The 288358-nt window shown below is 35.1% G+C and overlaps 1 protein-coding gene across 1 annotated transcript; it reads left to right on the top strand.

Moving 5' to 3' along the window:
* Positions 1-55606: 55606 nt before the first annotated feature.
* LOC149574902 (uncharacterized) lies at positions 55607-186412 on the top strand. The gene is made up of 8 exons (XM_089814752.1): positions 55607-55884; positions 56971-57749; positions 59070-59147; positions 59234-59780; positions 59873-60258; positions 127376-127602; positions 127695-127845; positions 185709-186412. Exons 2-8 carry the CDS (start codon positions 57060-57062, stop codon positions 185835-185837), a joined length of 2208 nt encoding a protein of 735 aa, XP_089670878.1. The 5' UTR covers positions 55607-55884; positions 56971-57059; the 3' UTR covers positions 185838-186412.
* Positions 186413-288358: the final 101946 nt, after the last annotated feature.

Genomic DNA, 288358 nt, shown 5'->3' with positions numbered 1-288358 from the left:
ATGTCATTGCTACCTTCAGAGCTAGAAAAAAAAGTACAGAGTTCTTAATCCAAGATTTTGTTTAATGTGAAAATACCATATGCAAATCTTGGTACAATATTTAAAGATGATTGTTAGACATGTATCAGGCATGCTTGTAGCAAAACTAAGGAGAATTTCCATGTGTCATGCCCCATTGTATCTTATTTCAAAGTCAATTGCTCCCCATGTTTATCTAGTATAAATGGACCTAACCTAGTCTATTGATATTCACAAGCATGTCTCTTTGTGTATTATGATGAGTTTTCTCCTTCAATCTGAATTGTGCAAGGCTAGGACTCGTAGGTGGGAGACAAGCATTTGAGTATGTCTATGGACTCCTTTCTTGAGGAGATCTTCAAGTTGAACCACAACCACATCATGGCCTTAGGAGCTAGTTGTATTGGGTTGTGATGCAACAGTTATGGACTTCTATGAAGATGATCATCTTGTGTAAGAAGAGGGTAATAATTCCCAAGAGATCGTTGTTCCTAACATGGGAATGTAAGTGGAAGAGAAGTCTTGTTTTCAATTGAGTCCTCTTATCAATATGTACACTCCCTTTATTTTAATATATTATAGAATTTCAGCCTTTTGTCCATTAACACATCATATAAAACTTATCATAAAACTACATATATTTAAAACATCATATAAATTGTTGTAGTTTGATTTGAACTTGATGCTATAAAAAAAATTTATTGACAGAAATTGGATATATTCCATCTAATAAATAAATAACTCTGTATCTATCTAAAAGATTATAATAATCAAAATCCTATAATCAACTATTCTTCTGTGCAACTATTGCTTTACCCTTTCCATATGGATCTTTGTTTGAGCATGAGCCATCCTCTCTACTTGGCCCAATACCAAGTGTGAGCCAAGGTTTTTTATTTGAAATACTTTGAAAACAATCTTTTTCTTTCTTCTATTCTTGGATTTCTTAAATTGATCAACCCACTGACTATGAATACCCATTATCTTGAAGATGCAAGCATGACCAAAATAAGAAGGATTTCAGATTATATGAAAGAATATTAAGATAAAATTGTTATGCACCTAAGATTTGATCTAGAGAGAAAGACATATTAGATAATTGTTATAATTCCAAATATTTTGCTTGGGGATAATTGCAAGAATTTTATTAAAGAACCAAATAATGTACTTTTTTTCTAAAGATGGACAAAAGGCTAACATGTATCATCTGAATGGAAATGGCAAGGTTTTTTACCTTTTAGAGATGCAATGTGTGTTCAAATGAAATTTGATGAGCGTGGGAAGTAGTGGCCATCTAAATATGAATGCATGGTTACCCAGATGGCTATATCAGATTTATCACTCTTGTAGATTTAGATAATGGGGAGGTAAATGCTTTGATTTGTATCCATGTGGATAAGCTTTTTCCCAAGCTCTAATTAGGTTTTTCTCTTCTCTAGTCATTGCATTTTTATTTTTTTCCTGAACTACTGAAATCTAAGCATTGTTGCATCTGTAAATGGTTTAAAATATTAGAGGATTTTGTTATATTTATCAAGTTCGATTTCTTTGAAAATATAATTAGTATTAGTTCAAAGTGTAGTTGGATTTATAAAATAATGGTATTTCGTAAGATAAATATTATATATTTCTTTTTTGTCATGTTTTTCATAAATTAAATATGTTATTTTTCATTTAGGCCATGCTATCTAATCTTAATTGTAATATAAAAATAGACTCAAATTGTTAAAACAATTTATTATTTAAATTTTTGCTAAAAATGTTAGATAATATATAATAAAATAACGACTGAATATTAAAAGTTCACACTGTTGCTAGGTCATTATCTTTGATGGAAAAAAAGAGTTGCATAATTGAAATATTTTGATCATATTTGTTAGATATGTATTTAAATAAACTTTATTTTGGGGTAGCAACATTGTTTTTGCAATAATGCTTCCTTATATTTCTATTTCAAAATTTAGGAGCTTTATTTTTTCATACAATTTATGTCTTTGTGTTAACAAATCAAATAGGGGATGACACAACTAGATAAGGGAAAAGGTGCTTTATGATGGATTCTGAATTGGATATGGAAACTATAGCCATAGGAAGACTTGTGAATTTTTTTTAGGTGTGCAAATCCATGAACCTACAAACTACTCTTGTTTGAGTATCTTCAAGTTCAAACATCTGAAATTGGAATAGTTAATCTATGAAACAACTAAAACTCAATTTCCATTTGCTCCTTGAAGTGAGAAACACCATTAGATCAATAATAATTAAGGTGTCTTTTGGTATCAATTCTGATAAGGAAAATTTAGAAAATGAAGAAATCACAGAAGTTTGAATAAAATCAATTTAAAAATGTGGTCTATGACTTTATACTAAATTTTAAAAGAATATTTCCATCATAAGATTTAAACAAAAAGAGAGATATCTAGCAAACAAGTAGGTGTCAAGCATCTTGCGAAACTAATGAGAACTGTTATGTGTAATGGTTTAAGGATTCAAGAGACATTGAAGATAAGACTCACAATCATTATCAACTATTACCTAGTTGTTTATTGTCCCAAATATACCACCACAACATTTATGCATTTCATGGTAGACACTATCTAAAACATGGGAAAAAACGCCTAATTTGTCCATATTTTATGTAAAAATTGATACCACCACATTCGATCAATAGAATGGTAATATGTTTGGGTTAATATCTAACTACAGGTGTTTGAACACAAAGCTATAAATGTATACAAGGAAAGCCAAAAAACTGTCAGAATGAATCATACTAAACTACTAAAATAAACAGTCACAACTCTGATATGTGCATACTCTACACTAAATACAAACTTGCCTATTAAATGACCCCAACTCATGACAAACAAGGAGTAATGGAAAGGCTCAAAAAAAGTTGTTGATATTATAATATGGGTGAATTTAAGCGAGGTGACCAATTCTTTCTTTCAAAACCATATGTGTAGCTATAAACATTAAGTACAACATTATGTCCAATATTTTTGCAGATATACACATTAGTTACACCAAATTTTTCTTTCAAAACCATATGTGCATATATAAACATTAAGTACATGTCCAATATTTTTGTAGATATATTTTCTTATGAAGAAAGACCATGCCTGACAATATGAACCCAAAACAAAATAATGAGACAATGGGTACATTGTGGTCTCAGTTCCAAAGAAAAGCTGATAAATGTAATTGTCCTTGTAAGGGCTTAAAGAATTGAAGAATTCTAATCACAACAACTTAGAGTCATTGTAGGCAACAAGGTCACATTGAAGGGGGCCACAATTTTTATTGATTGTTGAATGTGGATTTTGTACTAGAGGAACATGGAGATGTGAATATCTAAGCTAAGGATAACACTCCCATGAAAGAAGATGATAATGTGCCAGAGAACATGATTGAAAAAGATGGTATTGGCACATCTAATGAAGATGTTCATGATGATGGTACTATTGCATCTAATAATGATAATGATGATGGTCTTGATATACCTATACTTGAGAAGGCACGCGAGTCCCTATACAAAGGCTCCCAAATAACTCTTCTCTCTTTTATAGTGTTGTTGGTGAACTTGAAGGTTATGAATGGTTTATCCAATGTAGCAATGTCATGTATGCTAAGGTATGTCATTTTTTTCATCTTCACTATTAGCATACCATTACTATTCATTATATTAACAATTCATATTTATTGTTGTAGGTTGATAAGTGAGTTTTTGTTACCACCATCAAACATTTTGCATCGTTCGTACTAATAATTATATACCATTATGAATCAAATTGGAATGAAGTATCAAACAATACATACATGTCCTAATGATTACATTCTATATCATAAAAAATATGAATTTGCAATAGAATGCCCTGATTGTCATATTAGTAGATATCGGTCAGATAAAGTAACAAAAAAGGTGTCTCACAAGGTTTGTTGGTACATTCTCATTATTCCACGTCTTCAATGATTATTCAAGTGCACTAGCTTGGCACAATTTATGGATTACCATGCATGCAATAGAAGTCAAGATGGCATTATGTGAATGCCTGTGGATGGTTTTACATTTAAAGAGATAGAAGAAACATGGCCACACTTTAAAGAAGAACTTCATAATCTCAAGATTTCATTGGCAATGAACGATGTCAATCCATCTGGAGATATGAGATCTGTTTACTCAATGTGGCCTATTTTTATTATTAACAATAAAATTCCTCCTTGGATGTCCATAAAGAAGTAGCACATAATGTTGTCAATGATTGTACCAAGTATTTTTTAATTTAATAGTTATCTAAATTAATTTATAAATAGTGCATGAAAATGGTCATAATAATTATGTAATATTTTTGTTTATTAAATTACTAGGTAAGTACCAAGTTAAAGATATGAACGTGTATATTGAGCCCCTTATTGACGAGTTGTTAAAGTTATGGAATGGGGTAACTATGTATGATATCTATAGACTAATAGAAAAAAGATAATTTCAATTTCATGCAATGCTTTTATGGACAATACATGATGCCCCTAGGCTAACTCATTTTTAGAGTATGTTATATTGTTAAGGTTACATATTTTTGGTTTTTTATAGTGCTTACATATTGTTTTTGTATGCTTAAGTTGCATATGATAGTTGTACATGATCCAATTGTACATGATCTTTTAGGTCTTCAGACAAAGGAAAAATTTGCATGTCCAGTTTGTGGTCCGAAGATAAAATATCATCATTCAAGAAGTTTAGGAAAGCAGGTGTTCAATGAGTTTAGGAAATTTCTCCACAATAATCATAAGTATCAAATTACTAAAAAAAAAAAATTTAATGAGAAAGAAGAGATGAAATCAAGCCCACAAAGAATGACATCTCATCTATGGAAGTTGGAATACGATCAACTAAATTGCCAAGGTATTGTCCAGTTTGTGGTCTGGAGTTTGAAATTTATATTTTAATATTTTCTTTTATTTAGTAATTATGTAATTGATGCTCATGAATATCGTCAAGGCATCAAAGACCAATTTTGTAGAGGAATAAAAAGTTTTTGTACTCAATTTAGTAGGTTACCATACTACAAGGATCTCCCAATCATGCATTTGTTTGATGTTATGCATATTGGAAAGAATGTAATAGAGACACTATGAAAAATATTGGATGGAAGGCATAATAAAGAAAAAATTACCAAAATTTGTAGTGATGTTTATTAATCCAATCATGCATTGAAAGATTTCATTTAATCAAATAGAAATGGAGACCACATAAATACGAGTGCCCTTCCTTGGTTATTAACTGAGCAACAAAGTGATGCATTAAAAGAAATCATTAGAAAAACTAAATTTTCTATAGGATTTGCTGAAAATATAAGCACTCTTGTATCAAAGAAAGGTGATTTTGGGCCAAGGTTGAAAACACATGATTGGCATACCTTCTTCAAGGTAAGTCATGTTCTCTATTTACAATATATTTGTAAAGTTGCATGTACTATCTATTGTATTATTTCATAATATATTAAAATGATCATTTTTTAATGATTGTCATACATCCTACCTCTATTCCTTTCACACTAGCTTGAAAAAAATATTAAAAAAGTTATATATGATCTTGGAAAATACATGAGGTTAGAAGTGTTATTTCATAGATTTGTTGCACATATATTATATTATATTTATGAAATCTTGTTTATATGTTCTTGCTTGTTGAATCTCTTTTAGGTGGTTATCATCTAAAAAAATTGATAAAAAAAGATATTAAATATTGGAAGAGAAAAATTCCACAGCTTATGTGTGAAATGTAAAAGTGTCTACCTTCAACTTTTTTCAATGCCCAAGAATAGTACCTCATAAATCAAGTTGAGGAGATTTAATTGTGTGGACTTGTACAAACTAGGTCAATGTAGATGGTTGAGAGGCACTTTAAATTTATAAAAGGCTTGCTTTGACAAAGAGCATGTACTGAGGGTTCTATGGTAGAGGGATATATGGTATACCAAACCTTGGTATATACTAGTGAATATCTTCCAAAGTTTGCAACAAATATCCATGTAGATTGCATTTGAGATCCCAACTCTATTAACAAATTTGAAGGGGAGTACTTGACAGGGAAACATAGATTGAGGAAAGTGAGAGGTAATTATAAGTTAATTTTTTGTAGTTAAATAATTCTTATCCATCATCAGAATAAGTTGTTTCTAACTGGTCTAGTTATTTTCTTTATAGTTGGTCATGAGTGGGATGCACTACATTTGTATATTGCAAATAATCTTGATTGGATGATGGTATGGGTTCAATAGTCTCAAGAAAATTTCCACCCATTAACATGATGGTGTTGCATTGTTGGTTAAGGAGGCTCATTGTAATGGAGATCCCAATGTTACACCAATGGTACTTGATCTAGCAGATGGCTTAAGAGATAGAAAGGTACATAGAAGATTACTAATAATGACCCATAAGTTTAATATCAACTCACATATCAATGCAATAATCTTGATATGTTTGAATAATTTTAGATCAAACACCACAAAATGATGTACTACCATGACTGTAAATTTCACATTAAAAAGTTAGATGAAACGAAAAAAACTTGTGATTCTGGGATAAGTGCAATTTTTGAGGTCACCAATATTTTGTCTAGAAATGACATACATCCTGAACAATCTAAAAATTGATACCATAAAATTTTGGATTATATACTTGAGTGCAACTTTAATTTATTTTAATTAGTTCTATATGTTGTCAAATGCTATAGGATATGGTTGAATTGAAATGATCATGATAGGACTATTATTGAACATGATAGTGGATTTACAATGATCAATACAAGGTCATTTGAGCTAGTTGGAGATGAGCCTTATGTTCTTTCAATCCAATGCAAGCAAGTGTTTTACTTTGGCATTACACAAAAACTAGGTTGGTCATTTGTTGTTAGACATGATCCAAGAGGAAGGCTAGTAAAGTATTATATGATGGAAGAAGAAGATATTGAAGAATCAGAAGACAAAGTAAATGATGATCACGAATGACTGTTACACAATAATGAAGAAGAAGAAGATGATGATGATTATGGTGATGTTGATGATGATGGTGATGATGATAATGATGATCATGATCATGTTGATGAAGATGGTGATGATCAAGGCAATGATGGTCATGATGATGATGGTCATGATAATGGTGATGAAGATGATGATGATGGCAATGAAGATGGTGGTGGTGACAATGATGATCAAAGTGATGAGTACAATGATGGTAGTGATGATGATGATGACATGGATGAATATGATGATCAATTTCCTTGAAGGAAGGATATAAAGTTGTGGCTGCACGCCTATGCCAAGAATCTGAAAGCCATACCCAAGAATCTAGTGCACCAAATAAAACATAGGTAAATTGGTCAAATGAAAAGTAAATCAAATTAAATAGTTGATAAAATTCTTTTTTGGTGTTAGTTTCCAACATAAATTAAATAACATTTCATTGTAGCCTTCATATCCTATCATAGAATCTGCACACGATGAACACCATGATGTGCATCATAGTGGTGGAAGTATTAATTTTCTATTGGAAATAAATTACATAATTATGAATATAATTTAACATCTTCAATTGCAATTTTATGTGTAACCTTTTTTTGAATATTTTAGAGCATGTTGAGCATCATGATGAAGGAGTGGAGCATGTTCCAAGTGTTCAACATGTTGATGTGGCGGTAGATCAAAATGTTAATGTACATGACGTGGCATCGTTAGGTAAGCAAAATGCATGTTATGTTGTATTGGTTAATTAAATACTTGTAATAGTTAAAGAAAGAAAGAGAGTATTGTAATTTAACCCATTTACTTGTTCTTGCAACAGAGCCCCCTTTAGTGTAGCAACCTCCTACTCCTTGAAATAGGAGGAGGCCTCATAATTTTAAATTACATGTGCCACAAGAGGAGGAGAATGAGGAAGATATTGATGCTCATATCAACCTTTTTCTTAAGAGAGTTAAGAAAAAAATAATTTTTTTAAAAATGCTTTTTAATAAACCTTGATTGATAAACTTTGTTGGATAATGAAAGAACATTATTTTAAGTAATTATATATGAATGTTGCATATTAATATTAATTTTTATTTCATGCTAATGAATATTTTTACGTGTTAATGAAGTCTTGATTAGTATTGTGTATTAATGAATTTTATATCATATTAATGAATGTTATGTGATTGTATTGATTGAATGTTATAGTTCATAAATGGATGAATGAATGAATGAAGTATGTAATTAGATGACAATGGGGAATTTAGATTGATGTTAGGGGGAGGGGGGTGATGCTTGATGAGCTTCCACCTTCACATGGTTGGCCTTGTTAAGTAGAGAATATTAAAGTATTCTTGAAACCATGTGAATCTCAAACTAACATACCAAGGATATCTTCCTAATGGTTTCTTTTCTTTGAGATAGAGTTTTGTGTTCATTCCTTTATCAATCAATACCCTTTTGGGCTCCTCAATTTATTATGTTCCTTTGATCAAAACTAATGTTCTATTGTATTCATTAGGTTTTCATCCCTCACCCACATTTTTTCAAACTTGAAAGGAAATTGTTTTGGGGGTGAATCCTCAATGATATTCAGTTGAACTACAAAGTGGTTTGAACTAGAATGAGAGAGGATATGGGTCAAGACAATATATTGAAATAAATTTTTATTGAGATTCTTTGGTGAGTCTCCACTATTTTTCTCTAGGATTCATTATAGCATTGAATTCACCACCTATAATACAAATTTGAATTCATTATAGCATTAAATTTAAAACTTACAATATTTTTGTTAAAAAATAAAAACATGTCTGACACATGCTTACCCCAACCTTCTGTACTATGATTAGCATTGATACTAAAAACTATCTCACAGTCTATTCAAGAAGAGAAAATAATTATCTAGTATAGATTGTGCAAATCTGATACATTTAAATAATTAAATCTAATACATATGTGACATAAACAATGATTACTAGTGAAGGGGGCGAGATTCAATAGCTTATAAGATTCATCATTTCTATATGAAATGTATTCTTTGATTTATTGGTTCTTTATAATATTTGGTGAAGAGAAGGACTATATATGGATTATAAGTTTCTATTAGATCATATGATGATAACTTAGTTGGGTTGTTGATACAGGTCTATCAGTGGAAGAACCTAATGGAGATAACACTATGATTCTTTCACAAAATAACTATCCATTAAACCTAAATACGTAAAATGATTATGTGTTGCTACTCCAAAATATTGATCATTTGAGTATTGCACTGAGTGGGCTAATGAAACTACCTGATAATAACAATTATTGCAGTGATCTCTATGAGCAATGTGGCAAGTTTTTTTTGGATGTTTAGCACATCACTAAGGAAAGAGGGGAAAATTTTCCTACAAAGGTATTTGTTTACAATGCTCTACAATAACCTCAAAAAGATAGTGCATAGAATTTCAAACCAAATCTTGGTTCTTTTATTCAAATAATATTAGATAACTCTATTATATTGACATTGATGTCTACAATATTCTAGAAACCATAGGTGGAACTTGATGGAAAACCATGTGTTATTGTTGGGAAAATTGGTCTCATGCCTCTATATGACTGTTTATTTATTCAAGTTTACATTAGCCTTACTCTTATTTAAGATTTTCATATTTCTAATGCTCAACATACTTGCTTAGGAGATAAATAGGAAAGAGAATTTATTTCAATACATTACACAAATTAAAGTATGTCTTGCTATCATGCAACTGGATGTTGCATCATCTGAACCTCTTGTAACTAATAATGAATTCAAGGATTCAGAGTTTAGAAAATAGTTGAGTGAAACTATAAGTTCTTTGCTAGAGCTGCGCGTAGTTCCAATTTTCAATGGAAATGATGTAGTGAGCACAAGAAAAGCACCATACAAGGTATTTATTCCTACAACAAATTTAAACCACATGCTTTTTTTAAAAGTATGCCACATTTTTATTTTCATTCATATTGTAAGATTGTATCTATTTATGTATTCTAGATATACAATGTGAAGATTGACATTTAATGTATAATATTAGACAATTATGTATCACGATGTATGGATATTATTGAAGTTTGACAATTTGGTCAGCTTCTTGTTGTATCAGGCACATGTTAATTATGGTGCACATGCTTATAGTGATGGGGTGAGGAAAGAATAAGGTCAGTCACTAAAAAGTGGTATTTTTTTATATTGCAGATTACTTCATTAATTAGATAATGGCAGGGTGTGGACTTTAGTTTTATGGTTATAGGGGAGTAACAACTTAATTCCTTTCACAGAGCTTTGCAATTGTTATTTTGATATGTAACAATGAATATACCCTAATACATCATTCTCCACTATTACACAAAGTTTCTTGTCCAACTAGTAGGTCTAGGGCTTCTCACTACACCAAAACCTCAAGTTACACTAGGAGGCCTAAAAGGATCTCAATCATAGTAGCCCTATTTTACCCATAATAACTCTAAACTCCCAAAAATTACAAAAAACATTCCAAATAAATTGTAAAATCTTTTAGTACATGAAAAACCATATCTAAATCCCAAATATGGGTTTAAGATCTCAACTCTAAAGCCATTTCCTCTCGAGCCCTAGTTTCTAGGCTTTATGGCTTGAAATTTTTGTTTACCTTTATAGGCTCACAACCTCGAAACACATGATAGACCATACTTTCTTTTTTTCCATCGAAGCTCCATTCTCCACAGCTCATGTAAAATGACATGTGTGTTATGTTCTTGGTCAATCAACACATTAAAAATAGAGATAACAATCCCTACATGTGGCTATTCTATCTTAGTCTAATAAAGAGCATCAAGAACTTCACCATGCATGTCACTTACACATCCAAACCTTCCTTTTCAACAAGTACCAGGAAGTTTCACCATAGGTATAAGAGAAAACAATATGTACATGCAAACTCTTATCACAGTGTAGGGTAAACAACAAGTAAAGAATAAGCCAAAACTAACTATTAACTTATCATATTTGAACAACACAATCATTTCCTTCATTTAAGAACAAAGATAAAACTTTCTAAGAATGGATTTAGTCATTGTCACCCTACAATCAAATAAGGAAAGATGCTTGCTAACTATGCATAAATTTACTTCAAAAAGTCTATATTAGCCACTCCAAATTTGTACATAGCATATCAACCCCCTCTAGGTGGAAGATAAACAATATATATATCCCTTACATTGACCTTACAACTTCACCTACCCATTTTTATTCCAAGCAAAGCTCTGACTATTGAGCTTCAAAAATTTTGCAAGAAAAGCTACAAAAAAGTTGCATGACAACTATATATTGGACTCTTTTAGTAATTTATACATGCCTTGGTATTTTTTAATTTGCAGCAATAAAATGTGGTTGTGGTTGCATACCAACCATCTACTTGAGAGATGATATATCTGTAATGGCAGTAGCCCAGGAATTTGAACAAGAGGAGGGTTTGTTGGAAGAATCTTTAGAAGAGGTGTTTAAATTTCTTGATGAACACAATGATTATGTTCCATACTCTAGTGCCATTTCAAATCAAAATCAACATTATGTTCTTTCTTCTTTGGTGTATTGCAGCCAAAATAATGGAATGTCCTCTAGTTCTGACAAGGAATCTTCCAATGAGGTTGGTTTGGTATTTTTACCATTCAAATTGCTTGCTTACAAGTTTACTTTTTGCTTTACATTGTAGATTATGAATATCAATACTAAGAAACCTCTTGATTTCAATTCAACTTTCTAATATTTATTGCTTCTTCTCTATAGAAAGCTTATTATTGAGTCAATGAATGGCCACAATAGAGTTCTTAAGTAGGAACTTGCATTTTATGTTTTATGAAAGCATGGTGAAAAGATTCCTTATGGGATAGATGATATGAAGGGAGCTCAAGACATTATAATTGTACTAATCCAATTTTAATTTGATTCTTTGAAATTCATGTTGATGATATTTTTGGTAAATAAGCTTGATGTTGTGTAGGTTAAAGGGGAAATAGATAAACTTTCCATGGAAGAAGCTGGGTATAAAAATTGCACTAGTGTACCCGATGGTGCTCCATCCAAGGTTTCATTAAAAGATTTACCACCTCCAGGAAAGGTTTGTCCTACCATGTAATCCCCTTGAATACTAAATATTGATAATATATATTTATATTCATCTACTAATAGGTCACCATAGGAAGTGTTTTCATAATTAGTTCTGGCTAAGATTGTTAAGATAATGACTTTTTCTTGAATAAATTTAATTACAATTAGGTGTTATGCAGAATTTATTTGGTATTAAATTTGAAGTTTTAAACTAATTAGTGTTTATAGTTCTTTATTTTCATCCCTCAACATGGGCTTTTATGTTGTCCTGCCATATCATGGTCACTATGTTATCAAAACATTTGGAAGAAATTTTCAAGGAAACAAATAAGGATGCAAAAATTGGGATATGTAGGACCATGATTGGCCTACAACCTATAAAAAAATGTGATTGCATTTATTTTTATTAGGCTTTGAATAGCTTTTGACTCTGTTTTCTTATTCATTGGACTAAGTTCTTCCTTTTGAAGACACCCTTAGACTAATTTCATGTAACCATATCCTTTTGATCTTCTACTACCATTGTTATGCATCATCTTAAAAAGTTGTTAACAACCATAGGATTATCTCTTTATTCTTCACTTATCCACTATGACTGTTGCACACATAGATACTATCAGTATGCTCTAGGTGTTTTATGGCTTCTTTTGATTAGGTTTAGTAGTAATAGATTAAGATGAAAATGCCAATGATATTAAATATTTTAGTCAATAGGTTATTTGACTATTTGTGCTCCCTTGTTGCTGCTTAAGATGTGCTAAGAAGCTCCATTGATATAGAAAATCAAGATAAAAATTAAAATACCAACCTTATTTTCATAATTGTAATTAGGAATGATTAATTTGTTTCTATCCTAGGACTTCTACACTTATTGGAATCTAAGCCTAGAGCATGTGGCATTTTATAGAGAACAAGAAGAGACATATACCAACTTCTCTTGCAGGCAAACAATGAAGCACTTCCAAAAAGATTAACAATCCCTGAATCATTTCCTGATCTCATTACTAATATGAAGGTGAATCCATATGATGCCAAAATATTCACTTTGAAAATGAAAGCAAGGGTATGTTTTAAATTATTCTGTGTTATTTTTGGTGTTTTTCGCATGTGCTTTATTTGTAGGGTTTTTGTTCTTTTATACATTCTAATATTAACATTAATGACTAGGATATATTCTACATTTTATTTAAGGAGAGAGATTCCCTTCAAACCTTCACTATTTGGAGTGTCATTCTTCTCCATCAATTCAATTGATACTTATAGTTCAAAAAGCAATTGTAGGCAATTCATTACCAAACAAGTTTTAGGAGGCCACTAAAATACCCATCATGTATACTCATGTCACCATTGTTGTACACAATTTAGTACCAAATAAGCTTTAGTAGACCACCACAATGCCCATAATATGAACAAGAAGAAGCCCATTCCCAAACCCACAACCATTTTGATCTCTATCTTTTAGCACCACCACAACTGGATCATTGTGCAGATTAACATCTCGACCACCAATTTCATTCGGCCTTTCATCAACCATAAATCTTCAACATTCATCACTATCACTCTCTCCTAACATAATTCCCCAACATTCTTCATCCCAATTGGGCTTTGGCCAGGCCCTTTCACCTCTATTGTATTTTTTTAAAAACAAATGAGATTGGTTAAAATTTTGACCAATCTTGGTCAACATTTCCACCAAATTTTGGTCTAAATTTTGACCAATTCTTTGGTCGTGGGTATGGCATCATGGTCATTGATAGACTAGAATTAGTCAAACTTTCAACCACTATTCAGTGTCCATTTCGATTAATATTAGTCAAAATTTTGACTAATTCTTTGGTCGTGAGAATGGTATCATGGTCGTTGATAGACCAAAATTGGTCAAACTTTCAACCACACTTTGTTGGCCATTTCGATGAAGTTTGGTCAAAATTTTGACAAACTACCACCAATAATGCTCATACAAAATATAGCCTATTTCAACCAACTATTTGGTCGAATGTTTAATCAATTGGAGGGTTCGTCAAAATTTTGAGGATAAAATTTGTGACGCATCATTTGGTCGCAAATTTGGCCAACATGGGTCAAAATTTTGACCAATTTTCATCAAAAAATGGGTCATAATTTACTAGTGTTTTTACATTAGAATACAAGGTGTTCACCTCTAGTATTTGTCTGCATAGTTCAATAAGGACAACCTTTTCCTTAGGATACCTAGGAAGCCTTTTGAGCAAACCATCAAATGCACCAATTCTCAGGTATCAAAAATATGGGAATTGGATGAAACAACATCTGAATTGACCTACAGTTGATATAACCTCACGTGAAAACTTGCGCCCAATCGATTTGCATTTTGTCAGCACATATGACATGTACCAAGAAGAAGTGGCACTCAATGAAATCTAAGATTTTCTCTCTTTATTTCAGTCTTAGCAATAGTGTCAATATGTCCACAATCTTTCTTTTTAAATTGGTTCCAAATTGAGTCTTTGACATTTTACTCTTTTGGAATGAGGTGTCTGGAACCAAGTTTGATGCATGTCTTCTATTCTCAGATTCTTATTTTCATTAAACATTTATGTAGAGGATGAGAAGTCAATGTCACAGTATTCCTCATTTAATGGAATGCCAAATGTAGATTGCATCAATTCTTTGTTTATAGACAACATAATAGACTAATTAGGTAGCAATATTTTTCATTGTCTTTGAGTTGTATCTCTTGATACATTCCTTTACCAGTTCTAGCACTTGCATAGCCATGGGGAATCTGACAACTTTGACTAATCCATTTTCCTTCAATTTTTGGTTTATTGGGTGAATTGGTTGAGAGTTGAGCCTTCTATGTAGATTGCCTAGATCATAAAACTTGAACTAGGTACATGTGAATCTCTTCAATTCACTTTCCAAACCAATCAGATAATCATACCCTGTTACTTTGATTTTCATTAGCTTATAATTTCATAAAGGGTACAAACTGCTTGATAAATAAACATTAAAACAATGAAGAACTATGTTAGGGAAAAATCTAATCATATCGATGAGGGAATCTGAATGTTGGCACCATACAAATGAGATAAATCACAACCAATGGTTGTAACACTAGGATTTGTAATAATTTTGATGGTTAACAACTATTTAAAATTTTTTGTTTCCACCCATATGAAGATTCATAAATCTGATGATCATATCATTCATTGAAATCTCATATAGTAGCAAAATTATCCACTTACCGAATCAATTGAATTTGGCCTAATGGAAACTCCCTTCTTTACTTTAGAATTTAGAACAAGCATTCTCGTTACAACTTCTTGTGCGTGAGGAAGGATATCTTAGACTTATTTTTCCATAAGCTTGTCTTTTCCTTTGATTCGAGGTTGCAACGCAAGAAATACTCTTTCAGCACCTTGACACTTAATTTCTCCCTCTTTTCCACACAAGGGATTTCTTTCTTAATTTCACATCTTCATTTTGGGGAAGCCACAGAATGAATACTTTGCCTCGATAAAAAAATACTTGATTTCCTTTGTATCAGGGGTGAAGGCTTGTAACTAACTTCACTAGAAGCATCTTTTTGGCATTTCCATAGAATATCCTAGTATGTAGTTCTTAGAATTGTTTTCCTCCTTGTCCTTCTAAAAGGAAGCCTTGGATGTTTCTATTATATGGAAAGGAACCATTGAGACCTTCACTTTTTGAAAAGAGAAACATTTTGAAACATTTTCCTTTTCCTTGGCCATTCTTCCGTGTATATCTTTGAAACAAAAAGCTGACCATGGATCCATCATTTAGTGATGCATATGAAGGGCACAAATTAATTTCTTTATAATACTACGCCTGGGTTCCACTGAAACATGAAATCTTCTGAATATAGCATGCATCGTCTTTGCTCTAGAAACACATTAGAAAATTTTTGCTTCTAGAGGATGAGCGGCAGAAAACATGAAGTTATGTCTCTTCTACATAAAATTGAATTCTAACTTCGAATCTTCGATCTGAGAGTTTCTTAGCTTTATATATTTGCTTCTATTGGTCTTTTACAATGAATCAAATGGACATATATATGTAGATTCCATTGTTACTCTGTTCTGCAAACTCTTGCTTATTGAAGTTTGCCAAAGATGGATAGCCAGCAGAATGGATCAGAATCTGTAGGAAGCATGCTTACTTGAAGTAGTAACAAAGTTGTAGAACAAATAGGACTTTCTTCTCATCGGGACGATCCTCAAACAACAACTTGCCTAAACCTAGATAAACTAAGACCTTAATGTAGTGGAATAACAAGAATCTCGCATAGAGGTATAAGGGGAAGTGGAGTAGGAAAAACTCGAAAAAGAAACAATGAGAAAGCCTTAGGATGCTTGATGAGAAGAGAGCCACCTAGGGACTATCTAGACAAGAAAATGAATATAATTATAATGAAAATACATCAAACTAGAAGCTCAAAAGGGATGGACTTGAAAGTCTAGCAATAGTTGGCTCTGACTAGGGGCTTAGGCATGCAAATGCCTATGAAGGGACCCAGCATCTATGGTTTCACATAGTTGAAACCATAAACTAAAAGGGGGGGAAACCACTAACTTAAACACACAACAGAAAGGGACAACTAGATTAAGAAAGTAGGAAACAAATAAGGGACACATCAGAAAGGAAAACCTACTTAAACTAACTCTAAGTGTAGGTGTTACATGCTCTCAATTGCAAATTTGATACAACTTCAGGTCTTGGCCATTGTAGAAAAATGGCATAAAATTTCTAGTAGAATAGACCAAAATAAAAGAGTTATTTTGATTCACCTACACAATCTTGAAAGGGCCTTTCCAAAGAGAATCAAACCTATGGTGCATACCTTTGGGTTCATGTCTTTTATCCCATAACAAGACTAGATCATTTTTCATAAACCTTCTCGGCCTTGCTTTCTTATCAAAGATGTTTGTCACACACTTAAAATGTTCAATAATATGATCAACTAATTTCTCATGCTCCTCTTCTAACTTGGTCAGGTACATGATCCACTTTTCAAAACCACTCCAAAATATTTGGGTTTTTATTACTTGTTGGAACTTGCAAATGGATAGCTCCAATGGAAGGGGAAGATTAGCCTCAACTCCATATACTATCTCAAATGGGGAAATATCAATGACCTTCTTAGGTGTTATCCTATCTTCCGAGAGAGCTTCATGTAGCTTCTTGTGCCAATCCTTCTAATTATTAGAGACAAGATTCTTCATAATGTTGATCAAATTTTTGTTGCTTGATTCTACTTGGTCATTTCCTTGGGGAAAATAGTCTGAAGAATGATTTAGATAGATACAATTGTCATAGTAGAATTCCACAATCTCCATTGAAGAAAAGTATGAAGTGTTGTCCACAACTAGCTTCAATGGGACACCAAATCTCACAAGGATGTTTTCCTTGATAAATTCATAGATGACTTCAGAGGTGTTTTCTTGGTCAGTTTTCCTTCCACTCACTTAGTAAAGTAGTATGTAGCAATTATGATGTATAAATGACCAGTAAAGGAGAAGGGATTTATTGGACCAATAAAGTTGATTATCCACTACTAAAGAGGGCCTTCTATCACTAATTGCTTCAATGGTAAGGCAACCAATTGAGGTTTACTATAAAAAATCTTACACTTGTCACATTGGGCTACCCACTTGTAGGCATCTCTAAACATACTAGGCCAATAATAGCATTGGCTCATAATTTTATAAGTTGTTATTGTAGAAGAGAAGTGCCCACCACAAGCTTCACTATAAAATACTTGGAGCAACCTCTCTTATTGAGGCTTATATACACATCTTAGGAAGGTGCCATCAATTGCCTTTTCATACAACTAATCATCATAAATAACATACTTTCTTGACTTAGTCCTAAGATCTCTTTTCTTCTTGTATGTCAATCCACTTGGACATTCTCAATAGGTAAGTAAATAAGAAATATTTGAAAACCAAGGATCTTGGAGGCTTACAATTAAAAATCTTGAGGTTTCTTCTTCTTTGCTTGGCTCTTAGTTTTCTACAATTAATTTCCTTGGACCAGTTTTGTTGGATTTAATTTAATATCATATTTCTGAACTTTGGCTATCTAGGTTCCTCTAGTATTGCATCCTATTTCTTATTGAGTCAAGATACTCTTGACTGCTGAATTAGGAATATGCGCAATAGAATGTCAATGTAGAAGATAGAATTTGAATTTTTAAAATGCTCTTACAATTACGAGAGTATGATTTTCCATATGAGAGTACCTTAGTGTTTTGGTTTCATAATGCACACCCCATTTCGCCTAGAAATGGGGACCCCTACTTTATTTTTTGGCTTTCCAGATCCCTAGTCCAAGGTCTAAGTCTTTTCAAGGGTTTTTCCTAGTGTCTTTGGTCAAATTCGAGTCCTGATTTGAAAACCCAGATCCCAGAAATCATCATCGAGGGGATAAGTCATTTTTTGCAAGAAAGATGGCACACTAGCACACCTCCTCAAGTGTTCTAGTGCATCAAAACATTTGAAGAAAGCACTTCCTCTTTGAAGTGTGTAGCTGTAATGTCCCTTTTCTGATTTTACATGATATTTCCAACCTTTAATCAGATCTTTAAGATCAAACAACTAATATCACAAAGATCCTCCAAATTTCTCAAGAAACCCCAAATCGGGTATGCCAGAAATTGTGCCAAAAGCTTCACAGCGTCACCAATTATTAATAAATCTGAAAGTGGAAATTTTTACAGAACTTTCAGCAGCATAACAGCCTACAAATTGACATTTCCAGATCCGTATAGCCTTTACACAACAGCTCGAAAATGTAGGACCAAAACTATGCTCATCGGGCTCCCGAAATAGCACGAAATATGCCCGAAAACACCACAAAACACTAATAATCTATCTCAGAAGTTTAATCACGTCCCAATATATATATTCAGCTCTATTTTAACATTTAAAAGTCTGATATACAGCAGCAAACCAAACTGATATGAAACACTCAACTGAAAACCCAAATTCAAACCAAAAACAACCCCGAAAACACCCAAATCGGCACTATTCAGCACAAGGGCAAACTCTGTATGAGCATGCACATGGAATGGCTTCAAACTCCCATCCTTAGCCTTCCTAGAAACCTGCAAACTCCCGTTCTTGGGTCTCCTTCTCCACAGGTTTGGCAGCCTCTGAAGAACAACAAGAAAATTATCAAGAATCAAGATGTAGAATGAGCCCAAAATGCCTCCAAACCCCTTTTAAAGAGGGCATAACCCTAACTCACATCCAAGAGGGGTTAATAAAATATAATTTAATAATAATTTTTATTTATTAGTCCATTGGTTTCCAAAGATTAACCCTTTTTTCCGAAATTTCACCTTTTTGGAGCCTGCCTGCCTTAACAAAGTTTTTTTTTTTTTTTAAATTATTTGAATAGGGGACATGACAAGTCCTCCCCTTCCAAATATTGCTTGTCCTCAAGCAATGAAGGTTGGAATTCTCAAGAATATGTTCTCCTTCCCAAGTTGCATCCTCTAGTGGTAATCCTTTCCATTTGACCAAATGCTCTGTGATGCTCCTGTTTCTCAACCTTTTCTCTCTTGTATCCAAAATCTCTTCTGGTATCAAAACTAATTTCCCTTCATCATCAAGAGGTGGTAATTCTGTAGATACTATGGTTTGCTGGCCTAGAACCTTCTTTAAGCAAGATACATGAAAAATATTATGTATTTTGCTGTTTGGTGGGAGCTCCAATTCATAAGCTACCTCTCCTACCTTCTTGATGATTTTATAAGGCCCATAGAACCTTGGCTTGAGTTTCTCTGCCCCACTTCTCTTCAAGGTGCTTTGCTTATATGGCTGCAACCTAACAAATACCAAATCTCCCACCTCAAAAGATCTTTCAATCCTTTTCCTGTCAGCATATATCTTTTGTTGGTTTTGTGATGTTGTAGATTATCCTTGAGGGACCTTATTATGTCTTGGCTTTGCTTGATGAAATCACTTGCTGCGGGTACTCTGCTATCGAAAAGTATTAGATCAACAAAGGAAAGGGCATCGTAACCATAAAGAGCATGAAAAGGAGGCATACCAATAGACATGTGATGAGATGTATTGTAACAATACTCCCCTAGGTGTAACCATTTCACCCAAGCATGTTGTTGATTTGAAACATAGTTCCTCAAATATCCTTCTATCCATTTATTAACTATCTCTGTTTGTCCATCTGTTTGAGGGTGATAGCTAGTACTAGGAGTGAGTTCATTTCCTGCCAAATGAAAGAGCTCCTTCCAAAAAGAGCTGAGGAATCTACTGTCCCGGTCACTAACAATGTTTCTAGGCAAACCATGTAATCTAAAAATTTCCTTGAAGAACAATTCGGCCACTTGTGATGCCTTGAAATCATATGTGATAGGAAAGAAATGTGCATACTTAGTTAGTCTATCTACCACCACATATATGCAATCCTTACCTTGAACCTTGGGCAACCCAGTGATGAAATCCATGGAAATACTTTCCCATTTTTGTTCAGGAATAGGAAGTGGCTGCAACAACCCTGCAGGAAAATTTTGCTCACTCTTGCTTTGTTGGCATACCATACATTCCTTAATGTGTTTAAGGACATCCTCCTTCATACCCTTCCATGAAAACCGCTCTCGAATTTTCCTGTATGTCTTGAAGTATCCCTGGTGACCAGCCAAAGGTGTGTCATGAAAGGCCCTCAATATCTTCTCCTTAGTTTTTGACCCTGGCACTAAGAAGATCCTGTTCTTGTAATAAATCAATTCATCAACAACCTTGTACCTGTTATCATCCACTAACTTATCCAAAATCTTGGTGGCAAATGAATCTTTAGCATACTCTAAAATTATGGAGACTTTCCAATCAGCAGAGATAGATGATAAGGAACACAAAGTGGGCTTTCTTGAGAGAGCATCATCAACCACATTATTCTTTCCTTTCATGTATTCAATATCAAAATCATAAGCTTGCAATTTGCTTACCCATTTTTGTTGACGATCATTCAAATCCCTTTGGTTCAAGAAGAACCTGAGACTATTATGGTATGTCTTTACAATGAATCTCCCACATACCAAATATTGTCTAAACTTATGAAGTGCATGCATGATTGCCAACATTTCCTTATCATAGATGGAGTACCCTTTCTCTGATTGATTTAATTTTCGACTCTCAAATGCTATTGGATGTCCCCTTTGAGTTAGGACAGCCCCTATACCTTCTCCCGAAGCATCACATTCAACAACAAAAGGTAAAGAGAAATCTAGAATTGCAAGCACAGGGCATGAACTCATTACCTCCTTAAGCTTATCAAATGTTTTTTGTGCCTCTTCTGTCCAAACAAAAGCTCCTTTCTTTGTCAAATCAGTCAAGGGGGCAGCAAGCTGAGAAAATCCCTTGGCAAATCTCCTATAGTAGCTACACAACCCGAAGAAACCTCTCAACTGTGTAAGATTAGTGGGTGGAGGCCAATCCAAAATTGCCTGGATTTTTTGTTGATCAACCTGTACTCCTTTAGAGCTTATAATATGTCCCAAATATAGGATCTCTGTCAAACCAAACTCACATTTAGATAGCTTAGCATAGAAGGATTGCTGCTCCAAGATTCCCAAAACAGTGTCTATGTGCTTTAGATGCTCTTCCCATGTTTTACTGTATATCAAGATATCATCAAAAAATACCAAAACAAATTTTTGAAGATGCTGACTGAATACCTTATTCATACAAGATTGGAATGTTGCTGGTGCATTAGTGAGTCCAAATGGCATAACAAGAAATTCAAAGTGCCCATAGTGACATCTGAAAGCAGTCTTTTCCACATCTTCACTCCTCATTCGGATTTGATGGTAGCCTGATCTTAAGTCAATTTTTGAGAAGTATACAGCACCATGTAACTCATCAATGAGTTCATCTATGCGTGGTATGGGATACCTATTTTTTATGGTCTTCTTGTTTAGAGCCCTGTAGTCTATACACATTCTCATTGTACCATCCTTTTTCTTGACAAGTACCACAGATGATGCAAATGGACTAGAGCTAGGCCTTATGAATCCCATGTCCAGGACTTCTTTAATAGTTTTTTCAATTTCTTCCTTATAACCTCTTGGATGGCGGTATGGGGTTGTTATAACTGGTTTGGCACCCTGTTCTAACTCTATAACATGCTCAAAACCTCTATCTGGTGGTAATCCTGGAGGCAAGTCATTGAAAACTATACTATGCTTATCAAGAATATTTTGAATTTCAAAATGGAAATTACCTTGATTCTTGGGAGAGCTTGTTGGTTGGATTATGACTCCTGCTGCCCATGTTACTTGTCCTCTTCGAAAAGTCCTCTCCATCCTCTTTGCAGAGACCGCCTTAGGTGCTCCATTCGATAACCCTCTCAATATGACTTCTTTCCCATTGGAATGAAATTTAAACTCCATAGTTTGATGGTTCATGTAATAGCCTCCGATAGAGTGCAACCATTGAACACCCAATACAAGATCTGTCTCCCCAATACCAACCACATAGAAGTCATCACATAACTCATAATCTCCTAAGGTCATCTTGAGTTGTTTCACCACCCGTGTGCAAGGCATAGTGAATCCATCAGCTACAGTAACATTGAATCCCTCAAAATCTTCTGCTTTAAGCCCTCTTTTCATGACAAATCCCTCATCAATAAAATTGTGAGTTGCCCCACTATCAAGAAGAACAGTCAACCTTTGCCCTGCTAGTACCCCTCAAATTCGGAAGGGATGGTATCTTGGGACTCCTGATAATGCTGCTAAAGTGCCATCCTTGCTGTTTTCTTTTACTTTCTCTTCTTCTACCTCCTCCTTAGTATCATGAAATTCCTCATGCTCATCTGAATCAGATTCTGAAGCAACTTCAATATAGTGCACTTGACATTTTCCCAAACATCTGTGTCCTGGAACCCATGGTTCTCTACAAGTAAAACAAAGCTTTTTCCTTCGTAATTCACTCCTAGTCTCTTCATCTACCTTCTTTTTTGCCACATTTGTCACATCTTTTGGTGGTAGTGTTGGGAAAGTCTTTTTCTAAAAATTTCCCTTATGTTGCCAAAGATTTGGGGGTTTTTGATTAGTGATTGATTTCATAGGCACGCAAGTTTCAAGTTGTAAGCTTCTTTTGATAGCTTCCTGTAAGGTTGAGGGTGAGAAAGCCTTAACCAAACCCTTAACAGAATCTTCTAAACCATCAAGGAAAAGATAAATGATCCTCTTTTCACTCATATCAGGTACCATAACAGCCACTTTTTGAAATTCTTCTATATACTCATTAACTGATTTGGTTTGCTTCAACTTTGACAATTCTTTAAAGTACTCTTTATCATCCTTGAGGTCAAATCTATCTATCACCCTTTGACTGAAATCTTCAAATGTAGTTACCTGATCGTGACCTTGAGTAGTCATTCCATGATACCACCAATCATAGGCTGCATCTTCCAAGTGTAGACTTGCAAATTGAATAGCATCACTCTCTTTCATGGGGTTAAGTGTGAAGAAAGTTTGTAATTTTTGTAGCCATGCTCTAGCTGAAATTTTATTTGTTCCATCAAAAGTAGGCGCTGTAAACTTGCTTATTTTATTTTTGAGCTCTCTTCCACTTGCGTCATGCTCCCTCCTATTCTCTTTCTTGGGCATCAAAGCGTTCATCATATCCACATATTCTCTAAAAGGAACTGAACTACGAAAGTCATCATCTAAGCCATTGTAAGTAGCTCTTAATGTAATCAAATTACCTGTAACCTCTTCCACTGGATTAATGGCTGGATTTGGTACTGGTGGCTCATCTGCAGGCAAGAAAATGGATTTGGTTGATTTAGATGGTGTGGATCTCCCATTTCTCTGCTCCTCTGAAGTGCTCCCTTTCTCATTAATAGATGCAATTCCTTGTAATTTTTCTGTCAATATCCGCAAAGCCTCTCTAGTTTCCGCCAAACCATCCACTGTTTGCTTCTGAGTATTTTGGATGTCTTGGAAGAATTTCTTTGCCATCTCATCTAGATCAGCCATACTTTTTTCTTCCTTGGATTTTGTACTTTTGCTTTCAACTGGGGGTTTAATCAAAATTTCTTTATTCTTTTCTTGCTGCAAATATCTTTTTTCTCTTTCACTTAGTTTCATGCAATCATAAAATATGACATGCAAGATCTGGGTAGTTATCAAAACTTGACATGCAAGATCTGGGTAGTTGTTAAAACTGACATGCAACTTCTACAAACCCTCAGGCTGGCAAGATCACAGCTCTGATACCACTGTAATGTCCCTTTTCTGATTTTACATGATATTTCCAACCTTTAATCAGATCTTTAAGATCAAACAACTAATATCACAAAGATCCTCCAAATTTCTCAAGAAACCCCAAATCGGGTATGCCAGAAATTGTGCCAAAAGCTTCACAGCGTCACCAATTATTAATAAATCTGAAAGTGAAAATTTTTACAGAACTTTCAGCAGCATAACAGCCTACAAATTGACATTTCCAGATCCGTATAGCCTTTACACAACAGCTCGAAAATGTAGGACCAAAACTATGCTCATCGGGCTCCCGAAATAGCATGAAATATGCCCGAAAACACCACAAAACACTAATAATCTATCTCAGAAGTTTAATCACGTCCCAATATATATATTCAGCTCTATTTTAACATTTAAAAGTCTGATATACAGCAGCAAACCAAACTGATATGAAACACTCAACTGAAAACCCAAATTCAAACCAAAAACAACCCCGAAAACACCCAAATCGGCACTATTCAGCACAAGGGAAAACTCTGTATGAGCATGCACATGGAATGGCTTCAAAATCCCATCCTTAGCCTTCCTGGAAACTTGCAAACTCCCGTTCTTGGGTCTCCTTCTCCACAGGTTTGGCAGCCTCTGAAGAACAACAAGAAAATTATCAAGAATCAAGATGTAGAATGAGCCCAAAATGCCTCCAAACCCCTTTTAAAGAGGGCATAACCCTAACTCACGTCCAAGAGGGGTTAATAAAATATAATTTAATAATAATTTTTATTTATTAGTCCATTGGTTTCCAAAGATTAACCCTTTTTTCTGAAATTTCACCTTTTTGGAACCTGCCTGCCTTAACAAAGTTTTTTTTTTTTTTAATTATTTGAATAGGGGACATGACAGTAGCAACATAGTTGCGCACCTCAAAGAGGTGCACTGGGTCTTGGGCTTTCCCCTCCTCACCTTAATTTTCTTTCCTCCGAGCTCATCTCCCGCACTTGCGTAGCTACTCAATTGCATTGTTGTGCCTAACCACCCATGCCTTCACCTACACACACAAAAAACAAACAACTTTAAGACACCCAAAAAGGTGTGCAATTGTGCACCTTTTTATTTTGCAAAAACATTTTAAAAACTAACTAAAAAACTAAAAGCCCAAGTAAAGGTGCGCACCTACGCACCTTTATATATATATATATATATATATATATATATATATATATATATATATATATATATATATATATATATATATATATATATATATATATATATATATATATATATATATATAAGGATAAAAGGGTGTGCATTTAGTGCACCCTTTTGCACTTAAGTATTCTAAGGGTGTGCACCTTAGAGGTGTGCCAGGTGTGCCTTTTTTTTGCATTTTAGGGATAAAATTAGGTTTTTGATGTCTTTAGCAATTAGGGCTTTTTGGGTTTTTTCATGTCATTATTAGGGTTGGTATTAATTGATTTTTCTTTAACTCTAGACTAATAGACATTTTTTTTGTGCAAATTTAATGGCTTCTTCATCATCCTCCCTTATTACAAAGGTGGTCCTAAAACCAATGGTGTTCAAGTTTTAGGGTGTTCTGACAAAGTCATGCTTCTAAGATGATTATTCAAAGATCCAAGACATTGAACTTGGTCATATAAACTAGAACGCATTCTTGGTGTTATGCAAAAAGCCTACAGAGAGGTCCCCATCGATATCTACTTTGATTTGATCGAGACTAGTCAACACAACATCACATCCAGTATCAGTACAATCTTCAGAATTGATCATGGCAAAAAACTATGTTCCTGAAGAAAGGGTCATGAAGAGCATAACTAGAGAGATCATCCTAGATCTTTGACCCAAGAACATAGAGAAGGTGTTCCATCTTCCAAGAGTAGATCAGTTCATCAAATTAACCTATCACCAAGTAGAAAGATGGTTCAAGGAACATGTAGAGGAAGCGTTGGAAATCATCTAGTCTTCATACCTCATTGAGAAGACTCCTCTAGGGTGTATAGCAGACAAAGTGGACATGACAAGAGGTTACACAAAAGAAGATGTTGGATATTCTATAGTACTCTTGAGTAGAGTCACGGGGATGCCAGCATTGAGACACCTGAATATATGGATGGTGCACTTTATTGAGACCATCAAGATGATGAAGATGTCAATTGATTAGGCTTCCATTCATAGTGAGAACTTGGATGAATAGTTGGTGATGGTTAAGAATAACTGTAAGTTTTACATGACATCATATTTGATATACCTACTAGCTGCAAGGGTGATGGATTATCTTAGACTCTTCAAAAAGGGTACCATGCAAGATGCAAACGAATGGCCCTATATAGTATATCCCCAACTAGTGAAGAAAACACTTCCAGAGCACAACAAGGAATACAGGATAGTAAATGATGCATTTATATTCACAATTATCTAGTACATTGAGGGAGATTATGTAAAGAGGATGTGAAAGGAGGCAGTGGCAAAGATTTCAGAAGTCAAAGCCTACTACATCCAATATCGAACATCCACTTATTTGAGGGTAGCAAGTATGATGATCAATCCCAAGAAGCTCCCTAGGTATCCAAGTGATAGACTTATACTATTGGAGATTGCTCGACAACTCTTGTCTACTTACAATAGAGTAAGGAAGCAACATAAAATAACATGGGTATGACCTATTACTATAGGACCATTTAGTGTGGTCTGGAGACAAGATATTCCATCTTTTGAGCCTGAATGGGATCAGTATCCCTTGAAGGAAAATGACTTTACTCACCCTTATTTTGATAAAATTGGAAGGGTAAAATATTTAGCTAGTAAGACATTTCAACATGAAGATGTAGTTGAGGACCACTGGATGAACGCAGTGGATGATTATTATATTCTTATAAGGGATTATTATAGGATGACTCCCTATCTAGTGAGAAGATCCTTGAAGATAAAGGTTCCTCTGAAGGTTATTCAATAGGATACTAAGGATTTCCTTGATCAATTGTTCAATAGGGACAAGATTGGTGATCAACCTATTATGAATGTTGAGATTGATAAGGAAGAAAACTCAGATATTAATCATAAGGCCAGGCATGTCATCAAACTAACCAAAGATTGGATCAAGAGACCTTTCAAATTGGATCCAATTCCTCAAGTGGTCCATGCTATAGCCCCCCCAGCAAGAGGTTGAGGAGCTAAGGTAGCAATGCCCACTTTATAGCTCAGTCCCCAGTGAGGCCAGAAATAGTGCACCAACTTGACAAAGAAGTTGGGTATTATAGGGCTCAGAAAGGTAAAGGCAAGAGGAAGAGAACTTCTCCCCAAAAAGTCGAGCCAAAAGAGGAACCAATTCAAGCACCTCCATAGCCAGGGGCAGAAAATGTACAAGGTTGAAGAATGTTGAAGCTACATAGACCTAGGATAATCCTCAAGTGCCACTGATTGAACAAGGGCAAGGATGAACTAACATAGAAGTACAAGAAGTGTCTCCACCTCAACAAGAGGTACAAGCCTCCCCACCCACTCCTAAGAGAAGAAAAATTAAGGCTCTGGTATAGAGGAGACAAAAAGTGATTAGGAGAGTTATTCCTTTCCCATCAGTCCCAAAAGTTATCCCAAAAGGAGAGGAAGAAGAGGATGAAGAGGATGAAGAGGATAACCTTCCTTTGAATCAAAGGACTCATCTTACTAAAGCCACAAAGTTGGAATGAAGAAGAAGCTGCACAACTACACCACCATCCATTCCTAAGAAACCTATTTAGTCTACCACTTTAGAAGATGAATTGTAGCAATGGATTGATGAGAAGGAGGGTGAAGGCACTGATGTCTTTCAGATGTTAGATTTTGATTTCATGCTAGTTCGTACTAAATTAGTGGGAGATAAAATAAGAGATACTCTGACTAATCAACCTCAATAGGAGGATTGGAGTCAATTGCCACATGAGCCACAAGCACTTGAAGTAGCTCCACCATTGCCAATTCAAGTTACATTTTGTGTGGATAAAGGTTAAGCTACTCGTCTTCCTCCAAACAATGTAGAAGAATAGGTTCAAGCAGAACAAGAGGAAGAGCCACAACAAATATCCATTGATGAAGTTTCAAAGGAAGGGAAAATATGTGAGCAACCTCAATAGACTTCCTAAGACATAGGTGAGGATTGTGGACTCTACAGATACAAAGACTCCCAATGTGGATCTCTCACAAAAGGAGAAGACTCTAGAGAGGGGAGATAAGGGGGAGAGCATAGCAAAATAGACTCCTTTGTCATCAAAAGGTAAATCGTCAATGGAGCATATCCCAAAATGATTGAGAAAAGAGGTAATTAGAAATAAAAAGCAACGATATGATACTGAGGAGGAAGGAATAAAAGGATTGATTGAAGTTCTCAAAAAATTTGAGTCATCGCCAAAAGATACACAAACATTCCTTCATCATGAGTGATCAGAACTAGGATTTATTTGCTCATGATGCTATACCTCCTCTGCATGCAGATATTGAAGAATTGAATCCAAAGGATTATTAGATCAGGGAGGATATGCTTGGGAAACCCATGTTGGACATTGCTAAGTTGATGGTGACAACTGGGATTAAAGAAGTGTTTAGGGACTTAGAACAGGATGACATAGAATTGTTAACACTTTGGAAATAGAATGAGATCCTAAAAGGACATCTAAATGAATTTTTTGGTCCCTTAGATCCTAAAAATCCTGAGGAGACTTTGAATGCAGCACTAAAGAAAAGGGAAAAGGAGACAGTGCAGCTTGATCCATTTTTGAAAGCTTGTCAAAGTTTTGCAGAAAAAGGTGTGCAGATTATATAGGGAAATCTTAAATTGCTACACCATATGCAAGATAATGCAAATAAGCTAGTAGCCATTTTGAATTAGGATTTTGGTTTGATGGACAGAGTACATACCTGGGGCAAGGACCTGCAAGCATTACAGTCAATCAAAGGCAAAAGGTATCAAATGTTAATGGAGGTATATATAGCAAAAGAGTTGGATAAAATTGATGATTGGATAGAGAAGATTGTGGATGGCAATAAAGTAATGGAAATATTACATACAAAAATTCATAAGCTCAAGGATCAAACCCAAGAGCAAATTTTGGAGGCAAAGAAACATTATAGTGATGCATGCTTAGATATTTTTGAAGATGATTCACGGGATAAATTGACATATGTGGAAATTGTTATTGAGCAGTTCCAAAAAAACTTTTGAAAAAGCTTCCAATGATGATGATATTAGACAAGCATTCAGAATCAAAGAAGCATTACTAGATTTAGATGTGAAATAGAGAGATTTTGGAGAGACTTGCATCAAGGTGGGCAACTATAGGCAGAAAATGAAGGACAAATATGAATCCTTAGATTTTTTAGATGTAGCTCAAGTCACTAAGATTATTGATAAATTCATGAGCAAATACCCAGACATAGCTTTGGTATGAAGGGGAACAAAATCCAAAAGCTAGAATTTTAGTTTTGATACTTGGTGAAAATTTGCATTTTTTGAACCTGCTTCTAAGGTGCACAGGTGTGCAGATGCACTACTTCCGAGGTGCACTTTTCCAAAGGTGTGTCAGAAGTTTTTGAAGAAGTTAGAGGTGTGCTGATAGTTAACTGCCAGTTCTAAATTTAGAGCTTTCCATGCATCAGAAATGCATTTTGATAGCAATTTAGCTCCTACAGACACCTATTGAACATGGAGCTTCTTTTTTTGGCACTTCCAAACACTCCTATGTCATCTAAAGGCTTTCTGAACCTCTTATTTTCTCATTCTTTCTTTATTTTAAGACATGTAAAGGCTCATGCATCTATTTAGTGATATAAATATGGATGGAGTCCTACTTAACACCAGTTAGATAGTTAGTTTGTACATAAATAGATGTGTTTTATTAGTTTAGAAGTATATGTTTGCATAAATATATCTCTCACTCTCAAGAAAAATCGAGGAGAAGATTTCTTATAAATTAAGGAATGTAATATGTATTCCAAGTCGCCATTATTTTGATGCAATAATATATGTTATTGGTGTTTGCATTTGGATTGTAGTGATTCTTGTCTAAATGCGTTATATTTTGTGAATGTATGTTCATGGAATTTAATTGAGCCAATAGTTTTATTGCATTGTTCTAGTTGTGTGATCTTTTAATTCTGGTGTTTGCTATGGGTCTACAAATTTTGCTAACATACTTAGTTTGAGGAGAGATGACCATATTGTTCTTGTATAGCTTTTCGTCTTGCGTGAGCACACTTTTTGTGGCCTTACGGTTTGATGGAAATTGAAACATCTTATGGTTACTAAATTCCCATTGATGATTGCATAAGTGGAATTAAGGAAGCGTTGCTCCTATTTTCATTGGTTACCCACTGATCTTTTCAAAGCCTTAACTCACAGACACGTTGTTTCTATGGCTTATGTTCATTAAGATTTTACTTTTCATGTTATTTTCTTAGAATTCTTGTTACCCTATCTTCGTTATTTGCTTTTACAAATACTTGGTTAATTTAGGAATTCATATAGTTGCATTGTTAGATTGCATTCATTAAAAAATAGAAAAATGCAATAATATATTTCTTTTTGTGTGGTTGTTAGTTTGAAATAGCAAGCATATTAAAAAATCTTATCTAAATTGTTTAAAGAACCAACAAAGGCCTCCTCATGAAAACTCACATTTATCTTCAACTAAGTGGATTCCAGTAGGTTGCAAAATCACCCAAAACCTTGGAGTTGATCCTCGATTAACTTTTCAAGAGAGTTTGAAAGGATTCCTACCATTAAGCATCCTGCAAAATGATAGCTCAAAACTTAGTTCATGCTCCTTGAGAAGGGTTCTCATGAAAGAAACAAGTGCTTGAATACCTTCCTTGATGTGTGGGTTGATGCATAGTAGTACAAAGTAAACTCTTTGTTACAATCTGGGTGAACTAGGATAGGAGCCTTGGCTATGGCAGCTTTGATTTCATCAAAAGCCTTCCTTCTAGAGTAATTCCACTTGAATGTCTGACTGCCTTTCATCATGTCAATTACACACTTGGTAATTTTAGAGAAATTGGGAACAAAATGCCTTAAGAAATTTACCTATCCAAAGAAGGATTTAATTCCAAATTTTCTTGCTGGTAAGTTGAGCTATTGGATAACTTTGATACATTCAAGGTCAATCTTAATGCCTTCTTGAGACACTATATGACCCAACAACTTACCTTTTGTAACACATAAGACATATTTCTTGGGATTAAGGGAGATTCTATGTTCCCTGCATCTCATCAACACTTTCTCCAAGTCCTTCAAATGACTCTCTTTTCTTGGAGAAGATTGTTAAATCATATAAATAGATAACAAAAATCTTGTCCTTCAAATCTACAAAGGATGAATTCATGGCTTTTTGAAAAGTAGCTCCAACATTAACTAGTTCCAAAGGCATTTTTTTATAAGCAAAAGTCTCCCAAGGAGTGGTGAATGTTGGTTTAAATTGATCATCTCAATGTACTTCAATATCATTGAAGCTTGAGAAACCATCCAACATGGACATCATTTCAGATCCTACCATTGTCTATAATAATTTATCCATGTTAGGGAGATCATAGTTTTCCTTAAGAGAAACCTAGTTCAAATTTCTAAAGTCAACACAGATTCTGATCTCCCCACTCTTTTTTCGGACAGGGACAATATTAGCTATCTAGATTGAATGGTGTATAGGGTATATAATCTATTCTTCTAACATATAATGGATTTCTTTGAAGATGGCATCCGATTTTATTGGGTTGTAGTTACGTTTCTTTTGTCTAAAAGGGATTGCATTAGGATTAAGGTGAATCTTGTGTTTAAACTCACCATTTTTGAAAGTTTTTAAATCCTTATACCCCCAAGCAAAAACATCTTGATATTCAAAAAGTAACCATTTAGCCCTAGCCCTTTCTTCATTAGAACAACTACTACCAATATTAATCATTTTAGGCTTAAACTCAGTGTCTATATTCATTCCCTCAAAATCTCTAGAGGGTCTACTTTTCCTAACTCTTTCTCTTTCAATATATGTATCATGTCTATTAAATAATTTTTCTAAAGAGATTAGATGCCTAGGAATTATGTTACCTTTTAGTTTCTCAGCACCAAGCTCCAAATCCTTCTTGCTATCAGGGGAGAGATCTCGACAAGGGCTCTCACTTCCTTCAAAGTATTGGTCAATGAAATGCTCAGCTCCTTCTAAGAAACATTGGATCTACTTATCATTGGCGAAGACTTGTCATGATTCAACATTATCAGGTTCATTAGGTTTGAAGAGGACTCTGACCTTATATTCTTTATGTTTGAGTTTTGGATGAGGTAGAAGAAAGGATAAAGAGGAAGCTAACATGTTTGCCCTTACATTTTTCTCCCTTGGAACAACTTGTATAGAGAAGGCATCCAAGTTTTATATTTCATCCTAGACTATGTTCCTATAGTTTGGAAGTCTTGTGTTCTTCATAGTATATTGACCTCAGACTTGTCTCACTATGCATTTTGCATCACCTTGGGCTTTTAGGATTTTCACACCTCTTTATTTTTTAGCAATAATACCTAATAGTAATGCTTCATACCATGCAATATTATTTGCGTTTTTGAACTGTAGCTTGTAGGCAAGTTGTGTCAAATCTCCCTCTAGGAAAATGAGCACCACACTTGCTCCAAATGTGGCAATTGCACAAATTCCATCAAAATCTAAGGTCCAAATCCTTTGATTATTAGGAGGTTTTGATTCTTCTTCTAGATTATTGAAGTTAGCAAACATCATATAGTTTCCAAACTCCATTTCTTGATATAAGATTTGGGCTTGTGATCATTAGATTTCATTACGTTAAACTTAGCTTTCTCCTCAGGCTTGAGATTGATCTTTTTATTGCCAATAGGGATTATAGCATGAGACTAATCTATTTTAATTTCACCTTCCATATCCCTACAAAAACTTCTACTTAACAACATACCATAACTGGCAGGGATGTTAGCCACAAGGATGGTCAATTTCATTCTTTTTGGTGGGTGTGCAGCTAGGGCTACTTGGGCATCCTTTACTTGGCCTAAAAGAGGGACTTTTTTTGCATCCATAGAGTAATAATGACCAAAGGTCTTAGTTAAAGACAAAACTAAGGCATGGGCAATAGTAGAAGGCATGACATTGTCGAAGGCACCTAAGTCAATTATGCAATTATCAACTTGTGACCATTTATATATAAGGATACATAGAATGGATTGATTTTTTGGCCAAGAGAGGTAGCTAGGACTGATGACTCTTCTTCTTTGAATAGTAGGGGTAGGATTAGTTCTTTATTAGTAGAGGAACAAGCACTAGTATTAGGTTGATCATTACTAATGGTAGTATTGACATTGGGATGAGTTTTACTACTAGATTATCCTTTACAATAATCCATTAATTTGTATAGTTAAGTAGGATGAGAATTTAAGTAATCAAGGGGAGAAACTTGAATATGAGCATCTTTGCGATGTTTGATGATATCAAATGAGGGGTGAGACTTGCCACTTGGCTCTTCTATAGATTGTTCTATTCTTGAAGTAGAGGGGGTAGATGTACTGGCCATAGTTGGAGAAGAGCTAGGAGTATTGTTCCAAACATGAACTAATTTGTCAGACCTTTATTCCTTTGGCTTCTTATTGCTACAGTCATTTTTACTCTGTCCAAGGTGGCAAAACAATCACCTCCTATCTCCAAATCTAATTCATACTCAAATTAAAATATTCCAAAGTCGCCAAGGGGAGCAACATCATCTTCATTTTTAGGGTATTCCATTGTTATCTCATTACTTGCATTAATTTTCTTGTATCTATTTATTTCTAGACAAGAATCACCATCGTGATCTTCTCTTAAGTGAAATATGCACATACTTTGCTTCTTAGGAGTTGCCTCAATGACAAGCTTTTGTTGAGCAAGTGGTAATTGTAAGGCTTTTCCTTTATGTTTCCTTATATATACATCTTGGTAAGGTTGTTGGAATGAAGGATCCAATTTACCCATTTTCCTTTTCATGCAAATTATCTCATTTGACAACTTTTGAAGCATTGTTTCCATGTTGTTGGATGTACCAGTGGTAGTGTTAATGGAAGTTCCACTTTTCAACTCTCTCTTCCATTTTCTGGCTACTATCAAATCATCATTTAGTTCTATTACCAATGTCTGAGAAGCTTGGAGATTAGCCACATGTGCTCTCCTAATATGAAAGCTAATATCTAGAGGCATAGAACTAATGAAGAACATCTTATGATTATCTGTAGTTGGCCTACTTACAATAAGAATTCAGTTGACCGACTTGTTGAACCTCACGATGAAGTCTCTCATGGGAGCACTAGGTTCCTTCTTGATTTGAGTGAGCTAAGACAATAAATTATGTTCATCTTTTGTGATCTTATAATGTGCCTCAAATAGAGTTCACATGGCATCCCAGATTGTAATGCATCCCACAAGGAGATATTGGAACCAATCAACTGCATTTTCAACTAGAGTCTCAACAAACATTCTTACAACTACCTCTTCATGTTGAGGGTAGAAAATGCTACAAGTTGTAAAGAAGGCAATGATATGTTCATTAGTAGAACATTTCCCATCACCATTGAATTTGGAAAAGTTCTTTTAGGAAGCTCTTGGTAAGTTATTATTAGTAGCAAGTCATAGGAGGGTAATAGCATTACCCTAAGGCATGACCATTGATGTAGGGAGAATAACTGGTACTGGCTGGAAGGTGACAATAGTTGGGGCTATGACTCTATGTAAGGTAAGAGTGTTACACAATGATGGAATTTGAGTAAGAAAAATAAGAGGGGAAGAGGAATGATTATGTCTTTGAGAAACAAAACGGGGTGGCAGAAAAGGAGCTCCAAGGATACCTTGAAAGACTAGGTCCCTTGAAGAAGCCCTCCCTCTTCTTAGAGGATTGTCTAATATTGGAAAATCATCTTTCCTTAGCTCCTCAAATTCTAGATCAATTTGGCCTTGAACACGAACACTCCTGGCATATTTTGTATCCAGGATGAACTAATCCTATACATAATTGGTATGCTTTATGGTTGTCTCAATCTTCTTTATTGCAACACACCTTCCTAGTACTCAACATTGGCTTCTTCTCTTTCTAATGCAAAGCTAACTCTTCTATACTCATCTAAGGATTTTCTATTTCTCTAGGTGAGTGTATTCAACTAATTTATTATATCTTCTTGTTCATCTTGAAAGCCAAGGTTGGGTTGAATTAATGGGATTTGACCTTCACGAGGCAATACCATTTTTCCTCATGGGTTAACAAGAATGACTCAAAAAATGTGAGTGTCAATAAGGATGGAATTAGAAGTTACTCCAATCAAGCCACATACTGACTTAATGAAGACAACTTAGATAGCAAGGAACATGCACAAGATTTTATCTTTCAACACTAGGAAAGGTGATTTAGAGATTCTGAAATGTTCCCTAGGAGAGTCGCCAAAAACTGTCAGTTAATAGTTTGTCTTCCTTAGATTTTGGTTGATACCTTGACCTCTAATATGCCCAATATGGTGGAAAACAAAATGGTTAACAAAATAATCAGTCAATGTAGTAATCTATAAAAGTCTCCTAAATTGAAAGGTGCAATTCCCTTGTAGTGCAAAGATTTTCAATGATTTTTTTTTAGTAGATTAGTTGGTTTGAGGGGTATGCTCTTAACTAGAGAGTAGGAGAGCTGTATCCAGATTGACTTCACACTCCAATAAATCTAGGCCAATTTAAATGATTACTCACAATGTCCATAGACATGAATGTGCATGAGTCATTTTTAAGCTCATATAACATCTATCATGCAATCTACTCTATCCTCAGAATGCAAGAAACTACAATGCTAAACTATCTACCAATGCACACTGCATAAGAAGGGAAATTATGATCAATCTAAAAATACCTAAATTGCCCAAGTGAATGAGATTTGGCAATACCCAGATTGCATCCTACTCAATTGCTTTCATTAACCCTAGATTTCTCATACAACAATGGAATGTGAATAAACTAATGTGTACAAAAAAATAGAAATAAGAAATACTATAACAAAGGGAGTAAAGCTTACAACCACCAAAAAGAAAGAAACAAAACCAATTTTATTTTCAATCTCTCAATGTTCATTAACAACATATTTCATCCCAAGCACAATACAAAACTTAAATGAAGGACAAGATTAAAATGCAGATGCAGATTCTCACACAACAGTCCTAACTACAAAGGTTCACTCACATAATAATTTTTTGATTTGATTTATTCCTCAAAAGATTACATTTATCGGCCTTCATGGGAATGACCAATTATATTAATGATTACTCTGAAGAGTATCTTTGAATCATACTAATAATAGGACTGACTAGAGGGTCATTCATTACAAAACCTAAGCTTTCGAGAAGAATGCCAAATATGGCTACAATATTAGAAATTGAGAAAGACAAGAAGTGACACTTTTCAAAGAAAGTGTCAAAGCACCAAATTTTTCTTTGGGGTCACAGCCTTAGCCCTGTATGCTTTCATTGCATCAGTTACAATATTGAATTCATTGACACCTGGGATGCGAATTTTATCAACTTGAATCATCTAGTAATCATGTATTTCTATCAATTCTTCAGCTATGGAGATCTTTGATTGGAGCTTCTCTGATGCACACCTTAGAACAAAATGCACTACTAAAAGCTCCAAGATCTTTGACATCTGGAAGCTTGATGGATCAATAGTTTCTTCCACAAATGCCAGAAATTTAGCTTTCATTCATTCAATATCTACCAATTGATCATTATAAGTGATATATGATTCTGTATGTAGCACCTTTAGATGTTCAAATATTTTATCCATGAATTTCTGCACTAAATCTTGTACATCTTTTAGCTCACTTCCAGAACTTATTGAGCTCTCAATTATTAATTCCAATGAAGCAATGGTTCTTGGCCTATTTTGAGAATCCCATGGGTCATAACAACATTAGTTTTCATATCAATTACCTCCTGCAATAAGGCTTACTACTCATTCAGACCCTCGCATGCTTTGTACATTGAGGTTTGATGAATAGACATTGCTTCTCTCAATTCATTGATATATAGTAGTAGGTTCTCAAGGTTCTCAATGAGAGGGGGACCTTGGGCCTTCATTTGATCAATCCAAGCATGACCACTTTCATCGAATTACCTCTCCTATTGTAGCTTTAGTAGCAGATTCTTGTTCTCCTCTACCCTTGGGTCAAATGCACTTGTAGAGGTGCTTCTAAGTGCAGCCTTGATGTACTCAATAAAATCCTTATTTGAGGCTTTGAGTGCCTCTTTATCTACCCTTATTTCTTCTAGTCTATCCTCAATCTTCTCATTTGTTGATTTTCAGATGTTGACAATAGAATCATGCACTAGAATACCTATGTCAACATTTCTGATCTAGAAATCACTTGAAGTCAGCTCATGGAACTTTCCCTCCTTCTGAGGTTATACAATCTCTACTAGCATATGACTAGTAGAATAATTAGTGGCCAAAGCCACTATAGTCTTCTACATTTTTATCTTCTTGATGCTAGCTGAGCCAAAGTTTCTTACACAATGAGGTCCTTAGAAAGGGTAGCTTCTTCACTTCTTTTAATCAATACTCTCTTCCAACCATGAATTAGTTGAAAGGACATTGATTGCTAATTGTAGGGCTAGAGGATCAAATAGCTTCCTTGCTACTAGGGGTGTCTCCTTGCTCTGGGTGGTAGTAGGAAAAGTAGTTACCTTGGTGATTAAGAGAGCTAGAGTGTCACCTTATTGAGATGTCTCTTATTCTTGATCATCTAGGGGATGATTCTTCATCCAAGTTGATGACTTGAATAGGGGAGTAGGGCTTAGTCACTGGCTTCTCTTGTGCCTTGTCTTTGTTATTCTCATCATCACCAACCTTTCCTATGTCTGGAAGAGATCCTCTTCCACAAGTTGGAGTAATTTGAATATTCTTTTTAGGAGGTTGGTCTCCTCCTCCATCAAAATAATGTGTTGGATCGGGTGATTTTTAAGTAGCAATAGTTGTGGATGTAGCAGTAGTTGATTGAGCTATTTTAGAAGCTACTCCACTGGTAGAACTTGCACTTCTAGTTCTTTTATTTCTCGCACTAGTCCAGTTCACCCACTTGTCTATCCTTTTGATGATTCCATAGATCAAGACTTCCATTGTGTTGACAAGAGGACCTTCAGGTGGAGTTAATACAATGGGAGTCTTCTTGACTTGCTCATAGGTTGAGGGATACATGTAGGAGCCATCATCTGCAAGATAAAAAAATCAACAATACCATTATGCTATTTAATTTGATCTAATGTTAGCTTGGACCAATATCTCTCCTTGGTCTATTATTCATCATAGCATCTAACCCAATAGTTTTCAATGTCTCGAACATGCCTGTGAGCATATCCAAGCTTCAGGTGATCTCTTACAAAGTTCATTGGGTTATATTTAGGACTTATTACTTAATAATTAGTTAGTTTAATCTTACTCTCAAAGTTTTTGACTAGATTTTGAGCATAAGATCTAGAAGCACATGAATAAGGTCCTACCACTGGGAAGGAAATCCTAGTCATCTTCTTTACATTAGAACACAAGGTGTTCACCTCCAATATTTGTCTGCATAGTTAAATAAGAACAACCTTATCCTTAGGATACCTAGGAAGCCTTTTAGGGAAACCATCAAATGCACCAATTCTCGGGTATGAGAAAGATTAGAATTGGATGAAACAACATCCAAATTGGCCTATAACTTATATAGCCTTAGGTGAAAACTTGCACTCAGGGAAACCTTTCAATTCTCAACATAACCTCATTGTAACTTGGCATAATTAACCTTTACATATTCTTCAAAACTCCTCTGCATCTGTAGTTGGGGATAGAACTCATACACCTTCATGTTTTCATCATAGTCTTTGATACTAGGAAGACCTAACCAGAGGTGATGTGTAGCTAAGGAATAGATCAAGTATGAAGACATAGAACTACTTGAATGCATTAGCCAAACCTAGCCAAGAAGAAAGCTCTTCACATATGATCCAAGCCTAAAAAAAATTTTAGTTTGTCAATACATATAGCATGTACCAAGAAGAAGTGATGTTCAATGAAATCAAAGATGTCCTCTCTTCCTTTCAATCTTAGCAATAGTGCCAAGATGTCCACAATCTCTCTTTTTAAATTGGTTCCAAAAAGAGTCTTGGCATTTTACTCTTTTTGGAACATGGTGTCTAGAACCAAGCTTTCTACATGTCTTCTCTTCCTAGAGTCTTCTTTTCATTGAACATTGATGTAGAGGATGAGAGGTTGATGTCATAGTATTCCTCTTTTATTGGAATACCAAATGTAGATTGCATCAATGCTTTGTTTATAGAGAACAAAATAGACTAACCAGGTAGCAATATTTGCTTTGTCTCTAGATTGTATCTTTTTATACATTCCTTTATCAGTTCTAACACCTGCATGACCATGGGTAATCTGATAGCTTTGACTAATCCACTTTACTTCAATTTTTAGGCTATTGGATGAATTAGCTGAGAGTTGAGCCTTCTATGGTGATTGCCTAAATCATAAAACTTAAACGAGGTATCTGAGAAGCTCTTCAATTTAGTTTCCAAACCAATCAGACAATCATGCCATGCTGCTTTGATTTCCATTAGCTTAAAATTTCATAAAGGGGACAAACTACTCGATAAATAGCCAATAAAACAATGAAGAACTATGTTTGGGAAAATTTGATCATATAGATGCGAGAATTCTAACTTTGGTGACACACGAATGAAATAAATCATAACCAATAGTCGTAATAGTAGGAATTTTAATAAATTTGATGGTTAATGACTATTTAAAACTTTCCACTTCCATCCATATGAAGATTCATAAATCCAATGATCATATCATTTACTTAAATCTCATATAGTAGCAAAATTAACCACTTACTCAATCAATTGAATTTGGCCTAATGGAAACTCCCTTCTTTACTTCAAAATCTGGAACAAGGGTTCTCATCACAACTTCCTATGTGCAGGGAAGGAGATATTAGACTTATCTTTCCACAATCTTACCTTTTCCTTTGATTTGAGATTATAGCATGAGAAGTAATCCTTCGACACCTTGGTACTTTATTTCTCCCTCTTTTCTGCACAAGGGATTTCTTTCTTAATTTCACATCTTCATTTTGGGGAAGTCACAGATTGGATTCTCTGCCTCAATAATTAATACTTGATATCCTTTGTATCGAGGGCAGAGGCTTGTAACTGACTTCACCAGGAGCATCTCTCTATAATCTTTGTAGAATATCCTCGTATGTAGTTCTTAGAATTGTTTTCCTCCTTGTCCTTTGGAAAGGAAGCCTTGGATATTTCTATAAGATAGAAAGGCACCATTGAGACCTTTGCTTTCCAAAAAGAGTAACATTTTGAAACATTTTCCTTTGCCTTGGCCACTCTTCCTTGTATATCTTTGAAACAAAAAGTTGACAATGGATCCATCATTTAGTGATGCGCATCAGGGGCACATATTAAATTCTTTATAACACAACTCCTAGGTCCCATTGAAACATGGAATATTTTGAATATAGCACGGGTCGTCCTTGCTTTAGAAACACATTAGAAAATGTTCTCTTCTAAAGGATGAGTAGTTGGAAACATGAACTTCTGTCTCTTCTACATAGAACTGAATTCTGACTTCAAATATTTGATTTGAGAGTTTCTTGGCTTTATATGTTTACTTCTCTTATTCTTTTATCATGAATCAACTAGACATATATCTGCAAATGCTATTGTTATTATGTTCTTCAAACTCTTGCTTAATGAAGTTCACCAAAGAGGGATAACCAATGACATGGAATTGGAATCTATAAGAAGCATGCTTACTTGAGGTAGTAATAAAGTTGCAGAACAAATAAGACTTTCTTCTCATTAGGAAGACGCTCAAACAACAACCCAGCTAAACCTAGACCAACTAAGACCTTAATGCAATATTAGTTGGCAATATAGATTTTTATTATTAAAAGCATAATTTGGAAAACAACTTCATTGAGACAAGGGAAATAACACACATGGGTACTACCTGCTAGAAAGGCCAAGATTGTCATTGCACCAAAAGATCAACCTTCCAATGCTCAATACAACCAATAGTCTTATAGAACCACAAGAGGTGGTTAATTCATGTTGTGAACCCTACGTGGGATGTTGGGCCACTTCCAACAATCCCACTCCCATCATCACTCGTTGTGGCCTGTGGGATTCAAACCTATGACCAAGCTTTGATGCCAATTGTTAGAAAGGCCAGGGTTATTGTTGCAACAAAAGATTGACCTATCAATGTTTGATACAACCAATAGTCTTATAGAACCATAGGAAGAAGTTAAGCCATGTTGTAAACCTTGTGAGAGAAGGTGGCCCATTGCCAACACTACCTTCTTGAACTGAAAAAATACCAAGAACCTTATAAATAACAACACATAGAACAAAAACAAAAACTACATTACATCTTAACATTATTACAACTTTCAGAATTGTTAGTGTAAATAATTAATTATTATTATAGCTTACTTAAGTTTACTTAGGTTAATCCATCTTTAAGGATGCCAAGGGTGCTTGGGAGAAACTTGAAGGGTTGTATGGTAAGGTGGATGAGGAAAAGGGATTCTAAATTGAGGATGATCTACTTCTATTGGATCCTAAGAATTTTGACACAATTTAGGACTATATCAACAAAGCCAATGAATTGAGAGCACTACTTAAAGATTGTGGTAATCCCATGAACGATGATAGATTGATTCATCACATCTTAAAGAGGCTACCTTCAGAGTATGCCTCTTTTGTTTCAAGTTACAACACTCACATGTTGACCATGGGAAGTGCCTTCACTAAGCCTACATTTGATGCATTTGCAAAAATGTTGATGTTGGAACAATCCAAGTTGATAGATATAGGAATTCTCAAGTCATCCAAGTCTACAACATTGGTGGCTAATAATGAGAACCAATCGAATCAAGGTGGAAAAAGTTCTACCAATAGCAAGAAAAAGCAATGGAAGCCAAAATCACAATCACAGACAACAATCTTTGTTCTCGCAACAAGGCAATTCTTCTTCCAACAAGAAGGGAAACAACAAGAAGAAGGATAAACTATTTTGTGCATATTGCAAGAAACCAAATCATGATGAGTATCATTGCAAGACGAAGAGAATAGATGAGTTGGAAAACTTACTTAGGAAGAACAAAACCAATGTGCCAAATCCTTCCAAGGATTCAAATCCATCCACTTTAGACGGAAAAGGGCAAGCATTTATGGCAAGTTCAAGTTCTTCAGGGGAATGGATTCTTGACTCAGGTGCTTTATATCATATGGGTTCTTCAAAAGGACACTTTTCTCCATTGAAGCAGTCAAAGGTACCTCACATCTTTGTAGGGAATGATACAAAAGTGGAAATTGAAGGGAAAGGACAATTTGAGATGGAAAATGGAGAATTCAAAGACACTCTCTATGTTCCTAACCTTGGCACTAATCTCCTTTCAATTGACCAAATCACTCACTATGGAGGTGGCAATAAAGTTGAATTCCTTCCTAATTCAGTAATGGTGTGAAATATTAATGATGATTCATTAGTTGCAGTAGGTAAAGTCAATCATGAAACAAGGCTTTATTCTTTCTCCCACTCTATGCCTCAGTCTCCTTTACATGCTTTGTTGACACAATCTCAATCACAAAGTAAATTATGGCATGACTGGTATGGACATCTTGCCTTCCACTATCTTTATCAACTTAGCTCAAAAAATATGGTCAAAGCTCTACCTACAATCAACTTTTCTAAGGGTGAACATTCAACTTGTTCAATGGATATGCATCTAGAAGAGAAGGTTGACAAAGGGAAGTCTTGGAGAGCATCAATTGTTCTTGAGTTGGCTCACACAATTCTTGCAAGCCCTTTTTAGTAACATCAGTTAGTAAGGGTCTCTATGTTCTCACTTTCATTGATGACTTTTCACGCTACACATGGGTCTACTTTCTTAATCACAAAAATGAAGTGTTTGATAAGTTTCTAGCCTTCAAGAGTCATGTTGAGAAGTAATCAAGTAAAGCCATCAATTTCTTCGTATGGACAATGAAAGCAGATATGTAAACTCAAGACTTAGAGACTTTTGTGAACTTGAGGGTATTGATCTTCAAAAAATTGTACCATTTAGTCCACAAAAGACAAGTGTTGCAACAATGAGGATTATAACTCTTAAGTCAATGGCAAGTTGCATGATTCAAGCTAAGTCTCTTGATCCATCACTTGTAGTCAAAGCTATTAGCAGCGCCAATCACATCCATAATAGGTCTCCTCATAATGTCTTAGATGGAATGACTCCTCTTGAGGTATGGTGTGGAAGAAAACCAATTGTGAAACACTTCAAATTTTTTGGTTGTCCAACATGGGCACACATATCTTCAAGGGAATGCAAGGCACCACCACCAAGGCCTTGTACTTTCATTGGATATAACGAAAGTGTTAAGACATATAGACTTATGGATCCTGAGACTCATTAGATATTCATAGAGAGGAATGTTCACTTTGAGGAAAGATCACCTATCTTATCCTCTAATCCTCTCCATACTTCATACATTATGGAAACTGATAGTGACAACAGTGATAGTGATTCAACAGGTTCAGATATGGGGGATCCTATTAATAGATGTAGTCACAACATCGACACATTCCACATGCATACATTGCTACAATAATAGGTCCATGTAATTTAGTACAATTAGGTACACCTTATCTTCCAGTTCCAACATAAAGGGATGACTACATGACATACATTTTAGCTGTGTTTGTTGAGTCCTACATAGCAGATTTGGGAGACACCATTGATGATATACATCTTCTCTTTAATGAAGAAGATCCTTATTCAGTTGTTGCGAGGGCACAGTCTGATCCTCTTGTCCATTCTCTACATGATCAATCTTACCAGGTTGATATGATTATGGATCCTTATGTACAACAATTGCAGGAGGTCTCTTTATCAGTTGAGGAGATGGTTCTTTAGAATATGTTCTTCATCCATCCTTGCTAGATTTGACCATGTTCTTTTCAGCAGTGTTGGTAGGGGCAATCGTCAGTATTGACATAGGGATAGTTGAGCAGGTTTCAGAGATACCATTAATCTTTGGGATTCTTTCTGCACATTGGGGAAGCATCTCATATGTATCTATGACATTGTTTCTTCCTAAAGGGAGGAACATTATTCAGTAGTCATGGATCAACTTCTACATTCATCTTGGAGTAGCTATCACTAATCAACATTCTACATTTTTTTTTTTGGGGGGGGGGGGGACTACCTTGTTTCCTTTCTCTTTTTTCTTCTTCTCTCTTATGGGGTGGGGGCTTTTTCCTCTTATGGGGTTTTTTCTGTCTCATACTTCTCTATTGTATATACATGATGTATGTCATAATTTGGGGGGGGGGGGGGGGAGGGTGTTGGGGGTGGGTCTTGATTACTCCCTCCATCCATGCATCTTGTCTTTTCTTTTCTCTTTTTGGGGGAGGGTTTTTCCCATGAGGTTTTCCCTCTTTCTCTATTTTTCAGAGAGATTGCATTGCATTTGTACATGGGTACCTAACATGAACTAGTAGCCGAGACCCATCATGCATTTTCATTATAGTTTTCGTAAGCTTAAGTGCATTCCCCTAAGTTACACTTAAGGGGTGGTGTTAGTGTAAATGATTAATTATTATTACACTTTACTTAGGTTAATGCATTATTTTATTATTTATTAAATTAGACACCTAAAAGTATGCACACTCATATGAGTTGTCTTGTTGATAACACAAGAGTTAGCATCTCTAATTTAGCACATGGTGTCTACAACACAAGAGTTTGCATAATCGTCCAAGTTTTCATGTAGACAACACAATTATTTACACTCTAATTAAGCACATGGTGTTTGCAACATAATTTTATGTGACACACTCATGTTAAGTTTATCCTCTCATCACTGCACTAACTTTTATGCTTAATGGAGGATAATCCACTCTTAGCAGACATGTGCTTAGTTGTGAGTTTTATCACTTTGCTGACTCCTAGTCATTCTAGAGGCCTTTATATATAGGCACTCTTAGTGTGTATGTACATCAATAGAATATCATATTGTTATTCTGATTATACTTTATTGGTCCATATTGTGGTAGTGCTTGAGCTTCTTGATCTTGGGTGATTTTTCCCTAAGGAAAATTCTTACAAGAATGATATTTGAGAGTTGTATCAAAGGGATCATTTTTTATTTTCCTCTCCTTCTCTTTCATAGTCTGCCTGACATTCTCAATCCTAATCACTTAGCTTTTCTATTCTTGAGATCTAGCTTTACAAAGTAGATTCGTTGTATTCTTCATTCCTCAAAAATTTCTTTCATTTGGTTCTCCATACAAGATTCTTAAGCCCTAGTATGATCCTCCACTACTAAAGCAACCACATCCCTATGTTGGAAATAAAGATGGAGTAACTGAGAGGGGAGGGGTGAATCAGTTACCATAAAAATATTTCTACAGACCCTTAGATGTCTTATAACTGCTGATGACACTCGGTAACCACACAAATAGATGTTGAAACTTGATAGATGTTCTGTTGACTTTATTAAGCATTTAAAGTAATTAACATGCATGCATAAATAAATAACATGAACACAAGAGACACCAGATTTAACGTGGAAACCCAATTTGGGAAAAACCACCAAGTAACTAGTTACCAATTTTCACTCTTCTGAAGTGAGCCCTGCTAGGAGCTAACCCTGTTAAAGGTTACAAAACACACTGTTAGGTGTGACCCTGTTAGAGGATTTGATCACCTTGTTAGAAGTGGCCTTGTGAGAGGTCTTTAAAACAATTCAACTAAATTGTCACCTTGTAAGAGGATTTACAAAATGACTGTCAAACCAACTCTGTTAAGAGATTTTGAATCACTGTTACAATTATTAGAAAGCAACAATGAAATGATCTGAGATATATGTAACTTATCTTTGTTGAATACAGATCTCTGTTCTGCTTCATTAAATCCTTACTGATCGAATGCAACTCTGCAGCTTCATAGAGATGATAAGTTCTTCCTCAACATTCACTCATGTAATTGCTTATATATTCGCACTTTTATGCATCCACACGCTTCTCCCTCTATTGAATTCACAACTTGACCTTTCATATATACCTTACAGATTGTCAAGTCGGCTCAATTACAAGTTTGCAACAACTGGAAAAATATAAAACAGTCGGCTGCATAAAACAATTAAACTTAATTCTTTGGAATCATAAAATTCTTTGTTGCCTGACCCAGCTTGGTGACCACTGCTTCAAAATGGTTTCCCCGTGTTAACCAAGTAAAGCTCGGTAAACACTACAAACCTTGCAACTTCCTTCGGAGACCAAGTTAACTCGGTAAATACTAACCTTCCTTTGTTTACCTAGTGAGCTCGGTAAAAGCTAATTTTTCTTTGCTTACCGAGTGAGCTCGGTAAAAGTTAACTTACCTTTGCTTACCGAGTGAGCTCGGTAAAAGTTAACTTGCCTTTGCTTATCAAGTGAGCTCGGTAAAAGCTAACTTGCCTTTGCTTACCGAGTGAGCTCGGTAAAAGTTAACTTACCTTTGCTTTGCTAACCATCTGAGCTTGGTAGACTCTGTCTGATGACTGATATGACATTTGTGTAACATCAAAGACAATACACAATTAACAATTGTATCTCAAGGTTTACTCTTTTTCTTTCCTTTTAGAGTTACATCACCATTGCTAATCACACTCTGACTCTCCACCTCATTTGAAACCATATCAATAAAGTTCACATCTAGTTGTTCACTATGAGAAAGATGTGCAACAAATGTAGGCATCTTATCCATGAATACAAATTGAGAGAAACTCTTTTTTTTGCCATCATTTTTCTCAAGTGCATTTCCACTAAGAAGCCTCCTTATGCACTCTATTTTTGGCACTTTTTGCTGCCATATTCCCAATTAAGAAGCATCACCTATACCTAAAAATGATCCCTTCATAGCCCAAAGGATGCACCAAACAACCTTTTGAAGATTTAATTGAGGTTTCTAAAGGGAGCCTTTTTGAGACATCAATATCGTCCATAATGCAAGCGAATATGGAATACAAGAGATTAGAAGATTCTTCATCCACCAATCAAAAGTTTCTTGATGAGTTTCCAATAGTTATTTAAGGTATAAGTAAATCAAAGATGTTGGGGAAGATTTGGAAGCCTTACCCATAATGGGATCTTTTAAAAAACAATAGAGGTTGGGCAAAACTTTGGGTGCCATGGCTTAAGCATCACTATAATTTTCTCTTCTAGCTCTAAACTTGAACACACAACACCATATTTATGTCTTGAGGGTTCTAAGAAAACCATAATATAAATCCTTTTTGCCAACACATAGATTTGGACACATCCATTGATGATGGGCTCCTAATTAATAGAGTTCCATTTATGAAGATCTTGCAAGCTTGCCCAAAAACCCCAAATTTTTTGATCAACTATGTATGGTCAAAAGTAGGCAAACTTCTATAAACTCTTATTCCAAAGTGATCCTGTAGACTAGGAGACTCAAGAGGCATCTTATAGTTTCCTTTCTATGACACACAAGAATCTAAATGTATGATGATGGCTCTTAAAGGAACCTAGAGATGGAGACCCTTTCAAGGTGCACTATAAAATGCAAGATTCGAGTAAGAACAAGAATGCTAGTATCCAAAAACTTCAAGTGAGAATGCAATGCAAGTAGTAAAGTCAAATGAATGCAAGATTGAGCTAATGTGATTATGCAAGTACAAGGAAAATAAACTAAACTAACAAGATGAAGATTATAATCATCCTAGTTAAATTATATGAGTTAATCTAAATGCAATAAAAGAAATACTAAGCTAATATGCAAGAGTGCAAGTAAGTGCTCAAGTGCCCATGAAATTAATAATCAAAGTAGCAACATAACATTAGCATAAACTTCAAAGATGTGAGAGAGTGAGGAGAGAACCTCTTTTTAAAGAGATTTGGACAATTAGAGATTAAGAGGCAAAAGCAATAGTGGAGATTTGTTCTTTAGTTGATCCATATGCAAGAATTCCACAAGAGGCAAAAGATATGGATGGGATTAAGAGGCAAAAGATGAATGGTAGAGATTAAGACACAAAAAAGATTCCACCCACCTTGGAAAGTGTGCATTCAATGTGTAGACAACTTGCTTTTATTTTATTTTTAAATCAAAAAATCCTTTTATGTGCACGAGATTTTATTTAATCAAAAGGGAGCATGTTCTTCTAATTAAATACAACTTAGGATTAGGTGACCAACTATAGGATACCATCAAATAAATAATTATGATATGATTTGATCAAAGATAAATGATTAATAAATTATGCAAGATTGTTTAGCATAATGTGGTCTAGCATACAAATTAAATGCTGAAAATGGGGCTTACAGTTTTACTAGACCAACTTTGGGTGATTGCGAACTCTAGTTCAAAGATGACATTTACATTATGAATTGTGTTTTCCTCAACTTCACCATCTAGCACCAATGACAAGGATTTAGATGTACATTAAGGGTCCATTTGGTTCCTTGAAGATGACAGGAATTGGCTTTTTCAAAACCTAGATTTGAAAATTTGTGTGTTTGTTTCAAAATTTGCAAAATGGAATTAGCATACAGGACTTCCAATTTTGCCTCAAAACCAGGTTTTCCAACTTCCTACTAGCAAGTAACAATTGAAAATCAAACCTTGGTTTTGTCTTTTAGGGAGTGTAAAAACAATAGGTTGGACTACTTTTTAAAATTTGCCTTCAACTCCAAGCTTACACACTTCACACGCATCTTCCGAGTGAAATAAACAGTTTCAATAAAATCCCAAAAATTGGAATGAAGATATGCAAAACCTTGATTTGGCTAAACTAAGGTTTGTAGAAATCTAGGTTTTTTAAACTCCACAAACCAAATGGACCCTAAAAAAATTCATACGAAACCCTCGTCTAGGCATATCTTTGGATGTTCACTGAGAAGTGAGAGTTCTTCCCTCTATCATCCACAACGACAATCAAGTCTCCACTAGGCGACTGCCAACATTGCAACCACCATTGCAAACAAAATGACCTCCATTGACAACATCCCCCCTAATCACTTGACAACCTCCCAACTATGGTCATTGTTGCAAGACAAAGAAGCTCTTGCCATAAAATAAAAGCCCTATTTTTTAATGTACACCTACAAATAATTATTATCCCCAACTGATCGCTAAGGGTTAGCCATGGATTTTGACACTACTTATATTGCCATTGTTACCAACTGAACTAGATACAAAGCCATCATGGTGAGGAAGGTAGCCATAAAAGGACAACGTTTGTTTAGAAGTAGGGATCAAAAGCCTAACTTCAAAAACTTTGGGACAACTTTAGAATACCATCAATATTTTTATATATTTAAAAATGTTACAATTAATATATACTTTATTACTAATTTTAACATGTAAATTTCTAAAATAAAGAACAATGATAAAATATGATAAATTTGTAAAAGAAAAATGATTTTTTTTTGTTTTTTGTTTTTTGAAGAAAGCAATCCCATAAGAATTATGAAATACCACAATACTTAAAAATAAAATTAAAATAAAAATAAAAAGTAAGATTTAAGGGGGGTGGGGGTGGGTCTTGATTACTCCCTCCATCCATGCATCTTGTCTTTTCATTTCTCTTTTTGGGGGAGGGTTTTTCCCATGAGGTTTTCCCTCTTTCTCTATTTTTCAGAGAGATTGCATTGCATTTGTACATGGGTACCTAACATGAACTAGTAGCCGAGACCCATCATGCATTTTCATTATAGCTTTCGTAAGCTTAAGTGCATTCCCCTAAGTTACACTTAAGAGGGGGTGTTAGTGTAAATAATTAATTATTATTACACTTTACCTAGGTTAATGCATTATTTTATTATTTATTAAATTAGACACCTAAAAGTAAGCACACTCATATGAGTTGTCTTGTTGATAACACAAGAGTTAGCATCTCTAATTTAGCACATGGTGTCTACAACACAAGAGTTTGCATAATCGTCTAAGTTGTCATGTAGACAACACAATTTTTTACACTCTAATTAAGCACATGGTGTTTGCAACATAATTTTATGTGACACACTCATGTTAAGTTTATCCTCTCATCATTGCACTAACTTTTATGCTCAATGGAGGATAATCCACTCTTAGTGGACATGTGCTTAGTTGTGAGTTTTATCACTTTGCTGACTCCTAGTCATTCTAGAGGCCTTTATATATAGGCACTCTTAGTGTGTATGTACATCAATAGAATATCATATTGTTATTCTGATTATACTTTATTGGTCCATATTGTGGTAGTGCTTGAGCTTCTTGATCTTGGGTGATTTTTCCCTAAGAAAAATTCTTACAAGAATGATATTTGAGAGTTGTATCAAAGGGATCATTTTTGATTTTCCTCTCCTTCTCTTTCATAGTCTGCCTGACATTCTCAATCCTAATCACTTAGCTTTTCTATTCTTGAGATCTAGCTTTACAAAGTAGATTCGTTGTATTCTTCATTCCTCAAAAATTTCTTTCATTTGGTTCTCCATACAAGATTCTTAAGCCCTAGTATGATCCTCCACTACTAAAGCAACCACATCCCTATCCTAAGACTATCAACGTTTACTCTTTTCCTTTCCTTTTAGAGTTACATCACCATTGCTAATCACACTCTGACTCTCCACCTCATTTGAAACCATATCAATAAAGTTCACATCTAGTTGTTCACTCTAAGAAAGATGTGCGACACATGTAGGCATCTTATCCATGAATACAAATTGAGAGAAACTCTTTTGTTTGCCATCATTTTTCTCAAGTGCATTTCCACTAAGAAGCCTCCTTATGCACTCTATTTTTGGCACTTTTTGCTGCCATATTCCCAATTAAGAAGCATCAGCTATACCTAAAAAGGATCCCTTCATAGCCCAAAGGATGCACCAAACAAACTTTTGAAGATTGAATTGAGGTTTCTAAAGGGAGCCTTTCTGAGACATCAATATCGTCCATAATGCAAGCAAATATGGAATACAAGAGATTAGAAGATTCTTCATCCACCAATCAAAAGTTTCTTGATGAGTTTCCAATAGTTATTTAAGGTATAAGTAAATCAAAGATGTTGGGGAAGATTTGGAAGCCTTACCCATAATGGGATCTTTTAAAAAACAATAGAGGTTGGGCAAAACTTTGGGTGCCATGGCTTAAGCATCACTATAATTTTCTCTTCTAGCTCTAAACTTGAACACACAACACCATATTTATGTCCTAAGGGTTCTAAGAAAACCATAATATAAATCCTTTTTGCCAACACATAGATTTGGACACATCCATTGATGATGGGCTCCTAATTAATAGAGTTCCATTTATGAAGATCTTGCAGGCTTGCCCAAAAACCCCAATTTTTTTTGATCAACTATGTATCGTCATAAGTAGCCAAACTTCTATAAAAATAAGAATTATGAAATACCACAATACTTAAAAATAAAATAAAAATAAAAATAAAAAGTAAGATTTAACAAGAGACGCGATGCGTCATAGTTCCTGCCTAATGCATAATGGTTGTAGAGGTGTAGATGAGTGAGAATAAGGTTAAATAGTTCTAAATTAACATTGTGAATGCATTAATTTTTGCCTAGAAGTGCACTTGTGATCTGATAGGATGACTCATATTTTGTTATTAAGTTCTCATGTTATATTATTATATATTTGGGTATTTAAGCCCAAGAATAAGAGGCCAAAGTACCCAATATGGCACTAACTACCTAATATCATACTATGATCAATACATATGCTTTAGAAAAATTTGCACCTTCTACATTGACAACTTAAAATATGTGCAATGAGGAAAGTTATCCATACCAATATCTGAATTATATAACTTGAAGAAGTGATGAAGCATTTGGAGTATCACATTATATGTTTAAGCATGTTATGCATGCTCCTAGAGAACCATAAGTAGTTGGAAAAACTCCCTCAATGATCAATACATATAAATTTGATGTTGATGAATAAATATGATGCAATAAATAAGAAATAGAATATAACTAATTAATTTTAATATATAGTTTATAAAAACTTAATAATAATTTACATATCTTTTAGATTTGAATTATTTCTTTTTTGTAATTATTTCCTTGAGTATGTTTTTTTGATGTAAAATATAATTATTAATTTAATATCAAAATATATATTTAAGTTTTAAATATATTTAAACTAAATGATAAATTGTTGAAATATAAAATATTATTAATAATAAATGATATAATTTACAAATTGTAACACTTATCAATTATACATATTACAAACACTATTATAAAATATAATTAAAAATAATATTGCTTAATTTATTTTTACAAAAGTAAAATAATAGTAATAATTTAACTACTTTTATTAAAAAATAAAATTTAAAAATAATTAGAAATTCAAATACAAAGATATAACATATTGAAATTATATTGTTACTGAGAATTAATATTGATTAGACATGTTGTGTGAGGTGGAAGATAAAATGATTGAAAAAAAATCCTTATCAACAAATGTGGAAAAGATAAAGTTGTAATTAATGCATTCATTAATGCAAGATGCAAGATGAAGTTAGAAAATATTTGTATTTTTGTGGAAGAAAATTAATTTTCTTCCCCACCAAAAATAGTATGGACCAATAGAATGGATGAAAAATGTGATTTATAAAACAATGAAAAATTAGAAAATGATATAAACATTTGAAATTTCATATAATGTTTTAAATTCTTTGATTTGATTGGTCAGTGTTAATGTCATATTAGAAGTGACATAAATGCATAAGTATAAATAAATGCGTCATAGTTCCTGCCTAATGCATAATGGTTGTAGAGGTGTAGATGAGTGAGAATCTAAATTAACATTATGAATGCATTAATTTTTGTCTAGAAATGCACTTGTGATCTGATAGGATTGCTCATCTTTTGTTGTTAAATTCTCATCTTAGAAATGCGCTTGTGATCTGATAGGATGGCTCATATTTTGTTGTTAAGTTCTTGTGCTATATTATTATTATATCTTTGGGCATTTAAGCCCAAGAATAAGAAGCCAAAGTCCCCAATATGGCACTATGTACTTAACATCATACTATGATCAATACATATGTTTTAGACAAATTTGCACATTTTACATTGACAACTTAAATTATGTGCAATGAGGAAAGATATAAATATCAATATTTGAATTATAGAACTCGAAGAACTAATGAAGCATTTGGAGTATCACATTATATGTTTAAGCATACCATGCATGCTACTAGACAACTATAGGTAGTTGGAATAACTCCCCCAACTATGTATTATTCTAATCTTGATTGCCAAATGGAACTCACACTATTTTTAATCATTAGCACTGGACAAAAACTAGGATAGAGATAAATAATAGTATACAACAATAACAACATAAACACATATACAGAGGAAAAAATGATAGATAATATAGAGGAGGAAGAGGAAGAGGAAGAGGAAGAGGAAGAGAGATAAAATAGTAAGATAGAGTGATAGTAACATAAGTTGTGTGTGTGTGTGAGAGAGAATTAAATATAATTTTTTTTTTGATAAAATAAATAGTCAAAATAAAATCATGGTTATAATAAAGAATTAAAATATATTATATTTTAAGTAATGAAACTAAGAATTTGATTTTTATATTAAAACTCACATTTCTATAAGAAAAAATGAAATGTATTGAAATATAAAAACATTTTATAAGTAAAACTAACTGTTTAATTTTACACAATTAGAGAAGGTTTACTATTTAATGTTTTGTATTTCCAAAATTTTTCATAAAATTAACTAATTTTTAATTATGAAATAATATCTATATAATTTAATATGTACATTTGTAAATAATAAATAGATGTAATACATATAAATTTGATGTTGATGAATAAATATGATGTAATAAATAAGAAATAAATTATAACTATTTAATTTCAATACATAGTTTATAAAAACCTAATAATAATTTATATATTTCTTAAAATTGAATTATTTCTATTTCGTGGTTATTTCTTTAGTATTTTTTTGATATAAAATATAATTATTAATTTAATATTAAAATATATATTTAAGTTTTAAATGTATTTAAACTAAATGATAAATTGTTTAAATATAAAATATTAATAATAATAAATAATATAATATAAAATTTGTAACACTTATCAATTATACATATTACAAACACTATTATAAAATATAATTTTAAAAAATATTGTTTAATTTATTTTTATAAAAGTAAAATAATAGTAATAATTTAACTACTTTTATTTAAAAAGGAAAGTTTTAAAAAAATAAGAAATTAAATACGAAGATATAACATATTAAAATTATATTAAAAAGACATATTTATTAGTTATATATATATATATAATTAATTTGAACTTATGTATTACATGATGTTTTAGGAACAAGCTATATCAAATAATAAAAAATAAACATCAATGTAAAACTAATAATAAATATATTTAAAATAAGAAATTAAAAATATTTAATAGATTGTGATAATTAATATTGATTAGACATGTTGTGTGAGGTGGAAGATAAAATGGTTGAAAAAACAAAATCTTATCAACTTATCACAAATGTGAAAAAGATAAAGTTATAATTAATAATTAATAATTCATTAATGTTTATTAAAAAATATTTGTACTTTTTGAAGAAAATTAATTTTCTCCCCCACCAAAAATAGTATGAACCAATAGAATGAATGAAAAATGTGATTTATAAAATAATGAAAAAATTAGAAAAAGATATAAACATTTGAAATCTCATATAATCTTTTAAATTTTTAGATTTGATTGATTAGTGTTAATGTTATATTTAGATTGACATGAATGCATAAGTATTCCTGCGAGGAACTAATAAAAAAAATATAGCAATCCCATAAGAATTATGAAATACCATAATATTTTTTTCCCACATATCTATGTAATCTAATAAAAAAGTTATTCAAAAACTCTGATTTTCTTACAAAACACTTCACTTTAAGATCTAATCTACTCCAAGTCATCACAATTATTTTGGTCTTTATCTATACAAAAAATCACACCAATTTATATGAAGATTCAATTATAATAGAATTTACTGTCAAATTGATCAGAAGAAGATTCACGAAATTGAAACAAAAAAGATGTTCAACCTGATAAATATTAAAAAAAACTTCGTTTCAATTCTTACTCTGCATACGATAATACGTATTTCCCGTGTTTTCAACGATAGACAAGTTCTATGTATTCATCCAAGGGGAAACTCTTGTATCGTCCTGGACTGGGGCCAAGCGAGATAAGGTTCCTTCGAAGCTTGGGCACTATATGTTTATTTCATACTTTTGTATAATTATTCGTACCATTGCCATCGCCACCGCCATCTCATCGCCATAGCCTTGATGGTAGCAAGATTCTATATTCCAAGTTGCGATCCTGTCAAACTTACATGTCTGCAATTAGACAATCTGTAAGGATTCTCCCAATATTTCTTTTTTCGTTTATAATTCATTTTATCTTGTGTTCTAATATATTCTAAGTGACAATTGATACAGTCATGGTAACGGCTGAGTTAAAAAATCATGTGTTGCAAAATATTATAAGGGGAAATAGCATGCATCGCAGTTGTCTTTCCTTGCAAAAATCGATTTTTTTGTGTGTGATTAAATTCTAACCGAAACATTTTCCTGGGGAAAGTCTATCCAGTAATCCCCGGGTCCGTTTTTACAAATTTGAAAATAAATAATCTGTAAATTCAACTGGTAGCAACTCAGTTGTTGGGGTTTGTGAGATGAGTGCTTTCCTAAAGCGGTTAAAATTTAGTGATCTTGGAGCCTAACATGTTATTTTTTTCCTTTGTCTTCACTAAATTAGTCATATTTTTATTTTGTTCAGTATCGTGTGAGGTTCTGGTTGCCTTGGGTACAATTTATGCTGTATTATTCGAACCTGTAAGCCCTTTTGATGCTCTGATTATTGCTCGCCATTAGCATTGCTTTTACAACCCTTTGGACTGATTTTGCTTTTTGTGTTTTAGTTGGTGAATTCCTTAATTTTTTTGCGGCAATGTTTACAATAGATGCCTTTATCAACAATATTTCTTCGATCAAAGTCATCTTGGACCATGTCTGGCCTCCTCCATGGGTATGTTACATTCACTGTATCGGATATGGTACTCTGACCAAAAAAAATACTGGGTATCTTACTTGGTAATACTGAGTATGTTACCGCCTTCTTGTTGGATGCGGTATTATACCTAACTTAATCGTCCAGTATATTGCTCTCAGATCATTGGAAATAGTAATCTACTTAATCTAAACACTTAGGCTGTCTCTTGGATTTGAATCCCGGGCATAGCTCGGGAAGCCCAATTGCATCTATCGCTTGAGCCAGAATTTTGCTCTATATATTTTAATTGAACTTTTGCTTATACTCTCATGGCCTTTTTTTTCTGCGTGTTTATTTCAAGACTTGAATTTTTTCTGATTATTGATTTTCTTGTCCATTTTATTCTGAATTGGAGATATTGACTGTAATTTGTATATCTTTGGAACAGGTAAAAACATTGGATTTTGTTTTCTGAAATCGTATGAAACTATCAGTCACCTCTCATTAACATTTTAAGGTGATTCCATTATTGGTTAAATGTCCAGTAGTAAAAAGGGGAAAAAGAAGAAGCACGGAAAAAAAGAAGTACCTGGAGAGGTGGTCGTGAGAACTCTTACTTCCCCTTGTAGGAGCACAGGATCTGCAGAAAGTGACAGTTTTCTGGAAAAGCAATTGACTTCAGATTCAGAGGACAAGCCACAATTGCAGAATGAGATTTATCATGGAGAAAAATCCACATCATTGTTATCAACAGAGTTTATAGATAGAGGTCTGGAGCAAGCAGGAAGGCTGGCATTAGAGAAAACATCGAGAAGTAAAGCTGCAAATGGAGTGAGAAGTCCACGTAGTTCATCTCTCTCAAGCAATGATGCCGAGTCTTTTGCATGTAATAAAATCCAGCAGGATTCACTAAAACGCAACATTTCGGGACAGTCAAATTATTTTTCAAAGGAAGGTAAAAACTGCAATGTTTCTGAAAGTCTGCTAGCAGCTTCATTGGGGAGTGTTCCAGAGAATGCCCAAGCTATAGTTATGTCTGATATTGAAGCTTCAGTTGACGATAGCTCAGTGATTGATGACAATTGCAATTCAAGTATTTCCAAAGAAGATGAATGCAAGCAAAGAGATATATATTCTATTGTAAAACAATTGAAAAAGCTTTCTTTGGTTGAACCTGAGCTGTCTGAATCACAAATTGAGATAAATTATCAAGAACAAGAAGATGAGGTATGTACTTCAAAATACCCATGAAATAATAGCAATTTAATATATGCTTTCCTAGAAATTAAAAAGTAGTTAATTTTTTGTATTCTATGTAAAAAACACTTATGCAGTTTTTAATCAGAATCTTTCCAAATTACTACTTGGACTGTGGAAACATCATAACTATTATTTCCACTAATTTCAGTTGAGCTGAAATGTAATATTTTCAAATTCCTTATTGAATTTCAATCTAACTTTTTATGACCGTTTTTTTAACTTCTGCTTATTTCTAGTCTAATATTTACAAGACTCTGGCTTGTGTAATCTAATTTTTACATGGCTGCGGGCTAACTTTATATAACTGCAGTCTGTATCGCTTCAGTTTAACTCTTCATACAGTCCTGCCTACCTTTAAGAATCACATTGCCTTGGATTCAAATCAGCTCATATTTCTTATATCACTGGTGTAAATGTATTAACATCTCACCGAGTTCTGTTTTTTTCTGGTTTTATTCAACTATTGCTTTGTTTTTTTGGCAAAAAATTATCTTTTGGAGACATTGGCAACAATTATGCATGTATTCACCCTTTTTAAATTGTGAGCGAGCTCAGATTTTAGGCACCATGATAAAGTTGCTTTTGATGTATTCTGTGCTGCCATATGATGCGATTCGATATGCTTCCAGAGATTCATTGACATATTTTAACATTAGATTTTCAACTTTAGAAGTTCCGTGCAGAGGAGAAATGTTGTGCCCCACTTATATGGATTGGTCACTTCGGCACATGCTTGTGTGTCTAATCATTTCAGGGAGCAAAACTAGTATTGTAAATAGTCTGCAAAATTATGTGGAACCATATTTGATTATTCTCGACTTAGTTGTTCCATGCAATCACTTTCAGCCAGCATATGGAAAAGCTAACCTTGAATTATATACACATTAATTCCTCTTTGTGGCTTTCACTAACATCTTCCTAGTTTATTTGCAATTCTCAAATTGCATTGCAACTTGAAATGGGACTACCATCTATCCTCATCTAATGTAGATTTACTATTTACATGGTTTTCCTAGACTCCTAGTATCTTTGATTTTTATTTGCAATTCTCAAATTGCATTGCAACTTGAACTGGGACCTACCATCCATCCTCATCTAGTGTAGATTTACTGTTTACATGATTTTCCAGGCTCCTAGCATCTTCAAGTTTTTAATTAAAAAGTAATCTGCAGTAGCTTTTCTATTTTGTTTTTGGTTCATTTGAATTATAGAGACATTTATATATTGATTTACTTCTTAGCTGTGTTGTTAATTTATATTTTCTTTTACTGGGTTTCTTCACAACAGTTACTAGCCTTGAAGGCGATTTATGGGGATGATGTAATGGTATTTGATAGGGAAGATGACAGCCTGTGTGCACTCAAGGTTAGCTGATTTTGCAAATTTGTATGTTTCTGCCGTATAATTGAGGTAATGGATGAGTCTTAATATTTTTTACCATTGTTTTGCAGATATCTATTCATATTGAGATTCCCGAGAATATTTTAATCACAGTAAGCCTTGCACCATTTTTTAGTAGACGTGGACCTAGTGGAAACAATAACAGTTCTTCCTTAAGTGAAGATCCTTTTGTTGAAAACAAGTACACATTCAGTGTTCAACATCTTCCTCCTCTTGTATTGGTGTGCGTTCTTCCTAAATCATATCCATATGATTTGCCTCCACAATATGCAATTTTGTCTTACTGGTTGGATTCTGTTAGTATTGCAAAGCTTTGTCAGTGCTTGGACAATATCTGGTATGAAGATTCAGGCCAAGTAGTATTATATAAATGGGCAGAGTGGCTACACAGCACCTCTCTTTCAGAACTGGGGTTTAATCATGAGGTATTATTAGATCCTTATGGCATGAAGACCAAGGTAGATTGGAGAGCAATTTCAGGTTGTTCCACTCCAGATGTTGATATTCCTCGACTAATGCAATACAATGATGCAAAAAATAATGAAGTATTCCAGAACACTTTGCATGTGTGTAATATATGCTTCAATCAATATCCAGGTGTGCATTTGCATTCTTGTGATCCGTATTTTGTAGTCGAAGTTACATAAATATGTTGGTTGGCTTATGCTTATGGTTATGTGCTTATGCAGGGTCGGAGTTTGTGAAATTAATATGTCAACACATCTTTTGTTGGAAGTGCATGGAAATGTACTCACATGTTCATGTCAAAGATGGCACTGTCAATAAGCTGAATTGTCCAGATCCTAAATGTGGAGTTTCTATTTCACCTGCTTTATTAAAGAGCCTTCTTGGGGATGAAGCTTTTGAAAGGTGGGAATCCTTGCTTTTGCAGAAGACATTAGATTCAATGGAAGATGTTGTATACTGCCCTCGTTGTGAGGCAGCATGCTTGGAGGATGAAGACAATCATGCACAATGTGCCAAATGTTTTTATAGTTTTTGCAGTCTCTGCCGAGACCGTCGACATGTAGGCCAAATTTGTATGAGCCCAGAAATGCGGCTTCGCATATTACAGGTACTTTCATTATTCTAGTATATGTAGTAGACCCCTTTTGTTTTCTTTAGGTGAAATCTGCCACACAATGGCACTTATTCCAGAGTATTTGTTGACTAGATGATGCTTGGTAAGTTTGAGATTGTTTGTATGTTAGATTTTAGGAGCATTGGTGGGTACCTAATTCGACACAATGTTTGAGTGTATAAAATGGCATAGCATCATTCAATGCATGAAACTAATGTCTATCCAACCTTTTTCTAAAGGAAATAAATACTACAGAAATAATAATGTGATAAGCATGGATAGGAGTTGTCACCACATGCAATTTCATCTAACACTTAACATGTCTAGAGAATCTGTTGGCAATGTGCAAGGTCAAAGGGAAGAGAAGAAAATGAAATATTGGGTTGTGCCATGTGAAACACCCAGCACTGTAGAAGCATGCTATAAGATGAATGGCACCATCACATTTGATGCGAACAAGGGGGTAGTACCCTCATGATGATCACTCCTCTAGAATACTATGCCTTCCACTCACATTATTTCAATAAAGGACTAACATTTAGTTAATAGAAAAGAGAAATAAGATAGTGTTACTAGTTTCAAACATTCACTTATTCCATTTCTTAAATATACTTGAAACAAGTTTTGCCTTCATTAACTTCCAATGCAACCAAGAGAGAAGGGATAGAGGTTTTTCATCATAAACATTCACAAATCTCCCCTTTCATTTAAACAAGAGAGAGGAATCTAGATTACATGAATACATCTAATTTTCTAAGATATAGTCCATGAATGCATTTAATGTAATCACTAAGTCACCAAGAGCGGGGAGAGAGAGATTCTCTTCAATCGTTTTTTTCAAACAGATAAGCCTAAGTAAATGGATTCATAAGACATCACTTCTCAAAATGAACGTTCATATATTTTTCTAACTATATGGAGATAAAGTTTCCTTAGGCATCCTGTTTCACATGAATGCATAAAGGTAGTTACCTTAATAGAGCTCTAATTATAATTATTTTCTATGCCCTTTTAAGTCCATGTCACTATTGCATCAAAGTGGACACCATTGCATTGGAATGGTTGTGACCGCATTGTGGTAAATGCTTGTCTTCCCAGTTAGATTAATAACTAGGCCATGAACTCAACTCAGAGATTGGACATCCAAACTGAGTAGCCGTTCCTTTGATCAAGGAAGGCTCATTTACTTTGTCAACCCAGGGATGTGAACTCAAAATGGGTCAGCACTGTATGTGCACTAAGTCCCCACTAGACTCATGCTATTCTACAATTCAAAGAAAGCATCTTGAAAGATAAGTACTGGAAACTAAAGTAAGTGAAATGCTTGACGGAATTTTAAATGCTGAACTAGGACTGAATGAATTATTGCAACAAAGTTAAGGTGTTTCAGACAGGAAACTACTCTGTTTGCTTTGGCTGCAGGAACAGACGCAGGAAACTACTTCCAGTGGCTGCAGGAACAGACAAACTCCAAAGCTCACAAACTCCGCTGAAGGAAACTAATGCTAAAATTAACAGGGACTACACACCTAATGGCCCCCCTTGAGTGAGTACTCAATTACACACTGTTATGCTCAAAATCTCATAGCTTTGTTCACATTGCAGAAAGGTGCTAATTGCAAAACATGCTGAAACTTGAGCTGAATTGAAACTTAATAATGCTATTACATAAGAACACCTAATTGTCAGAGCTAGCTCCCACAGGAGAGCAGCTACTTATTTATAACAAGAATACACAGCTGACTAACTAATCCACGCCCAAGAATTAGTGGATCAGAATTATTACAAGGCTAGAAAGAAGGAAGAAAATATCCACAACATGAAGAACATTGGACTCATTCAACAACACAGTGAGTAGATATAGTCCTCCACTACTTCCTAGATGTTCTCAACATTAAGGACATCCAACGAACTTTCTCAACATGAGCTGTGATGAACACATAAGAAGACTTCTCCTTCTTCCGGTTCTTGCTGAGCCGCAGGATCGAGTCTTCGAAAGTATCAACTGATTTGAACTCCTTGCTGATCATGCTTCACTTAATATTCTGCACCATAAATGTTAATAGGAACAAAACATGCTACATATATATATTCAATTACCACACGATTAACTATCCTTTAAAAACATAATTATAGTTAACACACACACACACATATATTGCATTTCATTATAAAAAGAGTATTATCAACCCATATTAGAGGCATAAGGAGTGAAATTTAAGTCTTAGTAGCATAACCCAAAGGAACTAACTTAAAGCACCTAAAACAAAGTTCACTAGTAGACAAGTGGATACTTAGGTGTTGGTGTTTTGACACTACCAAGCAACAAAATACTTGATACCAAGATGGTAAAGATCAAAATAATCTAAGGATTAGCTATTTACCATGATCAGCTAGATGGTCTTCAGATCTAGACCCAACTTCAACAAAATCATAAAAGATTTTCTACTCTTTTGGCTCTGCAAAACTAAGGCGGGTGCACCTGAGGGATAACAAAGATTCGAAACTTGATATTACTTTCTCATTTCATTCACTCAATGACATTTTATTACAATATTCATCCCCTATAGCAGATTGGTCACAATTCTTCTCAGGTCTACAAGTAATTCTGGTTGACAACAGTTAGCTATAACTCAGAGTTCAAATGTAAACAAGTATTGACCAGCTATGACATTCTTCATACATTTAAAGTAAAAATGATTTTGATTTTAAAATTGTACTTGATGCTTATCCATGATATCTTCATATGCTAACTAAAATAATTGATCAGTGCCTCATCCATTGGGATTCAGAGTCTATCCAACCTTTTGACCTAATTGATTGCATTACAATCAATATTATCAGCAATTCTCACTAAAACTCATTCTTACACAAATCCTTCTTACTACCTGGAGATCCTATCATATTCACTGAAGCATTTACATAATCCTTTGAATAAAAAACAATGATGAATTGACATACAACTTATCTTAGTTGCATTAAATTGAACAAGCTTTGCTCATACAATCTCAAAATAATCAGCCAATAAAAATGGAGACAAGACTCAGAGAGAAAAGATATGGGGACAGTTGATTTTTGTATCAATTCTCTTTGAAAATTATGTAACATTGGATAATATCATAATACTCAAAACAACTCAAAACAAGACACCATGATCTTGGAAAATTAATGTATTCTCAGAACTGTAGAGAAAATACATCATAAAGTTGACATCAAGAAAATTGGACCAAAATAAACTAATAGAACTAAAAGTTATACAATAAATCAGACCCTTTCTCTAGCCTTGGAATCTCACTTATATAATATGAGATGCAACAAGCTTTAGGTCTGGAGAGTACTGATAGCTATCCTTAAGATAGAACAGCTATTACAAAGTTACTGTCACAAAAGACAAAAATTGGTGCAACAAAATGTCTTTCATCATGAATATTCTCTTGTGGGACCACTTTTGCTGCACTTTTCGTTGTTGAAAGTTTATGATTGGCTTTGCTGTTGTTGTTCTTCCTCGGAGTGTGTGACCATTGGACTTGCATGTAATGGGCCTTGTTTTGGTACTTGAAAGATGAGCTGAACCTAGGGTTCTCCATCCATCTCATCTTGTACTGATAGGTCGATAGTCACATTTGGTTGTCTTGTTGCCAAATCATCTATTTGGGCCTTTGTGCTTGTAATTGTAATTGGTTGCTTACCTCTGTCCTCTTTTGCTTTTACGGATGTGTCAATTATATGCACTTCATTTTGTTCCATTTCATCATCATCAGTTTCATCAAGTTCTAACTGTTTTGCATGAACAAAATTTGGCTCTTTGCTATCTTCTTTATGAATACTGCAGTAAATCGCTAATACAGAAAATTCTTTCACAATTCAACCAGGTGGGAAAAACTCTTCAACAGGTTCTAGCTCTTAGAAAATCAAAAATATGTTTGCACGAAGAAAATCTTTGAGTTCTGCAATATATCCCTAGTTTTTACTTTGCATGGGGAGCCGTAATTCCCATAAATGGATCGTAGAGAAACAAGGTGGCACCATATTTCGATTTTAAAAACAAGCCGTCAATTTTTGAAAAATCCGATGATTGAGGAACAAAACCTTTAATGACTCAGTTTCAACCCTCCAAGTTGGCGATCGATCCAATTAAATTCTTCCATATAAGCCTTTCCTTTCACTGTTGGCGATTTATATTGGACCCACTTGTGCCTTTGGACACATGTCATGCTCTTGCTATGTCGTCAAGGGTAAAAATCGAGCCACTTCCTTTGGACACATAGCGACCATCGTTGATGATCTTTGCATCGAATGGTAGAGACCAAAAGGTAACTTCATTGTAAGCAGAGTGGGCCTGTGGTATTTTCCTTTGGTTGCTATGTCGCTAGCAGTAAAGTTCATGCAACTTCTCATAGCGACAATGCGATCACCATTGATCTTGAAGAGATTTGATAGTGCGGATCAACAATACATCTCTTTCAGTGCGCATCCTCAGTGGCATCTGACACTCTGACAAACTGACGTGCTGACGAGGCTATTAATGGGAAGTAACTTTTATGGCGCCATCTTTAGGTTTGGTCCCGTAGTATATCCTTTTACGGGTAGTGGTTATGTCGCCAAGGGTAAAAACTTTGTGGTTTCCGATGACGACATAGCGACCACTGTCGATCTTGAAGAGATCTTGTGGTTAAATATTATTTCGAGAGCTTTACGAAACAATGAGAACAACCTTTTAAAAGGTTCCCGAAAATATAAAGGGGTAATTTTAAAATGATTTATCCTGTTCAAAATAATTTGAAGAGGCACATAACCCAAAAGTTTTTCTAGGGCAACATTTTAGCGGAACAAAATTTAGGGAATTTCTAGGGTTAACAAACTTAAAAACACCAAACCCTAATTTTCACAAAAGGAACTTGGAACATTCACTTTGAGATATATTCATATAGACATGAAGTGAAAACATGACCAACAATAGCTTTATTTGGGGACGATGAATATGCATGTTCATACGAGGGCTCAAAATCTCTGGGAGAAGTAGACCACAGTCTTGACAGCAAAAAATTCTCTCGAATAGCTTTATTGAAAGCAAAAACAACTACTCCTAAACTGTACAAACAATGGCCCCGGGCTACCGAACTTATCAAAACTTCTTACCTCTGTCATATATCTGATTTTCATCTAAACTTTCAAGAGGTAAGCTAGAAACATCACTTCTATTAGTTTCACCAATCAGATTAACACTTTGAATTAAAACACTTGGCAAAACAAAATCTACGTTTTCTTTCTCATAGTGCATCTACAAAGTAGCATTAACTTTTATATCATGCTCACTATGAAAATACAGATCAGCATGCTCATGTAAACTAGAATTAATCTGAAAACCGTCACCTACATATGAATGCTGCATGCTATCAACCGGAAACACGAATGATTCATATTCTACTTTGTTCAAAAAGTTGCATGTGTCAAAATTTTGCAACTTACCTTGTGTATCCGGGTGTGAGGAGTATGTGAAATCTGATCGCTGCCTATTTGCAGCCATGTTACTCGTCCAATCAGTTTTATCTTTAGCTAAGACCTCTTCACACTCAAACAACTGATTAGTCACCAAGTATGAAAACTTATCTTGAAAGTGCTGATCTAAACTATGCTGATCACATTTATTTTCTTCATCTAACAATCTATTAGAATGAACCTTGAACTCATCACTACAACACTTATCAGCACATAAAGAAAATCCATAGTCGGATTGACAACTTTCACTATTTTCCCCTTCATCACATGAAACATCAAAACATATTGCAGCAATATCAACATGAGAAGAATCTGAAATAGTGTGAAATTTCCCTTCACTAATATCCCTTGCATCTAACAAGTCATCATCTGCAAAGACATTTGAGGTATTGTCATATACACCTCCAAAATTTGACGAAGATTGTTTGGATTATATATCTCTTTCCATATCAAACTTTGAGGAAGTGATTTTACTAAATGAAAAAAATTATGGGGCAAAATATGAGCATCCTTAGAAACACTTACATGCTTTTCAAAATCACAAGCCAACCAAGTTTGTCATGCCCAAATTTTCTTAAACAAGACACACACACACATACAATAATAACATTCAATTTTATTTCTTGGAAACAGTTTAAGAAATATTTAAAACAAAATATATATTCACAGTATTGAAAATTTCTTCCAAATATTACAATCATAATTGGATCCTTACATCAATTTACAAATTACATGAAGATCTACTTTTGATATTTTACATTACATAACTTTTACAAATGTGCGTAAATAAATCATCTTCAAATCTTCAACAGAAAGGGAAAATCTCCAAGCTTTTCTTCAACACATACCCATTCAGAAAACTTGTACAAAACAACCCTGTATACCATGGAGAGCTTACCTCCCAGCCTAGGCCTTTAAGAGACCACCCACCGAGCTTGGAGAACCAAGACCAACCGGGTAACAATCAAGCATACGCATATAAATCAACAATGCAAGATACAACAGTTAACATTTTTTTTGAGCTTACACAATAGGTTACCAGAGGAACCAATAGAATGAGTGAAGGTGTGCTTAAAACCCTGAGGAGAAGCCAATTACAGAAAAACAAATTTGCCTTCACAAGGCATACAAAATAAATACCAATTATCACAAACTTTCTCCCCTTGTCACCCCCAAAGTGCATAACAAAGTACTAGCACATGCAGCCCATATTACATGCTTATCCCTCTTCCTTCCAGGGAAGAGACTCTGCACTCAGGGGATAGGCCCAACTAACCCCTTCACTCGAAGGCCACTTCTTCCCTCCCGAGGGTGAGTGGTGTCCTTCCACACCCATAACATCATACTCTCAAAATCAAATAAAAATAAGGCAATAGAAATTCATCCACACCCAACAATACAATAGGAACAATGAACAACACACATAAGCATCTATAGAGAAATTTACACATCTTATATTCAGAAAAACAATACAACACATATTTTCCAAAACATGGCAAAAGCTCCAACCTTTCTCCAAGCTATGGTAAATGACTTGATTTGAGAAGAGCCCTCTATCCTTTCTACAATCCAATCTCTTCATTAGATATAACCTTGGCAATCTCAATTAATACAAGGGTATAGTCTTGGTTCTCCGTTTTACCATGGATATTTCCTGCACACTCAAAACCACATATCATTAGTCCAAGAGAAATAAAACATATGCATATATAAATCCTCAATCAATTCTATATTCATAATTGAATCAAAACATAAGGCATTTCTCAATTGAATAACATTTTTCCATTTCTAACCATTGTGCATAAATAATACAATCATTATCGAACCAAACATGACATGACTCTTTTGCACATTTCATGATTTTCATACATATATATAATCCATCTAACATTTATATTCAAACATAATTTCATACTCATTAATAAAATAACCAACCAAGTACATGAATGTAACTAATTGTCAAGCATCATAAATAAGTTCTAACATCATAAATGATTACCATAAAATAAAGTGTCCCATAGTATCAAATAGTCTGAGTAACAGTCCAAAATAGTCCAACATATAACAAGGTCTCAAAATATAAAGTATCTACAATGCAAAATATAAAGTATTTAAAATGCAAATAAACTACTATGATATGCGATGATAAAGTATCTAAAATGCAAATATGCTATGATAAAGTATCTAAAATGCAAATAAACTGTTATGATATGCTATGATGGGCCAGGGTGAGGCCTCACAAAGTTGAAATTTCATTAGGGCTCAAGAGGACTGCCTTACAAATCTTCTCCTGGTTGTGATTATCATCCAGATGACATGAAGAACTTACAACAGTAAAATCATTAGTATAACAATTTGGAACATCAGAATTATTACAACATTCACTCTCATCCTGGCAAGAACTACCTCCGTTGCTGTTATATAATTCCTCAACTTCATATTCACTGTAACAAGGTTCATTTTCACTTTCATATCCATCTTCCTCATGCTGACTATAATCATCTAATTCAACATTTGAATCCTTCTCTTCACAATCGAAAGACATTTTATTTTTCTCTACGGATTCATTACATTCATTTTGATATTTAGCACATTTACCATCATCATTAGAAGACTCAACATAAATTCTATTGTCATACAAAACCCATCTTCTTAACGTATTCTTCAATTTGTACAAGCGTTTTTAATCTTAAATGTGCTGGCCAGTTAATTGAATCAGGAAAAAAGACATCTAGGAAAACAATAGGCTAGGAAGATTCCTTAGGTCTTAAATCAAAATACAACTCAATAAGTGCTGATTTGAACTTTAAATAAATCTGATAATCTCCTAGACCTTGAACACCTCCCTGCCATGTTTCTTATGAAATTGACAATCTGATAACGAAGTTCTTTTCTTATCTCTATAATATCTTCAAGCACATCTTCATGACTTGGTAAACTAATTTCAGATCTGAGATCCGATTCGATCTTGAAACAAAACGTTCTATTTCTTTCTCCTAGTGCCGAAAATCACTGAATAGAGGCAACCATTTTAACACTTGACTTTTGTAAATGTATCAGACTGAATAAGTAATATTATTCTGATTGTTTTTCAAGATATGAATTAATATAAGACTGTAAGACAATTAGGAAAACTGAATAACAATATGTTATATGCACTGATTTATATATGCTTGAAGACTGTATAAAATATGTGTTCACTGCGTAATATAATCAGTAAGGACAATAAATTTATATGTGGGCAGTTTGTCTATGGCTCATGACCGATAGCCGTGATTCATACTTGAGTCATGTCTATCGGGCGTGACTCATTAAACAAATCGCAAACGTATTAACCTTTCCAAGCCGATAATCATTTTAACATATCGACAGGAGTAATAAGGTTATTAAGACAGTTTATAACTCAATTAAATTATTCATATTTATATCTAAGTATATCTGCATATATATATAAAGAGTATATTTAAATATCTTAACCATATAGAATAATATAAATATCAATATAAGAGTTATTAATAAATCCTTAACTAATCTATACCTTTACACTCCCTCTTAGGTTAGTAGGATAAACACATAGAAGAGGTCTTTGATCATAAGACTTCTTTATACAATGTTAGATAAGTGTTGATTCATCAATTAATCAACTTATATTTGACATCATGTAATATGAGAGTTGGCCTATCAGAATATCAATCACATGATATTCACCAAGCTCTCTAGAGTAATGGCCTATCAGAAACATCAATTGAATGATGATCACCAAGTACTCAGTGTGGTATTGGCCTATCAGAATATCAAGGCAAGATATTCACCAAGTACAGAAAATATATCTATACAAGCAACTTGTAGATAATCAGATTAATGATATTTAACGCCTAGTTGTTGATTTATAAGATAAAGCCTTTACATGAATGAATCATGCTACAAGTTAATGTAAGGACGTCACTTTACAACAATTTCTCCCAATACAAGTGAAATCATTTTGAAGTCGTCACTCCTTAATGATTAACATAGGTTTTATAAATATATAATATATATAATGTACAATAATCAACTTCTCTGAGACATTTCCTCAGATTTTACAATCATACCAAGTTCTTTACGAAAATGCTCCAACTTTGTCTTAGCAAGTGGTTTGGTAAGAGTGTCTGCAGTTTAATCCTTTGTACTAATATATTCCAACTTGATTACATCCTTCTCAATCATATCTTGAACATAATGGTATGGTATCTCGATTTGTTTTGATCTATTATGAAACACTGGATTAAAAGATAACTTGATGCAACTCTGGTTATCGCAATAAATGGTAGTAGGTGGAAGTGGCTTTCCAAATAATCCAAACAAAAGTTTTCTCAACCATACAGCTTCTCTTGCTCCCATAGATGCAGCTATGTACTCGGCTTCTATAGAACTCTGTGCTATTGAAGACTGCTTCCGACTAAACCAAGATATCATTGCTGAACCCAATGTAAAACAACATCCTGAAGTGCTCTTATGATTCTTTGAATTTCTTGCCCTGTCAAAATTTGTATATTTGCTTAAATTTAGTTCAGTTTTAGTGTATTTGAGGCCATATCCAATTGTACCACTGAGATACCTGAGAATGTGTTTTGCTGCTACTAAATGAGTTTGTTTAGGTTCGCACATGAACTGATTGAGAACATTTATAGCACAATAGATGTTAGGTCTTGTGTTTACCAAATACATTAAAGAACCAATTATTTGTCGACATAGAGTAGGATCAACATTTTTAGAATCTTCTGTTGCTTCTTTTAGTTTCTTGAAGTTTGTTTCCATAGGAGTCTTCATTGCCTTGTTGTCCAACATGCCAAATCTTTTGAGTAGATCCAGAGTATACTTCCCTTGATTTAAGAAAATTCCATTTGCATGCTGCCATACTTCTAGTCCCAAGAAATAGTGTAGTATTCCTAAGTCCTTCATTTTTGAATTCAGATGTAAGACCTTGTTTACATTTGTCAATAAGATGATCTTCTCTTGTAATCAAAAGATCATCAACATATAAAACCATAATCAACATATCCCCTTGTATTACCTTGTAATACAGATTAGGATCTGCAATGTTCTTAGAGAAGCCAAGTTTAGTTAGGTGAAGATCTATCTGTTCATATCAAGCTCGGGGAGCTTGTTTCAATCCGTATAAAGCCTTTTTTAATTTGCATACATGAGTTTGTTTATTGTGTACTTAAATCCTTCAGGTTGTTCAAGATAAACTTCCTCTTCTAGAACACCATTTAAAAATGCAGTCTTTATATCCATTTGATGAATTTTCCATCCCTTGGATGCAACAATGGCTAAAACAGTTTTGACAGAGGTATATCTGGCTACTGGAGCAAAAGTTTCCTCATAGTTTGTTCCTTCTTTTTGTGAAGATCCTCTTGCTACAAACGTTGCTGTGTACTTATCGATACTTCCTTTTGCAACATGTTTAATTTTAAATAACCATTTTGAGGAGACAACTGATTTATTTTTGGGTCTAGGAACAATTCTCAAACATCATTTTAAAGTATGGAATTATATTCTTTTGTCATGGCATCTTTCCAATTTTGATGTTTTATTGCTTCTTTTACATTAGATGGTTCAGATTTGGAGATTTCACTCATTAATGCAATGTAACTAGAGTATATGTTAGGACATTTTCTTTCCCTAATGAAATCTGAGGGTATGGAATTGTTCTCTTCAATTAGCTTTCTGGCCCATAGTGGTCTTTTCTTTTCTTTAGAAATGTGAGTAATGTCGATAGGTTCAATTGAGTTATCTTCCTCTATTAGAAACTCCCTCTCATTGTTAGAGTTTTGTTCGTCTAGAGTTTCTTTTGAACTTGATTCATTTTCATCTTTAGATCTTTTGAAAGCCAAATCTTCATAAAAAATTACATCTCTACTTAGTTCAATATTTCTTTGTCCAGGAATATAGATACGATAAGCTTTGGAAGTTCCACTGTATTCTACAAAGATTCCCTTCTTTCTTGATGGCTCTAGTTTTATTCTCTTCTCCTTAGGGATGTGCACATAGATAGGACAACCAAAAATTCTTAGATATTTAAGATCAGGTTTCTTCTTAGAAAATGCCTCTTCAAGGGTCTTGTTTTCAAGATGAGAGTGTAGACATCTATTTTGAAGGAAAACAACAGTATTTGAGGTTTCTCTATTACAAGGTAATTGGTAAATACTTGCTTATTAATAACAGAGACCGAAAGGTCAATTTATACAAAAGGAAGAGACGATGTTTCCTTAGGAAACGATCATAAAGAATAGAAACATTCTATTCCAGAGAAAGCAAAAAACAAAAGCAAACTAAAGCTAAAGATATTTACAAGATAACCATTAACTAATAATAGACGTCTTATCTATTATTGTAATACCCTCCCTTAATGGTTAATCTATCTAACACACCAAGCTGTCCTCTGAATTTGACAAACTTATCAGGACCAAGAGGCTTGGTGAGAATGTCTGCAGTCTGATCTGAGGTAGGAACATACTGCAGATCTATAGTCCCGTCTTCAACCAGCTGTCGTATGTAATGACAATGAACATCCACATGCTTGGTTCGTTCATGGAAGACTGGATTCCGTGCTAACTTGATAACGCCTTCGTTATCAACAAACAGAGTAGTCGGTCCTGCTGGTGACATCTGCATATCCCCAAGCATCTGACGAAGCCAGACAGCTTCACATCCTGCCTTAACAGTCCCTCTATATTCAGCCTCTGGAGAAGAGAGAGAAACTGCCTGCTGCTTCTTGCTGGTCCATGTGACTGCACCGGATCCCAAACTGAACACATATCTAGATGTTGACTTTTTATCATCAACAGAGCCTGCCCAATCTGAATCTGTGAACCCACTGAGTTTAGGATTAGAACTCTGAGAATACAGAAGTCCATAATCAGAAGTGCCTTTCACATAACGAAGCACACGCTTTGCTGCCATCCAATGATCAGCCTTAGGAGCTGTCATAAAGCGTGAAATATAGTTGACTGCGAAGCTGATATCAGGCCTAGTAGCAGATAGGTAGACGAGGCTGCCTACTAGTTGCCTATACGTAGTATCATCAACGGAAGGAGAATCAGACTTGGCTGATAACTTGAGACCTTTCTCCATAGGTGTAGATGCAGGTTTGCAATCCTGCATTCGGAATTTGTCTAACAAGGCTCTGGCATATTTGGACTGAGAGATGAATATACCAGAAGACTGTTGCCAAACTTCAACACCTAAGCAATAATGCATGAGCCCAAGGTCAGTCATATCAAAAGACTGGCATAAGTGTTGTTTGATTCCCTGAATCAAAGATGCCGAACTGCCAGTGATGATCAGATCATCCACATAGATAATCAGAAGGATGATGTCACTGTCAGTAGTCTTGATGTACAGATTTGAGTCTGAAGAACTCCTCTTGAAGCCTTGATCACTGAGGTACGTATCAATCTTGATGTACCATGCCCGAGGGGCCTGCTTCAAACCATAGAGAGCTTTTACCAATCTGAGAACCTGATGGTCTTTACCAGCAACCTTGAAACCAGGAGGCTGCGTTATGTAGACCTCTTCATGGAGATCACCATTCAGGAAAGCACTCTTTACGTCCATCTGATGGACCTTCCAGCCAAACTGTGCTGCCGTGGCTAGGACTAATCTGATGGTGCTCATCTTTGCAGTAGGACCAAAGGTCTCCTCATAATCAATGCCCTGATGCTGAGAAAAGCCCTTTGCCACTAAACGAGCTTTGTACTTATCCAAAGTACCATCTGATTTGTATTTGATTTTGTAGACCCATTTGTAGCTAATGGGTTTCTTCCCTGGGGGAAGATCAAAAAGGACCCAAGTGTTGTTCTTCAGCAGGCTCTGGTGTTCAGATTGCATGGTCTGTTCCCACTCTGGAATTCCTTTAGCCTCGGAATATGTTTGAGGTTCAAACACACTGTGAATGTTGGCCATAAGAGAAAAGTTAACAGAATCTATAGTTTTGCTCTTTTTCCGAGTAGTTCTCCCATCAATGAGCTCATCATCATGAAGATCAGCAAGTGCCTTAGCCCACCACTTAGGCCGGAGAGGAGAATGACCAACAGTAGTACTAGGAGATGCTTGATCAGCAGGATCCTGATCAGAAGAATCTGGATCAAACTCAGGTGAAGCATCTTCAAAACGAGGTGATCCTGCAGGAGAAGCCGGAGGTGGCTGTACAGGTATCACTGGCAGGACTGGAGTTGTAGGAGCTACTGGAGCCCTCCCATCAGGTGGACCTAATGGAAGCCGAACTTCCAAATCATGAACCTGCATAGGCTGGTCTGCTGGATCAGGAACAAGAGAAACAGGCATGAATGGTCCTCGCTGCTCATCAAAGACTACATTGCGACTGTATATGAGACGAGATGTCTCAACATCAATAAGGCGGTAGGCTTTGTGAAGACTGCTATATCCAGCAAGCATCAGTTTCTGACTCTTGGCATCCAACTTGGTGCGTGAAGCATTAGGGATCCAAACAAAAGCAAGAGAGCCAAAAACCTTCAGGTGACTGATTCTGGGCTTGCGACCGGACCAGGCCTCTTCCGGAGTTTTACCTTTGACCGCCACTGTGGGTGACCGGTTCAACAGATAAACTGCAGTGTTAACTGCTTCTGCCCAAAAACGCTTCGGAACATGTCTGTGTTCGAGCATGGAACGAGCCATCTCGGTGATTGTCCTGTTCCGACGTTCAACTACACTGTTCTGTTGTGGCGTGTGGGGTGTGGTGAATTGGCGTTGGATGCCATGTGTATTCAAGAAGCTGGAGAAAACATTAGAACAAAATTCCCCCCCATTGTCTGATCTAAGAGTAATAATAGATTTCCCAGACTCTTTTTCAACTAAGGGTTTAAACTTCTGAAATACAATAAATGCATCGGATTTCTTTTTAAGGAAATACACCCACATTTTTCTACTGAAATCATCTACAAACAACAGAAAATACCTGTACCCAAGAACAGAAGGAGTGGCCATAGGGCCGCAGATATCAGCATGAACAAGCTGAAGTACTTGAGAAGCTCGCCAAGAATCGCCACTGGGGAAAGGTGTGCGATGTTGCTTCCTAGCCTGACATGCGTCACAAACTCCAAGGTGTTGGGTTTGAATCTCTGGCAAACCAAGAACAAGCTCATCCCGAGCAAGTTGTGAGAGATAATGCACATTTAAGTGCCCATATCGCTGATGCCAAAGTGAGCTGATGGAAGATCGCCGAGCAGCCATAGCTAAGTCTTGAGAATCACCAGAATCAGTAAGTCTGAAAAGACCATGATCCTCAAGACCAACTGCAATAGTAGACTTAGTTGCCCGATCAGTGATGGTGCACTGATGTGAATTGAAGGTGACTGCCAAGTGTGGAGAATGTCGCAGCAACTGACTGACCGAGAGTAGATTTAGTTCCATCCCTGGAACATAGTACACATCAAGGAATATGAGCTTCCTCCCAATAGACTGAATTTGAATGTTGCCTTTACCAACAACCGTGTACTCTTCTCCACCACCAAAGATAACAGAATCTGAATAAGGCTGGTAGTCAGTAAACCAGTCTCTGCGGTGAGTGAAATGTCGAGAGGCACCTGAATCAATGTACCAGGCAGATGACTGTACATGATCTGCGGGTTTTTTAGCCATGAAGGCATAAAAGGCAGATTCCACCTGCTCAGTGTGCTCTGCATTGTTCGCTTTGGGTTGCGAACCTGATTGCTTAGACTGGGTAGCTAAGCGTTTTCGACATGCAACCTTCATGTGAGCATACTTGTGGCAATAGTTGCATTGAATGTTCTTTTTTTTGGTACCATCGGATGCTGGAGCAGAAGACTTCTGCTGAGATGGTTGCTGAAACTTGCCCTTATCCTTCTGAAAGGATTTCGCAGCAAAGGCTTGCTCAGTGGAGGTGGAACTGGAGCTGCTACCGAACTGTTGTTTCCACCGATCTTGCTGAAGTAGCAGGGTGCAGAGATCAGTGAACTTTAGATCAACACCAGTAGATGTGATGTTGAGAGTCTCGATAAAATGCTCATAGGAATTTGGTAAACTCCGAAGAGTGATTACCACAATATCCTCTTCCTCCATCTTGCGACCGATGGCAAGTAACTGATCACGAATTTCCTGAATCCGATTCAGGTGTGCCTGGAGCGAGGTGCGCTCATCCATGACAATAGAAAACAAAGTGTTTTTCAGAAAGAAGGCTCTGCTCTTGTCGGAAGTCTCATGAAGACCTTTTAGATGTGTCCAGATTTCGGCCGCTGTCTTGCCGGATGGAATCTGAGAAAGCTGGTCATCAGCTACGGATAGTTTGAGAAGCATTACTGCCTCTCGATTATTCAGATCCCATGTATCTTGATCAGGGCCCGGAGAAGTCGGACGCTGTGTAACACCCAGAACAAGTTGATCAGTGTTTCGATATTCGAAGATTGCAATGATGCGTTGCTTCCAGGTTCCATAATTGCGACCATTGAATTTGGAATTATGCTCGAGCAGAATATTTGTCAGAGATGCCATGGCACGTTTTTCAATGAAAAACTGTGAAAATTTGTGAAGGCACGTTCTTCAAGGCAAAAATACGGAAGACCCAGAAGAATCAGAGAATGACCCAAAAGAGAGCTCGAAAAATCCAGAAGGAATTTGCTGTCGTTTTTTGAATCCGCTGGCTCGAAAATCAAGGCACCCAGAAAAACGGACGACAACCCAGTTGAGCTCTCGAAAAACCCACCAAGAATCTGCAAACAAGAAATTTTTTCGACCCCAAAAATTAGGGTTTCGGAAAAAAAAGGCCCTAGCTGAAAAAAGCTTGAAAAAACTTTAGATTTCTTGATGAAAAATGGTCGAATCTGTTTCCCAGAGCACGATGACAGACTGAGATGGCTAAGAGCATGAAGATTTGATATAGAAACATGCAGATTTTCACCCCAAAAACGCGAGTCTCCAAAAAATGGCCACGATTTCCATGTGATTTGCAGACCCGTAATTCGGGAATTTCTCCAAGCAGAAAAACCCTAGGTGGGTTTTGGAGAAATTAGCTGAAATAATTTTGGGAAAATTTAAACAAATAATTTCAAGAAGAAATTATAAATTTTTCCGAAAAAATTTGAGAATTTAGCTTTGATACCATATTACAAGGTAATTGGTAAATACTTGCTTATTAATAACAGAGACCGAAAAGTCAATTTATACAAAAGGAAGAGACGATGTTTCCTTAGGAAACGATCGTAAAGAATAGAAACATTCTATTCCAGAGAAAGCAAAAAACGAAAGCAAACTAAAGCTAAAGATATTTACAAGATAACCATTAACTAATAATAGACGTCTTATCTATTATTGTAATATTCTCCCCAAAGAAAAGTTTCAAGATTTTGATCATGGAGGATTGCTTTAGCAGCTTCAACTATAGTTCTATTCTTTCTCTCAGCTATTCCGTTCTGTTGGGTATTATAGGGAACATAACACTCCCTCTTGATCCCAACAGTTTTACAGTAATTTATAAAGATCTCAGAAATGTATACTTTACCATTGTCTGTTCTCAAAACTTTTATTTTCTTTCCAAATTGATTTTCTACAAGGGCTTTAAACTCTTTAAATTTTGTTAGGATTTCTTTAGACTCTTTAATTTTAAGAAAATAGATCCAAGTCATCCTAGAGAGATCATCCACAAATATGATATAGTATAGAAACCCTCCTAGTGAAGGAATTGACATAGGACCACACAAATATGAGTGAATAAGTTCTAGAATTTCTTTGGATTTTCTTTGACTCTTTTGAAATGTAGTTTTCATATTCTTCCCCAGAGCACAACCTTTACAGGTTCCTTCATGGTACAGATGAAGTTTAGGTAGACCCGTTACCATTTTACCCAGAGAAGGTAATCCTCGAAAATGAAGATAACCTAATCTCCTGTGCCAGATTTCATTTTCTTTGAAAGAATCATGAAGTAGAGTTGAATGATTTTGAGAGTTAATTTGATAAAGACATCCTTGTCTGGAGCCAATTTTGTATGCATTTTTTATGTTAGAATTCTTAGGCCAAGCTAAGACCTTTCCTTCCATAAATGTAATTCTAAATCCTTCATCTTCAAGAGTAGATATAGAAAGCAAGTTTCTTTTTATACCAGGTACATATAGTACCTTAGTAAGTTCAATTGTTTTACCTGATTTCAAATGAATAGTATAGGTTCCTATTCCCATTACAGGATAACTTAATATCATCTCTAGTGATTACTTCATCAACATAGTCTTCCTTGATAGAGTCCAATTGTTCTTTAAAACCTATAATATGTCGAGAGGCTCCGCTATTAATTACCCAAGTACTTGATTTGGTTGATGCTTCATTGTAGAGGGCTGAATAGAAAGCATTATGTTCAGAATTTCCATTTGAGTTTTGAGTGGTGACAAATGAATCTTGTTGCTTAATTCTATAAGGACATCTAGATGTTGGATGTCCAATTTTATCACATCTAGAACATTGCATTTTGGAGAAATCAGGTTGCTTTCTCTTTCCTTTGAATTTTCTTTTCTTCTTATTTACTTGAGTAGAGAGAACTTGTAAATCTCCTTTAGAGGAGGAGACATTTTGGCCTCGGGCTACTTGCATACACTCGTCTTGTATACAGTCAGCTTTAAGTCTTTCAAACTTGGGAAGTTTAGAACGAGAACATACCCCTTGTCTGGAGGTATCCCATGATCATGGAAGACCTTTGAAAGCCATTATTGTTAACTCCTTTCCATCACAGATGTGTCCTATTGAAGATAGTTGATTTCAAAGTTCAGTTATTCTCATAAAGTATGAGGAAATTTTCTCTCCCTTATTCATTTTAATATTTGACATTCTGTCCTTTAATGTGATAATCTGAACAACATTATTTATCTCAAACATATTTCCAAGAGCATTGTACATCTCATGAGTAGTGTCTAGTTCTGAGATTACAGAAAGTAGATGGGTTTTAACACCATCCACAATAAGCTTCATGGCTTTATTGTTGTCCTTCTCCCATTTTTCCAGTTCATCATTTCCTTTGGATGGCGGGTCAGAATTTTCAATGAATTTATAGGTCACGCTCTTTCAGTATGAGTTTTAGTCTTAGTTTCCAACCTGCAAAATCTGAATCACCTTCTAATCAGTCTTTTAGTCTCATGCCATTCACCATTACCATGTAAATGTATCTGACTGAATGAGTAATATTATTCTGATTGTTTTTCAAGATAAGAATTAATATAAGATTGTAAGACGATCAGGAAAACTGAATAACAATATGTTAAATGCACTAATTTATATATGCTTGAAGACTGCATAAAATATATGTTCACTGCATAATATAATCAGCAAGGACGATAAATTTATATGTGGGTGGTTTGTCTATGGGCCACGGACCGATAGCCGTGAGTCATACTTGAGTCACGTCTATCGGGCGTGACTCATTAAACAAATTGCACGACCGATAGCCGTGAGTCATACTTGAGTCACGTCTATCGGGCGTGACTCATTAAACAAATTGCAAATGTATTAACCTTTCCAATGTCAAAAATCATTTAAACATATCAACAGGGGTAATAAGGTTAGCAAGGCAGTTTATAACTCAATTAAATTATTCATATATGTATTTTAGTATATCTGCATATATATATATATATATATATATATATATATATACACACACACACATGAGTATATTTAAATATCTTAAACAAATAGAATAGTATAAATGTCAATATAAGAGTTATTAATAAATCTTTAACTAATCTATACATTAACAACTTCCATGAAAGAGAAACATGAAAATCAAAATACCTCAAGTGCTGATGCTAAACTTTGATCTGCTGATTTGGCACAAGTGCAAGACTGAAAATTCTTCACACCATTGATCAAAACCTTGTAGAGCTGCCACCTCTTTGCAAGAGGATAAAGAAATCACTGCTGTGATTTACTTTTTACACTTCTATTTCTTATAACAACAGATGCGACAACACCTTAAAACTTATCAAGAACTTATACTTCTTTTTCAAGAGACTATCAAAAGCTTCAGATTATCCATACAACTGAAAGTCCTTCAAAATACTACAATGAAATCAACTAGGAAACAACTGGTACAGATATTTAGAGTCGCCACTCACACTTTTGAGAAATAAAACATAATTTATCACTTGACAAATCTGAACTAGACCTTCAGATCTAAGAGAGATGCAAATCATCAATCCACTCTTGTAGATTCACAAACTTGAAAAAGAGAACAAAACCTTTTGCTCATTCTTGACTTTGATTTTACAATAGCACTTTAAAAACAAAATCCGGCCGAATTGATTGAAGATGAACACTCTTAACAATACAATTTACACTCAACCTTCAAAGCTACTGTTGCAAATGGATAAAACTTCACTGGGGTGCATAACTTGGAGTAAGAAATTGGAAAGAACATTAGAAAATTTACTGCTGCAAATTTTTTCCATGCACTTCCTTTGCTATATTGAATCTCCTCTTTTCGAACTCTCAAGGTTTGTCTATCATATAGATTTTGAAAATGCTATTTATACTAGAAATTCCAATACTTTTAACAATGAATTTCTTCATAGACTCCCCAACAGAGTTGCCATTTTGTTGGTTTTTTGACACTACAAAGCAACAAAATACTTGATACCAAGATGGTAAAGATCAAAATAACCCAAGGATTAGCTATTTCCCATGATTAGTTAGATGGTCTTCAGATTTGGACCCAACTTCAACAAAATCATAAAAGATTTTCTACTCTTTTGGCTCTGCAAAACTAAGGCGGGTGCACCTGAGGGATAACAAAGATTCAAAACTTGATATTACTTTCTCATTTCATTCATTCAATGACATTTTATTACAATATTTATCCCCTACAACAGATTGGTCACAATTCTTCTCAGATCTACAAGTAATTCTAGGTGACAACAACTAACTATAACTCAGGGTTCAAATGTAAACAAGTATTGACCAGCTATGACGTTCTTCATACATTTAAATAAAATTGATTTTGATTTGAAAATTGTACTTGATGCTTATCCATGATATCTTCATATGCTAACTGAAATAATTGATCAGTGCCTCATCCATTGGGATTTAGAGTTTATCCAACCTTTTGACCTAATTGATTGCATTACAATCAATATTATCAACAATTCTCACTAAAACTCATTCTTACACAAATCATTCTTACTGCCTGGAGATCCTATCATATTCACTGAAGCATTTACTTAATCCATTGAATCAAAAGCAATAATGAATTGACATACAACTTACCCTAGTTGCATTAAATTGAACAAGCTTTGCTCATACAATTTCAAAATAACCAGCCAATAAAAATGGAGACAAGACTCAGAGAGAAAAGATATGGGGACTGTTGATCTTTATATTAATTCTCTTTGAAAATTATGTAACATTGGATAATACTCAAAACAACTCAAAACAAGACACCATGATCCTGGAAAATTAATGTATTCTCATAATTGCAAAGAAAATACATCACAAAGTTGACATCAAGAAAACTAGACTGAAATAAACTAGTAGAACTAAAAGTTATACAATAAATGGGACCCTTTCTCTAGCCTTGGAATCTCAATTATATAATGTGAGATGCAACAAGCTTCAGGTCTAGAGAGTACTGACAACTATCCTTAAGAGAGAAAAGATATTTACAAAGTTATTGTCACAAAAGACAAAAATTGGTGCAACAAAATGTCTTTCATCATGAATATTCTCTTGTGGGATCACTTCTGTTGCAATTTTCGTTGCTGAAGAGTTTATGATTGGCTTTGCTGTTGTTGTTCTTCCTCGGAGTGTGTGACCATTGGACTTGAATGTAATGGGCCTTGTTCTGGTACTTTAAAGCTGAGTTGAACTTGGGGTTCTCCATCCATGTCATCTTGTACTGACAGATCGACAGTCACATTCGGTTGTCCTGTTGCCAAATCATCTATTTGGGCCTCTGTGCTTGTAACTACAATTGGTTGCTTACCTCTGTCCTCTTCTGCTTTTACTAATGTGTCAATTATTTGCACTTCATCTTGTTCCATTTCATCATCATTAGTTTCATCAAGTTCTAACTATTTTGCACAAACAAATTTTAGCATTTTGCTATCTTCTTTCTGAATACTACAGTAAATCGCTGATATAGAAAATTCTTTCACAATTCAACCAGGTGGGAAAAGCTCTTCAATAGGTTCTAGCTCTTAGAAAATCAGAAATATGTTTGCACGAAGAAAATCTTTGAGTTTTGCAATATATCCCTGGTTTTTACTTCGCACGGGGAGCCTTAATTCCCATAAATGGATCATAGAGAAACAAGGTGGCACCATTTTTCGATTTTAAAAACAAGCTGTCGATTTTTGAAAAATCCGAGGATTGAGGAACAAAACCTTTAATGACTCAGCGTCAACCCTCTAAGTTGGTAGTCAATCCAATTAAATTCTTCCATATAAGCCTTTCCTTTCACCGTTGGCGATTTACATTGGACCCACTTGTGCCTTTGGAGTCTTGGACACATGTCATGCTCTTGCTATATCGCCAAGGGTAAAAATCAAGCAACTCCCTTTGGCGACATAGTGACCATCGTTGATGATCTTTGCATTGGATGGTAGAGATCAAAAGGTAACTTCATTGTAAGCAGAGTGGGCCCGTGGTATTCCCCTTTGGTCGCTATGTCGCTAGCGGTAAAGTTCACGCAACTTCTCATAGTGACAATGCGACCATTGTCGATCTTGAAGAGATCTAACGATGCGGATCAACAATATATCTCTTTTAGTGCGCATCCTCAGTGACATCTGACACTCTGACAAATTGACGTGTTGACGAGGCTATTAATGGCAAGTAACTTTTACGACGCTGTCTTTAGGTTTGGTCCCACATTATATCCTTTTACGGGCGGTTGCTATGTCACCAAGGGTAAAAACCTTGCGGTTTCGCTTGGCGACATAGCGACCACCGTTGATCTTGAAGAGATCTGACGGTTAAAGATCATTTCAGGAGCTTTAGGAAACAATGCGAACAACCTTTTAAAAGGCTCCTAGAAATATAAAGGGGTAATTTTAAAATGATTTATCCCGCTCAAAATAATTTGAAAAGGCACATAACCCAAGAGTTTTTCTAGGGTTAACAAACTTAAAAACACCAAACTCTAATTTTCACAAAAGGAACCTAGAACATTCACTTTGAGATATATTCAGATAGACATGAAGTGAAAACATGACCAACACTAGGAACCAAGCATGATAGGAACATTAGAGTAACATCATCAAAGGAGCCAACATTTGGGCTCATCAACAAACATGACCACAATTTGGATAAAGTTGACTAAGCACTAACTTCTAGAAAATCTAAAGTTCTATGGTTGTTTTATAGGTATAAATTATGAGAATTTATATCATTTAAACTTTAGACCATATACAAACTATAGGAAACAACTTAAAACTTCATTTAAAACATAGTTTTCCTTAGAACTTGCTAATTACTTATTTAAATCTAATGCCATGAACTCATTCTACTTTGAATTTACCCACTTACAAGTTTTTCAACTTACAAACATCCCCCTTACATTTTATCTAAGAAAAAGTCAAAATGAAATAATCTATGAATAGTGTCCCCTTTATATTCTTCTCCAAAATTTCAAAACATGGATTTGCAATACTCTAGGGAAGATCTCAATCTTCTTTCTGAATGAATTACAAGTTTTCACCTCATTCAAATACAATTAATTTTCACAATACTATAGTACAGAGTGGGTTAACTTGCACAAAGCAAAACAACATTCAAGCTAGGAGAACCATGTAAGAATTGATTTTCATAGGACTAATAACAAATCAAGGATATTGACAACTATGCATATGAAGAGGAGTTAGATCATAGAACCAAGTCTTTGGTTCTTCAAAGTGGAAACCAAGAGGGACTCATACCTGTTGATGTGAGTTTTGTTCCACTACAATATACCAAATCGAATACTTAATATTTTTGAAATGAAGCACCGAATCTCCAACTCTCCATTAAATAAGGATGCTCTTATGCTAAACAATGTCCATGGATTGTGTGATCAAATGAGACAACCTCCAGGTTCCTTCTTGATCATTGACTTCATGTAGTTATTATGACGTGATATGCTGGTCATCACAAAGGTACTTATGTTATTCATTCCATAGTTTGCAAACTCTTCAAGTGCTCCCGAAGTTGCCGAGTGCTTCTATTTTTTTTGTTGGATGAGTACTTGCAACTTTCATACTTTTATAGATACAAAAAACCTTGGGTAAAAAATGTCAATGCAGGTAAAATGATGGTTAAAATGTATTTTTCACATACTGTATTTGGTATAAAACTATTCGTTTTCTCTTTCAAGATGTCAATTTTAAATTTAATACATTTTGTAACTGATTTTACAAAAAATTATAATTCTTTAAGAATTTTTTTGGTTCCTTCTTATGTCGTCAATTTCTCTCTCTCCAAGTTCTTGCTACTGTTGTTCAATACCTATGATCTATTGCTCCTGTTTGTTGTCAGTTTTTTAATTTCTCCTAAATCTATCAAAGGCTTTTATGTTTGTCTCTATCCTTATTTGTGCATTGCACTTATATGTCGTGCTGAATGAGAGATTACGTGTGTATATGGCTTCATATCACCTGACATCGTTCATCTTGGTGTTTAAATCCTAGTCATCATGACTTCTTGGCTATGTTCCCTAGGGACACGTATCTGGCCTAAAACCAGGAGTTTCGGAAACGGGGACGTCTCGGGGATGTGGGGACGGGTATGGGACGTCCCCCAGCCATCCCCCAAAAAGACAAATTAGTAGGGGACATCCTCGAAACATGGGGATGGCTGGGAAAAAAAGGGGGACGGTCAGTATGGAAAGGGGATGCCTAGACATCCCCCAATCGTACTGGGTACGGCCAGCCATCCCCAAATGTTTTTTATTTATTTATTTTTTATATTAACAAAAAATTTATGCAAAAAATTAAAAAGTGAATATTAAAAGATAATTTGAAGGCTCCTTACTAGGTCGCCGAGGTGGGCCCCACCCCTCCAAATGCGGTAGAGGCAGAATAGGAGCAGCAGTCTGTTTCATTTTTCTATGTTATGTTTTTTATGTTGAACTTGAACATGATTATGATACATTGATACTTATTACTTTATGACAGCTCTCTAGCCTTCGGGCGTATAGCTTTAGGCATATTTAGATTTAGATTTTCAGATTTATCATGTTTATCATTATGATATTGTTCACTAATATTGATATGCATTTTGACAATTGAGTACTAAAATCGGATATTATTTCCTAGATGGCATTCAAATGTTGTATGTTATGGTTCTATAATGTTTAAATGACATGCTTTGTGCTTAGTTTCATATGAATGACATGGATATTTGCAAATTTCAATGTATATTTTAAAATTTCCCTATATATATATAGCCGTCCCCGTTTGCCGTCCCTCCCCATCCCCAAAATCGCCAAAAAAATTTGCCATCCCAGAAACCTGTCCCACTGTCCCCCACTGTCCCCATATTGGAAACTCAGGGGAACATAGTTTCTTGGCATCCTTGTCCTTCTTGATGGTGCATTCATCATTTATGTTGTCAGATTTGCATTTTTTTTTTGTATGTATCGTAAAAGCTATGGGTAACGACTTTCTGTGTCCCTTTATTTTCACATCTTCATGGTTGAGAGTTGCATCCATTACGAAATAGTCTTTACTTCAAGTCGGTGATTATTCTCATATTGATGTTTTAGCATATAGGTTGCATAATTTAAAAAAAGGTTTTGACAATGCTACTCTGTGATGGAAGATATTTGTTCTTTTGTGTATCGCCAATATTGTAGCTGAGATATACTTGCGTCTTATATCTCAAGTCTATTGTTTTTTCTCATACTGTCATGTTAAATTCTGAGTACTGTGAATAATTTTCAGCATTGTGTTTATTGTTCATGCTCGGTGATTGAGCATCAACATGGTTTTGTTTATATTTCCTGAGTGTGTATGAGTTTCATTTAGAGATTTTGTGTTTAGTTTATCACGAGTTGCTTGTAGCAATATTCTCTTGTTCTATAAACTCTGAGTGATTGAGCAGAGAAAGTTGGAAGATCTCATTCATAATCAGAACTTTTGAGCAAAATATGTTCTGAAATTATCGACAAGTATTAGTGTCTCAGATTTTGGTATACACGATACAGGAGTTATGTTTGTCTGTATGCTCTGAAATTAATTTAACGAGTGTTTGTGTCTTGGTTTTTGGTATGCACGATACTGGAGTTATCTTCCTCTGTATGTTCTGAGCTCTATCAGCAAATATCATGTCTCAGTTTTTTGGTTTGTTCTTCAAGGCCTTACATCTCATCAAAATTTGGTATCTGATGGAGTTGATGAATCCAATCAAACAAAATTTCCAGAGATGTTCTTAAGTGAGTCGGAAATTGTAAAAGCCAAATCTTCTTCTGAATTGTGTGAAAAGACTAATGGGTTTTTGCCATGTACAAAAACTCATGTCGGGAATCTGTTTTTGTTGAGGGTGTATGGATTCTTCATGTACAAGGCAGCTTCCCTTCTGTCCGATGGGATTGAGTTTCTGTTGAATGTCACGGGCCCTGGCATCATGGGTGGCTTGTGTTCTCCTAATTCTTGGAGCTTTTTCAGACACCCTGCTCATATTGGGTATCCATGGCGTGTCTGGAGCACTTAAGCACAATGAGTCAATGCTGATTTCTGCCAATACTTCAGTGTTGCGCCTTTCCTATTGCAGTTCAGGTCTATATCTTGTGGTAGATGAGAAATAACAGTTTAGGGAAGATAATTTTATGAAATTGCAGGTGTTTCCAAGGAAATAATGGACTACGGATTGGCATCTGCATAAAGTATTCTATGATTATACTTTTAAGTATAGATCATGAATTTTTGTTGTATAATGAAGAATAGTTTTTGCTTTTAGCACTGATCTCAATATTTGTCTTTATTATATACTGATTTCATGAGTTAAATCTCGTGGTTGAAGGAGAGATCAAGATCAATGGGATGATGAGAGATTATGTGCAAAGTCATGCAAACTATATGGGGATGCTGCTTGCAGTCATGGGACTGGATTGATTATGTATATCCTCATTAAAAGAGAAAGATCATATACATGAACTGATATTCAGAGAGAGGTTTTGTGATAGAGGGAGATGTCTAATTCTTTGAAAGCTTACGAGGTAGTGTGATTGCTAAAGCTCCTTGTTTGGGCAACTTGGAATTAGCTCTCTATTGTGCTAATCAAAGCAATTAAAATGCTGCTCTTGTTGAATGAGAATCTCTATTCAGAGAGCACCTCAACCATTCTTATTCATATTGGAAAAGCATTTTACGCTAGGAGATGTTTTGAGGTGAAAGTCCTTGTTCCACCGTCTGCGAGTAGGCATGGTGGAAATGCATTCTTCTTTGGGAGAAGTCTTACGTAAAAGCCCTTGTTTCACCCTTTGCGACTAGGCATGGTGGATCCACCCTCTGTGAGTAGGCATGGTAGAAATGCATTTTTCACTAGAATATGTCCGAGGTGAAGCCCTCGTTCCACTCTCTGCAAGTAGGCATGGTGGAAGTCATGTGTGTGACTCCATGACATTAATCTTATGCTTTTGTGATTCATCCTCTAGAAGTAGCTACAATGAATAATGTTATGCTGAGATAACAATGTTTTATTTAGAAAATTTGCAATTAGAATTTTTTATTGACATTTTTGGTTACAACTATGGTGCCTGTCATACTAAAGATCTCTCTCTTGCTAAGAGGGGGTGTTGAAAATTATAGCTGCGATAGAGATCTTTACTTGTGATATTTCTGTATGTTCAAATTGAGGCAATACCTTTGGATTGCGTCAATAGCTAGACAAGATATTTATGATGATATTTCTGCCATATTAAATGAGTACAATGTGGCATTCAATGTGTGCTAGTTATCTCACTCTAAAAATTTAATTATATGAAGAAACGTACGATATGCAAAGAGTCGTGCGTTTGGAAATATGTAGAGACTTGCTTTTGGAAATTGAAGAGACCTTCAGTTGGGATATGGAGATTCTCAATTCAATATATATATGTATGTACGGTTGCTTTGTGTGTTAATACACAATATTCAATTGAAAGCCTTGTACTTGAACATTCATTATATTAATAGAAGAGATATTTTTCTGGTGTGGTTGAATTTTTCTTTTAAAGTTGAAGGGATTTCCCAGGATAAGTTATTGTGTTAGTATATGCCTATTTTATTCTACTTTTGCTTATTGTTTGTTTGTCCTTATTTTAGGGCAAAACATTAACAGTTAGGTGGGAAATAATTCAAGAAGGGTTTGGTCAAAGATAGAGATGGGAATTGGTTTTGTTTGAAGTGAAAGACAACTCTAGCTGACTATAATTAAATATATATACTTTAGATAAAGCTACAAGATCACATTGATATAATATGGGCTATAACATTCCAAAGGGGCAACACAAGTAATGGGAATATTTGCAAAAGAGCTATATTGTAACAATCACTTTTTCAGGTCTTAACTAACAACTGGCATATCATAGAAATACAATTACTACAACATTTTCATGGGAAAGCTATTATAACAGTTATGTTCATGTGAATGAGATTAATGGTTACAATCTTAGTTACTGGTTTGAGTTCGGTTCGAAGAACTAGTTCGCCGGTATGGCAAAATTTTGGAAAGGGTTTTGCGTACGTTCGTACAAAAACATGTAAAAATTATAAAAAATTATATATCTATACATACACACACACATATTTATCAAGCCTAGAAGCACAGAGTATCATAAAATCATATGATATAAACTAAGTTAATCATTTAAATAACAAAAAATCCATAGGCATAAACTTTAAACACATAAGTTATAATCATAGCATCATGAATAAAGATCATACCATCATATATTTCAATTTTCAAGTTCAACATCAAAGATTCAAACCATTAAAACTTAAAAGTAAATCATGATCCATAAATTATAACAAGTTCAAGTATCATTGTTTCAACTTCAAGTCAACTAATCATAATGTATAAAATTTTAATATTCATCATCTTCTTCTTCTTCTCCTCCTTCTCATAGGTCCTTCCGCATTAGTTGACTCAACAGTAGAGCTAAGGCCAATGGGATCAACACCAACAACAACAGTATGGAGATCATAATGTTCAAAGTCTTCAATTATAAGTCGAGAAGCAGAAATATCCAAGTTCGCCAACTCTGCATCTACATCCCACCTCTTTGTATTCTTTAGTCTTGTGCGAGAGGAGATGCAAGTTGTAATGCACAAACACCAAGTTCTCCGCTTTTTTTGATTGCAACCCATTGTGCTTCACTGAATGGATGAAATAATATGTGCTCCAATTTCTCTTTGAAGCGGATGAACTAGTAATCTATGAAGACATGACATGTAAAGAATTAAAATAAAATTTAAATTATGTAACTTGAATCTTAGAATTTCTAACAATTTATGAAGACAAAGGAAACTAATAACATTTAAAAAAAAAATTAAACTTACTTTTGATATCACTTTGATTGCAAGGGTCTGCAACGTTTGAAATCTTTGGCCATGGAGGTACCACCAACTATGAGCATCCTTCCTAAATCGATGACGAAGAGTATCATTACTTAAATTTTTTGCATCCACAAACTGTATGAACTCATCAGTAATCAAATCTCGCATTTCGTCATTAGGAAAGAGTCTTTCAAATGCTGCCTTGTATCCATCAAACACTTCTATGTCTCTATAGGGTGGTAGCCTTCCTGGTAGATCAGTATATCGGGTGCTATAGTATTTGGGCGTCAATGCATAGGCAAGCAAATGTAGAGGAGTGGTCATTTTGTTCCATCTTTCTATAACAATTGGTCCCAATTGTTTAAAAAGGTCTCTTGAGGATCTTGTTCCTCTTCTCAAGCATCGAGTCTATGCCATCATAGATCTCTCCAAGGCAAGCCCTCTCCATGTATGTGTACCTAAGCATGATCATAATGGGTGCGGTGAGATTAATGAGATATTCCACACATTCCCACCAATTTTCATCCAATATCCTTTTCCTTATTTTGTTTTCCCTCTCAGTATTGATTTGTCTCTATATAGCCCAATAGTTTCTGGTTACCATATTGGTAAGTGCCTCTTTCACTTGCATAAGTCATCTCAAGACGATTACATTTGGTGCATGATGTGTCTCAGCAACCTGTAACATAAAATAGAGCAAAAACAATACAAATTGTTAGATACATACTTGATAAAAGAATACACATCATTATATAATAAAAAAATAAGAAATTGTAAGATACTAAGTTTTTTAAATTAACTTGAGTTCAAGTTTACTTACCTTCAACGACTCCAAACGTGAGAACATTCTGAATATCCCTTGAGTCATGTGGTGGTTTGTAATGAACATCTGGATGTTCTCAGCTTTTGCATACATCTCCTTGATCCAATGAATACTCTTCCCAATCTTTTGTAGCATAAGATTGAATGAATAAATTGCACAAGGTGTTCAAAAAATATGTTGGTATCTCTCTTCAACCAACAAACCAGCAACTCTACAATTCTTTTCATTGGCCATTATGACTTGGACAATGTTTCTTGTACCCACTTTTTCAATGGCCTCAATTAGGATATTAGCAATGAATGACCCATCTTTTACTTGCTCGTCACAATCCACTGCTTTCAAAAACATTGTCCCTTTAGGGGACACCGCCAAAACAATGATCAATGGACGATTTCTAGTATCTTTCCACCCATCTGAAACTATTGTTACCCTTGTCTAATTTCACGAATACTTGATGGGCTTCAATTGCTCATCAATCAACTTGACCTCGACATCCAACAAGGTGGTTTGTACTTTCTCAAAACTAGGACCTGAATACCCTACAGGTGCTTTATTAGCACTTCTCAACATTTGCTTGAAATATGGAGAGCAAACAAGATTAAAAGACAACCCATTTCCATACAAGCATCTTACCGCATCAATGTCGGCAATTTCCCTACTCTGATTTTGAAATGCAGTTTCAAGTGGTCCCTTTGTTTGGTGTCGAATGGGTGCTTCATTTTGAGAATCAAGGACAACTGAGCTAGTATAGAACGGGTGATTTTCTATCACAACATTTGGGGTGGATTTCATTCCTTTTGTTCTTTTCTTATTCTTATTACATCAATGACATTTTGTCTAAGTTCCTCTCTCTCTTTAGCTCGCTCATGCTCTTCAATATATTTTAATACTACTGAGTTTGGCACAGGTGCATTTTTTTTTCCAGGACACTTCTTCACTCCTCTACCAAGGTATCCACACAAATGACCCAACACACAATAATATGAACTATTTCTTTCTACATTACAACCCCGACATTTCCAACGGAAACCACCACCTCTTGGAAGAGGTTCTAGAATATCCACATACTTCCACAAAGGAGAATCAGATGGGGGTTCTATTCTTTGTGGTATATTGGCATTTCCTGCTGAGGAAGATGTAGATCCCTTTGAAGCTCCTTTTTCTATGACAAGAAATTGTGTACATAATGACATATTGATATTGTTATTGAGAATAAAATTTAAGCCTTTATGAAACATTGAAACAAAAGCAAAATAGAACAAGAACGTACCTCTTCCTAACATTGTAAGCCTGCAAAGATGTAGCAATGAGACACAAACACTTCAATATAGCTAACAATCCAATCTTCCAACTCCACCTTGCACAAACTTCTTTTTCTCAATAACCTATTTGCTCACAAAATCACCTATTTGCACACCACAAATGATGTTAGAAGCCAAAATAATTTACTTACATTCACTTTTTAGGGCAATTGAAACTCAAAAAATATAAAACTTGTTATAAAAAGTGACTTGAAAGTCACTTGTACGTGGAAATTTGCTCAAATTCATCCCAAATTCAATCTAGGAAGCCAAAATTCGCCTGGGTTCGAATTCTGGACTATGGGTTCGAACCAGCCTAGGGAAAATCGTATCTTGATTGAACCTGAGTCGAACTAGACCAATATTTGAAATCAGTTTGAAGCCAAGCAGGGTTCTTGGGCCAAAACGACGAACCTAGGTAACTAAGGTTACAATTAGTTAATCGAAAATTTCATAACTAGCAATTGATTCATAACTAGCAATTGATTAGCCCTGACTTCAAACTTGACAATTTTTTTATTTTTAATTTTTAAATGCATTAAAATCACTAAATTGAGAATTTCCTAATCAAAGAAGTTCTTTAGAATCTTCCTATGTTGAGTCTTTTGTTATTTTAAAGCTAAAACATCTGTTATCTCAATCAAAACCCTAGGGAGTTGTCCTCTAGTTCACCAAGATTCCCTGAAACTATTAAATTTTGAAAGTGTTAGATAGTGCAAAATCATTTTATAAGAATGTTAATGATAAATGACCAACTTTCCAAAATAGCATTAAAATATCATCATAACGGTTAACTAGCATGCCAACTTCATATAAGATTATAACAATTAAGCATCTTACTATTTCACATGATTGTAACTAATTTTACATGTCAACAAACTTCATATGATACCTTAGTGGTTATATGAACATTTCAAATGGAGCCAAAAATTGGGATGTAACATATATTCCTTACACTTGCTGAAGACTTACGAAATGACACTTAAGAGGCGATAAGGCACATATTGAATAGGGAATATGTTGTCACCTTGACATGAGATAAAGAGACATACAATGATGTAGATGGTATCAAAGCAATCATCATGTTGTCTAAACCAATAGACTTTGTTGTGGAAAGTAGTATCCTAATTAGTAAGATCAAAGAAGTTTTAACGATAGTAACACTTACTAAAAAAATTGAGGCATTGTATAAATACATGAATAGGTATACATCTAATGTACATAGGCTAAATGTAACTTTTGTGTGTGTAATTCTATCTTCAGTACCTTTAATGTAATACATCTTTCATTTTTTTGTTGTAAAGCGAATATTTGTTCGAATAATGAAGACTTTATGACTAAGCTTGCGCATGCAATTGTTTGCTAAAATGAAAGAAATGTAGTCATTGGAACAGTTCATCACAAAATAAAAGCACTGTGAAGATGAATACACATTACATCAGGATTGACATAGCATATGCAAGTATCCATGTACAAGCATGTCTTGAAAAGGGAAATACAATCTAAGGAGGTGTACATATCCATTCCAACGGATCATAATTCCTAACATTCTTCTCTTATCATTAAAGTCTCAAATCTACTATGTATTGTCTGCTTTGCACAAGTTTATTGTTGATTTTCATTTTGAACAAAAAATAATGATTCTAATGTTTTCAAGGCTTAACAAATAAAAGTTGATAGCGGAAAGATTCAATCAATCACTCCACTTCATGAACTTGCACAAGAAGAAAGTCGAAGTAGTCTGGATTAGTATGCTTGTCATTAAGATGATATAGCTTCTCATAGGCACATTACAAAACTAGGCCAAGAGGAAGTTGCCTCAGGCCAAATACATGCACAAAGGCTACAAAAATGCAACACCAATTGAACTTACCATGCCCAATGTAGAGAGGAGGCAATCATGTAGAATTTTTTTTCATGCTTAGACAACTTTGGAAGAAAAAGTCAACAAGCACCACTTGAACAACAAAATATTAGCCCAACAAAAGTCAACAAGAAAATTGACTATGCAATAGCAACAAAACAATTTGGCAAAGAATTGATGCATTATCTAGCTTAACAGTCTATATGTAAATAATTTTACCAAAGCATGCTTTTCCAATTATCAAACCCTACCCCAACTTGTAAAAGTTGTTTTAGTGAGAAAGGAATATATTGATTCTCATCATTGAACAACATGGACCCAAGAGAGCAACCTCCACAGTGATGAAAAGACTATCCCAAGTGGAAGAAACACTCATTGCAAGAGTAAACCTCCTAGTGCATTTAAGTTTTGCAGGTCAGTATAGATATATGTGTGGCTTCACAATAATATTTGTGCAACAAATAAAGAACATTGCAAGGGTGCTTCCACAAAGAATACAAGAGCTAGAGGTACTCATAGCTTGAAGGCTGGTTACACAAGACCATTAATATGATTGTTACATGGGCATAAGCAATGTAAGAGATGCACTCTTATACAAGGTCAAATATGATCCATATTATGGTGATGTTACTATAGTCACTAACTTTTTGGTTGAGTTGATCGAAGTGAAAATATACATTCCAAATACGCTCAATAGCACCACAACCAAAGAAGACATGATGATTTTAAGTAACAAAGCGGATGTTGATGAAGACCCAAATGAGAAGAGCATGGTTTGCACATCATCATTTGTATCTACAATGCCAAACAGGTTTCGTGGGCTAGAAATTATTAAATGGCCTAAAATAAATAAATACAACATAGAGGGTGTTATTGCTTCCAGGATCTCTGATAGATAAACTGATCTGTGATATAATATCTGACATGAATCACTGACGTATGATAGTCAGTTAGTTATATCAGTATAAACTCTATTGTATATACTGCTGTAATTATTTATTGTCGCTGGAATAAGACTAATGCACTGCCGCTGTGATTGGTGTTTAGACTTCTCCATCGACCTGAAATATATAACAAAGGAAGAGGTGTGTGTCTCATAGGGACATGACTATGTGTGGCCAAAGGTCATGTAGAGTCATGGCTCTACGGGCCATACTCTTCTTAACACAAGGTTTAAACAAACAAACTGCCGACAATGATAACATACGGAAATCATTCCAATCAAGTCCTTTATAACTAAAGGGGTTATAATGCAATGAAGACAACTTCAATAATATCGATCATATGTTCACACACACACACACACACACACACACACACACACACACACACACACACACACACACACACACATATATATTCCAATTTAACATTGGCAAGAGGTTTGGTAAGAATATCCACTGTTTGCTCATTTGTACTTATGTAAATCAATCTCGATATACCATATCTCTGATTCAATATGCTTATATTAAAGAAAAAAACTGAATTTATAGATAACTAATTTATCTGAGTACAACATTGCATATGTCACTTATGTATTCAAACTTTGAAAATGTACACTCTCCCTTTGATTCCTCACTTTCGAATTCTCTTTTATTTATCCACTTTATCTCTTTGTTCAACAAATTTGAATGCAAGATTTTCATCCTTTTCATCCTTAATTTCCACTAGGGCTGCTTGAATTTCTCTCCCGTTCTGGACAGATTTTGAGTGTGACTGAATATGTCACATTTGAAGAATTGTACTTTGGACCAATCTCTTTTCTTGTATGATTTGCTGAATTCCTTGTTGTTTTGATGAATTCCCTTTCTTTTTCCCTTATTATTGGTATTGATTTGAAGAGCTTGAATTTCTCCCTCTTGAATTGAAATGATTCCTCTCATAATTAATCTTGACTCTTCTTGAGTGGATTCGTTTTTGAGTAGTTCAAACTTAGGAAGTTCTGGTCGAGAACTTAGTCCATGAATAAATGTCTCCCAAGATAGTGGCAGTCCTTTTAGGGCTATAATGCTAAGTTCTTTGTCATCCCTTGTTTTCCAATGGTCGCAAGTTGATCTCTCAATTCTGAGATTCTTAGGAAATAGGACGTATTAGTTTCTCCATTATTCATCTTGATGTATAGTAGGTCTTGCTTCAATGTTAGCAATCTGCTTGTGTTATTAATTTCAAAAGTATTCTTTATAGTGGAGAAGATCTCAAAGACTGTCTTAAGATTTGCTATGGATGGAAGAATGTGATCTTTAACTGAATCTATGATGATCTTTATAGCTTTGTTGTTGCGTCTTTTCCAAGTTGTTTTGTCTGGATCATTTTCTGGCATAGATTTATTTTCCTCTATTACCTCTTCTAACTCCATTTCACATAGTAAAATCATTACTCTGATTTTCCATGATGCAAAATTTGAGGATCCTTCGAGCCTATCTTCTAGTCTTACATGATTCACCATTTTGAATTAAGGTTATAAAAATCTGATATTGATAATTCTGAGATTAATAATTCTAAGATGTAGTTTCCTTATTAGGATGGCTTTGATACCATGTCATTGTTTCCAGGATCTCTGATAGATAAACTGATCTGTGATATAATATCTGACATGAATCACTAATGTATGACAGTCAGTTAGTTATGCCAGTATAAACTGTATTGTATATTCTGCTGTAATTATTTACTATTGCTGGAATAAGACTAATGCATTGCCGCTGTGATTGGTGTTTAGACTTCTCCATCGACCTGAAAAATATAACAAAGGAAGAGGTGTATGTCCCGTAGGGGCATGACTATATGTGGCCAAAGGCCATGTATAGTCATGGCTCTACGGGCCATACTCTTCTTAACACAAGGTTTAAACAAACAAACTGCCAACAATGATAACATACGGAAATCATTCTAATCAAGTCCCCAATAACTAACGGGGTTATAATGCAATGAAGACAACTTCAATAATATCGATCATATGTCCACAGACACACACACATATATGTAATCATCAATATCATAATTTGATATAAACCAAGAAAGAATGATTTCTCTTAAGAATCTCTCTCTCTCTCTCTATATATGTGTGTGTGTGTGTGTGTATTAAATAATAGAGAATCAGATAATACAACACTTATCTTGCTGTTACATATTTAACAAAGGGCTTGTTCAACATGACATTTCCCACTCTCTTCCCTAATGGATTTGCACAGCCTATGCAATCATGACTAAGGGAAGTGAAAATCGACGAGTTTATGTTACACCTTTTACAATACCATTACCAAAAATTCGGAAGACATCTATGATTTCGATATTTCATCTTTTGTAACATTGTAGCTAGGGCCTTGCAACCATATTGATCAAGAGAAATGTGGAGGAAAACATTCCAACCACCATTGAAAATCTTTGTGCCTACCTTAAGAATCTTTCAGACAGAGCTTGTTGTGGAACTCATGCACTTTGGATCTTCCATCAAAGTTACAAGACCTTAGCGGAACAAGTGTCGTGTAGAGCTAATTAACATGATCAATCAAATAGGTTTGCCCATTCTATTCTTCACATTGAGTGCAATAGATATATACTGGCCAGATGTACAATGCTTGTTTTCAAATGATGTACTTGTGAAAATGCAATCAAGCAAATGATATTTGCATAACATAATTAACAACCCCCACACCACAACATTATATTGTGACATCAATTGTTTTACAATTCTTTAGTGAAAAAGTGATTGAAAAAATCCTCGATGCAAAAGACTATTAGTAAATACGAGTGGCGACATTGAGGGATTGCACATGAATATGGATTTTTTGGCTCCAGAATGCACCAAATATGGATAAACTTGATTGGAAGAATGGTGTAACACTCAAAAGGGCACAAAAATTCTTCGACATTTATGTATGTACTTGGAGCCCTTGTGATGCAACACATAGAAGTAACACAATGTTTCGATCTCCATTCGATGATTCATGCTTGCTGAACACAACTAAGATATTTTCTGTAGACCCTATGGATGACTATGAAGACATTGTTAATTGTGTCTAGAGACACACAAAATGTGCAAAGAAACATGCTTGCGGAAGAAGGTGAAAAAAATAAAATGTCGATACAAATTTCCATGGAAAGAACATAGTGTATCTACCCCATCCTATGACAGTGTTGGGATTAAAAAATATGAACTTGCAAGAAATGATGACATGCTAAACATACACAACCAAGACACACTATTGTAACTTGTTATCTTGTGAGCCCTTGTTCTAAAGTATTTGCCAAATAAGCATCAAAAGAAGAGAAAACATCTAATACTTGCACTAATATGTTTGCAAGAATACCAGTGTTCCAACAAGCAGATGTACCAATCCTTATCACATATTGGAAATTAGTGACAAAAATTGTTATAGAGCATGATATAGGGCCTCAAGAAACATGTCACGTGCTTCAAAAACTACCCCTAATTGTTTGCAGTCCTCCTTTCATATCTTTGAATGTTGGACGAAAAGTGTTCCAACAAATAATGAGGATAACAGGTGAAAGCTAATTGCAATCTACTTACTTATAAACATACACTAAACAACCTCCAGAGATGGAGACAACACTTTTTGAATTTGTAAGATCGTACACTTGAATTGTAAGCAATGTAAACAGAAAGAAAGATAGGTAAAATGCATTGTCAATGCTTACCCAAAGTTCTACAATCCCAGATGAGGACTTGGACCACTTCAAAATGATCTTTTGGATTGAGCCGCTCTTATATAACATTTTTGTAACATAGAGAATGAAATAGGACTTACTAAGGATTCAATAATTGCATATCTGAAGCATTGGAAGGGTAAGCAATGACATCATTTTAGGCAAAATTAAAGGACATAAGATACATTCTTATTGATGAATTGAGCTTCATAGGGCTAAAACTATTGCTAAAAATAGATAGCAGATTGAGGCATTCATTTCCTCACAATCAACACATGTAGTTTGGAGGAATTTGTGGAATGTTTCCTCACAATTACCACCTTTGATGGACCAACCCATCTACACATCACATTCTATTGCTAGAACGTTATGGGAGCATTTCATAAGAGTACTCAACTTACAGATAGTATTCTAATAGAAAGGTGAAAGTACAAAACATGCATAGTTTCGTTAGATGTTATAGAAAATACGAGAATTAGAGCCAAGGCAAGAAGATAGGTAGCTCTTGATGACACACGGACACACAAATTTCATCATATGAAAATGAAGAATTTGACAACTCTATGCACCTATTTTCTACCAATGTTTCAGTCAAGCTACACAATAGAGGATGTTGAAATTGTTGGATTGCCTAGTTGCAATAAGTATTGCGGCAAGCACCAACAACACGACTAAAAATATAGCTGTTGATGAACAATTTTGAGAAACAAGTCCTACTTTGCAAAGCCCATACATCACGCTCACAACCAACATATTGACACAAACAAGGCTAGTAAATGACACTCTTGGCAAAATAATTCATATTGTTTACAAACCTAGTTCTAGCCCGCTAGATGTTTCGATGCATGCTTTAGGAAAAATCAGTAATTACCATGGGCCACAATGGAACTAGGATGATCCCAAAATTGTACCGATAGTTCTTGTGTCACTAGGCAGTTGGAGGCAAATATTGCCCACGATGGTTAAGCTTTAATGCTTGTGAGTATTTGGGTCACTGATTGTATGCAAAAGCTTTTTTTAAAATTGAAAAAATACCAAACTTTAAAAAAGTCAGCCAAAAATATAGACTGCGCCCCACACAACTCCACTCTCTCACATCAATAGAAAGCGTTGGGATAGGTGCCACTTATCATGCCACCAATGCCCAGTGTCCAGCTAAATCTGTGTGAATTCCCAAGTATGTAAACAATCATCATCCCAAGTGCATAATTAATCATGACAATATGCCATGTGCTTCTGTCATGAATTAGCACAACCTCTGTTGGACCACAAAACTCACTCTAATGAAAAAATAAGTACCTTCGATGATAGAGGATGATGGGAGTTCTTTATAAGCTGACCTCCAATAAGGGAAGAATTACACAATCCTCTCCAACTCCCCGTGTCAGCTTCTATCTCCAAAAGACAACCTGAGATCTTTGTGGTTTTATCATGCCATGTAAGAAGGCTTGGCCGAAACTCATTCACTTCTAGTAATGCCACTCAACATGGAGATCATTGATCATGCAATCTTCATTACCTGAAAATTGAAGAACTACATACTCCAATAATGTATCATAAGGTAGACGTGTAAGAATGGCTTCTGTTAGAATGTCCATATGTTCAAACCAATCTAAATCACCAATTGCCCCACCCATTTACGCTTCTTTAGAGGCTGGTCAAAAAAATGGAAGCTCCCACATGTGAGCCTCTAGAAGAGATCTCTTCAAACTCTCCAGAAATGTCCAAGAGCCCAACCAAATTACTTATGCCTCCCTCTATATTTGTAGGTATTAATGCTAGTTGATGATCCACCAAGTGTGTGCTCAACTAGCCCATCTACCTTTGTGATTTGAGCCTTCAATGGATTCCTTTAAAATAGGACATTCATGAACCACAAGATGCAAATTAGATATCCTAGTGGATTTTCTGAATCATACCTCTTCTCTTGCTCACACCAATCTTAATGTTCTTCTTGCTTGTTCAACTTAAGATCCAAGATTTAATATTCTTTCTAAAATATGGATATAAAGGAAATAATTTTGGGCATATGTAGCAAGGTTTAAGATCCCTTTGGAACTGAAATCACGTTCTTTTACGAGGGGCTTAGGTTACAAACCTTCTTCTTTGTCTTAAATACCTCCTCCATAATTTGGTGTCTCTTTGTTTTCTTGTGAGCAATAAGGCTTTTCTCCGCAAGAGAAAGTGTCACTTCCTGTTTCTCATCCTTTATCTAAATAGGAGCATATTTTGTTGTGTCCCACTTGATTTTTCTTCCTTTACAAAAATATTGTAAGCTTGATAAAACAATTTTTTTTTTCCTTAGATTCCCTTTGGGTTCCTATTGATTCTTTCAGAGTGGGTTCACATTGGTCTAGGTTCAAGTCTAATCATTAGCTAGACAGAGTAAACAAGACTTGTTGACTTTGCAACATTGGGGCGGTTGAGACTGAGGGATGATTCAACTTTCTATTACCCTTTATATTATTAGTTTAGAGGGAGGTTTTGCTCCCTTTCTAGCGAGATGTAGTTGCTCTCCTCCTTTAGATTCGCATACCAGAGGTGTCTTGCCATTTATTTTTAGGAAGCCATAAGGCTCCAGGTCCTAACACTCCAATATTGACACCCTTTAACGCCTCAACCTTGTTAGCTCATTAATTCTTCACAGGGCTACATTCTGCACGAGGCACCAAGTCTACTCTTTTTTTTTTCTTTAAAGAGGGGTAAATGCTTTGACCTGGAGCTATGAACCAGTGAGGCCACAAACGGGGGACCTCATCCCCATGAGATTTGAACCTTGATGGCAAGGATAACAAGGCAACAACTTAACCATCACAACATGCCACTATTGGCACCAAGTCTACACTTGACTCCACCATTTACTTCAAATATTTGAAGCCCACATTAGACTCCTATCCTTAGGTTGTGCAACTGTTCACGATTTCTCAGAATTTTTAGTAGTGTTTTGGGGAGTTTCCTTGGGACCCCCCTTCTTTATTTTTGTTTCAGTTTTTGCTTTCTTTCCCCCTTCTTCGTTTTTGTCTCAGTTGTTGCTTTCTTTCTTTGGTTGTCGTCTAGTGTCCTTGTTGAGGGTCAGCTTCTCTTGTTGTTCTTGGTAGGCCCTTTGACCCATTTTTATAGTCTTCTATTGGACATTAATAAAGTTATCTTATCATTGCATATCATCAAGTGCTTGGCTAGTTTGCTAGTGAATGTGAGGCCTTAATGGTAAAATAAATCCTTCATGAATCGAGTGTCACCCATCTTCCAAATATTGTTACACTTGTTTTTCTTCTTTGCATGACAAGTGATATTAAGGTTCACTTTTGTCCTATTCTTTCTACATGCTAGGCATTTTCTCATGAGGTTCTTCAACCTCCCTTGTTCTATTGTGTTGCTCCTCACCATATGACACTTGTAGCTTTTTGGCTCACTGTCATTCATGGTGATACAATATACTTTATCTGCAATAGTAACACAATTGGTCTCTAGCATGGTTGGCTTTCCCTATAGCCAAGGGCAAGTGACAACTTGTTCTAAGAGGTGTACAACCCTCTTCTCTTATTTCTTATTCTTCTTTTCCTTACTATATTAACACAGTAAGTATGCTAATATTTAAGGTGGGGCGGGGGGGGCATATAAATTCCACTCATTTAAGTGTTCTTACCCTATCTCTTTTTCACTCACAATAGTGCAGGCCTCTTTTTCACTGTGGTACACATCAATTTCTTGCTTGTGGCGAACATCTACTTGTTGCCTATTGTGGCAAGTATCTTATATTGCACTCTGTAGGACTTATCAAAATCAATCTCACTTATAATGACTCTCCTTCATTATCGACTAGGTCCTGATGGAGCTCAAAATTTTATATTTTATTAATCTCCATTTGTGAGACCATATAGGAGGTGAGTGATATGATGATGTTGTAAATATTAGGAGGCTTCATTATTAAAGGACTTCAGTTTATACTTTCCTCAGATATAGAGTTTATGCAGGGACTTTCAGGAACAGAGAAGCTCTCAATGCTGATCTTTCCTTTTTCATCATAAAATGATCGGAGTAATTTTCTTGTAGTATTCTACAAATGATGATAATATTCTTTAGTTCAACTTGTTATAAAGGATTATTTATAAGTGCTGAGATGGGCAGCACATCACAAATGGAAGATGTTCCAGGGAGAATTTATCCCTGTCTAAGAATTAGTATTTTTAATTTCAATGAGGCATCTTGATCTGGCATTACTGGCTCAACATTCACATTATAACCCTAGGAGTTGGCATGGGACAGAGAATTTTGAGTATATATGAAGAGAAGTTGAAGCACTCTTCCAGTATACTGGGGTAATGTGGTTTGAAGACTAGGCTTCATTGTTTGTGATTCTATATATTCTTATTTTCCTACCACCAAAGTATGTGGATGTTATTTCTCAATTCATACAAAATTTCACTGCGAATGTAGAAGGTGTTGGGAATGATTGCAATTAAAGTATCTTTGATTTTGAACTTCATGGAAACAACAAATATGGATCACTATGTAGCGGTCAAAGAATAATGGAAAAGTCATTCCTGAGTTTCAAGAACAGCTACCCAAGTTGGGAACCAAATACTTAGGAAAAGCAGTCTCTAGATACTCTTATGGATTTTCGACAACGAGAACAGGACAGGCAAACATTACAGATGTATTCACCTCATCATTTTTCACAAAAAATGCTATCAATGAAAGGTTTGAGGAATGGATACAGTTTAGGCTTTCCACCAAGGTTGCCTTTGCCTCGACCTCATTTTGTGGAGGTTCAGATCGGTTAGTTTGATGAGCCTTGGACTAGTGTATGGAACAAAAGGATCATCTGCAATGGCTTGATCGGTATCATACTTTACAGTCACTTTATGCTTTAGATGCGAGGGGCAATCAAGATTCTTTGGATGCATTGCAACACAACTTTCTTGCACCACGTACATCTGGTAGACCACTGGTGGATTAAAGAGAGTCTAGTGGATATTTTAGTTGGAAGTCATGTGGAGATCTCAGCCCCAAATGCTTTCCAGTTGCAGAGATTTACTAAACTCAGCATATCTATTTGTATCATATAATGAGGATGTTAGCAGTAGAAGTTTCATAGGGAAGGAGTTTTTGGCTTTACCAGAAACCAGGAGGAGGGAAGTTTTGAGAGGACCTGGAGGTTGTATTTTTTCCAGATTCGAGCCCAAGCATAAACAGGATATAGTTCGGGATGCTAGAGAAGTAGTTGCAATGACAGCTGATGGTGTGAATGACGCCCCTGCTTTGAAGTTAGCAAACATTGAAGAATCAAGCATAACAATTTGGAAGTTTTCTATAGAAATAGTTCAAGACAGTATTACGTACCCTTTCGTATGTTGCAGTTGGCATAGAGTTGAAAATGATTCTGAGAAGCCACTTATGTAGAGAAACTCCATCGGATACTTAACAGTTTGTAATGTTTTGCACACTCATTAGTTTTTGTTTGTTTGCAGGTCAATTACGTGTCACGAGCGAGCAATGGAATTGAGCATAGAAATTAAGGAATTCACATCGAGGGCGGATTAGTGCGTCCGGTTTGCCTCAACATGTCATGAGGAAGTAGCGAAGATTCCTCCAGAATGCTCATGGGAATACTTATATTGAATCAGGTGAAGTGCAAAGCGCCCAGATGGAAAGACTCATGTTGCGGGCAGTCAAAAAGAACATGCCCTCGCATATATTGGGTCCAATCATTTTAGATTGCACACAAGGAAGAAATCAGTCATGAGGAGATACGCATAGTAATGGCATGAGGGCATGTTACAATCGTGTTCAAATATGTTGGTAAATTATCAAGGTTCGCATCATTTTGAGAGCAGGCCGTGGGCATGTAGAGCAGGCCACAGGCATAAAATGACAATAATTGTGTGTCAATATGAATCATCGGGTTTTAGTAAGAAAGGAAGATAAAAAGGCTTATTAAAACATAAATCAAATATACTTGTCAATAATTAAAGAGATGTAGTTATTCAGGTTTTTTGTTAAGATTGTGATTAGTTACTGTGAAGAGGTGTGCTGTTCCAGCAGGCACCTTTTCACCCTTTATAAATATAAGGCATGAGAGATAACAAAGGACACAATTTTTTGGAGATAACATGCATTACTGAGAAATCCCTTCATATTTTTCTGAACTTATACATTATTAAATCACTTCAAAGAGAAATTGTTGTAACATTGAACAAAGCAATTAGAGGTTGAGGATTATTGAACACAATCTTTAGATTTGCTTGTAGTTGATTTGAACTGGATAGAGCTCCAACAAGTTCTGAGAGTCTTCAGTACGAATTACCCCAGCAATAAAATCAGTAAGAAACTTATTTTGTTTTAGAGTTGGAAGGTGTATAACTCGTCCTTTATGATTTTGATGATTGTGCGTTTATAATTTAATATTTTGATTAGTGCATTGAATTGTTCATTGCTATTCAGATTTGATTAATAGGAATATTGCAGGATATATAATCTTTCCTCTATTTGTATCTGTTTTATCCAAAAGAAGGTTAAATTATTATAGGCTGATCTGCATATGCAAAAGTGAATCAATTCGTGGCATCGTAATAATTAAGTTATTAACATATACAATATCATTAATATCATCAAGTTGTATGTAAGGAATATACATTTGACTCTATTACCCATTAAGATTTGACACTGATCATTAATCCGTTCATAAATCCTTAAGACTTATATGCTAGCAATCTTTTAACTTTTTCTTTTGAGGGAAATTAAATCATATTCATAATAGTAATTTGTTTTAAACCTTTTTATTTTCAGTAACACAAAATCTTAAATAAAGTAATCGAAGTTTGAAGATAAATAAGTATTAATTACAATTCAAAACGTTTCCTTGATGCTTGCCAATTGAGGAGTTTTTTTGATTGCTGTAATTCGCTATAAATTGTCTTGGAATTGAGTTTTGCCATCCAGGATTTAGGTAAACAGGCCTTGGTCCAATGGAACCAAAAGCGCAGAGGATTGGAATCAATCCTGTCAAGTTGGCCAAAATCAGTTAGATACCCAGCATTGAGCAGGCAAGGCTCGTAGGTTTCTAACCAGTGATTTTGATATCCAATAGGTCCTATCTACAGGGTAGGAAAATGGAAGCAATCCAACCCATACATTAATAAAAGGGGGAAGGCCAAGATCCACGCCTTGGATTAGGTTTGATAGATACAAAAGAGAGTATCAATGGAAAAACCTAATGAAAAAGGGATGAATAATTCAGATTTATTTCTCTCTCACCTCTAGCTTAAGAGGGTTTAAGCAAGAAGATATGCAATTAAGAGTTGAGATGTAAAGATATGACAAAATGATAAAGTATATAGAAATGAAAGACATGAAGATGAAATACCTTGTGAGATACAAACCTAAAAACAGGCTGTCAAAGTTATTAACCTGCGAAAGGGCTGATCTCACTATATAGACAGAGAATTGTGCTACGGACAAAACCCAAAAATTGTTTGGCAATTTGTTAGGGGCAAACTTGATCTTTAGGGGTGCAGTGTGCCCCTGATTGATTGTGTGACATTGATTCTGATTCCGTAGTTTCGCAGAGAGCCAAAAAGGGTATGTAGATTTGTAACTTGTTCGTTGATTCAAGATCCAAAACCTGCAAAATAAAAGTTTTTTTTGTTTTTTTGTTTTTGGGGGGGCTTGCCTTAGTCAAACTCCAATTTAAGAATTAACATTGAATCGAAACAAAGATAGAATGCAAGCAAGCAGTAGTGATAGATATAACATGAAAGCAATGTAAATCTATGAATAAGCTCTTGAATGTAGAACGTAATCAATTATGTAGATGTAATAGATTTGACTCAACTTCAAAACCCTAGAAAAGAAATCAAGTGATATCAAAACCTTCATGAATGAATGTGCTTGAAATTCACCTAAGGAATGTATGTAGAAGAATGTAGACCTTGAGAGGATGAATGTAGAAGATGCAACAAAGAATCTTGAATGGATGAAGGGAGATCTTGAATGTTGGAATGATAGATCTTGCATAAACTCCTTCAATAGCTTGAATGCATGAATCCTTGATCTTCAATGGAGAGATTGCTTGAATGCCTTGAATGTTTAAAGAATGCTTGAGAACTTGAGAGCTTGAGAGCGAGTGCTTGAACTTGTGAGTACATGATGTGAAAAATGAGGAAATGAAAGGCTTTATTTAGAGCTCGAAATTAACTAACTCCTGCAGGTTGATCTGCCTAAGAATTAACACCCCGAATGTACCCAGACACGAGTCTTGAAGAGGAGACCCAAAAAAAATCCTAAGGGCGCACTACGCCCTTGATTTGCCCATCAGGGGCACATTGTGCCTTTGAAAACCAAGTCCCAAAACCTTCAAGTCCTAGATCTCCAGAATTAGGTGTAGAGTCTGAGATATAGCCTTTATGGTGCAAGGAGTAGATTCCAAGTGGATAGATGAAGGGAAGAGAGGGCTTAGGAAAATAGGAGCTTTAAAGAGGATCTATTAGGTTTTACCCCAATTCCACCTAGGAGAAAGAACATAAAAGGGAAGAAGGAATGAAGAGTGCAAAGAGATTGACGATCTCGCATTAAATAGTTCTAAACCTTCATTAGATTGGAGTGCGTCCAATTTAAGACAGTACATTTAGCCCCCACTTTAGTGAATGTTTGGATCAACCCGCACTTGCGGTAAAGTAAGAGAAGAAGAGAAAAATTTGGCGAATCACAATGACATAGAACATCTCTTAGTTCAAGACAACAAGCCCCCAAGACCAAGGGTCCTAACTCCACATTTATGCACTAGGATGCAAAGATAGCTAAAAAGATAACAAGGAGTTAGTACTAAAAAAAACCCAAATCAACCAGTGAAAGAGACCTTAGTTGAAGAAAAGTCTCACCCACTAATATCATATTTGGAAAGTTATTACAAGAGCATAAATGATGACATAAAAAATGCTAGAGCAACATCATTGATAACATAGCTTTAGGATCTATCACCACTAGCATGAAAACAAAAAAGAGAGAAGAGAGAGAAAAGTGAATACCTCGCCTAGTAGAGCGCCCACCCTCTACTATGAATCACCAAGAGAGCTGTTGCAAAAGATGGCATTGAATGGTCTAATGGGGTGGTAACTGTTGGCAATATGGTCAATAAGATGTCTTCAACGTTGTCACTTATGACAACATATATTCAGCATTTCATTTATGTATTTAGAGTTAGAAAATTGTCTAAGTGTTAGACAATTTGCAGCTGCACAGAGACAGATATGATATGTATGGATGACACACTTCGAATTAGCTTATGCATAGTTGAGGATAACTTTATGACAATATCATGATGACGTGGTTAAGTGCACATATGTGTATGGATAGTACGGTGTAAGTTAAAGTTGAAATACCGTTACGGGTATTTGACAGAGTAGAACAGAGCATAGTAAAGAATTGAGTTGTACGACTTAAGACATTATTTTTGTAACAAAATAATTACTAAGTCTTGATGAGCCGACTTTGTGGACATTAATCCATAAGTTATTTTATATTATATCAAGTGTGTGAAGACATGAAAGGCGACTGAGCAGAGAATTACTAATTTGTGAAGTATAAATAAAGATCTTATCTTGTGCAGATAAATGTGCAAGATGTGGAAGTTGTATGAAATGCAAAATATTGTACGAACAACTTGAGAGATATATGAGCCTTATGTGATATGAGATTTGTTGTATGATCGAGCAAGTGCGAATCACAACAGCGAGAAAGTATTGTATGTATATCTATTCCTGTAAAGAACTTTATTGTATAAATGCATGTTAGGGTAGTGGGCTCTTTTGGCATACATTGTGTTTGATCTACCAACTCCTAACAGGGTGGAGGCTTCTAACAAGGCCTAGTCCTCTAACAAGGACTCAAGACACTATATGTACTTCATAGACTCCTAACAGAGTCAATATCCTTAACAAGATCCTTTTGTTTAGTGAATCATCTTGTGGGTATCATCCCTACCAGGGTTTTCCCTTGGCCAGGGTTTCCCTAGTTAACAAATAATGGTGTTATGAGTTCTCAATGTGTATGGTTATATTTATTGTTCAGCATTGTTGGTTTACTTTCATATGCAAGTTATAAAATAATTAAGAATATTCAATTATGGGCAAAAGTTTGTAGAATACTGATTCAACCCCCCCTCAGTATTATCTATTTCTAATAGTAATCCACTAGTCAACCCACCAAAGTTCCATCCTTAGATCAACGTCCATTGTATCACCGTGGCATGATCTCATGTAAAAAGATGTGTTACCCGTGTATGGAACTTAAGCATGTTGTGAATACAATACCTATATTGGGACTTACAAAGTTGTTATGCATTACCCATATATAAGATTTAACATATATGTGTCTGGATACTTTACCCACGAATAAGATTTAGCATATGTGTTTGTGTGTGCAAAAGAGAGATAAAGTAACAATGCATAGATTTCAAAGTGACTTAGAAAGCATACCTAGCATCTAGGTCACAGTACTCTAAGCCATACTTAGAATCTGTATTTGTAACCTCATGAGGGCAAGTGATGCAGGCAAAGGGGTGCGAATAACTAGGGCCAAAGGCTCACCCAGCTATTCGAACCACCTTGCAAGAGTTAACACAATGGAAGCAAACACAAGGAACAACAACCAAAGGAGGAAAAAGAGTGAAATACTTTTATTGATTCATCAAAACATCTTCATACATGCCCAACTGTAAGGCCTTCTAGGTTACGGCCAAATATAAATACATTCACATTCAAAGATCCAACAACAAATTTGCACTTTTAGTTCTGCTCTCCAAATTTCTCTTCTCGCCAAAACTTGCCTAACTTTAAGCCTAAACACTCTACATATACTTGCCAAAATGACTTGTAGATTATTCTAGAGCATTACATAAGAGGAAGGCCGACCCAACAATGGTCTTGACACATACCAAGAAAAGATCTTAACATAAATGTCGCGATTGAAATAAATCCCGCAAGTCGGCTCACAGAAATCATGTCCAAATGTTGACACTCGACATTCATTGGGTAACTCGGCATCAACTGGAAACTGACAACTCGGCATCAATTGGAAACTGGCAACTTGGCATCAATGGGAAGTTGGCAACTCGACATCAATTGGAAACTGACACTCGACATCAACTGGAAATTGGCAAATCGGCATCAACTGGAAACTGACACTTAGCATCAACTGGAAACTGGCACTCGGCATCAACTGGAAACTGGCACTCGGCATCCACCAGCAAAATGAACAAAAGTGCAGGATTGCAAGGAAACCCAGGATGCTCCTGCATCAGCAAGCCTGTATACAAGGAGGGCGTATGTATGCCCTCGTCCTTATCATGTGTAGATGCTAGACATGAGAAGGAAGAGAAAGAGGATACCTACTTCACACAAGGGGATATCCTCAAAGCAACGATGTAGACTACATTCATTAGCGAAGAGCCATGACTCTTACACTAAGAATATAGTCAAATCATGAAAAGGATATATCGCTTATGGAAAGAAGATTCTCAAAAGGGGGAAATCTTAATAACAAGACGTCCACCTAAGAGGAGTGCTTGATTAAGATAACATCTCCGAGAAGGAAAGAAGAACAAGAATACACCTATTCAATCCCCTATATATAGGTGAAATAGGGATCCTTGGATGAAGGATTGCAATCTCCAAGAGGTGATGACCGAGGACATGCACCTCTTGTGAAAGAGAGAATCCATAGCCAAGACACAATTCTTAAATAAAGAACAATGTCACGTAATAAACAAGTTCTACATAAGCTTAGGGAAAGTAAATCCTTAGAGAAAGGGAAAGTGTAGATTCTTAGGCTAACCCGATAAAGAATTAACACCTCGAACGTACTTGGACATGAAACCCAAAGAGGAGACCCAAAATAGGTCCCAATTAGGGGTGCATTGCACCCTTGACACTAGGTCCCGGAACCTTTGGGATCCCTTCAAAACAGGTCTCAGATCTCCATAATCCGGTGTAGAGTCCAAGATATAGCCATTACAGTACAAAGAGTAGATTCCAAGTGGATAGATGAAGGCAAGAGAGGACCTAGGAAAATAGATCCTACCTTGAGTTTAAGACTATAAGAATGGAAGCTTTAAAGAGATCTATTAGGTTTTACCCCAATTCCACCTAGGAGAAAGGACAAAAAAGGGAAGAAGGAATGAAGAATGCAACGAGATTTTTGACGATCTTGCATTAAATAGGTGCTAAACCTTCATTAAATTGGAGTGCGTCCAATTTCAGACAGTACACTACCTAATATCTATCTAGACTTGGGTCTATTTATCTCTATTGGAAGTGGCTCTCTTCCATATGAATTTGGTTCTACTAAGCATTTTTTGGGTATATGGTTTCCTTCGCAGCAGGGTTGGTTCTCCTAATCATTGATCACCTAGCAGAACACAACTTGCTAGATTGTGATCTATCATTTTGTGTAGTTCTTTTCCTTCGTAGTGAGATTGGTGCTACTAAATATTGATCACCTACATAACAAAATTGCTAGACTGCGATTTATCTTTGTGTGGGAGATGCTTTCTTTCGCAGCGGGGATAGTGCTACTAATCACTGATCACCTAGTATAACACAAGTTGCTAGATGGTGATGTATCTTTTAATCACGATCATCTAGATGACCCTTAGTGATAGAGCAAGCTAGTGCCTAAGTTATGTATTGTCTCTTTGACATTGGTTTCTTCCATGTCTTTTGGTTGCATTTTCTTCTTTGAAGCAATCAATCACTACATTTTCTCCTCTTTTTAGGATTCCTTTATGTTTGTATTTCCATTTCATTTTGGGGATGACACATGGTGCTGATACAACCTTTTGCATAAAGGTTTCTAACTTTTCAGACTAAAAAATTCAGTTTGCTTGTTGTATGTTAGTCTGATTTATGTATGTGCTTGTTTGCATAGTGGTTTATCATGTTCCAACCCCTTCACCTTGTGGCCTTCATTTCTAACTTTGTTATATTGTTTGTTTAATATATTTATAATCTATTTATAAATAAAATTCAACTACCGCATACCTATATTTCAAGGTCATTGGGAGACAGGGAGATTTGGAGGTCTCCGGTACTTGTACTGGTACCGGTACGACAATTTTTCAAAAATAGGAGACGGGGGTACTTGGAGACATTAATTTTTTTTTTTAATAGTTTAAAGAGTCTAATGCTAAATACAAAATTTGAAAATAGTAATACTGTAAAACTAAAAGACAAGTAAATAATAATAGTAATGTCACATTACTATAGTCAAATATTTCAAAACTCACATAATCAAATTGTTGTATCTCATTGGTCTTAATGTTTCAATTAAAAATATTAGAATGAGGGCTGAAATATATACAATTATTTAATATTATATTTTGCATTTATATTTTATCAAGAGACTTTGGGGAGACTTCACTTTTTGGATTAGGAGATTGGGAGACTTCGTTGTGAAGTCTCCAACATTTTTTGAGGTCTCCGAAAACGCATCTCAGTTTCCTAGACTCGACTTTTAGGGGGCAGACGGGTCTCCCCATAACCATGCTATATTTTAAAAAATCTAACCAAATTACATCGAGAGATGTCAAAAAGAAATGCATATAAGAATGTTTTAAAAAATAGGGATACAAATAGTAAATAGAGAATTATCAAGCATCTCGTCAGCCCCAGTTAAGCATGTTGTTTATTCTCAGGTAATCTGAAGATGCTGATTTTAATCAGTTTGAATCCAAATGGTTGAATAGATCCTTCACATTTTTTAGAGAAAAAAAAATAAACACAACACACAAAGTAGAATCCATAAATGAGTGGTCCTACATTTTAATAATTAAATATATTTGTATAATTTTGGTTTTTAAAACATAGTTTGATAAAATTGAAAAGCAAAATTGGGTATTTTATGAAAGAGAAAAAAAAACTTCTATACAAATTGATGGCATTGCTTAGTAAAGTACGACAATTTTAAGAGTGCAAAATAAACTCTGAGGTGCAAATAAAATCAATGATAGGTGATGTTTTTAATTGGAGTTTTCTTTATTCATTTTAGTTTAATGATTGGAAGAAGATAATTCCCATGAACCATGAAACCTTTGTGTTTCGTAAGTCATTGAAAGAAAATGATTCTCGTGGATAGAGAAAACCTTATGTTCCATAAGCCATTGCAAAAAATGAAAAATTGGAAGCTAGTTTAAGTGGTATTCAAACTAATTTTTATGATATATGAAAGAAACTGTTGGCTGAATTTCACAGCATTGAAGCTAAATGTCAATCAAATTTTACAACACTAAAAACAAAACTCAGCTGTATTCTGTAACAAATGAAATAGATTTTGGACATTACTAAATATAATTACAAGCATCCCCTGCATATCGCATTGAATGAAAACTTTGACCAAGTTTTAGTTAGATTTGATAAATTAAAGGCAAGCTCTAGCTAAATTTTAAAATGTAGAAAATAAAATCCACATAATGTCATATTATTAAATAGAGATCCAGTTCAAATTTACAATATAAAAGAAAACCTCTGTCAAATCTTAAAATATTGAAAGCAAAATCCAATTAAATTTCACAAGAAAAACCAAATTTCTACTAGATTTTGTAACATCAGTATCAAATCTCTAACAAGCTTCAAGCAATTAAATTGTAATGGACACCCTTGAATTCCCCAAAAAACTAAACCAACTGCTGAAAGGAATTATGTCAAACAGTTTGCATTCAACTTCTTATTTCTCCGTTTAATGTTTAAACCTTGTATAACTTTGAAAATCAAACCTTTATTTGTTTGTTGTGTTTTGTGCATGGAATATGAATCGTACAACATAAACAAGAAAGAAACTACAATAATATGCAAAGTGGATAATGAACTGCTGCCGATAAAATGTTATTTTCAGAATTTAATTAAATCAAATACATGGCAGATTATCAACTCACTAATGACTCCAATATCATTGGCATAATACTCCAGCCCATGCTTTCGAACTTGCTGCTACAGTGAGGTGAATAGTGCCGCATGAACAGTGCTGCTATAGTACTTGGTCTTTCAAACAGTCCACTACCTTCATGTAATCATTCCCTCAAAGCGGCATAAGCGTCAGACAAGTAGCGAAGAAGATATGAGCACAATATCAAATCTGCCTGATAGTGAAGCTGATAGCAATGGATTCCAAAGGCCAAACCCCAAGGGAATGATGTCTAGAATGTCGCAAGAGAGAATGGACGTCCTCTCATGCCAAGAACGGATTTGCAACTCACACACCAATTTCTTCTCATATTCAACATGCCGAACAAGGGCCACAAGCTCTCCTTTTTATTTCTACTTCATAGGGTTGACCCACTTTTCATGAGCAATGTGGGATAAAGTGTTCTAAAATAAAATATAATAAAATAACACCTTATGTTTCCCTCGGGCTTCCTTTTTCCAACACACAACCCAACATGAATAATATTAAAGTAGCACTTTATTATTTTCACATTTAATTTAAATGTTACTTAAATAAACTCTAGGCATTAAAATAAAATAGTAATTGGGCTCGGAATAATATGAGTGATAGCTCATTGGAAAGCTCTCATCGAGGAGCATCAAATCCAATCACTAATTCTAACATGGCCCATGCTCTTCTGATTTACAAAAAAATAGTAAGTTTTCCTAACACCATGTAAATCAACTCCGTTCTAGCCCGAATTAGAAATGACTAAGCCAAAACATCTTAGGATCCCACTGACCTCTTTGTTAGCCTTCGGGACCATGCAGAAATAGGCTAACGGTCACACAACTGTACAACTGCTGAAGTGGGGACATTACATAAATTTATTTGTATAATTTTGGTTTTAAAACATTGATTGATAAAATTGAAAAGCAAACTTGGGTATTTTATGAAAGAGAAAAAACTTCTATACTAGTTGATGGCATTGCTTAGCAAGTATGACAACTTTAAGAGTGCAAAATAAACTATGAGGTGCAAATAAAATCAATGATAGATGATGTTTTTAATTGGATTTTCTTTGTTCATTTTAGTTTAATGATTGAAAGAAGATAATTTCCATTAACCATGAAACCTTCATGTTTCGTAAGTCATTGGAAGAAAATAATTCTTGTGGACAGAGAAACCTCATGTTCCATAAGCCATTGTAAATAATTAAAAATTGGAAGCTAACTTAAGTGGTATTCAAACTAATTTTTATGATATATGAAAGAAAGTTTTTGCTGAATTTCACAGCATTGAAGCTGGCCGAATTTTACAGCATTGAAGCTAAATGTCAGTCAAATTTTACAACACTAAAATAAAAACTCAGTTGTATTTTGTAATAAATGAAATAGATTTTGGACATTACTAAATATAAATACAAGCATCAACAGCATATCACATTGAATGCAAACTTTGACCATGTTTTAGTTACATTTGATAAATTAAAGGTAAACTCTAGCTAAATTTTAAAATGTTGAAAATAAAATCCACATAATGTCACATTATTAAATAGAGATCCAGTTGAAATTTACAATATAAAAGAAAACCTCTGTCAAATCTTAAAATATTGAAAGCAAAATCCAATTAAATTTCACAAGACAAACAAAATTTCTACTATATTTTGCAACATCAGTATCAAATTTCTAACAGGCTTCAAGCAAAATCCCCTGCAATTTCATAACATCATAGGCAAACTTTAGCAGATTTTATGACAGAAAAGGGAAATTTTTGGCTAACTTCATAGCATTAAATAAGACACTGTCTAAATCTCACAAGTTGAAGGAAATGTTGCCTTGGTTTCAAAATTTCGAGAGCACATTTCAGCCAAATTTTGCCATGCTCAAAGCAGATTTCACCATAGTGTTACTATGTGAAAATCATCTTTCTGCAACTTTTCACATTGCTGATGACACTTCTTAGGTAAATTTGAAAACATTGATAACAAACTACATATAAAGTTAATAATCTCTTAAGAATATTTGAAGCTATATAACTAATGTCTCAAATTCCACAACATCAGTGACACTCTAGTTGAATCAAGTTTACATATAAATGTGTATTTATTAAGGTGAATTGAAAATCCAAATCTGTGAGCTTTATTTAAAAACATCTATTTTGTTTATCACTATTGCAAAATAGTGGATCAAGCAAAGAGAAAATAGTTTAAACGAGTTTTAAGGAAAAAAAACAATGACCATTCTTGAGTTTATCCAACTAAAGCTAACAAACATCAACATTCCCTCTTAGCTAGGGAGGATAAACATAAGACATATATTACACCATTGGTAATATTAGGAATGACAAATTTTAAGGACATCTCTGATTAGAAGATATCCACCATTTTGATATCACATTTGATATCATGAGTATTGGCCTCTAGAATGTTAACATAAAATATTCACCAAATACTATGATTAATGGTTTGTAGAATATCAACACATGATATTCACCATTTTGAGATCACAAGAATATTGGCCTCCAGAATATCAACATATGATATTTTCCAAATACTCTGAGTAATGGCCTGCAAAATAAAAACATATGATATTCACCATGCACTCAATAATGTTTGATATCATTTGATATCATGAGTATTGATCTCCAAAATATCAACATATGATATTCACCAAATACTCTTTGAGTAATGGCCTCCAAAATGTCTAGATGTAAGATATTCACCAAGTACTGTGAGTAATGGTGTCCCAAACATCAAGTCGCATGATATTCGCCAAGTACTTTGTGTAATGGCTTCCAGAACATCAATTTGCATAACATTCACCGTGTATTCAAAATGTTTATAAGGTATGTGCATATGCATTCTCATAATGCGTACCATATAAACAACCACCATGCAGAGTATAATCTATCATAATCTGCATAGTTATTGTAAGATATCCATCATAATAGAAAATTAAGTTATTGTAAGATCGTCACCTATCAATAACTTATGCAAATACAAGTGATAATCATTTGGAAGTTGTCACTTCTTCATGATGTACATAGGGGGTAGGCCCATTAAATCATGTAGTCATACACATGATACCAAATGTTTGCATGAAGTCAAAACTCCCTCTGATTTTGATATGATCAATGATCTTCAAGAATCAACTAAAACATATCCTCTATCCACTCCTTCAGATGAAGATGTCAGACTCCCTTTGAATATCAATCTTTTGAGATTTTTATACAAACTTGCCTTTAACAAGGTGTCAGACTCCTTTTGACTCTGATATCAATCATTTTTCCTTATTATTCGTGGGGTCCTATTTTGTACCAATGTTGACCCTAGACACGTCAATGTCGTTGGGATTTGAATGATAATCTTGCGGTTATGTAGCTTCCTCTTGACTCACCTTAATGTACTATAAGTCTTCCAATGATCATTTTGCCCTCCTCGTTACCCTTTACTTGGTCTAACATTGGCAGATGTAGATAATGTTTTTAAGGGTAGATTTACGCCAACTTTGTGGATGTGAATTTTGGGTGGTCTCACTACAGTGGCACCTTTTATTTGACACTTTTTCTTATCTTCTTCCCTTATGCGCTCATCCTGTGTTAACTGTTATGTGTGTATATTAGTCGCGCGCTCCTTACAATCTATGTCCACAGTTTAAATGCTGATTAGACTTCCTCTCCGTTTCCTATCTTTTCTATCTGCAAGAACAATTATGATGTAAGGAGTTGAGGTAATGCTATCTGCAGATATTCTTTGAGTCAATGGCAGTACACGTGATGACTTATATCATTTTGGGTGGCAGCCTCCAGCTGTTGAGTTTAATGGATCTCTAATAGATAAAACAATTACAATAATATGAGAACAATAAATACTCTTAGACAATAGGTACTCTTACTTGTATCGCAGTAGTGCTGAGTATTCCTTCAATTAATGGTGATTTGTATATTGCTTGAGATCAATATTTCCTTTCTTGTAGATCACTGATGATATGGATTGTATACCAAATATTCCGATGCTCCTACAGGTTAGACTTTATAAAATATATGTTGAACAAATATTGATAATTCTTTACTTGCAGATCACTGGGTCTGAGATGCCGTATATAGAGGTCTTCCCTTAGCGATTGCTCTCCCTTAAGTATATTGGTGGAGGGTCATGACTCCCGTAGAGTCATGCCTCTACAGTGGCATGACTTAAACAAATTGTTAGTTAAGATAACCATAATATAAAGCAGTGCTCGATAACAAGGCAGTAAGAACATGCCGATTCCAATAAGGACTGCCGATAGGCATTGTTAGTCTCCCGATAATTGTATTGTGATTGTGTTAATCCAAACACACACACACACACACACACACACATGATAAACATTAACAACAATTTATCTAAGAAACCAAAAACACAAATATATATATATATATTTGATGTGCATCATTACTTCTATTGATGCTATACATTAACACTCCCTCTTTGCAAGGGAGAAGTAATACAGAAATAAAAATAAAATCTGATCAATTGTCTGAACTTAACAGTCAGAAACAGTGACTAGTCAGATAAAGATTTTCAATTTATAAATACTATCATAAAGTATGTTATGTTCTGTAATTGTTTGAAACAATATCTAGAGTAATAAAAATGTTATATGTGATCTCTAATTGCTCGAAGCAATGTCTAGAGATGTCCATATTATTAAAATGAAAATTTGTTACTCATGATCTGTAATTGCCTGAAGCAATGTCTGGAGATGTCCATGATAATAACATGAAAATTTGTTACTCATGATCTCTAATTGCCTTTGAAGCAATGTCTAGAGATGTCTAAATAAGTATGTCCATGAAAGATCGTCACCTTTCATTACATATATGATGCAATTAAACAACAATAGAAGCATAAACTCACATGAATTAAAATTTTAATTAAATATTCAATATTACAAATTAATCATACCAAGTTTTTCTTTGAAGTATTTCAACTTCATTTTAGCAAGAGGCTTGGTAAAGATATCAACTGTTTGCTCATTAGTACATATGTACTCTAGTTGAATGATTACTCAATTCACCATATCTCGAATGTAGTGGAAATGAATTTCAATATGTTTGGAGTGGTCGTGGAAAACCGGATTGGTTGAAAGCTTGATGCAACTTTGATTATCACAATGAATCACAGTGGGCTTCAAGGGTCTTTTGAACAAATCCGCTAACAACTTCCATAGCCATACTGCTTCTCTAGCACCCAAAGAAAATGCAATATATTCTGCATCGGTGGAACTTAATGCAACTAAAGTCTGTTTTCTGCTAGCCCAAGAAACCATTCCAAATCCTAGACTGAAGCAATATCTAGAAGTACTCTTATGTTCAATAAGATTGCCTGCCCAATCAGAATCTAAATTTCGATGAAGGTCGCTGTTGACTTTATCATATTTGATTCCCATTCTAATAGTACCCTTTAGATATCTCAAAATGTATTCAGCTGCATGTAGATGTATCTTCTTTGGTGCACACATAAACTGACTCAAAGTGTGAGTAGCATAGCATATGTCAGGACGCGTATTAACGAAATACATTAAAGATCCAATAATTTGTCTGTAGTAAGTAGAATCTGTAGGTTTTGATTTGATTATATCATCTTCAACTTGTGTAGATTTACTTCCATAGGAGTAGCCGCTGGTTTACATTCTATCATTCCAAATCTTGTTAAAATGTCGACTGTATATTTTCCTTGATTTAGAAGAATGCAGTTATCTTGTTGCCAGACCTCTAATCCAAGAAAATAGTGAAGTAGACCTAAGTCTTTCATTTCAAACTTTGTTGTGAGTTCTTGTTTGCATTTCTTTATGAGATGTTCATCACTTGTTATCAACAAACCATCAACATATAACACAAGAATAATCATATCATCACCATCTGTTTTGAAGTATAAGTTGAGATCAACTTCATTTTTGGAATATCTTAACTTCATTAGATAGTTGTCTATCCTTTCATACCATGCTCTGGGAGTCTGTTTGAGACCATAAAGTGCTTTCTTTAATTTACAAACATGAGTTTTGTTGTCATGAGTATTGAAACCTTCTGGTTGCTCAATACAGACTTCTTCAATCTTGTCATTAAGGAACAGTCTTTTGACATCCATTTGATGAACCTTCCATCCCTTGGATGCTGCAATAGCCAAGATGGTTCTGACTGAAGTATATCTAGCAACTAGAGCAAATGTTTCTTTATAATCAATGCTTTCTTTCTGTGAGAAACCCTGTGCTACAAACCTGGCTTTGTATTTTTCAATGCTGCCATCAGATGCATGTTTAATTTTAAACAACCATTTGGAAGAAACAATTGATTTGTTCTTAGGTCTTGGTACAACATCCCATCCATAATTTTTTAATATAGAGTTATATTTTTCAATCGTTGCTTCTTTCTAAGATTGATTTGAAAGTGCTTCTTTAACACTAGAGGGTTATGTTTTTATAAGTTTAGTTAACAATGCAACATAAGACGATTGATTTTTTGTTCTTTTGCTCTCTCACATCACTTCATTAGGTTCAATATGATTTTCTTCTATCATTTTCCTAGCCCAAAGTGGCCTCTTTTTATTATTCATATTTTCAGAATCTTCATGATTAGACATAGTGGAAGAGGATGGTTCAATATCATTCTCCCTCTCAATTTCTGCTTGTTGATATTCATCTACTTTGGGAATAGATTCTGTAATGGATTCATCACTGTTTTTAGAAATATTAAAGGCAATATCTTCTTCAAATTTTACATTTCTACTAATCTCAATAGGTTCTTTGACCTGGAATGAAGATCCTGTATCCTTTTGTAGTTTCACTATATTCAATAAATATCCCCTTTTTCCCGGAAGGTTCTAGTTTAGTTCTTTTCTCTTCAGAAATGGGGACATAAACTGAACATCCAAATATTCTTAGATGGCTTAGATTAGGTTTAATGCTAGTGAATACTTGTTCTAGGGTGGTGTTCTTTGACCTGGAATGAAGATCCTGTATCCTCTTGTAGTTTCACTATATTCAATAAATATCCCCTTTTTCTCGGAAGGTTCTAGTTTAGTTCTTTTCTCTTTAGAAATGTGGACATAAATTGAACATCCAAATATTCTTAGATGGCTTAGATTAGGTTTAATGCTAGTGAATATTTGTTCTAGGGTGGTGTTCTCTAATACTGAGTGTGGACATCTGTTTTGAATGTAAACTGCAGTGTTAGATGCTTCAGCCCAAAAGGAAGTATGAAGGTTTTGATCGTGCATCATTGCTTTGGTAGATTCCACAATTGATCTATTTTTACGTTCAACAATTCCATTATGTTGAGGATTATAAGGTACAAAAAAATCCCTCTTAATCCCAACAACAATGCAAAAATTCTTAAAAATATAAGAGATGTATTCACCTCCATTGTCTGACCTTAGTGTTTTAATTTTTTGTCCTGATTGATTTTCAATTAAGGCTTTGAACTCTTTGAATTTTGATAAAACTTCAGTTGATTCTTTTTGTTTTAGAATATAGATCCAAGTTCTTCTAGAGTAATCATCTATGAAAATTATATAAAAGAAGCATCCATTGAGAGAAGGTATAGACATAGGACCGCAATGATCAATGTAGATCAGTTCAAGAATGGATTTAGATTTGTGAGTACTTTTAGGAAATGATTGTTTAGTATTTTTGCCTAAAGCACATCCTTTGCAAATACTTAAATGATCAGTTTTAAGACTAGGTAAACCTTTTACAATTTTTCTTATGGATGACAATGCGCGATAGTGAAGGTGACCTAACCTCCTATGCCAAATTTCAATGGAATTTGAAGTTTCATGACTAAAAGCTAGGTTTTGATCATTACAAAGGTTATAAAGACTTCCATCTCTAAATCCGATGGAAATGGCTTTCTTAATATTAGAGTTCTTGGGCCAAGATAGAACTTTGTCCTCTTGAAATGTGATTCTTAATCCTTGATCAGCAAGACCAGAAATAGAGACTAGGTTTCTTTTTATTCTTGGTACATATAAAACATTTTGAGTTGTAGTGTAATTCCTGAATTTAGTTGTATTGAACAAGAACCAATTCTTTTAATAGGATGAGTAGAGTTATCTCCAATGGTAACTTCTTCTGAGGCTTGTTTAGATAAGGTTTCAAATTTGTCTTTAAAATCGGTGATGTGTCGAGATGCTCCACTGCCTATGATCCAAGTGTTGTGGTTAGAGTTTAACTCACTCGAAAGAGCTAAGTAGAAATCGTAGTTTTCTCTTTCTTCTTCCTCTACATCCTTTCCTTTGATTTCAGCTAAGGTTGCTTGAATTTTCTTCTTTTCGGGCAGAAGCTATGGGAGTGACCAATTTTATCACATTTAAAACATCTAACTTTAGACCAATGACGTTGCTTGTATGATTTATTAGATTCTTTTTTGTTGTATTTGAATTTTCTTTTCTTGTTTGATTTCACATGGAGTGCTTGAATTTCTCCCTCTTGATTTGTACTTAGTCCTCTTGAGACTAATCTAGATTTTTCTTGTGTGCATTCATTCTTTAATAAATCAAATTTTGGGAGTTCTGGTCGAGAACTTAAACCTCGGATAAATGTATCCCATGATAAAGAAAGACCTCTTAGAGCGATCATGCTAAGTTCTTTGTCATCAACTCGATTTTCCATAGTTGCAAGTTGATCTTTTAGTTCAAAAATATTTAGAAAATATAAAGTTATAGATTCTCCATTTTTCATCTTTATATATAGTAGATCTTGCTTTAGAGTTAATAATCTATTAGTATTGTTGATTTCAAATGTTTCTCGAATAGTGGAGAACATCTCAAATGCGGTCTTGAGATTAGATATGGATGGGAGAGTATGATCTTTTACAAAATCTATTATGATTTTCATTGCTTTACTATTATGTCTTTTCCATGTTACTTTATCCGACTCATTTTCAGGCATAGATATGTTTGATTCAATATATTCCTCTAATTCCATTTCTCTTAGTATTATCATTACTCTAATTTTCCATGAAGAGAAATTTGATGCACCCTCCAGCCAATCTTCTAGTCTCACATGATTCACCATTTTAATGATCAAAATTTAGCCCCTTTTCTTTTAAAATCTGAGATTTTAGATTTTATTCTGAGTAATGGTTTTTCTTATCAGAATAGCTCTGATACCATGTTGAGTTTTATGAATCTCTGATAGATAAAACAATTACAATAATATGAGAACAATAAATAATCTTAGACAATAGGTACTCTTACTTGTATTGCAGTAGTGCTGAGTATTCCTTCAATTAATGGTGATTTATATATTGCTTGAGATCAGTATTTCCTTTCTTGCAGATTGCTGATGATATGGATTGTATACCAAATATTCTGATGCTCCTGTAGGTTAGACTTTATAAAATATATGCTGAACAAATATTGATAAGGCTTTACTTGCAGATTGTTGGGTTTGAGATGCTGTAGATAGATGTCTTCCCTCAGCGATCTGCTCTCCCTTAAGTATATTGGTGGAGGGTCATGACCCCCGTAGAGTCATGACTCTATGGTGGCATGACTTAACAAACTGTTAATTAAGATAACCATAATATAAGCAGTGCTCGATAACAAGGCAGTAAGAACATGCCGATTCCAATAAGGACTGCCGATAGGCATTGTTAGTCTTCCGATAATTGTATTGTGATTGTGTTAATCCAAACACACACACACACACACACACACATATTTATGATAAACATTAACAGCAATTTATCTGAGAAACCAAAAACACAGATACATACATATATATATACAGCAATTTATCTGAGAAACCAAAAACACAGATATATATATATGTATATATATCAGATGTGCATCATTTCTTCTACTGATGCTATACATTAACACCAACCACTAGCGTTTCCTTCTTATCATTCTGTCATTGCATCCTTTGATATACACGTGTTTGTGAAGTTGGTTGTCAACCAATATATTTTGAAGAAATCGTACATATTTCTACAGCAGCATCTAGATAGTATGATTTCTCCATCTCTTTTCCCAGATGCAATGATGGTTCCAAGTTCGTATGTAAACTCTTAATCAATGAATAGCTGACTGGACTCTTTGCCTCTTATTTAATAACTATTAGTTTCATGTGGATTTAAAGCAATAGTTGCTGACTGTGCATCCCTTATTTCCTATTTGCAACTCCCTGCATATAACATCCATCTTTTATATCATTGACGCACTTATACGATGCAATTTTTATGGTGGTGAAGTTGTCGATGTTTTCCATTGTCTTCTTTGAGAGATCTGGTTACATCAGTAGTATCCACGCAAGAATAGGAAATAAATAATTTTACTCATACTTCCCTCTTATCTCGTCTCTGTATTGCGCTGTCTAGCAATGGTTTTGATCGGAAATCTATTGTTATTATTGCAGATGTCTTAGTATTAACAGGCCTAAGAGTTGCCTGCTTTGATACCATGTTGAGTTTATCCAAATGAAGTTACCAAACATCAACAAGTTCCATGCATTAAAATATATATTATGAAAAAACTATTAATTTAATTTTTTTTAATATAGAAATAATGTTTTTCAAGGTGGATGTGCATAAAATCCATTTTTAAGGATACTTTTATCCATTGAATTACAATTTTATATTTACTGTTTTATAATTTTCTTTAAAAAAATGAAATTGTTATTTACATGTACTTATAATATTTATGTATATCACTTTATAATATTAATTTTTCTTTGCTTGATAACAGGCCGCAGTTGGATTTAAGAGTATATTAAAACTAAATTAAAACAAGTATCTACAAAACACAAAGGGGCACTATCAACCAGGATAAAATGCAGCGATTACGGAATCAACCAGTATCAATTCTACTGATTTTGAATATAGTTTTGAATGATGGCTCAAAATTAAACCAGTTAATATCTATTATCAACAAGTTTTAAGGCAAAAGCATAAACATGACCTAACAATCCCTATTAACTTTAATATCTGATCAACAAGTTTTAAGGCAAAAGCATAAACATGACCTAACAATCCCTATTAACTTTAATATCTGTTGAATATCCATGTCCACTACAGATGATGGACCTGCCCCCAATTGGAAGCGCTAAGCTGCTCTAGTGGTGCTCTAAGATTTGCCAATTTTGCAACTGACCTCATTCTCCCGCCCCCATCTTCACTTTTTCTTCTTCTGAAGAAATTGTGCTGCCCATTCTCGCAAGCTTTTCATCATGCTTATATTTGACTACCCATTCCTCTGTTTCATCCATATCATATCCTATTATGCCCCCCTAAGACATCAATAATTCCCATCATTCTTTTTGTGGAAATCCAAAGTTCTCTGAATGATAAACTCCTGGTGTCCTAGGTTTATTCTACCCAATTTGTATGGGAAACCCACCACTAACACCCAACTAGACCGAGCAGGGAATTTGGGCAATCCCTCTCCTGTCGTTATAACTAGAATGAAGTGAAGTGACAAGGATGTGGAATGGTCAGAATCCCATATATGTTGATGATTACACTATCCAGGTCTCTAACAAACTTTCCATGGAATATTCATTTGGACAACTTCGCCACTGCTTTATTCTCTTCTACTGTCAAGATGGCTTCCAAAAAGCTGGTGGATATATTAGTATCTACGCTATATCTGTGATCAGCGTGAAGGCAATTTGGCCCCAAAACCCTTCTTATAGCATGGATGATTAATTTGTGGGAATGCTTTACTATTTCCCCTAAGCATTTGTTTGAGATGAAACCCACAAACACAACTCATCTCTTTGTTGAAAGAACTCTAGTGGGCGTATCCATTACTTAAAGTTCTCAGAGCCCCTATTAGTTTGAGAATTTAAATCTGGTCGAGAGAGCTACTTGGATGAGAGTGCTCCACCACTTCAATGTTAGTTTGATTCGAAGGGGTGTCACAAGAATAATTTGCAATCTCTCAAGCTTGCTGCTTTTTGTGGGAGAAGCCAGCTGTAGGTACTACATAAATAGCGCTCATGCTTATTAGCTATCTTTCCATTTTATGTGCTTGCTTATCCTCTAATTCATCCAAAATCAAGTTGGATGACGAGACGTGATACATTTTGGTCTACCACATGATACAATAAGACAGTCCTGTCCAATTTTTGCCGTGAAATGACACATTTCCCGCTGATTTTTCAAGTTGACATTCTTAATAACTCCTACAGTCCATCCCTTTATTTTAAAATTAATGTTTATTCAAATGGCTCAGTTTGCCATAGGATTCCCCTTTTCAACTTATGCTATGGAGAGATATTTACCACTGATTTTTGAATTTGAGATCCTTTCTAACTCCTATCATAAATAATTTTTAATATTTTAGCTTTATCTCCAACCTATCTGCCAACTATCACTCCGCCCTCTCTTCTATCTTGTTAGTTAAGTTTATGTTCTGATCTGAATTCACCTATATGTTGATAATACCATCCACACCTAAATTTGCTATTTCATCTGCCAGATAATTACCTAATCTGTAAATAAGGTTGATCGTTGCATTTTCAAAAGCAATGCTTGTGTAGTTCCATAACTCTGCGCAGAATAGACTTAAGTCTCCAATTTGGTGTGCATCCGGTTGTAAGTACATTAATTGTTAGTGTTGAGTCTCCTATATCCAATCTCTTTAGGCCCAAATCTTTGCATAGGAAAAACTCTTCTGTTAGATCTTTAAATTCTGTAATATTATTGTTATCTACTTTGAATGGTTTAGCCATTTTTGTTATTAAAGCACCACTTGAGGAACGTACAATGCCACATGGTCCTGATATTACTTGGGTTGCTTCTAGGGGTGCCATCAAAATTTAGCTTGAATCATCCATCCTTTGAAGGTAGCCATATACACTGCTTTCTACTAATACTACTTTTCTCTCCCCCACTACCAATAAAGTGAGGAATCTTCAAGCCATATCAGTTCTGAGTCTATCATCCCAATTCAAGAACTTCATCTTAGGAGAAAAAATTGAAAATATCCTACTATTCACCATGTCTACTATGGCAAACTCAATCTTGTTAGTCAATACCTTCTAATTCATCTTCTTTTCTTGAAAGATTCTGCTATTTCTTTCTTTCCATATTTCCCATAGTATTAGAGAGGTAGAATTGATCCAAATGCTTCCGTATAGACTTGAAGAATATAGCCTTGGCCATCCTTGAAAAAGAATATATTGGTGGCTAGAGCTGATTCAGACCAATTTGGCACACAGCCACTGCCAACATTTTTGGGCAAACAGACTATTGAGAAAAATGTGGTTGATTGATTCTATATTATTCACATAAAAAATATATTGATGGCCCGTCAAAACCAATCTTTTAGAACCATTCAGCTATGAGTAACCCGCCTTGAAGTGCTGCCCATGTGAAATTACTCACCTTAATTATAAAAAAAAATTGATTTAAATATTTTAATTATAGGAATATATAGTAATTTTATGAAGGATACCCTTAAATGACAATTTATTATTTAATAATTTAAAAAAACCATTTTTTAAGATATCTTTATCATATCATTCTCATGTTTAAATGTTTTTAATATAGCCCAGTATTTTAATATTGATAAAATAATATAACATATTTTATCAATATTGATAAAATATTAATAATAAAAAAATATATACATCTTTTTTGGTTGGCAAAATATCCAAGTTTAAAATAAATAAATGACTCAAATTATTTGTATATAAAAAGAAAACAGATGTCAATCTAAATCGCATGGATTTTTTATTGATGAACAGTCTTCACTTCATTATGTGAGTATAATACTCCTCTGGGTGTAATTAAAAATTTAAACATATGTATATCAATATGAACACTGTAGATTTATTATAATTTAGTTGAATTTTACTTAATATTGTTTGCTTATGCCTTGATCAATGATGAAGTATCATGCTATCAAATGGATTTAGTTTCACAATTATATATATTTCTTAAAAAAATTTGTGTATATGTGTGTGTGTACATGCACAGATATACTTAAAATCACATATCCAAGGGCAAACTTTTTTTGACCCTACCCATGCACCAAGTTCTCATACCCTTATCTGTGCCCACACATTACTGGCAACTTAGGTTTAAAGCTTGTCTGTGGAGAAAGTATCTAGAAGAAAATAGTACTACTGATGTTGCTGGGGACAGTTGACCTTGGTAACGTATCTAACTGCACAAGGTATAGCTTAAGGTTTGTGAATGTTAAAGCCATATGTTTTCACCTCCTTGCGGCTGACAGGAGGATTTGTCTTATCCCATTGGGCATTGGTGTTGGGCCAGCTGTTATTGGTGAAATGCTACACTATTTGTTGTTCTGCAGTACTAGTATAACTACAGATTTCCAAAGGTATCAGGAAAGGTTTAGAATATATTAGATGTTTTGCCAAAACTGAAATTGAATTTAAGATTGTGTTCCCTCTCAATTACCAAATAAGCTTTGATAATTAAAGAGTTCAATCTAATATGGACAGCAATTTTATGTACCTTTCATTGTTTTGGTAGTAGTTGCATGAGATACTTTATTCTTGTGTTTACTGACATTTTATTTTTGCAGGAGCGGCAAAGTTCAGGCCGGCTGCATATTGACCAGAAGAAAAAGGAGCAGGAACTTATAAATGAATTGCTTAGCAGAAGGAAGATATTATCTGATGCAAAACAATGTCCAAGATGCAAGATGGCCATATCTAAAACAGAAGGCTGCAACAAGATGACTTGCTCTAATTGTGGTGAATATTTTTGTTATATGTGTTGCAAAGCAATAAGTGGGTATGAACATTTCAGGTAATCGTCTTTAATAACTAGTTTCCAGTTTGGTTTAGTTCAAATATGTTTTCATACTGCTAAACACTTTTGCAATCTTTTTATGTTAACAGTGGTGGTGGCTGCATCTTATTTGTGCAAGAAGAAATTCAAGGCTGGGAGAGAGAGGGTAGGGATGACCGCCAATATCAAAATCTTGTGCAGGTGGAGCTTTGGCCTCATCTTGCCCGCCCATGTCCTAGTTGTGGCCAAATGAATGCAAAGGTGAGGGAAATTTATTTAAATCCTATTTGAATGAATCGATTCAGAATTTTGTTTGTTAAGATTCTTGGAGCATGGTGTTATCAAGGTTTGTAAATTTTGATGTGTGATAAAACTGTACTCATCCTTTGTTGTTCCAACCTTGGATGCATTTTTGAAGGACGCTCTGGTTTGGATGAATTTGAGACTTCTTTGCTAGGCAGTATAAAACATATTTTTGCACATATTAACATTATTGTGTAGAATCAAACTAATTTGTTCTACATACAAATGGGCTGTTGGCTTGGTCTTCAGGGATATACATGATCTTTGTATATGGTTGATTTTGGCTCTGTGTTGCAATGTTAATGTATCCATGGTGCCTATTTAATGCTGTGTCTATTCCAAACCTTTGTAGGTATATTTTAGTTTGATACATTTGTTGAATGCCATTTGAATGAGCTACAAAATAATGTCATAGATGACAAGCCTTGAGCTACAAAATTACTCAAAGACTGATGTCCCGGCCTTGACATCAGTATTATCAATTATTAGCCTTGCGGTAGCCAGTGCTGTAAGCCTCGTTTAAAAACCCTTGACTAGAAATAGAAACCTTTAGTTAGAAAATAGAAAAATACATACTTAAGATATTTTTATTGTAAAGCTCAAACCCTAGTTGAGAATTTTCTCAAACTCAAATTTTTATGTGGAATCTATAACAATAATGAACTTTCATTACTGCTGGAAACTTAAATCGTACTAGTGTAGAAGAGTGAGAGTTTGCTTGCAAAGTTATGAACATTGTTTCATATCTAAATATAGAAGGTAGTGTGGACACTTTATCTGAAAGCAGTTGCTGTACCTTTTATGGCCTGATGGTTTATTTCTAATTTCTGATTACTTTCTTGTTGCTGCTTGCACATTTTAGCTGTATGTGATAATTATTTTCACATACCCCACAAAGTGCTTCCACACAATCGGGATAATTTGGACCTAGATACATTGACCAAAGGGTAGATTTTCAAGCACACTTTCCTAAATAGTGTGTTGATGTGTTTAACCCTAAGGGCCCGTTTGTTTTCAGGAATTGAACTGGAATAGGAATCTGCAAATTCTTAAAATTTCTAATTCTCAGTTTGGGTGCGCCAAATCAGAATTGGGAATTGAAATTCGTATTCCCATTTTGGATCCAAAATGAGAATTTGACATTCCACCTAAATAGGTGGAATTAGAATTGGCAATTCCAATTCCCATTTTAACTTTCACAAATTTGTTCAAATCACATGGGTTTTCTAGTAGGTCACTAATGAGCTTTTGCAAATGATCATTTCACAATGACAAACTCCCACTGATATCACAGGTTGATTTGTGCCAAACACTGGAATTCTGCAGTGATCTATAAATTGTTGGCCCAATTTGAAATCATGGAGCAGATGTTCTTGGCTGGAAAGGATATTGATTATATATTGAAGAGTATATTTGTCGCATGGAAGAATAAACAACCTATTGGTGTCAAACCCATATTCGTCCTTGGCCTCTTCTAGTAAACTGCAAAACAAATAATGATTTAAATGGCTTATTTGAATTAATCTAACAGTGGAATCATAATTCTCGTTCTCATCTTCATGCCTCCAAATGTTGTATTTTCCGAGCACAGTAGAATCTACATCCTTGGAGCGGACAATTGCTGCCTTTTCAAGCTTGACTATGTTGGGTGGATATTTTGCAACCAACAGTTTTGGGTAAAAATTCAGTCGCAAAATAGGATGACCAGCCACAGCGTGTGAGACAGAGTCTCTCCTACCTTAAAGGGAAGACTCCCCCTTCTCACCGTTCCTTGGATCAACTCAAGGTAAGCAAGAATTCATCAGATCTTAAACAGGGTGTTACTAATATCCTTTCTTTTTAACTTTCAAGAAAGAATCCACTTACTCGTAGAATGAATAATGGGCAAGGTAAATCTCTAACTACACTTCTATCAAGAGTTGGAAACAGTAACTCATAAGCTAGCTAAATCATACCGATTTGGCTCTGAGTCCGATCGTACTCATATATGGTAAAAGTTTTACAATTAGGGCACAAAGACTCCTAAAAGTAAGAACAATCTAACTATTTTGCGAATTAAGATGAAAATACAAACCACAGACAAAGCTTCTAGCTATGGATTTTCACAATTGTTCCTGGTCAAAGCTCGGGCTTCAATTGTTTCTTAACTCTCTATGCTCTTTTATTGAACACACAATAATAACATGAATCAAGACAATAGGCACAAATTATAGTCAAAGCTTCTTATTTGTTCTATCACAATTGCTTCCAGTCAAAGCTTCGAATCCAATTGCTTCTTTTATTCACTTTTCTCCCAAATTCATACTACACAATCAAAGTTATGCTTGCACAAATGTGGCAGAGCTTTCTTGCATACAACAAAAGATAATTTTTACAATGAGGGGACACTCCTTTATATAGGCAAAGAAGTTGAAAAAAAGGGAGAGGAAAAAGTGGGAGCAACTCAACCAACTTTGACCAAGTCTAACTACAAGAGAAAATAAAGGGTTACATGCAACTGCACGTGCAACTCACATTACATCTTTTACATACACATGTAACTCACATTACATATAATTACACTTTTTCATGTAATGCATCTTCTCCAACTACAAATATGAAAGAAGAAGAAAGAAGACAGAAGAGAAAAGAACAATTCTGAAAGGACTTGTACTTGACGATGCAATCCTAGATGATAACAGGATTGGGAGTTCTTGTACCTTGTATTGCTGCATTCACGTTGATAATCATAGTGTTGCGTCTTTTGATAACCTCTAGCTGTCTTTGATGAATTGTCCATTATCATGTGGAAACTTGATGTGATCCATCTTTTCTCGCTCAAATTATCGTGGATTCTCCTTTGCAGATCAGCACAAACTGGAGTCTTTGACACTTTGAAAACCTTTTTGACGATGTTTAGATGTACACTCAAAACAACTTTCCATCAGCACCTTTAACTCTTTATTTATTATTTTTTTTTTTTGAAGTAAAGTGCTTGGCGCATGGGAATGCGTGTAAATGAAAATTGCTGATTTTCAAAAAGTGACTTGGGCTTTCAAGATGTCACTGCACGGAAAATGGATTACATGTAAATGCAACATGTAACGGAAGGTGGAGGATGAAATGAGATGCAAGTGTGAGTGAAAGATACGCTTTACATACATATGCGAATGAAGGCTAAGATGAAAAGCATGGAAAGATACGGAAACATGTATTTGCTCATGGAGGTGTGAATGCATATGGAGAGGAGAAAATGACATCTTTTTTACTTTTCAAAAAGTGACTTTTAGTCAAAATTGGACCTTTTAGATGCAATTACACGTAAGATATTTCGTGTAATCGTGTCGTGCGAATGAAAGCGAAAAATGAGATGGATGAAAACGGAAGTGGAAAATGGGATTACATGCATATGCAGATGGCGAATGGGATGAAAAACATGTAATCACATTTCATTGAGTGAGAGATGAAGTGTTGTGACATGGAAATGGAAAGTGGAGTGAAGTGAAATGTGCTCAAGTTCTTGGGAAAGAACTTGCAATTTCTTCCAAATGGAGAAAAAACTGAAATGCAAACAAGTAAAACATAAAAGCAAACACAAAATAAACACATGCTTTTGGCAAAATACTCAAACATGTCAACAAGGAAACCATTTCAATATGCAAATTCGAATTTGGAGTTTGGGGAAATTCCAAAAGTGTGAAAATGAGAGTTTTCATCCTTTTTAAAGGCAAAATGCACTTTTCATGGCATATATATGGACAAATGGGCAATTTCAAGCTAAAATATGCATGGAAATAGCAAGATTAGCACAAATTAAATAGCAAGAAAGAAAGAGTCCACTTGTATGAAGATTAAATGCCCAAAATGAAGGAGAAAGAGCCAAAATAGCAAGTTTTGTAGATTTAAGATAAATTCTCCCTTAACTCCAAATTTTCAAACAATCTTTTGACTTTTTCCGCACTTGTATGTAATGGACATTCAATGGTCGGATTTGACATGAAAGTGCCAAATAAATGGTCTCTAAAGACAATATCATGCATTTAAAACTCAAAAAAATCCCTCTTGATCAAAGGTATGGGCTGGAAATGCATTTTTTGAGTTTTTTGAACAAAAATGACTTTTTTATTCAAAAATCTGGGCTGTTTTTGCAAAAACGTGACTAAAAAATGCATGTTTTAAAATCATTTTTGACTTGTGAATGCAAAAACGACTTCCCCAAATGGATATACATGGATCAAAATGCAAAAAAAGTGGCTTCAAAACACATAAAAGTGGATTAAAACTCCAATTTTTCGGGCATTTTAAGCAAAACCGTGTTTCTCCAAGCAAAAATGATTTGGTGGTTTAACACCAAAATAATGATCACAATGTAATGGAATCAACAAATAAGGTCAAAACGATTTGATTCCAAGCAAAAACATGTTCCAAATTTGAAGATTTATGGAGTTTTTTGCAAAATTGTGCCCTAGCTTGGGAGTTTTGAACACATTTTTGGGTGCAATATACTGATTTTTGATGAGGGAAAAATGATCACCTCTCCAAAACGTTTTGAATGCAACTGATTTCATCCAAATCCATGGAGAAAATTAAAAGTTATGATCAAAATAGGAGGTTTTTGGAGCAAGAACATGTTTTCTTCACATAATAGGACATTTTTATGTTCATTACATATTTTAAAACATGCAGGAAGGCAAAAGAGGACCTTTTAGAGGCCAATGCTTATTTTAAAATATGTCTTGAGATATAATCTCACTTTTTGAAGCCTATTACATATTTTAAAATGTGCAAGTCTCCAAAATCTCACTTTTTGGAGTCACTTACATATTTTATAAACATATCTCACCTTTTTCGTGCACAAGCATGAAAACTCAACTTTTCATGTCATTGCATCAAAAAGGTCTACTTTTACAAGCATTTGATGTAATGGCATGAAAAATGTCTTCAAAATGAGTTTTCATATGCATTAGCATGAAAAGTTTCCACTTTTCATAGTTTTTTACATGCATATGCACATAAAATGTCCACTTTTAGGCTTTTAAGTTATGTATTTCACTTATTTTTATAAAAATGTCAACTATATGGGTCAAAAATAATATTTATGCATTATATTAATCAATATAAATCATAAACATTAAGTTAAAGTGACATTTATATAAGTATTTGATTTAAAAATCAAAAATTTAAAAAGTAACTATATAGTTCTATAGTCACTTTAAGTGAAAAATAAAAAAGTAACTCAAAATTATAACATAAAGTGCACTATAGTCACTTTAAGTTATAAATTTAAATGAAAAGTAACTTCAAAACATAACAAAAAGTGAGTAAAATGTTATATTTTCAAAATGTGAATGTCAAAATGAAAATATAACATCATTTTTTTAATTCGTGCTGTTGCATCTAAAATGTCCACTTTTGAGGCACTAAAATGACCATATCTCTTGACTGACAACTCCGATTGACCTCTAGGTTAGACTGAATTGAAGGGGAAAACAAAAGGCATGACATGAGCAAAACCAAAGGACTAAAAACAAACAAACTCAAATTCAAAAGCAAAAATAAAGAACTTTGAAGGCTTCAAAAATCAAGCAAAGACTCGACAGAAAGCAAAACAAAAAAGACTTGATGAAGACCTTCAGTAAAAGGATTCATTGTATCAATTGGTATCGATTGGTTAATCAATACTAACCAATTAAATAATGAAATAAACTCAAAGAAATGCGAAACTAATTTGAAAAAGTTTCGTACTCTTACCTACATATTGTGGTGACAAAATGCAGGACAACAGACTAGATTGGGTAGATATGTACCCACGAATGCATAATGCAATACAATGGGGATCTCACTGAACTTCAATGTGTCTGTTCACTGCAATGAGTTGCAAGTGTGGGAGCTTAGGCTCTATTAATAGCAGCAAAGATCCATAGTTGGAGCTCGAAAATGAGAATCAAAGAGCTCAAGATCATTGCAACCAAATAAAAAAATTCAAATATCAATTTCAACTCAAATTCCAATTTTAGTTTTGTAGAACCAAATAGAAAAAAGATATCACCCAATAACATTCTAGGTGAATCAAATGGGTTTGGAATAACAAATCCATAATAAGCATAACAAATTCCAGTAGCCAAAGGGGCCCTAAAATAATGTGTTCGCTTCCATAATGGTTGGACGAGCCAACTATTCAATATGGCATGTATTTTCATCACGAAAACAAAATATAGTCCATGGTAGTTTGGAATAGTGGCAACTTGTAAGGAAAACATCCTTAGACAACTTGAGATGCTTTTCAAGTTTGAAAAAATATTGGTCTGTTTTCCTCAATTTTGACATCACAAAATTGAGGCAACCCTACGCAAAATTTTGTCATGGATTCGTAGGTGCATCCTCTTTGATTAATGCATTTATAAGGCATCATGAAAATAATTTATTGTCCCTGAATTGTCCTTTGTGTAGTCTTGTTTATGTGTTCTTTTGAAAGTTCTCCATCGAGATTATCCCCAATTGTTGGAGGTGAGGGTTTTCCTTCTCTCACTACAAACAAGTGATTTTTGGTTGACTTTATTGTCTTTTCTTTGTTTTTCTTTGAGTTGTAGATAGTTTGTGGTCTTTTTTTTTGCCTTAGGTGAATAGCCCTTGGAATTTCGCTTTATTTAAGCTAACTTAGGTCCAAATCAGAGTTGTCTAGCTCAATTTATAGGGGAAAAGTGGGTTTTTCAGGTCAATTGCATATTTTTATTAAAAACATCAGAAAAGTGGGTTTTTAATTGATAATTGCACAATATAAAGTTATATTTGATATTTGAAGTGCATTTTGTGGTCCACTTTAAAATTTCAACTCATTCTAATTTGATTTGACCATAGTTTTTTTATGTTTTATGAAAATAGCTTATTTCAAGGTTATTTTTCATGTTACTTTATTAAAACTATAGTTAAATATTAAATAAAATTACAAGAGACAACTTAAGTGTATAAGTGGGATTTTTATTTCATATTGCATATATCCACATGCAAAATACTCCATGAAAATACACTTTCAATAAATTTTAAGTCCCAACATCATTAAAAGTGTGCTTTTTAAATGTGATTGTATATGTCATTGTGTTTAAAACTTTAAAGTTCTTTTTAAATAATTAAATACACATATCACAATTTAAAGTGGATTTTAGAAACTCATTTACATGCAAATATAAAATTAAAATGAGTTCTTTATTCATTTTAAGCCAAAGTGGTGATTTTGGACCTGAATACATATGTAAAATAAAACCATGCTTTCTTTTTAAGTCTACAAGCATTAGTGGTGATTTTTGAGCCAGCTACATTTGTTTTATAAACACATGTAATTGCTATTGAAATTTGCGTTTTGACTTGTAAATTCCACTTGGAGCAAAAGTGGAGATTTTATATCACTTTGCATATATTTATCAATATGTATGTCTTTCAAAAATGTATACAAGACTTAAGGGGTGATTTTCAACCATTTTACATGTACAAGAGCCCATGCATTTGCCTTCAAAAGGTATGTTTTGGTCTTAATGTCATATGGTGGCAATTTTTGCTAAGAAAGCATGATTTTGTGAAATGTAAATGATTCTCTAAAACACGTTATAAAGTTAGTGGTAATTTTCTGAGAGAACACATGCATTTTGAAATGTATAAAGGCTTTTTAAAAAGTCCATTTTACATTAGCTAAAGCCCTAATTTTTAAAGGTGTCGATTTTTAGCAAAAATGCATGAGTTCTTGGTACTGTAATAACCCCTGAAAAGTGCATTTTAGACTAGCAAATGCCATATCAAGATCAAGCGGTGATTTTATGCAAGATTACATGATTTTGTGATATGTAAATGTCTCCACAAAAGGTGTTTTGAAGGCTGCGAGTTCATCATCCAAGAGCAAGTGGCCGTTTTTAAAGGCATTGCATGTATTTCAATACATGCATTTTGACTAAAACAGCCGGTCTAGGGCATATTCTTCATCTAAAACGGCTCAAACATAGGCGATTTTTGCATTGGATCATTTTGAGGAGGCATTCTAGTGTAAGTAAATCAATTCCAAGCTTTTTTTCATCATCTTGCAATCTTGTCTTTGCCCTGGATGCCATTTTTACATGTCTTTGCATTTGGAGTTGCTAAGTCAAAATTTGTTCCACATTTTGGGCATTTCATTTTTCTAACCATATCTACATGTCCAAATTTGAACCATGTTATGAGGATTTCAAAATCTATTTAAGTCTTGGCTTTTGACAAATTTGAATCCAAAAATCTCTTGGATTCATTTCAGATTTTCTCAAGAACTGGATAAGGATTTGTCTTTCTCATTTTTGGTGAAGTTGAGGTAATTTTCCTTGGTTATTTTCTCTTAGGCGTTTGTATCTATTTGCTGAATGTTCTTGCAAGTCATTGTCACTTCCATTTTCAGATTTGCATGTTTTTGTTTTGAAGTTGTTCATTCTATCTTTCATCTTCTTCTCCAAGTTGCATATGCAAGGTCTTATCTTACTTGCATGTGCAGTCGGGTGTAAAATCCCTTTCTTAAAAGAAAGATATGTTTTTCCCTCACATGCAAATGCAAGTTAAAGCTTGCCTCTGTATGGCTGCCCTATGGTTGAAGTCTTTCCTACATGCTTGCTTGATAGAATTTCACATTTTGCACTTATTAAAACATGAGGTGGTCAATGTGTTATTCATTTTTCTCCTTGTTCACTCAAATCTAAACTTGCTGGTTGCATATGTAATTCATCCTAAAAAAACCTCGTTTTAGGGTATTTTACTCGTAATTTAGCCATTTTGAGCTTGACCCATTTGTTTATTCTCTATCCTTGTTCATTACATCCATTTTCCCCATCCACACCTTTTCTAAAATCCATCAAAATCTTGCTATGAATCCTTCACATGAAGATGTTCTCATTTTATGGGATTTTCTTGTAGTAGTTGTGTAGGCGTACCATTTTGCAATGTCAAGGGAACTACTCCAGCAAAGGGAAAAGACAAAAACAAGATGAAGTACCAAGACGATCACTATCATAATTCCATCCCTTCATCACAAGTAACCTCATACTGTGATGAAGTACAGGATATTGATATTTCTCATATAAACATTAAAGACTTCCTTGCAAGAGTTGATGCTGTAGGTACTGAAGATATGAAGTGGATCAAACATAATCATATTCATTTTCTATCCACTTTTCCCTTTGTAGCGCATGAACTTGAATTGGTTCTTGCATGTGCAAGACACTTTGATGCAGCTTTACAAACCATCAAAGACCAAGATGACAATACTATCATTAGTCTCGATCTTGAGACTATTGATCATATATTTGATGTTCCTCATACTCCAGTTGTTACAAATATCACTAGGACGAAGGCTACAGAGTGGTGGAATGAGGATACTCCTTATTGTACCAAGTTTATAAATGACAATTGGCTGATTATCAAGAGGCCAAATCTTGTCAGATGACCAGTCAAGGGAGTACGCCGATGTGATTTCAAAGAAGAAACCAATGCCCTCATCGCACTTCTCAGTCGCTTGGCAGGGCTCAATGATTCAAACACCTTTGGACCTTGGATGTATAAGTACATCTCACTCATAATACGGTAAAAAAAAAAGTGTTTTGGGTTGAATTGGCGAGTGACTCAATATGTGAACAATTGGTGAACGTACTATCTACTGGTGTATTCAACATGAATTCCTACATGGTATACATTGCTGTTGCTCGACTCCTTTTCTGGTTTATCAACAAGACATAACAAGTTTATAGTTCATGTGTGGGAGTACTATGAGCAACTGCCTTTAAAGTATGGAACAAGGTAAATGTGCTTGTTTGATAAAAAACTTCCTAATAAGCGAGTTTCTGATGAATCATGGAATGAGGTAAATGAGTATGGTTGCATGTTTTTACATTCCCCAACTTCACATCTGTGAGTTGGATGCTTTAAGGGAGAGCCATACACATTGCCAAGGTACCCTATTGATAAAATCATACTCATGGAGTTGGCAAGGCTTAGCCTGTCTAGTTTGCACTGGCCTGGAGTGGGGATCTCATCTTGAAACCCATTGAAGATTGGAGGATACCTGATAGACATTGTGCCTAAAGCACATGGAGTTTGAACTCCAAAGGATCACGATGAAAAAGTTTGCAGCCAAGAGTTGTTTTGATTGGAGTGTTGCATGAAAAGATGAGGAAGTAGTTCTTGCACATACATCATTTAGAAGATCTTTGGATTGATGTATGTACCGAGGTGGATATATGACGTATGGATTATACTTGGTTGGTTGTGAAGCAGAATGCAGATTTCAACTTGGCATCAATTCCTCCTAGTTTTGAAGACGATGATCAAATTGTAGATCATTTTTTTAGCATGATGTGGAGAAGTTACCCATTCTTCCTCCTACATGGTCATGCAAAGAAAATATGTCCATCTGGGATAGATTCCAGTCTATTTTCACTAATACCAACACATGGATGAAGAGAAGGGGTCATAAATGCATCAAGATAAAGCCAGATAAAGATTTTGATCTTACTGGTCTGATTGGTTTGAGAACAGAAATAAAGGGTAAAGTCCTCATCTACATTTGAGGCTCTTGTGCAAAGTTTTCCCAAGCTGTCTATCAAACGAGGAAAGGATTCAAGAGTACTTGAGGTGAAAGGGATTGAATCTCAACCAATTCAAGCTGACTCAAGTGACGATGAAGCACAGAAATCAAAGGAGTCATCACCTCTTGCTTCATGTCCTCTTGAAGTTCTCGTTGCAACTTCTCTTCCGATTTCAACTCTAGTATTAGATGAATCCCATGATTCACCTTTAGGTGTTTCTATGAATGCATTCTCCATTAAGCATCCATTTTTTGAAGAGTTTGTGACAATTACACCAGTATTGCTTGTGTCCTTAGCTGCACCTGTGCTAGAAGCACGAGGAGATTAGTATGATTTTGAGAATGTTTTTGATGCATACTCCTTGTCAATTCCTTCTACTATTGTTTCGTCTATAGCATTGCTTGATGAAACTTCAACTCGGTTTGAGCAATTCATGACTGAGGTCACACATAGTAGTCCTCCTATGACCATTCAAAATGAGACACTGGTTATTGTTACTACTGTTTTGCAAGGTAATTCTGAGTTAACTATGGTAACTACTGCTTCAACCAATGCATCTTCTTTCAGCCTTCCTCCATGGTTGAGTACTATCTCACAGAAGAGAAAAAAAAGAAGAAATTCCACCTGAAGAAGATGACAGACAAGTGAGCAAATCAAGGGTTTCAAAGAATAAGAAAGCTAAGACAGTTTCTTAAGTGGTGGGTGATGAAAATCACATTAAGTATGCTGAAGTTGTTGAATCTCGTGTGGAGAAATCTATTGAAGACATGTAGCTTGCTGATTATAGAAGCACAAGGGTTGAACATGGCAAGCAAACAAGATTGAGTTATCAACAAGATGCACATGAGATAGTTAACTTTCTTTCTCGAAAGAATGATGAACTGTGAGAAAAGAAAATGAAACTCAAAGAAGAGAATGCCCATCTGTTGAGTTAACTTTCTTTCTCGAAAGAATGATGAACTGTGAGAAAAGAAAATGAAACTCAAAGAAGAGAATGCCCATCTGTTGAGAATCATTGAAAAGATGAAGAGATTTCTGTAGGCAATGAACCTGTTTCAGTTGTATGTATAGAAAGAGAGAAGCGGAAGGCACATATCATTGATGAATGGAGCAACAATATTGAAAAAGAGGGAATCAAAGTGATTCGAGAAGTATACCGGGAGTTGAGGAAAGGAAGAGAAGTCTCTGTTGAATTGGATAACATGTTGAAATCACTCAATCATCAATTTGAGTTGTTGGATGGGGATCTTGGTGCTTGGAACAACATGATGGAAGTTGATTTAGACTTCCTATGTGAGTATGATGTCATTACATTTGTTGTAATGTACCATGATTTTGTGCATGTGATGGAAAACAAGAAACAAGTTCTTCGAAAACTCATAGAAGAGATAAAGGTAGCAATACTCATGGTAGCTACACAAGAAAATAAGATAGAAGAAGCTTTCAAAGGGTTTTCATGCAAAATCATCACTGAGGACAACAGAGGAAAGAGTCAACAAGAAATTCTCACTGAGTTTGCAGAAGCCATTGACCTACAGCTTGAAGTGGATGACTTCAACATCAGTGTGCTTGACACATTTGCAAATTGGAAGTGTTCATTGAAGAATCTACATAATCAAATGGAGATTTGTAACAAGGAAACATCTAGAGCAGCAAGCATACTCAAGAAGGTTACCATGATCTTACAACACACTGGAGAACCGAACGCTACAATTGTACGAGAATCCCTATGGAAATTTGAAGAGCTGGTTGATACCATGCGAAAACTCCAATTCAGATTTTTATATGTTTTAAGTAGAATAGTAATAGGAAAACTACATGTAAAGAGCATCTATTATATAAGTATAGGATAACATGTATCTGTAGAATCAGCTCATGTAGTTAAGTTGCAATTGCATTAGGCATGCAACTTTGAATAAAGTCAAAATAGTTAGTTAGGATAAGCATGGGTGGTTGAGGTTGTTCCACTTTTTTCTCCACCTTTCTCTCTTCATTTTCCCTATATAAAGGAGAGAGTTCATTGTAAATAATCATCTTTTGCTTTATAGGAGAAAGCTTGGCATGTGACTAGAAGGCTTTGTATTTCTTGTTGTAGATCTCTGAAGTGAATAAAGAAGCAATTTTTTCCCAAACATTGTGTTGAGATACTTGAAATTGATATTGTCTCTTATGTTACATTGATTCATTCATCTTTGTTACTTCTCTCTTTAGAAGCTTTTGAGTGTTTGATGTTGTTTTTGAAAGACATTGAACTTTCTTAAACAAGATAAATCTAGTTTGTTAATGGCTGCAAGTACTAGGATTTGAAGACTTTGAGCTTGATTTCTTCGTATATTATTTCATATTTGGATGGACAAAGACTTTGAGCTTTGTCATCTATTCGCCCTTTTGTTTCAAGAAGGTTGCTTGTAGGAGACTTTGGGTTCTTACTATCAAGTACACAAGTCAAGATATAACTGCTGTATTAAGGTTGTTCTTATGTCAATATTTAAGCCACCGGTATTACCGTAGCAATAGATTCCTTTTGTTTAATTGCAAGTAGTAGTTGGTAATATAAAATCATTTCTGAAAAAAGAGGAATTGATTTAGTAAACCACCCTTTTGTTAATTCCACTTAGGTTTTTGTTGTAGCCACCTACAGTAAGAAGGGAACCTCCCCTATTGCTGAGAGGAGAGATTTATCTAACTACGCCATTACCTAAAGTTTCCATTTTGTAAGTTGTGGTTATAGTGGCTTACAAAATGTTTAGCCAATGGTCATGAGCCAATTCTCAGTTCAAAATTTTCAACGGTAAATCTTGATATATGGAACATAATCTTATCTCAGGAGATACTAATATCTTTCAAAAATCTGGAAACAACAAAACTATTGCAAAGTGACAAATCTAAAATGGGGAAAATCAAAAAATCTGAAAATGTGGTAATTATTTGATGAAGCTACATATCATTTGGTGTTATAAGAGTCCCTCTTAATTGAATTGTTTCCAACCTAATCAATTGTAATGTTGTTGGTTGTAGTATTCTGGGTCTTGACATGTTACTTCTTACAAGGGAAGATTTTTCCAATATATGAGTTACCATGATAGTATATTAATCCTCAATTTTCCATCCTTCGGTACCCAGCTTTTTTGGAACAATGATAAGATGGTCTTGCATCATGTTGATGTGCAAGGCATCCGAAAAGTATTAACATATTCTCTAATTACCTTCTTCAAATATGAAATTTATAAGGATTTTCACACTTGAGTGTGTTGGTAGTTCAAGCATGAATGCGATCTTTCCCACTTGGGCTCATAAGTCTATTTAGACATGACTAGGTCAAATGGGCAGTAGAGTGTTTAGTTATGCCTACAATTTCTGAGTGGTAAATTAAGAGCTACAATCTAGATATATAGGAGGTGATATCATGGCACACCAAGGTGTTTAATAGCATCCGTTATAGAAATCCTCGTAAGAAGGGAATCGAGCATGTGATAGAGTTAGAGGAGGGGGTAAAACCAGTGATGACCACTCCGTAAAGGTTAAAACATTCAAAGAAATATAAGGATGATATTGAGAAAGCAATTAAGGAGTTGTTGGAGATGGGAAAAACTAAGTCCAACGAGAGTCCCTTTGCATCAACAATACGTTTGCTGAAGAAAAAAGATGGAACTGTATTGGATGCCTTACTCAAACTAGATTATACAGTGCATTCAGAATTAACCATTAAATCATGTTTGCATTGTACATTACAATTGGAAAACGCTAATAAGCAGAGTTAACACAAAATCATTTAACTCATAAATAGCAGAATGATGTCTTTATTCATATCATAATAGTTCCAACATTGACACCCATGAATTACCCCGATTCCCATACAAATAGCGTTCCAAGTTTGTCAAGGTAACCAATTGTCAGCAATTGACACCGTTTCAAGTCAATTAATTTACTATATTTTCCTTAACTAACAAAAGTGTTATTGATTGCCTACGTCATCATCCCACAAAACTTGTCGTCTTCTAGATGACAGAAAACAAAAATGGAAACAACATCACAAATCTACTCGGATGGATGAGAGGATGTCCTTGGACTAGTAGAGGTGGTTGCATATGGGAACAACTGCCCGAGAATCTTCAATTTCTCTCTATAATAACCCTGTTTGGATTAAAGCTTCAATTTCCTTGACTATTTAGTGGTTTGACTTTTTGTCAAACACTTTGCATGCAAGCTCTAACACCACTGTTCAAACCTAGCTGGCTCTAGCTGATAGTATAAAGTGTGATTGCCTACATCATCCCCCCCACAAAACTTGTCTTCCAGATGACTAAAAAACACAAATTGAAACATCACAAATCTATTTGGATGGATGAGACGATGTCCTTGGAGTAGTAGAGGTGTTTGCACATGGGAGCAACTGCTTGAGTATCTTCAATTTTTCTCTATAATAACCCTGTCTGGATTAAAACTTCAATTTCCTTGACTATTTAGTGGTTTGACTTTTAGTCAAACACTTTGCATGCAAGCTTTAACACCATTGATCAAACCTAGCTGGCTCTAGTTGATAGTATTAAAAGATTTAAACCAATTTTTGGGAATTTCTAATGCTAAAATTTCTGATTTCAAAATGTATTAATTTCCTATCTGAAATTATAAAACATAAACATGACATAAATAAACTATAACAATAAATTGGCATTTCATCCAATTTGTAGATATTAAAAAATGAACAACCGACAATGTTTTGCTTATTCAAAGTCACAGTTGCAAACAGTTTCAGAAAATTAAAACTACAAGGAACCTGAGAATGCTCACCAATCAGAATTCAGCTCTCCTCAAAATTGCAGCCTTAAAGAATAAGCTGCGTGAGCCACCAATAGAGATGTGCCTTGGCCTCCAAATTGTAATCGCTGCCCTTGTAGAATCAATTGCAGGCTCTTTCCAGGCACATATGCTGCCCCTAAATGCAGTTATCTGGTGTCCCAAATCATGTAGGAGAAATGCCCAGAATTGCAAGTCTAAATCCATGTTCAGCAGCAAAGGATTGTTCCTCAACATTCATGGACAATAAATGTCCAGTTAGCAGGACTCACGCCAAAATTCACAATCAAACTCAACACCTCAACAGATATTAATGCCGTTCAAACTCAGACCTCCAACAATAACTTTCACCAGCAATTTAATATTCCCAGATACAATAGTAAACAGAAAGGAATCACAATAATTCAACTCAGCAACAATTGAGTTCTTCCAAGCAACAAGAATACATAAATGGAAGAGTCAATATCTTAGATTCAAATCCTTTTACTTCACTTGTTTTCCAAACGAAACTCCACTCAAGAAGCTTTACCAACACAATATTAATTAGAAGCTTCCATTAGATTCTTTTACTTGACTTGGCTTATAACTAATTAAATAAATGACCCTTTCCAATGATAACTCAACCCTCAAGTGAAATTATAAAGTTAATTTATAACTAATAAGTCATTTAATGTATTAATAATAATTTGGCCACTAAAAAATGAGATAACTCCCAAAATACTCATCATTTAAATATGTCGTCTGAAATAGGAGCCATGCCTATTATTTTTCCATGTGATCAAATGCACTTTCTAAAAACAGAAAGGTTCCATCCCAATCAACACCCAACTTACCACAAATAGTAAGTACACAAAACGAAGCCCAAACAAAGTCGTATTTGAGCCAAACAAAGACCAACCTATAAATTACTGAATTGTGGAGAAGACAAGACCTTCCCAAGCCAAGCCACTGCCTCATAAGACCCTCTATCCACAATAATTAGCCTACGAGGATCACAATAATAGGCTAATCTCTTAAACTTTGATATTGGCAAAAATGTGGACCTTATAGTTGTCCCTCCTTGATTGCTTGTCCTCAAGCAATCCAACAACATAGTGAACTCCAATGTCCACTTGGATCCCAAATGAAGAAGTATGTGGCATCCCTGTCAACGCTTAACCAACTGCATGCCAATATCATCAGTTTCATCAACATTGCCTACAATATAGCACCCACTACCTGTGTAAAATTCAGGGCATCACTAGAAGATAACACTGTAGAAGATCTCAACATATTCTTCTTCCCTATAGCCACCCATATAATATATATTGGACTGGAATCTTGATCATCACCAACAATCTTTGAAAAAGACGCAGCCATAGGAGAACCATATGCACTCATGCCAACTATACCTTTAGCTACTATGGATGTAACTACATCCTCATTAGAATTCATGGCTACAAGAACATCACCAACTGTGGCTATAGGAAATCGAACCATGTCTCCAAATGGTAAAAATTGGGCCCAACTCCACTCAGGTGAGTGGTCAACATCAATCTCAAAATGGGGATAGTCATAAGACAATGCTGCATCCATATCAAACATAGGATTGTCCACAAAGTGAACATCAACACTGTGTTGATCAGTAGTATAACAAAACTTTGTGTCTATGTCATTCACCTCATCATCAATAACATGTGTACTATCATCAGAGCACACATCTACAACTGCATGCATACCGCTAAACTCCTCAGTAGATGGCTCAATCGACACAGAAGTAGCTGTTGATATGATAGCATCCTTACATGCTCCTACCTCCACTATCACTGCATTGCCATCAAACGCACAATCTTGGGGGCTCATGTCAACAACTATATCATTTGACTCAACCTGACATGAATTCCCATCACACTCCACGTCCATTGAGTCCAACTCACATAGTGTCTCATGCGAAATGCCCCGCACATTTGTAGCCACCACCGTATCATCACATTTGACTCTTCAAAAAAATGATATCACACTCTACTCAAATCTCAGATTTGAAATCAGTTGGGTCATTGTTGGTAAACAGATTTGTCCTCTTTTGTTTCTTGTGAAGATATGACTCTTAATGCCTGAATGATGAACAATATCTATTTACAATAGTTGAAAAGCCATTCTCTGAGTACTGGCTTCTCTCTGAATTGGTAGGTACAGCTCCCTGTGTGAATGATGTTCAAGGAATTGTGTTTTATCCCTAAAACTAATATGGGGTATGCTCTTAACCCAAGAGCAGAAGAGGCAAACCAAATTAAGCCTAACTAGAACTTAATTCAGGCAAGAAAATACTTCTAAATACTGAAACAGATTCACGTATCCACACCTCCTATGAATCCATAAATCTATTTGCATAAGACCAGAATAAGTTGAAATTCAAATCTAAACTACGACTGATAAATTAGGAAAAACTAACAGAATCCTTTCATCAAATGAATTATAACAATACTTATTATATTCATTTGTATTATGGGAAACAAGGGAAATGAAACTCCATTCTTCCCTAGTTCTCTGTAATATAGAAAGGAAATATTAACTAATCACAATATCTACTAGAACGGAAAATGATTGAAACAAAATACCATTCAATTGTCTCTGCAACAAATAGTACTTCACACCAAAATTTTGCTGACCTTCGATTAATCATTGAATTTCATACATATAGGATTTGAGAGATGATCGTTACAATAGCAATATTAATCGGTTCATCTTCTCTAGATGACAAATGGCAAGATGCCAATTTATCATATCAAAATATTAACAAAGATTTCAAAATTTACAACAGAAAATGAAAAGTGGGTAATTTGAATCACTTGGACTTCTTCCCCTTTTCAATTTTCGTCCTATATGTTTTAGTAGCCACCATGATGGGAATCAATTCTTCATGATTGGGTACTTGCACGTTGGTGAATCTCAAAAGCCACCTTGAATGTTCTAGAGCTAGTTCTTTTACTTCATTCAGCTGACTTGTCACTTCTTTAGCAGCCACGTGCACGCATCCGCCAAGTGTTTGCAATTCTGTCACTCTGTTTTGACTGCTTGAAGCTATCCCGGACAGATTACTCAAATATGTAGAGAAATTATTCTTCATCACTTCTATTAATAAAGGATTTCCCTTGCCCACTGGTTTGTGACTCAGTGTGCAATCCTCGCATGAGCTCAAATGCTCTATACTGGGTCTTCTTCGCTTTGTCCCCTATTTCTCTGAGTCCCTACTCAACTTCTTGAATAATTTCCAGCTTGAATTGCATATTCTGGAGCCATTCATTCAGGGGTTCATTTCCTTTCTTTAGAATCTTTGCTTCAACTGCATCCTTTGCTTTCATCTGAATAACCATCTCCAGGAGAGAAATGCAATCTATACACCTCGCCCTTTCTCCAGCCAAGATATTACTGTTAGACATAATATTATCCTTTTCAGTTTCTAGTTGAAGGATAATATTTCCAATTTGGTCGATTAGGGAAACTCCATCTACATTGAGTTTCTCGATCCATTCCTTTCCAATCTGACCAAAATGCCTATCTTTCTGGAGCTACGATATGAAAGCTTTTACCTCTTCTGCTGAAGGATTTTCAGTAGCAGGCAGACCGGTAATAGTTGCCAATGGAACAACTAATTGCCTGATAAACCTTCTTAACTCGTCTATTTCAGCTTTCATTTTGATCTTTGACAACTTGAGGTTCTCCAGTTGCTCTTCCATCACCTCATTACCTGATTTCCATAGGCCTACTTTTGTATCATGTCTAGCCTCTCCAAGATCAATTGAATGCAGAGTGAAGTCCTCTGGCGTCATATCTTCAATTCTCCCTACCTTGTTTGGTTTTGCTACCTCCATAGTTAAGTGCCCTGTTTCTGGATCTTGTCCCAATATTGAAAAGGTCTTCTGCTTTTTAGCTTTCACTATGGCAGATCTTGAGCGCACCACTTGAGATACAACATCTTTTGAGGAAACGCGTCATCTTTTCTTTTCCTCTTCTTCTCCAAAGTATCCTCGAGCCAAGACTTCGTACTAATAACTTTGGAGGCTGTTCCAAGTGATTCAATGCTGAACATTTTCTTCTTTACTGTAGTTGTTGCCACTGTAGTTGCAGAAAAGAGGTTCTTCGGATCTCGAGAAAGAAGCCGAGATGAACCTGGAGCTTTCTCTTCTTCTTGAGTTTTCTTTGCAACTTCATCAGACTCAGTGGATTCACTACTACTACTTTTATCATCTCCAATCTCTACTATTTGAATAGGAGAACCTTAGAAAAGGAACACTTACAGATGGAGTAGGGCTATGATGAGGGGATAAGACAGGGGCGGCATGAGGAGATGGAGTTGGAGAAGGCTGAGGAGACGGGGGTGGAGTGGCATGTGGAGATGAGACTGGAGCAGTAGCTCCATCTTTCTGCTCTTCCGTTCCTTTTTTAGCTTCAGCTTGAGCTCCAATGACTGGTAGTGATCCACCTTGACAGGTTGGGGCTATTGGAACATTCTTCTCCGGGGGTTGATCACCTCCTCCTGCAGATTGGGCTGGTCCTTGAGCAGCTGTGGTAGTAGCACTGGGTGTGGCACTTTGAGATGAAGCAGGAGTAGCTGCAGGTGGAGAAGCTTGAGTAGTTTTACTCTTGCTCCGGCCTTTGTTAGCTGTCCACTCAACCCACTTCCCAGTCCTTTTGATAATTCTTGCCATCATGACATCGAAGTCTTCTTCTATGTCAACATATGGTTTGGAACTAATGGGAGTATTCCTCAACTTAGTCAAATATGTATTATTGTACGTATTTTGACCATCATCTTCCAGCCCTTCCACATCTAAATTTATACCATATGTCTTTACCTGATCAATTGTAAATTTGGCAAAGGCATGATCTCGACTCTCCAATTTGTTCTTACAATCTGCCCAATAATCCTCCATGATTGTGACATGTTTGATTGCGCTTCCAATTTGAAGCACGTCTCTGGCATATCCATTTGGATCAAACATGGGCCTTACTACTTCATACTCTTCCAATTTGTATTTGCTCTCGAATGCTTTGAGTATATTCTTTGCATCCGATTTGGTCTCACAATTGTATGCTTCAACTTTTATAGGGAATTCATACCCTTTCTTCTTCAGGCTGGCGCTCAACACGTTCACTTGGATTGCTTGTCTCACGATCTCCACGAACGCGATCATATCATCTGGATACTTGGGCAACTTCAGTGGAAATCCATCAAACGCTGCAAGACGCAAATAAGAAAATGATGAGAACTAAATGAAATAACTGCCAAATTGGCTGATGGCTGCCATCGCTTCTGGACTGAATCTGTGCTCCGAACACCCTTGGAGCTCTCTGCAAATCCTCATGGTGAATGTATCATTTACTCGAATATATTCTACATAACTATTTTGTAATTGCAAGCATGGATAAAACTTGTAACTTTTTATATTATCAGGAAAATTCTCAATTCTAGGGAGTCCCGGCCACAATTGAAGAGAAGCCAACATATATATCAAGAAAGAGGACATATAAAATAAATTATAAAACTTAGCTGCACTGAGAGCCCTAGAAAGATGCTCACTAACCTCATACGCTTAGTCAATATACTGTGTCTGAGCAAATAACTTGCACCAAAACGAAATATTGCTCTACAAAATTAAAGGCTTCTACCTCACCTTTGAGTCGATGCAACAGAACCAAAATGTCAACAATTTTTGGTTTGAGGTCTGTACCGAAAAGAGTTTTAGGGACTTTACTCTTAGCTCCCCTTGGCCTTTGAAACCAAGACTACGTGATCTCCTTCCTCTAGACCATCTTCTTCAGAGAGAATTCGGACATAGCTCCTCCCATCGTTAAATTAGAGAACTCCTCCCGTTCTGGAATCCGCAAGCAATTCACTACTGCTTGGCGATCAATTGAAATCAACACCATTTGGTCGGGCAATAGAATCTGCTTTGGATTCGGGTTGTAATGATTGATGCATTCCAAAATCAACTCCGGGGCTTGTACCGCTACAGGAAACCCAGCTGCTTCCACTAATCCGCTTCCTCGAAGTTTCTTCGTTATGGGATGAACTGGCTCTGCTCTTAATCTCCTTTGAAAATCTTGCATATCATAGAAACGGAGTGAAGTATCCATGATAGTCGACCACGCCAACTTAATTCCACCCAATCCATCGAAACCCGCTAATCTTGTTGTCATCTTGTTTAATGTATGATAACAAAAATTCAAACAATTGCAAATGATATAAGAAGCAAACTTCGTAACTTTGAAAATTATTGAAGGCACTATCCAATACAATAGTATAATAGTAAAATGGTAGTTTGAAAATTTGTTACATCCCTCTTTATAGCATAACCCTAGATTTGCCCATTGAATTTCATAAACCGCGCCACATGAGCGAATTCAAGGGTGAATCCATTGGATTGGTGAATATAAGAGTTCTAACGGATTTATCTTTGTCTTTTCACTGTTTCCGTTGGCTCAACGGTAAATTTCATTAATTACTGGTTTACTTTCGTTTTCACCCATCTTTCGGAAAAACAAGAACGGAGTACTTCCTAGGGAAAATCGCTTAACTCAATTCTGCTTGCAAAAACGGTATCAATTCACTGATTTGCTTCTGTTTCCTTGCCCAAAACAATCTGCAATCAATTCACATACTTACCATGCTTGCAGGAATGATTTTTCCTCAAATGCGGAAAATGGCCTTCGAGGGTAGAAAATCCGCAGTGGGGAAGCCGATTTCCGATTTTCCGCTTCTGTCATTATTTTATTTTCTTTGCCTTAACCCCTTTTATATAAAGCCTTCGAAAAACATAAAACTAGCTTCCCCGATGAAGAGTGGGACCCACTACGTCATTTTACCCTTTTATAAAAGCCTTTTTGGAAAACTGACTTTTGACTTCGGAACCCGACACAGAGAAGCTCTTTCCGGATTTTCCGCCGATCATTATTTCGGTCATTTTTTGGACTTAAAAATAATTCTCGCTGTGAAATCATGACATCATTTGAATGATCCTTCCATAACATGATTCGCTTTACTTCAATAAAGCTTACAAATAGCATTTGCCAGTCTTTGCGAAAATTCACCTTCGGGGTGCGAAAACCCATCGAGGAGAAGCCGGAACTTGATTTCCCGCCAATTCAATTTTCTCTATCTCCAGATCAAATGAGCTGCAAGAAAATAAAATGATATAGCACAATTCGAGAAGCTCTATCGAGTATGGCTCTAAACTACCCGTAAGACTCATGACAATCAGGAAATACCCACCCAGGCTATATGTGACACGGGAGAAGGGAAAAGATCAAAACCCGATGGAGAAACTCAGCACCTAAAGAGGAAAGACCTATTGACCCGACTTTGAGAAAACATGACATTAGTTTAATTTCCACTTTGCAAAATTTGTATATGGAGAAAAGTGGGGCAACAGTCATCTATATCTGATTTTGATTCAACTCATCTACTAGCACATCCAATTGTTTCACAATACCTTGGATCTCAGATTCTCCATCCCTAGGTGAAGAAGTACGCTCTTTGCGAGTATAATATCTACTCTGAATGAATCTCCTATCACTATCCATGTCATTGAATCAATCTGATAATTGAACGCAATTCCTACAGGAGGGCAAGAAATCGGTCTGATATTGCTATAATAACACTGTCTGGATTAAAACTTCAATTTCCTTGACTATTTAGTGGTTTGACTTTTTGTCAAACACTTTGCATGCAAGCTCTAACACCATTGTTCAAACCCAGCTGGCTGTAGCTGATAGTATTAAAAGATTCAAACCAAATTTTGGGAATTTCTAATGCTAAAATTGCTGATTTCAAAATGTATTAATTTTCTATCAGAAATTTTAAAACTTATACATGATCGTAAATAAACTAGAAGAATAAATTGGCATTTCATCCAATTTGTGGATATTGAAAAATGAACAACCGGCAATGTTTTGCTTATTCAAAGTCACAGTGGCAAGTTTCAGAAATTTAAAACTACAATGATCCTGAGAATGATGTTCACCAATCAGAATTCAGTTCTCAAAATCACAGCCTTCAAGAATATGCTGTGTGAGCCACCAATAGAGACGTGCCTCCTCCTAAACAATCTTTGGCCTTCAAATTGTAATAGCTGCCCTCATAGAATCAATTGCAAGCTCTTTCCAGGCACATACACTGCCCCTAAATGCAGTTACCTGGCGTCCCAAATCAGGTAGGCGAAATGCCCAGAATTGCAAGTCTAAATCCATGTACAGCAGCAAGGATTCTTCCTCAACATTCATGGTTAATAAATGTCCAGTTAGCAGGACTTGCGCCAAAATCCACAATCAAACTGAACACCCCTAGTATATATTGATGGTGTTCAAACTCAGGCCTCCAACAATAACTTTCACCAGCAATTTAATATTCCCATATACAGTAGTAAACAGAAGGGAATATCAATAATTCAACTCAGCAACACATTGAGTTCTTCCAAGCAACAGGAATATGGAAACGGAAGGTTGAATATCTCAGATTCAAATCCTTTTACTTCAGCAAGGGAATGAATAATAAGAACTGAGAAAATGTCACAAAGACAACAAGAGCAAATAGAGAAGTCAAATAATCGGATGGTTTTCCTTTTACAATGAGCCCATATTTATAATCTCCAAAATTCATTTGTTTCCCAAATGAAACTCCACTCAAGAAGCTTCACTAACACAACATTAATTAGAAGCTTCCATTAGATTCTTTTACTTGACTTGGCTTATAACTATTTAAATTAATGGCTCCTTCCAAAGATAACTCAGCCTTCAACTTAAGGGTCTGTTTGGTTCATGGAATTTAAAAAACCCAGATTTCTACAAACCTTGGTTTAGCCAAATCAAGGTTTTGCATATATTCATTCCGATTTTTGGGATTTTACTTAAACCATTTGTTTCACTCAGAACATGCGTGTGAACACACATTTTTATGTGTAAGCTTGGAGTTGAAGGCAAATTTCAAAAAGTAGTCCAATCTATTGTTTTTTCACTCCTTGAAAAACATAACTAGGTTTTGATTTTCAATTCCTACTTGCTAGTAGGAAGTTGGAATACCTGGTTTTCAGGCAAAATTGGAAGTCTGGCATGCTAATTCCATATTGCAAATTTTTAAACAAATGCACAATTTTTCAAATCCAGATTTTGAAAAAGCCAATCCCTGTCATCTTCCAAGAACCAAACAAACCCTAAGTGAAATTATGTAGTTAAATTATAACTCTATAATAAACCATTTAACGAATTAATAATAATTTGGCCACTAAAAAATTATAACTTTATAATAAACCATTTAATGAATTAATAATAATTTGGCCACTAAAAAATATAACTCCCAAAATACTCATCATTTAAATATGTCATCTAAAATAGGAGCCATACCTATTATTTCTCCATGTGACCAAATGCACTTTCCAGAAATAGAAAGGGCCCATCTCAACTAGCGCCTGATTTATGACAAGTAGTAAGTACACAAAACTAAGACCAAACAAAGTCTAATCTGAGCCAAATGAAGATCGACCTATGAAATACTGAATTGTGGAGAAGACAAGACCCTCCCAAGCCAAGTCATTGCCACGAAAGACCCTCTATCCACAATAATTATCCTATGAAGATCACAATAATAGGCTACTCTCGCAAACTCCATTGCTGGCAAAAATGGGGACATTACACTCTCTTCGATCAATCGCTTCTCCTAAGAAGCGTTCAACAATCCTAAGGCATCCAGAGTGGTCAGTTCTGCTCCTTTTCTACCCTTTGACTCCTTGGTCACAGTGACCAATCTTTATGGCTTGGTGGTTTGGGGGCCTTCTCTTCTTGCTTCTGACTAGGCTTCTATTGAGCTTGTTCAGACGTTTTTACGACGCATCATTAGATGTCGCAGACTCACCCCCTATAGCATTGTTTTAGTTGAGTTTGGTGTAACGCCCCGCCAAGGGATCCAAAAGAATTAACCTAAAGTTTCACTAAGTTTGCTAAACATTTTTTTTAAAAAAAAGTAAGAAAGTATAACATACACATCAAACACATAGTAGCGGAAGCAATAACATGAAATCATCGACAAACATACATTGTAAGTTACATTTCTTAAAGATCCCAAGACGTTGAGTCACGTTTAAATTTAATTAATTCTAAGTCTAACAACTATCACATACATATGAAAGAATAATCAGAAACTCCAATGTCCATAATATACATTTGTTCCGAATGCTCCTTGGCAAATTAATTCGGAATGCTCAATCATCCACTGTACATGTCACAGGGTATGAAAGGCTTAAAAGAATATACATATGTAAAGATCAAGATACAACATCCTCAAATCCATGATACAAAGTACAGTAAAAATATATGAAACTATTCACCATACATGATACATCCATACATCCATAATGATAAAACATCTATCATAAAATCTAACCATCCATCATAATAATCCAAGAACATAGTGAAGGTAAATGCCAATCACGAAATCTCCAGCCACAGTGACTACGGAACGGATCTCAATGGTAAGAGTAAAAGCACTACCACCCGACCGCGTGGAACCTAAATGGTCCACTCCCACCGCGCTGAGGAGATAGTCTCAAGTCCCAAATAGGATAACAAAACCTATAATCATAAATACTCTCTAAGTCCAGGAAATCCTATAAGTATGCTAACTCAAGGGTTCCTAAAAAGATCGACATCTAAATCCCAGAGGTACCACAAGACACGTAGGAAACCTAATATGCAAGCGGGAAAGTGTCATCGCAAAAGTCACGTAGAAGTTACCCGAGCAATCCCTTAGGAATCCCGAGTCCCTACTGATCTTGCGGCCACTAGTATCCTCTCGTACTGATGAGGCATACTATGGAATGCAAGGTCGTAACCAAGCGTCCTCTCTACCCCATCCTAGCCTGTACTAGCACTCAAGGCATGGGAGAGAACATACAATTATCTTGTTAGGTTCATTTTCTCTCATTTAGTGTAAATGTTTTCACTTATTAAAAACGACTTACAATGGGTTTCTCAAGGCAGCCTCTTAGGGCTCCGACCCCCATTGCAAGCCACTTCCCGACTCTACACATAGATAACCTACCCTAGCTCATGAACTCGTAAATCAAAGAATCATAATAAAACCACCTCAGTCCTATACGAGCATCTGAAAAACATCATAAAAAGATAATCCACAAAATTACATCAGTTCTTCATGAGCAACAGATAACATCAAATAGTAATCATGTAATCACGACAGTTCTCTATCAGCAACTGAAGGCATCAATGATAAGTCACAAAATCCAATGGTTCTCCAATGAGCAACCAGAAAGTAATACAAGTATAACTGATCGAGACTCAGAAATGGTTAAGTTAGGTATTCTCAAATACATATACCTCAGCGTCACACAAGAAAACTGGAAAGCAATAACAAACAGTAAACACAATCATGTCATAGAGCACTTCATCACATTACCATGGTCGGGTTAAGAAAGATCGAGACCAATTCATCATGACATCACATTCACAACCCCCGAGCCTCTGGTAACAACCTAAACTGGTCAACGCTAAACCAACCCCAAAACATTCAAAGTACAAAGACAACATCAAAGTCTCAGAGATTGGATCTGAAAGTATATTATTTGAGTTAAGGTAAGGTTTATGTTTCAGTTTAATGTCGAATTCAAGTAACAAAGTTTTCACAACTACCCTTTACGAATAACCCATTTCTATAATAACTTTCATTAAATCCATAATCCAAATCTATAATTTAGTCAAATAATATTCATTATTAATTAACTTAATTAAACTAATTAAATTAATCAATAATTGCCTGTTCTACTTACTTATCTTAATCTAATCACTAATTGTTAATTTATTAATTTTATACCAAAATTAATAAATTAATATTTACAACTATGTTTATGCATTTAATATTTATTTATTAAATATTAATAAAGTTAAAACTATTATTAATTTAAAATATATTATAATTTTATTAATTAAAAATTTTAAATAATAAAATTTGTTTTTACAAAAATTAAAAATTAGAATTATATATAAAAAAAAAGCGAATTAAACAAAGTTGTTTTTTTTTTATTTTTTTAAATTAAAACAAACGTTTATAGCCCGTCGGCTTGGCCGTAGGCCTGCGGTCGCAGGGCCTGCGGCGGCAGGTACTCTGTACCTGCGACGCAGGTACTGTCGGCCTCCAACAGTGGGGGGCGGGTACGGGGTGATTCCCTCCCCCCCCACTATATATTATTATATATATATTTTTTTATATATATATTTTTTATTTCAATATAAATAAAACAAATCCAATTTTATTTTAAAAATTAGTTTTGTTTAATTTTCAATAAAACAAATTTTTTTTTTTTAAAGAATATATATATATGATATATATATATTAATTTTTATATCTAGAACTTTAAATTTCATTAAAATAAAACCCTTACTAAATTAAATCTTAATTTCTAAATCAAGAAAACAAGGGTTCTAATTAATTCATCCAGTCTCCATGGATACAGAAATTATTGACGAACAATTAATAACTTCACAATATTGAAAGCTTAAAACTTTCATCACAAAGAATTCAGATCTACAAACCTCAGACACGAGGAAGGCAGGAAGGGATAATTGCATATTTAATGGATAATAAAAAACACAAGACCCTACCTTATCCTGATGCTATTATGCAATCTCCAGGAACTGTATGCGAATTCGCTCCTCTCAATAACCTTCTCCTGGAAAACTTTCTTGGTATCAGCCTTCTGAAATTTGCTTCCAAAAATTGTCTCCCCAAAAATTCCCGTCCAAATTCGTCTATCTCAAAAATGAACCCCCAAAGTTGTGATAAGCAATTTCTCCTCAAATCGGGGCACTAATTGCGCGTTTACCCGAGAAGACTCTTTGCACAACTCAGTTAACTCCAAATTAACCTTTATTATCTTTTCTTATTCTTTTGCATTCAACTTTCATGCACATTAAGTTGAATTATTAAATAACTTTATTTAAAATTCCACTTGACTTCTATTCTTAATTAATTTATTACTTTAATCTTATGTGCACTTTTAAGAAATTAAAATAACATTATTAATTTTTATAATTTAATCTTTTAATTTAATTCTTATATTTAAACTCATGTTTAGATCATGCGATCTAGAATTCTTAATAAATTAATATTTTTCAACTTTTAATTTATTTTAGAACTTAATTGATAACATATTTAATTAATTTAAATAACAATAATATTTAGCATTTATTTAAAAATGACTCCAAATATATTATTATTAAATTAAATAAATATTATCCTGTTCTAAATTTATCTTTGAACTTTAATCTCCAACCTTAAATTCTTTTATTTAATTAATTAATTAATTAAATATAAAGATATCATAATAATTCTCTATTAAATTAAATCATTAATTAATCTTTTTTTTTAATTAGACTTAATTAATAGAAAATACAGCAAGGACTCATAAAGCAACATACGAAAACCCATCATAGAGAAATACATACCAAAACAACAAAAAGGGTTATAATCACGAAATTACATCATTTAATGCATTCGGAGGGTACTTAACTTAGACACTTGTCCTAATTATCAATTAGGACAATTGGCTAAAGGGTTTAGGATTTGGACTTAAGAGTTTATCTCCCCTCTCTTACCATTGAGACAGTGCGATAGGGTACGCTCATCCTGACAATTCAGGGAAGTCGATACCCGGTACCTGCAACCTGCATAAAATCCACGCATGTACAAACACAATATTCTAAGCTAAACAGACAATGGCAGGAAGTGGTGCATCGTGTAGATCCCGACTAGTAGGTGACTACGACTCCCTTCCTTAACCATATCAGAAACACCATACATAAATAAAACGACACGCACAGCATACACATGCAGTATGGGGTAAGTATCCATAAGAAGCACATGGAATAATAAACCATCTAACTAATCATCATCGATAACTGAAACCATTGAATAATCATCATACATGCATGAAATATAGATTACCAAGTAATCTCATCATATAATAAACTGAGTGTAAACATCATCTGATAATCTCTAAAATAATAATACTAATCATCAAACATAAATTGGCCTAAAAGAGTTTGGCAATCATATCTTAAATGTAGCTCGAAAATGTAGACTAAGGGCAGGCACTACATCCACCCCCCCTAGACTTAGGCTTACTCCTGGAAGCCTATAAACAAATAGGGATATAAATCCCGTAATCTAGATGCATCCTCCCATGTAGCTGAAGAGTCATCAGTAGGGTCCCATTGGACCATTACCTGCTCTATGGTTCGACCCCTGAGGGTCAACTCCTGCTGCTCCAGAATACGTATTGGCTCCAAAGCCAGCTGCCTGTCCTCTACCTGCAATGCATTCCAATCAAGAATATGTACAACATCAGGAATATACTGTCTAAGTACTGAAACATGGAAAACATCGTGAATGCGAGCAAGGATGGGCGGTAAAGCAAGACGATAGGCAACTGGACCAATCCTCTCAAGAATATCGAATGGTCCCACAAAGCGAGGTGCTAGCTTTGAGCCCTTTCCATCAACGGATCGGACTCTTCCGCGGACGCACTCTCAAGAAAACCTTCTCTCCCACAGAAAACTGCTTATCTGACCTATGTGCATCAGCATACTTCTTCTGCCTATCTTGTGCCGTTGTCAAGTGCTCTCGGATACGCACCACCTGTTGCTCCATGTCACGAAGCATCTCTGGGCCCAACAGGATGCGATCCTCAAGGCTATCCCAACTCAAAGGTGTACGACAAGGGCGTCCATATAAGGCTTGGAAAGGTGCCATGCCAATAGAACTGTGATACCCATTGTTGTAAGCAAACTCCACTAGGTAGAGATAGTCCTCCCAATGAGTTTGCCTATCCATCACGTACATCTTCAACATATCTTCGAGAACCTGATTCACTCTCTCCGTCTGCCCATCTGTCTCTGGGTGATATGCTGAACTGAAATTCAGCTGCGCTCCAAGATCATGCTGTAGTGCTGTCCAAAATGCGGAAGTAAAAACATGATCCCTATCCGGAATGATCTTTCGGGGAATACCATGTAGTCTCACAATGTCACGCATGAAGACATTAGCTACTGAAGCTGTAGTGTAGGAAGACCTGATTGGTGCAAAATGTGCCACCTTGGTCAACCGGTCAACGGTGACCATGATAGCATCATGACGACGAAGAGTCATAGGTTATCCTACTATGAAATCCATAGAGATGATGTCCCACTTCCATGAAGGAACGAGATTCGGTTGCAAAAGTCCTGTCGGATGTTGGTGTTCTGCGTTGACTCTCTGACACTCAAGACATCTAGCTACAAAATCAGCAATGTCGCGCTTCATCCCGGACCAATAGAATAAACGTTGCAAATCTGCATGCATCTCCTTGACACCTGGATGTGCCGAGTAAGGTGCATGATGGGCCTCTGATAGGATCAATATGCGAAGCTCATCCAGTAGCGGCACATAGATCCTTCCTGAATGTCTCAAAAGGCCATCTGACTCAAGGACATAGCCTGAAAACTTACCCTCCAAGGGTCTCCCTGAATTGATCTCACTGCACACCTCCAGATACCATGAATCAGTGGGGAGTGCTTGAAGTATCTGACACCTCAAATCGACACTAAGAGTCATAGATGATATCACATGTTTCCTGCGACTCAAAGCATCAGCTACAACATTCTCCTTCCCCTGGATATACTTTACCTCAAAGTCATACTCGCACAAAAACTCCATCCAATGCCTTTGCCTAGCATTCAGATTAGGCTGCGTGAATATGTACTGAAGACTACGATGATCGCTATGTAGTTCAAATCTGTGTCCCAACAAGAAATGTCTCCATCTCACTAAGGCATGAACTACTGCGGCTAACTCAAGGTCATGTGTAGGATAATTCAACTCATGATCCTTGAGTTTGCGTGATTCATATGCAATCACTCGACCATTTTGCATTAGAACTGCTTCAATACCCTCAAGGGAAGCATCCATACACACCATGAAATCACCTTCTGGATCAGGTACTGCTAAGATCGGTGCACTGGTCAGGAGCTCTTTGAGTTTCTGAAATGCTTCTACACACTTTTCTGTCCAAAGAAACTTCTTTCCTTTCCTCTGAAGGGAGGTAATAGGGTGTGCTATTCTGGAGAAGTTTTGAACAAATCTGCGATAATACCCAGCTAGACCCATGAAACTACGAATCTCCGACACAGTAGTGGGTGCAGGCCAATCTACTATTGCCTGGATCTTCGCAGGGTCTACAGAGATACCTTCGCCTGAAATAACGTGTCCCAAATACTGTATCTCTGATTGAAAGAAATCACACTTTGCCGCATTGGCATAAAGTTGATTATCTCTCAAGCACTGCAAAACTAAACTCAAATGTTCCTCATGTTCCTTTTGGGACCTAGAATATATCAGAATATTATCGAGGAACACAAGAACAAGTCTATCAAGATAGGAACGGAACACCCCATTCATTAGCACATGAAAACTGATGGAGCGTTCGTCAGCCCAAAGGGTACCACTGTGAACTCATAATGCTCGTAGAGAGTTCGGAAGGCGGTCTTATGAATATCAGCCTCCTTGATGCGAAGTTGATGGTATCCTGACTTAAGATCAATCTTAGAGAACACTGTAGCCCCCTTGATCTGATCAAATAAATCATCAATCCTTGGTAAAGGATACCTGTTCTTTATTGTCACCTTATTCAACTGTCTGTAATCAATGCAAAGGTGCAAAGAACCATCCTTCTTCTTCACAAAGAGCACTGGTGCTCCCCATGGTGATACACTAGGTCGAATACTACCCTTGGCCAAAAGTTCCTCTAACTGCAACCGCAACTCACTCAGCTCTTGAGTGGGCATACGGTAAGGAGCTCTAGAGATAGGTTCCGCTCCTGGAGTGAGCTCAATGCTAAAATCAATGTCTCTCTTCGGATGCATGCTTGGAATCTCACTCGGAAAGACATCAGCATACTCCTGTAAAATAGGGTGATCTAGGGTCTTCCTCTTAGAGTCTTCCTCATCAAGCTCATTTACCGTAACGGCAAATACCTGACATCCCTTACGAAAGCTTCGCTTTAGTTGCATAGCGGAGATCATCCGTAGGGATATAGGCCTCGGTATCCCCACAATTTCAACATCCTTCCCTTGGTCACCCTGACACATAATGGTCTTCTTTCTGCAGTCTATACTAGCCCTATGAGAGCCAAGCCAATCCATACCTAAGACCACATCGTAGGAGCCAAGAGGAATAACTCGAAAATCGACTGAAGTCTCAAACCCTCCTATGCTAAGTCCACACTTATGAACTACAGAATCTGTGGAAACTTTAGCGCCTGAGGCTAGTTCTACTTGCCAACCATGATCTTGCTTAACTGACTCCAGCTTACACTTATCAACTAGAGATGGAGAAATGAAAGAATCTGTAGCACCTGAATCAAATAATACAGAGAGAGGTGTACCTCGGATAGCTCCTGTAGTCTCAACTACTGTCCCCTGATGGTCTACCTGACGGTGATCCACCGCTGCAAATACTCTATGAGATCCACTTGCATTTCCGACTGTAGGCTCAGATGCTGCTGGCCTGGGTCCTGAATACTGAGATGCTCGCTGTGGGTAGTATGCTGCAATATGACCAATCTGTCCACACGAATAACATCTCGTGCCTCTACCAGATCCTCTCCCTATAGGTGGTGCATTCGACCGCTAGTGGCTACCCCTGCTAGCAAAAGACTGGCTGCTCTGTGCAGGCCGAGATTGCTGATTCTGTCTATTACGTTGAGCATTGCGATTGATCCTAGAGTTGGATCCACCGCCACCACTCTGTGCCTGAGGGTAAAATCCCTTATGCTGCTGAGAATACTGATTCCTCCTAGGGAAGGGAGGCTTCCTGATTCCACCGGAGTTGTGGTTGCCCTTAGATCCTGCTATAGTAGGCGCTCCCACAAATCCTCCTTGCCCAAAGTGGACACTCTAGGATCCAACTCTAGGATCAATCGCAATGCTCAACGTAATAGACAGAATCAACAATCTTGGCCTGCACAGAGCGGCCAGTCTTTTGCTAGCAGGGGTAGCCACCAGCGGTCGAATGCACCACCTATAGGGAGAGGATCTGGTAGAGGCACGGGATGTTATTCGTGTGGACAGATTGGTCATATTGCGGCATACTGCCCACAGCGAGCATCTCAGTATTCAGGACCCAGGCCAGCAGCATCTGAGCCTACAGTCGGAAATGCAAGTGGATCTCATAGAGTATTTGCAGCGGTGGATCATCGTCAGGTAGACCATCAGGGGACAGTAGTTGAGACTACAGGAGCTATCCGAGGTACACCTCTCTCTGTATTATTTGATTCAGGTGCTACAGATTCTTTTATTTCTCCATCTCTAGTTGATAAGTGTAAGCTGGAGTCGGTTAAGCAAGATCATGGTTGGCAAGTAGAACTAGCCTCAGGCGCTAAAGTTTCCACAGATTCTGTAGTTCATAAGTGTGGACTTAGCATAGGAGGGTTTGAGACTTCAGTCGATTTTCGAGTTATTCCTCTTGGCTCCTACGATGTGGTCTTAGGTATGGATTGGCTTGGCTCTCATAGGGCTAGTATAGACTGCAGAAAGAAGACCATTATGTGTCAGGGTGACCAAGGGAAGGATGTTGAAATTGTGGGGATACTGAGGCCTATATCCCTACGGATGATCTCCGCTATGCAACTAAAGCGAAGCTTTCGTAAGAGATGTCAGGTATTTGCCGTTACGGTAAATGAGCTTGATGAGGAAGACTCTACGAGGAAGACCCTAGATCACCCTATTTTACAGGAGTATGTTGATGTCTTTCCGAGTGAGATTCCAGGCATGCCTCCGAAGAGAGACATTGATTTTAGCATTGAGCTCACTCCAGGAGCGGAACCTATCTCTAGAGCTCCTTACCATTTGCCCACTCAAGAGCTGAGTGAGTTGCGGTTGCAGTTAGAGGAACTTTTGGCCAAGGGTAGTATTCGACTTAGTGTATCACCATGGGGAGCTCCAGTGCTCTTTGTGAAGAAGAAGGATGGTTCTTTGCACCTTTGCATTGATTACAGACAGTTGAATAAGGTGACAATAAAGAACAGGTATCCTTTACCAAGGATTGATGATTTATTTGATCAGATCAAGGGGGCTACAGTGTTCTCTAAGATTGATCTTAAGTCAGGATACCATCAACTTCGCATCAAGGAGGCTGATATTCATAAGACTGCCTTCCGAACTCTCTACGGGCATTATGAGTTCACAGTGGTACCCTTTGGGCTAACGAACGCTCCATCAGTTTTCATGTGCTAATGAATGGGGTGTTCCGTTCCTATCTTGATAGATTTGTTCTTGTGTTCCTTGATGATATTCTGATATATTCTAGGTCCCAAAAGGAACATGAGGAACATTTGAGTTTAGTTTTGCAGTGCTTGAGAGATAATCAACTTTATGCCAATGCGGCAAAGTGTGATTTCTTTCAATCAGAGATATAGTATTTGGGACACGTTATTTCAGGCGAAGGTATCTCTGTAGACCCTGCGAAGATCCAGGCAATAGTAGATTGCCCTGCACCCACTACTGTGTCGGAGATTCGTAGTTTCATGGGTCTAGCTGGGTATTATCGCAGATTTGTTCAAAACTTCTCCAGAATAGCACACCCTATTACCTCCCTTCAGAGGAAAGGAAAGAAGTTTCTTTGTACAGAAAAGTGTGTAGAAGCATTTCAGAAACTCAAAGAGCTCCTAACCAGTGCACCGATCTTAGCAGTACCTGATCCAGAAGGTGATTTCATGGTGTGTACGGATGCTTCCCTTGAGGGTATTGGAGCAGTTCTAATGCAGAATGGTCGAGTGATTGCATATGAATCACGCAAACTCAAGGATCATGAGTTGAATTATCCTACACATGACCTTGAGTTAGCCGCAGTAGTTCATGCCTTAGTGAGATGGAGACATTTCTTGTTGGGACACAGATTTGAACTACATAGCGATCATCGTAGTCTTCAGTACATATTCACGCAGCCTAATCTGAATGCTAGGCAAAGGCGTTGGATGGAGTTTTTGTGCGAGTATGACTTTGAGGTAAAGTATATCCAGGGGAAGGAGAATGTTGTAGCTGATGCTTTGAGTCGCAGGAAACATGTGATATCATCTGACTCTTAGTGTCGATTTGAGGTGTCAGATACTTCAAGCACTCCCCACTGATTCATGGTATCTGGAGGTGTGCAGTGAGATCAATTCAGGGAGACCCTTGGAGGGTAAGTTTTCAGGCTATGTCCTTGAGTCAGATGGCCTTTTGAGGCATTCAGGAAGGATCTATGTGCCGCTACTGGATGAGCTTCGCATATTGATCCTATCAGAGGCCCATCGTGCACCTTACTCGGCACATTCAGGTGTCAAGAAGATGCATGCAGATTTGCGACGTTTATTCTATTGGTCCAGGATGAAGCGCGACATTGCTGATTTTGTGGCTAGATGTCTTGAGTGTCAGAGAGTCAAGGCAGAACACCAACATCTGGCAGGACTTTTGCAACCGAATCTCGTTCCTTCATGGAAGTGGGACATCATCTCTATGGATTTCATAGTAGGATTACCTATGACTCTTCGTCGTCATGATGCTATCATGGTCACCGTTGACCGGTTGACCAAGGTGGCACATTTTGCACCAATCAGGTCTTCCTGCACTGCAGCTTCAGTAGCTAATGTCTTCATGCGTGACATTGTGAGACTACATGGTATTCCTCGAAAGATCATTCCGGATAGGGATCATGTTTTTACTTCCGCATTTTGGACATCACTACAGCATGATCTTGGAGCGCAGCTGAATTTCAGTTCAGCATATCACCCAGAGACAGATGGGCAGACGGAGAGAGTGAATCAGGTTCTCGAAGATATGTTGAAGATGTACGTGATGGATAGGAAAACTCATTGGGAGGACTATCTCTACCTAGTGGAGTTTGCTTACAACAACGGGTATCACAGTTCTATTGGCATGGCACCTTTCCAAGCCTTATATGGACGCCCTTGTCGTACACCTTTGAGTTGGGATAGCCTTGAGGATCGCATCCTGTTGGGCCCAAAGATGCTTCGTGACATGGAGCAACAGGTGGTGCGTATCCGAGAGCACTTGACAACGGCACAGGATAGGCAGAAGAAGTATGCTGATGTACATAGGTCAGATAAGCAGTTTGCTGTGGGAGAGAAGGTTTTCTTGAGAGTGCGTCCGCGGAAGAGTCCGATCCGTTATGGAAAGGGCTCAAAGCTAGCACCTCGCTTTGTGGGACTATTCGATATTCTTGAGAGGATTGGTCCAGTTGCCTATCGTCTTGCTTTACCGCCCAGCCTTGCTCGCATTCATGATGTTTTCCATGTTTCAGTACTTAGACAGTATATTCCTGATGTTGTACATATTCTTGATTGGAATGCATTGCAGGTAGAGGACGGGCAGTTGGCTTTGGAGCCAATACGTATTCTGGAGCAGCGGGAGTTGACCCTCAGGGGTCGAACCATAGAGCAGGTAAGGGTCCAATGGGACCCTACTGATGACTCTTCAGCTACATGGGAGGATGCATCTAGATTACGGGATTTATATCCCTATTTGTTTATAGGCTTCCAGGAGTAAGCCTAAGTCTAGGGGGGGTGGATGTAGTGCCTGCCCCTAGTCTACATTTTCGAGCTACATTTAAGATATGATTGCCAAACTCTTTTAGGCCAATTTATGTTTGATGATTAGTATTATTATTTTAGAGATTATCAGATGATGTTTACACTCAGTTTATTATATGATGAGATTACTTGGTACTCTATATTTCATGCATGTATGATGATTATTCAATGGTTTCAGTTATCGATGATGATTAGTTAGATGGTTTATTATTCCATGTGCTTCTTATGTATACTTACCCCATACTGCATGTGTATGGTGTGCGTGTTGTTTTATTTATGTATGGTGTTTCTGATATGGTTAAGGAAGGGAGTCGTAGTCACCTGCTAGTCGGGATCTACACGATGCACCACTTCCTGCCATTGTCTGTTTAGCTTAGAATATTGTGTTTGTACATGCGTGGATTTTATGCAGGTTGCAGGTACCGGGTATCAACTTCCCTGAATTGTCAGGATGAGCGTACCCTATCGCACTGTCTCAATGGTAAGAGAGGGCATAAAAAGGCCTTCCAACATTACTCCTAGACTGGTTAGACATTGTACCAGTCTTTCCAGTGAGCGACACTTCTCCAGCAGGTCTCAGCAGAGATCCATGACTTTGAATTGTCCATGGTTATATCCTTCTGTGATTGATTACTTTGTTCCAAGGAAGGATTTATAGTCCTTACCTTGTGTTCTTGGTCTTTTGTTTTGTTTTGTTTTGTTTCTTTTTTGACACCGTTTAGTGTTTCAACTGTGGCCGACTCTTTTGTTTGTATGCTTTGTCCCATAAACCTTTCTTTTTTTTTGTTGGACATTAATATTATCATCTTATCTTATATTGTGCCAACTATGTTTCGAGTTCCTGCACTCTCCTTTGTAGGGCATCCTTTTCGCCTTCTACTTTGAGAGCCTTTCATTTAACTTGTTGTAGTTGCAAGACATATCTCTAAACATTTCCTCCATCTTGAGGTGGCTGCTTATTATGATTGCATGGCCTCTTTGTGTAAGGTACTCCATTCTCTTACCTTTTGCTCCATCTCGGGGTTTAACCATCATTTCTGTGAGAGACATTCAATGAACTTTGTATGGCACCCTTTTGTCGTAAGCCTCAATAGTGCCTTGGTTGACAAAGTCACAAATTCCATATCCAACTCCCGTGCTTGATCTGTGATGTCTCGTGTGGTTGATGCCATAGCCTCCAACTTCACCAAGAAGTGCTGAGTTGAGTCTCCAAATCGAGGGATATGACTCTCTACACTGCCAAATTCTGTGGCTCTTACTTCCTGTTCGTTCATGTCTTGACTACCTCTGTCCATTCCTACAATCTCTAGTTGGCTATAGGTGGCTTCCTTGTTTTCCTACCCCATCATTAAGGTATGTGAGGGTGGTGGTAAGTCTTGTACTTCAATCTGGAATTTTGCTAGCAAGATGTCATCTTTCACATCCACCCTCCTAGTTCCTGCCTTACTTGAGAGTGGAATAGGTGCAAGTGGTGCCATTGAAGTAGTAACTATGGTGGATGGGGTAACTACTAGAGTGGGATGTGCCAGTGTCGATGTCACCACAAGGGCAATTGGTTGTGCAGTTTGAATTCCATGTGAGGTAATGAACCAGATAGTGTGGGTTGCTTTCTTATGTGATTTGAGATTTACCACCTTAGCTTGTGGTAATTGCTCCAATGGAACCAAGTGTGCCACAAATGACAATTGGGATGGTGTAAATGCTATCCACTTTGCCTCTCAATTCAGAAAGAGTAGCGATCTTTTTGGCATACTTTGCTAAGATATCCTACCTTCTTCAAAAACTAATTCTCTTTGCGCACCACCTGACCGCACTACTGCCAACTCGTACCATCGTCCCATCACTACTCTTTGCCATTATGTCCTGGTGGCCTAACATCTCCTCATAGCGGATTGCTATCACCTCTCTATGGGTCATTGTCTCTTGAAGCCTCTCCTTCGCACTACCTTCTCTCGTGCAACATCCATCCGTACATTCAACGAACTCAATGCGGACTTTGTGTCACTTAATGCGGTCTTTGTGTCAAATGAGGCATTCTTGTCTGGCACTTCTAATGCATTTTTCATTATTGTCCCAAGTAGGGGCCATTGTCGTACTGGTACAAACTGAATCTCTTTTGATGTCTCCCCCACAACCCTCTCTTGTGTCATTGCCTATGCCTTGGTATTGCAAGGTGCCCTCTGAAACCTTTCATCCTTAGAATTGGAAAAAGATGATACATCTTGAGTCATTTTCTCTTCAGCTTCCTTTGAGCTACCACCCTCTTCATCTCCCTCCATTTTGCTTGTTGTGACTTCTTGTCTAATCCTCTTCCTTAAGGGTTCGAAAACTACCCGTTGTGAAGGTATCAAAATGCAACTAGTAGTTCATGCCTGGTTTGTATGGTTCCATGTGGTTTGTAGGCACAAAGTTATGCCAATGTTGAGGTTCCACATGTGTGTGGAGTGCCTCTAGGAATAAGGTGATGGCGTGATGTGGTATATAGAATATCTTGTGTCAAAGTTGTAGGAACTCTTTAATATGGTTTGACAAGTATAGCTCCTAGTTTTGGGTTCTGCCATTACTCAACCCACTCATCAGCCATAACATCTAGATGGTGATGTCTGAGGCTCTATTCCCGCCTATAAGTTTACTCTTCCCTAAATCCATAATACACCTCCATGTTGACTAGGTTATGAAGGATTTTTTTAATCCTCTGTTATTTCTACCACTCCCCAAGCTATCCCATTGTTTGGTTGTAAGATCTTGCATGCATATGAATTTGAATAACAATTTTTTGTCCTTGAAAGACATTTTTGAGGAGGGTTTGGATGTGAAGCGCCCTTTATTTAGCACCCCAAATACCTCGCTGAATTTTTTCCCTAAGAAAGACATTATCACCATCTTATCAAAATATCTTATTTTAGACTTGTGGGAGCTCTTGTTATAGCCATGAACTATGGTGTGCAACCGTGTTTCAAAGTCTCTATGGTTGAAAGTAGGCATAAATATAATTCAACCAACCAAGCAACAACCTTCTCTCCACAATGCATCGAATTGGTTCTTGAATGTGTAAAGCATTATCAAAAGAAGTCTGTAGAATATGGAAAAGAGAAGATGATAACTGTGCTATCATAAAAGGCTATTAGGAATGCCTTCGACATACCATCTCACAAGGAGGAAACCTTTTATCACGAAGGAGAAAGCCTTGAAACACTCAAAAGGGTCAAGTAGATGCATGTGTGAAGAGGATGAAAAATAAACGAATGGTTGAGCCATGGAGTCATTACTCTAAAATCTTGAAATTGACTAAGCTGACCATATCAGACTTCAAGAAAGACATTAGTAATCTCATTGTGATGCTAGATGGATTAATGGGAGAACCACAAGGAGGCACCTTCAAGCCTTGGATGTTCTACTTCATAGATAAAATCTCTTCAATAGAGGTGATGTTTGAATGAGCACAAATTATCAGCGCCAACATTGACCACTAGCTAAGAATGAGAACACCAGGTCATTTAACATAACATCCTACCTTGTCTACATATTAGCTAAAGTGTTTAAATTCTAAGGATTGGCAAGGTTGGGAAGATGTGGAATTACTCAAGGAGAGTCCTTAGTGCATAAATGCTATCCATAGCTACACCTTCACAGTCACAAGAACATCAAGATTTTCAATGATGCATTTCCATGAAGGTTGTGAGACAATTGCAAGAGGCTCCACATGTGAGGGTCTTCGAGGAAGCTAAGAAATTGATTGAAGAGCATGGATGCTACATCCAATGTCCCAAGTTCACATATATTCAAATACTTGGAAGTATTGTTTGTCCAAGGAAGCTTTCAATGTACCTTACAAACAAGATTGTCATGGAGGTATCTAGGCAACTACATGCATTTGATAGAATAAAAAAAAAAAAGCACAAGCATAAGCATAACAAGGAGTTAAATTTGACTTCAATAGTGGAAGCGAGACTTGTCCATCACAAGAAGCAAAAGAGACATCAGATGAGGAATTTGAGTACTCTGGACTAGGATTTTATTAGTCAAGAGGAAACTTCGATCCTAAGAGAAAGATTGAAAGAGCATATGGGAACATATACTTCTACATCCCGCATCTAGAGGTCTATTGTGCTAATGCAAGGGATGATTTTTAGGTCAGAAAGAAGATGTTCTCGAGGTTTATAGTAGATATGATTAGAAAGTATAAATCAAAGGGGATTATAGTTCTTGATCAATTGGATGGGAATGATAACATCACTAGAGGAAACTTAAATAGTACTACAAACCATGAGTTGGAAACAACTGATTGGCATGATGATGAGATTAGCCTTAAGGCTTTGATGATTCTAGTTTCGCTCTTTACTCAGCAATGAATGGATGGGAAGATTGCGGATTTGGTAAGGATAGGAGTATCCTTGACATATGATAAGATGATAGAGGTAGAGGAAATTGAAGAAGAATCATTCGAGTAACCTCAAGCATCAAGTAAACAACATTGCGAAGCCAAGAAGGTAAGGAAAACTATTGCAAAGGTTCCACCAAACAGGAGTTTGAGAGAAAATGGGATAAGGATTGGAGAGCCACAAGCCAAGAGACATAAGAAAATTGCTTCACCAACAAAAGAAAGTGCCACTTCGAGACAAGGAATGACCATGCCAACTAAAGGGAAGGAAGTGCTACAAGAGATTTCTTTGGAATAAAAAGAAGAAAGAAAAATAGTATTAGCCAAAGCTCTTCAGGGTATTGTCCATTGAGTTCCTTTGAGATAGAACAAATTCTTTCTCCACAACATGGAAATGAGGCTCAGATGGTAGACACAAGTCCCACCTCCTAATGAGGGCCAAAGCAAAGATGTTGTGAACATACCAGCATAGAACCTAATGTGGAACTGTGAGAATGCACATCACTTGATTGGTTGTAGGATATGATACAAGGAAATCAAAATGATGAGCCTGAACCAATTAAAAATATTGAAGGCTGTTGGGTGGATATTTTGCATTCGATAGTTTTGGGTAAAAATCCAGTTGCAAAATAGGATGACCAGCCACAGCTTGTGAGACAGAGTCTCTCCTAGCTGAAAGGGAATGCTCCCCCTTCTCACCGTTCCTTGGATCAACTCAAGGTAAGCAAGAAGTCGAGAGATTTTATAAAATGGTGTTACCAATCCTTTCTTCTTATCTTTCAAGAAAGATCCACTTACTCGTGGAGTGAGTAATGGACAGGGTGAATCTCTAACTACACTTCTATCAAGAGCTGGAAATAGTGATACCGATAAACCTTCACTAACTCAAAGGCTAGCTGAAAATGTACCGGTTTGGCTCTAAATCCGGTCATACTTCTATATGAAAAAACTTTACAATTAGGGCACAAAGACTCCTAAAAGTAAGAATAACTTAACTATTTTGCGAATTAAGAAAAAAGTATGAGCTACAGACAAAGCTTCTAGCTATATACTTCCACAATTGCTCCTGGTCAAAGCTCTAGCTCCAATTGTTTCTTACTCTTTTCTATTTAATTCACCAGATACAATTAGCAATAACACAAGATAACATGAATCAAAGATAACTTGGATGAATTATAGACAAAGCTTACAACCCACAAATAACAATCTCACTGAATCAAAGTTAAGTCTTGTACTCACTCTCTCAAAAATAGTGCTTACACAAACAAAGTTTTGCTACACAATTTCTCCAGAGCTTTTTTGCATAAAGATAATGATGATATTACAATGAAGGGGCACTCCTTTATATAGGCACAGGAGTTGAGAAAAAGGTGGAGCAATTCAACCAACTTTGACCTAGTCTAACTACAGAAGAAAATAAAGGGTTGCATGCAACTGCACGTGCAACTCGCATTACATCTTTACATGTACATGCAATTCGCATTACATGTAATTACACTTTTCCTTATGTAATACATCTTTTACAACTACTAACATGAAATAAAAAAAAAAACAACAATCTTAAAGATTGTTTCTCAGTGCCTTGAATTTGTCAATGATGTCACACACTGTGGGAAGAGCAGCAATTTCCATAGTCTTTGATATGACTTCTACTCTCACTGCATTTTCATATGCTGATTGCACAACTTTGGAATTTGCTGCTGTATTAATTAACAAGTGTTTTCTCAAGGATTTATACAAGACAAATTTGTTCATTGTGTGCGAACCAAAATTTTCAGAATCTACATCAGCATTGCTCTTAATTTTATATTTGAATTTGCTCTCTCTGCTGCAATAAGATTACCAGATTTATTAGTAACATGACATCCCATCTGTTCCAAATCACAAGTAACACTTGTTTCAATTGATTGACAATCTCCAAAGGTCACCTACAATTTTGTGATCAACTTCCTCAATGTTTCCTCTTTGTAACCAATTAGTCCTTGAAATTTGAAGAACATTTCACATGATGGAAGAATGTCACATGAGACCAAGGCATCCAGATCAAATTTTATCATTTCATCCCAATCATCAAGGATTTCGTTCAAGTTATCTGCTTCTTGAGTCAAAGAAGAAATTAAGTTTCACTCCATTTCATTCATCTTTTTGACATGCTTAAGAACTGTAAATGTCTCTGTGATAGCTCAAACTCTTTCAGAAATGATTTCCTGTATCTAAGACTCGTGGTTGCTCATGATTGCTCTTTGATACATTAGCTAATGCATTTTGAGCATCTTGCAAACAACTCAAACATGATTACTTTCCAATTTCAACCTTTGTAAACTTGTAATCAGAACAAGTTCCTCAACAAGTTTATCCACCAGGGGCTTAGCAATTTCAACAAATTTGGTTTTATCAGAATCAACCAAAATTCTGGAAACAATCTTATCTTTCAAAGATTTGGATTTGGTCTTCTTAATAGGAAGATTGTCCGGAGGAACAACCACTTTCCTCCTCTTCGTTGTTATTTTGCTCAACCATGCAGGAAGACTAAATTTTCATCCGTAGAAGCGGGTACAGTGGAAACCATTGGCATTGATTTTGATTGTATTTCCGTAATGACTAAGCAAGATTCAGTCTGTACAACTGAAGGCATAGGAACATGTTGAGAAGACTCCATCATGAAAAACTCAAATCCTATCAAAAATGTATCAAGTTGGGAAACTTGACCATTGGTAAGAGTTGGAAAATCTTCAAACACATTTGCTAATGATTGTATTGTTCATGCGCAGGGGTGTGAGGAGCAGCAGAGGAAATAGGAAGAGTCATGGTATTAACCTTCAAAACTGGAATGGAAGGAGTGAAAACAATGGAGAATGAATCCACATCATTATCAACCTCATGCAGAAAAGGCTCTTCATGTATAGAAGATGTACAAGCTTGTGCAAGCTTTGGAGGAGATATGATCATAATTTCCCCTTCTTCATCTGAATCTGCTTTATCAGATTTTGTTTCCAGTTCCTCTTCTGATTCTTCCACTAATTTTTGAATCGGTTTAGGAATTTGAGATGAATTAGCTCCTTTTCCACCCTTTGATTTGAATTTGAGGGAAGCATCAAAAGATGAGGTACCATCTTTCCTTGTAATTTCTAGTTGTGATTTCCTACCATGAGGACCAAAACTCCCACAATCCAAGCCCATCTTAGGATTTATTCTTTTAAGGCCTTTACTTTTCAACCATTTGTTAGTGTTTACCAAGATGGATTGAAATCTATCCATGATAGACGTACCTTCCTTTTGTTGCCATTGAATAGGAAAAGCGTATTTCTTATCAAAGCCAGCTTGATGAAACTCCGGATCAAGGATGTTGCCATCAGCTTCAACTTGGAAATCTAAACGGATTTCCAACATGTTAAAATCAATTATTTGTTGCAGGGTTAATCTGCAATAGATCATCTTCATGATGTCAAAATCTGTCCTCATATCTATCCAAATGTCTTCGATGCGATGAACATGAGTGTAAGCTCTTATCATTTGAGAATTCATCTCTCTGTAGTCAAAATCGAATCTGGCTTTGAACTTCTTCAAGGTGATCAACTACAACTATGCTTCCATGTTCTTTGCTTTAGGCACAAAAATGATTGAATAATTGCCAATAGCCAAAGCTTTAGCTAAGGTAATGCCAAAACTAGGCTTATGCAAAGCATGCTGATCACTTTGCACGTTCATGAGTTGTCTACCTAGTTCTATCAAGATGATTCGATTTGTAGCATACCTAGGTAAAGTATAAGACTCACGTTTGAAATATCCAACTCTCAAGTATGTGAAAGTGGGAAATTGAATAAAAATATAGCCATATTGGTTCACCTTCTCCCATGCTGCATTAGATACTCTTTTGATAGATAATTGCTTATTGAACAAGCACCAGAAATGCCCAAAGAAGGCATCTTGGACTCTTTTGTAATGGAATTCACTATTTGCCAAAGTGATTTGGTCATAGTAATCCAAAATAGGAATTTGAAGACAATCTTCTTTGGTAGAAAGACCAGAGAAAGATCCTATGGCAGCAACAATGTAAACAAGATAAGAATTCATGTAGAAGGGCACTAATGTTCTTACATTGCATATCTGCTGGCAAAGTGCAGTATTGATGAGTTCTCTCCAAAAGATGTGTTCTTTATTCTCCATAATTTGAAACATGAACTTATTCATGCATGGCTTGAAATCAGTAGAATCTTTAAGGCCACAAATCCTATTGAGAAGGATGATGAGATCCTTATTTTTTTGTTTGAAATTAGACCGATGAACAATCTTTGGCCATTTGAAGAAATTGCTTCTTTGATTGTCTAACCAGAAAAGGTTGACATACTTCTGATAATTGCCCTTTTGCCCATTCCGGCATGCCAAAGATGGTTCTTTAGTCAAATCAGCACATTCTGCTTTATGTGGAACCTTAAAGATTTTCTCAATGACCTCAGGGTCAAGGCTAATGATAACCTTGCCATCAGTGTCTTTGATAGTCCTTGTCTTGGGAGTAAACTGCTATGCACATCTGAAAATGAGATCAGATTCTATAGCCGCCATGGGAAATGTAGACACCAGGTGAATTTTGTTTCTCTTAATATGCTTCATTTCATGACTAGCTGGAGCTTCAACCCTTTGTAGAAAATCAGCCACATCCACATGACCAAACTTTGTGTCCATCACGTTATCCAGAATAGATATGACTAACGAAGGAGTTGCATGAGCCAATTCTTTATCATATTGATATTTTATTTTGCCGTTGAATTTTGATGGTGAGGACATGTCTTGTGTTTGCGCTGCAACACAAAAATTCCAAAATACAAATACATCATTAGAATGAATCTCCATACAAGTAGATTCTGGATCAGCAGTGAAGATTCAAAAATGGATTGGAGACTTCGCAAATCCGACAAAGTGACTTTAAAGAGAAAGCATATGCATATGTAGTGGAGTGCAGAATGAAATGAACGGAATGTGGAATGAAATGATATGAAAGTGAAAATATGGAAGATGGAATGAAATGAAAATGTGTGATTGTGGAACGCATGGGAATGTGTGAAAATAAAAATTGCTGATTTCAAAAGTGACTTAGTGTTTTCAAGACATTATTGCATAAAAAATGAACACATGTAAGTGCAACATGTAACGGGAGATGGAAGTTGAGATGAGATGTGAATGCGGGTGGAGGATGCACTTCACATGTAAGTGCGAATGAAGGATGAGATGGAAAGCATAAACAAATGTAGAAACATGTATTTGCTCATGGAGGCGCAAATGCATATGGAGGGATGGAAATGGAAAATGGAAGAGGGATAATGAGTTTTATAGTGACTTTTGGTGAAAAGGCGAAGTTAAAGCACATGGGAGATGAAAATGACATCTTTTTTATTTTCAAAATGTGACTTTTAATCAAAATTGGACCTTTTGGATGCAATTATATGTAAGACATTTCGTGTAATTGTCTCATGCAAATGAATGCGGAAAGTGAGATGAGTGAAAGTGGAAGTGGAAAATGAGATTACATGCATGCGTGGATGGTGAATGAGATGGAAAACATGTAATTGCATTCGTTGAGTGAGAGATGAGATGTTATGACACAAAAAGGGAAAGTGGAATGTGATGATGCTTTCGCATGTAATGAAGCAAAAACAGGTTCTTGGGAAGTAGAGAAAAACTGGCAAGCAAGCACAAAGCACAAAACACAAAAGAAAAACGCACCTTTAGAAAGTGACTCAAACATACCAAGATGCAATGCACTTCAACACTCAAATTCAAAATTGGGACTTGGAAAAGAACCAAAAATATGAAAATGAACAAAAACTTCATTTTTAAAGGAAAAATGCACTTTCCATGGCAAAGATTTTAACAAGTGGCAACTATCAGGTAATTACATGCATAAAATCAGCAAGATAAGCATGAATTAAAAGTAAGAAAGAAAGAGTCCACTTACATGTGTCAAAAATGAAGGAAAAGGATGCTCCAATGTTTGAAATTTTTTTCAAAAACACTTGAACCTTTCAAACTTTTGCAAATTTGAATGAGAGAAGGCAGCAAACAATGCATTTTAGGTGGAAGATGCCAAAACGTGCCCTATCATTGCTCTAAATCCCATCATTTTTGGATTACATGCATATGGGACATTTTTAATAAAAATGTTTTCTCCAAGGCACATGATCAAATGTTTTGATCATTAAACACCAAAACATGTGCCGAAATGCAATGTAATCTCCAAAATATACCAAATCGAGTCCTTCTTGAGCAAAAACGTGGGTCAAAAATGGATCTATTTGGAGTTATTTCCAAAATCGTGCCCTAGATGAGAGCTTCCAAATACGTTTTTTAGCTTGTTGAATCCATTTTAAATGCAAGACAAATCATTGCCAACCAAAAACACCTCCAATAGAAGAGATCTCATGCAAATCCATTGAGAAAATCTCAACTTATGATCAAAATCGGGTTCTTGGAGGGTAAAAACATATTTTTCTTCAAAAATGGACTTTTAAAGTGTCATTGAATATATTAAAATATGTTTTTTGATAAAAAACGGACCTTTTTGGGTCACCTACATATTTTAAAATGTGCATCTCATCAAAATCACACTTTTTGAGTGCCATTACATGTTTTAAAATATGCCCATAGGCAAAATCAAACCTTTTGGGGCAGGAAGCATGTTTTAAAATGCATCTCACTTTTTAGATGTTAAATGCAGAACTTTATATGCAGTGACATGTAAAATATCCACTTTTGATGGATTTAACATATTATTGTATATAAAATGTCCACTTCTGAAGACTTTAAGTCATTTAATTCACTTAAATTTATAAAAATGTTACAAAATCGGCCATAAAGAATATTTATCTATCATATTTTAAAATATAATATATAAACATTATTTAAAAAGTAACATTTAAATATACATTTGATTTAAAAACCAAAAATTAAATTGGAACTATATAGTTATGAATTATGTCACAAGGTTCGCCGAATTTTCGGCTACAAATTCGAATTTCGGCGAATTTGAAAAAAACAGAAAAAATTTGTTGGAATTCGTTACAAGTTCGCTGCAGTTTGTTGAAGAAGAATTTTCTACGACTTCCACGAGTTAAAAAGGAAACATCTACATTTGTGTTTAGGGTATAAGAGATTTTCTGTCTTCTGCATCTATCCATCCCTTCCGTGTTCTGAATCTGTTTGCTTAATAATGAGATTTGTCGTGTTCTGAATCTGTCCGCTTAGCAATGAGATTTGTCATGTTGTGGATGTGTTCATAATAATGTGCCCATACGAATTTCTACAGTTGCAGGTAGTCGGCCCTTTCATCTGTAGGTAGTCATCTGTTACATTAGGTTTTTTCGACCATCTATATGCTCCGAAAATCCGTGAGTTTTACACACCATGTCATTTAAACGCAACAAAGATATATATATTGCAAGTATTGAAAAAATCGCATGTTTTAACATATGGTATGTAAATAGAATAAAATTTATTATTTTATTTATTTATTAATGTTACAATATAATTTTAACTATGTTATTAACTAATAGTATTTTAGTATTTTTACTTGGTGTTTTGTATTTTAAAAAATGAATTTAATATATATTTTTTATAGTTAAAACTAAAATATTATATATTTTTTTCAAAATAAACTGTAGTGATTATTTATTTTGTTTCGAATCTATAATGTTTTGTAATATTAAATTCGTTTAAATTTTACTGGATATATTATGTTTTGGATATATTATTATTATTATATTTAAATAAAATTTATATTAGGCGAATTTAATGTTGAATTTTTTTCAATTTTTTTTCTATGCTGAACTTTATCCGAATTTTATTGTTGCCAAACTCAAATTCGAATTTGAACCTTGTGACTTAGGTTATGAAGTTTCTTTTTAACATAAAGTGCACTATAGTCACTTTAAGTTAAAAATTTAAAGTTAAAGTAACTTAGAAGCATAACAAAATGTGAACATAAGTTATATCTATCAAAAAGCTAAAGTCAAATTGAAAATATAACATCATATTTTTAATTTGTGCTGTTGCATCAAAAAGGTCCACTTTTGAGACACTAAAACGAGCATATCTCTTGACTGACAACTTTGATTGACCTCTAGGTTAGACTGAATCGAAGGGGAAATCGAAAGGCATGACATGAGCAAAACCAAAGGACAAAAAACTAACAAACACAAACTCAAAAACAAAGAATGGACAATGAAAGTTTTAAAAATCAAGCAAAGGCTTGACAGAAAGCAAAACGAAAAAGACTTGATGACGGCCTTCAGTAAAACAATTTGGTATATGAATTGAAATTGATCAATCAATCAACATTAAACAATTAAATATCAAATTCAAGCTTAGAAAGTTTCGTGCTTTTACCAACATTTTGTGGTGATAAAATGTAGGACAACAAAGACATTGTACAACAAGTTGGAGGAGAGAAGGAGAGTTAGCCAACAGGATGGGTGGCCAAGGTGATTGGAGATGATTCAGGGACCTATAAGGTTCAATTGCCATTCCAAAGGCAAACAAAGCAAGAGGTAGCATTCAGCCTCAGGATTATGAGATAGTTGAACATGAATTGGAAGCTACTACAAAGAAAATAGAATACGAGGAAGCCCAAGATGCTCTTAAGGGCATACAAAACAAAGTGAATAAGGAAGTTACAAAGAAGAACAAACATAAAGAGGAGAATAAGAGATTGAGAGCATCCTATAGGAATGTCTTCAAACCAATCCAATAGAGAAATCACACATTTGAACCACCTCTCATTGTAGAGGGAAGATATTGACAGTGCAGAGGGTTCAAGGACATCGATTCAATTCAAGAGACTTGAGCTTGGATGGAGGGGAACAATCTTTCTTCTAGAGATTGTGGGACAATTTCAAACACTAATAGAACTTAGAGGGACATTTTATGCTTTTAGCAACCTTTGGGAGGAATTTCAGCTTATCAAGAACAAGACCATACCTCAATTGCAGGATATGAAAAAAGTTCCTAATCAACAATTGGAAAGGAGGAAGGTGATCAAGGTAGGAGGGATGAAGGATATAACAACATCATATTTTTCGTCTTGGCATTTCCATCTTGAACAAGATTGAAGAAGCCATAGGAGTAATGAAGGTTGCCTTCTACTTTGAGAAGAAGAGAGAAGAAAATACAAGCTTCGAAATTTTGAAGGAAAGATTGGGAGTTCTCACTTCAAAGGAGAATGGTATCATCACAATAGAGTATTTATGGAGACTTTCAAGGTTCTCTTGGCCTCAACCCAAGATAATGTAGGAGAGTGGGAGAAAACAATTGCTACAACTAAATCTGAAATGGACTTGGCAGATTGGATAATTCAGAATACACCCATGCCTCCAATGAATGTGCTTAACAATATTGTGTTAGGCTGGCAAAGAAAGAAAGAGACAAGGGAAACAATATATTGGATGATAATTTGATGTTAAGCCTAAGCAGCAAACCATTCTCTCATTTGTTGGTAGTCTAGATGCTTAATACTGATGGGCCCACATTTTGGTGCCATTTGGTTGGTTGTCACTATTTTGTAATTTTTCTATTGACTCATTTTGGGATTCATGAATCTCATGGGCCGATGAGGTGACAACCCTAATTCGGTTTTGTAGGATTTAATTTGTGCCATTGATTCTAATTTAATCTTTGTTGTTCATTGTACTTGAGCTCCCTATATAAGGAGTGCTCATTTCCTTTCTAAAAGGGAGATGTTGGACTATTGTTGCTAAGATAATGCAAAACTTGCTTTACTTTTCATTGTTGTGTTTTGCATGGTGATTTGTTGCAAAAAAGTTTGAATTATTGCATTGTTATCTTCATCCTCACTCATAATAGATTTCATTTCAAGTTGTTGAGATTGATTAGAATAGAAGTTTTTTAAAGCAGTATAATTGGATGGGAGTAATTGTGGATGTTTACTTGCTAGACACAAATATAAACTAGGCCATTGGCAGCTTGCTGATTGTAAGCATGACCTGTGTGGGGATCTGGTTATTGAAAGTACTTCAATTGATTTTCAAACTTTAGTTTGCATCTATGGTTGGGACTGAAGAGGAGATATTGTTTTGAAAACCATTTGAGTATACCTTAGAAGCTTGCACTAGGTGGGTGGAGTTGCTGACAAATTTTCAATTATTAGAGTCCAAGCGCATCCATGCTTCTTTACATTCATAATTAGCAGTAGCAGTAAAAGTTAAACTTGAGTTTAAGAGTTGGAAATCAAAACTATATCTTTATTGCGCATTGTGAAGCCAAATCTTTAGAAATTCCAATTGACAAGTGTTGAAAAACAATGTAGGTCCCCTTAGTGATCCCAACAAATTATGTTATTTCATTGAGTATTGATAATTGAAGGAACTTTTGAAGTCATTTCATGATCTTACTTTGCATGCCTAGCAAAAGAAGTGGCCTTAGTCAAGAGAGGTTTGAGTGTTTGATGGTTCTCAAAACATTGCTTGTTTGATTTTGTATGTTGTAGTGGAACAAAACTCACATCAACAAGTGGTCAGAGACAACACAATAGTGTTTTGAGCATTTCAAGGAAGAGATGTCATGTTGCCCATTGTTAGCTGTTCCAAATTTCACCAAACGATTTGAGCTACAATGTGATGCTTTAGGTGATGGGATTGGTGTGGTTTGAATGTAGGAAAACCATCCCATAAGTTATGATAGCACAAAGTTGAGAAGGGTGGAGGGGCTATTTTATCTACAATCTGGAGATATTGGCAATTATGCACGTGTTGGCTAAATTCAAGTCTTATTTGGTAGGCGGTAGATTTGTGATTAAAATAAACGATAATAACATTAAATATTTCATGATCCAGAGGTAAGAAAAATGTAGTGGTGGATGCGCTCTCATGGAGGCCACATGCAAGCTCCGTGGTAGAGATATCAGCTGATCGGAAGGAGAGTATTGTTGTAGAATATGCCAAGGATTAGTGGGCATCACGTTTGATTGAGGGCACATTTCAGGATGACGAGTATATAGTAATTGGTGACCTCATATTCTATGAGAATATAATCTACTTAGTGCCTCCTCACAGTAAGGAGAGGATTCTGAGGATATTCAATGATGCTTCATTGGCTGGTCGCCCAGAATTCTGTAAGACATACAAGTAGATCTAGGTGAGGTTCACATGGAAGGGACTTACAAATGAAGTTCAGACTTATGTTAGGGAGTGTCCATTAAGCTAGCAGAAAAAGAATGAGCACACATTTCCAACTGGGTTACTTCATCCCTTACCACTTCCAGATAAATAATGGGAGAGTATATACATGAACTTCATTACAAGACTGCCCAAGGTGCATTTTAAGGACTGCATATATGTGGTTGTTGGTAGATTGACAAAATTTGCAGAGTGTTTTGCTCTTGCAGCCACCTACATAGCAGCCCAAGTGGGCTGACTTGTTTAACGAGGTGTTTAGGTTACATGGGGTACAATGGAATTTAGAGTGACAGATCCCTAAGCTCCCGAGTCTATTCAGATATGGACTTTCCAAGTTGAGCGGTATGAAACTCGCTTCCAACACTAGATGGCCAGACAGAGATAGTGAACTAGTGATTAGAAGGTAATATGCAGAATTATGTGTCAAGATAGCAGCTTGGGACAAATGGTTACATTTGGGTGAGCATTGCTACAATACCACCTACAACATGACTCCATTTATGGTACTGTATGGGCATGAAGCCCAAAAATTCATGGATTTACTCTTTGGTGGTAACAAGGTGAATAGTGAAAAAGATTTGTTGCACGAGAGGACATTCTTAGGGCATTGAAGGAGAACATATAATAGGTACAGAACCAACAAAAGGTATATGTGGATCAACACAGGGTTGAGTGCAACTTTGCAATTGGTGATATGGTTTATGATTTTATTTGATACCCCAACCCTACAATCTTCTTTGGAGAAGAGTGGTTCTAAGAAACTTGAGCAACATTTTTACAGTCCATTCAGATTCACTTAGCACATTGGGGAGGTGGCTTACAAGCTTGAGTTTTCTGCAGTAGTAAGGTGCATACTGTATTCCATGTCTCCAAACTCAAAAAGACTTTAAGCCATAATCTAGTACCATCAATAAAGTTTTAGCCCCCTGCATGATGAGGGGAGGTTGATATTGGTTCTAGAGGAAATCATTGATACCAGGGCTAGGTTTTTTTTGAGGAGAACAATTAAGGAATATCTTGTTAAGTGGAGGTATGTGCTAGTGAAGGATGCTACATGGAAGAGTGAATAGATATTTTAACATAGATAATTAAACTTGCTCAATGACAAGCAATTTTGGGAAGGGCAGACTGTTATGTCCCTTCTAGTGTTCACTATGCAGTGTTGTCGTTAACCTATTTATCCATGTTCCCGTAGGCTAAGCAGGACATATGGGACTTAGAGGCCATTTTGCCCAGACAATTTCAGTTACAAAACATTCTTAGGTGTTTGAGGCAGTATTGGGAACACTTAGTTTTTCTAGTAAGTCATTCAGGATATGATTGGAATTTGGACCTCTAGTGCTAGTGCCATGTCGATGGGAGAATTTATTATCATTAATATGATTTATTGGGCATTAATAAACTAAGTTTAGAAAGTTAAATTTAAAATTTAAATATTTAACTTCATTAATGCATAGTTTATAGTTTGTGGGAAATATTTAAATTAAATGACCCTTTTATTCTAAAACACATTAGAGACTTCATTTGTAAAAAGGGTGTTATGTATTTATCCCACCTTGTCTAAATGAACGTATGAGCTCTTTTCATAGCATTATAAAAGGAATTCAAGAGATCTCTTCTAGCATGATGGGGAAATATATGAAATAAATGAAAATATTGGAGAAGCTCTTTGAAGGTTTCAGAGGATGTAAACTCGTGAATAGCATTCTTGTTTTTGTTGAAAGACTCAAGTTTCAAGGAAGATATCTTGCTGCTACAGTAACGTGCTATATTGCTGGTTATTTAGCATCATTTGGTGAGAGTAATTCATGTTGTTTAAGTTAGGATGAGCCCAAAGTTGAGTTGGGAGGAAGAATAGAAGGGCCATACAAGTCCGTGATCACACAGAAACGCAACCCCCAGGTCTGCAACTGCCAAATATAAGTTGCAGCATTCTGAAACTGCAATATATTGGGCCATACAGATAAATAAATTGAGAGTGCTGTAACGGCCTGTAGCTGTATACGAGGTCCTGTACAAGCTATAAAAAGGGTCAAATCAGATCTGTAACAGAATCTGGAGCTGCATTTGTGGTAGGCAGTTAATTAGTGTTGGTTTGAATGAGAAATAAACTATTTTTTATGTAATATTGGTCTCCATTTTCCAGTATTGAATATTAACTCAATTTTGAATTTTCTGTTGGAATTACTGAAATAAATTGAGTTATTCAATATTTGGTTGTCATCAATATTAATACAATAGTTGATGCAATTTTTTAATTCTTTGTTAATTACCATTAGTGCAATATAGTGTTTCTTGTGTTTGGATTGGTTTGATATCTATTTTCAAAGGAAAGAAAGTTGACAAATAGGGCAGACCTTTTTGCTTTCATAGGCTACTTAAATTTTTTGTTGTAGAGAGGAATTGGTCTACTATATTTTCATTCATTTAGTCAAGAGGAATGCTCTTAGGTCCAGATAATCAAAGAAGTAGGTGGTTGTGCATAGAATCTTGTGGCTACACAATTCGCATACTTTTGAGTATTTTTAGAATCTAGCTTTTCGATGGAATCTAGAATACATTGGAAGAGGCAACCCCTCATAGTGTAGTGATTTCAATTTTAATATTTATGCAATGTTATTGATTAGAGATGGTTGCATATTTGTTGTGTTTTTGTCATTTTATAGTTGAAAGTTGCAGATATTGAGCATTTTGTTGTAATTTTTATATAATATATTTTCGTGTCGACGATGAAAGCAATAAACTTAATGTCAATTTTTTTGTCAACTCTCGTAATATCTTAATTAAGGTCAATAGTTATATATTAAGCTTCTCTAATATCTATGATAAATGCTTGATAAATGTTACTATATGAATATTTGAAAATTATTTTCATTTTATGATTCTTTCTATTGTTTAACAACTCTACCTTCTTGTCCCATGAAAAATGGCTTAAAAGACCCATTCTGGAAGCATCTAATAGGGAATCTTCACACAACATCTGTGAAATGGGTCCCAAGGCTCTCTGCAATGAAAACACATTTTCTTTCTCTGTAGGTCATTTAGCTGCTCACCGTCCAACCTGTTGGATTCAATTTTGTCTGGTTTCATTCCCAGGTTTGTTGACCTTACCCTTATGAAGAAATCCCTTGGAACAAAACTTGTTTGTAAAAGTAGAAGCCTCCATATCTCTATCTTTATTGAAATGCAATTCTAGATCTTTCTTCTTAAACTTCTCTATCAGTCTTTCTATTAACTTTGCACAAGAGATAATCTGATCTTGATCCATTGTTATCCTTCCATGATACCACTAATTGCATGCAATGCCATCCAGATTTATTGCTTCATTTTGATTATTTCTTCCTTAGGCATGGGATTAAGCTGAAAATATGTCTTCCCTAAGCCATCAAAGCGAGGAAGAGTTACCTTCCCAACCTTTTTCTGTAAATCACAATCTTGTGCTTTGCCTCTAGCACGATGTCTATGCTTTCTTCTGACAACATTATTATCCCTTAATGAATTAGCTTGCTGAAGCTCTGGTTCTCTATTCGTCCAATCTTGCATGAACTGAGGCTCATTATCAACCTGTGGTTGAGCCCCAGGCAGAAAGGTAGGCATAAAAGGTCTAGAAGTTATTGTTCTTGTTCACATGAACTGAGGCTCATTTATCAACCTGTGGTTGAGCCCCAGGCAGAGAGGTAGGCATAAAAGGTCTAGAAGTTATTGTTCTTGTTCACTGATTTGCATTCCTACTATGTATTTGAGTTTTCTTGTTGACTCTTGGTGGACAAATATTGTTTCCATTATTTTCACCCACAGTTACTCCCATGTGTCAAGTCATTAATGCTGTCAACAATTCAAGGCATTGATTTGTTACTCGCGCTTTCAACTTTGCAGCTTGTGCTCTCCTCTTTGTGGCCTGTTTTTCTCTAACAAGACCATCCATCAAGTTCACAAAATGCTCCTCTCTGGGATCTCTAATATCTCTACCGCCCATGTTATCTGTTCTGTTTCCTCCTATTGCCCTCTATTCTTCTATAACCAAATTTGTATTAGACATATTCCTGTGAGTGTTATAGTGATGTTTGAAAGGTTGTTGATCAAATCCCAACACATCACTGCTTTATCATGCTGAACCCTTGAGGTTGGTGGGATACACTGCTCTGATACCACAGGAAAGGTTTTCAGTCTGTGTGCTTAGAGAAATAGACAAATGATGCGGAAAGATTATATTTGTAGTCTCACAACAGATGTGTGTATATTGCAATGATATACGAGTGAAATAACAATATACAGAAATTCCTACAACCAACAAAAAAGTGATAGTACACTATTGTAGCAAACTAGTGATATACAGAAGTCTTAATTTCATTGCAAACAATTATTTGGCATACCAATTTACTGATCCTACAATCTAGCAAACAACAGAAGCAATAATTAGCTACTTTGATGTACTGAACCCTAAGTTGCCAGTTCAGATTCGGGTTTAGAATTTGTTTAAATTTTATTTGGGGTGGGTTTGAATTTGTTTTGGGTTTGTCGAAACAAAAATATATGTTGTTCTAAAATACACACACATACACACATACAGTCACACATATGCAGCAGCAAATAAGTTCATAGGCCAGTATGGTAATAGTAAAGCAAGATAGCAAAATACACCACCGTATATATATTAACGTTTTAAAGTTTAAACCCATAAGAAAAATTCTCTTCACAGAGCCATCTAATGTTCAGACAGCTTAGGATGGATGCAGGCAGTCAATAATTTATTAATTTCTCATTTGAAGTGGCAGCATAACCATGAGATTAGATCAGACTGGACACTTGGTCCAGAAAGCAAAGATTCTTGGATGCTTGATTTTGTTAAATGTTGTAGTTCTAACAGGAGATATATGATCATTTACTGGTTGTCATATTAACAATCTTTTCCTGCTTGCATGAAAAGTTGAAAATGGAAATGAAGGGTAGATAATTAGTGGGCGACTACTCTTAGAAATAAAAGTTGGCATTCTTTCTTGGAATGGACTTGTATTTTCAGAAAACATGGTTAAAATATGATCATGACATTATTGAAAGTGTTGCTTATTACTTGGCATTTTTGGTGTTTGGCAGCAAGTAAATAACAACTGCATATTTTGCTGGTCTAGTCAAAATGACCTGTATTTTTAGCAGACATGGTTATAATATGTAACAAATACATTAATGGAAGTGTTTGTTATTGTCTGGTATTTTTGGTGTTTGGCAGCAAGGAAATAACAATCACATATTTTGCTGGTCTTGCCAAAACCATTTCTGTGCACTGTGTCGTAAGATGGTAAGACGCAGCTCTGACCATTATGGACCAAAGGGATGCAAACAGCATACAGCAGATTAACCTGTTATAAATGTTCTCTGATTGAAAGACTTCTGAAAATGACCTAAGATCATCTAAAGGATATGCCACATCTTTACAATGGCTTCACAAGTATTTGCCCTTGAAGCTATTCATCTTTCAGCTTTACAGATCGATGTTTCAGTTAAGGTTTAATTGTATCTTATACTTCCAACGGGCATATGATTGTGCTCTTTGTTTTACATTGTTCCAGTGTTTATATATATAAATTGGTTCTTTTACATCAATATTCGTTTCCTGTTCCATTGAAGGAAAATAATGAATGTGTGGCAATCAGTTGTGAAGAAATATTGTTCAAGGTATATTGCCTGAAGGTTATATGCTAATTGTAGTATCAGTGTAATGTTGTCATTCTCAAAGAGCAGTGCTGCTGCTCTAAATATTCCCTTGGTTTGTTTAGCAACAGAGTTGAGGCACTTATAAAGGAACGGCCTTTAATTATTATATATTTTTTCAATATGTAAGTATTTCCTTTAGAGGGAATGAATTGTTAGATTTGTGGTTTTAGCTCTACGTTATGATTTGCAATAAAATTACAATTTTGCATTACAGATAAATGTTGTTTATTCTTAAATTCTAACTCAATGTTTTTGGAGTCCTTGATGCATTCATTATTAAAATCTGAAAAAGGCATCAAGGAAATGTCATTGTTAGATTTGAAGTTGTAGCTCTGAATGACCTGTTAAATAATAAACTGAATATTTTTTTGCTTTGCACATTAATTTATTTCTATGTAAATTCCAACTTTTGCATCATATGCTTATAAAGTTATACATGTATTGCTTATCATAGTCAAGTTGATTATACGAAGCATTCCTTTTTTTGTGTTCTTTCCTTCATGTGATGTATCTTTAAAAGATAATATTTTGGGGCCACGAGAGACACCTTGTAAGAGAGATCACATTGAATCGCTTACATTGAATTGCAATGTGATCTTACAGTCTCTGTTAACAATTCTAATAGTTTCAAATGGCAATGCTATGAGAGAGCACAATGCTTTGTTCCTCTTACAGTTCCTTTCTGTTGCCCATTTCTGTAGTGATGTCTCCAATCTTCTTGTGCTGCCGTCTGAGCTAAATCTTAGATTGATTTTGGATGCAAATCAAGTTTGGTCACCCCCACTAAAATTAATGCTAATTGAAGCAGAAGTAAGTCACTGAATCTTACCAGCGTGTAATTTAGAAGCTAACAGAACTTCAACATCAAGCAATCACTGTAGCAAAATCCAAATGCCAATTTGAAGGATTGGAAACCAATTTATTCAATATTGCCTGGGTCAAAAAAGAAAAAGATATGTTACAATCAATTTGTTCTCAAAGTAATTGCCCCTTGTCTTCTTGTCTATACTTTACTACCTACTGCGCAAAACTGTCCATCAATGTTTACTTTCATACAGCTACCCAAACCCAAGCCTGTCTTGTCACACAGCTTCCTTATGAGTTTTGCTAGTCTTCATTTCCAATGTAGCACGAGACCACCTTACTTTCTTATCTACACAATTTAACTTCCTCTTTCACCACACCCTTGTTAGCTGTTTTCAGCTCTTTCTTTTTACCTTAATGCAGATTTTTGCAAACTTTCTGCACATGCCTCCTCTCATTCTCCTCCTCCAGTCTATTTTGTTTTTCCTCTTCTTGCGCAGATGAGATTCTCTTTTCCTATGTTCCCCTTGACCCCCTCAGTGGTGCCTTTGTCCCAAGAAAACCCTTCATTTCTGCCTCCTCAATTTCACGCTACTGTCTTTTTCTCACACAGCCCCCTTCCCATGAAAAGAAACACTTCATTTTCTTTTCCCAATCCTCTCTTACTGTCTCCTTCACATGAACATGAAACCTTCCCATAACTGAACTAACTCACTCAAGTAAACGGAAATGGACATTTTTAAAAGACCACCTTCAAATGAACAAAAATATAACTGCATCTACAACTAATTCAAATGAAATTGAATCGAACTGAATAACAGAATTACCACTGTACTTATGCAGCTGAAAGAGCTTCCACATAGCATTTCCCTAGTCTCCGTTTCTTACGCCAACGATGAATAATTCTGGAGGATATTGGCTTATGAATTTTGTTTTTTGGCTGGAGTTACTTTTCCCTTTTGCGGCTATATTTTTGGAGTGCGGAGAAGGTATTAAGGTAAATAATAAGTTCTGTTTTCATACAAATTTTGGACAAGCTGCACAACAGCTAGCTAAAATGTAACACACTAATAACAAAAGAAATTCTAAACATTTTCCCACAAATTCATATAAAATAAATATTCCTTTTATCATTTTAATAGAAAGAAATGGTATCTCTTTCACGTGAACATGAAACCTTTCCATAACTGAATTAGTTTATTCAAGTAAACAAAAATGAAACATTTATAAAAGACTTTGTCTCCATGTAAACAAGAATATAAATGTCGACAACATATTCAAAATGAAATGGAATATAACTGAATAATAGAATTACCTATTTTCATTCAAGAGATAATATGAACTTAAGTGAGCAAAGAGTAATTGAGCTCTGATCCAGTCTGGTTGATATGAATCTCTAGTGTCTTCCTGAGAGCGGGTGAGCATCATTAGATGCTTTACCTCCCATCCACTAACCATTACTATAGTACAACTTCCTTTCAGGAGTGGTTCCACCTTACACGAGAGCTACAAACATAGGGGTCTGATCTAATTGTCATTCGAGTTTTTGGTGTTTAGAACCCACATCAGTTTTGGACCTATTCAATATATATATATGGTTCTTAATGGTCAAAGGGCCAAGTGAAGTGGCTTCCTAACAGATCTCAACTCAAATGTTTTTATGTTCCCAATTTCTAGTTCTATCATGTAATATGATTGATTATATTTAATTCATTTTATTTTCCTCCTTAAGATATGAAATATAACCTCTTAAATGCTTTTGATTAAAAAATAAACAGGTTTTGAAGGGACCTGAAACCCCTTACAATAGGTTTTGAAGAGACTTGTGTTGAATATATGCCTACAAAGTAGGATAAACAATAATAACAAAGAACAAGAAAAGATGTAAGAGACACATAGAAAAATCTTGGGAAAACCCTTTTGAAATGAAAGGAAAAACCTAGCCACACAACAAAAAGTCACTTTATTGATCATAAAATGTTCAAGTGTACAAATAGCTTGAAGCGATATATATACCACATAAAGAGACTCTCTACATTACAACCGAAGGACTCTTGAAATTCCCAAAATATGACTCTTCATTTCAAATACAACTCTTCGTATTTTCATGCATCAATGCATGTTGTGTGACAAATGTCTTAATATTTAATATTACAAATTATCATAAATGTCATTTTTAGTTGAAAGTGACAATAATGGTATTAACGCACTGTGATAAAGATTTATATCAAAGCTACAAGCTTCAACACTCGTTCTTAGCAAAATAGAAATATTTAGTTGAATAGTCACACAAGGCCTACAACCAAAATGACAATGATAAAATCTAATCACATAGATCTTATAAAATTCATGGAATCTCGCAACATGACACTAAGAGAACAATTAATTCATTGTTAATAATCAAGGAATCACTCAACATGATAGGCATGTAACAACTACACATAATCATGGAATCACTCAACATGGAAAAAAATTGCAAAAATCACATTCAACTTTCATCACAAACTCGCTCAACATGATGTTGTCAAGAAATCTCTTAGCACTACGCGCTTGCAAAAATCACAATCAACTTCCATCACGGACTCGCTCGACGTGATGTTGTAATGAAATCTCTCAACATGATAAGTTAGTAAGGTTCACAACCAGCGTTTGATGACTCTCTCAACGTGATACAATCATGGACTCCCTCAACATGACTTCTAACTCTCATCACGAAATCTCTCAATGTGATGGCACCTTGGACTCTCTCTACATGATGTCCACTATGAATCTCTCATAAGCGAAAGAGTTATTAGGTTGTCCTTACACCTTGTTATTAATTTCATGTGAATATTAACTCATAAAATTACAGCTAAAAACTCTTTACAAATACCAAAACATGTATACAAAGGCTCACTCTCAATCAAGAATTATTTTGATCACAATGAGATAGTGGATATAATCTCCTTCTGAAAATCAAGGCAATTGTTCATTTGCATATAGTTTCTCACAATCTTATTATTTTTTGATGCATCCTTCAACCAAGAGAGATAGTAAAAGCTAATAACATCAACCATCATAGATTTAGATTCAAGATCACTACTCAAAATAAAATACTTCTCTTTTGCACACATAGATTCACCAATGTTTTCAAATCAACTCTATAATGTCCTTTGATCAACAATAAGCACAAGAGATGGGGCATGTAATCTAAAAACAAGTACATGAACGACAGGTGCCACCATACCCTTATATATAGATTACACATGAAACCATATAAAGACTATGCAGATGATTCTGGAGCCTAATCTTCCACCCTAAAAACTCCCTTGGTAAAGACAACTGTGCCTAAAATTAATAACTAAAGATATCTCTATTAAGCTTGAACATGTTCTACAAAATATAAACATAACCAACATTTCATGAATGAGATATCAATGCAACCAAAGCAATATAGAGAAATATGAGACTTCATTACTAGATGACAATTCCTACAAATAGGTTTCGAGACTTTTTTGGTAATACTCTTTGATCAATATGATATAAGGAAGAGCCCCTATAGATAAATAGAGGTCTTCCAAAGCCTTCAATACATAATCATGTATGTGGATCTCACGTGACTTATCTACAACCCCCTTTCCTTTGATATGCTAACCCAATATCATGAATGAATTGAAACTCCATTTTTCAACCCCTACTCCATCGGCGTGAGAGATCTTTAAAATTGATGATACTTTAGTCTCTGCTCCACTCAATGAAATGCTCATATTGTACGCTAATCTCACGATGAGTCAAAACTTGCTACATCAATTTCTTTCTAATAGTTCATACACCACACATGATACACTCAGATCATTACAAAAAAATACTATCCAATACATAATATGGACATAATTTGCCAAAGAAGGGCAAGACAAATGTGAACCAAGAAGATGAGCAACAACAATGCATCATTGAAAGAAAAAGGTGATCGATACTAAAGATTTATTTTATTTCATAACTGTGGCCACCTCACGATAATGAAGAGGTGAATATGAAGCTCAAGGAACACCCAAAACACTACAAAAAACATTAATGCCATATAAAATGTAAAAAAAATCAACATCATAAGGGAATGTTGAATAATCAACGGGGCACTAAGAAGGATGAGGATACCATGATGCATGAAGCCAAGAGGTTCACATCAAATGTGGAATATAGAAGGGAGTCTTTAGCTCACCAAACATGAGAAACAAAACAAAACCCCACTTCCTCCTCCATTATGAAATACATGATAATAATTAGGCAAAGCCAACATCACTCCCAACTCGACAAAACTTAGCCCAACTACGAACTTAGTTCATAACACCAAGGTTATTCTCAGGAAAAACTATCAAAGTTCCAAGAGAATGCCCACACTCAGGCTAAATAGATGTCACTCTATATCCTAGGCAATGACTCCAACATGGTGTAGATGTTGATTTTTTATTTTAATATATCTAGGCTAGATAACGACTTATAATACTTGAAAACTCCTCTAGCCAGACAAAGACCATGCAACTATCATGATACTACAAAATTAGAGTCATGCTACAAAAAATGCATTGGATAAATGTAATATTGCCTAACACTTGAATTCTTAGAAAAATAAAACCTCTAATCATGAAAGAATAATGAAATCCTGTAAAATAAAACACACATAAATCTCATAGGAGAAAAAAATAAATGCAAGAGCATCTTATTCCAAATAGAATCAAAGACAACTATCAAAGGTGAATTGATATTTCTCACATCTACACAAATTTAGCACTACTATATTGCTGATATCCAAAACCTAGGCTCTGATACCATGTTGAATATTTGCCTAGAAATTAGGATAAGCACATGAGTAACAAATAACAAGAAAAGGAAAAGATACAAGAGACACACATAAATATCAAACCCTTCTAAAATGAGGGAAAAACCCAACCAAACAAAAAAAAAATCACATTATTGATCATAAAATGTTCAAGTGTACAAAGCCTTTCACTTGAAGCATATATACCACATAAAGAGACTCTTCACATTATAACCGTAGGTCTCTTGAGATTCCCAAGATATCACTATTTCAAATACAACTCTTCGTATTTCCTTACCTCAATGCATGTTGAATGACGCATGTATTATATTTAATATTACAAATTATCATAAATTTCCTTTTCAGTTGAAGGTGACAATAACGATATTAACACCTCATGATTAAGATTTCTATCATAGCTACAAACTTCAGCAACTTGAAACTCAGATTTTACCAAGATTTGAAACTCACAATACGATGTTGCCAAAGAGTACAAACAAGGAGAAACAACAATGCAAACAAAGCTAATTGGTAAATGCCTTCCAAACACTAGTGCAACCAAAAGTAGACATTGCTAGCCAAAAAACAAAAGAAGGTTGGCAACATTGGGAAGGCTACAACCTCAATTTATTAACACTTTGAAGCAAATAAAAAGGATTTTCCAAGCTCCCTCAGCCCATCATTAAGGATATTTCTAGCTTCCTTAACCTGAGACAAAATATTTAGGGAACTAAAAGCTAGCCCGGTCCTCAACCAAAAACAACCACAGTCTTTACTAGGCGCTTGAAAACTATCAACAACCAACTAGACAAGAAAGTATGAGAAAATAAAAAAGAGTTGAACATAAACATGGGTGTTTTGAAAGGCTCCCCTAACATTTAATTACCAATCAAGCTAAAGAAATGCCAAGACTCTAAGGAAACCCTACACAAGTCCAACAAAATAAGGGCTGTAGATTTGGCAAAGGGAAGATGAACATCCCCCCAAATACAAACTCGGAAGGAAAAAGGAAAAAAAGGAAAATAAAATCCAACCTTTGCTGACAAAAGCCAATAGAGGAAAGTGCTAGAACCTTTGGTCAAACTGCAAAGAAAACAGGGAAGAGGGAGGAGTCTTGCAGAAGCGAACACAATCAACATGTATAGAATCTCCCAAGCTCCACCCACCGAAAAGGAAAGATTCCTAAGCTCCACCCACCAACCAAAGACCCATTTACCAAACTCCATAGAAAGAATAGAAAGAGCATAGATAAACACTTCTTAAGTGAACAAGAACACCCATGATAGAAACACCAAACATAGACAACCAAACACTAAATCTAACAGCAACAGGAGAATCGTCATCGCCTTTTTCCTCTGTATCAGAAGAGAACTCCCCTAAGAATCTCTATAATGACAAGTCCTAAAATTCAAATTTTTGATCCTACTTCTACTCCCACTCCTACACCCATTATTCTTGTTCATGTTGAAGCAACTCGAGTAGAATCTTCTCAAATGTTGTTATGTTCTCATTTTCTAGTTCTATAATGTATTTTCTCAGTGTTCAAACCAATAATTTAAGACATATGATACAACATTCTTATTGATGACTTAGTCATATTTGTATTTTAATCTAGTTTTTCCCAATCAATGGATCATTTGTGATTTAAGAAATTTGGAGAATTCCTGAACTATCAAGTTTATGATCATAGATTTATGTTCACTTTCCTAAGATACACACTTCTAATTAGAACAAATCTTGCTTGAATTATTAGTCTATGGATGAGTGACATAACATTCCCTATGCATGTTAAGTAAATGATTAAATGTTATTCAACATATGAGGTAACTCCATCAAGTATAAATTGTGCTGGATGATAGAAGGCTAGGGTGTTATGACTATCATGTATTTATATAAAATGTCATTGATTGCATTGTAAATTCATACATAAATGCATATTAATAGTTTTATTTTAGAGTTGGTGATAAGCTATTTTTTAATTTATCATAAAGTAACTTTACATATGCAAATCATAATGTTTAGAATAAGCACCACCACCTTCACTTTTATAACCTAATCAATGTCTCATAAAGTAACTTTACATCTGCAAATCATAATGTTTAGAATAAACACCGTAAATCATAATGTTTAGAATAAGCACCACTGCCTTCACTTTAATAACCTAATCAACGTAGTTGTAGAGATTTGTTACAACCACCATGAAACAAAAACTACCTAACCCATACAACATTATTCATTCTCTGCACTTTTTCTATACTTTGCAACAATACAAAAAGAAATTACTCATTATGACTATGCTACAACCCAATGAGCCATTATGAGCTATGCAAAAACACTAAAAAATCAAAGGCCTTTTCCATAGTAATAGGATTTTTCTCCAATTCCTCCATTACAACTTAATAGCTCTTAATGGGATTTCATAAAAAAGGACAGTAAAGATTCAAGCTTAAAACCAAAAATTTAAACACAAAAAAGAGAAAATAAGAACTCCGCATACCCAAATCTATCCCATTGATCCACCTGTAATTGTTGCTTTGCCCTTCTTTGCCCATGAAGCTCATGTTGATTTGTGTCTTCTAGATACCTGCTATTGGTCTGCCATCACTATCCAATTGGCCTTCACCTCAAATTCTCTCTTTCACAACACCATTTTTGAACTCTTCATGTTGTGAGTGCTTTGATTTTGTACTCCAAATTTTCTATCCTACTTAAGCCACAACACAAAAGCTATGCTTCTAGATTCCTTGGATTCTTTATCTTCAATTCCTTCAAAAGAATTGGAGCCCACACTTGACATAATCCATTCAAAGACTAAGCCCTTTCCATACAACAAGTCCTTTTTGAAATAAAAATTTGTCATCCACCTACTGATTTCAACGTCCTCTGCTATCTCCAACTCCCAACCTAAAACCATAGACAATGTCAAAATTCCTCCATGAAGTACTTCCTAACAATTCTAATACTACATTGACTACATTCAATTCTTGCATTTTTAAAATCTTGAGACATTGTACTTTGACGAGGCCGTAAAACCCATGTTGTTGACATGCTGTTACCATTGTGAAATTTGCCTCTATTAGTTCATTTCTCACACAACTTCTACCCAAGTTGGTAGTGAAATGCTTGATTAAACCTCTTTAAAAATCATCGATCCTTCAACAAACACCTTTTATCTCTATAGATTAATATTTGTGCCACCTGATGTAAGTGAAACAATGTCAAATGGTTTCTCAATGCCAAATCATTCTTCCCATTAAAAAATCACTTGTTCTCGCACAAATTCCAAAAATCATTTGCATTTGAAATATTTTTGAAAAGTTTCCTACACACATCACTTGATTGCATACATCATTTCCAAGAAAGGGCCTCATCATTCAATATAATTTGCCATTCATTTGTGACACCTTGTACCTTTCAAAATAAAGTTTTGAAGGAAGCAAATTTCATAGTCAAGTGTTTGAAGGATTTTGGGGAAAAAGAAAGAAAATGTATCTTAGTGAGAGACTTTCTGAAAGATCAAATACGGTGGTCAGTTAATATCCAATAGGATGCCATGATAGGGAGGAAACTAGATAGTAATTGATCCAGGCATGTAAGAGTTACACTAAAAGATGTGGAAGACAAAAACACAATCCTAAAACTAAGAGGAATGCTGAAAGGCACACAATTTCATTTTGAAGATGATCATATGTTTGCACAAGAAGAAGAATGGAGGAAAGAATGAGAGAAGGTAAAGGCTACAAGAGAAAAGGGACTTTGGGCTGGGCTGAAAAAAGGCAAAGCTCAAATCAGTGACAAATCTACTTTGAATAAATAGGGATGCCCCCCAAGGATTCTTCTACATATGGTCAGTTGGAATTGTAGAGGTCTCCCATGGAGGAAAGGACTTGGTTTGGGGCCCATAGCAGAAGGGAAAGACATCATTATTTTCACAAAGAGTCATGAACATGAGGGTTGCAAAACACTAGAATTTGAAGGCTACAATAAAATCTCAGTATGGAATAAAGGATCAAAAATAGGGAATGTGCATAGGGAGATTGCAGTGTTAATCAAGAAAGACTGGGAGAGCACCATACACAAAAAAGAAATATATATGGCTCAAACTAATAGAAAAAAGGTACTATAATATGGATGGCTACTTGCTATTTTGCCTCCAAAAACTCTAAGTTTTATAAGAAGAATGGTCTTGACAGTGAAGATCTTTATGCCACTTTAAAAAAAGACATCTTGAATTACAACTCTTTAGGAGAGGTAGTTTTAATGAGTGATTTCAATGCAAGGACAATAAACAATTAGGCCATTCAGTTGGACAATAGTGAGGGAGTAGAGGATAATCCTATTTGGTTAGAGGAAATTGGGGATCATATGTGGGAAAGGATCTCAAAAGATGGGTAGGGTATTGTGTCTCACTTGGGGTTGAACTGCTAGGAGTTTGTAGCTTGCACAAGTTAATCATTTGTAATGGGATGGAAAAGTGGTTGAGCTTAGGAGGTATCACATGTAAAACCTATAGTGGTCATAGCATGGTGGACTATATTCTTTGTTCTCAAACTTCTATTTCTAGACTCATGGAATTTAAAGTTGGAGCATTTCCTATTGAGTTGAATTTTGATTACATGCCAATCTTAGTGAAATTGGATATTCAAAATCAAAGATTGTAGGAAGCATATAACATCTTGTACAAGAACAATAATTCTCAAGGGAAAATCAGCTTAAACCAAGAAAATCAGGAGTTATTTGTGACCACATTGGAGCATCATCTTCAAATCTCACAAAAAAATAAGGAACATATTTGCAGCAACCAACTCATCCCTATAATATATAAAGCTTTATAAACATGTAAAAGATCTCGTTCTAAAAAGTGGGACAACAAAACTTTCCCGTCAAACCCTTAGTATGACAAAGAGAACTCAAAAAGGATGAATCAAACAAGCAAAATAAAATATCATATAAGAAGCTGATAAGAGCTAAAAAGAAGAGATATGTCATAGCAATAAGAGAAGAGCTAATCTCTTTGGGGAAGCACAATGCTAGGAGGTTTTCGAAGGAACTACAAAAAAAAAAGCAACAAATGAGAAACAATATTATAGATAGCTAGTGGTTTGAGTATGAAAAACTCCTTTATGAGAGAATCAAAGATAGAAATACGCTTCCCAGAATTTTCATCTCTATTGAACTTTTCTCGGTAGAGGATATTAATCAAGGAAAGAAGAATCTAGCAAGTAATAAAGCATAGGATATTGATGGGCTGCAAGCTGGAATTTTAAAGTGGGGCATGAAACTTCTTGCTCCACACATTCTAAATATTTTCAACAAAGTTAATCAAAATGGCTTTCTAACAAGTTGGATCACCAACGTGGTCATACCTCTACACAAGAGTGGAGATAACAATAATCTGTCAAACTACCACACGATTATGGTTAATCCCCTCCTTGGAAAATTATTTGGGGACATGATAGAGCGCATAATTAGTTGTTGGGTTGAGAAAGAAGAAACAAGAGAAAAAGGGTAGGCTAGGTTCATACCTAAATATTCTACAATTGATCATTACATCACACTTAGACACCTTATTGAGAAGGTTTGAGATATCCAAGGCAAAGAGACCTTTTGTTGCTTTGTGGATTTAAAAAAAGATTTTGACACTGTCCCTAGAGACAAACTTTGAAAATGGATGGAGGAACTTAAAATTCTAAATGAGCTTAGTATTACCAATTTAACATACCTCCTAAATTGCTATGTTATATGCTGAACTAAATGTGTTTAGGTTGTTGACTAAGTATGTTTAGTGGCTAAGAATACATATTGTAGAATGAAAGGAATGTAGAAAGTAAAGTACATGAATCAGTAAATAGAAAAAATTGATCACTTTATTCAAAATACAAGTACCAAAACAATACGTTTTTATTGAAATATCCAAAAATGTTTTGAGGAGATACAAAGTGTTCAAGTTTTACATAGTACTTAAATACAATGCATTCAGTTATCACAAGCATTCTCAGCTCCTAACATAATATCTAAATTAAACACATTGTATAAATAGAAAAGTACTAAAAGGACAAGATAAGAGGAAAGGCATCCATTGCCTGAATGAAAGGTTTGTTGCATTGAATGTTGAAGGGTTGATTTCGCATCTCTGTTTGGGAGTTAAACTACAAAAATAAAAGAAGAAATGGGTCAGTTCATATGAAATGAGCAATGGATAACTTTCCTATCATCTATACTCTACTATTCATACAACATGGTTATTCAAATAACTATGATAAAAGACAAGAAGGAAAGGCATCTAAAAAGAAAAACATGTTTATACTAATGAGTTTGTTCCTTGTGCAGAAATAGGTATGAAGTTTGAGGTTGTTGAAGGATCTTGCATAAATTATACACTTGAAGCCTTTTGAATGAATCATGTAGGGGCCAAGACTGAAAGACTAAGGAGGCTATTGAAGAGATACGCTTAAACTACAAGCATGAAACCTTCTAGTCAAATCATGTAGCTGCAAAGACTAAAGACATGGAGGGACTATTGAGGGGGCATACATAAAATAAAAGTATGAGACCTTCTAGTTGAACCATAGTGGGAAACTGAAGACTAGAGAAGATCGTTAAAGGGACATACATGTAGATACATGTATGAAACCTTTCAATCAAATCATGGAGGGCTCATAGTATTATTAGTCTACAAGCTGAAGGAATTTCAAGGATTTTTGAAAGTATACTTCAAAGGAATTTTGGCATATAGAAAAAAATAAAGATGGTAGAGCATTTAAAGTATTTCCAACATGACATAACAAAGTCAGCTTTCATAATATAAAGAGATTGATTACTTATAAAAAAATGCTAAGAAAAGGGAGAAATCTACTACAGAAAATATAATGTGCATAAACAAGGCATCACTATCAATAAAAATCATCAATGCATATAGTAGAGTAAACTGGTAAAGATATGCATGCTGCTAAAACCTTGCTAAATCAAAAATCAGGTGGCATAAGTAAGACTGATAACAATATGCTGATAGATTTATTTCTTTTTAAGATTTGGAATAGAACAACAAGTAAATGAGAATCACTTATTGATATTTATGCAAACTATGGATCATCACAAGCTAATGCTGCATCTACATTTGACATCATTTTATCATGCTTTCTAAACTTGGAAATACAGTTGGGTTCATATTTAGTGGATTCTACATTCTCCAGGAAGCTGATTTCCATAATTGTTTTTTGCCTGAATAAATATGTGCTTTATATAACAACAACTATTTCTTATAAGCCCTTAGATTGAAGTTTCTGGTGAAAAGCAAGGTGTTACACATGAATGTCTCTATAGTTAATGAGAATACTTCTAAAGCTATAAGTATAGCTGTCAAAGCTACTACAGGTGATAAATCTCTCTATAATGAGGTTGGTCCATTATTAGACTTAATGGGAGTGCCACAGTTTTAACTTGGTAATGTGGGTAATGATGTTGCAATAAAGCTAATGGTCAATATGATAATAAGAAGTATGATGGCTACAATCTCAAAAGGATCCGTGGTTAGCTTTGGAAATGGTAGATGAAGTGTCACAGTCTACTATAATCTTTATTTATCTTAGTAACAACAACAAGGAAAATAAAAAATAAAACCCTCATTCAAAAGAAATAGCATGTAACTATGCAAGGGTTAAAGTATTCTATAGGAGAAATCATGCATATAACACAAGGAGATCAGTTTACCTCATGGCTAGCCAAAGACAAAGAAAGATCATCCAACAGAAGTACTAGTAGCTCACAGCTAAGCAGATGAAACCCGCAAGTTAGCTCCCAAAGCATCATAACATAACAAAATATGGCATCTAGAACCATGAAATAACAAGAGAAAGACATCAAGAGGTGCTACTGTCTATGGCAAAATATAACCAGTAAAAAATTTCCAGTCCAAGAAGCTCATGCATGGAGAAAACCCAAAAGAATGGCGTCTCAGTGCTACTCAATATCAATTGAAATCCACTATCAAAGAGCAAATGGCATCTCAAAATAGCAGTAACAAACATGGCATCCAAGACTGCCTCAAATTGCATGAAAAAAAGGAAGAAAAATGACCACATCCAAAGCCAATCCATTGCCAAATGCAAGAACATGGAGTCTAGCAGCAAGAACATGAAAATTCGCAAGTGAAAACTCATGTATGGAGCCTAGAAAAAATCGCACCAGCAAAGCTAAATATGGCAGCAAGATCCCTATGGCTAAGGTTTGGAGAAAACCTTCTTCTTCCTCTCATGCGCATTACATCAAATGAACCAAGACTTAGTCAAATTTTACCCTTTTTGCCTTTAGCTATAAATTAAAACTCAATTTTAATTGCATTTTGGGTCCATCTTATGAAATATGCATTTTTTCATTATTTTGGAGTTCCATTTTTATTACATTTACTTAACATATATTAAAGATGAATGCCTATATTTATCATTTAATACTTGTTAAAATTTAAATAAATATAATAAAAAAAATAAAGAAATATATTTCATAATTGTTGTACATGTTAAAAAATATTTATCATAAAATATAGCACTTATAAATATATACATTTATATTCCCTTTATTATATTTAATATTACTAATGTGTTTATAAATAAAATAATTTTTTTTGATTGAAGATATAATGATAAACACGTTAATAATATTAAATATAATAAAAAGAACATTTAATTGTAAAATTAATAAATTAAGAGGTTACAATTATAAAACCTTTGATTTTATTAATTAAAAAAGGGAATTATAAGAGTTTTAAATATTTTAATGCCTAAATGCAAGGAGAGGAAGTAGGAAGGCTAATTTTGAACTCTAAGAAAGGACATTCAGTTAACACTTAAGTAAGGAGCTATTTTTGGAGGCCAGGGATAGTTTCAATTTCTCATGCATTGGTGGGGTTGTAGAGTGCTATTTTTAACGGTTTATGTGGCAGTTGAGATTAGTTATACATACAGTTCACATTGAGAGCCTGCTTTATGTATATATTGCATAATTGGAAGTAGTTTTTCATGCTATATTTGTGGGTTACTTGATGGATCCAAGTTTGAGTTTTTGTGCATGGTTTTGGGAGCTAGAGGCAATTTTTGAGTTATCTATCAGTTGGGTAGCTGGTTGAGAGCAATTTTCAGAGGCTTCTTCATAGTTTTCATCATTTTTGATGATTTTTTCTAGGCATGATCTTGGAATCCGAGTTAGGGTTATTTTCTATATATTGTACATTCACCTCATTATGAAGGACCTTCTTTCAGATTCAAATTTTCACACACTGCAAATTTTGAGTTGATTGTGAGGGCATTTGTAGCAAATATTTTTTCAACATTGATTATAGAGATTAAGCGGTTCCTTCTCATTGATTCTTTGTGCAATATTGTGGATTTTTTACTTTAATGTTGTGTTTGCCTTTATTTAAGTTACATTCTTTATTGTAGATTTGAATCTTGATACATGTGATTACAAGTCTATGTTTGTGATTATTGTCTTCTTTGCAGAAAATTGGTGAAACCTAGGTGTCCCTTTCAAAGTAGAAGATCCCAGTCCTTGCATAGAAACACTTTTGTGGTTATGTGTTTGTTTGAGTATTGTGAATCAATTTTTTTTTCATAATTCGTGCTAATTTAATCAAATTTACATTCAAAACCATTGGTGTATCACCTCATCTAGGATTAGTTTTCATTACTTGTATTCATTTCTTACCCTTATCTCACGTTAAAATTAGGAATAGGTGATCACAACTTAGGAACTGGCCTAGCTTTTGGAGATTCATCTCTCGTTTTAGGATAACCCACCACCTGAGAGAGTTTCCATGTTTTAGTAGGATGGCTAGATTTTGAATCTTGCTATAGGCATAAATCCTGATTGACAATAGTTTTTTGGCACGCCTAGTGGGACTACGAATTGCTTCACAGTTCTCTAAGTTACAAAATTTTACTACTATTTTGGTGTGAACAACAATATTTCAACCTTTTTGAAGGTATTTTATTAACACTTGGCAACTTTGTTTTAAATGTTTATCGCAGATTCAGTTGCAGTTTTGGTGATTTTTTAATGTGAAGAGCTCCCAGAAGGGCAATAAGAAGAAGAACACCAGTTGTTACAAGGGGAAGGTCTATTTCATCATTTGGATCAAGTTTTTCAGTGTTTGAATATCCTACAATTCAAGATCAGCCAACAAATTCTGAAGAATCTGAGATAATAGTTGAAGTTATCAGTTTTCTTGAAGATTTAAGTGTTCGTGATCACTCTGAACCTGAAGTACCCATTTTTGAAGAATTACCAAAGGATCAATTTATTTTTTCAGCATCCACAAGTGGTGCTACAACTTCTGTTAAGAGTTTGAAAACATATTAGCGAAAGATAAATCAACCTACCCAACCTTTTTTACCATTTATATTGCAACAACAAGTACCACCAGCTCATCAAATGGCCTGAAATTTGCCATTCATAGCTTTTAATGCAAGTAGCCCTTTACAAATTGTTACTCATCATAATATTCCACCAGTAGCATTGAAAAGTGTGCCATATTTTACTAGTAAAAATCATGTTTCAGCAGTGGAACATATCAAGGATATAGCTAACCTTTGCGGGTTACACCAAGTTCAACATGAAGATGTGGCCTTGAAGTTATTTTCATCTTCTTTCAGAGGTAAAGCATTAATTTGGTTCATAAGTTTAGCAGTAAATTCAATTGCCGCATGGGATGCATTGGGACCCTTATTAATCAGCAAGTTTGAAGATAAGTCTGATAATCTTTCCTTGGTTGAACAGTTAACTACCATCAAAAGGCATCCTAATGAGCATATTTTTTATTTTAATTTTTGTTTTCAGTGAACATGGGATAGAATTCTAGCATCTGTCAAGCCTTTTAATGATTATGCATTCTTATTTTATTTAAAGGCTTTTAATAGTGATATTTAAGTTATGATACAATCCGTGGGAATGCATACTTTGTCGGATGCATTTGATATTACTATAAGAGCTGAAAACAACTTAATACAAGCCAACAAGCTACCTCCTAGGCCTCCAATACCTTATTCTATAGAAATACAATAGATTGTACCAATTGTTGTACCATTGTTAGCTGTAATTCCACCTATGCTAGCATTACCAACATTTAATGTGTAGGTTGTAGTAGAAGAACACACTACTACAACTCCTATTAGAGAGTTGAAAGAGAAAAATTGGGACTTAATTGATAAAAGTGACAGTATGATGAGAACATTGTAGATTTATGGAAATGAGATAACACATTTGAAGAGACAACAAGGTCAATACAATAGGCCTAATCAAGCTTCCTATTAGGAAAATAGGCAATTCAATCAAGCTTCAGGATCCAATCAGCAAAGGTAACCTCAAGGACAACAAATAAATTATGGTCAAAGGACCAACCAGCCTTACAATTATGCAACTCCTAGTAATTATAAAGAATTGGTAGTTTTTCCTCAAAACAACTATGCACATGATGAGTAGTGGTGCAGCACTTGTAATGCTAGTCATTATTGGCTTGATTGTGCGTATGCACTTGAGGCAAGGAAACAAGATGTTCTGAGAGGTCAGCAAATAATGAATCAAGGAAAAGTTCAACATGAATAAGTGCAGCAACAAGGTAACCCGGATGCCACTCTTATGAATTTTACTAAAGATGAGGCTGTTATAGCAGCAAATTTTGATCAAAATCAGACTTGGAGACCTATATCAATGGGAACAAGGTCAAAGACCCAATCTACAAATGTACAACAATAAGCTGAAAAGGCCAAACAACAATAGATTAATACTGATAACACTCAACCAGGACCATCAAGTGCACAAAAAATGCAATATGTGCCAAAGAATAGCAAGATCAAGCACAAAAAGCAAGTTTACAACAACAACAATAGCAAAAGTAGCCTGTTGTACCAAAAAATTAGTCAAAGGTAAGTACCCAAAATTTTAATATTGTTGAGCATCTGAAGAAGACTCATGTTCTTGTTTCTATGTGGGACATTTTAGCACTCCCAGGTCAAAAAGATATGTTACAGGAAGCATTATAGTCACTGACCTTATTTGATAATGCTTTAGCATAACAAACTCCTATAGTTCTAATGGCTGCAAATGCTAATAATTTACAACAACCATCCAAAATAGTGAAGCCACCACCTTTTTATGTTATGATCATAATAGGCAAGTACCTTGTTCATAATTGCATGATAGATTTAGGTGCCACTAGCTCAGTTATGCCACAGAAGATTGTTGACCAGCTAGGCCTTAAATATGAACCAATTGAAAAGGGGTAAGTTTAGCTAGATGGGACAACCATTGAAACAATTGGAGTTATAAGGAACATGGATTTGACCTTGCATGCATGTCCTAGTTTTTCAGTCCCCATGGATATATACATCATTGACTTACCTCCCTATTTTTCCATATGTTTATCATGTGATTTCATTGCCAAAATAGGAGGTTACGTGTCTGCTGATTGGTCTCACATGCTTTTCTGCACTAGGTATGGTACTAAGGTGACAATTCCATCTAAGCCTATTGCTAAAGATTGCCTTGAACACAATGTTATTGCTACTAAAAATAATACAACAACTATGTTATTTGATCAAGAGGAAGTTAATGCTATTTATGAGTCCAAAATGCCCATAGATAATGTTCATGATATATTATTAGACAAGTGGGCTACTGAAAATGCCGAGATTTCAGAACAACAAGTTGCAGAATCGAGTTTGGACAATTACGTTATTCATGAGACTACTGTTTTTCTACCAAATATCATGAAAAGTGCAGATTTAAATGCAGAACAACAAGGTGATGAGGTGTGGAAATTGTTTTTTGATGGTTCACGCAGTAAAATAGGTACGAGAGGAGGTTGTGTGCTGATTTCACTAGTAAATGAGAGGTATTACACTTCTTTTAGATTTACTTTTAGCTGTACCAATAATGTTGCTAAGTATGAAGCGCTTGTGAATGGATTAAAATGGGCCATAAAAAGAGGTATCAACTGTTTGCAAGTTTATGGTGATTTTGAATTGATTGTTAACCAAGTTAGAGGCATCCATGCTACTAAAAATGATCTGTTGAAAAGTTACAAGCATGTCATGTGAGATTTAATTGAAGGTTTTGAAGCTTTTAATTTGCAATATGTACCTAGAAATCATAATAAACATGATGTCAGACTTGCTACAATTAGTATACAATATGATATTCCTTCTAAAATCAGCAAAAATAATGGAAATAATCATGTAAAAGTTGTTGTTAGACCTATTGTATTGAATAATGCTGAAAGTTGGCAAGTTTTTGAATCTGATCAGTATTTTGTCATTTTTTTAAGAGAAGAAGCTAAGTTTTCTCAGCCTAACCAGAAAAAATTACAGGAACAATATAAGGATCAAATTATTCACTTAAAGACAAATAAGATGCCTAAAGGTTTGGTGACTTTAGAATCTATTTTTAATACTGATGATTAGTTTAAAAAGGCTAAATCCTTCTTGCAGATCAAGGAAGAACACTAAATAGAGATTGAAGTTACAAAGGATAAAAAGCTCAAACTTGGCAAGGCATGTACCCTTGAAGAATGCCAAACTTTTGTCAATTTATGCAATGAATTCCAAGATATTATTGCATGGAGTTATTTAGATTTGAAGGGGTTTGATCCTAATATTGCCCAACACACCATTGAGTTAGAATTGGGTGTAAAATCGGTTATACAAAAACAGAGGACAATAAATCCCAAGTTAGAACCTCTTATGATCAAAGAGTTGAACAAATCAATTGAGAGAAATATTATATTTCCTATCAAGCATACCTCTTGGGTTTCTAACTTGGTCCTGGTTAGGAAGAAAAATGGTGAGATCAAATTGTGTGTTGATTTCTGTGATTTAAACACAGCTTTATTGAAGGATAGACATCCTTTGCCTTCAATGGAGCAAATCTTACAAGTTGCTTCATGTTCAAAACGTTTCTCATTGCTGGATGGTTTTTCTAGTTACAATCAAATTTTGGTTAAAGAGGACAGATATAAAACAATGTTTACCACCAGATGGGGCACTATGGCTTATCAAAAGATGCCATTTGGATTGTCAAATGTAGGTGTAACTTTTTAGAAAGGAATGGATAAAGCTTTCCTGAATTTAATGTACAGGTTTGTGCTGGTTTATCTTGATGATATTACTATTTTTTCAAAGAATGTAGTAGATCACTTTTAGCACTTAAAGGTAATATTCGAGAGATGTAGGGAATATGGTATATCTTTGAATCCTAAGAAAAGTGTTTTTTCTGTTCATGAAGGAAAACTATTAGGATTCATTGTATCAAAAGAAAGTATTACTATAGAACCAGAAAGAGTAAGTGCAATTCTCGCTCTACCACTGCCAACACATAAAAAGGGATTGCAAAGTTTCTTAGGTAGAATCAATTTTGTGAGATGATTTATTCCAAATATTGTTGAATTATTGATTCCATTAACAACTATGCTTAGAAAAGGTATGGTTTTTAGCTGGACAAAGGAAGGTAAACATAGTTTTGAGCTGATAAAAGAAGCATTAGTTGCTGCTCCCACATTGTTAGATCCAAATTTTTCTAAGGATTTCATATTATATGCTTATGGAAACATTGATTCTATAGCTGCTATGTTAGTACATCAGAATGATGAAGGTTTTGAACAACCATTAGCATTTTTCAGCCAAGGGCTTAAAGATTACGAACTAGATTATTCTTTTGTTGAAAAGCATGTTCTTGCTATTATTAGAAGTTTGAAAAAAAATCAGGCACATGCTTTTAAATAATAAGATCAAAAAAATGGTTGCTCATCATTCTGTTAAGGATTTCTTGCTCAATAAAGATTTAAATACTAAAAGAGTAGGTTGGATCACAACAGCCATGGAATACAACATTGAAATCAATGTAACCAAGCTAGTTAGAGGTAAGGGATTATGTGAACAACTTGCTAGAAATGGGAATAATGATTTAAATCATGATGATAATGCTATTTTGACCATGTTAGATGATGAATAGCCTACTATCCACAATATTCAGAATGATTGGGTGGAAGCTATGATAAGATTCTTGCAAACAGGATGTTGTCCTGAAGGTTTGGAAAGGTCAAAACGAAGGTATTATAGACTACAAGCCATTCCTTACTATTTGATGAATGATATTTTATTTAAGAAAGATCTACAGGGTGTATTGCTAAGATGTATTAAACTAGATCAGGTTGAGAATATTTTGCATCAATTTCATGAAGGGCCAGCTGGAGGTCACTTCTCACCAAGAGCTATAGCTCTTAAGGTGATGAAGGCAAGCTATTATTGGCCAAGCATATTCAAGGAAGCACATCTTTGGGTAAGAAAATGAAAACAATGTTCAATTTTTGTAGGTAACAAGAAGTTAGTAGCAATTCCTTTACAACCTATCCAAGTGGACCAACCATTCATGAAATGGGGTCTAGACTTTATTGGCATCATCAACCCACCATCAAGTGTAGGACATAAGTGGGTATTGACAGCCACTAATTATTTTACCAAGTGGACTGAAGCAATAGCTCTTAAGGATGCAAATGAGATTGCTATTTTAAATTTTTATGAGGATTTAATCTGTAGATTTGGTTTACCAAATTTAATTATTTTAGATAACGCACTTGCATTCACAGGAAATTAGATTGCTGAATGGGCTGTTAAGGAAGGCGTCTACCTGAATACTTCATCAAATTACTACCTACAGGGTAATGGGCAAGCCAAATCCACCAACAAGAATCTGATTCGTATTATAAAGGGAACATTAGAAGGGAATTAGCGTTCTTGGTATGAAAAGTTGAAATCAACACTATGGGCTGATAGAATAACTCCTAAAAGATCAACGGGTATGTCTCACTATACGCTAGTTTATGGTAAAGAAGCTAGATTACCTATTTTAGTTGAGTTTCCAACATTAAAATTTATGCATCAGTTGGATATGATTGATAAAGAGCCTATGACTGTAAGGCTGGCCCAACTCATTGAATTAGAAGAGAAAAGAAGAGATGCTTTACAAACAATTGAGCATTATCAAGCTCAAATGAAGAGGATGTTTGATAAGAAAGCATCTCCAAAAGATTTCCAGCTAGGAGATGTGGTATTAAAATGGAATGAGTGGAAGAGTAGGCCCGAAAAGCATATGAAGTTTGATGCCATGTGGGCTGGTCCATACATCATAATTGGAACCACACAACACAATGCTTTCCATCTATTCACACTTGAAAGAGAGGAGTTGAAAATCTCAATTAATGGGATTCACCTCAAGCGGTGTTTTTGAGGTATTTTTTAGATTACAATAAGTGCTCTAGCATAGTAGAGTAGAGGTGTGATTTAATTTTCAGATTTCAATAAATGTTGTTTTAGCACATTTAGATTCAAGTTTCAACATGTTAGTTGTTAGTAATAAAGCTAGAAACTACAACACATCACCATCAATCTGCCATCAACACATGAGATACATATCACACAAAGCATGGAATGAGTTCTGATGCCCCCTGAATCATACATACATCATGGGTTCATAATAGGTTCATGACGACATGGTGTAATTTTTAGCCATTTAGCTATAAGAAAATCAGAGAACATTTAGGCATATTGCTGGTACAGATCCTTTTGAAATATTTTCAAAAAAATAAAAAATATAAATTTTGGTTTTGGATTATAGTTGACTTGAATGAATATCTTGCCCCACAATAGTAATATGATGTGTTATCCACCATCATACTAGACTAATATACCATTGTATACACCATAAAAATACTACAAAATAAGAGGAATGGTCACTCCAAAATAGCTGGTATACCACCCTAGTACAATCATAAATAACACACCACATTGCTATTATGACACAAGGTACACATTCAAGCTTAGCATTTCAAGTTTTGTAGTTGTCTTTCAATAGATTTGCAACCAAATCTGCAAGGTGTCATAACAACTAGCAGCTATTAGTCCTTAAAACCACAATACAATCGTTATGTCATAGAAAAAAGATCAGAAAATAAACCATGTCATCTCTTTGTTGTGGTAAAATTCCATCCTGGTTATCAAAACGAATAGCTATGGGATCCTATGGCAACTAACATATGTTTTTTCAGTTTAGCTTTTAGTTTTCAATTTTCAGTTTTAGTTTTCAATTTGGTGAGTTTTCAGTTTGGTGTGGTGAGGTGTGTTTATTTGAGCAATGTTTTTAGTTTGGTATTTTTCAAAATTTTAAGAAGGTTCAGTTTTCTAAGTGCTAAAGATGACTCTATACCTAATGGATTGACAAGGCAGCTGGTTTATTACTGTTTAGCAGGAAAACAACCCTAAGAGGTCGCCAAAGATGTTACCAATTTAACATACCTCCGTAATTGCTATGTTATATGCTGAACTAAATGTGTTTAGGTTGCTGACTAAGTATGTTTAGTGGCTAAGAATACATATTGCAGAATGAAAAGAGTGCAGAAAGTAAAGTATAGGAATTAGTAAACAGGAAAAATTGATCACTTTATTCAAAATACAAGTACCAAAATAGTACATTTTTATTGAAATATCCAAAAATGTTTTGAGGAGATACAAAGTGTTCAAGTTTTACATTGTACTTAAATACAATGCATTCAGATATCCCAAGCATTCTCAGCTCCTAACATAATATCTAAATTAAACACATTGTATAAACAAAAAAGTACTGAAAGGACAAGATAAGAGGAAAGGCATCCATTGCCTGAATGGAAGGTTTGTTGCATTGAATGTTGAAGGGTTGATCCAACATCTTCGTCTAGGAGTAAACCTGCAAAAATAAAAGAAGAAATGGGTTAGTTCATATGAACTGAGCAATGAATAACTTTCCTATCATCTATACTCTACTGTTCATACAACGTGGTTATTTAGATAACTATGCTAAAAGACAAGAAGGAAAGGGATCTGAAAAGAAAAACAATATTTATACTAATGAGTTTGTTCCATGTGCAGAAACAGGTATGAAGTTTGAGGTTGTTGAAGGATCTTGCATAAATTATACGTTTGAAGCCTTTTGATTGAATCATTTAAGGGCTAAGACTAAAAGACTAAGGAGGAAATTGAAGGGACATGCATAAACAACAAGCATGAAACCTTCTGGTCAAATCATGTAGCGGTAAAGACTAAAGACATGGAGAGACTATTGAGGGGGCATACATAAAATAAAAGTATGGGACCTTCTAGTCGAACCATAGTGGGAAACTGAAGACTAGAGAAGATTGTTAAAGGGATGTACATGTAGATACATGTATGAAACCTTTCAATCAAATCATGGAGGGCTCATGATATTATTAGTCTACAAGCTGAAGGAATTTCAAGGATTTTTGCAAGTATACTTCAGAGGAATTTCAGCATATAGAAAAGAATAAAGATGGCAGAGCATTTAAAGTATTTCCAGCATGACATGAAAAAGTCAGCTTTCAAAATATAAAGAGACTGATTACTTATAAAAAAATGCTAAGAAAAGGGAGAAATCTACTACAAAAAATATAATTTTAATAAATAGGGCATCAATATCAATAAAAATCATCAATGCATACAGTCAAGCAAACTAGTAAAGATATGCATGCTGCTGAAACCTTGCTAAATCAGAAATTAGGTGGCATAGGTAAGACTAATAATAGTATACTAGCAGATTTATTTCTTCTTAAGATTTGGAATAGAACAAAAAGTAAATGAGAATCACTTATTGATATTTATGCAAACTATGGATCATCACAAGCTAATGTTGCATCTACAGGTGACATTATTTTATCATGCTTGTTGAAATGGAAATACAATTGGGTTCATATTTAGTGGATTCTACATTCTCCAGGAAGCTAATTTCCATAACTATTTTTTTGCTTGAATAAATATGTTCTTTATATAACAATAGCTATTTCTTATAAGCGCTTAGATTGAAGTTGCTGGTAAAAAGCAAGGTGTTACACATGAATGTCTCTACAATTAATGAGGATACTTCTAAAGCTATAAGTATAGCTATCAACACTACTATAGGTGATAAATCTCTCTATAATGAGGTTGGTCCATTATTAGACTTAATGGGAGTGCCACGGTTTTACCTTGGTAATGTGGGTAATGATGCTGCAATAAAGTTAATGGTCAATATGATAATAGGAAGTATGATGGCTTCAATCTCAAAAGGATCAGTGGTTAGCTTTGGCAATGCAAAAGAAGTGTCGTAGTCTACTCTAATCTTTATTTATCTTAGTAACAACAACAAGGAAAATAAAAAATAAAACCCTCATTCAAAAGAAATAACATGTAACTATGCAAGGGTTAAAGTATTCTATAGGAGAAATCATGCATATAAGACAAGGAGATCAGTTTATCTCATGACTAGCCAAAGATGAAGCAAGATCATCCAACAAAAATACTAGTAGCTCATGACTAAGTAGATGAAACCTGCAAGTTAGCTCAAAATATTGGCATCCAACAAAAAATGTGGTGCCCAAAGCATCATAACCCAGCAAAATATGGCATCTACAACCATGAAATAACAAGAGAAAGACATCAAGAGGTGCTGCCGTCTATGGCTAAATAAATAACTAGTAAAAAATGCCCAGTCCAAGAAGCTTGCATATGGAGAAAACCAAAAAGAATGGCATCTCAATGCTGCTCAATATCAACTGAAATCCACTATCAAAGAGCAAATGACATCTCAAAATAACAGTAACAAACATGGCATCCAAGACTACCTCAAATCACATGTAGAAAAGGAATAAAAATGACCACATCTAAAGCTAATCCACTGCCAAATGTAAGAACATGGAGTGTAGTAGAAAGAACATGAAAATTCGCAAGTGAAAACTCATGTATGGAGCCCAGAAAAAATCACACCAGCAAAGCTAAAGGTGGTAGCAAGATCCGTACAACTAGGGTTTGGAGAAAACCCTCTTCTTCCTCTCATGCGCATTACAACAAATGAACCAAGACTTAGTCAAATTTTATGCTTTTTGCCTTTAGCTATAAACCAAAACTCCATTTTAATTGCATTTCGGGTCCATCTTATGAAATATGCATTTTTTCATTATTTTGGAGTTCCATTTTTATTATATTTACTTAAGTCCTAACATGTATTAAAGATGAATGTCTATATTTATCATTTAATACTTGTTAAAATTTAAATAAATATAATAAAGAAATATATTTCATAAGTGCTATACACGTTTAAAAATATTTATCATAAAATATAACACTTATAAATATATACATTTATATTCCCTTTATTATATTTAATATTACTAACGTGTTTATAAATAAAATAATTTTTTTTGATTGAAGATATAATAATAAACATGTTAGTAATATTAAATACAATAAAAAGAACATTTAATTGTAAAATTAATAAATCAAGAGGTTACAATTATAAAACCTTTGATTTTATTAATTAAAAAAGGGAATTATAAGAGTTTTAAATGTTTTAATTCCTAAATGCAAGGAGAGGAAGTAGGAAGGCTAATTTTGAACTCCAAGAAAAGACATTCAGTTAAAACTTAAGTAAGGAGCTATTTTTGGAGGCCAGGGACAACTTCAATTTCTCATGCATTGATGGGGTTGTAGAGTGCTATTTTTAGCAGTTTATGGGGCAGTTGAGATCAATTGTACATACAGTTCACATTGAGATCCTATTTTATGTATATATTACATAATTGGAAGCATTTTTTCATGCTATATTTGTGGGTTACTTGATGGATCCGAGTTTGAGTTTTTGTGCATGATTTTGGGAGCTAGAGACAATTTTTGAGTTATCTATCAATTGGGTAGTTGGTTGAGAGCAGTTTTTAGAGGCTTCTTCATAGTTTTCATCATTCTTGGATGATTTTTTCTAGGCATGATCTTGGAATCTGAGTTAGGGTTATTTTCTATATATTGTGCATTCACGTCATTATGAAGGACCTTCTTTCGAATTTAGATTTTTGCACACTGTAGATTTTGTGTTGATTGTGAGGGCATTTGTAGCAGATATTTTTTCAGCATTGATTATAGAGATTCAACAGTTCCTTCTCATTGATTCTTGTGCAATATTGTGGATTTCGCCTTCATTTAAGTTATGTTCCTTATTGCATATTTGAATCTTGATACGTGTGATTACAAGTCTATGTTTGTGATTATTGTCTTTTTGCAAAAAATTGGTGAAACCTAGGTATCCCTTTCAAAGCAGAAGATCCCAATCGTTGCATAGAAAAACTTTTGTGGTTACGTGTTTTTCTGAGTATTGTGAATCAATTGTCTTTTCGTAATTCATGCTGATTTAATCAAAGTTACATTCAAAACCATCGGTGTATCACCTCATCTAGGATTAGTTTTCATTACTTGTATTCGTTTCTGTTAGAAATGGAAAAAGAAATCTGTAAATAAACAATACGAGGAAAGAATCTAAGTGAGTAAATGCATGAAAAGATATTACCATAAAATAGGAGAGAGAAAGCTTCAAGCTCCAACACCATGAGACAAGATATTTGGAAAGGGGAAAGCAAATAAAACCCCTTGTGACATTATGAATGAGGCATGAAAAGCCTAAGAAGGAAGAGAGAGAGAGATAGAGAGCAATGCTCATACAATAATTGAGAAGAGGAAGAAACCTCATTGTTAAATGAGAGAGGAGGGTCATCTCTTAAATAGAGATGAGAGAGAGGAGTTAGAATGTAACTCCCATGTCTATGAATGCCACCATTCATATGTGTGTGAGGCCAAGTGTGAGATTCCTCTTAAGGAGGAATAGTCTAAAATTAGAAATTACAATATATATTTGTCCTCACATATTCCACTAGATGACAAAATAAGATGTAGTGGAAAAAGGACAAAAAAGAAATATATTAGGATACCTTGGCTTATATCCTAATATATTATCATAATAAATAAGAGAGGTCTAACCTTGGTTTATAAATACACCAAGGAAAGATTACAACTTCTAACACCCCCCTTTAATCTTTACTTGGGGTAATTACATCAAAGGGTATTAAACCCATAATTTACAAAAATCTGCAACTTAATCTTCAATATGAAGTAATTTGATTGTCTTCAAGCCATATGGAACATTTGTAGATCCAAGAGAAGTACATGAGTCCTTTGAATGTGGAAGCATAGACACATCTCCATATGTGAAAAATCGAGAAGGTTCCTTAATAGATCACTTGAAAAAAAAAGAACAACAAGGCAAATATCCACAAGTAGAATGCCATCATATATGCAAATTCGAAATCCTTTTGAATAAGGATAATAAAACTCTCATAGAGAAACAATGAGTAAAACATGTTACCACAAAACAATGAAGATAACCTGATATCAAGATAAAGTATATGCTCAAAAATTGTCAACAAGGACAAATTGAGTAAAAAGCTTGATCAATGCTCTCATAAAAAGAATATTATACTAATGCACAAATGACCATAGACAAGGCCAACTAATGATACGTGCATCAACATTGCATCAATCATGTGGATATATACAGTCCACTAATGAGTCATCCCACTACAGGTGAATGGGTCATGACTCCATCACCTACATGACCCACGATCTAGGCAATAAAGTATGCAAATCATTATCACATTAATATATGAAAATAACATAAAGGAGAGACATGCTGATCAAATTATAATTATCATTATTTTTGATAGGATAATCAAAAGAACATATTGCCTTCAAATTGGATCAAATCATCTAAATTTGGAGAGAAAACTCCAATAATAACATCCTCTTGATTGAGGAACAAAATCATGGAGGGAAACTCCATAAATAATAATGTTTCAAAATGGAACCAATAGAACCAAATGGAGGGAAACTCCATAAAGATATTATCCTATCAAAATGGAACAGATAGGATCAAATGGAAGGAAACTCCATATAAAATGAGTGCATACCAATATAGGATGGAGGAATACTCCATGGGCCAGATAAGGAAATTATGTATCAGTTATACTGAGGGGACCTACATAGTTAACCTTGAAAAAATATTAAGCTCCCTATGCAACTCAAAATATTATTTAAATCATGTAGATCAATGGTATAAAACCATAAAGTGCCAACATGGGCATAGAATAATGCTATAAAAGCATAAAAGTGTAGCTATGGCACATCAAAATATCAAAATGAAGGCAAATGTGTAAGATTACTCATAATCCAATTAAGTAAATATATAACGAAAATCAACTAAATATAGATATCAGGTATAAACTCCATTAAGGGTAAACATGGGTATAATTTCTTTTGCAAAAGTATATATTAATTTCTAAATCATTATAGTCATAAATTATATTTATCTAGGCATATATGTGGGCCCCTATATATACTCAAATAAATATACGAAAATAGATTGGTTAAAGAAAATAATCACCTTTCCATACTTAATATTTTGGAAAGTCACAATGTATAAAAAGTCATAATATTTAACTTGGTTCAAAAATATAACCTCAAGGTAATAAGAAAAGATCTCCCCATTTTTCTTTTTTAAGAGTAATTACCTTCATGTAAAATTTGTTATAACTAACCCTGCAAAAAAGGTTAGTAAATAATGATAGAGTTCAGATCTGGCAGATAAGAATATACTAAAATGAGTTAAAAAACTTTTCTAAAAAAAGTTTGAATAAAAGCTTGACAATGAATGATTATCTGCCAAAAATAGAATGACAAGAGGCAATAATAAAAATAAATGATGCCTCTGTCAAGAGCTAAAAAAAAGAACAGGAATCTTGCATGAAAAAACAAGAAAACGTTACTAAAAATAACAGATATCAGGAATAGACTGATGAATTCAAATAAAATCATAGCTACCCATGTGGCGCTTTCATTGACCGCTCCATTTCTATTAATTTTGCTCAGCCATGGTCGCAAATTAAATGCGTGTTAGACTAGGTCCTCTTTACGCGTCTGCTGCCACACATTTCCAATATAGGTGGCTCGAAAACATTCGTTTCAATCCACATTTTTTGTCTTCTGTCTGAGCGGTCTGGGATCTTCTGCAGTAGCTATTTTGTTTCATCCAGCTCATTTTGATTTCGTACAATCAAAATATCTACAGCGGATGGAGGAACGAGATAGGTGAGAAAAATAGTGTTATATTGTGCCACACCATCAAACTTGTGGAAACTGATGGCTTTAGCACACCATCATTTTCGCACTCTATTTCAGTCGAAAATTCTTCAATGGAAATTTCCTTAATAGAAGTGAAAACCCCCTTGCTTTGTTTCTTCCGAGAAGAAGAATAAATCACAACCCCAATCACCAACACTGCTGCAAGTGCACACCCAATTGCGAAATGGACATTGTCTTTACTTTGAAAAACAACGTCCACAGCTCCCGGGACTTGAACCCGAGTTCTGAGTTCCTCCAGGACAATGTAGACGAATCCCGGGACTCGAACCCATGTCTTCAGATCCACTAAAGAAGCGAAAGGCAAGGGAAATTCAGATGATCCAGGAGCGAAAATTGCTATAAAAGAGGAGATCATGAAAAGCAGCATTGCGCTCATTTGAATCACGCTTGCTTTCAAAGATCTTATGGCATTTTTAGTAAACCGTGTAGATATTTTTGAGTCTCCGTTTGGATCACACTCTATCGAAAGGAATGCATCGTCGTTTTGTCGCAATTATACTCATGCTTGGAGCTGTTCCCTTATATAGAAAATGCTGTCAAGCCAATGCGAGTGAAATTCAACATAAACTAACAAAACATGCCGAACACACATGCCCAGAATGGCGCTCCACAAACTGTAGCAACTGATTTTTTCCCTTGCATGCAATTTCATGCAAGTTTGAATACCCGACAGTGTCTCCAGCAGCTATTTGAAAAATTGTTTAACATAAATTGCAATAACAATTGATACTGAAAAAAAACTGGACGAACTGGTAGAGCGGGCAACACTCGGGTTTCTGTCATGCTTTATGATAGAAAGAAACAATATATGATATGTCAAATTGAAATGAAGGCTGGTGAAAAATTTGAGTGTGCATCTTCTCCTCAGCCTGCAGATATTGCAAGAGCTTCTGGATTGATTGCTGCAGACAGCATAATGGGTAATACAGACAGTGTGCTTCCTATTTTTAGACAGTCAGCTGAGGATCTTAAAAAAAATTGTTTGAAAAAAAATGGAGGGAAAAGAGCAGTCCAATGATAAACCTAACAAATTGCAAAGAAGCACAACGTTCAATGAAAATCCTAGCAGAAAGCGAAACAAACAACCATTGCCAAATTAATCAATGAAAAAGATTTCACCCCATATCAAAAACCTCTATATTTTTAGTCTGTGAAGTGGTGCCGCCATGAAACACGGCAGGAGAGAAAATCCAGGTTCCTAATGGTGGGTATCACAATATCCAGCTCATCCTTGAGCATAGGGGTTGGGGAAGGGCCTACCATTAATCAGTCCACAGAAACTACTGCGAAAAATTTCTGCTCGGCCTCGCTCCAGAGAAGGGGGAAATTCTATGTTATAAGTGGGTATTCGACAGAGTTGCAGGGTCGATTCGAGCGGAGTGCAAAAGTTTTCGATCCCAACACGGGGCTCTGGAACAGAGTCTAAAACATGTGGAGCAATGGCGTGTCGGGCAGCCCCTGCCCAAGATCATCAGTTGTTGCCAATGGAAGCTTCTTGTATGCTTTTCACAAGCAGGGCATGATGCAGTATAATCCCCAAGAGAACATTTGGGTTCTTGTGGATTCAATCCCTCAGTCGATGTCTGTAGCAACTTGTGCTATGGTTTGGCATGATAAGATCTTCGTGTGCGGATCTTCTTTTAGCGGCGGTGATCAGTCCTGTTACATGCTCGATTTGTCCGCTATTAAATCTGTTAAATCTAAGGAAGCAACTATTTCGGTCTGTAGAAGAGAAGCTTTCTGTCAGTAGTGAACCAAACCTTTCCCAGACAATTCCTATGTATTGTACTCCTTAAGGTAGATACAGTGTGGCCGCGGTCATGATCCCAAGTGAATGAATAAATGATTCCGAGCATGAGTCCACAGGATAATATGAACACCAGCAGCACCATGGTTGCAAGGGTTTTTCTAGAGCAAAGCCAACAACCCTCATTTTTTGCCGCAGCTCAATGTTCTCAGCCAATTTCGATTGAAATGGCAGAAGCGAGTGGCGCGGGTTCAAGCTCGCGACCTGTGGATGAAAACAACGCGAGCTAGACAATGGGGCTTCCGAATTCAGGGAAGCAAATTGTGAACAAGGAAAATGGGCTTCTTTCACAATGCCAGTTTCATTCTTACGGAGGACAATATTGGTGTCGAGACCAAATGCGTCGACCTTCCGGACATGCACAAGACTGGATTTTTGAAAGAGAGCAATGAAAGGATGAGGGCCGAAGAGATCATTAACAGAGTACTTATCTCCCCTTTTGTGGGCTAAAAACATGGACGATGGAAACGCCGCCGGGCTTGAGAGTCCGCTCGATCTCAGAGACAAAGAGCGAAGGGTAGAGCACGAGGTCGAATGCATTGGAGAATTCAAAATCAAAGGTGCTGACTTGGAAGGGGTTAGAGTGCATATCACCAGTCTGAACGAGAGGAGGAAAGGGAACAAGATCGGATTTTTTTGTATCCCTCTGATATTATATTTGGAGAAGAGGAAAAAAAAATTATATCACCATTTCTTGCAATGCAGGGAATCATTTCTTTCATTTCTCAGTCATAATTTGCACAATTTGCAAATTTCTGTAATGTTAAAAAAAAACAAAACATAACAATGTTAAAAAGAACCTTTGGCGGCAAGCCTTCCAAAGGGGGTTAGATGAAAACTAATAGAAAATAAAAAGTAACCTGCACAAATTAGAGCACACAAAAGTTAATCGGATTTGGCGGTAAACCAGCCAAATCTAAAAAAAAATTCAATTTCTTCCATCTTAAAAAGATTAAAGAAGAAATTAGTGAAATCTCTCTCAAGAGTCTCATTCGAATCGTACCTTCATGCAAACACTCAAAACAAAGATTACACTGCTCTGATACCATGTTAGAAATAGAAAAAGAAATCTGTAAATAAACAATACCAGGAAAGAATCTAAGTGAGTAAATGCATGAAAAGATATTACCATAAAATAGGAGAGAGAAAGCTTCAAGCTCCAACACCATGAGACAAGATATTTGGAAAGGGGAAAGCAAAGAAAACCCCTTGTGACATTATGAATGAGGCATGAAAAGCCTAAGAAGGAAGAGAGAGAGAGATAGAGAGCAATGCTCATACAATAATTGAGAAGAGGAAGAAACCTCATTGTTAAATGAGAGAGGGGGGTCATCTCTTAAATAGAGATGAGAGAGAGGAGTTAGAATGTAACTCCCATGTCTATGAATGCCACCATTCATATGTGTGTGAGGCCAAGTGTGAGATTCCTCTTAAGGAGGAATAGTCTAAAATTAGAAATTACAATATATATTTGTCCTCACATATTCCACTAGATGACAAAATAAGATGTAGTGGAAAAAGGACAAAAAAGAAATATATTAGGATACCTTGGCTTATATCCTAATATATTATCATAATAAATAAGAGAGGTCTAACATTGGTTTATAAATACACCAAGGAAAGATTACAACTTCTAACAATTTCTTACCCTTATCTTGCGTTAAAATTAGAAATAGGTGATCACAACTTAGGAACCAGCCTAGCTTCCAGAGATTCATCTCTCATTTTGGGACAACCCACCACTAGAGAGAGTTTCCATGTTTTAGTAGGATGGCTAGATTTTGAATCTCGCTATAGGCGCAAATCCTGATTGACAACACTTGGAGCAACTATATATAGAATTTATGAGAATGTTGTTGATAAAAATTATTCAATTATATATTTTCATTGATGTTACACAAATGTTATACTCTAACCAAGCATTGCTAGTTGGAACCTAGCTTAGAAGAATCCTATATCAGCCAAGAAGAAGACAAATTTAGTGATCTAGTTGAAGTTGAGCTAGGCTAGTCACCAAATGAGTTTAATTGTAACCAAGTTAGAAGTTTAGTGTAAATTGAGTTAGGTCGATTACCAAGGAGCTCAGTGGTAATTAAGAGACTCAGTTTCAATTCAAACTGACCTGCATCAAAATAATTTTCTTTATTTATTTTGTTTATGCAAGATGACTTAATGAATGTTAATTATTTATTTGTAAGTATATTCAATCCGATTTGACATTGTATTTCATATATATGAAAGATCAAGTTGTGGGATGAAATATAGAAATTTTGAAAAAAGATAAGATGCAAATTGAGAATGATATTTGATTAAGGGCACAATATCCAAGAAGCTACAAAGAATATTTTGATTAGGAAGAATCTAGAGGATAAACTAGAATAGTGATTTGAATTTGCAATCTAGTTGCTTCATAAATCAAGTCAATCATTGTTACTCTATAATAATTGTAGCAGTGAAGAAATATCTTAATAGAGTTGACTTAACAATTATTGTGGAAATCCTTTAGCAAGGTAGAATTTCTAGATTGAAGTGTCTTAAGACTTTTGAAAAGGCCACTCCTAACATGATGATTTAAATCCTTTTATAGGGTCATTCCTAAGAATGTGTTTTGTAACCTTTAACAAGGTTGGCTCCTAACAGTGCCCACTTCAGAAGAGTGAAAATTTATAACTAGTTGCATTAGTGGTTTTCTCAAATTGGGTTTCCACATTAAATCTTGGTGTCTCATGTGTGCATGTTATTTTTTTATTACTTTATCTTTCTACAACCAAGTTACTAAAGGTTAATGTACATTAATATTTCAAAATTTTTTTGTTAACTGAGTTACAATGGATTTATAGTTCTAACTGAGCTGTGAGTTATAAGAGAGTTTGTACTAACATCTAAGGGATTTGGAATTGTTTTAATGCTAACTGATTCACCCCTCCCCTCTCAGTTACTCCTCTTATATTTATAATAATTGGTATCAGTGCTATTGGTGCTTGTAAAGAAGGTTTCAAGGACCTAAGCTAAAGATCAAGATGTCTTACAAAAGAAAGATTTCCAAGTTGAATAGAGATAAGTTCAAAGCATGGAAGGAACTCATGAAGCTACATTTGGGAACCATTGGGGACACATGCCTAAAATTCCTAGAGAACTAGTATGTGTCACCTCCTGATCCTTTGACTTTGGATCAGATAGTAGATAAAAATAATCACAACACAATGATAATTGACATTTTTTTTGCTCTCAATTATGCCAAACTTGATGAAGTCAAATATTGTCTTACTAATCATGAAATGTGGAACAAGTTGCAAAATATCTACGAAGGAGATGAAAATGTGAGGAGAGCCAAAGTAGAAAGTTTAAGAGGTCAATTTGATTGGATGAAGATGAGAGAAGATGAAAACATTAACAAATACAATGAAAGAATCAAAGCAAGTGTGAGTACAATTAGGGTCTCAAGTGGAAAAATAGAAGATGAAATAGTAGTTAGCAAGGTATTAAGAACTCTTCTTCCTATTTATGCAATTAGAGTTTCAGCTATTCAAGAGATGAGATGTGATCCCAAAAATGATATAACTTTGGATGCAATAGTGAGAAGGTTAACAACTTTTGAGTTGGATAACTTTGATAACTATCATCCTAAATCTTAGAACATTCAATCAACTTTCAAATCCAAACTAACTCTTGGTAGAAAGGGAGGAAAATCCAAAGGAAAACAATTTTATAGTGAAGAAGAAGAAGAAGAATCTGATGATGACCTTGAAGCCATTGAATCCCTACTTGCAAGAAGGTTACCAAAAGGAAAACATAAATATAAAGGCAAAATTCCATTGATTTTTTTTTCTTGTGAAGAAGTTGGTCACATTGATACAGGGTGTCCAAACAAGGAAAGTAAAGATGACAAAAAATCTAGCAAGTTGAAATACAAGGAAGATTTCAAAAGCTACAAATAATACAAAGGGAAAGGTAATAAATCTTGTTATATTGCTAAAGATTCTGACAGTGATAATGAAGATGAAATGGTATATATTACTATTAAAAATGAATCAAATAATGAGGATAATGAAAAGATGACACCTATTTCTCATGTTAGCAAGAATGACACACGAATAATAGATAGTAGCTTTTCTCATCACACGAATGGTGATAAAAAAAAGTTTGAACACTTAGATCACAATGATGGTGGAAGTGTTAAATTTGGAAACAATGAACCATGTTATGTCAAGGGAAAAGGCTGCATTGCATTGAATGATGAAATCAGATGTGATAATGCATACTTGGTTGAAGGACTAAGACATAAATGTTCTAAGTGTGGAACATCTAAACAACATTGAATTCAAGTTAGAATTCATAAATGGAAAGGACAGGCTTATGGATATTAAAGGAAATCTAGTTGGAACTAGAAATAAAAAAAAGGTAATCTATTCTATCTTCATCTCTTTGATAGTTCATGCTTCTTGGAATATGTAGAGGAAAGTTGGTTATGGCATAAAAGGATGTGTCATGTAAATTTTGATAATCTGGTTACTATAAAAAAGAAGAAGAGTAAGATGTATTCTAAATTTGAAGAAACTTGAAATGATCATATGCAAACAATGTAGGATCGGAAAGATGGGTAAAACTAGTTTCAAAAGTAAGAATTACAATATTGAAGAAGTCTTGGAACTAGTCCGTATAGATCTTTGTGGACCAATAGGTATAGAGAGCTACATTGGAGATAAATTCTTCATTTTTTTTGTTGATTATTATTCTAGGATGATGAAAATAATGTACTTAAAGGATTTATCTAAATTTTTTCAAAAATTCAAGTGGTATCTAGCTGGAGTTGAGAAAGAAACATGTAAGAAGTTAAAATGCTTAAGATTAGATAGAGGAGGAGAATTCATCTCTAATGGATTCAATGAATTTTGAAATGAAAAAGGAATCAAAAGACACATATTTGCACTTGGTAAACCTCAAAAAAATGGCATAGCAAAAAGAAGAAATAGATCCATCATGGATTGTGCAAGAACACTGATGATAGAGAAAAGTGTTGCAACCAAATACTGGAAGGAATAAATCAACACAATAGTTCATACATTAAATTGACTTCAACTAAAGAAAGGTAAAGATCAAACACCTTATGAATTGTGGTGTGGCTACAAAAATAATGTTTGTTATTTCAAAGTATTTGGAAGAAAATGTTATATCCTAAAAGAGTCAAGGAAAAGAAAGTTTGATGTGAAAAGTGATGAAGGCATTTTCCTAGGATACTCCAACAAGAGCAAAGCATACAAATGTTTGAATCTTGCTACTCACAAGGTTATAGAAATTGAAAATGTAAAAATTAACGAGTTTATAGAAAAGAATGAAGAACAAAGCAAAACAAAGCCTGAAGATTACAAAAAAATTATCTACTTTGAAGTTGATACATTACCCAACATTCAATAGATTACCCCACCTGAGTCACCCAAGTCTAGAGTATCAAATGATTTGCAACTAGTGCAACTCGAGTTGGAGATAGTTCAAAATGAGTCTTAGATAGAGGAACTTGAGTCACTGTCTATGGGAGCTGAGTCTTAGACAATAGAAATATAGAAAAATTAGGATATTTGTAGAACCTTTGAGCATGGTGAACCAAGTGAATCCAGTTCAAAATCTAGAAGTAAGATACTTGTACTTGCTAGATATGTTAGAGGGAATCATGCACCTAAGAAAATAATTTGAGATCAGACAAAAGGCACAATGACAAGGACCAAACTACAAGGTACATATTTTCTTACTGAATTTGAACCTAGAACTGTAATGATGCATTGAAAAATGAAAGTTGGAGAGAGGCAATGAATGAAGAAATTGATTAAATTGAAAGAAACAATACTTGGACTCTTGTTCTTAGACCCAAGGACAAAAATTTAATTGGAAAAAATTAGGTATTCAAAAATAAATTGAATAAAAATGAAAAAGTCTCAAAGAATAAGGCAAGGCTAGTGTACAAGGGATACACTTAAGAAGAAGGCATAAAATTTGGAGAAACATTTTCTCCTATTGCTTGACTTGAAGGAGTCAGAACACTACTTGCATATGCTGCATTTAAATGATTCAAAGTATATTAAATGAATGTAAAACCAACTTTCTTGAGGGTGAGTGCACCAAGATGGTGTACAAAAAGGGGGGTTATAAGTTGACACCTTTTTTATGAAATCAGGTAAACTTGAACTTGGACGAGACATTTGAGGGCCATCCATTAAAAATGATAAGATGTGTAAAACATATAAATTTTATTACTTTGAATCTACTTTCTAGACTACTAGATTTTTTACAAAATGGATAAGATTAGGTGGGTCAAACCCCACGCGCACAAAAAATAGTTCCTAATTTTTTCAGAAAACATAACATAGCTATTTTCATGTGCAACATAAAAGACATAGTTATATCTAGTATTTTGCATATCCCTTGGGTAGGATGATACCTTTGTAATTTTATGATGAGTATTTTTTTTGTTATTAATTATTAAATAGACTACATCCTAAAATGTTGGTACCTATTTGTGTGTTGAGCATAACTTGCATCAAAATAATTGAAAATGAATTTTTTAAAAAAATGTGTATATAATCAAGTGCAAAATAATAATATGTAATTTATTTTGAATTTGGCTAAGTATATCAAAAGTTATTTAAAAAAATTTAGTCACATGTCTATGACGAATATTAAGGCATTAAAAAAATTAATTAAAGTTTACAATGTTAGTTTTGTCCAAAAAAAGAAAAAATTATATGGTTAGAAAGCTATGAAGACATGTAAGATTATGGTCATGATTTTAGACATACACACTTCACCATTAGTGTACCTAATGAATAAAAAGATAATAATTCATTTTAGAAGATGAAAAAATGTCTAAAGGAAAAAAATGGAGGGAAAATAGTCTCCCAAGCCTTTGGGTGTTTTCCTAGGCTATCTCCAAGCCATAACCTAATCAGGTTTTGTGGATTCAAATAACTTGATCGGGTTATGAAAATTAAAAATACATTCAAAACTCAGGTTTTATAAAACCTAATCGAGTTCTATAAAACCAAATAAGGTTGTACAAAACCTGATGGGGTTTTGTATTATTACTGCATAAGGTTATATTGAGGGAGGGAGGGAGAGGGAGAGAGAGAGAGACTAGGTTATGTATTATACTAAAAAAGTGTCTATCATATCCACCAACATTTTTTTCTATCCCATCCTCTCTCTCTCTCTCTCTCTCTCTCTCTCTCATTTTCTCTCTTTATCCTATCCTTGTCTCTCTTTCTCCTATCCCCTTCTCACTCTCACTCTTTATATCATATCCACTAATATATATATATATCTCTTCCCCCTCCCCCTATCCCTCTCACTCTCTCTCCTATCCCCTTCCTTCTCACTCTCACTCTTTCTATCCTTTCCCCAAATAAATATATATATATATATATCTCCCTCCCCCCCTCTCCCCCTCTCTTTTTCTCCTATCCCCTTCTCTCTCACTCATTCTCTCCATCTCTCTCTCACTCTTTCTATCATATCCCCCTAATCTCTCTCTCTCTCTCTCTCTCACACACACACACACACACACACACACACACACACTCTTTCTATCATATCCTATAATTCTTCTCTCCATCCCATCCTCTCTCTCACTCTCTCACGTTCTCTCTTTGTCCTATCCCCTCCCTCTCTTTATCCTATCCACTCCTCTCTCTCTCCCTCTCTCACATTCTCTCCATCCATCTCTCACTCTTTCTATCATATCCCCTAATCTCCCATAGTGTGTGTGTGTGTATATATATATATATATCATTATTGTTAGGATTAAACTATGGATGGAAATAACAATTACATGTAAATATAACCAATAATAGAAAATAATCGATCACATAGAAAAGAACACAAGGCACCAAGTTTTAACTTGGTTCACCCAATCCTTGGGCTACGTCCATCAAATAAAAAGTGTGACCTTATTACAATCCAGTGATTACAACTTGATTACAATTCATAATCCTTTTCATCTCAATAGCGCCGCAAGAACCAATTTCGCATCACAACTTAATAAAAATGCCTAATCCTAAGCCCTTTTATACAAGTATTTAATGTCTCTTTAGGGTTACAACATGTTGGCTATATGTTGGCTATATGTTAGCCACAACGTCGTCCACGACCTAAATTTTTTTTTTGGGGCGATGCCCCGAACCCCAAAGAATTTATGAAGTATGTACAGTACTTTCTTGATCAGTCACCACAAACTAACAATCTCCCACTTGGGGACTGATTAGGCTCCACACTAAACAAAAATCTCCCACTTGTAGACTGATCCTATAGCAATACTGCTACCATATGGGGCTCCCACTGGATCAAACCACCCTAGACTCTATTGTTCTTTTATTCATGTTCAATCTAGAAGACTAGCCAAAGCTAAAGAGGAGTTCAACTTCTCTCTTATTACTACCTTTTTCAACATATCTACTGGATTGTCATTGGTATGTATCTTCTCCAACTTTAACTGTCCATCCTCCAAAACTAACCTAATGAAATGGTACCGCAATTGTATGTGTTTGGTCTTTGAATGTAGAGCTGAATTCTTTGCAAGATGAATGAAACTCTGAATATCTATGAAAAAAATAATTATCCTTCTAAAGATGTCCCAATTCTTGCAAGAAGAATTGAAGCCATATCATCTCCTTGGCTGCCTTTCTAGTAGCTACATACTCTGCCTCTATAGTGGATAAATCATTAACCTTTTGTAACCTAGAAATGCAGCTCACGGCTGCCCCACCAACAGTAAAGATGTAACTTGTAGTACTCTACTTAGTATCAATATCCTTTTCCAAATCTAAGTCAACATAGCCCTATAAATTAGTAGTAGAGCCCCCAAAGTGTAAACACTTATTGGATGTTCCTCTGAAATATCTAAGAATCCATTTGACTGCATTCCAATGTTTAATTCTTGGATGACTCATATACCTGCTAACAACTCCCACTACATGTGCAATATCTAGCCTAGTACATACCATAGTATAGATCAAACTTCCTACAGCTGAGCATAGGGTACCTTGGACATCTTATCCTCCTCTTCTTGTGTCTTGAGACACATCTCCTTAGTCAATTTCAAATGACCAGGTAAATGGGTGTTGACAGCTTTAGCATTCTCCATAGAGAAACATTGCAACACCTTCTCAACATAATTAGCTTGAGATAGTGTCAATGTTCTATTTTTCCTATCTCTGCAAATCTTCATACCAAAGATTTGTTTTTTTGCCCCCAATCCTTCATAGCAAATGCATGTGCTAATTGGCTTTTCAGCTCCTTAATGTGATCCATGTTAGACCCAACTACAAGCATATCATCAACATATAAACATAAAATAATGTAGCTATCATCATCCAACCTCTTAAAGTAGATGCAATGATCTAAATGACACCTACTGTAACCATGCTCATGCATAAAACTGTCAAATTTTAGATACCATTGTCGAGGTGCTTGCTTCAAGCCATATAAACTTTTCTTCAATTTGCACACTAAGTTCTCCTTACCTTTGATTGCAAATCCTTGTGGCTAAGCCATATCTATCTCTTCATCCAAATCACCATGAAGGAAGGATATTTTAACATCCAACTATTCTAAATGTAAATCTTCAGTAGCCACTAGACTTAAAATAGTATGGATAGAAGTCATTTTAACAATAGGAGAAAATATCTCATCAAAATCAATTCCTTTTTTTTGTGCAAATCCTTTCACAACTAACCTGGCTTTAAATATTTTCTTACCTCCATCCTCTTCTTTTAACTTGTAAACCCACTTATTCTGTAAAGCCTTTTTACCTGTAGGCAACTTGCATAAATCCCATGTCTTATTCTTCAGCAAAGAGTCCATTTCATCTTTCACTGCAGACTCCCACTGAATCTTAGTATTCACCTACACAACTTCATTATAACATTTAGATTCACTAGCATCAGTAAGTAAAATTAAATACAAAGAGGGAGAAAATATTTGTGGAGGTCTAATTTGCCTTGTTGATCATCTAACATTCACTAATGTGTGGTATTTTTTGTTGCAGTTGTTGCACATCATGAGGAATGGCTGGAACATTAGCTTTTGGAGTATCAACCAACACTACATAATCATCTTCTTTCTTCTCATGTTGTTGCAATAGATCTTTGTACAATTCTTTCTCATTAAATATGATATCCCTGCTTCTTACAATTTTATGATTTTTAAAATTCCAAAGCCTATAACCAAACTCATTAATGCCATATCTAAAAAATACACATTTCTTTGACTTAGCTTCTACCTTGGTTCTATTTTCATAATCTATGTGAGAAAATGCTTCACAACAAAAAGGTTTTGAGAAAAGAATAACTCACCTTATTACCAATCCATGCCTCCTCTGGAATACCATAGCCCAAAGGAGTAGAGGGACCTCTATTAATCAAATATACAATAGTATTGACAGCCTTCGCCCACATATTTAAGGGCAACCCAACATGCAACCTTATGCTCCTTGCACATTCCATTATAGTCCTATTCATGCGTTCAGCCACTCCATTTTCCTGTGGAGTCCTTGGAACAATTTTCTATCTACGAATGCCATTAGTGGAGCAATAATCTTCAAATTCATGACTACAATTCTCATCACCATTATCAAATCTGAGACATTTTAATTTCTTACCAGTCTCATTTTCAACCAAGTATTTCCATTTCTTAAAAGTTTGAAATACATTAGATTTCTATCTAAGGAAATAAATCCATACTTTTCTAGTTGCATCATCAATACATGTAATTTAATAATGAGAGCCTCCAAGGGAAGATACCTGAGCCAGTCCCCATACATCGGTATACACAAGCTCTAATTTCTCCTTTTTGTTTTCCTTCCTAGTCTTTAAAAAACTCACTCTCTTTTGTTTTCCATACACACAACTTTTATAGAAATCTATATTAACACATTTTAGACCTGGTAAAAATTTATTTGAATGAAGTACTTTCATACTTTTCTCACTCATGTGCCCAAGTCTAGTGTGCCACAACATTGTATCAGAATCTACATCAGCTGTTTGTTCTCCTTGCTCGACTATAGCAATTGTTCCCGAACATTCATTTTTCTCTAAAATAATTAAAGTAGAAGGAACAATATGACCTGTACAAAGATATAAGGTGTGTAGTGCCTGCCCTCATTCACATCTTTCTGGACATATTGTTGCTATTATTTTAGACTAGTTTTATGTTGATGGATTAGTGGTATTGTTTTGAGACTATCAGATATTATGTTATGGATTCAGTGGTTATATGATGAGATCATTTAGACTTTACATTTCATGCATACATGATGATCATTATATTGTTTTCAGATATTGCTGATGATTAGTTGGATGGTTTATTATCTCATGTGTTTTGCAAGTTGCAAGTATCGAGTATCGACTTCTTTGAATTGCTAGGATGAGCGTACCCTATTATACTATCTCAATGATAAGAGAAGGGAGATAAATTCTCAAGTCCAAATCCCAAACCTTTAAGCCAATTTTCCTAATGAGGTAGGACAAGTATTTGGATATTTTACCCACCGAATGTGTCGGATGACATAATTCGTGATTTTTAACCCTTTAGACTGAGTTTGTGTGATTTACTCTATGATAAGTTTTCATATTTTATCTTGGAGGTCTATGGTGAATTTTCTATTAATTAAGTCTTAATAAATAGATTTAATTAATAAATTAATTATTTGAGAAAATTAATATAAAATATCATGGTCTTTGATATTTTGATTATTAATTAAATGGGAAGTAATTGAGGAAAAAGAAATAAATAAAAGAAAATTAGAAATTAAAATTAATAATAATAATAAAATGATAATAAAGTAATAAATAAATAATAATAATAAAAGTTATAAAAATTAAAATGAAAGTTATAAATATTTAAATAGAAAATTATATAAAAACTGAATTGGAGATATAAGCTTGCATGAGAGTTAATGCACTTTTCTATTTCTCATGTGTCAACAACACGGGGGTTAGTGCATCAATTAAGCACATGGTGTCTACAACCCTATGGCTCATCTTGAAGGTTGGGAAAGACCCATGCTTAGTTGGTGACACCTTCAAGCTGTTTCTAGAAGCATTCTAGATGTTTCCTAAGAGCTCTTTATATTCAGGCATTCCTAGAGGCTTAGACATAGCGTTTGGAGTGCAATTGGAGCATTGGAGGACTCGAGAACTCTGAAGAAGGGAGGAGCTTGCTCTGTGGGTTTTCTGAGGAAGAGCGATTTATCATCAGAATCTGAGTAGATTCTTGTCATTTTACTTATGCTATTTCTGCATCATGCATTCCCTGTCTTCTTCGTGTCTTCTGAGGAATTTCATATTTTTATTGCATGCATTCTCAATATGGGTAGTTTAATTTTATTTGAGAATCTTTATATGCATAGATTTGAGGAGAACACGGGGCTAGGGTTTAAGTTGGAGCCAAAACCACTAGATGATTTATTGAATAAATTTTGAGACCAAATAGTTTATGGAAATTTTTTTTGAAAATTGGAACCGTTAAATAATTGTGTTGTGAAATATATATGTTTATAATTTTTGCATCTGCATACATACATACATACATATATATATATATTATATATATGCTGTGATATTTGATTAAATTCTACAAGCTCATATATATAAACACACACACACACACACACACATACATATATATGTATATATATACATTGAATATCCATATTTTATAAATCGCAATGTCGAAACTTTATTAAAATACAGAATCGCAGCTGCAAACGTTTTATTAAAAACGTTGCATAGTTAAAATGATTTAAAATTTTGGGCGACTGTTGACAAAGTCATTTAAAAAAAAAAATGCATATAATAATGTGTGGAGGGGCGGGTTATACCCGTACCCCCCCCTTTCTCCCCACTGATCTTTACATAGGCGGGTTGCAGGGTACCTGCATGCGTAGTGTACCTGCGACAAGGTACTGCCATATGGCAGTGGTCGCAGGGTACCTGCGGATGCAAAGTACCCGTGACAGGTTTAAGTCGCATGCCAGCAATATGATCGGCGACAAATTCAATATAAATTGCCTTTGGTTTGGTTATTAGTTGTAATATATGGAAATCAATTTTTATAATTCAATTTTTATATTTCATTTTTTTATATAAAATGTTATTATATATATATATATATATGTATATTTAATATATATATATATATATAATAAATAAATAAATATATATATGTATATAAGTATATATGTATATATATTATAAATGATTATTATATTTAAAAGATTTGAATTAATGGATCATTCTCTAAATGATCTAAAGTATTAATATTAAGCTTGTCAATAATGAAGAGATATTAATAATTAACTTAATTAAACTTAGTTTAATTAAGGATGATTATTAGAATGTGTCCTAAATCGAAGTTTTGAAATATGTAGATTTTTTTGATAATATTGGAATCATTGGGAATGTTATTTTCAAACAATGTTTATATAAACAAAATATTATTAGATCAATTAGAAAATTGAGTCTAATGGTTCTGGGGAGAAACCTTTATCTATTAAACAAATACATGGGTTAGGTAAAACATGAAATTTCTCCACTTGATATCTAAATTGGAGAATGTAAATTGAAGACCTCCACATTTAATTCAAGTATGTAATCTTAGCAAAAACCAAGACATGTGTTTGCATTGTGTATTCTTTATGCTATTGTTTTGGGTTTTGGGTTGACTAGTGCTGACCAGTTATAGGATGTCTACGAGAGGCTTGGGGGTTATATGATTGTGATGTCATGATGATGTTTTAATCTTGATCTTTATAAACTCAACCATGGTTATGTGATGGAATGCTCTATGTATTGGATGTGATTAGTGATTGTTATAGTTGAGATTCTTATGTATGAGACACTTGACTTAACCATTATTTTGGTCATCGATCAGTTATCCTTGGTTATTTTCTAGTCACCATGATGGGACTGTAATTTAGATTTATTTTTGATGATGTCATGATGTGACATGTTTGATTCAACCATTTTTGGAGTCTTTGATCAGTACAATTGAGCTATATTTTGGTTATTGCTAACCATTGGATACTTTGATTATTAGTGATACTTCAGTTGCCAATAGAGAGCTGTTGTGTTCATGATTTTCTATGGATGTTTGTTCATGGAGATTTGATGCTTTTATGCATATTTGATAATTTTATTATGGATTATCTTTTGTGATTTTGAGATTTATGATTCCATGAACAGTAGGGTAGGATATTTGCATGTAGTGACAAGAAGTGGCTTGCAATGGGGGCCGGGGCCCTAAGAGGCTGCCAGGGTAACTCATTGTAAGTTGGATTAATAAGTGATAACATTTACACCTAATACTAACTGAATGAACCTAAAAAGATAAGTGTTTTTTTCTCACCCATGCCTTGAGTGCTTGTACAGGCTAGGATGGGAGTAGTGAGAATGCATGGTTGCGACCTTGCATTTCGTAGTATGCCTCATTAGTATGAGAGGATACTAGTGACTGCATGAGATCAGTATGGACCCGTGGAGTTTAGCTAACTGCCAGGGTAACTTGTACGTGATAAATGCGATGACACTTTCTCACTTGCATAGTAGGTTCCTACATGTCATTGTGTGCCTCTGGGATTAGATGTCAATTTTTTGTTTGGAACCTTGAGTTAGTATACTTTTAGGATTCTTGGACTTATAGAGATTTGTGCTATGTGTTTTGGATAGCCTGTTTGAGACTTGAGATTTTCTCCTCAGCATGGTGGGAGTGGACCACTTAGGTACCACGCGGTCGGGTGGTAGTGTATTTTTCACTCTTATCATTTGAGATTCATTGAGACATCGTGGCTGATGCGTCCTTCATAATGATGGATATGTATCCTTTCATTGATGATTAGCATATGTTAGATGATGTTATCTTTTATTAGATTAATTTCTACATATGATGTTGTTAGGAGTGACATTCCTACTATGTTAATACTGATGATCTCTTTGGTGATTTGGGATGTTACGCATGGAGGGATGACTAGGATCCACGATGGTTTAATGATACTATTAACAGTTGGGAGGAACCGTGCACTTAGTTTATTATGTTAGATCTTTATGATGGATGTATATATCTTCTATGATGATGTATCATGCATATCATGTGATTATATCTACTTTGATGTATCATGGATTAGAATAGGATGATGTACCTTATTTTATGTATGTATATTCTTTGAGCTTGTCATACCCTGTGACATGTACAGAGGATGAATAAGCATTTGAAATGTAATGTATAAACATTGGACTTATCATTATTATTTCATGAGGATGTTGTACGAGATGGACTCATGTATGTTAAATGTTTCTAGATGTAATTCTACATTAAGGGATCTTAAAGAATGTAATCTATTATGTATGTTATGTATGTTTACTTTTTAGATGGACATTGCTATTGCTTCCGTCATTGTGCATGAGTTATATGTGGTATTTACTTTCATGTTTAAAAAAAAAAAAAAATGCTACCAAAATTAGTGGAATTCTAGGTTAATTCTTTGGATCCCTTGGCGGGGCATTACATTTGGTATCGGAGCTCGAGTTTCTACATTAGGAGCTCTGGGTATTTTGGAACAACTAGAACTTTGAACTATTAAGTGTATTTGTTCAACTTGAAACTAGGTGAACTGGAACAAAACTTGAATTGTTACTTGTATATTTTTCATACTTCAACACTTAGTTTCAAAACTGAAAATTTTACTTAAACCTAAACAGAGAACTGAACTTAGTATATTGCAACATGTGATTGTAATAGTACTTTGTGCTGTTGTAGGATGGTATCTGGGACTAGTTTTTCTATTAGAGGCCATGGTAGAGGTCGAGGTAGTGGCCGTAGTCATGGAAAAGCTATTAGTGTCCATGAGTCTACCCGTGAGGGATCAGCTCATGTAGAGAGCAAGGAAGAGCACCCTAGTAGGTAGCAGGAAGAGAGCCATAGAGAGGACCAAGCTGAGTCTGAAGAGGTTGGTTTGAGATAGATGATGTAGACTATTCTAGAACGTCTACCTCCTATTCAAGAATAGCCTAAAGTGCATCAGACAGAGCAAGAGCATAGACCCAGATCTAGAAGTCCTCAGAAGGATTGTTAGAGGTCCATTGTGTCCACTCAGATGAAGGATCTTTCAAGATCCAAGGTTAAGCCTTTCAATGGGCAAGGTTTTGGTTATGTGGTCGAGCAGTGGCTTATTTCCCTCGATAGGATTTTTGCCATGCAAGAGTTCGATAGCAATGTTAAGGCAAGATTTGCGATCACTAATTTAGAGAATTTTGGGGCCACTTGGTGGACGATTGAGGAGAAGAAGCTGGGAATCGATATGAGCAGTGTCACATGGGAACTATTCCTAGAAAGTTTTCGTGAATGATTCCTACCAGAGGAATGGAAACAGCAAAGGGCTGATGAATTTCATAATCTTAGATAGTATACTTTGTCAATGATCAAGTATGAGGGTAAGTTTTATGAGCTCATGTCTTTTTTAGGGTTCAGTGAAAATTCAGCTCAATTGACACAACATTTTATTAGGGGTTTGAATAATCATATAATTGGGGGTGTCAAGGTATTTGAGCCAAAAACCCTCAAGGATGCAGTACATCGAGTAATCCTTATTGAGAAAAGTGTCAACCTTGGTCAAGGTGGTTTTGTAGGAGCACCAGCAACATTAGGATCTAAAGGCAACTAAAATTCAAGTGGTAATAAGAAGTTTTCTTTCTCTAAAGGGAAACAATATCAACAACAATCTCAATAGACACAGCAATAGAAGGGATCAAATTCTCAGGCTCAAGGTGGCGATAAAGGTTCTAACACTAAGAACAATCGCAATGCTCAACACAACAAACAGAATCAGTCCAATCAGCCAGCTCAGAGTAGCCAATCTTTTGTGAGTAGGAACAGTCATCAGCAATCAAATGTACCACCTATGGGAAGAGGATCTGGTAGAAATATAGAATGTTTTTCATGTGGTCAGATTGGACATTATGCAGCACAGTGTCCTTAGTGAGCACCTCAATTTTCAGGACCTAGACCTACAGTTTCAGAGCCTACAGTTGGTGATGCAGGTAGAGCTCATAGAGTTTTTGCAGCAGTTGATCAGTATCAGGCAGATCATCAGAGAACAGTGGTTGAGACCACAGGTGCTATTAGAGGTACATCTCTTTCAGTATTGTTTGATTTTGGATCTAAAAATTCATTTATTTTACCATCTATAGTTTCTAAGTGTAAGCTAGATGCGGTAAAGCAAGATCATGGTTGGCAAGTGGAACTAGCCTCAGGCATTAAGATCTCCACAGACTCTGTAGTTCATAAGTGTGGGCTTAGCTTGGGAATCTTTGTTACTACAGTGGATCTTTGAGTCATACCCCTTGGTTCCTATGATGTGGTTTTAGGCATGGACTGGCTTGGATCTCATAGAGCCAGTATAGATTGCAGAAAGAAGATTATTTTGTGCCAAGATGACCAAGGGAATGATGTGAAGATAGTTGGGATACCAAGGCCTATATCTCTGCGGATGATTTCTGCTATGCAATTGAAGTGAAGTTTCCTTAAGGGATGTCAGATATTTGCTATTATGGTAAATGATCTTGATGAAGAAGACCCTATAAGGAAGACTTTAGATCACCCAATTTTGTAGGAGTTCACAGATGTTTTTTCAAGTGAGATTCCAGGCATGCCTCCGAAGAGGGACATTGACTTTAGTATTGATCTAATTCCTGGAGTGGAGCCTATCTCTAAAGCTCCTTATCATATGACTACTTAAGAATTGGGTGAGCTACGTCTTCAGCTAGAGGAACCTCTGGCCAAAGGGAGCATTTGACCTAGCGTATCACCATGGGGAGCTCCAGTGCTGTTTGTGAAGAAGAAAGACGGTTCTTTGCACCTTTGTATTGACTACAGACAGTTGAATAAGGTGACTATTAAGAACAGGTATCCTTTGCCTAGGATTGATGACTTATTTGATCAGATCAAGGGAGCTACATTTATCTCCAAGATTGATCTTAAGTCAAGATACCACCAGCTTCACATTAAGGAAGCATATATTCACAAGACCGCTTTTCGAACTCGCTATGGGCATTATGAATTCACAGTGGTACCTTTTGGGTTGACTAATGCTCCATCGATTTTCATGAGTTTGATGAATGGTGTGTTCTGATCTTATCTGGACAGGTTTGTACTTGTGTTTCTTGATGACATATTGATATATTCTAAGACTCAGAAGGAGCATGAGGAACACCTACGGTTGGTATTGCAGTGTTTGAGAGACAATCAACTTTATGCTAATGCAGCTAAGTGCAAATTCTTCAAATTGGAGATTTAGTATTTAGGGCATGTTATTTTAGGTGATGGTATTTCAATGGATCCTGCAAAGATTCAGGCGATAATAGATTGGCTGACACTGACTAATGTGTTAGAGATTCGTAGTTTCATGGGTTTAGCTGGCTATTATCATAGATTTGTCCATAACTTCTCTAGGATAGCACATCCTATCACTTCTCTTCAGAGTAAAGGAAAGAAGTTTGTGTGGATAGAGAAATGTGAGGAAGCTTTTCAGAAGCTCAAGGAGCTCTTGACCAGTGCATCGATTCTAGTTGTACCTGATCCAAAAGGTGATTTCATGGTGTGTACAGATGCTTCTCTTGAAGGGATTGGGGTAGTGTTGATGCAAAATGGACGAATGATTGCGTATGAATCATGCAAGCTCAAGGATAATGAGTTAAATTATCCTATGCATGATCTTGAGTTAGCAGTAGTAGTTCATGCTTTGACAAGGTGGAGACATTTCTTTTTGGGGCACAAATTTGAGCTACGTAGCGATCATCGTAGTCTTCAGTACATTTTCACTCAGCCTAATTTGAATTCTCGCCAGAGGCGATGGATGGAGTTTCTATGCGAGTATGATTTTGAGGTTAAGTACATTCAAGGTAAGGAGAATGCGGTGGCAGATGCTTTGAGTCACAGGAGACATGTGGTATCATCAATGACTCTTAGTGTGGATTTGAGGAGTCAGATTCTCCAGGCACTTCCTATGGATTCATGGTATCAAGAAGTGTGCAGAGAGATAGATTCAGGGAGAACTTTGGAAGTTAAGTTTGTAGGTTATGTTCGAGAATCAGATGGCCTTTTAAGACATCTGGGGAGGATTTATGTTCCATTTCTAGATGAGCTTCACACCTTGATTCTGGCAGAAGCCCATCGTACACCTTACTCAACACATCTAGGTGTCAAGAAGATGCATGCTGATTTGAGATGTTTGTTCTTTTGGTTTGAGATGAAGCGAGATATTGCTGATTTTGTGGCTAGGTGCCTTGAGTGTCAGAGAGTTAAGGCAGAACATTAGCACCCAGTTGGACTTTTGTAGCCAAATCTCATTCCTTCTTGGAAATGGGATATCATTTCTATGGATTTCATAGTAGGATTACCTATGACAGTTTGACATCATGATGCTATCATGGTCACCGTTGATTGGTTGACTAAAGTGGTGCATTTTTCAATGATTAGGTCTTCCTACATAGTAGTTTTTGTAGCTAATTTCTTCATGCGTGACATTGTGAGATTACATGGTATTCCTAGAAAGATCATTTCTGATAGGGATCCTGTATTCACATCTACATTCTGGACATCGTTGCAACATGAGCTTGGAGTGCAGTTAAACTTCAATTCAACATATCATCTAGAGACTGATGGTCAGACAAAGAGGGTGAATCAAGTTTTGGAGGATATGTTACGGATGTATGTGATGGATAGGCAGACACATTGGGAGGACTATCTCTACCTAGTGGAGTTTTCTTACAACAACGGGTATCATAGTTCTATTGGCATGGCACCATTTCAAGCATTATATGGACATCCTTGTCGTACACCCTTGAGTTGGGATAGCCTTGAGGATCACATCCTATTGGGTCCTGAGATGCTTCCTGATATGGAGCAACATGTAGTGCGTATCCATGAGCATTTGACTACGGCACAAGATAGGCAGAAGAAGTATGCTGATGCTCATAGGACTGATAAGTAGTTTGCTATGGGTGATAAGGTTTTCTGGAGAGTGCAATCGCGAAAGAGTTGATCCGATATGGAAAGGGTTCTAAGCTAGCACCTCACTTTGTGGGGCCATTCGAGATTTTGGAGAGGATTGGCCCGGTTGCTTACCGCCTTGCTCGACCGCCCAGCCTAGCTCGCATTCATGATGTTTTCCATGTTTTAGTGCTTTGACAGTATATTCTTGATATTGTACATGTTCTTGATTGGAATGTGTTGCAGGTAGAGGACGGGCAGCTGGCTTTGGAGCCGGTTCATATTCTAGAGCAGCGGGAGTTGACCCTCAAGGGTCGAACCATCGAGCAGGTAAGGGTCCAATGGGACCCTACTGATGATTATTCAGCTACATAGGAGGATGCAGCTAGATTGAGGGAGTTATATCCCTACTTGTTTGTAGGCTTCCAAGGGTAAGCCTAACCCAAGGGGGGCTGGATGTAGTGCCTGCCCTCGTTCACATCTTTCTGGACATATTGTTGCTATTATTTTAGACTAGTTTTATGTTGATGAATTAGTGGTATTGTTTTGAGACTATCAGATATTATGTTATGGATTCAGTGGTTATATCATGAGATCATTTAAACTTTATATTTCATGCATACATGATGATCATTATATTGTTTTCAGTTATTGTTGATGATTAGTTGGATGGTTTATTATCTCATGTGTTTTATTATGGATACTTACCCCATACTTGCATGTGTATGGTGTGCGTGTTTTCTTATTTTATGGTGTTTCTGATGTGGTTAAGGAAGGGAGTCATAGTCACTTGCTTAGTCGGGATCTACACGATGCACCAGTTCCTGCCATTGTCTGTTTAGCTTAGCATTATATACATTGTATGTGCATGCATGGTTTTTCTGCAAGTTGCAGGTACCGGGTATCGACTTCCCTGAATTGCCAGGATGAGCGTACCCTATTATACTATCTCAATGATAAGAGAAGGGAGATAAATTCTCGAGTCCAAATCCCAAACCTTTAAGCCAATTTTCCTAATGAGGTAGGACAAGTATCTAGATATTTTACCCACCGAATGTGTCAGATGACATAATTTGTGATTTTTAACCCTTTAGACTGAGTTTGTGTGATTTTCTCTATGATGGGTTTTCATATTTTATCTTGGAGGTCTATGGTGAATTTTCTATTAATTAAGTCTTAATAAATAGATTTAATTAATTATTTGAGAAAATTAATATAAAATATCATGGTCTTTGATATTTTGATTATTAATCAAATGGGAATTAATTGAGGAAAAAGAAATAAATAAAATAAAATTAGAAATTAAAATTAATAATAATAAAATGATAATAAAGTAATAAATAAATAATAATAATAAAAGTTATAAAAATTAAAATGAAAGTTATAAATATTTAAATAGAAAATTATATAAAAAGTGAATTGGAGATATAAGCTTGCATGGGAGTTAACACACTTTTCTATTTCTCATGTGTCAACAACATGAGGGTTAGTGCATCAATTAAGCACATGGTGTCTACAACCCTATGGCTCATCTTGAAGGTTGGGAAAGACCCATGCTTAGTTTGTGACACCTTCAAGCTGTTTCTAGAAGCATTCTAGATGTTTCCTGAGAGCTCTTTATATTCAGGCATTCCTAGAGGCTTAGACATAGCGTTTGGAGTGCAATTGGAGCATTGGAGGACTCGAGAACTTTGAAGAAGGGAGGAGCTTGCTCTTCGAGTTTTCTGAGAAAGAACAATTTAGCATCAGAATCTAGGTAGATTCTTGTGATTTTACTTATGCTATTTTCGCATCATGCATTTCCTGTCTTCTTCGTGTCTTCCATATGTCTTCTGAAGAATTTCATATTTTTATTCTATGCATTCTCAATATGGGTAGTTTAATTTTATTTGAGAATCTTTATATGCATAGATCTGAAGAAAACACGGGGCTAGGGTTTAAGTTGGAGCCAAAACCACTAGATGATTTATTGAATAAATTTTGAGACCAAATAGTTTATGGAAAAAATTCTGAAAATTGGAACCGTTAATTAATTGTGTTGTGAAATATATATGTTTATAATTTTTGCATTTGCACACACACACACACACACACACACACACACACACACACACACACATATATGCTGTGATATATGATTAAATTTTGCAAACTCATATATATAAATACACACACACACACATATATACATATATATGCATATATATACATTGAATATCCATATTTTATAAATCGCAATGTCGAAACTTTATTAAAATATCGGATCGAAACTGCAAACGTTTTATTAAAAACGTTGCATAGTTAAAATGATTAAAAAATTTTGGCGACTGTTGACAAAGTCGTTTAAAAAAAAAATGCATATAATAATGTGTGGAGGGGCGGGTTATACCCATGCCCCCCTTTTTCCCCACTAATCTTTACATAGGCAGGTGATTGGGTACCTGCATGCGTAGTGTACCCGCAACAAGGTACTGCCATATGACAGTGGTCGCAGGGTACCTACGGATGCAGAGTACCCGCGACGGGTTTAAGTCGCACACCAACAATATGATCGGCGGCAAATTCAATATAAATTGCCTTTGGTTTGGTTATTAGTTGTAATATATGGAAATCAATTTTTATAATTCAATTTTTATATTTCATTTTTTTTTATATAAAATATTATTATATATATATATATGTATATTTATATATATATATATAAATAATAAATAAATAAATATATATGTATATAAGTATATATGTATATATATTATAAATAATTATTATATTTAAAAGATTTGAATTAATGGATCATTCTCTAAATGATCTAAAGTATTAATATTAAGCTTGTCAATAATGAAAAGATATTATTAATTAACTTAATTAAACTTAGTTTAATTAAGGATGATTATTAGAATGTGTCATAAATCAAAGTTTTGAAATATGTAGATTTTGTTGATAATATTGGAATCATTGGGAATGTTATTTTCAAACAATGTTTATATAAACAAAATATTATTAGATCAATTAGAAAATTGAGTCTAATGGTTCTAGGGAGAAACCTTTATCTATTAAACAAATACATGGGTTAGGTAAAACATGAAATTTCTCCACTTGATATCTAAATTGGAGAATGTAAACTGAAAACCTCCACATTTAATTCAAGTATGTAATCTGAGCAAAAACCAAGACATGTGTTTGCATTGTGTATTCTTTATGCTATTGTTTTGGGTTTTGGGTTGACTAGTGTTGACCAGTTATAGGACATCTACCAGAGGCTTGGGGGTTATGTGATTGCGATGTCATGATGAAATTTTAATCTCGATCTTTATAAACCCAACCATGGTTATGTGATGGAATGCTCTATGTATTGGATGTGATTACTGATTGTTATAGTTGAGATTCTTATGTATGAGACACTTGACTTAACCATTATTTTGGTCATCGATCAGTTATCTTTGGTTATTTTCTAGTCGCCATGATGGGACTGTAATATGGATTTATTCTTGATGATGTCATGATATGACATGTTTGACTCAACCATTTTTGGAGTCTTTGATTAGTATGATTGAGCTATATTTTTGTTATTGAGAACCATTGGATACTTTGATTATCAGTGATACTTCAGTTGCCAATAAAAAGCTGTTGTGTTCATGATTTTCTATGGATGATTGCTCATGGAGATTTGATGCTTTTATGCATATTTGATGATTTTATTATGGATTATCTTTTGTGATTTTGAGATTTATGATTCCATGAGCATTAGGGTAGGATATCTACATGTAGTGACGAGAAGTGGCTTGCAATGGGGGCCAGGGCCCTAAGAGGCTGCTAGGGTAACTCATTATAAGTTGGATTAATAAGTGATAACATTCACACCTAATACTAACTGAATAAACCTAAAAAGATAAGTGTTTTGTTCTCGCCCATGCCTTGAGTGCTTGTATAGGCTAGGATGGGAGTAGTGAGAGTGCATGGTTGTGACCTTGCATTCCGTAGTATGCCTCGTCAGTATGGGAGGATACTAGTGGCCACATGAGATCAATATGGACCCGTGGAGTTTAGCTAACTGCTAGGGTAACTTGTACATGATAAATGCGATGACACTTTCTTGCTTGCATAGTAGGTTCCTACATGTCATTGTATGCCTCTGGGATTAGATGTCAATTTTTTGTTTGGAACCTTGAGTTAGTATACTTTTAGGATTCCTGGACTCATAGAGATTTGTGCTATGTGTTTTAGATAGCCTGTTTGGGACTTGAGATTTTCTCCTCAGCACGGTGGGAGTGGACCACTTAGGTACCACGCGGTCGGGTGGTAGTGTATTTTTCACTCTTATCATTTGAGATTCATTGAGACATCGTGGCTGATGCGTCCTTCATGATGATGGATATGTATCCTTTCATTGATGATTAGCATATGTTAGATGATGTTATCTTTTGTTAGATTAATTTCTACATATGATGTTGTTAGGAGTGACATTCCTACTATGTTAATACTAATGATCTCTTCGATGATTTGGGATGTTACGCACGAAGGGATGGCTAGGATCCACGATGGTCTAATGATGCTATTAATGGTTGGGAGGAACCATGCACTTAGTTTATAATGTTAGATCTTTATGATGGATGTATATATCTTCTATTATGATGTATCATGCATATCATGTGATTATCTCTACTTTGATGTATCATGGATTAGAATAGGATGATGTACCTTATTCTATGTATGTATATTCTTTGATCTTGTCATACCCTGTGACATGTACAGAGGATGAATAAGCATTTGAAATGTAATGTATAAACATTGGACTTATCATTATTATTTCATGAGGATGTTGTACGAGATGGACTCATGTATGTTAAATGTTTCTAGATGTAATTCAACGTTAAGGGATCTTAAAGAATGTAATCTATTATGTATGTTATGTATGTTTAATTTTTAAATGGACATTGCCATTGCTTCCGTCATTGTGCATGAGTTATATGTGGTATTTACTTTCATGTTTAAAAGAAAAAAAAATGCTACCAAACTTAGTGAAATTCTAGTATTAATTCTTTGGATCCCTTGGCAAGGCATTACAAGGTGCCTACTTTCACACCTTTTGGTACTACAAGGGAACCTTTTGAAACCTTCCAATTTTTATCATTAAAAGTAACTACACAACCCTCATTACCAAGTTGCCCTGCTGAAATTAAATTCCTACTTAGCCTTGGAACATGTCTTACCTCATCTAGTAGCCAATGATTTTCATTTTGCAACTCAATCTTAATTTTTTCCTTTCCAATAATTTGATAGGGTTCATTATCCCCCAAATAAACAAGCCCAAAATCCCCTTGGACATAATCAATGAAATAACCTCTGTGAGGTGTAGCATGAAATGAAGCACCAGAATCTAAAACCCATGAATTATCAACACAGTCTAAAGATAGAAGCAAAGCATCCTCTTTAGATTTGTTACCACATTTGCCTCCTTATCTCCATTTAATTTATCTCCTTCATTTTTCTTTCGATTCCAACAATCTTTCTTTTTATGACTTGGTTTCCCACAGTACTAGTAGTCATTTGGTCCTCTCGATTGAGACCTCTTCCCCTTTGACTTTCCTCTTGATTTCTCACGATTTCCAAAATTGCTTCCTCTCTCAGTCATTTTGCCCTTGCTTTGTGTGTTCAAAGCACTTCCTAATGTAGATCCACCTAAAGTTTTCCTACGAGTTTCCTCACTAAAAATAACATTGATCACATCATCATATTTTAGGGTACTAGATCTAGGAACATAATTACTCACAGCCATTACCAAGCCATTCTAGCTTTCAGGCAAAGAACACAAAATCAAGAGAGCCCTAATTTATTCATCAAAATTGATACCCACAGAAGATAACTAATTAGTAATAGTATTATACTCATTTAAATGATTTGCAATAGATCCACCTTCTGCCATTTTCATATCAAATAAACACTTCATGAGAAATACCTTGTTTGAAGTGGAGGGCTTTTCATACAGTGTTGCTAGGGTTTTCATCAACTCTTTTGAAGTCTTCACTTTTGTAATATTAAATGCCACTGATGGTGCTAGGAATAACCAAATGCTTCCAAGTTCCTTTCTGTCCAAAAGATCCCAATCATCATTTGACATAGATCCTTGTTTCTTGGCTTTGCCTTCCAATGAATTCCATAAATCCTTCTGATACAGATAGTCTTCCATTTGCATCTTCCATAACTGGAAGTTCTACCCATTAAACCTATCAACCCTCAGATTACCCTCATCTTCCATCTCTCCCACTCAACCGTGAGACTCCCACTAAATCATGAAAGTTTCCTATAGAGGATAACTAAAAAACAACTAAGCTCTGATACCACTTATTAGGATTAAACCACAAATGGAAATACTAATTACATGCAAATTTAAACAATAACATAAAATAATCGATCACATAGAAAATAACACAAGGCACCAAGATTTAATGTGGTTCACCCAATCCCTAGGCTACATCCACCAAACAAAAAGTCTAATCTTATTACAATCTAGAGATTACAACTTGATTACAATCTGTAATCCCTTATAGCTCAATACCACTACAAGACCCAATTTTGCATCACAAGTGTGTTGCATAAAAATGTAACTAAGGAAATAACATCAAGAAACTAATGTACATTCCTACATTATCATGCAAAACCTCAAAATATGAAAGAATACATGTAAATGAACAACATGAAACAAAAAAAGAGCATAAAAGCATTCAAAATATCACTATGCAAATCTCATGAAACCATCAAGTGATTGATGATTTCACATTGTTGTGGGATGTGGTTGCTCACAAGTCCAACATCATAACAATAAGGTAGATAGTGCTTTTTGAAAATGAGGAGAGGGCTCTCCTTTTATAGGAAAATGGATGGCTGAGATCAAATGCAAGATGGAGGGCTAGGATCTCTCAAGATCAATGAGGTGTCCATGAGGTGGAGGACAAGTAGACTCCACATGGATTAGGGTTTTGACCATTCAAAGGGGGCAAGATGCTCACATATGTGTGAGCAACTTTTGATGGTGACATGTCAATGAAAGGTGTAAGAGGTGTGTAAGATCACATTTCCTCACACATGTGTGAGACACCTTTGAAAGTGATGGGTCAATGACATTTGTAAGAGGGTTGGAGGCTCAAGGTTTCTCACACATGTGTGAGACACCTTGGCTCACATGCGAAGGGGGAAAAAGTTGTAAGTGTGTAAGAGTCACATGTCACATGTGACTAGGGTTTGCTAATCCTTTGATTAGGATTGTGCAAATGATTAGTGATGAGATTAGATGAGGAACTAGGATTAATTAATGGATAGATAGATTGACCTAGGTTTGAAGGATGGATTAGGTTAGGGAAGTGAGGTTAAGTGAGGGTTAAAAGTAGAAGCCATGTGCTCAAATAGGATTAAATGCAATATTTAATTTCTAGTGGGATTAGGAGGGAATTAATTAAATAAATGACATACTTAATTAAAGTGAAAGGAGTTAGATGCAAGTGGAAATTGGTTAGGATTTAAATAAACCTTAGTTTATTTAAATCAAGGTAAGGAAAATGTAATTAAATAAATACAAATTTATTTAATTAAGGTAGGGGAATTAAATAAATAATGAATATTTATTTAATTGGCTAAGAACAAGTTTTGGACAAATTTAGGTGTCTACATTTTGCCCCTCTTTGATATAGCATTAGTAATGTTATATCAAAGAAGAATAAAATATAGTGGCTAGAAGGATAAGACTAGTAGTGTGATGCCCTAGTCATGGAAGGATGAGGAAGGATGACGAGGGTGAAAGGGTATGCCCCCTCGAGAGGACATGCGGGTTAGGAGAACACAGATGTTCTCTTGAAATGGAAGGGAGTTATGTTGCAATGGTGTGAACAACCTAATTTGATATTGTACTCAACACTATGCACCAAGGTATGAGGAACCAAGATGACAATGTGTTAAGGACGTGAAAAAGGGGTCTAATACAACCATATGCCTTATGAAACCATGATATGGAAGACCATGATTCCTGGGACAATAGGATGCAAAGAACATGATACATGCAAAAAATGCTAATGCATACAAGTAATCAAGCAATCATGCATGAAAAACCAAAAGCAAACCACCATTTTGCCCCTAGTCAAGCTGAAAACCCATGAATTGATTGATAATGATTGATTAAGGATGGCAAAGCTAACGATACACGTAATGCACGTCTAAGGATTGGGAAGGATTCATCCCATGATAATGATGTTGGAATATGATTAATGGATTAGTAGCTGATTGGGTCAAATTGATGAATCAATTAAGGATTGATGGTACAAGATTGCAAGATTAGATTGATTGAATTAGTATTGATTGCATAGTTGATATGTTTTTTGATTTTTTTGATTTTACGACGAATAGAAGAATGAACGTGGATAAGATCGAAAGAATGATGTTGATAGGATGAAGAATGATGATAGTAGAATTGAAATTGATTTGATGTGAAAGGATTAGAAGAATTGAAAATTGATTGAAGTAGAGGAGGAATGAATGTGATTGAACTGATTAGAAGAATTAGATTGAATGTGATATGAACAAATAGAATGGATAGAAATGATTTGATTAGAAGAATGTGTGAGAGAATGGATAAAATGAATGGATTGAATGAAGGTGAGATAGAATGAATAGAATGGAACCAATGACAAGGGAGGGTCAAGGTATGGTAAATGGAGGAAAAGCAACGTGATGTTGGTGGATGCAAGGAATAGTGAAAGGATATGAGGGGCCAAATGATATGGTAGCGGAAAAAAATGTGGGGCCAAGGATCATGTTTCAAAGGAGTCCAAATGCCCCATACCAAGGATAGGAAAATGGAAGAAAATGTGGTGGGAAAGGATGCATGAAAATGGAAGGAGATATGGTGCAAAGGATAGCGTATGGAGGAAGAGAAGGCATGTGCTCTTCCAAAGCATGTATAAACATTTTGTTATTGTGCCTCTAGTAGTGATCACGAGCATGGAATGAAAGTGGAATAAATATGGGAAATGTGAGGGAGGGTATGAAATAGGAATAATGATATGAAGGGTATGGATGAAATGTGCGATATGAAGTGGATGAAATGAAGGGGATAACCAAGATCAAGAACACATGAAAGGGGGATGGAAGTATATAGGAGTATGGATGGAAAATGGATGAACATGAGAAGGACTATGGAATGAAAGATATCGATAGCATGTCAAGATCAAATGCATGAAAGGATGATGGAAGCATGTAGGAAAATGTGTGGATAATGCACAAGGGATATGGAAAGTGCATAGATGGATGGAAGGAAAGTGAAAGTCAAGATCAAAGATAGAAAAGGATAATGAACGGTGGATGGAAGCATGGAAGGTATGTATGTAAGAGTGGTATGGCTAGAGCTTGCCCCCAGTGTAGAGTGCAAGTGAAAGAGGAAACGTGAATGGATGGATAAGCGGAAGGGGAAGGCTATGGATACATGATAGGAAAATGAAGGGAGGACTCAAGCATCTATTTACATGGATGGTATCCCTTGATATTGTTCTTTTTTAATTTTCAAGGAATTTTTACTATTTTCTCATAGATGTTGGTAGGATGGTGAATGGAGAAAAATGACTTATGAATGGGTGGGAGGAAGATATGGTTGATGGATGCTAGGTTGGAAGACTTGTGAAGGAAGTGGAAAGATCTTCATTGGCACACACCTTGAAGGGTGATGGAAAGGAGGAAATTGTGGGGGATATGTGGGAGAAAGTGTAAATTTTGGGATATAGGCACCCAAAATGGAAGAAGGTGGCAATGGATTTGGGAAGGTGGATTTTGGGGCATAAGGACCCAAAATGGATTTGGAAAGCAGAAGCGTGGATGGATTATGCATGAGGGGAGCCTTTGGATTAGCAGAATTGGATGGCATTGTGAATCTTTCTTTGAGATTCATTGCTACATTAAGTAGCTTTGGTATCCACATAATTTTTTCATTTTTGATTTTCAGCCTTTGTGGCCTTTTGATTTTTCTTTGGATTAGATTTTTCTTTTCTTGGACATGTCGTTTAGAGGGGACATGTTGATCCTTTGATTTTTGTGGATATTTGGCTTTATTCTCTTTTTCTTGAGCATCCAATGTGCTTCCATTGGATATGGTATGGGTGCATGAAGATAAATGGGGTGGAGAGCTTAGGGATGGTGAACGTGGTAAGGAATTCAAGGATGTGTGCCTTTGTTGATCTTGACTAGGGCCATGAGGGAATGAAGCGAAAAACATGTATATGGTGGATGAATGTACGTAAGGACCCAAAATGGATGGAAGGGATGAAGGATTTGGCGGTGGAATATAAGGACCTAGAATGGATGGAAGTGAGGAAGGAATGGGAAGATGGATATAAGGTCCCAAAATGGACTTGGAAGAGGAATGATGGAAGTGTTTAGGTTTGGAAGGAGGAATTGTGGAAGGTGTACCAACATCTTGAGACACTATTTCTTCAATGGGATACTTATCATTTTTAACACGAGATGCAAGTCCATGTGCATGGGGTTCATGAGTGGATTGGATAGGTAAGATAGGGTCATGTGGAGGAGTAGGATCGCAAGGGGGATTATGAGGGATGATAGGATTTGGAGATGGAGTGGGATCATGAAAAGAAAATGAAGGGGTGCTTTGATCTTGAATTAGAATAGGATTATGGAGTGGAATGCATGGATCATGAGATGGAATAGGATCATTGAATGGAGTGGAGGGAATGAAACCATGAGATGGATTGATTTGATCTTGACATGGAGGAATATGAGTGGATGGAGTGGAAGGAGAGTCTTCATGAAGCGGAGGAGCTATGGAGGCTAACTCTTGAGATGGAGTGGAATCGGTAATGTGCATGGTACATGGAATGCATTGATCTTGATTAGGAAGGGAAACATGAGATGGACTAGGGGGGATAAATGGATCTTGAGGGATAAGGAAATGAGGGGATAGAGAAATGCTCGGATCTAGAGGAGAAGAGGAATATGTAATATCATGCTTTGGAGGAAGATCATTAGATGGAACTTGGGGTATCACTTTGGGTGATTGGATTGCTTTATTTGTTCTTTACACTTAGCCAAGAGTGATGTGAAAAAACCCTTACGAGGTGGGGATGATGTGGATTTTGGAGGATTAGGATGATGGTTGTGGGAAGGTGTAACTATGGGTGGGGGATTGCATGGAGGGTTGGGGTTGGATGGGACATGAGGACTATGATCTTCAAAACATGGGGGAAGAGGACACATGGCATGGAAGGAGGCCTCTTTTTGTTGACTTGCTAAAAGATAATTCTTTAATTGTTCCATTTCCATGGCAAGGTCATTTGTGTTGGAGGAAGTGTGGGCAAGGAATGGAATTGTATGGAGTTGAAGGATAATGAGGTGGATTTCCCTTGTAAAAGGTAGAAGAATAATGAACATGAGATGGATGAGAGTTGGATATGAAGTGTGAAGGATGGATTTGATATGTAGGTTGAACGGGAGGTATAACTCCATATTGTCTTTGAAGATTGTCAACCATGTAATTTAGCAAATTCAAATCCATAGATGTTAGAAGAAGAGTGATGAAAGACTTGATGAAGGATGGAATATGAACTTGGGACTAGGAGCACCTCTGAACTTTATGTTGATTTTATTTGAATTAGATTTGACTTGATATTGATTTGATTTGATTTTGATATGGATTGGATTTGATGTTGATTGGATATGATGTGATTGAATTAGGGTTTGATTTGATTTGATAAAAACCCTAACCAAGTGAATGTGAGATTTGAATGAAAGTCCAATGTTAATGATAATGCTCCTATGTACAAAGTAGAAAAAGTAATGCAAAGTTGAATTAGAAGAAGATTTGAATGAATGAGATTAGAAAGATTGATTATGGATGAAGAGGTAAATGGATTGAATTAGAAATTGATTAGAAATGACTGAATTTGACAAGGGATTGGATTAGAAGAAGGATGATGTGGAGGATTGAATTATGAATGCATAATGAGATTGGCAGAGGAAATTGAAGCTAGATGATGATGAATCATGACTAGGATGAAGACTGGGAATTAGACTGAATGACGAGGAAATGATGTGGACAAAGAGCGATGATTAAGACGTCCAACAATGATGTGAAAGATGAAGATCAAGAGATGTATGAGTGTGAGGACTGTGATGGAAAGAAGAAATGACATGGAAGTGATGTGGATAGCTTGATTAAGAGGATCTAAACCAAGACTTGTTTATGTTGTTTTTGAAATTGTTTTTGATTTTTTTTGGATTTTTGAACTTTTATGATTTTTTTTGGATTTTATATTTTATGATTTTTTTTTTTTTTTGGATTTTTATGTTATATGATGCTAAATCAAACAAGGAAATATGTACAAGGCAAGTGTGTTTCAAACACTCACTCTCTTCTATCATATCCTTAATCTCTCTCTCTCTCTCTCTCTCAATATTTCTATCATATCCCCTGATCTCTCTCTCTCTCTCTCTCATATCCCTTCTCTCTCTTTCTCATATCCCCTTCTCTCCACCTCTCTCACTCTTTCTATAACATCATCTAATCTCACATAATATCTCTCTCTCTCTCTCTCACCATCCTCTCTCTTTCTCCTATCACCCTCTCTATTTCTCCTATCCCCTTCTCTCTCTATTGCTCTTTCTATCATATTATCTAGTTCTTCTCTCCATCCAATCCTATCTCTCTCTCTCTCTCTCACACACAGACACAAATACACATTCTCTCCATCTCTCTCTCTTTCTATCATATCCCTAATATCTCTCTATCTCTCTCTAATTATTTCTATCATATCTTCTATTCTCTCTCTCTCTCTCTCATTCTCTCCACCTCCCTCTCACTCTTTCTATCATATCCCCTAATCTCTCTCTCTCTCTCTCTCTCTCTCTCTCTCTCTCCTATCCCCATTTCTCTTTCTCCTATCCCCTTCTCTCTCTCATCATTTCTATCATATCCTCTAATTCTTATCTCCATCCCATCCTCTCTCTCTCTCTCTCTCTCTCTCTCTCTCTCTCTCTCTCATTCTCTCTTTGTCCTATACCCTTCCTGTCTTTCTCTTATCCCCCCCTCTCTCACATCCCCTCTATCTCTTTTTCCTATCCCCTAATCCCTTAGATGTCAACACAAATTGTAATTTGAAAACTAAATATTGATGCTCAATAAATATGCTAATAATGTTGTAACTCAGTAAATATTGAAAGTACTCGATAATCAATTAACTTAGTAGATCTTCAGATATTATCAGTGATTACTATTACTTAATCTTAATTACAAGCATGAAAGAAATAGCATGAACACATATGACACTAAGATTTAACGTGGAAACCCAATTTGGGAAAAACCACCAATTGTAACTAGTTACTATTTTTCACTCTTTTGAAGTGAGCCCTATTAGGAGCCAACCCTATTAAAGGTTACAAAACACACTGTTAGATGTGACCCTATTAGGAGTGGTCTTGTGATAGGTCTTTTGATAATTCAATAGAACTACCATCTTGTTAGAGGATTTACAAATGGTTGTTAAACCAACTCTGTTAAGAGATTTAGATTACTACTACAATGGTTAGAAAGTAACAATGAAATGACTTGATAGAGATGTAACTGAATTGCTGATTACAAATCTCTATTCTGGCATGTACTTGATCCTTCCTGATTGAATATAACTTTTCTACTACCCAAGGATATTCTTCTTATCCTTCAAATTCGCCTCCTCTCTTCATTCCTTACAAATTACTTTTCACATATTACACACACTTTGAAACCAAAACTTGACCTTTTATTTATATATTTCACATTATCAAGTTGGCTCAAATACAACTTAGAATAATTAATATTCATCACCATAGTCTGCTAGAACCAATAGATAAATCAATTGAGCTTAATATGCCAAAATAAGAAAATCCTTTGTTAGCCGACCTAGCTTGGTAGACACTAACTCATAAGTGATTTCTTGTGTTAACCAATAGAAGCTTGATTAACACTAAAAACTTGCAAAAATCCTTTGGTAACTAAGTGATTTCAGTTAGCACTGGTTCCATCCAACTTTCCTTCATTAATCGAGTGGGCTCAGTTAACACTCATCTTCAACATGATTTCCTTCGATGCCCGAGAGGAGTCAGTAAACACTAATTTCTGCATAGGAATGCTCAGTAGATATTGAAAACTATCTTTACTACCTGGATGAGCTTGACATGCACTGATTGACAACTAATATGACATTTGTGTAGCATCAAATACAACACACAATTAATCAATATTAACCAAAAGTCTCCCTCTTTGGCATTGATGGCAACACAACATGTCATAGCAGAATGAAATTTTGAGAATAAGACTCCCTCTGTCAGTAAACTTCAGTCTTTTGCCAAGTATATTCTTTCTTGATGTTTTCGTAGAACTTCTGCCTCTTTGAAGTATTCTCCCTGTATGCAAATTCTCCTTCTTCAAAATTCTAAGAGATATGATAGTAAAATTCTCCCTCTTTGACAACACATGCCAAATATAATGATTTTGATAATATCAATGCACCTTAAGTACTAACCCATTTGCAATTTTCCCTTGAAAACACTGCATCAACTAGTTGATCTTCAACTTGTTTTGGTTGATGCATAACTGAACTTTATTTAGTGAGCTTTAGATAGGGGAATGACCCCTAGCTTACCTCTTAGATATAAGAATGCATCTTTAGGTAATGGCTTGGTGAATATATTTGCAATCTGTTCTTTTGTATTCACATATTCCAATCTGACTTCTTTATCCTGCACCATTTCTCTTAAGAAGTGATATTTTATAGCAATGTGCTTTGTTTTAGAATGCATCACTGGATTCTTTGATATATTGATTGCACTGGTTTTATCACAATATATGACTACTAGATCTTTGATTTCTACTTCCATTCCTTCCAACAATTATTTGAACCAAACAACGTTAGAACAATTGACTGTTATTGCCACATACTCTACCTTTGCTATGGATTGAGATGTACAATTTTGCTTCTTGCTTGTCCAAGATACTAGTCTTTTACAGAGGAAGAATGCTCCTCCACTTGTACTTTTTTTGTCATCAAGACTTCCTATCCAATCAGCATCAGTGAATACCTTTAAGTTCATATTTCCTCTAAGTTTGTACCATAAGCCATAGTCTTCAATGCCTTTAGATATCTCAAGATTCTCTTGATTTCCATCATATGGTTTTCTTTAGGATTTTCTAAAAATATTGCCACTATCCCAACTGCTAAGGCAATTTCAAGCCTTATATGTACTACATACTACAATTTCCCAATCATTGATCTATATAAGGTCTGATCTACTTGTTTGGAGTCATCATTTTTAAAAATATGATGTCTAGTACACATGGAAGTTCCAATTGGTTTTGAATCTTCCATTCTAAACTTCTTTAGTATCTCCTTGATGTACTCAGATTGAGTGATGTAGAAGCCATTTTTGTTTTGCTATATTTGTAATCGAGCAAAGAATTTTATCTCACCAAACATGGACATCTCAAATTCCTTACTTATTTCCTCTAAAAATGCTTTACATAAGTCATCATTTCCTGTAAATAGAGTATCATCAAAAAATATTTCTGCCAACACAATCTTCTTGTTCGGTCCTTGACATACAAACTACTGTTATCATTTATTTTTTGAGAACCAATTTGTATCAAATACTTATGTAGTCTTTCATACTAGGTTCTAGAAACTTGTTTGAGGCCATATAGTGCTTTGTGTAATTTACATAACATGTCCTTTTTTCCAAGTCTACAAAACCTTATGGCTCTTCAATGCAAACTTTCTCATCAAGAATTCTACTCAAGAATGTAGATTTAACATCCATTTGATATACCTTAAATCCTCTATGAGCTGCATATGCAACTAGAGTTTTGAGACCTTCCAGTCTTGCAATAGGGGCAAAATTTTCACCATAATAAATACCTTCTTCTTGAGAATAGCCTTTACATACCAGTCTTGCTTTGTTTCTAGACACTTTTCCATCTTCATTCAGCTTGTTTCTGAATACCCATTTTGTACCAATCACATTTTTATCCTTAGACCTAGGAACAAGAGTCCAAGTATTGTTCTTCTCTATCTGTTCTATCTCTTCATTCATAACCTCAATGTAAATTTCATTTTTCCACAGCATCTTTAACATTTCTAGGTTCAAATTCAGCAAGTAAACATGTACCTTTTAATTTGCTTCTTGTCATTGTTCCATCTGATTTGTCTCCAATGATCTGATCAAGTGCATGATATCTTCTTACATATCTTGCTAATACAGGCTCTTTGGGCTTTGAATGATTTCCAGTATCTTCATTATGAGATTCAAGTTCAAGCTTGGGTCCTTCTTCCTTTGACTCAAGTCCATCAAGATTAATTTGCACTAGCTTGGTAGCCTCTGATTGTGACTTGGGTCCTTCAGAATGCAACTCAGTTTGCACTTCCTACAACTTCATAACCATTGGAGATTTGGGGGACTCGGGAGATGAAGTCTCTTTTCTTTCAAATATGTTTGGAAATGTATAAGGTTCATAGTAAACAAATCTTCTATAATCCTTTGGCTCCTTTTTACTTTCTTCTTCACTCTTTTCTATAAAATCATCAATTCTCACATGTGCACTTTCTATGACCTTATTAGTAGACAAATTCAAATATTTGTATGTTTTACTTTTGCAGAAGTATCCTAAAAATATGCCTTCATCACCTTTTACATAAAATTTTCCTTTACTTGATTCTTTCAAGATGTAACATTTTTTGCCAAATACTTTCAAGTAACTTACATTGGGTTTGTACCCATACCATATTTCATAGGGAGTTTGGTTTGAGTCCTTCAACTGAACTTGCTTCAAGGTATGAACTGCAGTGCTGATAGCTTCCTTCCAATATTTGATAACAATGTTCTTTTCAATCATTAGTGTCCTTGCACAATCTATATGATGGATCTATTCCTTCTTTTAGCTATACCATTTTGTTGAGTTGTACCAAGGGTTGATACTTGTCTTTTGATTTCTCTTTCAATGCAAAAATTATTGAGTTCATTGGAGATGAATTCACCACCTCTGTCTCATCTCAAGCATTTCAATATTTTTCTAGTTTTTTTCTACTCTTGCTAGATACCATTTGAATTTCTCAAAAGCTTCTGATTTTTCTTTTAAATACATCACAGTCATCATTCTAGAATAATCATCAACAAAAGGAATGAAGAAATATTCTCCAATACAACTTTCTATTCCAATGGGTCCACATAGGTCAATATGCACAATTTCACGGACTTCTTTTGACTGATAGTTTTTTTCCTTAAAACCAGTCTTTCCCATTTTAACAATTTGACAATTTTTGCATAATCCAACATTAGGTTTCTTCAAACTAGGAATACCTCTTACTCTCTTGAGTTTGCTTATTTTGACCATATTATCAAAGTTTACATGACATAGTCTCCTGTTCTATAACCAACTTTCTTCTACTTGAGCAATAAAACATGAGAATTCACCAAGATCAAGATAAAATATATTACCTTTTGTTTGCTTGCCTAATCTAATCAGATTTCTTTTGTCATCCAACAACTTTGCCTTTCCATTCATGAATTCAATTTTGTTCAGCTGTGCCACACTTAGTAGATTATGCTTTAGTCCTTCAACCCAATAGGCATTATCACAAACAAGTTCATAGGTTAATGAGATACAACTTTTTCCTTTTATACAACAAGGTTCATTATTGGCAAACCTTACACTACCTCCATCATAGTATTCAAAATGCTCAAATTTTGTTTTATCTCTAGTCATATGATGTGAGCATCCACTATCAATGATCCATGTATCGTTCTTGCTAACATGTGAGATAAGTGCCATATTATCTCCTTCATCATTAAATTCATATTTCACAACAATATATACCATTTCATCTTCACTGTTATCAGAATCTTTAGCCATGAAACAAGTTTTCTTACCTTGTCGTTGTAGGATTTGTGACCTTTGAGTTCCTTCTTTCCTTTGTACTTGTTTTATTTCTTCTCATCCTTTTTTTCTCCATTTGGACACCTAGCAACAATATGACCAATTTCTTTCCACATATTTTGCAATGTTTTCATCTTCTCTCATCTTCATTTGGTCAAACTGTCCTTTAAGACTTTTTGATTTGGCTCTTCTTACATTGTCATCTCTTCCATAAATATCTTTTAGTTTGGTCCACATTTCATGAGAATTTTTACAATCTTTTATCTCATCAAATTCTACATAACTGAGAGTAGATGTAATGCCAATCATCATGATCTTATGATTTTTCTTATCAACAATATCTTCAACTGATAATGTTCCAGTGGGAGTTTTGTATTCAACATCAAGATATTTGCAACCTAAATCATTGATGGTAGCTATATGAAGCCTCATGAGTCCTTGCCATGCTACAAAGTTGTCTTTGTTTGGCTTTGTAATCTCTCTCTTTTAAGACGTCTCGATCTTTAGCTTAGGTCATTGAAACCTTCTCTATAAAAACCAAAAGCTCTAATACCAATTGTTGAAAATATAAGAGGAGTAACTAAGGGGAGGGGTCAATCAGTTACTTCTAAAATAAATCCCAGATCCCTTAGATGTCAACACAAATTGCAATTTGAAAATTGAATACCAGTGCTCAGTAAATATGCTGATAATGTTGTAACTCAGTAAATACTTAAATTACTCAGTAATAAATTAACTTAGCAGATCTTAAGATATTTTTAGTGATTAATATTACTTAATATTAATTGTAAACATGAAAGAAATAGCATGAACACATATGACACCAAGATTTAATGTGGAAACCCAATTTGGGAAAAACCACCAATTGTAACTAGTTACTATTTTTCACTCTTCTAAAGTGAGCTCTATTAGGAGCCAACCCTATTAAAGGTTATAAAACACACTATTAGGTATGACCTTGTTAGAGGATTTAATCACCCTATTAGGAGTGGCCTTGTGAGAGGTCTTTTGACAATTCAATAGAACTTCCACCTTGTTAGAGGATTTACAAATGGTTGTTAAACCAACTCTGTTAAGAGATTTAGATCACTGCTACAATGGTTATAAAGTAATAATGAAATGACCTGATTAAGATGCAATTGAATTGCTAATAATGGATCTTTGTGCTGGCATGTACTTGATCCTACCTAATTTGAATATAGCTTTTCTACTCCTCAAGGATATTCTTCTTATCCTTCAAATTTGCTTCCTCTCTTCATTCCTTACAAATTACTCTTCACATCTTACACACACTTTGAAACCACAACTTGATCTTTGATTTATATCTTTCACATTGTCAATTCAGATCAAATACAACTTAAAATAATTAATTTTCATCACCATAGTCGGCTAGAACCAATAGATAAATCAATTGAGATTAATATGCCAAAATAAGAAAATCTTTTGTTAGTTGACTTAGTTTGGTAGACACTAACTCAAAAGCAATTTCTTGTGTTAACCAATAGAAGCTTAGTTAATACTGCAAACTTGCAAAAATCCTTTAGTAACCAAGTGAGTTCGGTTAGCACTAGTTCCATCCAACTTTCCTTCATTAACTGAGTGAGCTTGATTAACACTCATCTTGAACATAATTTCCTTTGACACCTAAGAAGACTCGATAGACACTGACTTCTGCATACGAATACTCGGTAGACATGGAAAACTATCTTTACTGCTTGAGTGAGCTCGACATGCACTGACTAATAACTGATATGACATTAGTGTAACATTAAAGATGATATACAATTAATCATTTGTATCCAAAATCAACATCTCCTAGGGTAATTCTATTTTTTGGTGCTAATTCATAGTTCTTCTAGGCTTCTTAGCTCTTACTATTTGTTACTTTGTAAAAGGTTTTGGGTCCTTTAAAACCTATTTTTACTTAATCAAAACATCTCCTAGAATAATACATAGAAAACCAAAACTTCTGATTGACATTGATGAAAATATTTTGAAGCCAATGCATGATAAAATGTTAGAAAGAAATTGTAGTAGAATTGTTCAAAATATTTGGAATAACTATTCTAAAAATTTAAATCAATGTGGAAGATGCCAACTTGTTGTTGAAATGGTAAAAAATCTAAAATTTAGAGAGACAATGAGAATTTGGGGGTTAAGAACATCTGAAAATAGTAGTGAAAGAATCATTTTTAGAAATCTCTTTGATGCATACCAATCCATTGGTTCAAAAGCACATACTAAAGATGCTAATACAAGTTGACAGGTCCTCACATCAACCATAATCAGAAAGAAAATGGAAAAAACTCATATGTTAAGAAAAACAAGTAAATCATTAAGGATAAGTAGAACAATATTACTCAAAGACTTAGTGAGGTTAGAGAAAATTGAGAATTCTAATGAGACTTTATTTTGGTCATTCCAAGGTAGACTTCTACGTAAGGATAAAGTTATTATTGATGCACTAAGAACATTAATAGAAAACTTTTGACATGGAAACACAAGGGCTTTACCAAACCAGAAAGATATTGTCAAAAGATGAATTTGAAAAATAAACTATAAGCCACATGCAAAACATTTTTTTGGATATGAATCAAACACAATTTTATGAAATTTTTCTTCAAAGATTTCCTCAAGTTAAAATCAGCCAAAGATTTTTTGAGATGAAAAAACCATTCTATGTTAAGAAAAATCATACACACACTACATGTTGTTGTAGGGTTCATGTTGAGTTTTCTATGCATTATGATGTTTATCTTTATATATGTTTTACTTTGCATACTAACAAAATATTGTAGGAATGTGGTCTACAATAACCTACTAAGTCACTGGGTGAAATTATTTCAAGTGTACTATGTAAATGAGATGATGGGTGCATTTATTATAAGACCATGTGTTTGAAAAGGTTTTTCCCTCAATGTGGTGGTTTGCAAAAGTTGCATAGATGCATACTTCTAGATAACACACATGAAATTGGTAAGACACTAGTTTCTCTTGGAAAATACAAGTTAGTTATATATGGTGTTAAAGATGAAAAATAATTAAAGAGGTGTGAATTATTGAAAAGTGATGTATGTGTAGCTGATTTTATAAATTTGTTTTAAGAGAATATAGTTTATGACTACATAGGTCATACACGTAGAGCTATATGGTTAGATGAGAAATTCAAGTTATGTAAGGACACTTTTCCCTTGGGTATGATTGTACTAGTTGTTGTATACACTAAAACCTCAAAATGAAGTGCAACCAATGTATTACAACTCTATACAAGTGTTAATTTTTGTACACATGTCATTTATTCATGCACATGATAGTACAAAAGATGATAGAAAAGTATTAAGAGAGTATCACTTCTATATTAGAAATGATTGAACTCATTCATTAGAGTTTATGTCAGGATGTTTTAGAGTTTTCTATGAAAACTTGAGGAAAATAGATGAAAGATACAATCAACACATTATATGGTTAGACAATTGCACCATACAATTCAAGAATGCAAGGATATTCTATTGGTTGAGTAGGATACATGTGACAAGTGGAGTGCAACATTTTTGGAATTTCATTAAAGTGAGACATGGAAAGGGAGAGAATGATGGTGTTGGAGCATGTGTGAAAATAGCCCTTAGTAGAGAGTAATTAAAGTATGAAGCTGGTGCAATATTATAAAATGTTGAAATAATTATTTAATGGTGCAATTCTACAATGGGACTAGGTAATACATGTAAGTCTATGGTTTCTATATATTCTTGGTTGATACATGAACCTAACATTGAAAAATTGCAAGATTTTTGTACACTTACAGGATTAAGTGAGATGCATTCATTTCAAAGTTCAAATGCAACATCACTAGCTCTTCATACTAGAAAGCTTGCATACTTTTTCTCTTCATGTATGCATCATTTATGGGATGAATTTGAATCAAAAGAGTGGGTTGACCAATGGTCTTGTAGACCTTTGCATCCAATTGATTCATATGAACTTTCTGTAACACTACAACTCAATTAAGTTGAAGCATCAACAAATTTTGAGCATGTATCTAACCTAGTTGAAATAGGTACTAAGTTATCAATTTAATACTTGGTAAAAATAGATTAATTTCAATTTTTCCATAAAATTATCCTTCTATATAATACAGGTCATGCATATGTAGTTATTGCATATAAGAATAATGATGAAGGAACAAATTACTTTCTATGTTAGTGTATTGAGCCCAAAAAGAAGCTAATAGCTAAAATAATTGATGGTGAGGATATTGAGTACCCAATAGGATTTTTTGTTATGATAGGCACATGGCTTAGAAGGTAGTATATTTTTGTCCTCTTCCGTGAAGATATATTTAAGTCAATTTGTTATGTATAATGTATCAATTTTGACTTTAAATTGTCTTTATAATTAAATGTAGGCACCCTATCAAGAATTCTACCACATGGTTATTTGAGGATTTTGAGACACACATACATATTCTTCATTACTCTAACCTTATTGTTGCAAAAAATATTCAATTGATACTGTATCATGGTAGGCCTCTTAGCAAGAAGTTGTGGAGAGTATGTGAATTTGATCTCAAGGCAATACTTGATACAATAAGGGTTATAGCTGATCTATAGGGTTCCATTGATTGATTGTGTGCTATATAGTTGAATTATTCTACATATGGTAGAATAATTTTGAAAATTTAGTATATATGTTATTTGAAATATTGCAACTTCGCAGTGATGTGCATATGTAGATGCCAAATTTTGTATATAAAATTGATAATACATGTAACATGTGCATATTTATATGCCATATTTTGCATGAAAAATTGATAAGAGATGTCACATGTGCATATTTAGATGCCAAATTTTGTATATAAAAAAGAGAAAACATGCAACATGTGCATATTTAGATGCCATATTTTGTATAAAAACCAATAAGAGATGTAAATATGTGTATTATTGTTATATATTTGTTATAAATTTGTCTCTTGAACATTTTTTTGTGGGTTTGATGATATCCTTAAAAATATTCAATTATCTTCAACTTATATGGATCTAGATGGTTGTCCTCTTGCACTTTTCTCCCAAATTTTCCAAAACACTAGCAAAATAAATTATAGATTTGGATACCTATTTGGCTTTTCAACAACATATGCATAGCTTGGATATGGTTGTTTTGGACCGTGTTCTTACTGTCACACTATGTAACCCCTTTTTAAGTTTAAAATAACCCTATAATTGGCACAATGCATGATGATGATGTCATCATGAAGTCAATAGGGTCTAAAAAGATTTAGGGTTAGGTTTATACCATAGGTAAGGTTTGTGGTTAAGTTTGAGATGATAGGAAGGTCATTTGATCAAATTGGTAAAAAGTTACAAAAAAATGTAAAATTTGCATTGTGCAACTTTGTAACTTTCAAACATCGCTTAAGAAACTTTTGGAAAGAAATTTGAAAAGAATTCAAGAGGAGTCCTAAAGGGTGACTAACCACCCAACCACCTTATATAAAGCATGAGAAGAAAAAAATTGCATAATAGTGCAAAAAGTTGTTAAATAGTTGCAAAGTCCAATTTTTTTTGATAGGTAAAAAATTAAAGCCTAGATTAATTATTGTTATTTATTGTAATTAATTATTTTTATGTGATAAGAAAATTTGAAACCAAGAACTCCCACATGAGAGGCTCACAAGTTACCATTGTGTTGTAGGCCCTTGCCTTGCAAACTCCAAATGTTGCAAAAGTGCAATTTTTGCAATTTCTTGTAAAAGTTGTCAAGAATGCACAACCAAGTGAAAAAGTTGGTTGGGAAATGATGAAATTACCTAGAGTAGCGTAAATGTGTTGGAGATCATGATGAAAAGGCTAACGGAGGATTTTCAAAATCTTTTTAGGAGAATGCTAATGTTTTCTTTTGTTTTGTAACAACACCTTACTCTTCCTTCCGAAAGAATAAACTCTAGGCCCTTAGCCAACATTATAGACCTATCAGTGGTCAATTTCATCATTTCATACTCCAAATAGACTCCACAACCTCAATCCTCATCCTTTTCTTCATATCCATGCATTCAACTATGCCACATGCTCTATGATTGCCTTCAAACCAACCAACCCAACACCCCTCAATCTCTCCAGTAGGTGTGGGATTTGTCTGGAAACCTTATAACCTTCCAAAATATGTTGCCCAAACTCATATACCCAAGCATGGATAGTTATAACTTCCCAAACATCCATTTGCAACTTTTTACAAAAATTGGAAAAGTTTCTCAAGCAACTTTTTGAGTAACTTTGCAACTTTTGAGCAATTTTTGCTCTTGATATCTTTTGGTTAAATGGGTTCATCTAGGACTATTATAGGACCCTAGCTAAGATTCCTAGGACCTATTAAGTAACCTAATACCTTAGTTTCCCATCCCTAACAAATTTTAACCTATTGAGTAACTTTTGACCAACTTAGGACCTAATGAGGAATTTTGGCTTTTGCTAGCAATCCATATTTTCTCTGTTAGCTCTGGTTGGTCAAGTTTAGGATAGGACCAACCTCATTTAAGCCACAACATCCATTTGATGGTATTGACCACATTGAATGGAAGCATCCCTAAGGGTCTCTAAGAACCATCAGACTGTGATATTTGAATGGATATTTCTCTGAGCTCATGCGAGGTATTGACAAATTGTTAGGTGCTACAAGATCTTGTTATCTAGGCCTATAATAATCTATCTCATTTTTTAGAGATTTGACTTTGTTTATATTTGGCATCCCTATCTCACCTATTACCAAAAGTTGCAATGTTGCTCAGTTAAAATGAGCAAGGTTGTATATTTTGCAAATTGTTGGTCCTAGGATCAAATCATCTGCTCTGTTATCTCTAGTTGGTCAGGTTTAGGATAGAACCAACCTCATTTCAGCCACAACATCCATTCAATGGTATCAACCACACTCAATGGAAGTGTCCCTAAGGGTCTCTAAGCACCCTTGGGCTGCTATCTTTGATGAAGCATTTATATGAGCTTGTGTGAGGTATTGATGAATTATTAGGTGTTATAGGATCATGTTATCTAGGCCTACAACAACTGATCTTAGCTTTTAGAGATTCAAATTTATCTGGATTTCGCATCCGTATCTTACCTATTTCCAAAATTTGCAATGTTGCTTAGTTAAAATGAGCAAGGTTGTGTATACTTCAAACCATTGGTCCTAGGATCGAATTGTCTACTTTGTTATCTCTAGTTGGTCAAGTTTACCCTAGGGCCAACCTCATTTCAACCATAATGTCCCTCTGATGGTATCGATCACACTGAATGGAAGTGTCCCTAAGGGTTTCTATGTACTATCAGGCTGTCATTTTTGACACAAATATAATAATCATGACATATTTTTACTTTTCATGTCTTATTACATCAAAACAAGTGACATATAGTTACATGTTATAATGAATTTGATAAACATGTTACGTTTTCTATATAAAATAATGAACATTCATGTGTTTGATTAATTGTAAGAAAGTAAGCTAAAATAAAAGTTTGTATGCACACATTGAATAAGTTGTATGGAAATCCAAGTTTAATGTATATCAAAATGAACAATATATTATGTCATATCAATCATATAGTTACAAAAAAAATGTTATGTCTCATTGGTATAATAAAAAATTTGAAAACTTGATAAATGTCGAATGTGTACAATAGAAATGTTGAGTGTGCACAATAAAAATCTTAAATATATACAATACAAAAGTTAAATATATCTCAATGTCATGTGATGACCACAGTTATATATGTATATCACTATCAATATCTATGACTATGTAAGACCATCAAAATTGAGCCTCTTTGATGCAGTTTGTGGCTTGCCAGGTGTTTGCAAAATAAAAATAAAAATACACTATCAAATATCTTATCTATAAGTAATATAAAAATAACTAGAAATTGGGTTCTAAATTGTGGATAGTTTAGTTATTCATTATCTCATCACTTTGTCCCACATTTGGATTGAATGATAACGGTAATGGGCTCCTTTTTTGATGGACGAGACTCCTAACAAAATGATGAGCTAGAGTGACGATGGGAAACACAACTACCAATTAATCAATGCTCACAAGAGGCACAACCACTGATGAATTAGTGCTAGTATGAGGCATAACCTGAATGATAAGTGATAAAATGTTACCATTATAGAGTGGCACTAGGATTCCAAATAGAGTAAAAAAATAAAAAAGCATACTACAGCCTGAGCTAGATCTCTCATGCTAGCAAGAGCTACAACCACTAATGAAGCAGTGCTAGTATGAGGCACAACTTGTATGATAAGTGATAAAATGTTAGCATTATAGAGTGGCATTAGGGATCCCAAATTGAGTATAAAAAAAAAATGTACTACAATCCGAGCTAGATCTCTCGTGCTAGTAGGAGGTACAATCACTAATGATTCAATGCTGGTATGAGGCTCAACTTTTATGGTAAGCATTAAAATGTTAGAATTATAGAGTAGGAGTTAGGGATTCCAAATAGGGTTAAAAAAAAGAAATGTACTACAACCTGAACTAGATCTCCCATGCTAGTAGGAGGTACAACCACTAATGATTTAATGCTGGTATGAGGCACAACCTATATGGTAAGCATTAAAATGTTAGAGTTATAGAGTAGGAGTTAGGGATTCCAATTAGAGTAAAAAATAAAATAAAAATGTACTACAGCCTAAGCTAGACCTCCTGTGCTAGCATGAGGTACAACAAATGATGAATCAGTGCTGGTATGAGGCATGACTTGTATGGTATGTGATAAAATGTTAGCATTATAGAGTAACATTAGGGATTCCAAATAGAATAAAAAACAAAAAACTTACTGTAACTTGAGATAGATCTCATGTGCTAGCAGGAGGCACAACCACCGATGAATCAATGTTGGTATGAGGCACAACCTATATGGTAAAGAATAAAATGTTAGAATTGTAGAGTAAGCATTAGGAATTTATATCAAACACACAAGCAATCCAAGTTGAGATCACAAGAGGATTCAAAAAGACTCTACATACATACCTCTGGCCTCTATTGTGTTTGACCCCATCTTTTATGCTTGAGAATCGTAAAAAAATATTTGTATGAAGTCTCAAAGAGTGTTGTAATAGATAAAAGATAAATAACACATGTTAATAAGACAAATTATTGATAATTAGTATAAAATTGAATAAAAACATGTACTCATTTGTAAATACAACAATTTAATATGTATATAGAGAAAATGCATACTATAACCTAAAATTTATGAGAAGGAAAATATGAAATTTTACCTTTTCCATTTCCCCAACATCGACAGTCTTAGTGCATTTATCAACTCTACAAAACTAAATTATTTCTACATATATACAATAAAAAAGTCAACATGTATTCATCAATATTGAGTACATATATATACATTCATTCATAATAAATTTCAAAATATAAACTTGACTTGTATTTAATACCTTATTTTAAATTTTGGTGTTCTTGTTGATTTACTCCCCTTTCCTCTAGACCTCGAGCTATATGGAGTACCCTAAAGAAGATAAAAATATAACATAAGAGGAATTAGTAAGACGCATCATGAGTTCAACTCAAATTGTAAATTTTATAGGTGTACAAGCTATGATACCATATAGCTCTCAAGGCCAAAGTTAATAGAAGAAATTGTGGCATCATCAATTTGAGAAATTTCAGCCCCTAACAAGCCCTATAAAATAGTAAAGAGTATTGTTATAAATATGAGATAATATTGTAAATGGAAAGAAAGCATAATAACAACAAGATCACAGGATTTCAAGAAGACACAAGAAGGAATTGAAGGAAAATATTGGAAGGATAGTTGAAAATGGGAAAAATTGGGGCTCAAAAAGTTTACAAGTCCTAAATTTAAAATAAAGAGACCAAGAAGGAAAAGAGAGATGTGAATAAACTTTTGGCACATTGTCAAGAAATAAAAGTGGAGATTCATGGTCTCTACACTCCTACAAGACACCCTATGTGATATGGAGGTTCTTCGATGTAGATGGGTATATGGAGGATGAATTCATGAGGTTCTTTAGATGGAGTTCAGGTATGCTACAAGCAAGATCCGTGGATGGGAATTGAATGGATTTGATGAATTTGGGAGGGTTTCAATGATGGTATGAGATGGAAAGGTATTATTTTACTTATTAGAATACCAATTAAGAAACAATATTTCAAAGCCAATGTATTATTGTAATTTTTAGAATCTTTAAAAAACTTTACCTTGGGTGTTATTTCTCCTAGCCTTGCACCTCTAGCAGAACGAGTACTATGTGGTGTTTGTTGAAGTTGATAAAATATCAACCCCACAACTCCCAAGAATCACCTACATGTAAACACCTATCACAAAAAGAGAAGCAAAAAGCTATGGAGGCTGGAATTACCAAATCCATAGATGAGACATTCTTAATGAGCAAAAAAAGAGATTGCTATAATCAAAAGTGAATAAATAAAATTACAAAGACATCGATCCTTATAAAAGGAGATCAAAAACTTAAAAAGTTCTAACCTAGTTTGCATTATAATAATTAATAAAATAATTATTATTATATGCCTAAAGTTTAGCTTAAGTAAATTAGAGATAATAAGTGACTTAATAATTAAATCAAAATGATTTAATTAATAAGGCAATGCCTAATTACTCTAACACCCCCCGCCTTAAGATAAACATAGGGAGTAGCTAAAAACCTAGAAACTACTACTAAAAGCAAATTGGGTCCTAACAACAAGTCCTAATGAGGTGCCCAAGCATAACAAAATCTCTAAAAAGAGGAGAAATAGAGAAAAACACATGGGGAAAACCCTACTCCAAAAAGAGATGGAAAGAATGTTCTAGAAGATAGGAAAAAAAGGATGATCATGAAGAACACCACTAAAGTATGAAGCTGCAAATAGTGCCAAACTGTTGATTTGAAGAACCTCCAACTGTATAGAACATGACCAGGTAGAGAAGAATAAGTCTAAAGATTTGATCAATTGAAGATGGAAGATATCTTTATGGCTTCCAAAAATAGGAATGAAAGAATGTCTATATGCTAAATGATCCATCTCACTGAAATCGATAGGTATCCAACCACTGCAATGGCCTAATACATAGGATCAAATACTGAATACATAGCTCACTCCATCGAACCAAGAAAGAAATAGAACCAACATAATCCCCCTCTCATGCCAAGAGGTAAGACATGAATTCTAAAACTAAATGAACATCTCATGAAGAAAGAAGAACTAGGAACATCGAGGGTGCAAAAAAAGTACAAACACCTATACTGGCATGTGTTATCAACACATCATGATGCTAATTTCATGGAAGGAATAGTCATTTTACAAAGAAAGATGGTGAATATGGCCAACATAAAACCCCTCAAGGCACTTTATAATGTAGTGTGAGTACAAAAAAGCACAAAGATGTCCAATATCATGAAATGCAATAGAGTGACACTTTATCTTAGCGTGTTTACAAAAATACTACAAAAAGATGTCAAAAAAGATCAAAAGAGACTAAGGCTGATACAATAGGTAGTATAACCCATGAAAAAATATCTAAAATAATAAAATCAATCCCCAAACCAGAAACAACCAAGATATCTATCAGAATGCAAAAAAGAAAAAAAAAAAGAATGGGATGTGCTTGGAGCAAAATTTGGAAAATAGAATGTCTCAAAATATGTCTCTCAGAGTGCAAAATATAACTTCTAACTTTGATAGTCAAACTAGGCCATTAAACAACATCAAAAAATCCAAATAAATTGCACAATAATAACAGGCTTAAAATCAACTTTTCAATGCCTCTTTTGGATAAAAAAATAGGATGAGCAAGTTATGGCCAAAAAACCACATGCAGGTTAAAAAAGCCTAAATTTTTTTTTTTTTTACCACCTCGGGATCTATGCCAAAATGTCTCAAAAGTGTGTCCACTAGTACCAAAAATTGCCTCAGGAAGTGTGTCAATTCTATACCAAAACTATCTCAATTTTCGTACAAAATAATGTGAGTTTTGTGCCAAAAATACAAAATTGCCATCTCAAAAAATGTGCAAAAATCCTAATTTTCAAAAAATCTCAATTTTTTTGCAAAAAAATCTAGATCTTTGTACCAAAAATATAAGAATGTGCCAAAAATCTTGATTTGCATACAAAATCTAGAAAATCACCTCCTCAAGAAATGTGTCAAAACTAAATTTTGAACAAAAAACTAAGTTTGCGTGCCAATAAACCTAAAAATTGCTAGCTCAAGAAATGTGTCAAAAATTATAAAATTGTCACCTCAGGAAATGTTTCCACTCTGGGAGTAAAATTTTTAGCCTCAAATTCTGACTGTGTCAAAATTGGATAGATTTTATATGAAAATAAGAGTTTTTGGGCACTTTTAGCTCAATAGTGATGTCTATTTGGGCTCAAAGTGCACTAAAAATGGTGACCCCCCATATTCAATACAAAAAAACTTTGAAAAATGAAACCCTCTATAAAAAAAGCATAAATCTAAAAGCCAAGACAAACTTCTCATAAACAGAATAGGGGCATGAAGATCTAGAGCTTTGATACCATGTTGAAACTGATGAAAGATCAAGCCCACAACTCCCAAGAATCGCATGCATGCAAACACCTATCACAAAAAGAGAAGCAAAAAGCTATGGAGGATGGAATTGCCAAATCCATGGATGAGACATTCTTGATGAGCAAAAAAAGGTATTACTATAACCAAGAGTGAATGAATAAAATTACAAAGAGATCAATCCTTATAAAAGAAGATCAAAACCCTAAAAAGGTCTAACCTAGGTTGCATTATAATAATTAATAAAACAATTAATTATTATATGCCTAAAGTTTAGCTTAAGTAAACTAGAGATAATAAGTGACTTAATAATTAAATCAAAATGATTTAATTAATAAGGTAATATCTTATTACTCTAACAGTGTTCTCATACTACTTGTTGCACCCTACATTGTATATTGTTTGAACATAATAATCTAAAGTCCTATACAATATAGATAAATTTAATTTTACAATATTTAGGTGATTAAATAATATCATTCGAAAACTCATGAGGTTCATTAGGCAAGGCTTGGGTAATGCTAGGAGCAAGAGATGTGGATGGGAATTGGATGGATTTGCTGAATGGGAGGGTTTAAATGATGGTAAGAGATGGAAGAGGATCTATAAGTGAGTTTTTAGTGTCATACCAATTAAGAAACAACATTTTACAGTCAATGTATTATTGTAATTTTAAGAATATTTGAATTTTTTTACCTCGGGTGTTCTTGCTTAAGTACTCTATGGTGTTCCTATATTGCTTGCTGCACCTTGCATTGCATATTGTTCACATATCAATCTAGAGTGATCTATAATTTTTAATTTTAATTTTTTTACAATATTTAGGTGATTAAATAATATCATGCAAAACTCAAAGAAACAAACTTGTGTATCATGTCCATCAAGGACCATCGCCATAAAATCATCTCTGAGTGTGAAATCCCCACCTCTGTATGAATAAAAAGTATTCTCATATGTAAACATTGATGAGATGACACTTTATCCTTAGATGCCTCTATATCTATCCCATCACACATGTGCTGATAGCTAAAAAAAATGTTGATTGGGCCTCAAAAACTGTAATGATGCACATGATGATGATGTAGGTGGCACAAGTGAGGATGAAACTAGTGGTGTAGGTGACACAAGAAGAGATGATAGTGGTGGTGCAAGTGACACTAATGGAGTTTTCATAGGCTATGATGACCAAGGTGCCATAGGTGATGATGATGGAGCTATCATATGCTATGATGATCCTATGCCATAGGTGATGATGATGGAGTTGTCACATGCTATGATGACCATAAAGGTACATATGTTAATGGTCGAGGTGCCATATGTGAAGGAAAACCACCTAACTATGAGTCTTGCTCAATGATAACATCTATCAATGCCAATGTAACTACATGAAGAGTTTGTAAATAAATAGACTTCTTTATAATTGATGGTAGCACAAGATGAGGCATAGTTTTTCATGTTGCATGTATCCTCTCATGTTGTGGTACCACCCTATGAGCCCTAGATCTATCCTTCACAAAGTCTCTCCCTCTAACCTGGAACTAACAGATGTTAAAGTAATTTGGCTTCTTACCAAGGATGAACTTACAATATAGCTTTCTCAAAAAATATAGAGGCACCTCATAATTATTACATAGTGGTAGGTCAAATATCATATACTACCTATCCTAGAAACATGATCTCATACTAGCATGATTGCACCAATGAATAGGAAAAGTTTTGATTGTGTGTAATAGGGAGTTGCAGAATATAGGATCGATGAAAAGAGCACATATAGTACCTTTGTTTATGTCTTTATCTTTCACTTGTCGATATGATAACCCATCAGTATAAAATTCATGACACCTATCCCTCCATGCAACCTATTTTGTAACTTCCCTAGACACCTCATTTACATTTTGGGCTATTTGTTCAAGTGTATTTGCTAGGGTTGAGTGGTGAAAAAGTGTAGATGACCGCGTCCTATTGACCATTTGGGTAATTTTAGCATTATTTTATGAAAGACAGTTTATGCGGTCCACTTGTGTTGTCATTAAATTAATTAATTTTATGCATAGAGGGTTTATAGGAGGTGCTTTTTATTAAACGAGAATATTGAGTAGAGGGTTTTGTTGTTGTGTCACTATGGGTGGAGGGTTTTGTGGTTGTGTCACAATGGGTGGAGTGTTTTGTGGTTGTTTCATGATGGGTGAAGGGTTTTATTGTGTAGGAGATGGTCTTTCTTCTCTCCCTCATTTTCTTGGATTCCTTGATGCATCTATATTAAAAAAATTTAAAAACAATTAAAAAACTTATAAGTTACAAAATCACATTACAAAAATTTGATAAAAAATACATAAATGATGAATAGAATGAAGACTTCCCTCATTTACAAGGTGCCATGGATGGAAATGCAATAAAAAATCATTTTTTATGCTAAAATTGATTGGGTTTTGGTGTTCTTTTCTGTAATCCATGCTGTTGTTGTTGTTTGAGGGTATAAAAATACCCTCAAATGTGGACAACAATCACAATATATAGTTTACAAAACTCGATTGGGTTTTTTAAATTATCCAAGGCTGACTAACATTTTAGTTTTTAATAACTTGATTGGGTTATTGACCTCATTTTCATTTTGGGCCATTTGTTCAAGTGTATTCGCTAGGGTTGAGTGGTGAGAAAGTGTAGATGGCCGCAACCTATTGACCATTTGGGTAATTTTAGCACTGTTTTACGAAAGATAGTTTATGAAGTCCTCTTGTGTATTAGTTAAATTATGTAATTGTATATAAAGAGAGTTTATAGGAGGTGGTGGTTGTTATACAAGAATATTGAGTGGAGGGTTTTATGGTTGTGTCACTATGAGTGAAGGGTTTTGTGGTTGTGTCACAATGGGTGGAGTGTTTTGTGGTTGTGTCATGATGGGTGAAGGGCTTAATTGTGTAGGAAGTGGTCTTTCTTCTCTCCCTCATTTTCTTGGATTCCTTGATGCATCTATATTAAAAAGTTTAAAAAATAATTACAAAACTTATAAATTACAAAACCACATTACAAAATTTTGATAAAAAATACATAAATGACAAATAGAATGAAGACTTACCTCGTTTACGAGGTGCCATGGATGGAAATGAAATAAAAAAATATTTTTTATGCTAAACTTGATTAGGTTTTGGTGTTCTTATCTGTAATCCATTCTGTTGTTGCTGTTCGAGGGTATAAAAATGCCCTCAAACATGGACAACAATTACAATATATAGTTCACAAAACCTAATTGGGTTTTTTAAATTATAATGGCCAGGCTTGGATACCAAGCCTGGTCGATATTTCACTTTTTAATAACCCAATTGGGTTATTGATGTCATTTGCATTTTGGACCATTTGTTCAAGTGTATTCACTAGGGTTGAGTGTTGAGAAAGTGAATATTACTGCAACCTATTCACCATTTGGCTAATTTTAGCACTATTTTATGAAAGGCAATTTATGAGGTCCTCTTGTGTAGTAGTTAAATTATGTAATTGTATGCACATAGGGTTTATAGGAGGCAGTGGTTGTTGAATGAGAACATTGAGTAGAGAGTTTTGTAGTTGTGTCACTATGGGTGAGGGTTTTTTGGTTGTGTCACAATGGGTAGAGTGTTTTGTGGTTGTGTCATGATGGGTGAAGGGTTTTATTGTGCAGGAGGTGGTCTTTCTTCTCTCCCTCATTTTCTTGGATTTATTGATGCATCTATATTAAAAAAATTTAAAAACAATTACAAAACTTATAAATTACAAAACCTAGTTACAAAAATTTGATAAAAAAATACATAAAAGATGAATAGAATGAAGAATTACCTCATTTACGAGGCGCCATGGATGGAAATGCAATCAAAAATCATTTTTTATGCTAAACTCAACAAAGTTTTGGTCTTTTGGTCTATAATGCCATTTGAGGGTATAAAAATGCCCTCAAACACTAACAATAATCACAATATATAGTTTACAAAACTCGAATAGGTTTTTTAAATTATAATAGAATAACTGAGAGGGGGGGTGAATCAGTTATTCAAGGTCCAAATGCCCTATTAATACCTTTTTAATAGATCCATACCCTTTTTTCATCTATTCAAACTTAAATTAGTCATATAAGAAAATTATTGTAAATCAACATGCAAAGATAAAACATTCAAGATCAACACATAACACAATGATTTACGTGGAAACCCAATTTGGGAAAAACCACTAGTAACATGCTACTTGATTCTCACTCTTCTGAAGTGATGCCCTGTTAAAAGCCTGCCCTGTTAAAGGCTTACAACACACTGTTTAATGTGACCTTGTTAGAGGATTTCACCAAATTGTTAGGAATGGGCCTGATTAAAGGTCTTTAGAACATTCACTATGAATGTCACCCTGTTAAATGATTTATCTAATGGCTATTAAACCAACCTAAGTCCATAGGATTTATCTTACTATTACAATTGCTAGAAAGTAACGATATTGGTCTTTTGATCTAACATAACTTACAACATACTTTGCAGATTTTAGATAACTCTTTCAGTTCAATCCTTATGCTTGGCTTCAATCACTTCAGCTCTGACTGATTGTTTCCCTCTCAAGCTTTGTCTCCTTGAGTCTTATTACTCATTCTGCCAATGCAATCATTCTTGTGGTCATCTATTTAAACAGAGTTCTTGTGCTTTCTTCTCCTTAGCACATTCTATAGCACTTCATGCTTTTATGCTTGACCGTGGCTCTCTCTCTCACTATCCCCTCTTTTCTTCCCTTTTTTTCATTAACTTATGTCTTCTTATATAGAAGTCTGATTTTCCTTTTGCTGCTCAATTTTTCTTTTCCAATCTTAGGGTTTCAAAATGGATTAGGTAGGATACAATGTATCTACCCCATATCTTGTTCTCTTCTAGAAACTTCGCCAGTTGTATCTTAAAAACATTCTACATGGTGTTCTGTGCCACCAACTCATCATTCTTATCTTCCTTTTAATTCATAGATTTCTAGATAACAACTTTTTCGGCTTAGATCTGATGAATCTTCGATTTCCAAAATAATGCAGCAACTCAGCATTATTAAGTTACTGGTGCTTGACACCTCTATGTTACTCGGTAGCTAAACCTGCTCGGCACTTGATTCTGCTCGACACTTGATTCTGCTCAGCACTTGATTCTGCTCGACACTTGATTCTGCTGAGCACTTGGTTTTGCTCAACACTTGATTCTGCTCGACACTTGGTTTTGCTTGGCACTTTAACTAGGAATTTGATCGGCTTGTACTAGCTTGCTCGGCTTCTTCTCTCTAATGAACTTAGTTTGAGCTTTACAAAAGACTTAGCTAAAACCTTAGATCTTTGATATGTTTCAGTGTGTTCATTCTTTGTATCTTTTAGTATGTCATCCAATACACTGTTTCATTAATGGCTTGACTAATCCTTGTACTTCATTACAATATCATAACTTCAACCTTTCTCTAGGTGTTCTAGTTACATCTTATTGATTTCCTCCACCTTGACAATCAACTAATTGATAGTATTTGGATCACTAAAGCAATTTTCATCCCTACAAGTAGCAAGTTTGACATCAATGACAAAACAATGATTAAGGACATTCTTTACCAGTTCCATAAATTATTCCAACAACTTTTCTTATGATCATTTCAATCATTTCCAACAGTCTCCCTCTTTGGCATTGATGGCAAACCAAACTGATCAAGTAATCAATTTAGTTACCACCAAAATTGTATTGGCTTGCTGCATTTTCACTACTGATCACATATATCTCCCTCTTTCATATATATCTCCCTCTTTCTTTGCATTGATCAGTTTTCTGCATATTTCTCCCTCTTTGACATAAATGCCAAAGATGTAGCATCTTTATCATGCAAAATATAAGCTTTGACTTCTTGTTATTTTTCTCCCTCTGTCACCATGCTTGTGACTCATTTGGAGTTTTTGTTCCTGCTATCATCCTTTGCATCAACCTGTTAATATTTCAATGATTTATTCCTATTGATGCAAGGCAGCTTCCTTGTTGCCTTAAACTGCTTGACTTAGGGGTATAACCCCCAACTTGCCTCTAAGATATTCATAGGCATCCTTGGGCAATGGTTTGGTGAAGATATCTGTAGTTTGTTCCTTTTTGTGAATGTATTCCAACTTCACTTGTTTGTCTTCTACCAATTCTCTGACATAATGATACTTGATTGCAATATGCTTGGTTTTTGCATGCATTACTAAATTTTTGGATATATTTATAGCACTTGTATTATCACAATACAATATCACCGATTTTATTACTTCTTCCTTCATTCCATTCAATAGATGTGTGAGCCATACAATGTTTGTACAATTGACTGCAGTTGCCACATATTCTGATTCTGCAGTGGACTGGGATATACATGTTTGTTTCTTGCTAGTCCAGGTAACTGGCCTTTTGCCTAGAAATAATGCACCTTCACTTGTGCTTTTTCTGTCATCAATGTTTCCTCCCCAGTCTACATTTGTATATTCATTAAGTTCAAATTTTCCATTCTTTTTGTAGTATAGACCAAAGTCATCAGTCCCTTTGAGATTTCTCATTATTCTTTTTATTGCTATGAGATGATTTTCTTTAGGATTAGCAGAGAACCTAGCCACTATTCCAACTACTAATGCTATGTCTAGTCTACTATGTACAACATATTGTAATTTTCCAATCATGGATCTGTATATTGTTTGATTGACTTCAGTTGACTCATCATTTTTGGATAGCTTATTTCCTGTGGCCATTGGTGTGCTGACTGGTTTGGATTCCTCCAATCCAAATGTTTTAAGAATTTCTTTGATGTATTTTGATTGTGTAATAAATATTCCATGTTTGAGTTGATGTACTTGCAATCCAACAAAAAATTTGATTTCTCCAAATATAGACATCTCAAATTCATGTTTCATTTTGTTAGCAAAGCCTTTACAAAGTACTTCCTTACCACCAAATACTATGTCATCCACAAAAATTTTAGATACAATAATGTCTTTACCTTCTTCAGCTTTGATGTACATGTTGCTGTTATCATCAGTTCTTTCAAATCCAATTTGCACTAGATACTTGTGAAGTCTCTCATACCATGCTCTAGGTGCTTGTTTCAAACCATAGAGTGCTTTGTGTAACTTACACACCATATCCCTATTATTTTCATCAACAAATCCTTTTAGTTGTTCAATGTAGACTTCTTCTTCTAGTATACCATTTAAGAAGGCAGATTTTAAATCCATCTGATAGACTTTAAAATCTTTGTAGGTAGCATATGCAAGTAAAGTTCTTACTCCCATTCTAGCAACAGGAGTGAATGTTTCTCCATAGTCTATTCCTTCTTCTTGAGCATAACCCTTGCATACTAATCTGGCTTTGTTTCTAGTAATCTCACCATTCTCATCTAGTTTGTTTCTAAATACCCATTTGGTGCCAATCACATTTTTGTCATTTGGTCTGGGAACCAAACTCCAAGTTTTATTTTTTCTTATTTGATCAATTTCTTCTTCCATAGCTTTATACCAGTCATCATCTTGTAATGCGCCATGTACTATCTTGGGTTCAGATTGGCTAATCAGACATGATTCATGTCTTAGTCTGTTCCTTGTCATTGGTCTTGCATCCTTGTCACCAATTATTTGTTCAGCAAGGTGATGTCTTTTCACATATTTGGATAATCTTGGCTTTGTCCTTGTTTCCATGTTTGATCTTTCGGATTCAAGATCAATATGCACTTCATTGTCAGGTTGTTCTTCATCATGTATGTTATCTTCAGAATTAGATTGTGCATTTTCTTCATTCTGTAACTCGGCTTCTGAATGCAACTCGGCATTCACTAGTTGTGAATCGGCTAGAACTGATACTTGTTGATTTTCAATTTGATTGACATCATCCTCATCAGCAGTCATTCCTTCATAAGAATATACAAAGGTTCTATATTCTTCCATTTTCTTTGGTATTTCAGCTTGGACTTCTGTGTGCTCATCAAAATTTACATTTGTACTTTCCACAATTTTGTTAGTGTTAATATTCAAACACTTATATGCCTTACTTCTAGTGGAGTAACCAAGAAATATACCTTCATCACTTTTTGAATCAAATTTTTCATTTCTAACATCTTTAAGGGTAAAACATTTGCAACCAAACACTTTGAAATGTTTTACATTTGGTGAGTAACCATACCATAATTCAAAAGGTGTTGTATTTGTACCTTTCTTGACTTGTACTCAATTCAGTGTATGAATAGCTACGCTTATAGCTTCTCTCTAGTATTTTAGAGCCACATTCTTTTCCATCATTAATGTTCTGGCACAGTCAATTACAGATCTATTTCTTCTCTCAGCAATTCCATTCTATGGGGGAGTTCTAGGAGCCGACGTTTGTCTTTTGATTCTATTGTCATTACAAAATATCTTGAATTCGTTTGATGTAAATTCACCACCTTTATCTGATCTTAGGCATTTCAAGCTTTTTCCAGTTTCCTTTTCAACTCTAGCCACATACCACTTAAACATTTGAAAAGCATCAAATTTTTGTTTTAAGAACATAACAGTCATCATCTTTGAATAGTCATCAACAAATAACATTATGTATTTATCTCCTCTATAGCTTTGTATTTCCATTGGACCACATAAGTCAGTGTGAACTAACTCAAGTATCTCTTTAGATGTATAGTTTTTATTTTTGAAACTTGATTTTGTCATCTTTCCTAGCTGACATTGTTTGCACATGATATTATCAGGCTTCTTTAATTTTGGTAAACCTCTTACTTTCTTCATTCTACTGATGTTGACTAGATTGTCAAAGTTGACATGACATAATCTTCTATGCCATAACCATTCATCATCAAATTTTTCAAGTAGACAAGAAACATCATCCATATCAAGGTAAAACAAATTACTCTTTGTTTTTTCTCCTTTTCCTATCAGTTTACCATCATTGTCATAGATTTTTGCAATTTTTTTTTCAAATTCCACTTTGCAACCTACATTGCCTAATTGTGAGACACTTAGTAAATTGTAGTTTAATCCTTCAACATAGTATGCATTGTCACATGAAATTTGTTCTGTGAGCTTAATGGAACCTTTTCCTTTGATTTGACATGGAGCATCATTACCAAATCTAACACTATTTCCATCATGCTGAGTAAAGTTAACAAACTTACTTTTGTCTCCTGTCATGTGATGTGAGCATCCACTGTCTATGATCCATCTGTCATTCTTGTTTATACATGTCACCAGTGTTGTGGCTTCTTCTTCATCAAATTGGTCCTTCATGGCTACATAAACAACTTCATCATCAGTGTCATCAGAATTTTCTTCAACAATATAACACTTCTTACTTTTTTCTTTGTAATCTCTCTTGTCATCATCTCTTCTGTTCTTGTATTTTTTGCCTTCCTTGGAATCCTTTTTTTGTGGACATCTTGCAGCAATATGACCTACTTCATTGCAATTGAAACAAATGATAGGCATCTTACCTTTGAATTTTCCTTTGCCCCTGTGAAATCTTCTAGCGAGCAATGCTTCCAATTGTTCCACATCTTCCTCATCAGTGCTACTGTCACTAGATACATACTTCATTTTTCTTCCTTTCCTTGATTTCACCTGCTCGACATCTTTCAGTGATAACTTGGCCTTAAAAGTAGATTCAAAATTTTCAAGTTTGTAGTTGTCAAAGTTAGATAACTCAAATGCAGTAAGTCTACCTATTATACCTTCAAAGCTTAGATTATTTCCTGGTATACATCTTAGCTCTTGTATTGCTGATACTCTAATAGCATAGATAGGTAGCAAGGTTCTTAAGAACTTACTATTTTTATTGCACTTACCACTTCCTTTATTCTTGCACCATACTGAGCAGCATTCTCATTTTCTTCCATTTTCATGTCATCAAATTTTCTTTTGAGACTTTCTCTTTTTTCTCTTTGTACATTCTGATCTCCTCCATAGATGTATTATAGGGCTTTTCACATTTTGAATGCAGTGTCACATCCTTTGATATCATCAAATTCAACATAGCTGAGTGCAGAGGCAATTTCCAGCATTGTCTGGTTGTGTTCTTGCTTGTTTTTCATGTCTTCAGCAGTAGGAACACCTGTTGGATCTACATGTTCAGTGACAATTGAATTTTGGGCATAATCTCCCATGGATCCAAGATGTAGCTTTATCAAACTTTTTCATGCAAAAAAGTTGTCTTTGTTGAGCTTGGAAACTTCTCTCTTTGGCATTTTGATCTTTTCTGCTAGTAGTCCTTTTAAACTGAATGAGCAGTCAGCTCTGATACCAATTGTTAGAATTCTTTTAGAATAATTGAGAGGGGGGGTGAATTAGTTATTCAAGGTCCAAATTCCCTATTAATACCTTTTTAATAGATCCATACCTTTTTTCATCTGTTCAAACTTAAATCAGTCATATAAGCAAATTACTGTAAATCAACATGCAAAGATAAAACATTCAAGATCAACACATAACACAATGATTTACGCGAAAACCCAATTTGGGAAAAACCACCAGTAACATGCTACTTGATTCTCACTCTTCTGAAGTGATTCCCTATTAAAGACTTACAACACACTGTTAAATGTGACCTTGTTAGAGGATTTCACCAAACTATTAGGAATGGGCTTGATTAAAGATCTTTAGAACATTCACTAGGAATGTCACCCTGTTAAAGGATTTATCTAATGGTTGTTAAACCAACCTAAGTCCATAGGATTTATCTTACTATTACAATTGCTAGAAAGTAACGATATTGGTCCTTTGATCTGACATAACTTACAACATACTTTGCAAATTTTAGATCACTCTTTCAGTTCAATCCTTATGCTTGGCTTCAATCACTTCAGCTCTGACTACTTGTTTCCCTCTCAAGCTTCGTCTCCTTGAGTCTTATTACTCATTCTGCCAATGCAATCATTCTTGTGGTTGTCTATTTAAATAGAGTTCTTGTGCTTTCTTCTCCTTAGCACATTCTACAGCACTTCATGCTTTTATGCTTGACCATGGCTCTCTCTCTCACTATCCCTTCTTTTCTTCCTTTTTTTTCATTAACTTATGTCTTCTTATATAGAAGTCTGATTTGCCTTTTGCCGCTCAATTTTTATTTTTCAATCTTAGGGTTTCAAAATGGATTAGGTAGGATACAATGTATCGACCCCATATCTTGTTCTCTTCTAGAAACTTCGCCAGTTATATCTTAAAAATGTTCTACATGGTGTTCTGTGCCACCAACTCATCATTCTTATCTTCCTTTTAATTCACAGATTTCTAGATAACAACTTTGTCGGCTTAGATCTGACGAATCTTCGATTTCCAAAATAATGCAGCAACTCGACATTATTAAGTTACTAGTGCTCGAAACCTCTATGTTACTCGGCACCTAAATCTGCTCGGCACTTGGTTCTGCTCGGCACTTGATTTTGCCCGGCACTTGATTCTGCTCAGCACTTGATTATGCTCGGCACTTGATTGTACTCGACACTTGGTTTTTCTCGGCACTTTAACTAGGAATTTTCTCATCTCTTACTAGCTTGCTCGGCTCCTTCTCTCTAATGAACTTAGTTTGAGCTTTACAAAAGACTTAGCTAAAACCTTAGATCTTTGATATGTTTTAGTGTGCTCATTCATTGTATCTTTTAGTATGTCATCCAATATATTGTTTCATTAATGGCTTGACTGATCCTTGTACTTCATTACAATATCATAACTTCAACCTTTCTCTAGGTGTTCTAGTTACATCTTATTGATTGCCTCCACCTTGACAATCAACTAATTGATAGTATTTGGATCACTAAAGCAATTGTCATCCCTGCAAGTAGCAAGTTTGACATCAATGAAAAAACAATGATTGAGGACATTCTTTACCAGTTCCATAAATTATTCCAACAACTTTTCTTATGATCATTTCAATCATTTCCAACACATTATTGTACCTTTATGATCTTTGTATTTCATTTTTGTACCCTTGGTGGAGATTAGTGGAGATCTAGAATTTTGTTGTTATGCCCTTGTGATCTCTGCATTTTGTTGTCATATTTCATTGTTATCTTTGTGCCCTTGCTCTGCAATTTTTTTATCTAATGCCCTTGTGATCTCTATACCTTTTGTAACACTACAACATTTGGCATCAAATTGCGATGAAGATTTGTGATGGCGATGTAATTTGTGGTGTTTGGGCCCAAATATAGTAGTGCTTGCTCTGCAATTTTTTTCAAGGGGAGAAGAGGTATTGTTGCCCAATTTTTTACCCATAACCTTTTCTGCAAGGTGAAAAGTTTGTGTCCTAGTTAAGTCCCAAGTATGTTTGAGTCTAAGTCTAAGTCCTCTTAGGTGAAGGGAGTCTTCATTAAATTTTTCATCTCCCCCTCCTCCACATTTCATAGTTGGGTGGCCTTCTTTCTGTTGGAATATTCAAATATGGAAAGAGTACTTATGAGAGGGGGGGGGGGGGGGGGGGGGGTGAATCATAAGTATCACACTTTAGCCAATAAAACTTTTAACTGAAAGTAAATTGCATGCATGTAAATACATCAAATAATTATAAAACTAAACACATGCATCAACAACACATAATACTGAAATTTGGTAACCCAAAAACCCTCCAGGAATAAGAAGGTAAAATTGGGGTGGGGATGATACCCACAAAAATTACTGTAGCAATATTGTTCAACCATTTCTGATGGTCTTCCCTGTTAAAGGCTTTACACTATGTCAATAGTGACTTGATTAAAGGATTTCAAACACTTAACATGAAGTGTCACCCTATTAAAGGATTTAATCACCTAATTAAAGGATCTACAAAATAGTTGTTAAGCTAACCTATCACCATAGGATTTTCATTCTAATACAATTGCTAGAAAGTATTAGGTATAATGAACCTGATAGATTAGAATCCTTGATTGCTGAATGCAAGCACCTTGTTCTAGCTCTTTCTCTAATTTCGATCCTCTGAGATGTAATTTATGTTTGTCTACCTTACTTTGTTCTGATCAACTGATTAATGAATTGTTGCTCTTACTTTCTAAGTCTCCTCTCGCCAAATACCATTCTATTTTTCCCTTTTAATTCTACTCTACTCCTCTCATCATCTTTTAATGAACCTTTCATCTTCCTTAAAAAGACTTCGAAGACTTAGGGTTAGATATGGATCTACGGTCCACATTGAATCTCAATTTCTTGCTCAATATTTGTCTTTTTCTAATTGGTTGCATGCCTTTCTATTTTTTTCTTATTGGATGTATGTAGATTGCATAGGAAAGATAAAAGATTCAATCTCATCATTAAATCCTTCAAGATTTTCCTTATGTTGGCTGCAAAAATTGTTTGCATCATAGTTTGTGCAATTACAAACTCTTATGCTGATTTTTTGAGTTACTCGACTCCTAAAGCATTGCTGATGCTCGGCACATGATGTTTCTTGGATAGCTTGGCACCTAAAAAAAATTGTATCACTCGGCACTTGTTAACACTTGGCACTTGATATAGCTTAGTACTTGATATTACTTGGCACCTACTCTTTGTTCAGCATTGTTTAGTGGAAAAATGGTTAAGTGTATTGACACTCAGTTGTCAAAATTATTCTTTAAACTGACAATCTGCCCCTTTGACATGAGTGGCAAAAACACTTAACTAAGACCAAAATTTGCTCCCAAAATTTGCTATCTCCCCCTTTTATCATACTTATCATTTCATTCCTATACTTAACTACCTTATACTTTATCTCTTCTTATCACTCCCCCATACTTATTTCTCCCCCTTTTTGACACTTATGTCAAGGGTCTTACAAGAAAATGCCATACTTGGCCAAAAATATACTATTTACTTCAAGGAGTACCTTCAGAGCTACATCCCAATTTGCTAGTGCGACATCCAATGACTTATGCTGGATGGCAATCTCTGCTGCTAGGTGTACAAGTCCATCAGATGAAGAAAGATTGGGGTCTTTCTTGAGGACTGTCTCTGCATTTATCTACTCCTTGTGAAGTAGTTCCAAATGAGGAGTTATTGATTGTTGAATTTGCATCAATTTAGCTTTTTTGGTTGCCTCCTCTGCTGCTAAGACAACTAACTCTCTTTGTGTGTGAAGCGATTGGGAAAAATGCTTCTCACTTTGAGCTAGATTTGTGGGGAGTTGCATGCTAGAAATCTTCAAATTGTTCTCCAAGCTCAGTATTTTCTGGCTAGTGTCCTGTGTGAATGTGGAAAAATCACACAACTTGTTGTATAGGGAAAAGATGTTTCCTAGTAGAGTTTTAACTGTTTTAATTTTCTTTGCCAGTTCTTTTTTTGACAGTGCTATATCATCGAATATTTTATTATTTACCTTTCCTTGGAACTTCCTTTCTGACCATTCGAGCAATCTGGTGTTTGTTTCCTAGTCTTCACTAGTCACCTGGTCAACTATATCAGATAGTTGCTCTAAGAAGAAAGCTTCTGTAAATATGTCTTTGATTTCATTCAAGCTAAGCTTATGCTTGTGTTCTTTTCTTAGTGCTTCTTGTCTCCTTCTTCTATCCAATGCACTCTAAATTTCATTGATCTTCTCTTCAGTGAGAGTGCTAGATTCATAATATGGAATCTTTATTTCTTCATCAAGCTTAGGAACTCCATAGTGAAGTTTCTTGACTGCCTTTGATGAGCTCGAGCCTGGTGTCCTTATTTGTAGCTATAACCCATCTGTGCTCGATTGCTGAAGAGTCTGTGTTGGAGTACCAAATTTTGGTAATGCAACTAGTGTTTGTATTGCAGACTCCTCCTTCTTCTTTGTCTCATTTTTTTCTTCAGCTTGAGTATCCCTTTTATGATCACTAGGTGGGGTTGAACTTGTTGGTTGTTCAGATGTTTCTTTTATTTCCCCTACTGCTGTACTCGGCATTTGAAGTGTATAAGTGACTTCACTTGGTGGAGGTGGTGGTGGAAGAAATAGAATACCAGTAGTTTGTATGGTTGAAGGTGGAACTTGTGCTTTTACCTTGAATATCTTTGTTTTAACTTTTGGATTCTGTAATTCATCAACATTGACCAATACAGGATTTGAACTTAATTTTGCTACTAGTGATGATTGGTCAAGGATTTCTAAATCCTATGTAGTTAATGGATTGATGTTTGGATTTACAGTATCTGTAACATCTTTTATTTTTATAATATTTTCAGGTGTGATGGTGGCATGAGGAGGACTAGGAGGAGATACCTGTGTGTCTTGCATACTTTGATCTTGTGGCTCAGCTATATCTTTTTCTTCCTCTTTCTCCTCTGTATGTGCCTTTTCTTCCTTTTCTTCTTCACTTTTCTTCTCCACTTCTTCCTTCTCTTTTTCCTTGGTTCCTGACATCTTCTTTTCTCTTATCTTGGCACTTTCCTCTGCCTTAAATTCTTCATTGTACACATCTTCTATTTTCTTGTAAACTATTTTCCACAATCTTGTGGATTTTGTAACTACTTCTTCAATTTTATTCTGTAATATGTTGAATGCTCTATGCTTGGGAGTGAATCTATTATTATGCCTTTTTACTACATTTGTTACTTGATTTCTAGACAAATTAGGCAAAAATCTAGCTAATATTGACTCCTTTATCTCCTTTTCCATTTGTAAACAAAAATGCCATTTATCCTCTACAATTTTATACAATTCTTTTGGCATTGATTCATCTAATTCTAGAGGTGTGTGCTTATATTCAGCCATCATAGCATACACAGATTCCTCTAATTTATTATGCTCTTCTTTGGTGAGCTTAGAAAAATTCAAGTTCTTTAAACCTTTCAAATCATCATTTCTAATTTTTGAACATAATTTATCAACAGCAGTCTGAGGTTTGTGTCTTACCACTTGAAATTGACTGTTGTCCTCTGACTCTGTCTTCTCCTCATCTGTTTCAGGATGGGCAATAAATTTTCATTTCTTAGACTCGGCAACAGTCTTCTTTGAGTCTTTCTTCTTTCCTTTTGCCTCCTCTTGGGCTTTTTGTGCTACAGCCCTTGTGGTAGGTCTCTTTGGTGCAGGAGCAGCTACTTTCTTTCCCTTGGATTGAGTAGCAGGAGGAGTTGTGGCTTTTCTTTTGACTTGTGCTTCCTCGGCTTCTTCTTCCTTAGCACTTTCCTCTTTATCTTCTCTTAACCCTTGAGTTAGACCTTGAGGTTTATCTCCCTCTTCTTCAATGTCTTCTCCTTCCTCTTCTACTGTTCCTTCTTCTTCAACACCATTTTTTCTTTCTTCTTTACTGCAGAAGCAGTCTTCAAATCTATTATCACCCTTGATTTAACAATGTCATAGGTTCCAAAATCTTTTGCATTTTTATTAGCTTCTTATGCAAGGAGGGCTGTTATCACTGCAGAAGCTTGATCAACATCAAGTTCATAACCTAGTGGCCTAAGCCATCTTACTCTAGGTATAACTACTTGTATATAGGTATAATCTATATCTACAAGAAAAAAAAATGTCCTTTTCATATTTCTCAGTCAATGAGATTGGAATCCTCATTCTTTGTTTCATGGACTTTTTGAAGTCCTCAAAGTAACTAGTCATTTGGGCATCAAAATTTTCACCCATCTGTTCAATGTATCCATTGATTTGTTCAACAATTGTTTTGTCTGGATTCCATCTTACCTTACCTAAAGAAGGGAATTCTTTCATCAGATAGAAAAATATGCACATCAAAACTGATCCAAATTTGCACTGAGCTCCCTTGCTCTTCCTTATAGCTCCCAAATTTTCATTAATCTATTGAAACATGAGCTCCGCTAGATCATATGTGTGATCCTTTTTAATTATCTTGTATGTAACATCAACTGCTATACAAAGTAAATTGTTTAACCTGCTTGATTGATAGAATTTGTGCGAAATGATTCTCACAGCAAAATCTAGTAGGGGATCTATGACTGTGTCAATAGTCATTCTTCTATTGTTCCATTTAGCACCTGTATTTTTCTCTATTACTTCCCTTTTGTCCCTTCGTAGGGTCTTTGGCCGATCTAGGGTTGGAATACCAATGACCCTATGAACAGTTTTCTTGGTGAATTTTACTGGCCCTAACTCTAACCAAAAGGCTCCATCATGTATTCTGCTCAAAACTATCCGTACCCATTCAGTTTTGAAAACAATCAAAAATTCTAGGGTTTTGGTCAATCCTTTTCTTTCTATTATTGAGAACTCATCTTTCAGTCTTTTGTTCTCACATAGTTTGTCATATGAATTATAGATTTCTAAATCTCCTCTGGCTCCAATTTTGCAGTTATAACATTTGTGAACATTTTGGACCATAACAACTTTATTCAAAATAACTAATAATGCACCTGCGGGATCATTCTTGTATGCTACTTCTAGAATGGGCTTCAATTCAGGTTGTTTAACTTCATTGCTGACCAGCTATATCTCATGACTCTCTCTACCCTTAGTGGTTCCTGACCTAGATGCCATTGTTTGCCAAACTAGGGTTCACAATTTAAACACATTTATAAATTCTACATAGCTCGACACTTAAGTAAAATACCTCAAATCAATGAAACTTGTCCTGAATCGCTGCTGAAATCTTCACAAATAGCTTCTGATCTGACCTTGATCTTCTTCTCTCTTCTCGTCTTTGCTTCTCGTTTGAATGGTGGGAGAATGATCAAAAATCAAATTTATGTACCATTCAAAATAGAGTAATTAATTCTTAGTGCGTTGTCAACTATCTACTTGGCACCTGAAGGGTTTCAACATGACTCGACACCCATTGTGTTTTACTTTGCTCGTCTCCTATTGATATTTCACAGCTCGGCATCATCTATCAACTCGGTCGTTGTTAGCAACTCGGCACCTAAAGACAAATTTGATAGATCTTGCAAAAATTCTCAATTTTGACTTAGTATCTTTGCTTATGTTGATTTCTTCTTTTTAGTTCTTCTATGTCTTGGGACTGATGTATGATGTAATCTTGGTTTATCAATCCCACACACTTATTCTTACTTAATTTGATGAAGTGTGATCACTTGACCTATTAGGTGAAGTGATCTTTGCACTTGATGTGCTATACTCATCTTTCTTCTTCCATGCCTTATTCATTTCACTTCTGATATGTCCAACATCTATCTTTGCCTTTCCATTACTGAACTCAGAACTTGATGCCTTTGACCTTGTTGGGCAATTCTTGCTGATATGACCAGTTTTTAAGCAATTGAAACATGTAGTTTGACTCAACCATCTTTTATAGTTTCCTTTGAAATGCATTCTTATGCAATTTTGGGGTGTATGTCCATATTATTGACAATAGTGACAACTGTACCTGGTGTTGTAATCCCAAAATTCATGGTTTGATGTCTTTGTTGGTTGATTTAATGTCCACATAGGCTTTGATCTACATTCAAAAGCTCTATGTCCATATTTTTTGCAATTATGACAATGTCCGTCAAATCTCTAAGTCCTTGTGACATTGGATCTACAATTTTGTGTCATATGTCCTTGCATGTTGCACTTGTGATAGAAACTCTTATTTTTGGGTGTGTTTGATTGATTAAATCTTCTACTCCTGCACACATTAGTTGTATACCCCTTCTTATTACAGTAATGATAAGTGGGTTTTGAATTCTTACCTTTGTCACTTCTTTGTTCAACATGCTTTGATGATTCTCCAACTTCAGTGCTGTTGTATCCAAGTCCCGATGTATCATGGGTTGATCTTGGGGATTTCAGTAATTGCTTAAAATATTTGATGGCTTCAGTTGACTTGTTGAGATTCTCTGCCACCTCTTTTTCTCTGTTCAATTCATTTTGCATTTCTTCATTTTGCATCTTCAAAGTAGAGATCTCAATATCTTTCACATTGAGTTCATGATGAAGGTTCATCATTTGGGCAAGTGTATCCATCTGTATGTTTGAGATCCTTGTCAATTCAGTACATTTTTCTTCAAGTTTGTTTGCAAGATTTTTTTTGTCATTTTCCATCATGACCTTATCATCAACTGCACTTTTCTTTTGTTCAGTAATTTCACATATCATTATGACCTGTGATTCATGTTCCATCTTGAGAGATCTTATCTCCTCTATTTGAGCTTTGTTTTTCTCCATCAGTTCTGCTATTGCTGCATCAAACTCTTTAGTGTCTCTGTTGGAAAATATGTTGGTGGTATCAATCTCGATGTAGTTTATCTCATTTTTGGCTATGGCTAGATCCTTCCTTTTTTTTAATGAATTTCTCAACTTGTTTCTAAATTCCTCCAAGCTATGCAGAGCAAGTTGCACATCTATCACTTGATTTTCAATGATCTTTCCAAGTTTGAAAGCTTCCATCTTTAGATCTTTTCCTCCAAGTTGTTAGGCTTTTCCTTGTGAGAACCTGGATTTGCTCTGATACCAATTGTTGGAATATTCAAATATGGAAAGAGTACTTATGAAAGGGGGGGTGAATCATAAGTATCACACTTTAGCCAATAAAACTTTTAACTGAAAGTAAATTGCATGCATGTAAATACATCAAATAATTATGAAACTAAACACATGCATCAACAACACATAACACTGAAATTTGGTAACCCAGAAACCCTCCAAGAATAAGAAGGTAAAACTGGGGTGGGGATGATACCCACAAAAATTACTACAGCAATATTGTTCAACCACTTCTTATGGTCTACCCTGTTAAAGGCCTGCCCTGTTAAAGGCTTTACACTGTGTCAATAGTGACCTGATTAAAGGATTTTAAACACTTAACATGAAGTGTCACCCTGTTAAAGGATTTAATCACCTAATTAAAGGATCTACAAAATAGCTATTAAGCTAACCTATCACCATAGGATTTTCATTCTAATACAATTGCTAGAAAGTATTAGGTATAATGAACCTGATAGATTACAATCCTTGATTGTTTAATGTAGGCACCTTGTGTTGGCTCTTTCTCTGATTTCGATCCTCTAAGATCTGATTTCTATTTGTCTACCTTGCTTTGTTCTGATCAACTGATTAATGAATTGCTGCTCTTACTTTCTAAGTCTCCTCTCACCAAATACCATTCTGTTTTTCCCTTTTAATTCTGCTCTACTCCTCTCATCATCTTTTAATGAACCTTTTGTCTTCCTTAAAAAGACTTTGAAGACTTAGAGTTAGATATGGATCTACGATCCAAATTGAATCTCAATTTCCTACTCAATATTTGTCTTTTGCTGATTGGTTGCATGCCTTTCTATTTTTT

Source organism: Cupressus sempervirens, chromosome 2 (genome assembly GCF_028749045.1).
Source record: "Cupressus sempervirens isolate cs-2001-9-10 chromosome 2, ASM2874904v1, whole genome shotgun sequence".
Taxonomy (NCBI): domain Eukaryota; kingdom Viridiplantae; phylum Streptophyta; class Pinopsida; order Cupressales; family Cupressaceae; genus Cupressus; species Cupressus sempervirens.
This window is presented reverse-complemented; position numbering and strand designations above follow the sequence as displayed.

Coding starts and splice junctions, on each gene's coding strand:
- LOC149574902 (XM_089814752.1), top strand. CDS start 57,060: ATGTCCAGTAGTAAAAAGGGGAAAAAGAAGAAGCACGGAAAAAAAGAA. Junction 59,148..59,233: donor ACAGCCTGTGTGCACTCAAG/GTTAGCTGATTT, acceptor ATTGTTTTGCAG/ATATCTATTCATATTGAGAT. Junction 127,846..185,708: donor GTGGCCAAATGAATGCAAAG/GTGAGGGAAATT, acceptor GGTGTTTGGCAG/CAAGGAAATAACAATCACAT.